A 228,344-nucleotide genomic window follows, 5' to 3' on the forward strand; every position below is an offset into this window, starting at 1 on the left:
TCACATTCTGTGACCTGTACCAGCTGCCATCCCCGTGTCCTTCCTCTCTAGAACTCGATTGTGGTCTTCCGGCAGGCCAGGAGCCCCTGTCCCTGACTGCCCGGCGAACGGTAAGTGCCCAGTAAAGACTGGTTGGCAGAAGCCAGCAGAGCCACCTGGGAATGAGCAGCGGGTTAGCCAGGGTGGGAGAGGCTGGCGAGGCCACCCACAGTGAAGGGAAGGGGCAGCTGGGAGGCCGTTCCCCAGCCCCAGAACAGAGGTCATCCTTTCCCCAGTCAGAGGTCATCCCTCTCTAAATGTCAGAGCCCAACTTTCAGATGAGCCAGAAAAGCTCCCTGGATTTAAGAGCTTATGAGAAGTTTAATTAGAGAACCTCATTGTTACTTTGGAAAAAAATCCCTCTGCCTGCATTGATCCTCTTTTGAAAGGTGTTGGCTCCAACAGAGCGTCAGGGGAGGTGAGGGCGAGGGGAGGGAGAGGTGGCCGCGTGACAGGCATGGGCAACAGACCTGGCTCCCTCTGCCCAGGCCGGCCATCAGGGAGGGGTCTGCCTCCTGAATAGATGATTCTGGGTTCAGAGAGGGCTGGAAACATCCCCATCACCCACCAGGGCCCGGCCAGCCCGCTTGACTTCTCCTGGCGGCCATTCTGTCTGCCCTCTCTCCCCAAGAGGAACTGAGGGGTGGCTGCAGTGGCAGAGCCATCTGGGTCCCGGGGAGGCGAGATTTCTCCATTGTGGAGTCTCCCGAGACCTCACGGATGGCCCCAGCTTCCCTCAGCCAAGCCAGAATGCTGGCTCAGCAAGGCCCTGACTTACTGCAGCCCCCTTCCCCACAGCCACTGTGGCTGTGCTGGAGCCCTCAAACCCCAGGATGGGTTATTAGACCTCTCTGTGTCTTGGGATGGAGTCATCTGTAAAAGGGGGGCTTTAACGGGGCCACAGCAAGAGACAGCAAGGCCCAGGGTACTGGGAGGACATCACGTGGGAAGAGCAGGAACCCTCGGGCACATTGGATGTTGGCACAGCTGAAAGCATCGTCTCTAAGATCAGGAACAAGACAAGGATGCCCACGTTAGCCACTTTTATTCAACACAGTATTGGAAGTCCTAGCCTTAGCAATCAGACAAAAAAATGAATAAAATTAATCCACATCAGAAAAGAAGAAGTAAAACGGTCACTGCAGATATGATACAATACATAGAAAATCCAAAGATGCCACCAAAACATTACTACAGCTTATCTATGAATTTGGTAAAGTTGAAGGATACAGAATTAATATATATGGCTGTTGCATTTCTATACACTAACAGCAAAGTATCAAAAAGAGAAATTAAGGCTTCCCTGGTGGCTCAGTGGTAAAGAATCCGCCTGCCAGTGGAGGAGACACGGGTTCCATCCCTGATCTGGTAAGATCCTACACGCTGTGCAGCAACTAAGCCGCATGCACCACAGCTACTGAGCCTGCTCTCTAGAGCCCGGGAGCCCCGACGAGAGAAACTGTGCAGTGAGAAGCCCGCGCACTACACCCTGAGAGGGGGCCCCACTTGCTCTCAACTAGAGAAAAGCCTGTGCACCCACAAAGACCCAGCACAGCCAAAGACAAATAAACACACTTTTAAAAAGAGAGCAATTAAGAAAGCAATCCCATTTACCATCACATCAAGAGGGATGAAATTCCTCAGAATAAACCTACCGAAGGAGATCAAAGCCCTGTATTGAGAGAACTATCAGACACTGATGAGGGATATGGAGATGGCAAAACTAGAGAAGATAGACCATGCTCATGGATTGGAATAATTAGTAGTTTCCATGGCCATACCATCCAAGACAATCTACAGACTCAATGCAATCCTTATCAAAATGGCATTTGAATGAATCCAATGGCATTTTTCATAGAACTAGAACATGTAATTCTAAAATTCATATGAAAACAAAGCCAAGACAATTGAGAAGAATAGCAGAGCTGTGGTATCATTCTCTCTAACGTCACCACAAAGCTGCAGCAAATAAAACCATATAGTACAGGCCAAAAAACAGACACATAAATCAGTGAAACAGAATAGAGGACCCAGAAGTAGATCCATGCACTTACAGTCAATGGATCACAGCAGAGGAGGCAGGAGTATACGACAGGGAGAATACAGCATCTTCAGTAAAGAGTGGTGGGGAAACCAGACAGCTAGTGCAAAAGAGGGAAACTGAAACGGTTTTCCATACCACATACAAAAATAAACTCAACATGGATTGAAGACCTGAATGCAAGGTCTTTAAACTTACAACTATGGAATATAAGACTCCCTGAAGAAATTGTAGGCAAAACACTCTTTAACATAAATCATAGCAATATTTTTTTGGATCTGTCTTCTAAAAGGAAACAAAAGCAAAAATAAATAAATGAGATCTAATTAAACTTAAAAGCTTTTGTACAGCAAAGGTAATCATTGATAAAACAAAAACCCAACTTACTGAATGGGAGAATATATTTGCAAATGTTATGACTGACAAGGGGTTAATAGCTATATAAACAGTTTGTTCAACTAAATATCAAACACAGGGCAGAGAAACTGAATAGAGTTTTTTTTTCAAAGACATACCAGAGATGACCAACAGGCACATGTAAAGGTGACATAACATCATGAATCATCAGAGAAATGCAAATCAAAACCACATTAAGCTATCACCTCACACTTGTCAGAAAGGTTATCATCAGAAAGACCACAAATAACAAATGTTGGTGAGTATGTGGAGGAAAGGGAACCTCCTCACCCTGGACTATTGGTGGGGATGTAAATTGGTGCAGCTGCTATGGAAAACAGTATGGAGTTTCCTAAAAAAAACTAAAAATACAACTATCATATGATCCAACAGTTCCATATTCCTGACTAAATATCCAAAGAAAATAAAAACACTAACTCATAAACATGCATGCAACCCAATGTTTGCAGCAGTATCTACAATAGGAAAGACAGGGAAGCAAATTAAGTCTCCATCAACAGATGAATGGATAAAGAAAGCAGAATACTACTCAGCCATAAAAAGGATGAAATATTGCCGTTTACAACAACATGAATGGGCCTGGAGGGTATTATGATTAGTGAAATAAATCAGACACAGAAAGAGAAATACTGTATATCATCACTTATATGTGGAATCCAGAAAATAAGTGAATATAAACAAAACGGTAAAAAATGGAACACATGATATATTTGGGGCCCACTAGAGGGTCCAGGATGGTCTCCTTATTTCATGGTCCTTAATCACATCTACAAAGACCCTCCCCTCCCACCAAAATAACATTTGTTCTTTTGCCATATAAGGCAATACTCACAGATCCCGGAAATTGAGAAGTGACTATATCTTTGGGGGCCATTTTTTTCCAACGGACCTCATGCCTAGCTCACCGCTGGACTGCCAGTGCTTATCATCACAGTGCCTGGCACATTGTTGGTGCTCAGTAAACACTTGTTGCTGGGATGAGTGGAGTCAGAGGTAGGCAGGGTAGAAGCGGGCTTTTTCTCCTTGGCCGGACTGGATGGGCCAAGAATTAGAGTGCAAAGCTATAAAGAGCATTTGATCCAACCTTTCCATTCTCCTCCTCTTTGCAGCCAAGAGAAGCAGAGACCAGCCAAGGCTGAAGAGCTCTCTTGTGCCCTGAATCCTGGGAAGCAGGTTTCCTGTGCCAGGATCCCCAGCGGTGGCACCAGCCTCCCAGCTTCACCCACCAAAAGGGACACCAGCCTTGTCCGCCAGCGCCTGGGGCCACTGCTGGGTCCTGGCACCACAGAAGGTTTGAGCAGGGCCTTCCACCACCGCTCATGCTGGCCCCGTGGCCGTCCTGCCTTCCAAACCCCGTTTCTGTGCTCTGACTTTGAAATATTGACTGCACTCCCTGCTGGCTCCCCCGTTTGTCGGTTGGGCTTTTGTTCAGGTGCAGCCTCCTGGAGGCAGCCTGGGGTCACCTTCACATCCTGCCAGCCCCCACCAGAGGGGCTCCTGGCCACGGAGAAAGGCAGGGAAGAAAGGGAAGACCCTGGGGACACCCCAATCGATGGGAGTTTTTCTTCCAGAGCAGCGGCGGCCCAGCAGTGCTCAGTGTCCAGGTTGCCTGTATACAGCTCTGGCTCTGCTCATGGAGGAGGGGGGCTGGACCCTGCAGAGGAACCGGGCCATCGTCAAGAGTCTGGGCGGGGCTCCCAGTGCCACAGAAGTTCAACACAGGCCAAGCTGGAGTGGGTAACAGCCCGGGCCAGGGGTCTGAAGGCTGGGCGTGCAGCTTCTGGATAAAGTCTGCTCTGGAGTCAGGCAGGCCTAGGCTAGAGCCCTGGGCGAGCTACTCCACCCGAGTCTCAGATACCACATCTGTTGTTGTTTAGTCGCTCAGTCGTGTCTGACTCCTGGTGACCCCATGGACTGCAGCACGCCAGGCCTCCCTGTCCTTCACCATCTTCTGGAGTTTGCTCAAACTCATGTCCATTGAGTGAGTGATGCCATCCAGCCATCTCATTCTCGGTCGCCCCCTCCTACTCCTGTCTTGAATCTTTCCCAGCATCAGGGCCCGTTGTTTACCGTATCTGTAAAATGGGGATAATCGCAGTGCTTCCTCACAGGCTGCAGGAGGAAGGAACGAAATGAATATACCAGACATAAGGGCCCAGGTATCAGTCATTCCCATGACAATAATGCCTCTGGCTCTGCTGTTGCTCCCCTAGTCCACCCTCTAGCCAGACAGCTCTGCTCTTCACTTCTGGAAGCTTCCATGCTCTCTCACTCCTGGCTTGTGCGTGTGGGACACTCTGCTCCTGCTCTTCTTACCCAGCTTCTAGGTGAGATACTTCCTAGGAAACAGGGTCATTCCCCCACGAAGCTCAAGAGCTGCCTCGCACTCGGGAAAGATGAGACCCGGCTTCCAATCCACTCTCCCACGTCCTCCTCCGAGGCAGTCAGGCTCCCCTTTGGTGAAAAGCACATACCAAGGAGGACTAGGAGAGAATTGAATGCGATGTGGGAGCACCTAGCGCAGAGTCTCGTGTGGAGCAGGTGATCAATTTTTTAAAAGCAACAAATGTGAATTTTTTAAAAGACGCCATAAATCAAAAGCATGTTTTACATCTTCTCCCTCTAGTTCATAATTCCTTCCCCCTGGCATCGTCTTCAAAATGTTTTCAATTTATAATGTATTGGCTTCCCCCCACCCACCCACTGAGGCGGGTGTCTTCAAGTTTTGATCTAAAGAATACAATCAACGAAATTAATATTTAAATCTAGAAAAATCTAAATTTAGTGACTGATCTCAGGGGTGTGAACTAACGGGAAGATGTGGGGATCTTCCAGGCTCTGCGTATCTTTTGTGATTCTCCCAGGTTAAGGAGGACAGGCAACCTACCTCCCCCCGGCCCCTTCCCCCCAACCCAACCTCATGACCAGAAAGCCCAGCCAGGAAAAGGGATATTAGTGCTTACACTGGGATGACAGTCATGAGCCAGGACAGCTGTGGCAGACAAAGAGCTCAGGCCCCCCTCCTGACAGCTGTTGTCACTAAGGAGTCACAGCCTTCTCCCCAGGGAGTCCCCACCAGCCTCAGAATCCCCTCCCAGCCTGGCTGCTTCCAAAGCAGCAGAAGGGATGCTCCATGAAGTCAGCATTTATGTCCAATTTGTTCAAAGCATATCTCCATAACGTGACCTGGAACAGTACGAAGGCGTGGTTATGCATGGTCAACTCTTCTCAACACATGGACTGTAGCCCACCAGGCTCCCCTGTCCATGGAATTATCCAGGCAAGGATACTGGAGGAGGAAATGGAACTTCCTCCTCCTCCGGGGGATCTTTCCAACCCAGGGATCGAACCTGCGTCTCCTGCATTGGCAGGCAGATTCTTTATCACTGAGCCACCCGGGAAGCCCTTCGACACGGTCAGTGCTTAGTAAACGCATGTGGAATAAATGACCAAATCAAGGTTAGTAAGATGAAGCCCTTTGCCAAGCCTGCTGCAAACAGTGGTGGCTTCTGCTTTAAAATCATCATTACCTGGGACCTCCCTGGTGGTCCAGTGGTTAAGACTCTGCTTTCCAATGCAGGGGACCCCAGTTCAATCCCTGGTCAGGGAATTGAGATCCCACATGCTGTGGGGCAACTAAGCCCATGTGATGCAACTAGAGAGAAAGCTCGAGAGCCACAACAAAGACCCAGTGAAGCCAAAGTAAATACATTTTAAAAATAAAAATTGCCTTAAGAAAATCATCATTACCTCCAATAAACTTTGTATTTCTTCATTTTGAGTTCTCCTACATGTACATTTGAATTTATTCATGAAACCTGATGTTTGCAAAAATCCTTAGTCACCAAGATTTCCTTCGGTAGACGAATGGATGAACTAACTGTGCTACATCAGTGCAGTGGAATATTACGCTGACCTGTCCAGCCGGGAAAACGAGGTGCATATTGCTAATCTGAAAAGGCTGCATAGTACACGACTCCAACTATATGACATTCTGGAAAAGGCAAAACTATGCAGACAGTAAAAAGATCAGTGATTGCCAGGGGTTGTGCATGGAAGGAATGAACAGGAAGACAAAGGATTTTTAGGGCAGTGAAAATACTCTATGACTTTGTAATACACGCATGTCGTCATACATGTGTCCAAACCACAGAAAGTACACACCAAGAGTGAGCCTCACGTGAACCACGTGTGGACTCTGGGTGAGAACGACATGTCGGTGTAGGTTCATTGACCGTAGCAATGTACAGTCTGGTAGGGGTGTTGATGGTGGGGGTGTTGATGGCAGAGAATTTGATGGTGGGGAGGTGTTATACAGGAAATCTCTGTACTTTCTGCTCAGTTTTACTGTGAACCTAAAATAGCACTAAAAAAAAAAAGTCTATTTTTTAAAAAATTCAGTTCTTATTCTTGTTTTCTAGCCAAAATTGGAATGACGGTAAGAACACTTGCTCCATCTGACTAATTACCGAAGAAGTCTCCCGGCATTTTCGGAAATCTATACCTCTGCCAGGATGCCCTGCGGCTTACCCCTTCCCCCTCCCTTTTTTTTTTTAAATTAATTTTTTTTTTTTATGTTTTGGCCGCACCACACAGCATGCAGGATCTATTTCCCTGACCAGGGATCAAACCCATAACCCTGTAGTGGAAGCTCAGAGTCTTAACCACGGACCGCCAGGGACGTCCTTGACTGGTGTCCTTAGAAGAAGAGATCAGGACACAGACACGCACAGAGTGAAGAGCACATGAAGACTCAGGGAGAGAAGGGCCGCCTGCAGGCCAAGGAGCGAGGCCTCAGAAGGAACCAGCCCTGCCGACGCCTTGATCTCAGAGATCTTCCCCAAAGACGGAAAATAGACTGCCGTTGTTTTAGCCACCCGGTTCACGGTGCATTACTATAGCAGCCCAGCAAGCTCCTGTGATACCCCCTTACCCCCGGTTCTCTTGTGCCCCTGTGGGCTCCCTCCCAGGCCCCTGCAACCCGCCCCCAGCAACCACTGACCTACTCTCTGCCACTGTTGACTAGTTTGCATTTTCTAGATTTTGTATATAATGAAATCCTCTAACACATACTCTTTTTTTGAAATCTAGCTTCTTTCACTCAGCAGCATCATGTGGTTTTGTGTATTGGTAGTTTCTTCTCTTTATTGGCTGAGCACTGGTCCAGTGAGTTTATATTTATTTACTGATTTTATTTAGGCTCCGGGAGTTGGTGATGGACAGGGAAGCCTGGCATGCTGCAGTCCATGGGGTTGCAAAGAGTTGGATGTGACTAAGCGACTGAATTGAACTGAACTGATATATTTATTTGGCTGCTCTCGTCTTAAGTTGAGGTTGTGGGATCTAGTTCCCTGAGCAGGGATCAAACTTGGGCCCCCTGCACTGGGAGCGCAGTCTTAGCCACTGGACCTCTGGGGAGGTTCTGATATGCCACCACTTTTAAATTTTTGATAGCCAAAAACGGGAAGGAATCCAAATGTCCATTAACAGATGAATGGATGTGTATTTGCTTTAATCTCTTTCTCTGCTTGGACTGGACCCTCCATAACAGCAGGGACTTTGTTTATGGCTGTACCCTGAATATTCATTGGAAGGACTGATGCTGAAGCTCCAATACTTTGGCCACCTGATGCGAAGAGCTGACTCATTGGAAAAGACCCTGATGCTGGGGAGGATTGAGGGCAGGAGGAGAAGGGGACGACAGAGGATGAGATGGCTGGATGGCATCACCAACTCAGTGGACATGAGTTTGAGCAAACTCTGGGAGACAGTGATGGACAGGGAAGCCTGGTGTGCTGCAGTTCATGGGGTCACAAAGAGTCGGACACAACTGAGCGACTGAACAACAACATACCCACAGCACCCAGGACCCCATGCCGTAGTAATAGGCCCTCAATAAGTAGCAATTGCATTAATTACTTAAAGGCTTGTTGCCATGGAGAGGACATGCCCTGACCCCACCCCTGCAGCCGGGCTGACCCCTCTCTCCCTAGATCCACACCAGCTCACCAGTCTGAGCCATCTCTGGCTGCCTTGCTCCGTCTCTTGCCCATGTCCACATGACCTAGATGGCAGGTTCATCTCATCTCCTGCCTGCCCACCATCACCCCCTCCCACCCCCCAGGATCCTAGTCCTGGGTTATACCCAGGGTATATCCCCTGGGACGCTTTCCCATCAGCTCTTGCCCACGAGGATGCCCCCTGTGACACATTCTCTGCCTCTGTGGTCCAGCTGCTCAGTGAGCATCAGCTGATGTTCTCCTTTATTCAACAAACATTCAGGGGGCACCTGAATGGGCTGGAGGCCGGGGCAGGTAGACACCGAGCTCATAGTCCAGTCTGGAAGCCAAGATTCATGAATAATATATAATCACCTCTTAGATCTGCTGTCCTGTGCCAGGAAGGGTGACGGTCTTGGAGGGAGGGATGGTGATGGAGGAGCTTAATCTCCTTTAGGGGGCTGTCTGTGTGACGGTCAAGCCAACAAGGGCTGAGGGGAGAGAGGGTATGGGGTTCACACATGAAGAGAAGGATGTGTGCAGGGTTGGGGATGGGGAAGAGGTTGGCCCAGTGCCACCGCTAAAGAAGGGTCCATATGGCCAGAGGATGGGATGGCTGGATGGCATCATGGACGCAATGGACATGAGTTTGAGCAAACTGGGAGATAGTGAAGGACAGGGAAGCCTGGAGTGCTGTAGTCCATGGGGTCGCAAAGAGTCAGACACGACTGAGTGACTGGACGATGACAACAATGGCGAATGAGCACAGGCAAGGGAACCCCCAGTTGGACAGGAGCTTGGGCCAGGCCGTGAGGGTCAGGGCAAAGATGCGGATGCTGTTCTAAACCGCCCCCTCCCTTAGCAGCCATGCTGCATTTCCCAGCAGCGCCCAAAGCCAAGGCCATGTCAGTTTCAAGCACAGTTCCATTCTGCGTGTGGAGACTCTGTTTTCTTCTGCCTCCCCCATCCACAATGCTTGTAACACTACGAGGTCCTCTTGAGGCAGATGATGGGCACTTCTGGATTGATCACTGGCTGATGCAATTGATCATCTCATTCTTATGCTGGCTGAGGAGGGTGGGGCTCTGCGGTGAAGGACACTGTGTCCTTCAGAGGACAGCGACATCTGAAGGAGTCCCCGCTGAAAGAGTGAGGTGCTCGTTCAGAGCTGGGCTGCGGATGAGGCTGGAATAGAGTTTATTTACAGGGCAAGTGGGCGCTCTTGCCACATGACTTTATTCCCTGGTGGGATAGGGAATCTGCTCAATTGTGGAATTTATTCAAGTAGAATGGATTCACCTCTGCATTCAAAAGAGAAGGTAGGAAGCGTCGATCAGTAGATGTTGATGAAACAAATGTGCACGTATATATGAGCCTCTTTTTCCTCTTTCCGGTCTCACTCTCTCCCACCGGGCCTTGGTGCCCATCCCTGGAACGCCCTGTGGGCTTCTGGTTGCTGTTCTGTAAGAAACGCTGCAAGTTCGGGCTAGGAAAGGGCCAGATCGATAATGTTAAATGGTGGTCTTGTGACGAACCCTAGAGAGTAAGGTTAGACTGCCAACTCAGAATGAGAAAACAGGAGGCATAGGGCTGGGGCCGGTGAGGTCACAAAAATAAAGCCAGAAACAGGGGAGAATAGAGGCTTCATAGAAAAGCTGGGGACGCCAGGACTAGATATGAGGGTGGGGAAAGCCTGCAATGCAATAAGGTAAATTTTAAAATTTAAAAAAAAAAAAAGAAGAAGTCTGCACTCAGTAGGGCAAAGGTAAATTGAACTTTCAGCTAAAAATAGAAATAGGTTCAAGAAAGGTTTTCATAAAATATTTAGAACTCTGAGGGACCTCCAGAATAACCTAGTCTAGTGGTTTTGAACATTTAGCAGGGGGGGGCAGTTAATTTTAGCATCAGAACTCTTTTTCCAGAATAAAATATACAAAGATTGTAAGAGCCGTTCTGGCACGAAGTAGGGAGGAGGGTTTGACACCACAGGAGTCCCCACCCCACTGTCCCTTGAGCCCCAGGACTTTTGGGGTGCCTCCCAGGGGCATAGATTTCCCTCTCCCTCCTCACACTATGGGGAGAGAAGCAAGGTTGGTGGGGGGTACAGTGAGCCCCGGGGAGCCACCTGTGGGCTTGTATCCTCAGATAACAGCAGTACAGATGTCACCGGGGGAGGTGACAGCCACATGTGCACACGATGCCCCAGGGCTCACAGACGCGCACCCAGTGTTGTCCTGCGACTCTCATCAGGGGCTCTGTGGATACACTGTGTCGTGGAGTCGGGGGACCGCAACCTGGCTCCTGCGACTCGGCCGGGTCAGCTGGCCCCTCAGTCTTGCACGCAGCAGGAATAATTGCAGCACCGATCGGGGTGGGTTGTGGCAGAAAGGAAGGAGCTAAGTGTGCAGTCCAGCCAGGAGCAGGGCACCTGCCGGGGTGGGGGTGGGGATGGCATAGACGCGGCTCCTCCTCCCTCCCCTCCCTCCCCTCCCCGGTCCTCAGACGGCAGAGGTGGGGATTCTAGGAGAGAATGCTTTAAAGCACCAGCCCTGAGTGCCACACAGACTCCAGCAGAGAGTACGCCCGCGACAACTGTTATTACGATTCTCACTAATAATTATTACCTGAACGAACCCTCACAACAGACCCATGGAGTAAGCGAGGTACAATTGTTGCCATTTTACAGATGTGGAAACTGAGGCACAGAGGGATTCAATGATTCTCCCAAAAACCAAAGCTGGGGAGGAACAAGAGCCAAGTGGGCCCTGGATCCCCGCCCACCCCCCACCGCCCATCCAAGGGCCCCAGCGCTCCACCCCAGGGTGTGAAGGAGGGAGACAGATGGGTCCCTGAGGAGTGAGAAGCGACGTCAGCCCCTGCCCGCTCAGCCCCTCTCCCTGTTCGGAGTGGAGCTGGGCATGTGGTGCTTCTGCGGGGCTGTGTCGCCCTCTAGTGGCTCCATGCAGGACTCCGACCACAGCCCCGCCGTCCAGACAGACGCTCGCCCTTGCCTTTCTTATCCTAAAGCTGCAGAGACGTTCCCTTGCCTGGTGCTATGGGGGCGCGACCACACAGTGACCGCCCCCGCCCCTGGCCAATCCAGGACATAAGTGGGAGAAGCCTGCAAGACCTCACAGGCACTGGAGAGAGGGCGTGGCTAGAAATCAGGCTGGATCACGGGCACCAGGGAATCCTTGTTCACGTGCCTGGCTCAGGTGTGTGTGTGTGTGTGTGTGTGCGTGCGTGCGTGTGTGTATGGACCCTGTGGAGGTGGCATAAATAGGCAAGAAGGAAAATAGAATTGCAGGGCATATGGTGTCTCTGTCCCTTAAATGGAGTTTAGAGTAGCAGTGGGACTCTACAGTGTATGCTTCATGATTACCTGCATCATCATGGCACATTCTAAAAGCGGAGAGACAGGCAGGAGTGTTAACTGATGCCCCACCTGGGGACAGTGTTTGACAATGCCTGCCAAAGCTCGGAATACATGCATACACCCAGCATGTCCATTCCTGTGTCAGCACCTGGACTCAGGAAACACACACCCTCTGTCCACAGACAGACAAGCCCCATGTCCACAACTGCTTTAGCTATAATAGCTCAACCCTGGAAACAACCCAGATGTCCATCAGCAGTAAAATGGATGAGTCACGTTGTGGCAGTCTTAAACGGTTCCTGTGATGGAATATTACGCAGCAATGAAAAGGGGCTACATGTACAGCATAAGTGAATCTCATAGGCATAATGTTGAGCAATGGAAAGACCCAGACTTCCCATTTATATGAAATTCAAAACCAGGCTAAGTGAATCTATGATGGTAGGGGTCAGAATAGGGGTTGCCTCCAAGAAGTTGGGGGAGCCTGTGGGTGGGGGGGCTGTGCGCACTCTAGATTTTGTTCTGGATGGTGGCTATACCGGTGTACACACATGTAAAAAGTCAAGCTGTACACTTAAGATTATCCTGCTTCATTAGTGAAAGCCAAGAGACACGGAGGGAGGGGAGGAGTGGTGGGCAGTGCGGGGCAGTGGTGGGTGGGACTCTGAGGCCAGAAGGGCCTGGGGACGGTGTGGGGCCCCGCAGAGACCACTCGTGTGAAGCACAGACAGGATCCCGGGGAGGCTGGCCTTTATTCACTGTTTTGAAAACCCCAAAGGATCCTCCGAGATGGCTTCCTTTCCTGAAATGTACTTAATTGATTTCCTAGTTCAAAGCTGCAGAATAGGATGGTGGCTTTTTTGCCCCTTTCTTTTTGCTTCTATGTAATTTTCATCATTTTCCTCCTATAATAAAAGTGTTACAGTTTTTGCAATATGGAAAAAAAAGGCAATAAAAGCTATTTTAATTAAAGAAAAAAAGCTGTGAGTGCAGATTCTGGTTTGCAGATTTTGCACGAAGGCACATTTGGTAGTGGGATCAGACACTAAGAGCACCAAAGTCCCATGGGTTGGGAAAAGGATGCGGGGTTTTGAGCCTTCTGTCTACAACGCAGCAGGCTGCTTATGGATACAAAGGTGAAAGCATGGCACGCCTGTGGATCACCATGCTGTGTCTTTTCTTGAGCGCTTACTCAGCAACTTACTTTCCCTCCCTTAACTTTACAAGTTGAAAGGCTCAGAGTTGCTTTAGGGACTCTGAAAAAAGCCAGAGTTGGCTTTTTTTAGAAAACTTTTTTTTCCCTGTGTCAGGTCTTGATTTCGTCGTGCAGGATCACTCGCTGCAGCACACGGGCTCTCTAGTTGTGGATCACGGCTTGGGGGTGCATGGGCTTCAGTAGTTCAGTAGTTGCAGTGCTCAGGCTTAGTCGCTCTCGGCATGTGGAATCTTAGTTCCCCCACCAGGAATCGAACCCACATCCCTTGCATCGAAAGGCGGATTCTTTAACCACTAGACCAGCAGGGGAGTCCCGACAGCTGGGTGGGAGTCAGGAGCACTGTCTTCCAGCCCTGCCCTTTCCCTTGATCAGCTGATGCTCTATGAATCAACTCTCTTACTTGGAACTTCCTTTCTCCATCCTTCCTGTGAAGGCATCAAGCTATGGTAGGCATCACTCCCTGCCTTACAAACATGGTCACTATTATTGCACCCATTTTACTCTCAAGGACACATTTATTGATAAGTAATTTGACCAAGCCCTCCCAACCCATAAGTGACAGCACAGGGAGTCGCCGGTGAACTCTCTCTAGCCCAGGACCGACTTTATCAAGCCAAAATGACGTTCCCTTTGGCACTGACCTTCGGGTTGTCTTATTCAAACTTTCTGGGCATAGACAACTGTGACAACTAATTTTTCCCCCTCTAGCAAATGAGAGGCTACATGGTTTGCTTTTCAGAGCAGCAAAAGTGAGGGTAGACAGGATTTCAAGAAGACTTCTCAGGTGAAGACTAAAGGAAATGTCATATCAAAGCTAGGAATGGTTGATCTTTCTAAAATCTAGAGCGTTGTCTTTTCATTAAAAAACAAAAACAAAAACAGCCAAGTGATGAGCTGATGCATTTGCCTCGTAGGAATTTGTAAATAAGGAAGATGTGCCTTTGTTTTTCATTCTGACATCCTGGATTGTATGTAAGGCAGAAATAAAGTTTATGTGGAATTTTTTTTGGCTATGCCCTTTCTTAAAGTGTGGCTTAATGAGGAGAGAGGTATTGTGCAGTCAGAGGATGAACACATCAAGGGAAAATGTAAATTGACACAATCTTTCCAGAGGACAACATGGCAACGTGTACCAGCATTTCACATATGGGTATTTCCTGACCCAGAAATGTTACTTCTAGCAAAGATATATACACAAGGAGGCTCATAGTAACATGGCTTGTAATGGTAAATTTAGAAACAATGTAAGCTCTACCAGCATGGAATCGGCCCAATAAGCAGGGGTCCCTAACCTCTGGGCCACGGACTGGTATGTCCTGTCAGATCAGGGGCAGCATTAGGTTGGAAATGAGTGAAGGGAAAGTGATAGTCGCTCAGTCGTGTCTGACTCTGTTGACCCATGGACTGTAGCCTGCCAGGCTCCTCTGTCCATGGAATTCTCCAGGCAAGAATACCGGAGTGGGTAGCCATTTCCTTCTCCAGGGGATCTTCCTGACCCAGGGATCGAACCCGGGTCGCCCGGGTCAGATTCTTCACCATCTGAGCCACCAGGGAAGCCCTTTGGAAATAAAGGATACAATAAACCTAAAGCGCTTGAGTCATCCTGAAACCACCCCCCTGGCAGTCCAGGGGAAAACTGTCTCCCAAGAAATTGGTTCCTGGTGCCAAAAAGGTCGGGGACCACTGCAATAAAATATGGCACGTCCAGTCAGCGAAATACAGAGGCGCAAACACTGATCAGTGGTGCTCCTGGGGAAGGGGGAACCCACTTTACATTGTCTACATACATTGGTTTCTTTTTAATCTTTTATTTAGAAATAACTAGATTCACCTGTAATCATAAGAAATAATACAGAAAGAGCCCGAGTATCCTTTACCAAATGGTCAACTCTAGCGCAGTGCGTCAAGCGCGACGCTGACAGTCACACAGACAGGATGCACAGCGTTCTCGTCAACGTTCTCACCGCGTCGCCGCGTCGATCCTGCCTGCTTTCCTTTCACAGTTACACCCACTTCCCTCCCGCCCCCTCTTTAACTGCTGGCAACCTCTCATCTGTTCTTCACCCTTGCAAGAATTGTATTCCACAAACTTCATATGCATGGAATCAGACAATACATAGCTTTGGGGGACTGGCTCTTGAAAATTCAGTGTAGTTCTCTGGAGATCCATCCAGCTGTTGTGCGTATCGAGGTCATTCCTTTTTATTGCCGAGTCCTGTTCCACGGTGCACAGGTCTTTGCGTCAACACTCGTTTTCATTTCTCTGGGGTGTGTGCCCGGGGGTGTAACTGCCCAGTGATAGGATGGCCGTGTGTTTAGTTTTGTAAGAAACTGCCCAGCTGTCTTCTAGAGGGCTGTGCCACGTTCCATTCCCACCGGCAGTGTGTAAGTGAGCCAGTTTCTCTGCATGCTCACCAGAATTGGGGGCTCTCCGTGTTTTCATTTTTGCCATTCTGATAGACATGTAGTGAGACTGAATTGTAGTTTTAATTTGCATTTCCCTAATGGCTAATGATGTTGAACATCTTTTCATTTGCTTTCTTGTCATTAATATATCCTTTTTTCATGTCTTTTGCCCATTTTTCTAACTGGATTATTCATTTTTTTATAAGTTGATTTTAGAGTGTTAGGTATTCTACATACTAGTCCTTCATCAGATATATGGTTTGCAAATGTTTTCTCTCAGTTTATGGCTTGTATTTTCATTCCCTTAAAATGGCCTTTAGATCCAAATGGTTTTCCCTTTATTTCCTCTAAAAGTTCTATAGTTCCACAGTTTTTAAGTCTTTGATCCGTTTTGAGGTAATATTGTACCAGGTATGAGATTTAAGTTGATGTTCATATTTTTGCATATGAATGGTCACTTGCTCCAGGACCATTCGTTTAAAAGGCTGTATTTCTTCCACTGAATTCTTTTTTGCACCTTTGTCAAAACTCGGGTGGGCATACTTGTGGGATCTATGTCTGGGATCTCAATCCATGTGCATTTATTATCTATCAAATTTCATTTTAAAATTGCACTGATGATATATAATTATTAACATAGGAAAATGAATGATAAAATCTTACAAAAGGGCTATTTAGTATATTCTGATTTTTTATGAAGCTTTCTTAAAAAGAGTGCTTTTATGCCTGTATATGGAGTCAGCTCTTAGGAAAGACCCTGAAATAATGTTTTCCAATCTGGGTTCCTGGGGTTATTCTGAAAGATTTTAAGGAAGCTGAATTCAGTGTCTTTACCTTGCTCATGAACTGTGATGCTCTGTGAATACAGTGTAGCTCTTCCTGGGGAGGTTTTTGTTTTTAATCCATCATTTTTTAAGTCTTTACTGAATTTGCTGCAATACTGTTTCCTTTCTATGTTTTGCTTTTTCAGCCGAGAGGCATGCGGGATCTCGGCTCCCCACAGGGATCAAACCCACACCCCCTGATTGGAAGGTGAAGTCTTAACCACTGGGCCACCAGGGAAGTCCCTTTCCTAGGAACTTTTGACCATGGAATCCCTTTTATTCCCTAAGGAGCATTTCTCAGGGCTATTGGTCAAAGGAACACACTTTGGAAAACAGGTCTGAAAGGTTCCCTGCCAAAATATTAATAGTGATGATCACAGAATTGTGGAGTTTAGGATGATTTTCTCCTTTTCCCATTCCCCTAAGTTCTGTTAGCTGAAAAATATTACAACAAACACGTGTTCATTCTATAAACCAGGAAAGTAATAAAGATGTTTGAGGGTCCTGGGGGAGCAACCAGGCGCCAGAGGACAGGAACAGGGAGGCAGATAAGAGCTGGTTGGCAGAAGCAGGAAAGCCTGGCTGGCAAGGGTCCCTGGGAGGATGGGGGAAGCAGGAAACACACACCACACTGCCAGTTCACCTACAGGAGGGAAAGAGGGCAAGATGGGGGCCAGGATCTGCACAGATGGCAGCAGTGCCGCGTGGTGATGGGGAGCACTGTCGTCATCCGTGGACAATCCCAGCATGCCCGTGGAAGACCTTTCAGGGGGCCGCTGGGAAGAGCTGGTCCTGACGCCACTCACGGGGGTCATGAGCATGAAGGTAGGTGTGATGCTTGGGACTATTATATCTCCAAGACTTCCTCACAGAGTATTTTGATTAAGTCAGCTTAAAATTAGACTCTTGCTAATTATATCCACAGGCCACTCTTGTTTCAATTTCTCATTTATTTATATTTACATTTTGCCTTGTGCTGGGAGGAAAACCTAATTAAAACTGGCTTACAGGGTTCATAAAATAAGACATGATAGTGTAGAGTGAAAAGCAGATGGAAGCAGAGAGGAGAACAAGGATGGGCGCCAAGAGGAGCCAGCAAGGAGGTTTACTCTTGGTTCAGTCCTCATTGTCCAGGAACAAGACGTCTCCATGGAATTCCTTACGGTGCAGGCGAGGGGAGGGCCAACTGAGCTGGGGGGCCAGGTCCCACCACGGGCCCAGGCCCTGTCTGAGTTATGCTCATAATACATGTTTGTTGAGCAAAGACCCATTTGACACCGAAAAGTCAAAACTGCCTCAGGTTTCCACTGGTGACTCTCAAGTTGTGGGATCACACAGATTTCCCAGGACTGAGATCTGTGTGGCTCAGAGATCAAGGTTCTCTTGGGAGACGACCTTGACAAGGGACAAGGCAGCTCTCAGAAGCGGACTTTCCCTCACAGCCATTATGAAAAGAAAAAAACAACAAAACAGAAAATAACAAGTGTTGGTGAAGATGTGAAAGAATTGGAACCCCTGTGCACTGATGGTAAGAATGTCACATGGTCCAGCCACTCTGGAAAACAGTATAGCTGTTCCTCAAAAAATTAAAAATAGAATTACGATATGATCCAGCAATTCTCCTTCTGGGTTATACCCAAAAGGGTCGAAAGCAGAGCGTCTGAGACATATTTATGTACTCGTGTTCATAGAAGCATTATGCACAATAGCCAAAAGGTGGAAGCAACCCAAGTGTCCCTCAGTGGATGAATGGATAAGCAAAAAATTATATAATCATCATAATAAATATATAACTAAACATATGAAACATTAATATAGCAAATACATTAAATATGTTAAATATACTGCTATTAAGTGAAATACATTATAATAAATAATTATAAATATAATACATAATAATAAATATAGTTAATATTAAGAAGAAGTGAAGTCGCTCAGTCGTGTCCAACTCTTTATGACCCCATAGACTATAGCCTACCAGGCTCCTCTGTCCATGGGATTTTCCAGGCAAGAGTACTGGAGTGGTGTGCCATTGCCTTCTCCAGGGGATCTTCCCTACCCAGGGATCGAACCCAGGTCTCCCGCATTGTGGGCAGACGCTTTATCCTCTAAGCCACCAGGGAAGCCCAAATTAATATTAAGTATAACATCTGAGCAACCGTTAGTGGTCCTGCTCAGCCATTGGTCCATGCTGGAGTGGGCCCCTCCCCCAACTGAGCAACTGTCAGTGAGCAACTGTTAGGGGTACAGCTCACTAATGATTGGCAGAGTGGTGATCATCAGGTGGAGAGTAAGAAAAGGCTTTGCTGAGAGTTCTTAAGGAGTTTGGAGTTTTGGGGGGCTTGAGCCACCTGTCCTAGAGGAGCTATCCCACGTTGAAGCTCAGGAAGGGTGGCAGTGAGGAGATACCCCTCGTCCAAGGTAAGGAGAAATGGCTGCGCTTTGCTGGAGCAGCCGTGAAGAGATACCCCATGCCCAAGGTAAGAGAAACCCAAAAACACGATAGGTGTTGCAAGAGGGCATCAGAGGGCAGACACACTGAAACCATACTCACAGAAAACTAGTCAATCTAATCACACTAGGACCACAGCCTTGTTGAACTCAATGAAACTAAGCCATGCCTGTGGGGCAACCCAAGATGGGCGGGTCATGGTAGAGAGATCTGACAAAATGTGGTCCACTGGAGAAGGGAATGGCAAACCACTTCAGTATTCTTGCCTTGAGAACCCCATGAACAGTATGAGAAGGCAAAATGATAGGATACTGAAAGAGGAACTCCCCAGGTCAGAAGGGGCCCAATATGCTACTGGAGATCAGTGGAGAAATAACTCCAGAAAGAATGAAGGGATGGAGCCAAAGCAAAAACAATACCCAGCTGTAGATGTGACTGGTGATAGAAGCAAGGTCCGATGCTGTAAAGAGCAATATTGCATAGGAATCTGGAACGTCAGGTCCATGAATCAAGGCAAATTGGAAGTGGTCAAACAAGAGATGGCAAGAGTGAATGTCGACATTCTAGGAATCAGCGAACTCAAATGGACTGGAATGGGTGAATTTAACTCAGATGACCATTATATCTACTACTGCGGGCAGGAATCCCTCAGAAGAAATGGAGTGGCCATCATGGTCAACAAAAGAGTCCGAAATGCAGTACTTGGATGCAATCTCAAAAACGACAGAATGATCTCTGTTCGTTTCCAAGGCAAACCATTCAATATCACAGTAATCCAAGTCTATGCCCCAACCAGTAACACTGAAGAAGCTGAAGTTGAACGGTTCTATGAAGACCTACAAGACCTTTTAGAACTAACACCCAAAAAAGATGTCCTTTTCATTATAGGGGACTGGAATGCAAAAGTAGGAAGTCAAGAAACACCTGGAGTAACAGGCAAATTTGGCCTTGGAATACGGAATGAAGCAGGGCAAAGACTAATAGAGTTTTGCCAAGAAAATGCACTGGTCATAACAAACACCCTCTTCCAACAACACAAGAGAAGACTCTATACATGGACATCACCAGATGGTCAACACCAAAATCAGGTTGATTCTATTCTTTGCAGCCAAAGATGGAGAAGCTCTACACGGTCAGCAAAAACAAGACCAGGAGCTGACTGTGGCTCAGATCATGAACTCCTTATTGCCAAATTCAGACTGAAACTGAAGAAAGTAGGGAAAACCACTAGACCATTCAGGGATGACCTAAATCAAATCCCTTATGATTATACAGTGGAAGTGAGAAATAGATTTAAGGGCCTAGATCTGATAGATAGAGTGCCTGATGAACTATGGAATGAGGTTCATGACATTGTACAGGAGACAGGGATCAAGACCATCCCCATGGAAAAGACATGCAAAAAAGCAAAATGGCTGTCTGGGGAGGCCTTACAAATAGCTGTGAAAAGAAGAGAACCGAAAAGCAAAGGAGCAAAGGAAACATATAAGCATCTGAATGCAGAGTTCCAAAGAATAGCAAGAAGAGATAAGAAAGCCTTCTTCAGTGATCAATGCAAAGAAACAGAGGAAAACAACAGAATGGGAAAGACTAGAGATCTCTTCAAGAAAATCAGAGATACCAAAGGAACATTTCATGCAAAGATGGGCTCGATAAAGGACAGAAATGGTATGGACCTAACAGAAGCAGAAGATATTAAGAAGAGATGGCAAGAATATACAGAAGAACTGTACAAAAAAAGAGCTTCACGACCCAGATAATCACGATGGTGTGATCACTGACCTAGAGCCAGACATCCTGGAATGTGAAGTCAAGTGCGCCTTAGAAAACATCACTATGAACAAAGCTAGTGGAGGTGATGGAATTCCAGTTGAGCTATTCCAAGTCCTGAAAGATGACAGAGGATGAGATGGCTGGATGGCATCACTGACTCGATGAACGTGAATCTCAGTGAACTCCGGGAGTTGGTGATGGACAGGGAGGCCTGGCGTGCTGCGATTCATCGGGTCGCAAAGAGTCGGATACGACTGAGCGACTGATCTGATCTGATCTGATAACATCTATTTATTATATAATTATATATTAATGCCAGGCTCCTCTGTCCATGGAATTCTCCAGTCAAAAATACTGGAGTAGGTAGCCATTCACTTCTCCAGAGCATCTTCCTGACCCAGGGGTCAAACCTGGGTCTCCTGCATTGCAGGCATACTATCATCTGAGCCACCAGGGAAGCCCATTATATATAATATATAAGTATTAAATTATATATAATATTGCAATTATAGTCTATAAAATATTGTATTTGTTATATTTATCATACAACTACATATTAATTATATTACATTTATTTATTGCATATTATTTTCTGTTGATTATATTTATTATTATACAATTTAATACATGATTATACATTTAATCATATAATAAATAACTATATGATTATTATTCAGCCTTGAAAAGGAAATTCGTGAGACGTTACACATGCCACAACATGGATGAACTAACCTTGAGGACCTCATGCTAAGTGAAAGAAGCCAGACGCAAAAGGACAAATACTGTACGATCTACTTAGACACCTGGAGTAGTCAAGTTCATGGAGAGAGGAAGTCGAATGGTGTTCGCCAGGGCTGGGGGTAGGGATGACAGGTAGAATGGAGAGTTAGTTTTAATGGGGACAGAGCTTCAGTTTGGCGAGATGAAAGAGTTCTGGAAATGGGCAGTGGGGATGGTCGCGCACAAGGTGAATGTACTTCCTGGCCCTGAACTGTGCACTTGAAAATGGTTACGGTGATAAATGCCATGTTCTGTATATTTTACCACAAAAAAACAGTTGAAAGAAGGTGACTTCCCAAAGGAAGCTGTGAGCTGAGAACTGTGGGTCTACCAGATGTCATGTTGGGGGTTTTGGGGGTGGGTGGGGGGTGTGGGTTACCAGAACAGGCTGGGGATTTCCAAGAAGACAATCCTCTGTTTTTACAACAGAGAGCTAAGACTATTTTTTTTTTACTGTATGTATGTATTTGGTTGCACTGGGACTTCACTGTTGCCTGGGCTTTTCTCTAGTTGTGGCGAGCGGGTGCCACTCTTCACTGAGGTGTGAGGGCTTCTCACTGTGCTGCCTCCTCTCATTGCAGAGCACGGGCCCTAAGGCGCTCTGGCTTCGGTAGTTGCAGCTCGCAGGCTCTAGAGCTCAGGCTCAGTAGTTGTGGCCCACAGGCTTAGTTGCTCCATGGCGTGTGGAATCTTCCTGAACCAGAGATCGAGCCCACGTCCCCTGCATTGGCAGGCGGATTCTTCTCCACTGTGCCACCAGGGAAGCCCCCAAGAAGACAATTTTGTGTTAGCATGCTCCCTGCTCTCTTGGTTGGCTAGAGAGACTCAAGATCTCCCTGGCCAAAATAGCTCCTGCCCCAGAGAGGCTACCTGAGGTCTTGGTGTCTCTTGATTGAGTCAGCAAATATTCATGGGCACCTACTGTGTGCCAGGCCTTGTGCACAGTGTAAACACATATTGCACCCTTTTAGGGGGAGATGCCCCCAAAGCAAACAAGAAAGTATAAAACTGAGATATGACCAGAAAGGACACATGCATATGATTCCGTTACATCACATTCTAGAAAATGGAGAAGAATCTAGAGTGACGGGAAGCAGGTCGGCGATTGCCTGGGGCCAGTGGTGGATGAAGGGGGTCAATGCCAAGGGCATGAGGAAAGCTCTGGGAGTGGTGGCCATGTTCTGTATCTTGATTATTGATGGTGGTTTCACGGGTGTGTACATCTGTCAAAACTCATACACTTTAAATGTATGCTGTTTACTGTTGTCTTGCCTGGTAAAATATTGTTTTAGTTGAGTGATAAGCTCCAAAGTAGTGGATTTCTCAAAGGTCACATTTCAAGTGGGACTGGAAGGAAGAGATGGAGCCATCTCAACGAGGATGGAGGGATGGGTGGAGGGCAGAGTCCTCGGTGAAGGGGACAGAAGTTGCCGAGGTCCAGACAGCAGGAGCCCAGCACACTTGGAAAGCTCAAGTGGTTGAGGGTGGCCAGGGGTCCTGGGGCGTGCCTGGTGGGCCTGGTCAAAGAGAGTTGAGGTTGAAGATGAGAGCGGGCATTGGTACTTTGTGCTAAGAGTGATGGGCTGAGGCTTTTTAACGGGGAGGTTGACACCCTCAGCTTTAGCAGCAAGATTTTTCTGGCCTCAGCATAGAGAACAATTGTGAGAAGGACGAGAATGAAGGGGGCGCACTAGGGCGCTGTTGGAATAATACTGGTGTGAGATGGAGGCCCAGATGAGGAGCAAGGAGATTGGCGAGGTGGGATGACAGGGGAAAGGAGAGCCTCCGGGCATTTGTAATTGTGGGGTAGGGGGCTGAAAGAAGGCAGAGGCGAGATGGATGCCCAGGCTTCTGAATTTGGCAACCCGTGGAGCAAGATGGCACTTTCTGAATAGGAAACCCCTGGAGGAGAAGCAGGTTCAGGGGCTGAAAGGCTGGGTCCAGGTTTGGACATTTTTGAGACTGAGCTGCCTACAAGACAGCCTCAGGCAGATATTCAGCAGGCCATGGGGGGCTCAGGAGGAAATCTGAGCTGGAGGTGGAGTCCACTCAGGGTTGGAAGCAGGGGCTGTGGCAGATGAACCTCCCCAAGATGATCAGGACATCATCTTCTGTCCCACATGGTCATTTTTAGTGACGTTGCCAACCCCCATCAGGAGGTGCAGTCCATTCCTCCAACCACTTGAATCTGGGCAGATCCTGGGACAGCTTTGACCAATGGGACATAGGGATGGTCCCAGTAGATGACCAGTAGAATGGCCGATGGGAGACTTGACCAATAGAACACAGGGATGGAAGGCTTGACCAATAGAACACAAGGATGGAGACTTGACCAATAGAATGCCAGTGAAGGAAGGCTTGACCAATAGAACACAAGGATGGAAGGCTTGACCAATAGAACAGCAAGGATGGAAGGCTTGACCAATAGAATGTCAGGGATGGAGAGCTTGACCAATACAACACAAGGATGGAAGGCTTGACCAATAGAACATCAAGGATGGAAGGCTTGACCAATAGACCACAGGGATGGAAGGCTTGACCAATAGAACCCCAGGGGTGGAGGCCATGCCCAGTCAGGTCCCGGAGTGGCCTTTAATTGTCCTAGGAGCTTCTGCTTCCAGCCTCTCTGGGGTCAGCCACCATGTTCCAAGTGCATCTTCCCCAAGCCCCCTGTTCTGTGAGAAACCCAAGCCTTGTGGAGACAGAGAGGCCCAGAAGGTTCCTGGAGAAGCCCCTTGGTAAGTTAATCCTCCAAATCCAGCCCCTGGTGGATGCCATCAAGATCAGATGCTGGCCACGCAGGTGAACTCTTACCGGTACCCAAGAGCTGCACTGGTTTAGGCCACGAAATGCAAAGACAGTTTGTTATCCAGCAAGATAAATAATCAACCAAGACAACAGCAAATGGGTCCACTGAGCAGATCCTGTGACAGGCAGATGGGTAGAGGAACCGAGGATCCAGACCCAGATCTCAGAATAATCCCAGAGCCGGGAGGAGAGCGTGTTGAGGGATCAGTGGTCTACAGTACTGCTGCTTCTCCTGTATTCCGCACTCTTCCTTCTAGATAGAGCTCGGATTGCATAAACTCCTAGCACCTCTCTGCCCCTGCCTGCACTCCCCCCACCCCACCCCTGGGGAGGAGTTGCTCAATCTGCTTGGTGAGAGTTTTGTTTGTTCATTTGTTTATTTAGGCTGCCCTGGGTCTTCGTTGCTGCCTACAGGCTTTCTCTAGTTCCGGCCAATCTGGGCTCCTCTCTAGTTGTGATGGCCGGGCTTCTAACTGTGGTGTCATCTCTTGTTGCAAAGCACAGGCTCTAGGGTGCTCAGGTTCAGTATTTGTGAGGCTCCAGCTCAGTTGCCCCGAGGCACGTGGGATCCTACTGGACCAGAGATGGAACCAGCATCCCCTGTATTGCAAGGCAGACTCAACCGTTGGCCCACCAGGGAAGCCCCCTGGTTGGTGAATTTAGAAGGAGAAAATCGACCCATGAGACTCAGCCCCTCCCTCGGTCCTCCTCCGGAGCAGGAAACACAGTCTGCCCTGTCTCCCCCACGCCCGGTTTTATAAGGTCGCCCTGTAGTCACCTGTTCATCTCCCCTCTGTCTTGTGAACTCTGTCTGCCTTGCTCTTCACAGACTCTCAGCACTGTCATCTCAACTCAGGGGGTCCCTGAGGCTCTGCCTGGGTCCCTCTCCCTGCTCTATGGCCTGGAAACTCTCCGGGCATTAAGCTGGGACGGTCATAAGGCTATCTTGCTTGTTTCCATGCTTCAGGGATCACTGTCCTTCCTTCCTTTCTTCATCACTGAACCTTGGTCAGTTTGTGAGATAGATACTCATGACCCTAATTTGTTATTCCCATTTTACAGATGCACCAATATGAGGCAGGCACGAGCAATACCCTCATGTCACAGATGAGTAAACTGTGGCTTAAAGAGGTTAAGTCACTTGTACAGGGTTGCTTAGCAAGGAGCAGGACCAGAACTGGGACCTGGTTCTTTCTTACTTCAAGGATCTTAAACACTGCATTTCTACTACCTCTCCAAGTGCATCCCATAACCAAGTATAACTATTCCATGTTGTTCTCCACTGCCCAGGTTCTTGTGTATCTGTGTCCTTATCTAAAACAATAGGGAATAAGAACGTGCCCTGCAGGAATAATAACAGGAATGGGCAAGATATGGGCTTCCCAGGTGGCACTAGTGGTAAAGAACTCGCCTGCCAATGCAGGAGATGTAAGAGATCTGAGTTCAAGCCCTAGGTTGGGAGGATGGCACAGCAACCCACTCCAGTATTCTTGCCTGGAGAATCCCCATGGACAGGAGTCTGGCAGGCTACAGTCCATAGTGTCACAAAGAGCTGGACACGACTTAACAACTAAACAGCAACAGAATTGGATGAGGGGCCACCCTAACAGCCTCATTTTGATGTCATCACCTTTCAAGGCCCTGTGTCTCCAAATACAGTCAAATTAATACAGTCAATTCAGTTCAGTTCAGTTCAGTCGCTCAGTCGTGTCCGACTCTTTGCGACCCCATGAATCGCAGCGCGCCAGGCCTCCCTGTCCATCACCAACTCCCGGAATTCACCCAGACTCATGTCCATTGAGTCAGTAATGCCATCCAGCCATCTCATCCTCTGGCGTCCCCTTCTCCTCCTGCCCCCAATCCCTCCAAACATCAGAGTCTTTTCCAATGAGTCAACTCTTCGCATGAAGTGGCCAGAGTACTGGAGTTTCAGCTTTAGCATCATTCCTTCCAAAGAAATCCTGGGCTGATCTTCAGAATGGACTGGTTGGATCTTCTTGCAGTCCAAGAGACTCTCAAGAGTCTTCTCCAACACCACAGTTCAAAAGCATCAATTCTTCGGCACTCAGCCTTCTTCACGGTCCAACTTTCACATCCATACATGACCACAGGAAAAACCATAGCCTTGACTAGACGAACCTTTGTTGGCAAAGTAATGTCTCTGCTTTTGAATATGCTATCCAGGTTGGTCATAACTTTCCTTCCAAGGAGTAAGCGTCTTTTAATTTCATGGCTGCAGTCACCATCTGTAGTGATTTTGGAGCCCAGAAAAATAAAGTCTGACACTGTTTCCACTGTTTCCCCATCTGTTTCCCATGAGGTGATGGGACCGAATGCCATGATCTTAGCTTCCTGAATGTTGAGCTTTAAGCCAACTTTTTCACTCTCCACTTTCACTTTTATCAAGAGGCTTTTGAGTTCCTCTTCACTTTCTGCCATAAGAGTGGTGTCATCTGCATATCTGAGGTTATTGATATTTCTCCCAGCAATCTTGATTCCAGCTTGTGTTTCTTCCAGTCCAGCGTTTCTCATGATGTACTCTGCATATAAGTTAAATAAACAGGGTGACAGTATACAGCCTTGACGAACTCCTTTTTCTATTTGGAACCAGTCTGTTGTTCCATGTCCAGTTCTAACTGTTGCTTCCTGACCTGCATACAGATTTCTCAAGAGGCAGATCAGGTGGTCTGGTATGCCCATCTCTTACAGAATTTTCCACCGTTTATTGTGATCCACACAGTCAAAGGCTTTGGCATAGTCAATAAAGCAGAAATAGATGTTTTTCTGGAACTCTCTTGCTTTTTCGATGATCCAGCGGATGTTGGCAATTTGATCTCTGGTTCCTCTGCCTTTTCTAAAACCAGCTTGAACATCTGGAAGTTCACGGTTCACATGTTGCTGAAGCCTGGCTTGGAGAATTTTGAGCATTACATTACTAGTGTGTGAGATGAATGCAATTGTGCGGTAGTTTGAGCATTCTTTGGCATTGCCTTTCTTTGGGATTGGAATGAAAACTGACCTTTTCCAGACCTGTGGCCACTGCTGAGTTTTCAAAATTTGCTGACATATTGAGTGCAGCACTTTCACAGCATCATCTTTCAGGATTTGAAATAGCTCCACTGGAATTCCATCACCTCCACTAGCTTTGTTCGTAGTGATGCTTTCTAAGGCCCACTTGACTTCACATTCCAGGATGTCTAGCTCTAGGTCAGTGATCACACCATCGTGATTATCTGGGTCGTGAAGATCTTTTTTGTACAGTTCTTCTGTGTATTCTTGCCATCTCTTCTTAATATCTTCTGCTTCTGTTAGGTCCATACCATTTCTGTCCTTTATCGAGCCCATCTTTGCATGAAATGTTCCTTTGGTATCTCTGATTTTCTTGAAGAGATCTCTAGTCTTTCCCATTCTGTTGTTTTCCTCTGTTTCTTTGCATTGATCACTGAAGAAGGCTTTCTTATCTCTTCTTGCTATTCTTTGGAACTCTGCATTCAGATGCTTATATGTTTCCTTTGCTCCTTTGCTTTTCGGTTCTCTTCTTTTCACAGCTATTTGTAAGGCCTCCCCAGACAGCCATTTTGCTTTTTTGCATGTCTTTTCCATGGGGATGGTCTTGATCCCTGTCTCCTGTACAATGTCATGAACCTCATTCCATAGTTCATCAGGCACTCTATCTATCAGATCTAGGCCCTTAAATCTATTTCTCACTTCCACTGTATAATCATAAGGGATTTGATTTAGGTCATCCCTGAATGGTCTAGTGGTTTTCCCTACTTTCTTCAGTTTCAGTCTGAATTTGGCAATAAGGAGTTCATGATCTGAGCCACAGTCAGCTCCTGGTCTTGTTTTTGCTGACCGTGTAGAGCTTCTCCATCTTTGGCTGCAAAGAATAGAATCAACCTGATTTTGGTGTTGACCATCTGGTGATGTCCATGTATAGAGTCTTCTCTTGTGTTGTTGGAAGAGGGTGTTTGTTATGACCAGTGCATTTTCTTGGCAAAACTCTATTAGTCTTTGCCCTGCTTCATTCCGTATTCCAAGGCCAAATTTGCCTGTTACTCCAGGTGTTTCTTGACTTCCTACTTTTGCATTCCAGTCCCCTATAATGAAAAGGACATCTTTTTTGGGTGTTAGTTCTAAAAGGTCTTGTAGGTCTTCATAGAACCGTTCAACTTCAGCTTCTTCAGTGTTACTGGTTGGGGCCTAGACTTGGATTACTGTGATATTGAATGGTTTGCCTTGGAAATGAACAGAGATCATTCTGTTGTTTTTGAGACTGCATTTTGGACTCTTTTGTTGAGCATGATGGCTACTCCATTTCTTCTAAGGGATTCCTGCCCACAGTAGTAGATATAATGGTCATCTGAGTTAAATTCCAGTCCATTTGAGTTCGCTGATTCCTAGAATGTCGACATTCACTCTTGCCATCTCTTGTTTGACTACTTCCAATTTGCCTTGATTCATGGACCTGACGTTCCAGATTCCTATGCAATATTGCTCTTTACAGCATCGGACCTTGCTTCTATCACCAGTCACATCTACAGCTGGGTATTGTTTTTGCTTTGGCTCCATCCCTTCATTCTTTCTGGAGTTATTTCTCCACTGATCTCCAGTAGCATATTGGGCCCCTTCTGACCTGGGGAGTTCCTCTTTCAGTATCCTATCATTTTGCCTTCTCATACTGTTCATGGGGTTCTCAAGGCAAGAATACTGAAGTGGTTTGCCATTCCCTTCTCCAGTGGACCACATTCTGTCAGATCTCTCTACCATGACCCACCCATCTTGGGTTGCCCCACGGGCATGGCTTAGTTTCATTGAGTTAGACAAGGCTGTGGTTCTAGTGTGATTAGATTGACTAGTTTTCTGTGATTATGGTTTCAGTGTGTCTGCCCTCTGATGCCCTCTTGCAACACCTATCGTGTTTTTGGGTTTCTCTTACCTTGGGCATGGGGTATCTCTTCACGGCTGCTCCAGCAAAGCGCAGCCATTTCTCCTTACCTTGGACGAGGGGTATCTCCTCACCACCGCCCTTCCTGACCTTCAGCGTGGGATAGCTCCTCTAGGCCCTCCTGTGTCCGCGCAGCCACGGCTCCTAATTACAGTCAAAAATACAAATTTGGAGGTCCTGGGGGCTAAGGCTTCAACATATGAATTTGAGGGGAGACACAGCTTAGTTCATAATCAGGTGCCGGGGGTGGCAGAAGAAGAGGGGGTTGTGGAAAGAGGGTGACGGTGGGTTGGGGGGAAGGGAGGAACACCCCCTGCCAGGTGCAGACTGTGTCCTCCAGTCCCCAGTGTCCAGCTGTGAGCTCGGGGCCATCTGCCCAACCCTCCCTACCCCTCGTGTCACAACCAGAGCCCAGTCTGCTGCGGGCGGCCTGGGGCCTGGGCCGGGTGTGTCCCCCCAGGCAGGGCTGCATCCTCAAGCCCCAGCGGCCTGCCCCTCTCTCATCACCAGGCCTGGCCGCTGCGGGCCCCTGAGCCATCCCCGTGGGGCTCTCAGCCCCTCCCCATTCAGGGCAGCATCGCAGGATCACCGACTGGAGCATGAGGAAGCTCGGTCCCCGTGAGCCAAGCCAGGCCCCTCTCCCTGCTGTGTTGTGTGTGAGGTCACCAGAGCTCCAGGACACCCCTGGCGTGATTCAGGACAGAAGAGGGCTCACCCTCCAACCCCTCCCACCTTCAAGGAGGCTGGGGCAATCCTGCTCCGCCCTGGGCCTCAGTTTTCCCATCTGCTCAGTGACACATTGGACTCAATGATGTACCTCTTCTACTCCAAGGCTGCAGTCCACAGGGCCACGAAGAGTCGGACATGACTGAAGCGACAGCATGCACACGCACAAGATATACTGACCTTGGTATTTATTGCAGCTTTGTTTATAGTTTTAAAATATTGGAAACATAAGTGTTCATCAAGAAGAAGATGCTTAAATACATTCTTATACATTCATACAGTGGAACGCTACACAGCTTTTACAAAGTATCAGGAAGATTCATATGCATCAGCAAGAAAGGTGTTCAGTCTCTCTATGTATGTATGCGTGCATACTCAATCGCTCAGTCCTGTCCAACTCTTTGCGATCCCATGGACTTCATGGGGGACTTAATGTACATCTTTATTTTCATTAGTGATTTACTTGATGGTATATGTGTGTTCTCTAGCCTCCTCGTCGAGAAAAGCTATTTCTAGCTCTTTTTTATTGTGCAGATGTACTCAGCCGTGTCGGACTCTCCGGGACCTTTTGGACTGTAGCCCACCAGGCTCCTCTGTCTGTGGTATTTCCCAGGCAAGAATACTGGAGTGGATTGCCATTCCCTCTTCCAGGGGATCTTCCCGACCCAGGGATAGAACCCCCATCTCCTGTGTGTTCTGCAGTCACAAGCAGTTTCTTTAACACTGAGCCACCTGGGAAGCCCATATGTATGTATTATGCTGCTGCTGCTAAGTCACTTCAGTCGTGCCCGACTCTGTGTGACCCCATAGACGGCAGCCCACCAGGCTCTCCTGTCCCTGGGATTCTCAGGCAAGAACACCGGAGAGGGTTGCCATTTCCTCCTCCAATGCATGAAAGTGAAAAGCGAAAGTGAAGTCGCTCAGTCGTGTCCAACTCTTCGCAACCCCATAGACTGCAGCCCACCAGGCTCCTCCGTCCATGGGATTTTCCAGGCAAGAGTACTGGAGTGGGGTGCCATTGCCTTCTCCGATGTATGTATTATACATGCATATATATGTAAATGATAGCACATTGCTTTAAAATATCTATCTATCTCTCGATATCGTCAGCCCCATGCATGTCCGTGAGAAGGAGCAATGCTGTGCTCCAGGCAACCATTCAAGGACAGCCTTCTCCCATCTTCCACCTTCACCACAGCAGAAAGAGAAGAGAGAGAGAGCAGAGAATCAGGTGTGGGAGGTTTTTATGGGCTGGGCAAGGAAATGACAATCATTACTTTAACCACATGTCATTATCCGACCTTGAACATACATGGCCACTCCTCACAGCAAGAGGAGGCTGGACACGTGGCAGCAGTGGTCTTGGTGAGCATCTAGCCAGCTTTGGTCACGCCAAATGATTTGTACCTTTTAAACCAATTCATTAAAAAAAAAAAAAAACCCTTAAGTGTGTGCATGGGAATATTCAGTTAAGTTCAGTTCAGTCGCTCAGTCGTGTCCGACTCTTTGCGACCCCATGAACTGCAGCACGCCAGGCTTCCCTGTTCATCACCAACTCCCAGAGTTTACTCGATGTCCATCGAGTTGGTGATGCCATCCAATCATCTCATCCTCTGTCATCCCCTTCTCCTCTTGCCCTCAGTCTTTCCCAGCATCAGGGTCTTTCCCAATGAGTCAGTTTTTCGCATCAGGTGGCCAAAGGATTGGAGTTTCAGCTTCAGCATCAGTCCTTCCAAATGAATATTCACGACTTATTTCCTTTAGGATGGACTGGTTGGAGCTCCCTGCTGTCCAAGGGATTCTCAAGAGCCTTCTCCAACACCACAGTTCGAAAGCATCAATTCTTCAGTGCTTAGCTTTTTTTATAGTCCAACTCTCACATCCATACATGACCACTGGAAAAACTGTAGCTTTGACTAGACAGACCTTCGTTGACAATGTAATGTCTCTGCTTTTTAATATGCTGTCTAGGTTAGTCATAACTTTTCTTCCAAGGAGCAAGCGTCTTTTAATTTCATGGCTGCAGTCACCATCTGCAGTGATTTTGGAGCCCAAAAATAGTCTGTCACTGTTTCCATTGTTTCTCCATCTATTTACCATAAAGTGATGGGACCAGGTGATGGAGTTTCAGATGATGGAATGGATATATTGGGTTGGCCAAAAAGTTCATTCAGGAGTTTCCATAAGATGGAATGGTATGGAAAAACCTGAACAAACTTTTTGGCCAACCCACTATTTTTAATATAGAGAAATCTGGAAAGATATACATGAAGTTGTTCCCTCTCATGAGTGAAAGGGAGACCGTCACTTCTGGATTTCTGTTATTTTGCACAATGATGGCACATATTTTCTTAAAGATTTGCAAAATGACAGTACAGTGCTTTTCTAAAAATGGCTTTGACCCAACGGAGTTTAGAATTCTAAATGCTCACTAGAGGGCAGGAGAGATGTGCGTTCCTGTGCTTCTGCTATTTGCTGATCACCGGTTACTGCATCTCTTGCATAACTTCCTCCTTCAGCAGGCTCTGGCAGGTTCACTGAGCTGCTTGAGGAGAAGACGGCACCCAGGCCTCTCACGCTGGCAGGCTTCAGCTGCGGACTCAACCACCCCATTTTAATCAGTTGTCAAGGCTGTAGTCACCTTATGTGTCAGGACTGAAAAATGTGTCTGTTTCATACCCAGCTTTTTTTTTTTTTTTTTTTTTGGCTGTGCCGGGTCTTAATTGCAGCATTCAGACTCTAGTTCCCTGACCAGGGATCAAACCCAGGCCCCCTGCATCAGGAGCACGAAGTCTTAAGCACTGAACCACCAGGGAAATCCCGTGTTTCATATCAGCTTTTGAGTACCCAGAACAAGAAGTCTGTTAACTTACCCAAAAGTGAAAGTTGCTCAGTTGTGTCCGACTCTTTGTGACCCATGGACTATAGTCTGTGGAAAACTCCAGGCCAGAATACTGTGAGTGGATAGTCATTCCCTTCTCCAGGGGATCTTCCCAATCCAGGGATCCAACCCAGGTCTCCCGCATTGTAGGCGGATTCTTTACCAGCTGAGCCACAGGGAAGCCCAAGAATACTGAGTGGGTAGCCATTCCCTTCTCCAGGGCATCTTCCCAGCCCAGGAATCGAACCAGGGTCTCATGCATTGCAGGCAGATTCTTCACCAACTGAAATATCAGGGAAGCCCCAACTTTGCTGAGAAAAAGCCAAAGTACCATGAAGCCAGTGTCCTGCCTGCTCTGCGGGTGTCAGTCTGGGAGTTTTATGGCTGTGCTGGGTCTTCACTGCTTTTGCATGGGCTGTCTGTAGTTGAAGCAGACAGGGGCTGTTCTTCGTTGCGGTGCACAGATTTCTCATTGTGGTGGCTTCTCGTTGTGGAGCGCAGACTCTACACGGGCTTAGTTGCTACTCGCCATGTAGAATCTTCCTAGACCAGGGATTGAACACGTGTCCCCTGCATTGGCAGGTGGATTCTTGTCCCCTGGACCACCAGGGAAGTCTCTGGGCGGTGCCACATTTAGATAGGGCAGAGTTGACCCAGACATCTGTCCCCACCTTTTAGAGGATGTCTGTGGACATTTCCCCGGTTTCCTGAGCCCTGCAACCAGATGGGGAATGAAGCCACCTGGGTGGAAAGGGGCTGTGGGGGACTCACGCTCACACTCATGAATGATGAGCAAAATCTCAGTGAAAATGGATCCCCAGTGCCCTTCAAAGTCACGAAAGCATTTGTCTCCTCTATTCGGTCTGCCCTGATGCTCTGAGTTGAGATAAATACCCTCACAGCCCGACATCATGGTGGGCGCACACACCCCGCCCCCCAGCCCCCGCTGGAACTCCATCACAGCCAGTCTCATAGAGGAGTTTTGGAGGGACTGAGAGTTCCATCCCCAACTCCCTTGGAGCTCCTGGAGACCTGGACCCAGGTCTTGTTCGTCTTTGTTTTTCTCATGAGGCCAGTACACCAAGGACATGCTGTCTCTGTGAATAGGATGGAACTGAGCTGAATTGAACTGAACACAGTTGGAGCATCATGGAATGTACTGTGAGACACTGGAGGAGAAGTGTGGGTTAGGGAAGTTCAAGTGTTACCGAGTCCACGCTCATACTGCTTGCCACACGACAGGCCGGTAAACTGAGACACAAGTCAGTGGGGCAAGGAATAGCAATTTTATTTGGAAAGCCAGCAAACCGAGAAGATGATGGATGTGTGCCCCAAAGAACCATCTTGCATGAGTTAGAATTTAGGCTTCTTTTATACTAGAAGGGGAGGGAGTAAAAAAGATTTCCTGGTTCCTACCAGTCAGCCTCCCAAGGGGATGTGTTCATTTCTTCCTTTCTGCAGTCATTTACCAACTGGGTCTGGTCAGGAGGTTTCCTGTGAACTAAAAAAAAAAGGGGGAGTATTTTAGCTCAATGCTCATTACCTGGGAGGCATAGTTCCCAGATATGAGCCATTATGTGTAATTTAAGCTTATAGGCAATATCCCTTTAGTGATTAACTTGTAATAGAATACCAAGGCTCTTCCCTATTATAGTAGCAGAGGTTAAGACATGAGCCTGGAGCAGGCTGACCATGTACTAGAAATGTGTCTTTATGTAACCCACTCAGCCAAGGGGGCTAACTTTCACTGTAGAAGATGCATATGCCTACCTTTACCCAACCAGCAAGGTTGGACCCTAGCTGATGTTTGGAAGGTGTAACCCCGCCCACCTGGCCAACTGGACCAGAAGCCGGCCTCTGACTGGAGCTGGGCCAATCAGATCATCTGTCTTGGAACTCAGGTTTGGGAATAAGCATGCTTCAGGGGTCCCGCCTGCCTGCTGAGGTGGGAGAGGAGGGGACCTGGTGGTGGGTGGATAAGGGGCCACATGTGCAGGTCAGGTGCCGGGGAGGCATTGCACTCCCTGCCGTTCAGTTCTATCTGTGAGACAACACCCCCGCCATGCTTTGTAATAAATTCTTTTTGCCAAGCCTTATGAAACTGGTATCTATTGGACCGCAAACCTGTCAATCCTAAAGGAAGCCATCCCTGAATATTCACTGAAAGGACTGTTGCTGAAGCTGAAGCTCCAATACTTTGGCCACCTGATGGGAAGAGCCGACCGACTGGAAAAGACCCTGCTGCTGGGAAAGATTGAGGGCAGGAGAAGAAGGGGAGGACAGAGGATGAGATAGATGGTTAGATTGCATCACCAACTCAATGGACATGAATCTGAGCAAACTCTGGAAGATAGTGGAAGACAGAGAAAACTGGCATGCTGCAGTCCATGGGGTCCCAAACAGTCAAACAGGACTTAGCGACTGAACGACAGCAACACAAACATGATCAAATAAATACTTCCTGATCTAGACCTCGTCTTCCTAGGATTGCCGTGAGGGCTGAAGCAGCGACTGAACTCACGCGAGCCCCAGGCAGCCCTCATACTGTTGCATACTATTAAATAGTATGGAATCCACCTCCCCTCTGATCTGCAATCAGATACCGTGATGTGATCATCCCTGAACTGACGACACAGTTGGGAGTTCAGGCAGGCACCTGTGAAGTGACTGTCAACAAGCCAAGATGCCACAAGCTCTGGAGGCACCAGACTCTCTTTGGTTGTTTTCCACCCTGGGCTCATGAACTTCTGCTGTTCCCGTAGGTGACTATTGTCTGCAAGTGCCAAGAAAGGGATGTTACCCTTTTGGAAAAGGCCCCAGTCTTAAGAAGGCTCTCTCAGGAAGCTCCTGGCCACCTTGCTGTCCCTTCCACGGTGGAGTCTGCAAAGCTATGTAGTGGTCATCTGGTCCACCCCTCCCTGGATTGTTGGGAGAGGGCCCAGCCGCACCCATGCAGGTACTGAGTGAGCCCTTTCCCTGGGCTGCTGCCGTGAGTACAAGTCAGATGTGGGCTTGGCACCAATAATGATTTTCATTTTCTGTATCTCATGCTGTTTTTTTACATTGAAATTTTATTTTTATATTTTCTAATTGAAGTATCAGTTCAGTCACTCAGTCACATCCAACTCTTTGCGACCCCTGAACCACAGCATGCCAGGCCTCCCTGTCCATCACAAACTCCCGGAGTTTACCCAAACTCATGTTCATTGAGTCGGTGATGCCATCCAGCCATCTCATCCTCTGTCATCCCCTTCTCCTCCTGCCCTCAATCTTCCCCAGCATCAGGGTCTTTTCAAATGAGTCAGCTCTTTGCATCAGGTGGCCAAAGGACTGGAGTTTCAGCTTCAACATCAGACCTTCCAATGAACACCCAGGACTGCTTTCCTTTAGAATGGACTGGTTGGATCTCCACTTTCAAGAGTCTTCTCCAACACCACAGTTCAAAAGCATCAATTCTTTTACACTCAGCTTTCTTTATAGTCCAACTCTCATATCCATACTATAATGTTGTGTTAGTTTCAGGCATACAGCAAAGTGATTCACCCACACACATATATATATATATATATATTCCTTTTCAGATTCCTTTCCCTAATAGATTATTATAGGTTATTGAGTACAGTTCCCTGTGCTATATGGTAGGTCTTCGTTGAGTATTTTATATATAGTCATGTATATATGTTAATCCGAAACTCCTGATTTATCCCTCCCCACCCCCACCCCCCATCCCTTTTGGTAAACATAAGTTTGTTTTCCATGTCTATCTCATGATATTTCAGCATCTTCAAAGTTTTGCTGACCTGGGAGAGGCTAGCCAATTCTTAGAGATGCGGAAGGGAGAACACCTTTCGTACACAAACCACCCCATCTGAATCTTCGGCCCCAGCCACTTTATAAGAAGACACACCTGCTTCCATATGGTTCTCTAATTTATCTGTTACATGACTCTCACACACCATGCCAGTGTTTCCTCTGCCCTTAGGCAACTGCGCTACCTAGGCAGCACAGTGGTGAAGAATCTACCTGCCAGTGAAGGAGACGCAAGAGACTCAGGTTCGATCCCTGGGTCGAGAAAATTCTGTAGAGTGGGAAATGTCAACCCGCTCCAGTATTCTTGCCTGGACCGTTTCATGGACAGAGGAGCCTGGCAGGCTACAGTCCATGAGATTGTAAAGAGTCGGACATGGCTGAGCACACACTCGAGGCAACTAGAGCCCAGCCCTTTTGCCCAGAGCCCATTGGAATTGCTCACACTAGTCAGTCCTAAACTGTTTACCCTGCCCTTCCTAGCCTTTCCTGGAAAAAAAAAAACAAACCCTATCCTGAGTATTCCTCTCACCCCCACTTCTGCCTTCTGACCACCCTGATGCTCCCCACATGGCTCCGCATGGTATGGTATGCCTCCTCTCAAGAAGTCTAAGTACTCAATCCTTCTCTCAATGGCATTGGCCTCTCCTTGTCATTCAGTCACCTCCATAAATTAAAATCCCAAGGGTACAGATGAGACAGTCCCTGCCTGTAGGAGCTCACAGTGTCCTGAAGGGGACAGACATTAAACAGATAACGAGAAATTGAATATGTGGAGGTGTGTGCTATCAAGGAGACATATAGGAAGCTGCAAGGGTCTTAACCCTCTGAGATGCTGAGATGGATGTCCATGGATTTTGCTTCATTAGCATCTGTTCCCAAGACAGATTCTACTTTGACCTTTCACTTTCATGCGTTGGAGAAGGAAATGGCAACCCACTCCAGTGTTCTTGCCTGGAGAATCCCAGGGATGGTGGAGCCTGGCGGGCTGCCGTCTCTGGGGTCGCATAGAGTTGGACACGACTGAAGCGACTTAGCAGCAGCAGCAGCAGCAATGAAGCATTAAAATAATTTTAAATGCTTTTTAAAATAATTAATTAATTCAGCTGCACTGGGTCTTGCAGGACATGGGATTTTCTCTTTCTTGTGGCATGTGGGGTCTTTTTTGGTTGCAGCATGTGGGATCTAGTTCCCTGACCAGGGATCAAACCCAGGCCCCCTGCATTGGGAGAATGGAGTTTAGCCACTGGCCCACCACGGAAGTCTCTCCACTGCCAACCCAGGTACTGTTTGAGCATCATCCTTCCCTGTTCCCAGTTGCTGGTTCTATGGCATCCACTCCCAAGCTTTCTTGTAATCAGTGCAATTCTCAAGCCTGGCCAGTTTATGCATCCTTCTCCTCCCATCCCCCCACCTGCAAGTTATTGGCTTGGGGGCAGGTGTGTGACTTAAACTAGGCTAAGGAGAGTCAGCTGGTACCCAACACAGCCACTGGGTAGAGAGAGATCACTTGGAAATAGAGCCAACCTAGAGGAGTGATGTTGCAGGTTCAGAGCCTAGAGGTAGCTGTTGGTTCTGGCTGTATCCTTGGTTTGCTAGTTACGATGTCTGACAAATCCCCTTTTTGCCCTAACCAAGCTGAGCTGGGTTTCTGACCATGAAATCAAGCATCCTGACCAGTACAGGGAGCTGCTCCCACTGGGGGCGTCTGGGAGGATTTCCTGTAGAAGTGGCAGTTAAGTCAAGAAGTGAAGGATGACTAGGGGTCAACCAGGTGGAGAAGAGGAAGAGGGAATATTCCAGGCAGAAAGAGCGGCAGGAGAGAAGGCCTTAAGGTAGGAAGAACAAAGCTGTAGGAATGTGTTTGCTTCATCACCTTGCATATGTTCTATTACAAACAACTTTTTTAAATTTGGGGGGCTTCCTTGGTGGCTCAGCTGTAAATTTGTTTCATTTATTTGGCTGTGACGGGTCACAGTTGCGGCACTCAGAACCCTGGATCTTTGTTGCAACGTGTGGGATCTAGCTCCCTGACCAGGAACGAACCCGGGTTAGCTGCACTGGGAGCATGGAGTCTCGGCCACTGGCCCAGCAGGGAAGTCCCCAGAAACAGCTTTGATGAATACCCTTTATTAAATAAACTCCATGACCCTTATTTACAGTCATGTCCATTTGTAAAGCACTTTATTGTTTGAAAACCTTTTGTTGTTTGATGTGTCAATTTATTAACTATATTAATATTTGGTTCCACTCTCATGAACCCTGACCAGGCCAGCTATTCAGACTAATTTTCTGCTTTGCACACAGACTTTTGGACCTAAAAGACTGACTCAGAAACCTAGAAGGGCTGGGGACAGCTTTGGGAGCATGGGGGAGGAGGTCTGGGGCCAAGGGTCAGTTTTGCTCGGTGTTGCAACTGCCAAGAGAGTAGAGCCGTCCCACCCTGGCTCAGAGCAGCCATTCATCAGCTGGAAAAGAGAGATGAATGTGTTAATCTTTGGCTTTGCCTTTGACCCCTAGAGAACTGGCACTGATGACTCTGGAAATTTGGCTGCTACCTAAGGCCTGCTCTCAGTTACAGAATCAGCAAGCCCACCAGAGGGTGCAGGGAGTGGTGAACAAGACTCTTTGCAATGTCGATTATTAATACCATTTCTTCTCTGTGCTCCCCTTCCAGAATCTGTCCCCATCTCAATTATTCAGTGTACCTGAAGGAAATGGGGGAAAGCTGAACTCATCCTTTGTACTCCATCTTGGGCTAAGGACAGTGAGCGAGGTGCTGGAGATTTTTCCACATGTGAATACCCTTTGTGTTACTAAAATCTGTTATTTTATACTTGCATTATCTGATTTAACTTTGCTTCTCCAAGTTATAAACTCTTTGGAGGGAATAAGTGATTGTGCACATTTTTGTAGGCTTAATATGATCTTTGATTCTTAAATCAATGACTTTTACTGAAGTCATCACTGTGCTTAGAAAAGGCCCAGCAGAAGTCCAGGCTGGAAGGGACCCTGGTCCACATTTAGGGGTCAAGTGAATAGAGCAGGCAGGGGGTCACTGTGTCCCTATGGGCTATGGGCCAGCAGGGGGCTCTGGATGCGGGTGGGGTCAGTCACCGGCCCTGGCGTGGAGACAAGAGTTTGGGTGGGAGCCCTGTGTTCCAAGTGAGGGGGGGGGGGGGCAAGTCAGCAGGGCAAGCTGAGTCCTGGTTGGGATCAGACTCAGGCCTTGAGCTGGAGAGCCTGATTCTAGAGCAGAGGAGGCTGAGTCCAGGGTGGTCCATGCCACCCCCCTCGCCCTAGCGTCGAGGGTCCGTGCGTGCGGGCAGCGAACGCGGAGGCCCAGGTGTGGGTTGGTGGCCAGGGGGAGGTCCTTCGCCCTGGCGTGGATACTCCGGGTCGGCAGGGGGCGCTGCGTCCCGGGCGGGAAGTTCCGGCCGGCTCCGGGTCGGCAGGGGGCGCTGCTTCCTCGGCGGCGCGGAGGCCGCGCCCGGCAGGTGGCGCTCTGGCCGCGGCCGAGGCCGGCGGGCGGGCGGGCGGCGGCGCGGCGCTGCGGCCGGCTCGCGGGCCCGGGGAAGCGGCGGCGGCGGCGGGAGCGGAGGAGGCGGAGCGGCGGCGGGCACCCCCGGGCGGGCTGGGGCGCCGCTGGCCGAGCGCACAGGCCGCGGCCCGCGGAGCCCGCCATGCCGGCGCGGGCCTGAGGCGCGGCGAGCCAGGGCCGAGGCGAGCGGCGGCCGCGCCGGCCTGTGGCGCCCGCAGCGGCCCGGCCCGGGCCCGATGAGCGGCGGCCTCGGCCTCCGGCGCAGCCCGGAAATGTCCGGCAAGATCGAGAAAGCAGGTGAGGCGCCTGGCCGGGCTCCGGGGGCGAAAGCGACCCCGGGCCTGCGGGACGCGTCTCGGGCGGCGGGGCCGGGCCGCGCGGCGCTCCCGGGGCCACAGGCCGGCGGGGCCGGGGAGGGGGCCGGGGGCCGGGCGGCCGAGCCGGGCCGGTGCGCGCCGCTCGGCCCGCGGCGTGAACTTTGAGACAAGGGGCCGGGGACCCGGGCAGCGACCGCGTGTCCCAGTGGCCGGGCGGCGGGTGGTCGTCCTTCAGGCGGCGAACGGAGCCGAGCCACAATGTATGTGTCATTTCTGAGGAGCCTCGAGTTTAAATTGAACCAGACGTCTCCACTTCGGAGGCTTCAAAGGCAGCGGGGCAGGATGTGTCTCTGGGCGTTTTCAGGGCGCGGGCGAGCTTTCCTCTGGTTTCAGGCTGAGCCCTTGGAAGTGGGGGCGTACGGGTAGCTGGTTGGGTCTGGGGTTCGGTTAGAAAGCTCGTTGCCAGCCTCATCTCTTTGTGTCTTCCTAGGGGTCTCAGAACCTCGCCTTCCGGTTACCTGTGTTTTCCCCGGGCTGGGAAATCGTAGTCTCCAAAGACGCAACTCGGGGGCGGTGCACCTGGGGCGCAGGGCTTAATTAAGCCGGAGACACCTTGCAGAACACATCCCTGGGTCCAGGGCTCCCGGAGCGGGGACGCCACTGGTTGTCATAACCGGATACTTTGTCATCCCCTTGGCAGCTGAGCTCTGGAAGGTGGGCTCTTCGGGGACTGGAAATACGGCAGGTTACACTGATTTTGGACGTTGCTGGTTTCCCAGGTTGAACCAGAATACTTTTCTGAGAAGCGCCTCGGAAGTGGACCCAGAAGGCCGCGTAACTTGCAGGCTGTGGCTTGAATACAGGAAGGACGTTTTCACCGCCTTTCTTGAGGGTTTTCTGTGTATCCGGCTCTGTGCCGAGCACCTTAAACAGCGGGCTTATTAAATCCTTACCGATTGTCTGTAAGAGCAAATGTGGTCCCGCTGTGACAGGCTCAGTGGTGTCTTGAAGGCCGGCCCTGCCCCCGGCCCCATGCCCTGCTCTGGGAGCCGAGGCCCCAGAGCTTTCTTTCGGGGCAGCGCCCTTGGCCTCAGGTGCTGTTTCTTGGGTGTCCTTCTCATTGTTCTCCAGCCCCAGGGCTGAGTCTGCTGACCACGAGTTCCCTGCCAGCACGCATGCTGTTTCAGAAGCACCTCTGATTAATCTGTGCAGCGTTTCTCAGGATGCGCCATGTCTCTTGGACAGTGTTGGGGAAAACTTGGCTGCTTTATTTTAAAAAACAGCATCAACAGGGTTTTCTCTCATTATGAGGATAATTGAAAAATTTGAAAGTCATGGAAAAGTCAAAAGAACACAATGAAAAGCACCTCCTCCTCTCCCCCGCCCCCCAGCCCCACAGGCTGCTTTCCAGGCTCAGCCCTCTTGCATCTCACTGCTCCCGGGAGAAAGGGGGCCTGAGGCCAGGTCTTCTCCACACAGATTACCCCTGGGCCTTCCCCTCTGCCAGGAGCTGTAGTAGATGTAGAAGCAAGCGGTGCCTGCCTTCAGAGAAGCTCGTCTGAGGGTGGGCGAGCCGGTCCCAGCATTACCCTGGGCCACCAGATGGCTGGCCTGTGGGCACAGATGAGGGGAAGGCTCTGAAAAGAGGGTGAGGGTGCCCCCCGTGGAGATGGGGGGCCGAGGCTGACCGAGGATGTGGAAAGCTCCGGAGGAAGGTGCCTATGGTGGGAGGTGGCTGAGCCAGAAATGCTGAGGTTGGCCCCTCACGTGGAGCTGGAGGGAGGTCGGTCCTGCCTCAGGTCCTTTGCTGTGATCCGCACACAGCTGTCAAGGAGACTGGGACACTCCGGGATGAAGGGTACACCTTCCAGGCGCTTTCTGCTGGTCATCGTAGGTGGCTGTCAACTTTGCACTTCAGCGAGATTTCCATTCGGGTTTCTGTTGGCGTTCTTCTTCTAAATGGACCTACCGTGAGGCCACCAGCAGGGTGTTTCGTGTAAAGGAAAGGTCCTCAGGTGAGAGGCGCCACTTGTTAGCAGGGGAACAGGCTCTGGTGAATTGTAGAGCCTGACACCTAGCCAGCGGTCACTGTTGTCAGGTTTTGCTGTTTTCTGTTGACTTGAGCAGGAGAGTTGTTTCCACGTGTTCATAATCTCGACTCAGAAAATAGGACCAGTTCTCTGACTTCTCAGGACTTAAGGCAGCCGGGGTTTTCTGAGCGTGAGAGAAGCCTGATGCACCCCAGGACCCCTGCCGCCCTTCCCACCCCATCTCCCTCCGGAGCCTCAGCCCCTTGAGCTGTCAGGGAGATCTTTCTGAGTCTGTCGTGCTGCCTTTCAACCTGTTTACTTCCTCAGCAGAGCCTGCCTGGCGTCGGGGTCATAGGTACCCCTTCCTCTGAGGGTAGACCCTTCCGTAGGGACCAGATCAGGCTGTCTGCAGTCATCTGCTCCAGGCCCAGTGGGGGTTCAGCACAGTCTGGGTTCCTGAGGGGGGCACAGGGTCAGCTTGCTGGCTGCTTGGGGCCTGTCCACTGAGGCTCAGTGGAGAAGGGTTGAACCTGGAAGGCCAGGAAGGCTGCTGGAGTGGGAGGGGGGAGGCTCCCCGGTGTCTTCCAGATGTAGTGGGAAGGCAGGGAGCAAGCAGAGCCAGACGGCTTAGGGAGCTCCCGGGGTGAGCTTGTGGGCAGGGCAGGCTTGGAGAAGAGGCTCTCTAGGGGAACTGAGGGGCCTGTTCTGAGGACTCGCACTGTGGAGGTGTGCGCAGTGCCGGGCCACCTGGGGGCCGGCGAGCCTGATGCTGGTTGTGTCCGCAGCTCTGGGGTCAGTGCGCTCACGCTTCCTCCCGGCAGACACACTACGTGCAGGGAACTGAAGCCGGACACCCCTTTCGCCTGATGAGCGGAGGCAACTGACCAGCGACTGTGGGCTGGATTCAGGCCATAGATGTGTTGTGTGTGAGCCATGTGTGTTCTTGATGGTCCGCATTTAAAAATCAGGAGATCACTCCCCAGTCTTGGGTTTCTGGTTCTTTTGAAAAGCAGGCTGCCCTGGTAACCCTGGGCCCTGCTGCTGTGAGCCACTCTGGCGGGGCCACCCCCCCTCGCTGCCACCCCAGCGCCCACGCCTGCTCCCCACTCAGACTGGCAGCATTCCAGCATGCGTCCCTTTCCTCGCAGAAGCCACCACTCATGTTTGTTGCTTTTTATCTGGACTTTGAAATCTTTGCTCCATTCCTTCATGGATCCGTTCCTCCATCTCTTCGCTCGGCACTGATCGAGGGGTCGGCACCTGGGGTCTGGCGCTATGCTGGGCTCTGGGGAATGGCGATAATCTCAGGGGGCACGTTGTGGTCACACAGGCCTTAGCTCTGGCAGGGTCGGGGGTGCTGGGGGGTTACCGGGGATGGCATCAGACTTTTGGTGGAACTGTGAGGGGTGAGCAGTTAAATGGGCCCAGCCGAGGGGGTAGGAAGAAGGGGGCTTCTGTTTCACCAACTGTACTCCTCAGAATCTCCGGGGCTCGTTCCTCAGTTCCAGGTTGGTAGTTTATCCAGAACCTCCTAGGGGCCTGGCGTTGTTCTAGTGTTCGTGATGCAAGAAGGATTCTTGTCTCAGAGCCACACGATCCGTCTGGAGGAGATGTAAATTATTTATTTATTATTTATTTATTTTCTTTTTTTTTTTTTGAGAGGAGTGGTTCTTTCCCTGCCGTGTGCTCCTAGCAGACCACGGGGGTCTGTCCAGGACCTTCATCCATCACCAAACCCTCTGGCCACTCTCTCGACTCCTCGTGGCCTCGGGCTGCTCTGTGGGGCCCTGACTGACGCGGCTCTGGACTCGGCCAGCACCCTGCCTCAGGTCAGAATAAATAGTGTCTCAGACTCAGGTGCTGGGTTTTTCAGATGGGTGAGGATGCTTTCTTTAAAAAGAAAAACTTACCTTGTTTGCAGTCATAGTAACTTTTTGTCACTGTGTTTTCTCAGAACAGATGAAAAGTACAAGCCCAGGCTCTCACAGGAGGCTGCACACTTTTGGCCCAGAGAGAGTCCTCCTAGATCAGTTTTAAAACTCTTAAATCTTAATACTTCCTTTACCCCGACAAGTATCCATGTGCTCAAAATGTATCCAGTCGATAAATAGCAACACTTTCAGGGCAGGTTCGGTAATTGACTCCCTCCCTCCCGCAGCCCTCCTGATGGGAGACACAGTCTACCCGGTGCAGCCACCCGGACCCTGCTGGGCCTGGCCTTCCCAGTTCCTGGGCCGGGGCTAACATCAAAACGGTCTTGAACAGGCGTACAGTTTCTATAGTCTCTGTCCAGAGTGCATCGACTGATGACCTCATTTCAGCGATCCCCACGAGTCCTGGGGGCCAGAGCAGGGCCAGTGAGCCCTCCTCTCCCCTGAGGGCAGCTGAGGCCCAGGAAGGCTGATGATTTGCCCAGGGTCATGGTGCGCCTGCGCCCTGGCTCCCCCGGCCCCTTTAGGGAGCATTGCTTAGGGCTTCCTAACTTGCTGGAGACACAGTAGCTTAATCTGATTGTTCGTGTTTCTAAGTTTCTTTTCTGTTTTTTTTTTTTTTTAATCCTGTTACATTAGGGTAGGCCCAGTGCAGTCTTTGGGCTTCCCTGGTGGCTGAGTCAGTAAAGAATCCACCTGCCATGAATCCACCTGCAGTGCAGGAGACCTGGGTTTGATCCCTGGGTTGGGAAGATCCCCTGGAAGGCATGGCAACCCACTCCAGTATTCTTGCCTGGAGAATCCCCATGGACAGAGAAGCCTGGCAGGCCACAGTCCATGGGAAGCAAGGAGTCAGGCAGGACTCAGCACACAATGCAGTCTTTAGGCTGCCTAGATACTAATAACGTTAACATCACCAGCTGTATCGTAAGGAGGTAAGAAATAGCACAGATGCAGGCTAACCATGTTTTACAAAGTCAACCGCGGCAACCCCCTGTTGCCTGGGCTCCTGAGCAGCTGTGGGCAGAGGTGGTTTGAATGGGATTCCTTGCAGCCAGCAGACCTGATAGGAGGCCTGTAAAGATGAGTCATGTATGAGCTTGCAGAAAAGTCACGTCCCAGGCCGGCCCGGATTGGAGCACGCCTGGAGCACAGGGCTGGGTCTTAGCTCCGGCCAGCTGAATGCGTTCCCGTTGCCATAACAAGATGACTCGATGGACAGAAGAGCGGCCTGGCAGGGCCTCCGCTCCGCACCCCCAAGGGCCCCGGCGCCCTGCCGCCCGGCAGGTGTTCCTCGGACTCGGCTCCCACCGTGCCTGGAGGCTGCTTTAGGATTTAAAACCAAACAAACGAAAAAACCAGTTTGTGAATTGCCGAGGGACCTGTCATCTGAGTTTGTGGTCATCTGTCTCAGGCCGTTGGACCGTTTGGACCGTTGTGACCTTGGGAGAGTCTTTCTCTCGTTTTGGGTCTCATTTTCTCCATCTGTGCCGTGAAGGGGGAGAAGGGGGAATCTAAAATTAGCATGTCCTTGTTTTGTTTTAAAGCAGAAGGCCTGTATTTTTTCTTTAAGTTTATTTATGAGGGTTTGTTTTTTTATTTTAACTTTTTATTTGATATTGGAGTCCAGTCGATTAACAGTGTTGTGACGGCTTCAGGTAGACAGCACAGGGACTCAGCCATACATACTCAATACGTGTGTCCTTTCTGCCCCCCACTCCCCTCCGGTCCAGGCTGCCACGTAACGTTGAGCAGGGTTCTCCAAGCAGCAGGCCCTCTTTAGTTCCTAGGAAGGCTGCTCGCTGACTGTTGGGCACCGCGAGGCGCCCCCATGGTCTTCCACCAGCTCGGTGTGAAAACCCGCTTCCCGGACGTGCTCAGCCGCCTCTGCCAGAGCTGACTGCCTTTAGGCTCTCTGTGCCTTCTCTTCCTCTAGCAGAGACAGTGCATTCCCTGGGAGGGCCCCAGAGGAACCTTCTGGATAGAAGGATACTGTTTAGCTCATTCAGAAACCAAAGCCCCAGTTTCCTTTCCTCAAGTTAAAAATCAGCAGACTCTTGAGGCAGAGTGTCTGCCGGGTCCACCTTGGTGTTGGCATCACTGTGTCTAGAAAACAGTAGGTGCTCAAGAACTCTTCACTGTGAATCTCGTTTAATGTTGTCAAAGGATGAACTCAGGTTTCTGATCTCAAGTCTCAAAATCCTCTTTAAATGAGCTCTTTCTGGGCTTTGAATCGCCAGTTAGGATGTTCCTTGGTGTATTAGTTGGACCAGTACTCTGATAAGGGTGTGCAGATAGTTGGGGTTCTGGGTTAACCACATGCACGGATCAGTGTTTCAGTGTATCCTTCCAGAAATGGGTGAGGAGACTGAGCTCAGGTGCCCGGAGGCCCTGTTGGGAGAGCGCGAGGGCATGGTGGAGGCTGAGGCTTGTGCAGCCTGAGACTCCGGGGCCGCCGGCGACCGTGGCCGTGCATGGTTCTGGGGCAGCAGGAGCCTGGCGCTCTTAGGCCATGCTCCTTCGTGTCGGGCAGTTAGGGTTTCGCCTTTCATTTGCAACCCGCAGCCAGCACATGCCTGCTCTGCCCAGCCCGCTCTGTGACGAGCGCCATGACGGGAGGCGCTGTCTGCACTTGTCATTTCTTTCCTTCGGCCTCTAAGCAGGATTTTGGACTCGCTGCGTGCTCTGCTGACTCTGTATGGAGTGGTTGTACAGTTCCTGCTGTCTTTGAGGGGCTGGAGAGCTGGGCTGCTGGGCTTCTGCTGGCTCCCCTTTCTTCTGGGTCAGGGGTTTAAGCAGAGTCTCTCCTGCCACTTCTTCTTTTGTGAGCGAAGATGCAGTGGCCTCAGATGGTCTCAATTCCTCTTTCTCCCCACTTGTTTCTTCCAGGCTGCGGTTTGGAAGATAGATGATGGTTCTCTGACTCTGTCCTGGGCTACAGTCTGGATCCCGTCTTCTTAAAATACAGTTCCTGTGTCATAGCAGCTCAGATCCCTGGTTCCCGTTGGTCCCTTAAAGATGCCCTTTCTCCTTGCTTGCTTTTCATTGGCTGGCTGGCTTCAGACGGTCATTTTACTGCAGGTTAACTTTCGTGATCAGGACCCTCTGCCCTCCTTTTCAAGCCTAGAAGAAACGGAGCTGTGAGGCCCAGGATGGTATGTGGTGCTTCCTGGGCTGGGGACAGCGGACAGGGTGCAGGCGTTGGCGTGGACTCGACAGGGGTGCTCCCAGCAACACACTTACTGTTACGCTGGGAGCCAGCCCCTGACCCCCCGAGCAGAAGGGCTTACAGCCCTTGAGGGAAGGAAAGCGTGGACGTGGGATGAGGGAACAGGAGGATGAGATGGCGCCAAGTAGCCACTTAATTGGCCCCAAACAAGCAAACAGAAAAACAAACAAAACCTCTGGCTTGGAGACAGAGGTTGTATTTATTTTCTGGTTGTGGATGATCACGTGTGCCCTCTCTCTCTGAGTGACTGTGAATAAATAGATGGGTGCTTGTGCATGGTCTTGGAATTGGCTGCTCTCAACCCCTCCTTTCAGTGATAAATACAAGCAGTGGCAGTGGCTGGTGTTGGAGCTCCTCCCACGCGCCGAGACCAGACTCCGTTCTGTGTGCTCTCCACACGTGGTCTCTGCCAGTCCTCACAGCGGGAGCGAGGCGCTATGGAGGACAAAGCTCCATGCGGAGCTTCTCTTTGTGCGCGGGATCCTGAGGTCCCAGAATAGCTCAGATTTGCCTGTGGTCGTACTGCTCTGGGGCCAAGATAGGACTAAAGCTCAGTTGACTACATCTTATTCTTCCCATATTTCCATTGGCTGTGACGGCATTGTTCTCTCGACTGTTGTGACTTGGGTCAAAATGAACGTCCACATTTCCAGGGACTTTTCCACCAGTGAGGAGGCTGCTGCACTTAAAGGCCACCTGACAGTTTTGGGGCACTTGAGATGGCACGGCTCCCCTGGCTCTCCTGCTCCGGCTCTGGGCGGGGGCGGGCAGGAATCCCTCCTTCTTGCTGAGCGACCTTGGGCAGGTGGCTTAATCTTTCTGAGCCTCCTGTGCCTCTGTTGTCACCTGATGGGGAGGACAGACCCATCTCCACACCCTTTCTTACGCTGATTCTTTGTGAGTCTAGTCTGCAATATCAAAGAGGGTGTGAATTAGGGTTGTTCGTTTTTAATGACACTCGTGTTGGAGGGCACTGTAGCCATCCATCATCACGATAAAACATACTCCGTTATAGCTTTCAGAACCCTTTGATAGGCATTAGTGGCTTTTTTGGCTGTTGTTTTAGGTTTTGTTTGTCTGTTTTTTTCTTAAATGGTGTCAGAGTAACACAGCCTTTCTCCTAGATGAGAAGGGTGACCGCTCACAGTTGTTGAGTACTTCCTGTGTGCTCTGGAGTTTTACCTTCTGATCCTTGTATGATTTAATTGGGTCTGTTGCTATAAAGAGAGAAGTGGCGAGTTTTATGCCACGTGACAGTTCAGAGGGAGGCGGGTCGTGAGCTGAGGGAGAGGTGGGGCTCGCGGGGAACTTGGGTTAGTCATCCTTCCCTTTGCTGCAGGGCATGTGCTCCTCTGCCCCCCTGCCCCCCAACAGAGCCTGGAGCTGTCCTCTCTGCTCCTCCTCTGCAGGGCTGCAGGGTGGCTGGCTCGAGGGCGCTGTCGTAGTCTTTGGTTGGAACCTGCTCTGGGATTCCCCCTGGGGCTTTCCAGCTCCTCTGCAGGACTGTCAAGGTGGCGTCACATCTGCCTACAGATTTATGAAACAGCTTCTGGTCTCTGGGGTATAGAGGCGGCTTGGTTTGCCAAAAATACTGCAGGGGAATCTACTTTGGATGTAAACAGTGGGAAGAGGGCCTTAGTCAGCGTAGCTCTATCCACCCACCTACAGACTCAGCCACCCCGCTCACTCACCCACTCAGTCGCCCGTCCGTCCACCCCCGCACCCACCCCTCCATCCGTTCAGCACGTCTCCATCCATACAGCACCAGCCGACTGTTCCCCCAGCATCCAGCTGCCTGCCACGGCACCGGGGGTACTGAGAAGTTTGGGGGCATCTGCGCCCTCAGGAAGCTGATGATCTGGCCTGCACTCTGTGCAGGAGACTTGATCTAGGCTTTCATACTTCTCTTAATACTCATGCATGTTAGAGGCAGCATGAGCCTGGGGCTAGAGCTCAGGAGACCTGCTTCGTGGCCCCTGGGTCTGCACTGTGGCCTGGACCAGTGCCCTCTGAGCCCTCGGTCTCCCCCCACAGAAGATGAGAAGATGGACTCCCGGAACGGGGGGCGTGGCCTTCGGCTGAGTCCTCCGGCTGCAGTTCCGCCCAGCTCTCCATGGAACAGTGGGATTGTGGGCAGGTGGCTTTGCCTGTCTGAGCCTCAGTGCTTTATTTGTAAAAGGGAAAGAAAATTCTAACAGGGTCTACCTTATGGTGTTGAGAGAAGATTAAATGAGATGATGCCCATGAAGCATGTAGCAGAGTCTTGACACAATAAACATTAGCTTTTGTCCCTACCCGATGTCCCCTTCTGCTCTAAAACAACCATTTCCTTTAGTGGTCGTGCGGTAAGTGAAGCTCAGACCTCAGCAGTCACAGGAGGGAGGGTCTCTGGCTCCTCAGGTATTTCCTTGCAGGGTGTGTCTGTGTGTGTCTGTCTCCGTCCAAGTTGAATTCCAGGAAATAGGTTTTTACAACTGAGTAATAGACCTCCAAAGAGATAACGTATGGGAAGAGGCGTGTCATTTCAGCTACACCAGTGCCCTGTCACGTGCAGCGGGGGTAGGGAAGTCCTGCTTCTGTCTGCAAGTCTGTCTAAAAGGGATGGGCCTGTGCTTGTGGGCAGCGGCTCATCTCAGAGCCAGAGCAGGGCTGGTCACCCACAGGTGCATTTTTGCTCCATCCCAGAGACACCACCTCAGTTTCTCCTTGTCGGGGAGACTCTCGGGGTTAACTCGGCCGTCTTTGTTCAACACTGAACGTGAAGTGATCATAAGGTGTTGCCTTCGTTTTGTGACAGCCAAAACCCCAGAAGCCCTCCAAGGGCCTTGTGTGCAGGTAACTTACAAATTACTTTGAATCGGCAAGTGGGTTGGTTTCATACCCCTTATTTCTCCTCCTTGATTAATTTTCACAGTTTAAAATAGATTTAGAAATTCGGATGTATTGTTTTGAGGCTTGGTTTCCTACCCGTGCTTTCCCGGTCCTTTCTGATAAGCGAGGGTGGACGTGTGTCAGTCCAGCTCGCGCAGGGCACAGGGCTATTTGCAGACAGATCGAAGCCCAGTCAACCCGTTTCACTTTCTCCAACCGTTCGGTCCAGGAGCTAAAGAACCTCTCATTTAATTATCGTCACCACACTGATTTGTGCTTCTGCCTCAGCTTGTCAGAGGGTACCTTACAAATACTAATTCTCTGAGCTCATCAGAAACCCAAAGGTGCAGATCAGAAGCACACTTTCCTATATGAGCTATCCTTGCTTTTTTTTTCCCTTGTCTGTTTCGGGGGAGCTGTCTATTAATTACCCTAAATGTGCAGGCTTGTAGAATGCAGTTTTTATATTTGACCGAGCTGGGACTTGGACTGGGAACCTGGGCTCCATTTCAGGCCTGTGTAGTCTGGTCCCAGCCTGGTCCTGCAGCGCACCTCCTGCTGGGAGGGTCCTGTAGACTCAGATCATCACGGGAGCATGAGTCACTGTCACCAGCGCTGGTTGGAACTGTGGCGTTCGAGAACCACGGAGAGCGCCAGCCTGAGTATCAGGGGACTTCCCTCCCGGCCTGGCGCTGTCACCCAGAGCCGTGTCCTCTGGGCAGGCCTCAGACCCTCCCTGGACCTCGATAGGGAGCGGTGGTTCTTGAGCTTTTTAAGGTCATTAAGTGCCGCTAAGGATCTGACAGGCACCCTGTGGATCCAGTCCCTGGAGAGAAAGATGACGTGTGGACGTGGTCCTGCCAAGCCTGAATTCTTGCTGCTGCTAAGTCGCTTCAGTCGTGTTCGACTCTGTGCGACCCCATAGGTGGCAGCTCACCAGGCTCCCCGTGTCCCTGGTATTCTCCAGGCAAGAACACTGGAGTGGGTTGCCATTTCCTTCTCCAGTGCATGAAAGCTGCTGCTGCTGCTGCTAAGTCGCTCCAGTCGTGTCTGATAAATAATAATTTGCAAACACCCCTGATCTTGGAACGATCAAATGGAATCTTGGGTGTCTGAATAATCAGGACTTAGTTTCTCCTAGTTTAGTCAGACCTGGGCTCGAGTGACAGTATTTACGCATTCCTGAAGTTTTGTAAGGACTCCATGAGATGATGCTTGTAAACTGGTTAGCACAGTGCCTCTGTGGATAAACGGAGAGCCCTTTCCCCTTCTGCATGTGAATTTCTTAAAATTTTACCTATAGTAAAACTGACCTTTTTTTGAGTTTCTGGTTCTTTGGGTTTTAACTTATCTGTAAATTTGTGTAACCTCAGTGAGTCAGCGGTAAAGAATCCACCTGCAGTGCAGGAGACGCAGGAAATGCATCTGATCCCTGGGTCTGGAAGATCCCCTGGGGAGGAAATGGCAACCCACTCCAGTAATCTTACCTGGGAAATCCCATGGACAGAGGGGCCTGGTGGGCTACAGTCCATGGGGTCGTAAAGAGAAGGACACAACTGAGTGACTGAATACACACACACCACAATCAAGATTGAGAACAGTTCCATCGCCCCAGGAGGGAAAAAGACAAAGACTTCCCGCTGTCCTTTTGCTGTCAAACCGTTTCTCCACTTCTGGCTGCTGGTGGCCATTGGTCTGTTTTCTGTCCTTATACTTTTGTCTTTTCTGGAATGCCATACAGCATGTAATTTTGGAAATTGGCTTCTTTCACTTAGCATGCTGCCTTTGAGGTACATGAAGTTACTGCTTCTATTTAGTGTACTCCTTTTTATAGCTGAGTAGTATTCCATTGTATGGACATCATTATTGTTTATCTGCATAGAATTTGACTTTGGTTAACTAGCTCTGTTTCCTGGCATTTGACAAACAGAAAATATCAAACAGCCTAATTAAAAAACTTGAGTAGACATCTCCAAAAAAGATATGCAGATGGCCAATAAACACACGAAAAAATACTCAGCATCGCTAACCGTTAGTGACATGTATCCCGCAACCACAGTGAGACAGCGCCTCAGGCCCATCAGGGTGTCTGCTTTAAAACATGAGAAAATAACAAGCGTTGGGCAGGACATGTTGAAATCGGAACCCTCTGCACTCTTGGTGAGAATGTAAAATGGTGTGCCCATTATGGAAAACTGGCAATTTCTCAAAAAATTAAAAATAGAATAACTGTATGATTCAAGAATTCTGCTTCTGAGTAATAGACCCAAAAGAAATGAAGGAAGGGACTCAAAAAGGTATTTGTGTATCCGGTTTCATAGCAGTATTATTCACACAATAGCCAAAAGGTGCCTGTCATCAGATGATGGACGAGCTAAGTGTGATACGTGTGCACACAGTGAGACATTATCCAGCCTTAGAAAGGAGGGACATCCTGTCAGCATGGATGAACCTTGAGGACTTTGTGCTAAGTGAAATGTTAGACACAGGACAACGATTGTACAGTCCCACTTGTGTGACGCACCCAGAGTAATCAGATCGTTGAGACAGAAAGTGAGTGGAATAGCGGTTGCCAGGGGCTAGGAGAGGGGAGAATGGGGAATTACTGTTTAACATGTAATTAGTGTTTAAGTCCAGTTTTACAGGACAAAGAGAGTCCTGTGAGTGGATGGTAATGAGAGTAGCTCAGCAGTGTGAATGTACTTCTCACCACTGACCTGTACACCTAAAGATAGTGAAGACAGTAAGTTTTATGACAATACGTTTAAAAAAGTACTGTGGATACCAATTATTTTTTAGTATTTATTTGTATTATAGTTATTCAGTCTTAAATATGGTAAGTTATATTAAAACATTTTTTAAATGATGGAATATGCCAAATATATTACTAGGGAGCAGTGCTCATGTTAGAAATGACCTCTGGTTTAATGAATTACATCTGGGCTGGGAGGACCTCTAGGTGAACTACAGGTACCCATGGGACATGATACTCTGGGTTCCCTGAGAGCAGCGACTTTTATAACTGAGCGAGCCTGTATGATCATGAGATGTGGGCTTCTGTGGAGCCGGAAACTTCTCAGCCTCAGCTGCGCTCAGCTCCTTAAGGGCCGTCCTAGCGGGGATTACCCACTGCTGCCCTGTGGTAGCCTTTGGTTCCCGTCCTTCATCCTTCATTGGTCTGAGGAGGGCAGTGCTGTGAGTGGGAGAGAAGTCCTGGAGGTGTAGAGGTCAAGGTGAGCCCAGAGCTCAGTGGGTGCAGTAGTCTGGCACACGCTGAGGGCTCTTAGTAAGATCCTCACAAGCCTGTCGGGGACTTCCGTCCAATCTTCTGCCTGGAGACCGTCCTCGTCGGCACCCACTGAGTTGGACCGCACAGATGGGATTTGCACTAGCTCTGCTTGATCGGATTCCAGGCTCTTGGCCGCATTCATAAGAAGGTATCATTGACTTGGGGGAGGGGCCGAGAGAGGATGGCCTACGGAAGCAAGGTCCAGTCTTTCTCTTAAGAGTTTTAAGGCCAGGGAAGCGCTGGTAGTGTTAGATGAAACAGTGCCTCCCTTTAGGAGTTGTCGCCTCGAGATTGTCACAAGTCTCTATCCCACGAGTATCGTGAACATGTCTATGAATCTGGGGTGATAGGCAGTCACTGCGTCTTTCAATCCTGTGGCACCAACACATGTAAGACATACTAGTGATACAGTAACACTTCTCAGGAAATTACCTTAGCAGGGTTGATAATAAAACAACACACTCTGATTTCAAATGTGAAACTATGAAGGAATTTACCTTTTAGAGTCAAGGAAATACAGCAGGAAGCTTTGATTCAGGCTCTGAGCTGCTTTCTTGAGCACCTGCTGTCTTTAGTTCCTGACGAGAGGTGCTGGGGCACAGTGATAACTGAGCCAGGCACCTGCTCTCCGGGTCTGCACTGAGCCTGTCCAGGGCTCCCCTCCATGCGAGGTCTAGCCTTTGATCGAAGAATCAGGCTCTAGAGTTCTGCTTATAAACATCACTCTTGCCTCGCCTTGCAGTTAGATGTCTGGACACCTCAGGAAAAAGAGCTTGAAGATCACTGGGCTCAGGCAGACGCGACAGATGGGGTGACGATCTCACATCCCGGCCCCACCTGCTGTCCTGGCAGGATTATTAATAGCACCCTCCCTGTCACTCTCAGAAGTGTCCTGATCTGGAATCATTTACAGCTCCTGAGTGCCACACGTTTGTGCTGGAGAGGGTCTTGTTTTTGCAGTGAGACAGCTGTTTCAGAAATACAGCCTGTTCCAGGGCGGGGTCAGGGCTATAGAGTCCCTAGAGGGTCAGCTGAGTTCGGTTTTGGCCCTGTTCTCCCTGTGGGCATCTGCCACTTCTTACATTCCAGTTGCTGAATTCATGGAAGCATCAAAACCTAGGACTATTTGGTTTTTCAACAACAGCAACAATAAACATGTACATACAACAACCAGAATATATTTTCCTTGTGAGAAAAGTTAGATTAACCAGATCTTAAATTCATATTCTTTGGAATGGATGGGAAGGATCTTAGTGTTTGTGTCAAGTCTTACTGAGAGAATTGGAAAAATAATTATATGGGGACAGTAATCTCGGGTTAAGTTAGAGATTTTCTTTTCCCTGTTGCTGTAGAAAGAAGGATGGAGGTTGAATTTTTTAAGACTTTTTATTCAAGTGCTACAGTTGACGTTTAAAGAAAACAACCAGAAAGGTAGGAAGTTTGTGTTTATGACAGATTGGCAGTTTACAGCCTGTTATGTTAGCAGGTGTTGATGACAGGACAGGTCGGGGGTCCCTGTTCTGAGGACCTGCTGGGTGCCCCAGAATGCGACCCACCTTTTCCAGTACGTCTCAGGTTTTAGCACCTGGAGGTTGCTGTGCTCGCTCCAGCCCCTGGTTTCTGCTTGAGCAGTTCTGGAGTTGAGCTGAGAACTGGCATTTCTAACAAGTACCCAGGTGATCCTAGACAAGTGTATTACAAAGCAGAGACATTACTTTGCCGACAAAAGTCAATATAGTCAAAGCTGTGGTTTTTCCGGTAGTCAGGTACGGATGTGAGAGTTGGACCATAAAGAAGGCTGAGCACTGAAGAATTGATGCTTTAGAACTGTGGTATTGGAGAAAACTCTCAAAAGTCTCTTGGACAGCAAGGAGATCAAACCAGTGAATCCTAAAGGAAATCAACCCTGAATATTCATCGGAAGGGCTGACACTGCAGCTCCAGTCCTTTGGCCACCTGATGCAAAGAGCTGACTCATTGGAAAAGACCCTGATGCTGGGCAAGATTGAAGGCAGGAGGAGAAGGGGACAATAGAGGATGAGATGGTTAGATGGCATCACCAATTCAATGGACCTGAGTTTGAGCAAGCTCCAGGAGATGGTGAAGGGCAGGGAAGCCTGGCGTGCTCCAGTCCATGGGTTGCAAAGAGTCAGACATGACTGAGAGACAGAATGACAACCCAGGTGCTGCTGGTGGGGTGGGTGTTGGGATGGGGGCACTTGGGAATCACTGCTTAAAGTTAAGTATGGAGAGGAATGAAAAGACTCCTCGGGATCTAACCTGAAAAGTGGCTCCTGGAGGGTGAGGAGGGATGTAGAAAACAGTTTATAAACGTTGATGCCAGGAGCTGTACTGTGTGTATTTAATCCCATTAGCAGCACCGTGGGGAGCTGAGAGTGACTTCATTTTACAGATGAGAAAGCTGAGGTTTACGTGACTTAGTCGGTTGGCATGTGGAGGAATGAGGGTAAACCATTGCCCGGTACTGAAATGAATCCTTTTTAAATGGATGAGCAGCACAGACACCTCAGAGTGAAGAAGATTGGCACAGGGGACCAGCAGGAGAAGGACGACGTTCACAGCTCCTCCTCTTCCAGCGTGTGTTCTTGTCAGCATCTTGCAAGGTGAAAGGCAGTGCTCTAATTAGCTCTGACAAGAAGATGCCCAGAAGGTTGGCAGCTATGAGGAAAACTCTGATGAATCTCACACTCCGTGTATATTGTGCCCTGGGACATTAGCTAATTGATTAGTTTGATTTGTCACCATGATTAGCAAGACAGTTTAAAACTAAGCACCTAGGACCTGAGAACCAGACTCTAAAACTGAAATTTTGTTTAAAATTTAGTACTTTAAAAACATCATGGTTTTTTTTTTTTTTTTAAACAAGCTTCTGGCTTGTCTTAATGTGTAAGTGTTGTGGTTACACATAGACACGCCCATCTCAGCCCTCCTTTTCTGGATTCTCTGCTCTTCCAGACTCTCAGTTTTGGAATATTGACAGGAGCCTGGTAGACTGCAGTCCATAGGGTCGCTAGAGTCGGACACGACTGAGCGATTTCACTTTCACTTTTCACTTTCATGCATTGGAGAAGGAAATGGCAACCCATTCTTGCCTGGAGAATCCCAGGGACGGGGGAGCCTGGTGGGCTGCCGTCTATGGGGTCGCATAGAGTCGGACACAACTGAAGCGACTTAGCAGCAGCAGGGCTGAGTCCTCCAGTCTCTTCCTCAGCAGTCTAGTCCCATGTCTTTTTTTTTCTTTTTTAAATTTTTATTGGTGTATAATCTATAATGTTGTTAGTTTATTGCTGACAGCAGAATGAATCAGTCATGAAGTGAAAGTCGCTCAGTCATGTCTGACTCTTTTCAATCCCATGGATTATATAGTCCATGGAATTCTCCAGGCCAGAGTACTGGAGTGAGTAGCCTTTCCCTTCTCCAGGGGATCTTCCCAACCCAGGGATCGAACCCAAGTCTCCCTGCTTTGCAGGCAGATTCTTTACCAGCTGAGCCACAAGGGAAGCCGAAAGTTATGACCAACCTGGATAGCATATTCAAAAGCAGAGACATTCCTTTGCCAACAAAGGTTCATCTAGTCAAGGCTATGGTTTTTCCTGTGGTCATGTATGGATGTGAGCGTTGGACTGTGAAGAAGGCTGAGCACTGAAGAATTGATGCTTTTGAACTGTGGTGTTGGAGAAGACTCTTGAGTCCCTTGGACTGCAAGGAGATCCAACCAGTCCATTCTGAAGGAGATCAGCCCTGGGATTTCTTTGGAAGGAATGATGCTAAAGCTGAAACTCCAGTACTTTGGCCACTTCATGCGAAGAGTTGACTCATTGGAAAAGACTCTGATGCTCGGAGGGATTGGGGGCAGGAGAAGGGGACGACAGAGGATGAGATGGCTGGATGGCATCACTGACTTGATGGACGTGAGTCTGAGTGAACTCCGGGAGTTGGTGATGGACAGGGAGGCCTGGCGTGCTGCGATTCACGGGGTCACGACTGAGCGACTGATCTGATCTGATCTGATACATGTACCCACTCCTTTTTTTAGATTTCATTCTCTTTTAGGTCACCACAGATCGTGGAGTAGAGCTCCCTGAGCTATACATACAGCAGTTCGTCATTAGTTACCTGTTCATACATAGTACTGTGTATATGTCGCTCCTTATATCCCAGTTCATCCTGTCTCCTCTCCCCTTCTTGGTAACCATAAGTTTGCTCTCTACGCCTGTGCTAGTCCCTTGTCTTTAAATGCCATCTAAATATTGGTCATCCCCAAATGTGCGTGTCCAGCCTCCGACTGTCCCCTGAACTGCAGACTGCCCGCTTACATCTCCACTTAGCTGTCTTGTCAGCATCAGACTTGATGTGTCTAAACTAAACCAGGGCTCCTGCTTCACCACCTTACTTCCCGCCTCACTGGCTCCTCCCAGGGTGTCCATGACAGTGAATAATGCCATTTTTTAAAAGAGGTTTTTTTTTTTCGTTTAAATGTTTATTTGGCTTCGCCAGGTCTTAGTCACCGCATATGGGATCTTGAGTCTTCATTGCAGCAGGCAGGAGCTTTAGTTCTGGCACGAGGGATCTAGTTCCCTGACCAGGGGTTGAACCCAGGCCCCCTGCATTGGGAGCGTGGAGTCTTAGCCGCTGGACTATCAGGGTAGTCACTAAATAATGACATTTTTGGCCTAACTGATCAGGCCCATAAAATCCGGGAGTCCTCTCGGACTCTTCTCTTGTTGCCCACACCTGACCACCCGCCGGTCCCCTGGGCTTACCCCGGGTGTGCCCGGCCTCCCGTCTCTCACCCGTCTCTGCTGACTTGTGCTCCAGCCAGTGCTGCCCCTCCCTGTGCTGCCCTGGTGCCCTCCCGACTGGCTTCTGGGTCCCCACTCCCCCTCACAGCTGTCCAGTCTTCGTTCAGCAGCCAGAGCGTGAATTAGATCAAACCGGGCTGATCCAGGCTGTCCGTGGCTCTACACCGTGACCGAAAGCCAGAGCCCTGCCTGGCCCGCCTGCAGCCCTGTCCCTGGCTGTTCTGCCCTGCGGCTCGGCCGCCTGAGCTTCTCCCCTGGGTGTTTTTGGAGGCTCCCGAGCACATTCCTGCCTCAGGCCGTGCCCTTGCTCCTCCCTCTGCCTGGCGCGCGCTTGCCCCAGGTATAGAGGTGATGCCTCCCGCCCCCACAGGGAGCCAAGAGGGGCTCAGGAGCCTGGCTTCAGGGGCTGCCTCTGCTGTGTGCTGTCCCGTGACCTGGGGGGTTGCTGACCCTCTCGCTCAGGGAGTGCATGGCCCCGGGGTGGGGGTGGTGAGCTTCGCACAGGGAGCACGCAGCTCCTGAGTCAGAGCTGTCCTGGGTGACTGTGACGGGTGCCCCCTCCCGCCCCGCAGGCCTCTGCTCCCAGGTCCCCTGGGGCCTGAAGTAACACCCCGTCAAGCTGTCTCCTCACTGTCCCCTAGCCCTGCCTCTGTTTCGTCGTTGGTGTCTAATGTGATGTTCCTTTGCTGCTGCTTGTGTGCTCTCCTCTCTTGTAAGGAGGTGAGCTCCTTGTCGGCTGCCTTGTCACCAGAGCTCGGGAGGCACATGGGAAGCTCACGGATTCTCTTTGAATGAGAGGACAAAAGCACGTGTTGGGGTGGGCTCAGCCTCAGAGTGGGGAAGGCTGTGCATCTTTACCCAGGAATGTGTTTCTTGGAGAGTGCTGCTGAGGCTCCCCCCAGCCCCGCCCGTGCTGAGGCTGCCTGGTCACGATGGGTGACATCTCCAAGTGGGCTGCTGTAAAGGGCTGCTGCTGCTGCTCCTAACTCACCTCAGTCGTGTCCAACTCTGTGCAACCCCATAGATGACAGCCCACCAGGCCCCGCCGTCCCTGGGATTCTCCAGGCAAGAACACTGGAGTGGGTTGCCATTTCCTTCTCCAATGCATGAAAGTGAAAAGTGAAAGTGAAGTCGCTCAGTCATGTCCAACTCTTTGCGACCCCATGGACTTCAGCTTACCAGGCTCCTCTATCCATGGGATTTTCCAGGCAAGAGTACTGGAGTGGGGTGCCATTGCCTTCTCCGCTGTAAAGGGCAGGAGCCCACAGATCCTGGGGGCTTTGAGGGTGGGAGGAAGGTGATGGGAGCCTTTCCCCAGTGAGGGTGTTGCCTCTTCTGAACCTGTCACATTCCAACTGAAGCAGAGATTGTGGGTCCCCTTGATGGATACCCATTGACAGTCTGCCAGATGTTGACCGTTGGGTTTCATCTGCTTTACTGGAGAGGAAGGAGGTGGGACTCAGCACAGGCGGGCTCACAGGAGCAGGTTCTCACCAGGCACTGCCCCTGTGGCTAAAGAAAAGGCTCCTGAGAGGGGATGTGGGAGAGGAAGGTGAGAGAGGAAGTTGGGGGACTAGACTCCCAAAGGCCTCTAATGCCTGTCACTCCGGGAGGTGACTTCCTCTTTTGGGTCTTCCAGGAAGCATCAAAGCTCAGGAGGTGTTCTCCACACATACTTACTTTCCCTTGAGTAGTCCATGTAATTGTGAAGTAAGTCGCAAGGAGAAAATGACTGTTTTTGTTCACTTGAAAAAATAGTTCATTTCTCTCAGTTTCAGGTGGATTTGATAAAGTTGAGGGTGTGGGCTTCCTCCCTTCCATGTCCTGCAGTTTTGTTCCTGGCCCGTCATGACTTCAGAAAGAACAGCGAGCGAGCAGCTGCTTCTTTAAAGGGCTAGATGCTAACTGAGCAGTGAGACTCTGCTGCTGTTGCCCTTCCTTCATGAGCCAGCATCATCTGCCAGGGTCTGCTGTGGGGTGCCTTGGAATCGGGGGTCCTGCTCTTGGTATTTTGCAGGTTGGGTCAGACCCCAGGAGCGATGGACTGGAGGGCTTCACGGGTCGTTCTGTCGAGTGTCGCTTCTGGGCCTGCCTGGACAGAAACAAGGCCGTCTTGCGTGGGACGCAGTATCCGTATTCAGTGAGGGTTAGCGCCTTGTTGTTGTTGACATTCCCCTGCTGGAGGAAGGCAGCTGGCTAGCTGTGGAAAAACACCAGCCTGAGATCCAGTGAGGAGGGTTCTCTGGTTATCTGTGAACCCTTGGGAAGATGTCTTTCCTTCAAAAGAGGACCTGAGTTTCCTTGTTTTGGAATGAGAGGATTGGACTAGCTCTGTGGATTTCAATCTTTTGGAAGTCTTTGGGACTTTAATGAATGCCAGGGACTTCTCTTCCCAGGAAAATAAATGCACGTGCATTGGTCAACCCTTTGGACATCTCCTGAAGCCCGTGAGATGAAACCCTGGACCTCAAAGGCTCTGCCCAACCTGACCCCCATCCGCCTCCCCCATTCGCATACCTCCAGCTGCACAGGGCCTTTGCACATGCTGTTCTGGCCCAGGACGTGCTTCCCCGTGTGCTTGGGCAGCTCCTCCTCCAAGTCTCACCCTTCCCTGACCGCCCAGATTAGATTAGGTGACCCTGCTAGACTTGCTTCCCCTGCCCTGAGCTTCTCAGCGCTGACTACAGTGGTAATTGAGTGATTCTTTGCTTGCCTTGTCTGAGTCTCCCCATTTGTGGGGTGAGTCTCAGGCCACTCAGGCCATAACAGTCAGACTGACCTGTGAGTGTGCATGCGTGTGTCGTAAGAGAGCCCCGGTCTGCGTTTCCTGTGACGCACTGCTCGAGACGCGCCTTCGCCATCAGCAATTTCCGTGGCGCTGGGCAGAAACATCACTTCAAAGCAGGGCCGAGGGCACCGAGCAGACTGGCTCCCAGACTTTGTGCCTCGGTCTGGCTGGTCTGGCCTCCAGGCTGGCCCTCCCCTTTGTTTGCGCTCTGGACGGAGCTGCAGCTCCCGCTTTGGAACATTCCCACCGTGCTTGGTGCTTCCTTGTATTGTTGTGTTTTCCTCTGGAGGGGAAGTGACCAACATCAGCCTTTCCTCCCAGCAGACAAATTCCGTGCACGAAGCTACACGTCAGCTCTGGGCGCCCGCTGGCGAGCCCAGCTTCCGTCTCCTGCCCGCGGGGGTGGGGGTTGAAGTTGTGCATGACAGCCATCCCAGACCTTTCTCTTTTGAGCAGTGGGCAGTGCCTTGCAGGACTCCCTGACGAAGGTCTCTTCTGAATCCAGTTGCAGCTTGCATTGAGGGTGTTGTTATTGTTGTTGTTTAGTCCCTAAGTCATGTCCAACCCTTTTTGCCACCCCATGGGCTGTAGCCAGGCTTCTCTGTCCATGCGATTTCCCAGACAAGAATACTGGAGCTAGTTGCTATTCCTTTCCCCAGGGGGTCTTACAAATCCAGGGATCGAAGCCATGCCTCCTGCTTGGCAGACAGGGTCTTTACCACTGAGTCCCCAGGGAATCCCTGCATTGAGAATAGGACTCGGTAAACACTTGAGATGTCAATAGACGCAGTGCTACCTCCCCAGCTTATGTTGCTTGTATTATTCTGATGATACAAATGTTTGTAAGTGAAACTATTTGCACTAAGGGAGTAGGTTGTTTACCAGAATGTTACAGTGAATCTTACTGATACAGAAGGAAAATATCCCTCATGATGGCAAAGAATTTATCTTTAATGTATTGGCTCTAAAGTTGGATATTCATAGATGATAAAAGAATATTAAAGAAACCCAGTAACTATTTAAGTGTGCCAGGCACCTTTAAAATATCATCTAAAGCTTTAGACTGCCCTATGAAGTAGGCAACCTGCTAGTACATATTTTCCATATGAAAAAATCAGGTCCAGGGAGGTCAAGTTCCTTTCTCAAAGTCACCCAGCTGGGAGGTGCCCAGCTAGAGTTCCAGATTGGGCCAGCTCTCCTCCAAAGCCAGCGTTTCCCGCTCCTTCCCCTGTCTGGTCAGGAGGGAGAGGTGGCAGGTTGCCCAGCCAAGAGTTAAGATTCTGGGGTCTGGATCTGGCTGTGTCACTGAGGGTGGCGCCTTGACCCCGGCTCTGCCCGCCCCCCGACCCCCCCAAGCTCTTAGGGGAGACGGTTTTGTCCGTCTGTGTCCTTTAGGCCCTGCTGTTCCATGAGTCGGCGACTTGGGGCCTGTGGTAGTCATGCTCCTGCTCCCGGGGCCTCTGACTGACAGCAGCCTTACCTCGCGGCGTCCTCGGGGTGATTGCACAGGACGTGGAGGCCAGGATGCTGGCCGTGCGCTTGCCATTCGGGAGGCGCTTCTCTTCTGACCGCTCTCACCCGAGAGCCCCGTGTCCCCCCGAGCTGTGGGTTAGATGGTCACTTGCCCTTCAGGGACAAACCCGGAGACGCTATCTAAGAAAAGCCCGTCAGATTCATCTTTCCCTGTCCCCAGCCCCCTGCAGTTCGCAGGGAATCCTTTTGGGAGGCCGAGGTCCCCTGAGACACAGCTGACCCACAGGGTCCTCCCTTCAGAGCTGCTCTCAGGGACATCTCCAGGTGGTTTGGAAGGTTCGGCAGTAACACAGCTGTCTGGAGCTGGGGATCTTTTCCTCAGGGGTCGAACGTGGCAGCCTCTAGCTCAGCAGTGGCGGAGTCGGCCTCAAGCCCGGCTTCCAGCAGTGAACCGCTGTCGTGCGTGCTCCGGCACACGGGGAGCTGACCCAGACCCGGCCAGTCCCTGACGTCAGGGGCTCTGCAGACCAACAGGGTTGAGAAAGATGCGGGTGACGCTCCCCACTGGAGACTCGGCCTGAGCTGAGGAGTGGCGAAGGCAGACAGAACAGTGCTCTGGTGGCCTGTGCCCTGGCTCTTGCCACAAGGAGAGTTTGTTTGCGGACTAGAAGCTCTGGCTCACCCACTGTAGGCTGTATCTGTTGGGGCGGGCAGAGACGTCTTCATTTGTTTAGTCCTCCTGTCTGCCTGTCTGTCCATCCGTCATTAGGCATCTGTGTGTCTGGGTACTCTGCTGGTGCTGGGCGGCATTGTGTGCAGAGCATTTGATATGTTAAAACGTTCTTTAGGTGAAAAGAGACATTAGGATGCAGGTTCAAAAGAACTTCTTTGATCTATTGTGCTTCTATAGATAAGTTGAACTAAATTTCTTGTGGAAGAAATGAGGTCAGACATATCTGGCACTGAACACTTGCCTGAGGAAAATTATTATGGTTTGGGGAAGGAAACTGAGGGCCCTTCAGAATGTGTCAGAAGGGTGGGGCCGTCACTGATGGTGATGCGGATGGGGCGCTGGGTGTGCTGTGGGTGTTCGAGCCGCGGCTGGGTGTCGGCGGCCCCTCCGGGCGGCTGGGGCTCAGGTCTGCGCACTTTCCCAGTTCGTGGTTGTGGTTTGACTGGAAGGAGCGTTCCGTGCGCAGTATGAGGGTTGTGGGTGGTAGTGCCCTCCCTGAAGCACCCACTCTCCTTCTCGCCTGGTCACTGGGCAAGTGGAACAGACACGTGCTATTGGCTTTGAGAAGTCTGAATTCTCGGGCCACGATCGTGTGAAAATGACTTCTGTGTTGGTAGATGGGAATCAGAAACCTCAGGCTCCTGTAGAGATCTGGATGTGGCTTCTTTGGTCCTGCATACGCCGGCAGGATTCTCTTGCTCCCTTGGAAGGGGCCGTGGCCGGTGTGGCGCCCTGGCCGTGGTGCAGCACGCTGAGCAGTGGAAGCCCTGGCGCACTGAGTGCCTTTTAGATGCCATCTCTCTGGCTCCATGGGCCTTTTTTTGTCTTTAAATTTCACTCTGGCTCCCCATCCTACCTTCCAGTCACTTTGATTGCATGCCTTTGGCCAAATTGGCTGAAGCCAGGTATTTGCCTTCCGAGCTACTGTAGTTTCACAGTCAAACTGTGTGACTTGATGGTGGTAACGATGTCCCGAGGGGACTCCTAAGTGTCTGTCTTATTTGGTCCTCATCGCAGCTGAGGAGGTGGGACTTCGGCATTCTGCGCAGCTAACGGATGAGAAAACCGACGCCGCTGTGCTCCGTGGGCAGGCCAGAATCTGGCCCTGGGTGTGGGGCCTCAGTCTCCCCACCGCCTGCGCTCCAGAGATTCCTGAAGAGCTTTTCTACCCTCAGGCTCTGGGATCTCAGTCAGTGAAATCTTTCCGTGTACCTTGACATTTTCTTTTCTTTAATTTTTTCCCCCACAAAAAAGTGTATGATTTCATGCCTTTTCTTCCGGGAAATCTGTTGTTCAGAATTTAGGTGGTGCAGCATTTTCTCCAGAAATGTTAATTCCAACGTAGACTGTATGACTGGAGCTTGAGGTTGCAAATTCCTGTTTGTCCTCTGAGCTCTTCTTCTTTGGAAACTGAAGTGCAGCTTGCATTTTGATGTTTGTTTACTTTTCCCCTTGGAAACACAGTCTTAATGAAGTCAGTTTGTTTTCGCCGATGGAACTTGTCCCGTGATGCACACTGGTCTAAGGGCTAGAACCTTAAAAAGAAGGTGTGACCCTGGGGTCTCTGTGACAATGTTTCTTGTGGCACACCCCCAAACTGGTCTATTTTTAGCTTTCAGCTTCTTGATCATGTGATTTCCCACTCCTCCCCCAAGGAAAAGCAGCTTTGATGGGGTTTGGAAATGAAGTTCAGTCTCCGAGGCTGCTGCTGTGGCGATGAGTATTGGAGTGTCAGGAAAGCCGAGGAGGTGCTCCTAGAATAGACGGGTCCGGAGACCCACCGCCAGGGTGGTAACAAGGCTTGTATTCTGATTTCCTCCCTGGAAGTGAAGAGAGTTGGAGAGGCAGGAAGCAAAGACCTTCAGAGCAGAGTTCAAGTCTTTTTTGCATGGGCTTGCCGCTGGGTGATGGGGATGTCTGAGAGATGAATCCCTGTCCAGCTGGTGACTTGGTCTGTGTTTGCTCTTCAGCAAAGACACTTGGGCTTGGAAGGGCTCTGTGATCCTCTGGCTTAATTTAGAATGGGCAATGCTGTTGAAAAACAGAAGCCCCTGAAACGAAGCCACCTGTGTCCCTGGAAACAAGGTAAGAAGACCCCACGCTTTGTACCCAGGAAGAAGGGCTTCGACCGCCATCTGTTGGGACGCTTCGGTGTAAAACCAGACCTGAGCCTGCAGGTCAGACCGTGCTTCCAGTTCAGCATGGTCTGGAGACAATAAACAGACAGTTCTGCTAAGGAATGAAATGGTTTGCAGCTCTGTGATGGCCTGACTTGGCTGAAAACTTTAGTTCAGTTTGAGATTTTTTATTTAGTGCAGCACATGTCGCTGGGTTGAAATTTTTCAGTTTTAAAAAATATCCCAAAGAAAAATTTTGATATCCAGGAGGTTTGCATTTTTAGTGACAGTTTGGTTTAGAGAATGTTAATAATAGCTTTTAAATATATAGCATCTTTCTTCCAAAGAGTTCAAAGTATCTCCTATTAAAAAAAAAAAAAGAACAACCTTGTATTTGTCTATCCTCGACGTCCATGATACAGGACAGCAGCACCTATTACCACCTCCTCGTGTCACTCGGGCTTGTGCTAGCGTTAGCTCTGAGAAGGAAGAAGCCAGAGGGACCACAGCAGTGTGCTGTGGTGTGCCTGAAACTGGAGGACCCTTGAGCAGGGTCCCAGGGCACTTGCTGCCCTTTCTCACTGTTATTAACCTAGTAGACCAGCAGTTCGCAGACCCAGTAGGCACCAGAATACCAAAGATAGTGCCCACAGGGCTTCATCAGGTATGGACTCTTTGATCTCCACTTGCCAAAAAGGAAGGGAGGTAGCACCTGACCTGTAGCAAGACAGTTTGATCGCAAGTGTGTGCACAGGTGTGCTTGTATGAACAGAAAAAATAAACTGGGAGGAACGCATGGAAATGTCAGTGATAGTTGTCTTTTGTGGTCAGGTTATGGACAATTTTTTTTCCTTCTTGAAAAAAGTCGGTGGGATGCGAACTTACCATTACCCTTCTAAGTTTCCATCAGTCGACGAGCTAGTTTGGAAAAGGTACTCCTTTCTGGTCCTTTATCAAATCCTGCTTTGAATAAAAAAATGATGAAAGACATTTGAGGGACAGACCAGGAAATTTGAATATGAACTGGGTGGTAGATGGTATTTGGAAACTGTTGCTAAAACCATTGTGTGTTGGTGGTAATGAGTCATGTAGGAGAATGTCCATTTTGGTATCGTCATGCTGAAGTATTTAGGAGGAAAGGGTTAAACTGGCTATAATTTTACTCTAAAATGGTTCAGGTGAGTGAGTGAACACTTGCATATAGGTAAGAAAAACAGGTAATATATGAGATTTGTTATATTTTCTTTAATGTACTTTACTCACTTGGGGGAGAGAAACATTAAAAAAAAAAAAAGCAGTTGCTTTTTATGTCATAATACTTTGTCCTTCAAAAGAATGACTCTTAGCAGACACGGGTGTTTACATGTGGGCTGGGATGCAACACTGTCTCTTACTGCCGTGTGGGCTGGTATCTCCAGTTACTGAGAAGCAAAGCCACATGATCCAATAACACAAATCACCAGTGTTAGAACAGGAATTTAACATTTTACTTACTTTCAAGTTGTCTCTGGTTTTCCTTAGGAAAATGTATGAATGAAAGCTTCTTGACATTTCCACTGGAAGCAGCTGGGTTTACAGACAAAAATGAAAGCTGTTGTGTTGTGTTGTTTAGTTGTGTTCAGAAATGTAAGTGAGAGGGACTGATGGCAGGGATTTCAGAATCCACAGCGAATTGAGGGTAAAAAGAGCAATTAATTACCGCTGATTTCTGGGTCTTCACAGATCCTTTGGACCAGGGGCACGTTTCTGCCAGTGTAGGGATTTGGTTTGTGCACGGGAGATCCCGTACCTGAAGTTTATTCTCCGATCCGGCATCTGTGGATGCTCTGCCAAGGACCCACAATAATGGGTGTGGAGTTTATCTGTTCTTCACAGTTTGTCTTTGTCAGTAAAGGCTATTGATGTTTTGAAACAGTAATTTCAGAACAGTGTTCGGGAGTGATTTTGTGAATCCCCGTCACCACCCTGAGCCTGATGTGAAGTCCAGGCTCAGCACAGACATGAGATCACAGGGACTGACTTGATGGTTCCAGGCTGGAGGGCACGCGGCGTGGAATCAGTGCCTTGTTTTAGGGGCAAGTGAAACGGGGTCTTGGCCTCTTGTGTGGTTGCTGCAGGCTGCTGCAACGGCCCCGGCTCCCTCTGACTGCTGTCCAGCCTGTCTGTTGGCCTGCCATGGCAGACTTTAACCTGAGCCAGACAGTCGTGATTAGGAAGGTCAGATCCAGAATAAATTCTGAAGGGACATTTAAAGGAAATCATTATCTGCTTTTTAGACCATTTATGTTTCTGCTCCCATGTTGTGTAGATCTGGGCAGTTAAGAAACTGAGGTGACAAAATACTAGTTTGAGAAAGATGACTCTCACTGTCTCTGCTTGCTGTCCCCCTAAAAGAGCATTTTACACGCAGTAATGTCTCTCTAATGATTTTAAACAGTGTGAGCTGTAGACTCTTTGAAGGGACCAACGTTACACTCTCTGACTCTTAAAATCCTAGTTTTTCTTACAGCTCTCAAAACCGAAGACTTAAGAAAGAGACAGTACAGCCTTTTTTTGGTTTTTACACTAACGAATACTTGCCATAGTTGATAAATTGGAATCTTTTGTATTACCATGCTGAGTTCTAGCAGGTCCCTGCCCAAAAATATAGGATGGGAGACGGGATAAGGCAGTAGCTTCTATGATTCTCCATGGTCCAGCCAGCCAGAGCCCTGCCCTGTCTTGCTGTCTGACTTTGAACAAGTGAATCTGGTTACTCCATGACCTGATCAAAACCCGAGGGCTGTCTGTCGGGGTTGTGGTTCTGCCCTCCACACCCGCCCAGCATATGGCACTCGGTGGCCGAGCTGAGTGCTGCCTGGCTCCCGGTTCTACCACAGGTGTGCCTGGGGTATGAAAGGCGCTGCGTGGTTCCTGGTGCGTGATAGGTGCTACTGGTGCTGGCCTTCCGGCTTTGCGGTTCTCTGCCCAAAGTAGAGACATTGGGGGATGAAAACACGTACAGCCTCCTGTATCCCACAGCAGTCTGAATTCACAAAGACTAAATTTATCAACAGTTGTTCTCAGTGCAAAAAATTGCTTCACTAAAGGTACTTAAATCGTTTAGTCAGCGTTTGGTTGTTGATGCTTGACCCAGACACCCGGGGAAGCCTTCAGCCTAGAGCTGCACTGAACTTGTGTGGAATACACCTGCTTCCCCTGCTCTCAGAGGACTTCCTTGTTTCTTCTGGTCCTTTTCCAACCCCCAGGAATAACTTGAAGGGTGGCTGACGGTGGTTATTCTGGCTTTGGGGAATACAACATGAGCAGACGTTTCCTTGGGAATTAAACGTTGTGGCTGTAGTTACACAGGGTTATCTCCCTCAGAAAACCCCCCAGTGTGAGGCCACACTGGCATGGCAAATGGAAATATTAATGATTTGCATATTTGTACACAGCTGGGTGTGAGTGAGTGAAACAAACACCCTCAGTGGAAGCACTGACTGTAAAAAATGTGCTTCCCAGGCTGGGCTGCCTATGGGCTTTGCAGCCCCGAGAAGGAGGTGCCTGGCCGGGGTTGGGGTGGGGAGTCACGGATTTGCATAAATTCAGCACGCTCTCTGGTTCCTCTGCCACAGGGGCAGATTTATAATTGTCTGAATTCCAGTCAGCAGCGGTGTTTAGACTTGCCTCTACAAGCTTGTCCCAAGCTGGCTAGTGTGCCAGATCATTACCATTGATGGCTTTTCTGGCTGCAGCTGGAGCTGGCCTCCTTCCCCCCACCACCACCCCCATCTGTTGTCTGCCCTCACTCCATCGCTCTGGGGGCTGCCATGCTCCGGAACATGCTCCAGAACGTGCAGGGCTGGGTGCTGCGCTCCCGGCACCCCACTCAGGGCCTTCCCGCTGAGAGAGGCCAGCCACACGACTTTACGTATCCCAACCTGTTCCCTGATTTCTGTGTGACATTAATAATAGCGCATACCTCAAAGGACTGTTGTGCACAATTAAATGAGATAATATATGTAAGGGGTCATAGCCCTTAGCATACTCAGGCACTTGATGAATCATAGTCATTTGTGTTATCACACGTTGCGTAATAGAACGAACCCTGGTTTTACACAGGTCAGCTATCAGTGGGAGCTTGGCTAACTACCCACTTCCTTCCCTCAGTTGAAGGGATCACATGCCAGATGGTCTCAGAGGTGCCTGGTGAGCTGTGAATCGGTGATCATCCACACCGATCATGGCTGCTCGTGTGTGCGAGCTCCCTTGGTGTTCAGTACCTGCAGAAGGCATGGATGCTGCTGGGCACCGTGGTCCCCGGGGTGCTTTGTATGGTGCTGAATTTCTTTGAAAGTAGTTACTGCAGGACTGGGCATAGTTGAGCTGTTCCTAGTTAACTGGAATATGTTCCTAACCAGGAGGATCCATTTTCCCATCCTGAATAATGTTAAAATGTCTCTTTCCTAATTGCAAAGTGGTTAAGAGTCTGTACACCGGAGCCCAGGTGCCAGGGTTGATGCCTTGGTCTCCCACTTCGAGCTGGCTGATGGTCGGCAAGTTCCTTAACTCTTGGGCCTCAGTTTTCTCCTTTGTAGATAGTACCTACCTCACGGGGTGATGCAAGGATCAAGGGGTTTATGCATGTAAAATACTTAGGACAGTACCAGACAAGTAGTATACATTCAATAAGAGTTTATTATTGTTATTTTTAGGTTAAGTACAGGGAATTTACATTTTATCTTAGGTGAAAAGATGTTATTAAAGAAGAAATTGGAAAAAAATCGACAAAATGCCAAGAGGAGAATGCATCTTGCATGTCTGAAACCTGGTAGGTGAGCCGAAGGACGAGCTGTTTACTGGCCATCTTTCCCAGAGCTGCTGCACTCACATGCGTATTTTCCATATGTGGTCTTTAGCGCTCCCGTAAGGACTGTGACATTCTATCACGTTGCTCTTCCATAACTTGGTAGATCATGCACCCGCTGCTGGATATTGACATTGTTTTCCTCTTTTTGCTGTAAGAGATAAGGTAACAATAAGCAGCTGTATTCATACGTTTGTGATTTGCTAGATGATCTCCTTAGCACGAGTTCTCAAGGTAAAGTTCCCAGTCCAGGAACCTGCTGTGGGCTATTGCTGTGTTGTTTTTCCAAAAGGCATGTATGTGTTAACATTTTCATGAGCGATGCATAAATTTGTCAGGTAGCCACAAGCACATCTGTGTTGAGTGTTGTCATTTTGAAATTGTTTTCCTTATAAAACTTAAACTGGTTTTATTAATGCCACCATGATGCAGGCATGGGGCTCAGAGAAGGGGATGGGAAGTTCAGGAGCCATTGTCAGGGCTAAGAATCTATTTTTGTTTCAAATTTCTGTTTTCCCATGGACTTTTGCATTGGGCTTGGCTCAGTCTCATTCAGGTGTTGAGTTTCACAGAGAAAAGGCATGATAAGATTTCAGGGATTCTCATTTACCATCACAACTTTTTGTCTTTTGCCTTCCAGGGAGCAGTGATTATTAAACACTTTTGATTTCCTCACGTGAAAGGGACAGAGTGAGCCCAGAAATGATACAGTAGCGTCATTAGCGTTAACATTCGCTGTTCAGCAGGGTGACGAAGGACCGACTCTTCCTCTTTCCTGTTCCTGTTGGGGGACGATTCGTTACTATTTCCCCAAATGCTCCTACGTGATTGGGCACCAACCCAAATGTTATTAAAATAGATATGCTGTTAGACTGCTTGCTCCAAAGCTTGCTGCAAGGGCAGTTTGGGTCAACAAGTACAGAACATCAGGATATTACTGTGATGGACAAAGATGATGTCCACACCCGTTCATTGTGGGCTTCCAAGTCGTAATTGGGTGTGACCATGCACAGGCTTCCGGGCAGGAGAACTTTTCAAAGCAAAGGTTATTTAGCATGCTTTTGGAATTAGTCTTGGGCTAGAAAAGAGTGGTAAAACTCTAAAATGATTCCCTAATTTTGCCAGGAATTCGATTTGAAGAAATCGAGGCTTAGAAGTGAAGTGGGACTCCCCTGGCAGTCCAGCGGTTAAGATGCAGCGCTCCCAGGGCAGGGGCACAGGTTCAGTCTCTGGTTGCGGAACTGAGATTCCCCATGCTGCGAGGTGCAGCCAAAAAACAGAGGGAAAAAAAATGAAATAACTTGTCTGAAGTCTTGCAACTACTTTGTGGCTTAGTATCTCCAGCTACTTAGTGGCTTAGTGTTAGGATAGTAGTATAACAGTGATATAATATGTAATAAAGATATATAATGATACAGCATATTGTATATATGATGATTATGTATTTTCTATTTATAAGTATATTTACATGTTATAGAATATATGTTCAATACATTGTGTTTATAATATGTTTTAAGTTGTATCTACCATATGCAAAGTACATGTGATACAACAATAGGTGTAATAATAATACAGTAATAGCGTATTGGGTATAATATTGCAGTAGCGCTGGTAGCTTCTTGTGTGCCAGATCTGGTACTGAGAGGTCTGGACACTTCATGGGCTTCCATTAGTCTTTTGTTGTTGTTGTTAAGTGAAAGATCAAATGTAGGAAATGGAAGCCATAAGTGCGATGGAATTTTTCTCATGAGAAACATGGGGTGTTGTTTTGGGCGTGGATAAGAAAAGGGAAGGAAACTTCGCTTTGTCACCAAATATTTCCAAATTTAGAACAATATCTACCCCTAGCCATTGGTTTTAGGATATGCTTTACCCTGGGAACATGCGTAAAATACATTTCCGTGCTTGGCTATTTCTTTTCCAGCCACATGGAGGGTGTTACCAGTATTTAAGATAATAGCAGTGGCCACTGGCCACTTTATCTCTAGTTACCTTTTGGCAGATACGTAGGACACTTAGTTTTGGAAGTCACATCTTGCTGAAATACCTAGGTCCTTGTGTCTGGGGATTTTGTAGTCTGCAGCTGAGGAATTTGCTTTAGGATGGCTCGTCTTTGTCCGGAGTGGGTAAATTTAAAGAGCCAGGTAGTGAATCTTGTAGGCTTTGCAGGGCAAGAGGCAAAATCAAGCCTGTTATGTAGGTACTTATATGACCAGCTAAGGTGAAACCATTTTATGGCAGATGGGAAAACCATTCTTCCCTTGCAGGCTATATACAAGGAACGTGCAACCGAGAGGCTGACAGGATTCGGGCTGCCGGCAGGCGTGTGCTAACCCTGATCTGCGAGGTCCTTTTGGTTTGATGCTCTCTGCTGTCATCATTCGAAGAAGGCGATGGAACCCCACTCCAGTGCTTTTGCCTGGAGAGTCCCAGGGACGGGGAAGCCTGGCGGGCTGCCGTCTGTGGGGTCGCACAGAGTTGGACACGACTGAAGTGACTTAGCAGCAGCAGCAGCTGTCATTATTACTGGGGAACTCAGAAGCAGGTCACTTGTCAGTCACCAGAACTATTCACGTTTCAAGCCAGAGAAAGGACTTAAATATCACCCTCTAACAGCCTTATTTTTAAAATTGAGATTACTTAAGCTGAACCTTCTGTTTTCTAGCCTATCACACCATTCAGGTCTTTATCTGTAAAAATACAATGAGAAAGAGATCGTGGAAGGTTTGAAGAACCTGGTACTTTGAATATGGAGGCCTTAAATGGTTTTCCTTTACCATTAAATGGGGCACTATAGTAAAAACATTCCACTGTTTCTATACTAATTCACTGATTGACAAACTTTCATCCATTCAACAAACATTCATTGAATGGCTCCTGTGTCAGGCACTGTTCTAGGCACAAGAGATATCTAATGAAAAATTAAGACATCATTGGCTTCTAAAGTGTATAGTTTAATACAAACAGTAAAATATATAATCTGTTAGATGATAGGCATCACAGAAAGAAGGCAGGGAGGGGATGTCAGACTGGGAGAGGGGCTGGTAGTGTTGCAGAGGCTGGAGAGGGGAGAGGGCTCAGCTCTGAGGAGTCGAGTGGGAGGGCCGTGCCATGTGCGCACATGCGCTCTGGAGAACGGGAAGCTCGTGCAGAGGGCCGGGGCCGACACATCGCTGCGAGGCCCGCGTGGCTGGAGCAGACTTGGGAGGGACCAGCGAGATTGAGGTCAGGACGAAGCAGAGCCTTGTGGGTGATGGGGTTTGAAGGGAGGACCAGTGGGATTTGCTCAGGGGTAATGTGTGGGGTGCGAGAGAAGAAGAGGTGTTTTGGTCTGGGCATTTTGTCTTATAAATGGAAGAGTGCGGAGGAGCGGATGGGGACCCGGGCTTAGGGGAGGGGCTCAGGAGCTGCGTTTGGCACAGGTTGAGTTTGGGATGCCAAATAGAGACCTAAAAGAGGTGGTCACTAGGCAGGATGAGTGTTGGAGTCTGGATTTCAGGGAAGAAATCTGGGCCTTTTAGGGTCTTTGACTTTTGAGACTGGATGAGAGAGATTACTGATGAAGTGAGTTAGAGAGGAAACCAGAACCTGAGCCCTGGGGCACCCCAGAATCAGGAGTTTGGGGTGAGGCAGGAGGCGACTCGGAGACTGTGTTGTCCTGGGAAACGGGTGCAGACAGTGTCAGGGGCAGAGGACGAGAGCTGACAGACGATGCTGATTGGGGCTAGTCACGTAAGGACCGAGACTTGAGCACTGGCCTTAGGGCCGTGGCATTCACTGGAGACCTGGACCAGTTTCAGGGTGGTGCTGGAGGTGAAAGGGGATGTGAGAGAGAAAGGCCAGAGAGGAAGTAGACACAGTGGGCACGAGAAGCTCCCTGAGAGCTTTTGCTGCAACACAGAGCAAAGACACGTTGATAGTTGTTGAGGGTAGCAGGGCCAAGGGAGAGCTTTTTTTTTTTCATTATTTTATTTTTGGTTGCACTGGGTCTTCGTTGCTGTGAAAAGGCTCTAGTTAGAGGGTGGGAGCTACTCTATAGCTGCGATGTGTGGAGCTTCTCACTGTGGAGGCTTCTCTTGTTGAGGAGCATGGGCTCAATAGTTGTGGTGCCTAGGCTTAGCTCTGCATCATATGGGATCTTCCTAGACCAGGGATTGACCCTGTGTCCCCTGAATTGGCAGGCAGGTTCTTATCTACTGGACCACCAGGGAAGTCCCAAGGGAGAACTTTTTTAAAGGGAGAAATAAAGGCGTGATGAATGTAGATGTGAATAATTCAGTTCAGTCGCTCAGTCGTGTCCAACTCTTTGCAACCCTGTGGACTGCAGCACGCCAGGCTTCCCTGTCCATCACCAACTCCCGGTGCTTGCTCAGACTCACGTCCATTGAGTCTGTGATGCCATCCAACCATCTCATCCTCTGTCATCCCCTTCTCCTGCCCTCAATCTTTCCCAGCATCAGGGTCTTTTCCAATGAGTCAGCTCTTCGCATCAGGTGGCCAAAGTATTGGAGTTTCAGCTTCAGCATCAGTCCTTCCAACGAATATTTAGGACTGATTTCCTTTAGGATTGACTGGTTTGATCTCCTTGCAGTCCAAGGGACTCTCAAGAGTCTTCTCCAACACCGCAATTTAAAAGCATCAACTCTTCGGTGCTCAGCTTTCTTTATAGTCTAACTCTCACATCCATACATGACTACTGGAAAAACCATAGCTTTGACTAGATGGACCTTTGTTGGCAAAATGATGTCCCTGCTTTTAATATGCTGTCTAGGTTAGTCATAGCTTTTCTTCCAAGGAGCAAGCATCTTTTCATTTCATGGCTGCAGTCACCATCTGCAGTGACTTTGGAGCCCAAGAATATAAAGTCTCTCAGTGTTTGCACATCTGTTTGCCATGAAGTGATGAGACCAGATGCCATGATCTTAGTTTTTTGAACGTTGAGTTTTAAGCCAGCTTTTTCACTCTGCTCTTTCACGTTCATCAAGAGGCTCTTTAGTTCCTCTTCACTTCCTACCATAAGAGTGGTATCATCTGTGTATCTGAGATTATTGATATTTCTCCCAGCAATCTTGATTCCAACTTGTGCTTCATCCAGCCCGGCATTTTCCATGATGTACTCTTCATATAAGTTAAATAAGCAGGGTGACAATTTACAGCCTTGACGTACTCCTTTCCCAATTTGGAACCAGTCTGTTGTTCCATGTCCGGTTCTAACTGTTGCTTCTTGACCTGCATACAGATTTCTCAGGAGGCAGGTCAGGTGGTCTGGTATTCCCATCTCTTTAAGAATTTTCCACAGTTTGTTGTGATCCACACAAAGGCTTTGGCATAGTCAATAACACAGAAGTAGATGTTTTTCTATTGTTTTCCTGTGTATTCTATTGCTTTTTCTATGATCCACCAGATGTTGGCAATTTGATCTCTGGTTCCTCTGCCTTTTCTAAATCCAGCTTGAACATCTGGAAGTTCATGGTTCACATACTGTTGAAGCCTGGCTCGGAGAATTTTGAGCATTACTTAGCTAGTGTGTGAGATGAGTGCAACTGTGCAATAGTTTGAACATTCTTTGGCATTGCCCTTCTTTGGGATTGGAATGAAAACTGACCTTTTCCAGTCCTGTGACCACTGCTGAGTTTTCCAAATTTGCTGGCATGTTGAGTGCAGCACTTTAACAGCATCATCTTTCAGGATTTGAAATAGCTCCACTGGAATTCCGTCACCTCCACTAGCTTTGTTCATAGTGATGCTCCCTAAGGTCCACTTGACTTCTCATTTCAGGATATCTGGCTCTAGGTGAGTGATCACACTATCGTGATTACCTGGGTCATGAAGATCTTTTTTGTACCGTTCTTCTGTATATTGTTGCCACCTCTTCTTAATATCTTCTGCTTCTGTTAGGCCCATACCATTTCTGTCCTTTATTGTGCCCATCTTTGCATGAAATGTTCCTTTGGTATCTCTAATTTTCTTGAAGAGATCTCTAGTCTTTCCCATTCTATTGTTTTCCTCTGTTTTTTTGCATTGATCTCTGAGGAAGGCTTTCTTATCTCTCCTTGTTATTCTTTGGAACTCTGCATTCAAATGGGTATATCTTTCCTTTTCTCCTTTGCCTTTAGCTTCTCTTTTCTTCTCAGCTATTTGTAAGGCCTCCTCAGACAACCATTTTGCCTTTTTTTGCATTTCTTTTTCTTGGGGATGATCTTGATCATTGCCTTCTGTACAGTGTCACCAACCTCCATCCATAGTTCTTCAGGTACTCTATCAGATCTAATCCCTTGAATCTATTTGTCACTCACTTCAGTTCAGTTCAGTTCAGTCTCTCAGTCGTGTCCGACTCTTTGCGACCCCATGAATTGCAGCACGCCAGGCCTCCCTGTCCATCACCAACTCCCGGAGTTCACCCAGACTCACGTCCATCGAGTCAGTGATGCCATCCAGCCATCTCATCCTCTGGCGTCCCCTTCTCCTCTTGCCCCCAATCCCTCCCAGCATCAGAGTCTTTTCCAATGAGTCAACTCTTTGCATGACGTGGCCAAAGTACTGGAGTTTCAGCTTTAGCATCATTCCTTCCAAAGAAATCCCAGGGCTGATCTTCAGAATGGACTGGTTGGATCTCCTTGCAGTCCAAGAGACTCTCAAGAGTCTTCTCCAACACTTGTAAGGGGTTTGATTTAGGTCATACCTGAATAGTGGTTTTCCCTACTTTCTTCAATTTAAGCCTGAATTTGGCTATAAGAAGGTCATGATCTGAGCCACAGTCAGCTCCTGGTCTTGTTTTTGTTGACTCTATAGAGCTTCGCCATCTTTGGCTGCAAAGAATATAATCAGTCTGATTTCGGTGTTGACCATCTGGTGATGTCCATGTGTAGAGTCTTCTCTTATGTTGTTGCAAGAGGGTGTTTGCTATGACCAGTGTGTTCTCTTGGCAAAACTCTGTTAGCCTTTGCCCTGCTTCATTTGTACTCCAAGGCCAAATTTTCTTGTTAATCCAAGTATCTCTTGATTTCCTCCTTTTGCATTCCAGTCCCCTATGATGAAAAGGACATTTTTTGGGGGTGTTAGCTGTAGAAGGTCTTGTAGATCTTATAGAGCCGTTCAATTTCAGCTTCTTCAGCATTACTGGTCGGGGCATAGACTTGGATTACTGTGATATTGAATAGTTTGCCTTGGAAACGAACAGAGCTCATTCTGTCATTTTTGAGGTGGAACCCAAGTCCAAGTTGCATTTTGGACTCTCTTGTTGACCATGATGGCTACTCCATTTCTTCTAAGGGATTCCTGCCCACAGTAGTAGATATAATGGTCATCTGAATTCAATTAACCCATTCCAGTCCATTTTAGTTCATTGATTTGTAAAATGTCGATGTTCACTCTTGCCATCTCCTGTTTGACCACTTCTAATTTACCTTGATTCATGGACCTGATATTCTTGGTTCCTACGCAATATTGCTGTTTACAGCATCAGACTTTACTTCCGTCACCAGTCACATCCACAACTGGGTGTTGTTTTTGCTTTGGCTCTGTCTCTTCATTCTTTCTGGAGTTATTTCTCCACTTTTCTCCACTAGCATGTTGGGCACCTACTGACGTGGGGAGTTCATCTTCAGTGTCTTATCATTTTGCCTTTTCATCCTGTTCATGGGGTTCTCAAGGCAAGAATACTGAAGTGGTTTTGCCATTCCCTTCTCCAGTGGACCACATTTTGTCAGACCTCTCCACCATGACCCATCTGTCTCAGGTGGCCCTACATGGCATGGCTCATTGTTTCACTGAGTTAGACAAGGCTGTGGTTCATGTGATAAGCTTGATTAGTTTTCTGTGATTGTGGTTTTCATTCTGTCTGTCCTCTGTTGGAGAAGGATAAGAGGTTTACGGAAGCTTCCTGATGGGAGAGACTCACTGTGGGGGAGACTGGGTCTTGTCCTGATGGGCAGGGCCATGCTCAGTAAATCTTTAGTCCAATTTTCTGTTGATGCGCAGGGCTGTGTTCCCTCCCTGTTGTTTGACCTGAGGCCAAACTATGGTGGAGGTGAAGATAATGGCACCTCCTTCAGAAGGTCCTGTGCATGCACTGCTGCACTCAGTGCCCCTGACCCTGCAGCAGGCCACCGCCGACCACACCTCCCCCGGACACTCCCGGGCAAGTCTGGGGCAGTCTCTTGTGGGGTCACGGCTCCTTTCTCCTGGGTCCTGGTGTGCACAAGGTTCTGTTTGTACCCTTCAAGAGCCTGTTTCCCAGTCCTGTGTAAGTTCTGTAATCAAATCCCACTGGCCTCCAAAGTTAAATTCTATGGGGGTTCTCGGTCCCTTTGCCAGATCCCCAGGTTGGGAAATCTGTTGTGGGTCCTAGAAATTTCTTAACAGTGTGAGAATTTCTTCAATATAGTTGTTCTGCAGTTTGTGGGTCATCTGCTCAGAGGCTCCATGGTGGGGTTAATGGCGACCTCCTCCAAGAGGACTTAAGCCACAGCCTGTTTAACCCAGGTAGGGGCACCCAGAGCCCATGCCCCAGTGGCAGGCCAGTGCTGATCCCGACCTCCACAGGAGACTCAAACACAGGTCTGGCCCAGTCTCTGGGGTCTTTGGGTTCTGGTGTGCACAAGGTTTTGTTTGAGCCCTCCAAGCGTCTCTGGCGGGTATGGGGTTTGATTCTAAACATGATTTCACCCCTCCTACTGTCTTGCTGGGGCTTCTCCTTTGCCCTCGGACATGGGGTATCTTTTTTTGGTGGGATCCAACATTCTGCTGTCAATGGTTGTTCAGCAGCAAGTTGTAATTTTGGAGTTCTCGCAGGAGAAGATGAGTGCACCTCCTTCTACTCCACTGTCTTTGAGGATAATCCAGTAGAGAAGGAAAAATTGAGGACTGGGGAATTCCTGGCAGAGAGAGACGCTATAGCAGCTGTGTGTTTTGAGTACCACTCTAGCACTCAGTCAGTGCTAACAAGTGGCCCCAGTGTTTAGTGACCCAGCGATGCCTTAATTTAGTTCATGCTTCTGAAAGGGGTGATTTAGGCTGAAGTCCTGGGCTCAGCTGGGGTCCCTCTTGTGTCTGTGGTCAGCTGCCTGGAGGCTCACCTCTGCCCCAGCCGGGGCCTGAAGTCACTCACCTGGCAGCTGTAGGCTTCCTGGAGAGCAAGGTGCACACGGCCTCCTGAGGCCCCCAGGGTCAGAACCGGCACGGTGTTGCCTCCGCTTCATCTTGTTGGTAAAAGCATGTTTCAGGACAGCCCAGATTCAAGATAAGAGAGAGACCCACCTCTGGATGGAAGGCCCTTGAAGTCGAAGGGGATTACTGTGGCCATCTTTGCAAACAGGTCTGGGAGCCAAGTGTATTGCATTTGAGCCTCCCAAGAGTTGTGTGTGATGGGTATAGTATTTTATCTTCATTTCACAGATGGGGGAACAGGGTCAGTGAGTGTCTGGTGACTTGCTCAGGATCACACAGCTGGTCGGGGGCAGAGTTGGGGCCCAAACCTTGCTTTCTGTGGTCTTCCCTCTGCCCCCCCGTCCTGAGACTGTGGGTGCACAAGCAGACTGGAGTGCTGCTTCCTCTCTTTGTTGGGCAAGGGAATAACATTTTTGAAGATGATTATCTCATAATTAAGATGGACTGAGGGAGGCAGTTATATTGTTGTGGTTTGCATGTTTACTGTGGGGATTGGCCAGCTGTGTTTATTAGAATCCCATTGAGGTCACAGTGGTGTATGTAATTAGGACCTTGACTGACACAAAACGTACGTGTCCGCTGTCAGCCGGACCCTCACTGCGCTTTGACAGACTGTGCACGCCGTTTCTCAGCTGGCTGTCCTGCTCCTTGTAGCGCTTGTCCACATAGTTGCCCCGGTCCTCAGGACCTGCTTCACAGCCCCGGTGCCTCCAGGCTTTCTGGCCTCCCGTGTGTACCGTTATCCCTGCCTCTGCCCTCTGTCCCTGACACAGACACCCTGCTTCTGGTCCAAGGTCAACTGCCTCTGCCAAAGTCTGCCTCCCTCCAGAACCTGTTGTGGTTAACATTTGTCTCCTCACCCAGCTGGACTTCGCACTTTCCAGAAGGTAGAAAAATTAGCCTTAGCATCAGGGAACTTCGGCTCTGCCGCTGGTTGGGTAGCCTCCAACAAGTCATTTCCCCTGAGGTTCCTGAACCTGAGACCTGAGTGGACAAGCAAAGGCATCTCAGAGACCTCTCAGACAGAGTGAGGTCTGCTTGCGTTCACGGAGGAAGCCCTTGGCCTAGGGCTCAAATGCAATCAGCTCCTGGCGCAGTGGCTGCCAGGGCGTCCTGGGTCCTGTGTATGACAGCCCTCTGTCTGCTGCAAGAGGAGCAGCCTTCTCTCAGCCCTGCCATCACTCCAGTGCCTGGACTCTGTGGGCCCCGGGGCTCCAGCAGCTGCCCTTCACTTAGCTCACTGGGGAGACAGCTGGAGTCAGTCTGGGTGCTGGTTCTACAGTCTCAGAAGATACTTGGTTGGAAAGCAAAGACCACGGGGAAGATACTTTTTTAAAGCTCTCATTGGATAAAGGGAGTACCTTAATGAGTAATTAGGTTAAACTGAGCACTGCAGGTCTCAGTAACCTTGCTTACAGGGAGCCCAGGAGCTTCGCTCTCCCGTGAAGTCCCTGGGCTGGGGTTCCTCCAGCGGAGCGAGAGGGAGAGCCTCCCTGGAGGGGGGCCTGGGGCAGTGGGGGGCCCGCCTGTCAGCCCAGAGGCCCCAGTGCAGAGCTGCTCTGTACTCTCACGTGCTTTGCTGTAGGAGGAAATCATCCTGCTACTAATCATGAAACCTTGGGGAAATTATGTAATTGCTGTCAGCCTCAATTTGCTCATCTGTAAAAATGAAGACAGCTAATAACCCCTACCTCATAGAGTACAAGGAGGTGTGAACAAAGGATGGAGTTAGCTACGATAATGACTGTGTAAAATTCCCCTTTGTCTTACGTTATAAATCATTGAGTGAAGATTTTTCATACTTTATGGTCACTCTGTGCTTCCAAGATGTGTGCTTGTAATATTTCTTACTCATTCATTCACTGAGTTGGTATTTCTCTACTTCCTACATAGGGGCACAGCATGCTATTTCTCTCTGCTCGGGTTATGATGACCTGTTCATTTCCCAGTGGCATCACCATATTCAGAGCTGTAGTTTGCTGAGTTCGTATTTCAGTGAAGTTGCTTACCTGGGGGCTAGTTTCTGAAGTCAGGTCATAAGGGAAACATTGCCTGTAGTCAAAATTACCCTTGAAATCCCCTCAATCATCTATAATAAGCAGTCTACATTAGGGGAGTCATCAAATGTTTTCTATAAAAAGCCGTATAATCAATAATATGGGCTTTGCAGGCTGTGTATGGTCTCTGTCACATATTGTTCTTCTTTTTTTTTTTTTTTTTACAGTCCTTTATAGTGTTTGTTTTTTTTTTTTAAACACAAACCTCTGGGAGATAGTGAAGGATAGGGAAGCCTGGCGTACTGCAGCCCATGGGTCACAAAGAGTTGGACATGACTTAGTGACTGAACAACAGCAATAATGTAAAAAAGCATCTCAGCTCTGGGCCCTTTGAAAACAGGCCTTGGTCTGCACGAGTCACCTGTGGTTAGCAGCCTCCAAAGCAGCCCCAGGGACCCTGTCTCTTGGCGCTCACAAGCCCAGGTGCAGTCCATCTCGTCTTGCATCAGGGCTGGTCACGTGACCAGTAGACTATGGCACAAGCGCTAGATGGCTGTCACCTCTGAAGGTCAGTGTGTTCTCTCTCTCGGATCTGCTGCTCTGGGAGAGACAAGCTGCCCTGTCGTGAGGAGAGGCTCCTGGGTGAGGAGCTGAGGCCCCTCCTGCTCGCAACCTGGGGGTGAGCTCAGAGACGGCCCTGGTCAAACCCCAGGTGACGCAGCTCTGGCCGCACCTGAGACCGTGAACCAGAACCACCCGGCTCACTCAGATCATTCTGTCTTTTGATGATTATAAAATCCTCAGCAGTGAAAGGGGGAACAATGAGAGGTTTAAAGAAAAGAAAGGCTGCTTGCCTGCAGAGTTTAATCCATTCCTTTTAATATTTAGTGTTTTTACCAATTATCCATGTCAACAAAATCTGTTTATGGCTAGGATGCCTAAGTTACCTGAGAGTATGATGAAGCTCTTCCCAGTGGACCAGACCCTGAAGGGACCACTTAATCCACAACAGCTCTCGCTGAGGTGAGTACGGGGAGCCAGACGTCTCCTCAGATCCTGCTCTAATCAAGGCCTTCTCCTTGGCCTCTAGAAGGCCTCTTCTTGGCGTCCTCCAGCATTTGTGCTGGCGCTCTGCTATCACACAGCGCTGCACTTGTGGTCTGCAGGGACCTTGTACTCCCCACCAGATAGCTCCAGCTGGCTCTGCTCTGTTTCAGCTTTGCCCAGAGGACCTTCTGCCCTTGACGGCTCTTCCACAAGCAGCTGACCGTTGACCTGTGTCTTGTGACCTGCCTTGGAAGGATGAGCTGGGCCAGTTGGTTCTGGCTCAGGAATTTGAACCAGGACTCAGCGACAGTCTAATCACTGGTGGGCATTTGAGCTAAAGAGTCCTAAAGAATTGGAGGTAGGCAGCCATGATGTGCTCCTGCTTTATGAGTCGTGGCTCAGAGGAAGCATGCATACACTAGTGAATTGCAGAGCATGTGAGAAGTGCTGTGGGAGGCAGAGGAAGGGGATCAGGAGTACCAGCTCCGAAGGGTCAGGTTGCAGAGGTAAAGCGGGCGGGCAGGGTGGCCTTGTTGGGACGGTGAGGTTTGCATCAGGACTTGGAGAAAGGGGGTTGGCTCAGCGTGTACCTGGGGGACAGACATTCCAGGAGGCGGAATGGTAGGTAGGTGTGTTCACGGAGGTGTGAGAGGCTGGGATGACTGGCCAGAGAGGGAAGATCCTCTTGGGCTTTGAGGACCATTGTGAGGACTTTGACTATCATCCCGAGGGCAACGGCAGGTGTTGCAGAGCTCTGAGCTGAGCAGTGAAACCATCTGGCTTCAGTTTTCCTAGGCTTTCCCAATGGCTCATCAGGTAAAGAATCCACCCGCAACGCAGGACACACAGATGTGGGTTCAATCACTGGGTTGGGAAGATCCCCTGGAGGAGGAAATGGCAACCCATTCTAGTGTTCTTGCCTGAAAAATCCCATGGACAGAGGAGCCTGGCAGGCTCCAGCCCATGGGGTCACAGAAGAGTGGGACATTACTGAGCGCACACACACAGGATCACTCCATTGTGCGTGTAGGGGAATAGAGAAGCCCTGCTAGAAGCTGGAGCAGGGTCTGGAGAGCTGCCACACGACGATAGAGGGCAGGTGGGTCTGAGGGATTTCAAAGATTGGGACTAACAGGGTTTCCTGACTGCTTGGATAAGAGTTGTAAGAGAAGATGGGGAGTCAAGAGGGACTTCACAGTTTCTGGCCTGAACCCCTAACTTTGAGAATGGAGCTGCTGTTGGGGGGGGGGTGGTCAGGAGTTTAAGCAGAAGTGCCTTTTAGATCTCCAAATGGAGGTACTGAGAGGAGAGTTAAGTATGCAAGTCTCAAAAGGAGAGAGGGCTGGATTAGAGGTATGAACTTGGAGTTTTGACATAAAGATGGCATCTAGAGCCGCCGAGCGAGCTCCCTAAGGGAGTGAATCTCGATGGGACATGGAACCAGGGCAGAGGCGGAGGTGAAGGACGCTGGTCCTCAGGGCCGCCTTCTTGGTTCTCACCCTTCCTGACAGTTGGGTGAGCTTGGCTTGGATTCCCAGGAGACCCCTTACTCGTATTTACCTTGCGTGCTAAGTTGCTTCAGTCGCTTCCGACTCTGTGCGACCCTATAGACTGCAGCTTGCCAGGCTCCTGTTCATGGGGATTCTCCAGGCAAGAATACTGGAGTGGGTTGCTGCACCCTTCTCCAGGGGCTCTTCCTGACCCAGGGATGGAACCCTTGTCTCTTACATCTCAGCTGCATTGGCAGGTGGGTTCTTTACCACTAGCACCACCTGGGAAGCTTTTACTTCCCTTAAACCTTTCTTTTTATTTGAACGTGTTTCATGTGCTTTGTGTCCCTTGCTACCAAAAGAGTCAGGGCTGAAGGCGGTGTCAGCCCCCTTTACAGGAAGGAAACAGACCCAGAAGTTAAACTTACTCCAGGTTTTACCCAGTAGCCTAACTGGGATTGGTGTCTACATCCCTCTGGCTCCAATGTGTGCAAAGTGTGTGGGATCCCCTTGTCATTCCTGGGCTACTGCTGATGGCTACTGTGCTGTGGGCATTGATTGGTGTGATTTGAATGATTTAAATTGTCTGTTGCAAATCAGGAGGTAGGGTGAATTCCACCCCCCCTACCCCGGGCTGAGACTGAAATTGGCTTGAGTTTTAAATCTCAGGAGTCCCAATGCAGTGAAAGCAATTGAAGCATTGAGTGGATAGTTTGTTGATTAATTTCTCTTTTCACTTTCTATCAGGTGTTTGAGCACCTGCTATGTGAGATGCTGTGAGGCACAAATGTTTCCCAGCCTGAATTCTGATTTGACAGGATTCAAATGGCAGGCTGACAAATGCTATGAAGGAGCAGAGCTGAGGTCTGGAGGGTTAAGTCAGAGTTAGCCAGCTGCAACAAGCAGGGCCTGTGGGTGGGGGTGGGTGGGGACATGACCCTGTAGATGAGGAAGCACCACGAAAAGGCCCCGAGGCCACGGTCCGGGGGTGGTGAGGGGCCACTCACATGTACCTCTCCAGCCAAAGCCTTGGGTTGAAGAGCATTGACAGGCGAAAAGACATCGTCGTGTCAAGTGGTGTGTGTGTGTCTGTCTGTGAAAGAGATAGCGAGAGATTGGATTTGTGCTTGAAGATGACCCTGACTTTGGTGCAAGAATGTACTGGAATGGGCAGGAATGGACTCGGAGGCTGAGTCAGTTGTCCCCGCAGGCGGTGGCTGCTGGACGAGGGCGGTGGCAGCAGGACAGAGCCCCTGGCTACTCGGAAAGGGAGATACGCAGGCCTTGACGGTGGCAGGCGTGGGGATGGCAGGGTGGAAGCAGCCGGAAGACGGCCAGGTTCTGGGCTCGTGTCCACTAGTGGCCGCCGCTCGCTGAGATGAGCATGGGGGCAAACCCGCTGTTGCTTACTCGGTTTACATACAAACAGTGAACTGTGGTTCTTTCAGGGCTTTCTCTATTTGTATTACCACAGGAGTCAAAACCACTGACTGCAGGTGTTTGCAAACTCAAGACTGATTGACTCAGTTCTCCCCAAAGGTCTTGACTTATGGGATTTGGGAGCTTTTAAAGGGACTGACTTGGAGAGACAGTGTTCCAAGTCCATCTTGAAGGGCCTGCCTTTTGCCTGGCATGGCGTTGCCAGCACTGTCTCCTCAAGGTAGCTCTGTCCCGGGATGTAACCGCACACGTCCTGACCTTCAGAGGGGAGAAGAGACCTGGCTGTGGGTCATTCTTACTTCTTTTCATGGGCAATTGGGCTCCTAGTGAGAGTGTTTTCCATTCGGAGGTCCCAGGAAGCCTCCCTCCATGAGGGCCTCGCGTGATTCTTGGGGAACTGCTGTGTCGAGTGTGCTCATGTGGGTAGCTGACGCTGGTACAGGCAGCTGAAAGGGTATTGCGGGCCAGTGGCTAAGACTCTGCACTCCCAGTGCAGGGGGCCCCGCTTCAGTACCTGGTCAGGGAACTAGAATCGAACCGGGGTCCCCTGCATTGCAGGCAGATTCTTTACCAGCTGAGCTACTAGGGAAACCCCTAGATCCCACATGCCACAACTAAAACCTGGCATCGCCAGATAAATATTAAAAGAAAACAGCACCTTTTAAGGCTTGGGGTGGAGAGGTCCTGGGATGGATGGCACAGAGGGAGAGGAGAGAGGGTCTCCTACTTGCCATTAAGTGTTTACCATCTACGTTTAAGCTGGCCGTCCTTGGCACCAACCTGGGGGTTGGGCAGGCTCTAAGTTCTAAATAGGAAGGTGGTTGTACAAATGGCTAAAATGCGTCTTTTTTTTTTTTTTTTTTTTACTTTTTGTTTTATACTGGAGTGTAGCCAATTAAAGTCCCTCTATGTGTCGTCTTTCCTGCCAGTTAAAAAAAAGCCAGAACTTCCCTGGCAGTCCATGGTTAAGACACCATGCTTCCACTACAGGAGGTGCGGGTTCCACCTCTGGTTGGGGAATTCAGATGCTGTATGCCACACAACACAGGCAAAAAAATTGTAAAAAGAAAGAAAAAGAAACATCTAAGTATCACTTTACTCACAATGTTTCAAAACATGAATTCTAAAGGGAACATAGTTGAGAACAGTCTTTTGGTGGTTGGGGGTGGGGAAGAGGTGAATAGAATTCCCTCTGCAAGACATTCAGTTGGCCACTCAAAAATAATTGGTTATTAATTGATCGTTCTCAAATTTTCCAGTATTTTTAAGAAGCCAGAGGCTAGCAGTTTGTTTTAACATAACTGATACGATTGGCGATTTTATTATCTTGGTACAATTTTGAACCTCAGCAGTCGAAATGTTTTCATTTTATGTCTTCCTTTTCACCCCCATTCATACCCCATTCATAATTAGACTAAATAATTCTAGTACAACTGTGTCATTACGTTCAAGGGCCGTGAATGAGAAGTATCTGGGGCTGAGGAGGCATATCGTGGGCTCTGACGTTTTACTTCATTCAGCGAATGTTACTGAGAACTTCGAGTGTGTCCAGCACCGAGCAGAGCCCTGGGAGCAAAGGCCCGTCTTGCTGCCTAGAGGAGGAGAGGGGAGGTCAACTTACCCTGCAGTGCAGAGGAGCTCTAACTCAGTCACCTGTTCTGGAGGTCTAGGGAGGTCAGAAAACAACTGCTCTACCAGCGGGAGCCGAGCTATTGTGTGTCGATAGTCCGGGTGGTGGCTTGCCTTTGATTTCAGGGCCCACGTGATGGTTCTGTGTGCTGGTGCTATTATGCAGGGGGGTTGCATCTTCTACAAACAGAGGAGTTGCATTTGAACAAAAGAACAGAAAACAGCAATCGTGCATAACCAAGGTACCCTGGAGAATCCCTGTAGGAGGCCAGCAAAGCGAGCTGAACTTTCAGCGTGGATACAGACTGCTGTCTCTTTAGACCAGAGGTGTGCAAACCAGCACTCTGGGGTCCGGTCCTCGTGGCTCCCTGTTTGTGTGAACAGTTTCGTGGGCACGGCCACGTCCGTTCTTTTTCACGTCATCTGTGTGGCTTTCCCGTGAAGATGGCAGAGTCTAGTAGTGTAACAGACCTTATGCCCCACAAAGTGGGAAATACTTAACTCTTTTGCCCTTTAAAGAAAGTTTGCTGACCCCTGCTTTAGAGCAAATGGAGAGGTTCATTTTGTGTTTGGGTACCATGTGGTAAAAAGAACATTGTCATCCTTAAATACCAGAATCCCGCTGGTGAGGTGAGGCATTCACACCACAGAAGGCGTGAAGGAGCTTTGGAGACCGTCGTTTGACCTCTCGTGTCTTACTTGTACCTGGGGTCTTACGCTCTTGACAGAGATGGAGAGTGGTTTACTTAAAGTATTTATCCTCTCTTTTTCCCTTCCTCCCTCCCCTTTTCTGTTTTTCAAGTGCACGTAATTGAATTCATCTGAGCTTAATGGAGCCCCTCATTTGCTCTTTGTGCTTCAGCGGTGGTGGGCCGATTAGAGAACAGGTCGACTTGATGTGCAGACAATGCATTGCTACTACCTGAAAAGCTGAAATGATGTCATCTTTTTCAAAGCTCTTTATCTGTTTGTTCATTTTTGGTGTGCTGGGTCTCCGTTGCTGTGTGGGCTTCTGTCTAGCTGCAGAGAGCAGGAGCTCCCCTCTCGTGGTGTGCCGGCATCTCATTGCCATGGCATCTCCTGGTGCAGAGCGCGGGCTCTAGGGCTCACGGGCCTCAGCAGTCACGGCACACAAGCTCAGCGGCCGAGTCTCCCAGGATCGAACCTGTGTCTCCTGCCTTGGCAGGTGGATTCTTTACCACTGAGCCCCCAGGGAAGCCCTAAAATGATGTCATTTTGATTTCAGTGGAGAACAGTGGTAAGCACGCGTCATCGTCTTGAACTGGTTAAGTGTCTTGAACCCAGAACACCACCCTGCCTTTCCATACCGTGTTCACATTGTAGCTGGTGACGCTTTAAGAAACCATTGCCCAGGTGTTAAACCAGTGTTGTTAACATAAATGTTTTGAATTATAAATTTAATTTGATTTTATAATTGTATAGGGGCTATAAGCATGTGGCAGACAGACCCTCAGGTGGCCCTCATGATTGTCTCCTGGTGTTCACACGTTTTGTCTAATCCTTTAAGTGTGAATGGCCCTGCGACTCACTTCTAACCCTAACCCTAACCCACTTCTAACTGAGAGAACGTAGCAGAGGTGGTGGGGTGTCCCTCTGTTACAGGAGACTGTCTTTCTAAGACAGACTAGAGACATCTTCCCTTGCGAGCTTTGGAGAAGTCAGAGGTCGTGTGTGTCAAGGAGCTGAGGGTGGCCTCCAGCCTGCACTCAGCCGGAAGCTGCGGCCCTTAGTCCGTGGCTGCCCGGAAACGACTTCTGCCCGCTGCCTGAGGGAGACCAGACACAGACCCTTCCCTGGTCAGACCTCCAGATGAGACATCAGCCCTGCCTGCACCTCAACTGCAGCCTTGGCAGAGGGCCCATCTGAGCTGTGCCTGGACCCTGACCAACAGAAACTGCACACTAATATATGTGCATGCTTTTGGTTACTCAGCAACAGAAAACTATTACACTACAAAACATAGGTGTTTACACCACTTTTTATTGGTTCATACTTAGCATTATAAAAATCCAGGCAAATCCTGGGAGTCTGCAGTGGGTTGTTTCCTTCTCAGAAGTTGTCCTTAGTTTGGTCACTTGACAGAATTGGGAATCGTGACTTAGATAACGGTGTTGTATCTGTGTTACATTGTACGAAACCGGTCCCTGCACTGCAGTGATGTGGAATATATCCCTGTTCTCAGGAGCTACTCACTGAAGTATTTAAGGGACCCACTGATGCGTGACACTCAGATGGTTCAGAAAGATTTGCATATATGTCAAGTAAATAGATGTGTTTGTGTAGTATTTCCCCCTGCTTGCTTTTTTTAAGGTTTGTTTATGGCTGTGCTAAGTCTTCGCCACCCTGCAGGCTTGCTTTAGTTACGGTGAGCACAGCTGCTCTCCACTGTGGAGCGGTGGCTTCTCTTGTTGCAGAGCACGGGCTCGAGGGCCCAGTAGTCGCAGCTCCCGGGCTCCAGAGCGCTGGCTCAGTAGTTGCGGTGCAAGGGGGTCAGTTGCCACGTGGCACATTGGATCTTCCTGGCTCAGGGATCAAACTGGTATCCCCTGCATTGGCAGGCAGATTCTTAACCACTGAGTCACCAGGGGAGCCCCTCTCCCCTGTTTTTTAAATATAAAATCAGAGAAGCTCTAGAAGGCCTTCCCTCTTAGGGTACAGCATTTTACCGTTTGTTTTTGCTTTTGCATTTCCTGTGTGTAATACCTCCTGAGGCAAAATAGACGCTAAAAATGTCGCTCTGTGTTTGCCATTGTTTTGCCCAAGCCAAAGAGGCCAGAAGTTGTCGGACCTGTAGGGATGTGGTCACTTGTGTAAGAGAGTTTAATTCTCTCATACATAAATACATATTCTTTCCTTTATAAGAGTAACCCTTTGCAGGGGGTGCTACTGCTTGTCTCCCTTTTGTTAGCAGGGATGTTAAACTAACGTCCAGGTTTTCAGATCTACTTAGTGGTGGAGCCAGGCTTGACTGCAGCCTTGTCCCTGCCTGGTTACCGCCAGACTTCAGCCCGAGGGCTCCTCCTGCTGCTCTGCTCCTCAGGTGGTCCCGGAAAGCGGCCCGATCTCTTGGGGCTGATCACCCGACCCAGCAGTAGCTCACCTCCTGAGGGCACATCTGAGCTCAGCCCCTTGAGCTTTGTCTCCAGTTCCCTTCTTGCCTCACCCAGCAAATCCAAAAGTGGTCCTGAAGTCATTTCTCTGGTCTAACAAGGTATTTCTGGCAGGACCCCGATAAGAGACATCCTGCTCAGGATGTTGCTGTGGTCATGGTGGAAGGGATGGACACTTCGCACGGGCTGACCTCATGCATGTCCTCTCTGCAGTCCGCCTCAGCTTCCAGGGCGCCATGACCCATCCATCCTTTGCTGCCTGCATGCCCCCTTCTTGTCCAGGGCTGAGGTTTGGGCCCGACTTCTCCCTTGAGCCTCAGTGGGGTTCCCACTCCCCACACTTGGGCCGCGTTCGTGTCCACTCCTTTCTATCAGTGCCGTTCCCCCATCTGGAGGACCCCCGACGTCTGGACCTGTCTTATGCCTGCTGCCCTCTTTACCCTGCTCCTGCCCTTCCAGACCTGTCCACTTCACCTACCAAAAACGAGGGACAATGATAAAGCCAAACCTCCAGCCCCCCTGTGTCATCTTGGCTGCCTGCCTAAATGTGGGGCGCTTTGAAGAGAGCTTCTCGGAGGAGGAAGTGGGTGGCCGGTTCTCCTCCCGCAGCCTCCGTGGGGGCCGGCCTGCAGGTGCACCATCTGATTGGGTCTCTTTTCACCCAAAGTCCCAGCTCGCCCCGGGAGTGCTGAGAGTCCTGGGGCAGGCCTTAGTCATCAGGACTGGGACCGCGCTGAGGGTAGGCCTCGGACTGCCATCTCATTTCTGCCAAAAATAGGTGAGGAAATTTCCTATTTCCATTAAGTTTTTTAAGGTTATTTCTATATTAAGCTGGAGCTCTTGGAAGCAACACATCAGGCTGTGTTAGTAGCTTACATTCCTCAGAAGTGTCTTCACCAATAGAAAGTTATTGGGTTATTGATTTTTTAATAGATAGCAGATATTAAGTGGTTGTTTGAAGAGCATTGTAGATCTTGTAAATCCAAGATTGAGGACTCAATTCACGGTGTTCCTTTACATCCCCTTTAAAATTCTTTCTAGAATGTTGTACCAGGAAAAGAACCTCTCGTCTGTTGAGTTGGTTCATTTTCTCTGGATGGTCCAAAGTTAACCCAGCTTTTTTGCCTTTTTACTTTTGCTGCTAGGAGATTTAAGAACCAGATGATCTTGGCCCAGTCACAGAAAATACTGTGCTCCAAGCTTTTGAGTGTGTTCTCTTTTAAACTGTCTTATTAGTTACGTGCCTAGTGTTGCCTAAATAAATACCTGCCTGGGAAGAGTTGCTTTGTTCCTACTTCTGAGTAGAAGCAGCTGTGGGTGTTAATTACTAGGTACAGGTTTTAACTAATGGAGAGGAGAGCTTGTTGACCCGTGGCACACCCTGCGTGAGATCTCTGATTTCTGCTTCTGCTCTGGGGTCAAATCCTGTGATGTAATTTTGATTGAGGAGCCCTCCTGGAGCGTGTCTGTGGGCTTGGTGCAGCCAGTGTTGAAGATGAGCTCTGCAGCATCTGGGAGAAGGCGATGGCACCCCACTCCAGTGCTCTTGCCTGGAGAATCCCATGGATGGAGGAGCCTGATAGGCTGCTGTCCATGGGGTCGTTAGGAGTCAGACAGGACTGAGCGACTTCACTTTCACTTTTCACTTTCATGCATTGGAGAAGGAAATGGCAACCCACTCCGATGATCTTGCCTGGAGAATCCCAGGGGCGGGGAGCCTGGTGGGCTGCCGTCTATGGGGTCGCACAGAGTCGGACACGACTGAAGCGACTTAGCAGCAGCAGCAGCATCTGGGCTGTTTGTCTGCCTTCTGACCAGGTTTCATTCCACCTCCCTGGTCCCTTGGACCAAGCGGGAAGGAAAAAAAACTCCTGGCACGTGCTTTTAGCAGGACCCTTAGGTGTAAGGTGGGGGCTTCCCTTGTGGCTCAGCTGGTAAAGAATCCGCCTGCAATGCGGGAGACCTGGGTTTGATCCCTTGGTTGGGAAGATCCCTGGAGAAGGGAACAGCTACCCACTCCAGTATCCTGGCCTTGAGAATTCCATGGATTGTATAGTCTATGGGGTCACAAAGAGTCGGACGCAACTGAGCGACTTTGACTAGGCATAAGGGAAGAAGCTTATTTTAGTTGTTTTTAATGTTATGGTAGTTGGGTTTCGTCTTTCCCCTTAGGGTAGAGCATTTTAGCTTTTGTTTTTGCTTTTTCATTTCCTGCGTATACCTCCTGAAGCAAAATGGACTGCTAAAAATGTCACCTGGTGTTTATTTGTGCCTAAAATAAAATAAAGACTTGTAAACACTGTGAGTCACTAAAGTAGTTTTAGGAGGGAAGAAATGTTATCACTGTTATTCTTTTCTATCCTTCAAGAAATTTTCCAGTGGATTTCCCGTGCTTATTTTGTAATTGGGCATTACACAATCCAGTTCTTTCATCAGTAGCCATACAATAATATTTTATTTGCTGGCACCTTGCATCTCGGCTTGTATGCACACTTTAGTTTTTAAAGTGTAGTAAGTTTTGGAGGAAGATTGTGGTTAAAGAAGAAAGTTGCTGGAAAATAGGGTTGTGCTGCTGATCCAGCAAAGTACCTGGAAGAAGGCCTGTGCATGTCCACCGTGCACGTCGTAGAGCCTGCTCACCTGCTTGCCTGCCCCAGGGCACACCTGGTCTTGTTCCCCAGGCAGCCTCTAGCACACAGTAGATGCTCTGTGAGTGTTTCTTTGGATCCATGAAGTCTGTAGCATGGCAGGTGGGAAAAGAATAAAGAAGAGTGGTCTTATAAACCAATGAAGAAAGAAGGGGAATCAGCTGGCCTATGGTTCTCAGACTTGGTGTGCATCAGGATCCCGTGGAAGGCAGCTAAAGCACATTGCTGGGCCCACCCCCAGAGCCCCCATACATGGGGCCTAGGAGATCCTGGGTGGGGCTGCTGCACCTGGTGGGTCAGGGCCTGCTTTTGAGAACCATCATCTAGGCGGATTGCCCTTGTTTTCCAGATGAGACAAGAGATTTGAAGAAGCTGCACCTTACCTCACTGACAAAACTAATGAGTGTTAGAACTGACATTAAAAGCCAAACCTTTCCTCCCACTTTCTGACTTCCAGGAAAGAGAAATGTACCCCGATGTCTCTAAATCGGCAGACTGCTCTGGTGACCACATTCCCCAGTTTCTTTCTTAGGAAGAAAGACAACTCTGGGCAGAACCAGAGGCCGAGAGATGTTGTTCCAGATATTTGTTAGTTACTCTTGCAAAAGTGCCTGTGGCCAGTGCCTGTTTGTGACGGTATCTGCTGCCCATCAAAGGGGTGGTTTGTCTGGGAGCTGAGGAGAGGCCTCGCGTCGTTGCCGGGTGTGTCCTTGATGTCTCTTGAGTGTCTGAGAGAGGTTAGCACAGCCCTGGTGCCTGGTCAGCTGTGGATGGGACCCTGCCTCCCAGGAGAGTTGGCCACCCACACAGGTGATTTCCACACTGTGTGGTTGGTACTGAACTGGGAATAGTGGGGCACTTCTTATGTAATTTATTAAATTACAAAAATTTGAATTATTTTAAGAATAATTTTGTAAATTTTAAATTATAATTTAAAGTTGATTTACAGTGTTGTGTTGATTTCTGCTGAAGTGATGCAGTTATACATGTATCTTTTTCTGTACCTCCTTTTTCATATTCTTTGCTCTTATGGTTTATCACAGGATGTTGAGTGTCGTTCTCTGTGCTGTGCAGGAGGACCTTGTTGTGTATCCATCCTATATATGGTAGTCTGCATCTGGTGATTTCAAGCTCTCAATCCGTCCCTCCCCCACACCTCCTCCTTGGCAGCCACAAGTCCTTCTCTTCTCTATGCCTGGAAATCTGTTTCTGCTTCATAGGTAAGTTCATTGGTGTCATATTTTAGATTCCACAGACATGTGGACAAGTACGGTATTTGTCTTTCTCTTTCTGGACTCAGTGTGATAATCTCTAGAACCATCTTTGTGGCTGCAAATGGCATTATTTTACTCTTTTTATGGCCGAGTGATGTTCTGTTGTGTGTGCACCGCATCTTCCTTGTCCGTTCACCGGTCGATGGGCATTTAGGTAGTTTCCGGGCCTTGGCTGTTGTGATTGAGTCATGTACAGGATTTAATAGGTTATTAAATATTGCTGCTGTGAACATAGGAGTGCATGTATCGTCTCAAATAGTTTTGTTCAGACGTATGTCCAGGAGTGGGATTCCTGGATCATACAACAACTCTCTTTTTCAGTGTTTTTGAGGACCCTCCAGACTATTTTCCACAGTGGCTGTGCCGACTTACATTCCCATCAACAGTGTGGGAAGGCTCCCTTTTCTGGTGGAGCATTCTGGATGGAAACTCGGAGCTCCGGGGCTTTCTGACACACAGCCCTTCTCTGCCTTCTCTGGCTGGGATAGGTAAGGATGTCTGACAGGCAGCCAGGCTTGGAGCAGAAGCTACTCAGTTTGGGCAGAAAGAGGTTATGGAAGGTGTTTCCCGTGCACACTGTTTCACTTTCCATCACCCTGCCTCCTCCTTCCTAGTAGCTTTCCACTCAGAAAGACTCAGTCACTGATAATGCTTAAGGAGGACACTTTGGTGTCGTGGTTGAGTCAGCTGGCCGCAAAGCGAGCAGAGTCTGAGTTCAGACCGCTTCCCCAGTCGCTGAGTGACTTTGGGCCTAGTTAGTTTCTCTGAGCCTTAGTTTCTTCATCTTTAAAGTGGTTTTCACATTACTTTCTGGCATAGTGAGCACTCAGTAAACTCTGGACTATTTTAAGCGAATGTGGTGTGAAACAGGTTGGGTTAACAGCTGCCTGCAGTTCCTGTTTGCTCCCACTTCCTGTGGTCTTGCGGCCTAAAGACAGGTCGGCCGTGCTGCAGACTTGGATTTTGCCTGGTGGCAATTTGTGTTAAGACAGGGTTGGGGGAATTCACTTTGTCTAGACAGCAAGACCACCAGTCCCTTGGTAATGAATCTCTTCATGGAAAGGAAGGTAGCCTCAGGGTGGCTGGTGTCTCACCCTGTTGGGGACCGTGTTTAGCTTCTGTAGCAAGTGAAGAAAGCCCGCGCTAAGCCCTCTGCTGCATTACCTGCTGGGAAACGCATTTCCCAGCAGCCTAGGGGGCTTCAGGCTCCCTGATCCGGCAGGACCCACCTCTCCTTATTGACCTTCTGTCAAGTCTCCTGATTCACCTTGACCCTGCCGACCCTGGCCTTCTAAACATGCCCTGCCCTCTCCCAGGAGCACTGCTCCCCAGAAAGAAAAGGAAAATCTGGCCAACTGCAGTGAATCTTTCAGGCTTCAGTGTAAACCGGAGGCCTTGCGGGATTGAACGTGGTTGTGAGTGTTGTTCGGTCATTAAGTTGTGTCCGACGCTTTGCCACCCCATGGACTGCAGCCCGCCCCTCTCCACTGTCCTCCACTACCTCCCGGAGTTTGCTGGAGTTCGTGTCCATTGAGTGTGGCTGCCCACCGTTAAAGCGGGCTCTGATGCGCACCTTTCCATGACGCCCTCTGCTTCCCTGTCTCCCACCCTCGTCCCCTGCACCTCCCACTGGCGGTCCCCCCACAGAAACCACTCGCACCTGAACCCTGCCTCAGTCCACCTCTGGGAGACCCAGGCTGAGGTCCCATCATTCATCGCCCTATGCTGAGTGGCTCGGGGCTTGGGCCTGGCTTTTGTAGAACTTGTCACCCTTGTATCGATGTCTCAGACTTCCCGTCCCTGTCACCCTTCGGCACTGGTACCCTGTCTGTCTGACACCGCTGCACCCCAGGCCTCTAGGAGTCAGGGGTTTGAGAAGCTCTCTGTGCCGTGTTCCCCTCGCACGGTCGTCGTCTCCACGGGGCTCCTCTCCCTCTGAAGAGGAGCGAGGGGGTGGGCCGGGGGTCTGCTGGCAGCCAGCCCAGGCTGGACCTCACTTCAAGGGCACTCTCTTTGGCTTGTGGCCTTAAGGTAGGAGCAGGAGGGGCCGTGTCGGGGGTTGTTGACCCTCACCAGACGGCTGCCGTCAGTTTGCACCTCCCTAAGTTCCGGCCACCCCCGAGCCAGCAGAGCCGCGTTAGTGCCATGGGCCCCGCGTGGCTCGGGCCCTAGAAGGGGGACATGACGCAGGAGAGAAGTGTTTCCTGACCTGTGTGTGGAGCTCCAGAGTCTTCGTCCCTGGGCAGAGGCCCAGAGGGTGGCCTCTCAGGTTGTGGGGAGCTGGCCCAGGGCCAGCTGTACTGCACAGAGGTGTGAGCTGAGCTCTACGAGGCGGGCTTCTCTAAGTAGGAGATCAGTTTTAAAGCTGAACAGTGCGCCGTGAGATTGGATGCAAGAGGCTGCCTGGTTCAGCATTCCAGAACTGGCCTCTGCGTGGTTGGTTTTGGCTCACCGCCTCAGAAATGAATGTTGGAGATAACGTGGGAGCCCCGTACTGCTTGGCCTTCAGCTGTGCTTCAGGACACACAGTTCCATGCTAGTATTTTTGTTTTGATGAGAAATTTAAAAACACTATTCTCAGCCTCTACCACAAAGAATACAAAAATACTGTTATTGCAAAGAAACTAAATCTATTTTGATCCCTTCTCTGTGGTGGTGTTTCAGTTTGTAAAGAAAGTTGGAACCAAAAACATTTGAAAAGGTGGCCTTAAAAATGTGCCAAACTTTCTGCAGCGTGTAGACCCACTTACAGATTCAGTCCACTGATTTTTGCACAGTTTGCAAACATATCCACGAGTTTTTTGGAAGCTGTGTATTTGTACTACAGTGTTTAGTTCTGAGGACATTGTGGCTGGCAGACACAAGTTGCAGAACAAAAGCTGTCTTTTAGGAGATTTAAGTCACGATGGGTAAATGATGGACCCACACGTCCTGCAAGAAATGAAGTGACATGTGTTCCTTCTCAGTCACTTGGTGGCTCTCAGGAGCTTCGGTTGAACAGCACCAGACTTTCTTTCGTCCCCTTCACTCCGCGGCGCGGGTTTTTGGAGACACAGAGCCTGGGTGACGGGAGCACCCCGCTCGCTGTCACATTGGGAGGATCTGCATTTGGGGAGGCTGGTCCTGGGCAGTCCCTTTCCTTGCTCTCCGGGAAATAGGAGGTTTCCCATCTTAAATGCGCCTTTCGTCTTCGAATGTGCCGGCACTTTAAAGAGACTAAAGATTCTTCACTTTCCATGAAAGAAACAATGCATTCACGGGCTGGGGGCAGTGTAGAGTGAGGACCTGACCTCCGGCCTCGAGGGCCAAGCAGCGTGGGGGCCTGTCACCCGCAGCCCTAACTGTCACTCAGACACCTCGGCCTGTCTCCTTTCAGCTTGCTTCTGGCTGCAAGTGCAGATGTGTATAGGTGTCTCGTTTATACCTTTTTAGACCAGTGCCCTGTCTTCGGCCCACCTCTCTACCCTCTTGAGAATCACTGTCAGAACAGTTTACTTGAGGGCAGAGAGACATCACCAAAGTAGATGCCTCCTGTAAGGAAGCACGGCATTATTAACGGAAGGAAGAGCAATGATGTATCACTTTGGTCCACCAGTTCTGGGTGGAATACGGTATCCCAAGAACTCTGCATGTGGTTGGTCCCGTTTTATTCATTGTCTTACTCCTGCTCTGACTCACCGTGTAGCCAAGGAGACCTGGCTCAGCCCGAGTTTCTTGCCTGGGGGAGCTGGTTGGGATTCATCAGCTGAGACTGGTGGTTGGGCCCCGCCCCCAGGCCTTGAGTTTATCAGTCTTTCTCCCTATCCGGAGGGGCTTGTCCTGAGGCATGTTCTGAGATGAGACCCTCCCCTTCTGTCAGAGTCAAGGGTCCACCTGCCTGTGTCACTTCCTGTGTGCACTTGGCCCTGCTAGGCTTGCTGTTCACCCCTCCCGTTCTTTGGCCCACTATTTGGAGTTTCTTAACAGCTTCACTGTTTTCCCCCAGACCTTCATCCTCAAACACCGTGCTTCTCAAACTTGATCATGCTGCAGAGTTGCCTGGAGGACTGGCTGAGCCCTAGTCCCTGGGTCCCTTCCCTAGAGAGCCTACCCACAAGGTCAGGGCTGGGTGCAGAGCCCGCCTTCTGAGCAGTTCCAGGTCAGGGCGGTGCCACTGTCTGCCCCACTGTCCCCACCTCAATTCTTTGCTCTCACGGAAGACTGAGAATCACCTCAAGGGATTGAAAAGTGAGAAAGACTTGAACACGTTCAGGTTTTGTAATATACTCTGTGTACTTGATCACAAAGTAAAACGTTTCTTACCATGCTAGGTGGTCAGAAAAGCCTGCGCACTCCTGACCCCTCTGCCTCAGAAGCGACGCACCTGTTGGCACTGCCCCTGTGCCCGATTCTTAGTTCCAGACCTAGGTCGGGGAGCTCAGCCACGGTCCAGGCCACTTCTGGTCAAGACTAGCTTTGTGGTCCCGATGGCCCATACAGGACCCTGAGCTGTGGCTCCTCTTTGTCCTAGTTAGAGCGTTTTCCCCCCCATGCTCCCCAGGGAGTGGGGTCTTCAGCATCTCAAGTTGGTCGTAACTGAAATAAGTCTCAAGAAGCGTTTAGCCTTACTGTCTGCAGTGGCCTCAGATGGTTTGTATCACATTTTATGCGTTCATCCAGGAAATTGGTTTTGGGACCTCCCAATGGGTTGTGACCTGAGTAATCGTCAGCAGGAGGGATCGGCTACGTGTCTGCCCTCCCACCCCATGTGGCCAGGGCGTACTCAGTTCATCTCTCACCCAGATCAGCCCTCATCCCTTTGCACTTTTCACAGCTGAAGTCTGCGTGTCTTCTAGGCTTACAGCTCTAGGGCTTCCTTCTAAGAGTTTTGTGGGTCTCTTAGGAAGTAAACCCCTTGTTTCTTCAGCAGTTGTCTTGCTCTGCTGTGTGTGGGAGCCCTGGGTGTATGGCTTTACTTCCTTGTTCGCTTGTAAACTACTCAAGGGCAGGGCCTCTATTCCTGTTAAACCACAGACCTGCTGTGGGACCAAATGCCCAGCATCTGGCTGTGGGAGGAGCGCGCTGTGCGCAGGGCCAGGGCCTGGACTCTGTGTTCAGCCTGTTTTCGGCAGAAAAGTGAGTGTTACCTGCGAACAGCTGACTTTGAGACCACAGGTCTCTGCCTTCTCCCCATACGGCCTGTGTGTGCTCTTCCCCCCAGGCTGCCAGGATAGAGGCCTGCAGACAACTGGCAGGAAGCCGCCTCCTATGCAAAGATTTGGTCCTTTATAAAAAGAGCTTCAATTCTAGGAGACTTCAAGGATACGGCTGCTGAGGGAGAACAGGGGAAAGTGAGATTCCTTCTCAAAAAATGCACACTGTCTCCTGCCCTGAGGATTCTAGAATGAGACAACTGGATTTTTCCTAAAGGCACTCACTAGGGTGGAGTAGGTTTGGTAGAGTTCTGAGTAAGAGAGAGAATTTGGAAAGAGAGGAATGTCATTTGGCTGCGTCCAAGATCCAGGGAAGGGGCCAGCGCCACTGAAGAGCTGTCTTTAAAAGTACATATTGTGAGGCCATCTGTTATTTATCACAGACCGTAAAGGTATAACTTCTGTGAGAACTGGGAAGCCTTCTTGATTTCAGAAAATCCCCTTGTAGCGCTTTCTAGCCAAATGTTGGCAACTCCAGCAATCATGGAAATACGAGTTCTTCAGTAGCTGTTGGTTAAAAACTTCCACCCGTAATCCCACCTCCCAAGAGGAAAGAGTCAGTGTGTATGACCTGGGCTAAGAGACCATGCCCAAGACCTCCTCACCGAGGGCATCTTACTCAAGAGCTGGCATGGCCAGGAGCCCTTTGATGCAATGCTCCGAGTGAGCTGCCTGGGTCCTGGTCTCTTCCAGAGGGTGTGAATCACTTTTACAAGCAGAACTGGCTGGCCTGAAAGCCTTTTCTTCTGCTCTTGTGGTGACTTGCTTCCCTGGTGATCAAAGCTGTGAACACATCTAATAAACAGCATATTTGCTAGTCTCTGGCTTAAAAAAAGAGGAAGAGGAGCCCACGCTGAGACGTGCCATCTGAGTCGGAAGCCGGGCTGGGGGCAGGGTGGGGAGGGTGTGGTGGAGAGTGGTGCGCATCGGCGAGCACGGGGCCCTGTTCCCGTGGGCACCAGCTTGTTCCCCGTGGGGCACACGCGCCCTCCTGCCTCTGAACCCAGGCTCTGCTTCATCCGGGCTGTACTGAGGGTTCTTTCTCTCTGAGTTTGGGGGCTGTGAAGCTGCACTAGGATTGCATCTAGTCTGTCCCTTGTTCCTCAGCCTCCATCTCCCACCCTGGAGGGTCCTCCATGGAGCGCCTCAGTCGTGCGCACACTCCGGCTGCGGGAAATGGTCCCAGCGGCTGCAGCTGCCACCCTCCCTGGTGTCTGCAGTCCCTGTGCATGGGCACCCGTACATTGGACCAGACACGGATTGGGCTGGATTTCAGGCTCTGAGCTGATGAAATTCTGGCTTTGACTAGACCAGCCTGACTTCAGATTATCAAGGCCACTCGGAGCCTCCCGTGGGCCATTAGACCATCTGCAGCTGTGGTGGCTCACAAGCAGAGGGTGGGGGCATGTCCCAAGCACGCGAACTGTCTTCCATTCTAGGCTTCTTTGCATTTTTACCTGCTCTGCTGAAGTTGTCCCCTGAGGAAGAGAAACGACTGGAAGCAGTTAATACTTTTCCAGCTGCTGCTGAGGAGGGGCCCTGGACCACCTTTGTTCGGGAGGCCTGGGCCCTAGGCTGGCGGGAGAGCAGTTCCCAGGCCTCGGCAGCCTCTGTCAGGACTGGGATCCTTGCTGGCGCCCACGCTTCCCATCCCTCACTTGGCAGCGGGTGGGGAGCGGGGCCTCTGAGGCGGGGCAGCCGGGACCACCTTGGTCCCCACCCCCAGAGGCTGGGGTTGATCCCAGCTTGATTCGGAACGTGTGGAGCAGAGTAGGGTCTGGCTTTTTTCCCTATGTGTATATGAACGCACATGATCGACCTTCTTGTGGGAACAGAGCCCTGGACACAGCCTGGGGGATGGGAGCAGGGGGCGGTCTGTCACGAGGTGCTCGTCCCAGTGCCCCTTTGGTTCCAGAGAAAAGGCACTGCTGCCAGGGGTGAGGGTGACGACCTTCTCCTCTGCTCCACGCCTGGGCAGCCGGAAGTGCGCCTTTGGAGACATGGGCATGTTCAGGTCCCTCGGCGTCCCTCACAGGTCTCTGAGGCCTCTTCCAAACCAGCCCCCTGTTTGCTGCCTCTGATGTCTTCCGTCGGTTCCCATGTGAAATGTCCGAAGCCTGTAGGTGCACCCCTTTCTCCTGCCCTGAGGAGCCCGCTGGGTTGTTACGCAGGGGCCCCGGGTGCCAAGGCGCTCCTGCTGGCACCAAGAGCTGCCCTCCTCCTGAGCGGGCTCTGAGCGGCCCGAAGGGCCCTGCCTGTACCGGGCATGTCTCCATCCCAGGGCTGCTCGCTGACCATACTGAGGACTCTTCTGGCTCCCCTCACAAGTCTGGGGGCTCTCTGGAGGGGACGAGGGGGTCCTGCTCCTCAGCGTGTAAATGTGTGTGGAACAAGTGGGTGAGCGGCTGGAGGAGGAGGCCTGTGGGCCCGCCCCACGCCCTCTGATGCACCCTGTCTCTCTGCGGTGATGGGGACGGAAGGCGGTGGTCCAGGGGACCCTGTCCCTTTGCTTTATTCCATATTTGCCAGCAAGCGATTCCTGTAGCGTCCCAAACCGCGGGCGCTTGTGACTCCCAGCTCCTTCTCTTGTTGTCTGTGAAGTAAAAAACAAAAAAGGAACATGTGCTCACTGACAAATGAAAATGTGTTTCCTTTGGAAGCCCAGAGGGTGGCCTGACACGTCGTGCGTTCCTGGGGGGTCCCTGAGCAGGGCCTGGAGCAGCTGGTGGCGGGAGCCGCTGGCCGCCTGTGGGTGCTCCCATCCCCCCACTGCTGACCCCTGTTCAGGCGGCCAGGCGGGCCTCACAGAGCCGCACGTAGGCTCTGCGACCCTTGAGGAGCGTTGTTGAATTCTGAACTGGCACCAGTCCTAACATGCAAGTTCCTCTGAGGGACAGAGGCTGCTCCAAACAGCTCCACCTGAGGACAAGGTGAGGGTGGACCGTGTCCCGGTGCAGCCGGAACCCCGATGGTGATGGGCCGCCTGCTCTCAGCCGGGCGTGCTGACATGCTTGCTCTGCCTCTCCCTTCTGTCTTCTCTAGAAGCAACACACTCTAGAGAAATGACTCATTTATGTCTCTGGAAGTCTCTGAAGTCTGTGGCTTTGAGAATCTCAGAGTCAATTCCAAAGAAATCCTTCCTTGGTACTTGGCGACCCTGGGGACAGGCTGACCTTGAGTGGTTCTCCAGTCGCCTTATCTGTGGTGTGTGTGTGCATGTTGTGGGGGTAGGGGGCAGGGGGTCAGGCCCCTGGGACCTGGTCTCTGCGTCTGCCAAATGGTGCTGAGAACCTGTCCCTCCCTGAGTTAATGTGATGATCACCCAGCTTCCAGTAGGGTGTTTAAATGCACTAGCTGCTGATGTTGGGCTCCGGGGACGGAAGCAGCTATAAATCCCAGAGGGTCCCTTTTCATCTCGTGGGATATCGTCCGTTATTTGACCATTTTTTAATAATTGGAGTAGGTATGGGGGAAACTGTTCAGTGCCCTTTCTGACAGATTGCTGGCAGGAGGCCCGCCACCCACCCCACAATGTCCTCTCCAGGCTGTGTTCACATGCACAAGTTTACCTGGTGGAGGCTGTGGTTTCTGTTTAAATCCTGAAGGACACTTAGTTACTGAATTCACCTCTTTCCCCACCCCACCCCCAAGTTGCTGGAAGTTGAGCCTCAGACAAATAAAACTAACAGCTCAGACGATGTCACCAAGAGTCCAGCTCCTCTTCTCATGTCTGCTGTACTTTTTTTCTTTGAATACAGCTTTTTAAAATTAAAGTAAAACACACATGTAGAAAAATACTCAGTCATAAGAGCCCTGGCTCAGTGAGTTATCTCCTCCATTTAAAAATTCTGCTGTGTTAAAACAGACTTCCCTGGTGGGCCAGTGGTTAAGACTTCACACTTCCACCACAGGGGGAATCAGTTTGATCCCTGGTTGGGGTAGTTCCACATGCCACAGCAGTATGAGCATTAATTAATTTTGTAAAATCTGCTGTGTTGAAGAAATAGTAATTGCCCATTCAGAGTGGTGGCATTTATCTCAGAACATTTGGGTAACAGCAGATGACATTTATCTGATGTTTACTAGGTGTCAGTACTGTGCTAAGGAACCTTACATGGAGTACTTATCACATCCATGACAGCCTTGAGAGGTGAGACAAGGACCGTTATTCTCATTTCACAGATGAGAACAGTGAGGCCCCAGTGGGCAGCTTACTCACAGCTGCACGCATTGAGGGGGTTTCACTTATGTCGGAGCTGCGGGTGGGGTGGGAGTAAGTTCACAGGGCTGCCCTCGGCCGGGGGTGGTCCGTGTCACTCGTTTTGCCCACATTTCAAAGCAGAGGACATGACGTCACTGCCACCACAGGTGTCTGTCCTTGCTCCCTGCTGCCTGCGTTGCTGGGAAGCTGCGATTGTCAGAAATGTCTTCTGTTGAAAGTCTCCCTCCTCTGCCCTGGTCCTCTCACCTTGCACAGCGAGTTTCCGCAGGCTTTCTGGCCCTGTGCCAGGTGGGGGCTTCACTGAGATCCTGCAGTCCTTCCATGGGGGCAGAGGGCCTCAGAGTCTAGAACACCCAGCCTGGGGGTGAGAGGGCCCCCCGCGGTTAGTCCTTCAGCAAGTGCACCTCAGGGCACATTCCAGAAGCCCTTGAATCCAGCCTGCCCAAGGTGCCTCCTGTCAGGAGGCCAGTGGATCAGCCCTCCTCGCAGGGACGGGGAGGGCCAGCCATTCCCAGGGCCTCGAGCTGCAGAGGGTGCTGGAAAAGTGTCTGGTCCAGCAAGAGACCACGTTCTGAAGACTCAGTATGAAAGAAAGAGAAGAGTAGAATGTCTCGCCTGATAATTTTTATTTAGTTGTATATTGAAATTATAACATTGTGGATAATTTAATTTGAAACCACATGTGGCCTTGTGTTTCTGTTGGAGAGTCTGTTGTCCTCTGGAGACCTCGAGGGGGAGAGCGAAACGTCTGGTTTTTCTCTCATCTTTTCCCTGGAAGTAGCTTGAACAGAATTCTCTCAACCCGGGTGACCCAAGCCGAACCAGCACAGCAGAGAAAGTTCTTGGTTGTCTCTGACTCAGCTGACACGAGTCAGTTGTGTCTGACTCGTGTTTCGGTGTTCCTCAGACAATTACCTTACAAATCGGTGTAAACCATCCCATCGACATCACTAATCAGACCCTGCTGTCTGGTGCCGGTTGAATGCTGTAGTTGTTAGCTGTTGCAGTCAGTCGTTGATTCTTGTGTCTTTGTGCTCACTAACAATCGTTTATTCACTTTCACTGTGTGCCAGTCTTGGGGCTAAGTGCCAGGTTCCAAAGTGAGGAAGACTTAGCCTTCAGCCTCAGGGAAGCGAGTGCCTGGTGCCTGTCCTGCCTCGTCCCTGCAGCCGTGGAGGGAGGGGGAGCCCCGCGCTCTCCACCCCCCAGCGTGGAGTGTTTGCACCTTTTTCTTTGTATCCATCCTGGTGTGTATGTCATAGCCTTGCTATATGGTTTTAATTTATTGTTTCCTGATAACCAGTGGGACTGAGCACCTTATCATCTGTTTGTTGGCCATTTGGATTTCATCTCTTGTGAAGTGTCTGTTCATTTCCAAATCTGTTTTTAATCCTGACAGTTACACAAGTAAAGCAAAACCAGTAGCTCTGTCGGATCTGCAGTGAAGCCTGCAGGGGTGGGTCCCCAGGCCCGATCTCCTGCCTGCACCCCTGGTCTCGCTCCTCGGCATAGCCCCCACAGGCCTGCACCCAGCTCAGGGCAGCTGGGCAGTATCTTGGCAGGTGTCCAGTGCTTATGCCCTTTGGCCTAGCAGTGCCTTTTCTAGGAGCCAGTTTCAGGCAGGGGCTCAGCGGGCTCAGCGGGAGGGTGTTTATTCCTGTGCTGTTTTTGGAAGAGCAGGAGTTGGGAACCTTTGGTCAGGAGACCGTTTGACCGTGTTGTGGTTTGCCTTCCATTAGGACATTATTCACGCATTAACTGTGCTCACGTGGAAGAATGGCCACAGCATATCACCCAGCTAAAAAAGCCAGTCACAAAAATACTTCAGCTCTGTATGACAGAGACGGGGAGTTATGAGGGATTTTCACCTTCTGTGTTATATGTTTTTGCAGTGCTCAGATTTTTATAATGAGGTTGTTTCAGTTTTGTCGCTGATAAAAGGAAAAAGGAGATGCTTGCTATTTCCATTAGTACCCCCAGCAACATCACAGCTATCCGTTGACTTCCTACACCAGAGGGTAATATGAGCAGATTCTCGTGCCATAAGAGCCTGTGGTGTTGCGGCACTCCAGAAATTGTTTTCCCTGTGTTTGAATGTGAATAATCCTATGTTACGTAAGAAAGAGGATCTTTTACTATGAAATTGTTGGAAAAAATAAAACATCAGGTTACTTTGCGCTCTGCCAGGCTAGGATTATTTTTAGCCTTTGCCATACTGCGTGTTGGCAGAGCATTGGCGGTGTTATCACATAACAGCAGCGGGTGCTGTGGACTCAGTGTCTGCTGTGTATCAGGTCCTCTGCTAAATGCTTGACATGCAGGATCACATTTAACCCTCACAGCAACCCGGGCAGGTGGGTCCTGAGGTTATGCTGGCTCTACAGGCGAGCAGCCCGCAGCGCAGAGAGGCCGAGCGCGAGTTAAAGCACCAGCTGCCTGACTCCAGAGCCCCCGTCCTGCCGGCCGTGCCCATGACCCGCTCACTCTCACGTGTGTCTTTGCCCGTGCAGTCACAGTCTGTACGATTCTAGATAAGCAGGCAGACCTCTTAAAAATGTGAAATCCTCATGTTTAAAATGGTTCTTGCTAGTATCCGTGTGTACTTCTCCCCTCTGGTTGTCCTTTCGGCCCGTCTGGGAGCTGGGGGTGTGGGTGCTGGGAGCGCACACACGCCACCCGGGCTTGTGTGTGGGGCCCAGCTCTGCGCCCTGCGCCGTCATGCGAGGGGGAGCCGCCACCGTGTCTCTCAGGGTTGGCTGTATGCTCTTGGAGCCGCCTCAAAGTGTCATCCACGCTGACCCTGACTTTGTGGTCCTGGGTGGACCTCGCATGGTGCAGGTTAGACCTTGTGTGGTCCTCTGTGGTTGCTATGTAGACTCCCCCATCCAAGGCGGACTTAAGCCCTGACAGGGACGCTGCTAAGTTGGGATCCCAGCTGCTGCTACAGATGACGTCTGTAGCAGTGCATTTGTCAGCAGCAAGGAGAGACGGCCGTTCAGCATGGCCGAGGGGCACATTGAAAGTTCAAGGATGATACAGTGACGCCTGGCAGACTGCTTGGAAGAAGCTGGTTTGGCTCTGGTGTGCTTTTGGTTTGGGTTGAGATGTGATTCCAGGAACAGGCTGCGTGCCTCTCCTTCAGCCTCCCTCTGGATGGAGAAGGGTGTCTGTCTTGCAGCCCGCCTACAGCTTGTGGCAGCCCCTCAGGGCAGCACTGCTCTTGGTCACATCACGCCGTCTCTGCGGAAATTGACTGTGAGGTCATGTAAGCGTTCTTCTTCTGGAAGAAATGACTCGCAGGTTGGTCATTGGGGGTTCTTGACCCTCCTTGGTGCAAATGCCATACCGAGCAGTGGTTGGGCTTCCCCAGTGGCTCAGCAGTCAAGAATCCGCCTGCAATGCAAGGGAGGCAGGTTTGATCCCTGGGTCAGGAAGATCCCCTGGAGGAGGGAATGGCACCCCCCTCCAGTGTTCTTGTGGGAAAATCCCATGGAGAGGAGCCTGGCGGGCTACAGTCCACAGGGTCGCAAGAGTCGGACACGACTAAGCCACGCGTACACGAGCAGTGGTTGAGGGTTTGTTTTCTTAAGTTCTGTCCGTGACCTTTGAGGTCGTTCCCAGCAAATCTGATAGACCACAGTGAGACACACCAGCTGTGGCGCCTCCACGTGCAGGAGGCTTTTGTTTCTTTGGTTATGTGTGGCCCTGTCACAAGGTGTGCAGGTCTGGCAAGCCCAGGTCCTGGTGGGTGTGGCGCTGCAGGGGCCGCAGAGAGGCCCAGACCCTCCGGGGCTCACTTGGCAGCAGCCCTCGGATGAGATGTGGTGTGTACTCTAGTCCAGGGGCTCTTGTCACAGAGGCTCTCGCGTGTGTTCCAGGAGGCATGTACAAGAAAGGTCAGAGCAGTGCTGTTTATAGAAGCAAACACGCCAAAAATGACCCAGCGTTGACTGACAGAAGATTGGGTGAACAAAAGCAGCATGACAGAAGGCGTGGGACTGCACAGGACTGAAAACAGAAGCGCTTCTGCACACGTCACCTGGGCAAATGTCAGACCTACCATTGAGTGAAAAAGCAAGAGCAGAGGAGTACTTACAGTATAGTATCACTTAAGTTAGCTTCACAAACCTACTCATTAAACTCTACTTACAGATCTAAACTAGCATAAAAAGTAAGGCGTGATGAGCACAAAATTCAGAATCAGCTACCCGCCGTTGGGCAGGAAGACACCATCACGACGGGGCGTGTGGAGGGGGTGATGGGGTTGCCAGTGTTCTGCTTCTTGAGCCCCGCTGTCCAGTGGGACAGCCGCCAGTCTCTCTTACTGTTTCTCTGCATTCCAATAGAAACTCAGGTTCTTGGTCGCACGAGGCACATTCCAAGCGCTTGGCAACCTCGAGCGGCTGTCATGTTGGACAGTGTGGACAGGGAACGTGTCCATCATTGCCGGAAGTTCCATGTGGTGGGTGAGGCCACTGGATGCATGGATTTCATTCCTTCTCTGTAAGTTGTATAGACTCATGTATGAAATCTTTCAAAATTTTGTTTTAATTTCAGTGCTAGAAAATCTCTTAGCACACACATTTACCAAACCTGAAGTGTAACTTCCCAAGTGAGAAGTTGAAGAGTGGTCGGTGAAGTTACCTGAAGCTCTGCAGTCATGTGACCATCTCTTTGGCACTGCCCCCCACCGAGATGAGTGACACACACAAGGGAGTGAGCAGGGGTCCGGAAGTGTGTGGCAGGCGTGCATGTGTCGCACACGTCTGTGTGTGGCGTGTTGGTAGGATCACCCTAACTAGCTGCCACCCCTGTGTCCACCCACTCTGCCGTCACTGGTCGTCATGGTGCTTTATCTGCTCTCAGGTGCATAGTTGGAGTGCCCTTCCAAACCTCCTGAAACCTGTGCGAAAGGCTTTGTTGCTAAGCTGTTGTTTCAAGGCAGAAACGACAAGCAGCCTCCAAGTCGAAGCCTGTCCTCGTTTGTGCTGCCCTTGATTTCCAAACTTGAGGAGGTTGGTTGTCATGACAAAGAACCTGCTCTTTCCGCTTGATTTATCGCATCTTGTGCTAGAGGTGGCTGTCTGTGGCTGTTAAGTACTCCAAGGAGGGAGATTTATTGGTAGATACGCACTTTCTTTATGTACTGATGTGGACTCCCAGCTGCCCCGGGACAGCCAGAGCCTGTTGCCGTGTACTTCCTGGGTGGCTCTGGCTGCTCTCTGGCAAAGGTGTCCTTACCTGGCCGCTCGGTCATAATCGGGGGTTGAGGGGGGCCTCCATACCCTGTTTGCCTACCCTGGTTCTGCCCTGGTCCTGATGGCAGAGAGTGAAACTGGCCATCCCTCAGCCCCATGCCTACCCGTGTGTCATAGCTATGCAGGGCAGCAGGCTGGAGGAGGAGGAGGAGGAAGCTGGCTTGCCCAGTCTGTGTCTCTGAAGATCTTTGACCACCAAAGAAACCATGCATCCTGCCTATACTTCCCCGTTTGTGTCTGCTTCTCTTGCCCTGCTTTCGGTCTTACTCACCAGGGTAGAAGTCACACCCAAGCATCTGACTTGGGAACCTGTCTGGAGAAGGATGTGCTGTGATGTTGGGGATGCTGAGGCCAGCGTTCTAAGGAGCAGGTGGGGGCAGGAAGAAGAGCAGCCTGAAAGAGAGGCAGAGACCAGCGGGCTCCGGCCGGGTTGAGACTTCCACTCAGCACTAACGGGAGAAGAGAGGGGCGTGTGTGAGGCCCGCCATTCCCTGGGATCCTGAGAAACACCTTCAGTGCTGCAGAGTGTCCCGGTCTGACCTGCAGCCAGTCCACGTCACACACTTAGGCACTGAGCAGGTGCCATGTGCCCCACACATGGACGAGCACCTTCCTGCATTACTGCAGCCAGTAATTTAACCTACACCACATCAGACATCTCAGGTAGAGCAATGTTCTCAGACAAAACTTGAGACTTAAGAGGTGCTGCTGAAGTCTGTTGACTCAAAACAGTCTGACTACAACTGCCCAGCCTTTTAACTACCCTGTGAATTACCGAAGTTGTTGTAAAGAAGCAAGTATAAACTGTGTGTGGGCCCCCCTGCTTGGGTGGGGAAGAGGAGGGGAGCCGGAGCAATCACACCATCTGCTGGCATGCTGCGAATCCCAGGGCTGGCGCCACCCGCGAGGACTGGTACCAAGAACCCCGGAGCTCCACGTCGAGCAGCTCCAGCTGAGGAGAGAGGCGCACCAGCCCTCTGTGGATTTGTGTCCTTGCTGGGCTCTAAGAAGAGCTTCCTGCAGCTCTGGCTGGTGGACAGACAGCTGCGAGGCTGGGTTTGGTTTGACTGCCCTTGTGAACGAAGGTCAGGCCTGGCTCCTCTCTCTAGTCCAGAGTGCAAGGGGCTCCTAGATAATTGCAAAGGGCGAATTGTGTATCTGATCCTGCCTGCAGCCTGAAGGTCTTTGACAAGAGGATTGAGCCTTGGCCCCTGATAAGCCAGCACTAGTAGACACAGTGACACGCCTGTAATAGAGGTGCTGTGTCATTTATTTGGAAGGGTTTTTTTGTTGTTTTTGTTTTTGTTTTTGTTTTAGTACTAAATTGCTGAGAAAATTGAAAGGGAGTGTATTTTTTTATTTTTTAAATACACTTACTTTTTTTTTTCCATTGCATAGAATCATGTTCTCCCTAATTGTCAACCATTTTCAAGTATTTTCTATAAATTTCTGACAGCCAAAGAAGCAGTGCTTTCTGTGGGGTATTTTCTCTTTGGCCGATTTGTTCATTTGTTGAACTAATGTTTCCCTAGCATCTTCTCTGGGCTACGTACAGTGTTAGCACTGGAGACGCGGGCTTGAACAGGACAGGTACAGTCTTCAGCGAGTGCGTTCTTGTTAGGAGATAAACACATAAATAATAAGATGGTTTCAAATCCTGGAAAGTGCTGTAGTAAATGAAGGAAGGCTACTCGTTGGGTTTGTTTGTTTGTTTTTTCCCCCAACAGCTTCATTGAGATAGAATTCACATATCTGACTACACGACTCTTTTAAAGTGTAGAATTCAAAGTTGTTTTTTTTTTTTATAGTAATTCACTGGGTTGTGTAACAATCACCAGATTCTAATTTTAGAACACTTCTCCCCCACCAAAAGAAACCTCTTAGTCACCAGCAGCCGCTCTCCATCCCTCTCCGCTCCCTTTAGTCTTAGGCAACCTCTCATCTATTAATACTTTCTGTCTCTAGAGATTTGCCAGTTCTGGACATTGCAGATAAATGGAATTACACAATATGTGGTCTTTTGTGACTAGCTTCTTTCGCTTAGCATCATGTTTTTGAGATTTATCCATGGTGTAGCATATCAGTACGTCACTTAAATGTAGTTTTAGGCCTGTGTGTTTTATTTGTTTTGATGATTGTGAATGGACACTTCTTACATTTGTTTTGAATGTTCCTTGCTATTGTGTAGAAATAGAATTGATTCTTGTCTGTGACCTTGTTTATGATGTATATCATCTTGTATCCTGTGAGCCTACTAAATTTGTTTGTTAGTACTAGTTTCTTAGTGGATTGCTTCGGATTTTTCATATACAAAATTATGTCATCTACCAACAGTTTTATATCTCCCTTTCCAATCTGATGGCTTGTGTTGGAGTACAAAATTGAGTAACAGGGATCAAAACTGACACCCTCGTCTTGTTCCTGATTTTGTTGAGAAACCAAATTGTCTTTCACTGTGTCCCTGAGGGTTTTGAACACCTTAGGTCTACTTCAGTCTCCACGGCCAGCTCTGAGGCCTGACGCATGTCACTTGTTGCAGTTCCCTAACCAAACATTGAGGAGGTCCACTCAAAAGGGCCTTCATTCCCAATTCTCATGTCCAGCCCTTCTGCGGTCCCACTGTGGTGTCTTTTCATCTTAGCCGGTTCCCTTGGACGTTGGTTAGATAATCAGATGAACTCTATAGGGACGCATGGAAGTATTTGCGTGTTCGTTTTGCACACCCATTTTGACTGCTTTCACCCTAACTTAGAAGGAAATTGCAAAAATTGAAAGGTGCAAGCAAAAGAGTTCGAATGGATCCATGTTTCCTTTTCTTTGTAACCTCAAACAGAGAAGGGGAACGATTTGCCTGAGGACAACACTCATTTCCACAGAAGGCGAATGAACCACGGCTTCTTCTCACTCTGCCTCTAATAGTCAGTACCTCCTCTGTTTTCAGACTCTCAGCGTTCTCATCTCTCCTCCTTCACCATGAAGCTGAAGGACAAATTCCACTCGCCCAAAATCAAGAGGACGCCATCAAAGAAGGGAAAACCAGCCGAGGTGTCTGTGAAGACTCCAGAGAAGCCCGTGAACAAAGTAAGCTGACTCCAGGTGTTTCTGCTGGCCTGCACCTGCTTTGAACAATGTGTTTGTGCTGTTTCTGAGTTCATGCCCTGGGGACTGAGTTTTCAGTACAGAGCACCTTTCCGGTAGCGCTCCACAGTTCCAGGTGGGGCCTTCTGTGTCCTTGTGAAATAGAAACTTTTAGGATGGGTGAGTGTTTCTCCCATTAATAAGAGTCCAGATCAGTTGGCTAGAACAGTTCTTTTCCAGATGTCATCCTCTGGGCATTTAACACAGCTCAGAGCATCACATTCACACCCCAGGACGCAGCCTCCACGCCCCTAGAGAGGCCCATGTTGCCCCCCGACACACACACGTAGATTTGTGATGTCCAGAACATCCATCATTTGGTTCCAGGGTCCACGCTCTGAAACTTGCTAAACCCTTGAAACCCAACTGAAGATGCCCTCAAACACCAGGAACCTCAGCAGGGCCAGTCAAGCCAGATGTGTTGCAACAGCTGTTGATTTTCATCAACCCCTTCCCTTCAGCTTAAAACGGCCATTTCAAGCTCTGTAGGAATCCAGGTTTCCTCTCTTCCAGGAGGCAACAGACAGATTTCTACCAGAGGGCTACCCTATCCCCTTGGATCTGGAGCAGCAGGCAGTAGAGTTTATGTCCACCAGTGCTGTGGCTTCCAGGTCTCAAAGGCAGAAGGTCAGTGTGATGCTAAGAACAATTGGGTTTGCCTTGCCTTCTACTGCAGAATCCTGGCCCATGGTTTTGGGGATGGAAAAAAAAAATTCTGTTGCAATATCGTTGTGTTCAGTTGGGTGGCAACTGTGGGCTTAATTGTTCAGGAAACAGTCCAAGGAGCCATGGATAAAAGTCAAAGTTTATCCAGGCCTCCATGGTCTTCGGAGCAAAGCAAGCCCAGTGCTCACGGTGAAAGCTTGGGGATTCGGGGATTGGTTTGGGTGTGCTGCTTGGGTCCAACGGGTTCGGGGGGAACGGGTAAGTCTCATCTCTTAAGACCAGCTGTTCTTCCCTTGAGCTGCTAAGATACTCTGGACAGTTGAGAAGAAGAAGGGCGTGTAAAGTGTAAGGTCTCTTTAAATGTCTCGCAAGACTCCTGAGCGTGATGAGATAGCACAGAACCAGTGTCTCATAGCCAGGGACTCCTTTTGTGCTGCTAGCATTTACCAAGCCTGTTCTTAGCCCCACGCTCAGTGCTTTCACTTGTTTCCTTAATTCTCATTATATCCCTGGGAGGTGGAAACTTAAATTTTGCAGACAAGGAAACTAGGGCTATGGAGCAAAGCCATACAAAGAGCCATACAAAGAGCGGTGACCCAGAGATTGAAACACAGCCACCAGACATCACGTCGAAACTCTGACCATGTTACGTTTACTCTTTATGAAAGTTTATTTTTTAATACCTAAAAAACCTAATGCTAATCCCCACACATAACTGAACATAAAAACAAAATTAAACTCAGCAAGGTAAAATAAAGACAAGCCTGTCAGATAAGTAGATTCTCAATTCTTTAGTAACTGTCCACAGTGTAGTCTGTAGAACTGCTGTTATAGCTCCACTGTGGATTTAACGCCACTAGCAAACACTGCCCTGCTACATAAACACACGGTTGTTGGATTTTGCAGTTTACTTCCTCTTGTTTTTGTGTTGACCAGCAGAATACCTTAAAATACTAGTTAAAAGTAGGGAAAATAAAGGTTTTCAGTCCAGAGTCTTTCACTGAATCATTTTTCCTGCCCCATATGTTAACAAAAAGAAGCTAGAGAGCAAGAATGAAATGTACGTTGTTTACCAGACTGATCTGAATTCCAGATTGAAGAGAGGAATAAAGTGCAAGATTTGGTCTGTACCACAATTATTATTTTTTTAACTTACAATCTGTTTAGCCACCCCTTGGAGCTGGCTTTTACATGGAACACCAAGAAGAGTGTCAGCTGTCACCTGACGCTGCCCAGGGGGCCCAGAGCAAAATGGCGCGCTAAGCACTGTGTTTTGCTAGTGAACTCTGATAGGGAATTGTTCCAGCCTCTCACTTCTTGGCGTTCCCCGCCGCTTTCTTCTTTATTCCAAGAGAAATGATAGAGGCAACTTGACATTCAAGTACCCTTTCGTTAGGGGGGGCTCCTGCAGACTCCAGGGCACAGCTGGCAATGTCTGGAGACATTTTTGGTTGTCACAACCAGGAGACTGAAGCAGGTGCTACTGACATCTGGTGGGTAGAGGCCAGAGATGCTGGTAGGTGTTGGGCAATGCACAGGACAGCACCTCCCCCACCGCCCACAACAAAGAATCATCTGTCCTAAAATGCCCATGCCGTGGCTGAGAGACAGTTCTCTAGGAAGGAGCTGTATAGATCCTCCCCCAAGGAAGAGCATCCCCTGGTTCCGGGTCATCACACTTTAAGAAAGGTGGAGTTTCCGTGCCCTGTCACCTGCATGATCCAGAGTGAGTTCAAACCCACATGGACGCTCACAGTCAGGACTGGAAGTGTTGGGGGTCTGCCTGCCAGGGTGTGAGCGTCGCTGACTCTGTCAGAGACATCTTACCATAGCCTGTCATCTTCTGTCATCCTTAACTCTTACTTACTGTCTTACAACTTAATGTTTCTGTGTATAGTCTCATTGTTCCCAGGATGTTACCTGGGAAGCTGTAGCTCAGGTAGACAGGAATAGATTCAGATTCACCCACAGCTTACCGCAGGTCTCCCTGTGCCAGGCCCTGTCCTGGGTGGCATCACGCTGTCTTCCTTCTCACCTTGACTGTGCACACAAGCTTTCACTGTTCCTAGTACACAGAAAGTGTGGGCTCTGGGCCAAGGTTGCTTAATCAGAATCTGCTATTCCCTTAATTTTATGAAATGCTTCCACAAATATTCTCCCCGAGCACCCCCCACAAGCCTCCTCAGCCCACCCAGCGCAGCCCACCTAGTCTTCCCATTTTGCACACGAGGAGCCTGAAGCCCAGCGGTGCCTTGGGATCGCGGCCTCCCCCAGCCTGCTGGCCTCGGGTGGTTCCAGGTCTGTCTGCGCCATGGTGGCCCCTAACCCCTGATGCACAAGGAAGTGTGCAGGTGGATGCCCCTGCCTCTAAAGGCCCTGGCCTTGGGGTCCTGGTTCCTGGGCCTGCTTCTTCTGGGTGTCTCATTGTAAACTCTTGACTGCTGGCTGCGTTTTGTGAGAAGCCATGGTTTTAACAGCTGGAGAGTGGGGGGAATGCACAGCATTCAGAGGCCACTGAGTCAGGGAGTAGAATCTGCTGGAGCGTTAATGGGTGAAACCCGACTCTGCGGGGTGTCACGCCTCTGTTAGGAGCCCAGGGCAGCCTGGTTTGATCTCTCTGCAAATGACAGGAGAATTCTCTGTTGTGAAATACCTGCCACTTTGGAGGCCTCCCATCTTCAGGTCAGCCCCTTTCTCCCTAGCAAACCTGGGGACACATTTTCTTAAAACATTTCCGGCCTCCTCCCCGTTTCGTCATGCCGCCTGAGGAGTTCTGAGGTGCTGAGGTGGCAGTGTTGTGGCCATCGTCCTCTTGCCCAGCCAGCCAGTGTGGTTGTAGTCACATTTGATGTCTGCACGGCACCATGATTCCTTCAGACTGAGGTTCCTCTGAGCCCCGTGTAGGCCTAGGCAAAGCAGAGCGCTCTTGCCTTGAGCTAGAGAAGCAAGTGCCTGGCCCTTGGAAACGGACGGTAAATAAAGGGGTCAGTTGGTAAAAAGAGAAAAATAAAGTGAGGGCAGAGACCCCCATGCTGGGAATGGGAGCATGGTATCCTGGTGCTCTACAGGGCACCTTTGGGGTAGTGCACCCACTGAGAGGAGCTAAATCAAGTCTCTGAAAGTCGTCCCACTAAAGGGACTAATGACTTCTTAATTCCATCTATATGGTTTTTCTTTGATAGTCCCATGAAATCCACTATTTAAAAATTTAATATAAAATGACGTTCCTTGTTATTTTAAAAGAACTAGTGTTCAGAATCATAATCACTTTATTATGTATCACTTTTTAATGTATAGTTTTAAATCTCCTTTTTTAAGAAATTATCTTCTTCTTCTTGGTGGATTTTGTTTATATAGTCTCTGGAGCACAAAGAGCCCAAAGGTGGGAGTTTTCCTCACATATACTACCCTTAATTTGCCCTGGGCAAGTAATTGATTCTACTTGAATAGATTATCCATTTTTGGATTTATCTATCTTAACGATTATTCTTGGTTTCCCTCTCCCTGCCAGCCAGCTGGGACCTGGGTTGTTGACCTCAGGGTCAGTGTAAGGAGTGTGTTTACCCACTGACCGTGGATTCAAGGGACCCCCCAGTCAAAGAGGAAAGACTTGGGTGTGGGAATGTGAATGCTGGGAGGTCCAGGGCTCTGTGTTTTTATTTTCTTCCTTGGTGAGCTTTCCTCAGGAGCAGAGATACTCTGGATGCTGTTAGCGGTTGTGGCAGGAGCAGTGCCTGAATTTCTGCTGTCTGTCCAGTTCCTCACCCTTTCACCCCAGGGCTTCCAGGTCCTTTGGGAGAGCCATCTCATCTCATTGAGAGGGCACTGCGTCTGCAGGTCAAATGTGGAAATCCAACAAGGAGTCCTGGAGAATGGGCTTTGAGCACTAATGCCTCTGACCAGTCTCACACAGCCCCCAGGACCTTGAAAGGCCTGGGGTTTCTCAGTTTGATTTCCTGGATAGACGTGCACAGTACCCAAGCATCCTACAGCCATCAGCAAATCAGTCCTCACTATACTTGCTGAGATTAGCAGTGATAGTTCCGTGTAGTGGAGGAGGAGACCCCGGGCGAGTCTGTCTCTGTCTAGGAAGGGACTTAAGAATACCTAAACTGCTTTTCTCCATCCAGCCCCTTCTTCTGCCCCAAGTCTGGCCTCTGTATCCTGATTGCAGTCCTTAGGGAAACAATTTGACTTAGTTTCTGCAGCAAGAAGCCCTTTCCAGTGGCATCAATCTCAAAGTGGTCTACAGGAAATTTTATTTATTTCTTTTAAAAGTCACTCCCTTTAATCTCTCTCCTCCCTCCTTATGCTTAACATTTCCTTTCAGAACCTGAGCTGGCTGGAGGAGAAAGAGAAGGAAGTTGTCAGTGCCTTGCGCTACTTTAAGACCATTGTGGACAAAATGGCTATTGATAAGAAGGTCCTGGAGATGCTCCCAGGGTCCGCCAGCAAGGTGCTGGAGGCCATCTTACCCCTGGTGCAGAGCGACCCTCGAATTCAGCACAGGTGAGTTGCTGTGGGGTGTGTTACAGCTGTGGAGGCATAGCAGCACCTTGGTTTGGGGGCCATTCACACCCAACGTTTCTGCGAACAGCGAGGAGTGCCAGGAGGAAAAGGAGCCCTCCAGCCCCTGCCCCCAGCCTTGCCCCGTGGTCGCCACCTGGCTTTCTCCCAGGGTTGAAGTCACTGTTACTCACGAGGCCTCGACACTGAGGAAGCACACCACCGCTGCTGGGGGGTGGCCTCCGGGTAAGCCTGGGGTTCCTTTTTCATACTGGCTGGCTCATTGGCAATCATCCCATTGATTCGGACACATTTTCCCCAGTTCCCTGTGTTAACCATAGTTTATTGTGACACCAAATCCTGCCAGTATTTAGCTGCTTAGAGATCTTGACCGCTTACATTATTAAGCCAAAAAAGGCAGAGAGGAATCCCAGTAGAGCATGGACTAGTGAAACCTTGAGTTGTATCAAGCCAGGTCCTCCCAGACGGTGGCTGGATTCATTGGAAGCCAGGTACGGGGATGGAGTCAGCTTTTGTTGGGTAGTGCTTCTTTTTTTTGCTAGAGTTCATTTTCCTCTGAAAGGTTAGTCAGCGGCTTGCCTCTGTGTTTGTTGTTAACCACAGAAAGAAAAGCAGGATTGAATGTAATCTCCAGTGAGAGTCTTGCAGGAGCTTTCTCATGAGAGGCTGTCAGATGCCTGCTGGCTCTGTTTTCCTTCCCTGGTGCCTGTTGGGGATAAACATCTCTCTTTCAGTTCCCCAGGATGGTTTAGTGTCCTTGTAGCCCCACGGGGCTAAGCGTTCATGAACCGCTTTCGGACCTTGGCAATGAAGGGCATGATTTTCTTCTTTTGGGAGATAAAGCAAGCAGTATCTTCATTTCCAAGAAGCTACCTGCCCTGGGGTTTCTGCTGGGCCCTGTAGATTCTGCTGAGCCCTGTCTTCTGCTTCTGCTGGTGGTCTTCTGGCTGGAAGCTCACTGGAGCCAGTTGGTGGGGAAGGATACAGTGTTGATAGGGCTTTGCCCGGTTCTGTCTTCATTTTCCACAGTAGGCTGCCATCATGTACCCAAGCCTCAGGGGCAGCCAGTTGCTTCAGTGCCTTGTTAGAGGCCCATGGAGGCCTCTGTGAGACAAGTGCTGTGCTTTCCCAGTAGGTCCCCAGTGCCCGGCTTGTGGACGGGCCCGGTGCGGCTCTCCTTGGGGGGAATGTGCCTAACAGTAAGCTGGTTTCAGGTGCATAGACAGCTTTCTGTGAAATGCTCTGATAGACTTCTCATGGGCTGGGCCCACCATGGGAGACTTCAGATCTGGTTGAAAACACCAACTCCCCCACTGTCTAACCAGGTGCCAATTTTATGGAAGGCGAGTTGCAAGAGAGTCACACTTACTAAACTTCCTGGGGGAGGAGACGCTGGGGCCAGACCTGAAGTCAAGGCAGGCGCTGGATGGGCACTGGGAGCAGGAGAAGACAACCAGAGGAACCAGGGCAGCAGGCAGGTGTGTCCCAGGAGGGAAGAGACTCACAGTTATGTGAGCAGAGTGTGACCACATGGGTGCCGACTGCTGGAGCCCCGCACCCACCACCTCGTGTGCCCCCCTCCCTGGGAGAGTCAGCATGGCCACCTTCACCAAGTCCTGTGAGAGCGCTGGCCCCGCGCTGCTGCCGAGCCTCGCGCCCCCAAATGTCAGCCAACAGCTCTGCTGGGGAAGCTACTTTCTAGACATGCAAGATCTGGGAGACTTGATCAAGTGATATGACAGTGGTCTGGGGTGTGTTTCTGTCCGTGGGGAGGTTTTATAATTACTTAACATCTATAACCATTTTCTTGAGGGGAAAAGAGAAATGCCTGGGTGTGGCCACAAGAAACAATGGTTTTTTCCCTTTCTTTTTTTCCTGGTAGTCCTTTGGTTAATACCATTTAAGGGATATTTTTCCTCCTGAAATTTTTCAAAAGCCAATTTATGATATTTTTATTGCTTTCCCTAACATGATCGAATATACTCCCTCAAATGTTTCTGTCAGCTTCCTTCCACCATCTCATTCCTCCTGGCACGGTTGTTGGTTACATGTGTGTTAGTTGCTCAGTCATGTCCAATTCTTTGCAACCCTGTGGACTGTAGCCCACCAGGCTCCTCTGTCCATGGGATTCTCCAGGCAAGAATACTGGAGTGGGTTGCCATGCCCTCCTCCAGGGGATCTTCCTGACCCAGGGATCAAACCTGCTTTTCCTGCATTGGCAGGTGGATTCTTGACTGCTGAGCCCCCCGGGAAGCCTGTTTGTTGGCTGGGAGAGTGTTATCCTGCCTGCTCTGTGGGTGGGGTTCCAGCAGGCAGACTTTTGGCTCCCCTTCTCCCCTGTTCCCAGGGCAGTGGTGACAGGCCTGTGAACAAGCAGCTGGCTGCTGCCTGTGGGCAATGAACGGAAGTGTGAGAGCAGGATCCCTGCTCGCCCTCCATGTAGACGGCTTTGCTCCATTTTGAAAGCAGATGAACTGGTCCTCTGGACATTTTTATGGTACAGGAACCTCCTTCCTTTTTTAATGTCCTTCCTGTTACATTTAGACACAGGACTATTCTTCCTCCAAGCTAATGATGTGAAGGGTGGACACAATTACCAGTATTTTTAGGTGATTTCAGGAAAATGTTAACATCCAGTGCAGGTAGGAATTGAGCATCACGTAAAAGTGACCCCTCCCAGCTCTTTCATCTAATTATCGCCAGGTGCTTTGGTGGCATCCGCTCAGGCGGGGCTGGGAGGCCAGTCTTTGTTTAAAAAGGCCTCATCTGGGAGGAGAGGCAGAACTGCTAGGAGCACCTTCCCTTTCAAGACCACATCACCTATGATCCAGCCCCCAGGAAAGTCTAAAAGTTTTGTTTTATTCTCCTAGTCGTCCTTCCTAAGAGAATAGGTGTTACATTGAATACTCTGCATTTATATTATCCTCTAAAGCAGCCAAACCCTGGCGTTCTTGCGGCTCCTATTTCACATTTCTTTTCTCCCTGTTGGAACACGCACGGGGTAGAGTGAACGGCAGAGTAGGAGACCAGTCTCCTGGAAATTCTCTTCCTCCTTATCTGATTCTGAAGAGCTTCTTGTTCGAGCCTTGTTTGGTTCAGGTGTGTGTGTTTTTTTTTAATGGCTTTATTTTTAGAAGCTGTTTTAATACAATATTATGTATTTTTCTTACAATTATATCTGTGGAGAAAAAGCATACCTTTGGCTGCTAATATCAGCTTCTTTTTTTTTTTTAATGGGGGAGGTAGCAGTCCCCAAATTTTCTACACTTTTGGTCTTCTTCTATTGTAATACATAATATTAAAAGATAGAAAAATAATTCCTTCCATAAATCCTCAGGATAATTATCTTTAGTTATTTTAGAAATAGTGTAAGGTATAAAACATCTTCATTTTGGCCTCTACTCTACAATTGTTAGGGCCTCTGAAAGTACTTGGGGCTTGTTTTGTGTTGTTGCGAAGTTGATACCTCTGCCACCACCATGGGTCACCTCGCCTCTGACTTACCCTTCTTAAAGTACCCTTCATTAGTGCATTCCTCTGACTTCTCAACCATGGTTTATTGCAGGGGATGACAAAGCCAAGCCAATGTTAGAAGGAATTCTAGTACATTTCAGGTCTCTTTGAACTCATATTTAAAGGTTTTTCCTTGAGACTTCCCTTGTTGGAAATGGTGGTCCAGTGGTTAAGACTTCACTCATCTACTGCAGGGGGCACAGGTTTGATCCCTGGTCTTGGAACTAAGATACAAAAAAAAAAGCTGTTCTCTAAAAGACCCTGCCTGCTAAAACCCCACAAACCTGTTGGCTCCTCATGACACATATGGGTTTTTACTTTCTTAACACCAGAAATGCTTTGTATTGGAGTACACCCGATTATTTGTGATAGTTTCAGGTGAACAAGGAAGGGACTCAGCCATACATATACATATATGCATTCTTCCCCAAACCCCCTCCCATCCAGGCTGAAGCTTAGGTTCTCAGTGTGTCATTACAGAAAGAATTCAGTGAGAGACAAAGTGAGAGGTGAAAAGTGAAGTTGCTCAGTCGTGTCCTACTCTTTGTGATCCCAGGGACTGTAGGCTACCAGGCTCCTCTGTCTTCCAGGCAAGAGTACAGGAGTGGGTTGCCATTTCCTTCTCCAGGGATTCTTCCCGACCCAGGGATCAACCCAGATCTCCCGCATTGCAGGCAGACACTTTACCATCTGAGCTACCAGGGAAGCCCAAGTGATAGGTAAGAAGTGGATTTACTTAGAAACACACTCCATAGAGTGTGGGCCATCTCGGAAGGTGAGAGCAGCCTATGAGTTTTTATCTAATTCAGAATAAGAAGTGTACAACACTCTGACTTACTCGGAGGAGAGGAAGGTGGGCCATTCCTTGAGAGACGTTATCAGAATCTCGTGGAGGATGTGAAGTTTGAAAAAGCACGTAAGCTCTCGTGGTGGGATTGTTATACGTTATAGTTGAGAAATGGAAAAAAACTTAGACCAGAATATAAAGCTCCACAAAATCTTCATCAGATGTAAGAAAATAGGTTCAGGGAGGAAAAGTGTATTTATTAAAAGGAGGTGCAGATTTTATAGAAAGGACTGAGAAACCCGAGTCACTGAGAAACTAGGTCTATGCTAAACAGAAGACTTAATATTCTCTTGAAAATCTCCTCCTGCCTCCAGCTCAGCCCTCTCCTCCTGCTACAGCCGAGTGTACCAAAGTCTCGCCAATCTCATCCGTTGGTCTGACCAAGTGATGCTGGAAGGCGTGAACTCAGAAGATAAAGAGATGGTGACAACTGTGAAGGGGGTCATCAAGGCCGTGCTGGATGGAGTGAAGGTACGTGCGGGTTCCCAGTGGGCCTCAGCAGGGACTTGGAGCTGCCTCACTGCCGGCTGTTGGTCTCACAAGAACTCGTTCCTGAACTCCGGAACATCGGAGTGAACCTCTTCCGGTGTCTGCTGTTGGGTGCCGCTCTGCCTCACAGCTGTTTCTGTCTCTCTGGTGCACATGCTCTTACGGCCGCATCACCTTTGGTGGGCTGGGCCCATAGTTAGAAAAGCTGCCGGAGGCAGGCAGCCTGTCCTGGGCCTTGTGTTAAATCTGCACTGAGTCTTTATACTACAGCTCTGGCTGTGCACACCTGCCAGCTCGACAAAGGCTGGTGGAAACTGTTTTTGCGTTGACTCTTAGCAAAACTCCCAGCATGTCAACTGCTACCGTTTCATATTCTAAGAACTTCTTAGAGTATGAAAGCAGGATTAGTAGAAAAGCAGGATTGAGACGAGTTAGAAGTAAAACTGAAATCTATGATGTAGTTTGTGAATTTACTACCCAGGGAAGTCAGAAATGGCATAATAGAAAATTATGAATCATTGTTAAGGTGGGAAGCAAAGTCCTTCTAAGGAAGGTTCTATGGTTCTGGAATTGGGGTCCAAGGGACAAACCCTAATTGAGAAAATAAGTTCCAGTGAATAAGGAGCAAGGCAGAATGTAGGGCAGAAAACAGGTGGGAGCCTGCAGGTCAGGACGAGGGCTGTGAGCGGTGAGCAGGTGTGGACCCTGCTGTTAGACGAGGCTGTGTGATATCGTGGAAGGAGGGCTAGGCTGGAGCCCAGTTAGATTTTACACCCGCGTTCACCTCAACTTACCAGTCTGTGAACTGGAGCAATTTCCTCAAGTGCTCTGAACCTAAGTTAACTCATCTATAAAACACATGTAGTTATGGCACCCTATATCATGGGGCTGTAGGAAGGATTAAATTATTTAATGCATGTAAAGCTTTTAGAACTATGTCTGGCATGCGAAGCACTCAGATCTTAGCTGCTGTTTATTATTAATTATGTGGTGCTAGAGGTGCACTTTGCAAATAGACCTCTTGGCTTGAAAAACTGTGGTGTTCTCCTCTCTAGACCTTCCTGTCCAAAATGGCGGCCGGGGTACTTACTCTAGGTCCAAAGACTTCCTTCCCCATTCAACCATGCTACTAGACTCCTAAAAGCTGCCTCCTTGGACAGGTATTCCCCAGAAGCTCTGGAAAGTAGAGTAAGGACCCCCTGATGGGTAGAAATTACAAATGGAAGGCTGAGAAAGTGTTACTTAACATTCCACACTGCTCTGGAATGAATATTGGAGAAGGAAATGGCAACCCACTCCAGTGTTCTTGCCTGGAGAATCCCAGGGACGGGGGAGCCTGGTGGGCTGCCGTCCATGGGGTCGCACAGAGTCGGACACGACTGAAGCGACTTAGCAGCAGCAGCTGGAATGAACCGTGTGGACTGGGGTGATCTGGGTGGCTCCCTGCTCTGTATGAGCAGGGCTGCTCTGTCTTCGGGGACTTCCTGGAGCTTACTCAGAGGCAGACGGGACTGGACACCATCACAGCATCCTCTGAGAGTTCCCAGTCTCTTCATCCCCAGAACAGTTAGGCCCTGTACCACCAGCTTTGGCCATGAAACCTACAGAGGCAGACCGCGGTCGCTGCTGTGTAGGGCCTGGTGTCGCTCTCCAGACCTGGCACCTGGTCACACGTTCTCCCGTGCAGGCCTCCTGGTCACTCTCTGAGGTCAGCAGGACAAGTGAGACGTGACCAGGGCCACAATTCGCCATCAGGGTGTGTGCACCTCTGCCTCGCCTCGCCTCTTCCTGTTCAGGCTTCTGGAAATGCTATTATTGACAAGTGTTATTTCTCAGGTGACATTGTTAACGTTTCCTTCTACTGCATGATTATAATAAGATGTTTAAAACAAGTCAGAACGTCACAAATACAAGAGTTTCCAGGCATGAAGCTTTGTGACATTCCCAAGTGGATTTTCTTTATGGGATCATGAACACGCCACTGTCAGTTGAAAAGTTGTCTAAAAGAAAATTTATCGGGTTTTTTCAGATTGACCAGGATGAGAGAGGGGAGGGAGCAAGAAAGAGACACCTGTTGATTATGAACCTGTCAGTGTCTGAACTTTTACACAATTGTCCCTAAAATATTTTAAGCAGAACAGAGATTCTCTCAGTGAGGAGCTCGGGAAATTTAGATTTGTTTCTTTTATTCAGGAAGCCATTAGTGAGAATCTCCTGTGTGCTGGGCAGTGTGGTGGAATTAGGAAGATAGTGATAAAACTGGCACAGTCCCTGACCTGATGGAATTTACAATCTAAAGGTGGAAAGGGCAACAGCCAAAGACCCGTAATTGTATAATTAATTATAATAGGAATGGGGCTATAGAGGAAAATGGGCATGAGGTCTTACTTGGGTCTTGGGGACCTTCATTTTTCAGGGTGATCAGAGATGCTTCCCCAGGGATGCTCCCAGGCAGGCTGAAGCCTATAGGATGAGCAGGAGCTGGCCTGCGTCACCAAGGGATATCTGGTTGGAGTCAGTCAAGACAGCAGGGACAATCTGGAACCTGTGGTGCTGGCACTTGTTGTTAAGGTCTAAGTTGTCATAACACTGACAGTTGACTCCCCACTTAACTCAAAGGCCCTCTCTTCCCATTTGCTGTAGGAACCACCTCCAGCCCAGGACTTGGCTGTTGGAGGACTGAGTTTCTTGAGGTCAAACAGATACACGAGTTTGTCCTTTCAAAACCAAGACCCCACCTCTTCCTTGTTTTGCCTTTCCAGCATTCCTTCTCCTCTCAGGTGTACAGCTTCTTACCCGTCTCTCTAGACTCTGCTCTACCTCTTTTCAGATCCTCTTGGATCTCCCTGCTGAGTCCTCCAGCTTCTCCAACAGCACACACACACATTTAGTTTTTTGATTGAGGGAAAGAAAAAAGCCGCCTTCTTGCACTGACCTGGGGGAAAAACTTTGGAATACCCACAGTTCTGTCCTTTGACAGTCACCAACCAAAACTGTTCTTCTGTACCAGACTCACCTTGAATAAGGTGAATATTTTGAAAGAAATATTTTCCTGACTGTATGAGCTACGGGTAGATTTGACTACAAGTAAATCCAAAATAATCCTGGCTTCAAGAGGTAGAACTTTATTTCTCCTTCATGTGTAAGATGCCTAGTGATAGGCACTCCAAGGCCAGTGTGGCATTTTCACAGACTGGCCAGGATGTGCTCTCCTGTCCTGCTTTCTCATCATCGTAACACACAGATTCCACTTCATGGTGCAGAATGGCTGTTCAGTCTCCATCAGTTACAAGTACTAGCAAGGAGGAAAAGAGAATAGGAAGTTGTGCCTTCTCTATTTGCTGGTACTTACTCCAAGGCCTCACAAACTCTCACATTTTATTGGCCAGAACTTAGTCATGTGCCCGAGTGAAATTCTGTTAACAAAGAAGAGCAGATACCGTGGGGCACCTGGCTGTCTCTGCCACACTGACATTTAAGATCAGCCATCACTTTTATTCCCTGTTCAGCCTATTTTAAGATTTTTTATTATGACAAAGTTTAGACATTTGCAAAAAGAGAACAGTGTAATGAAGCCTGATCTCAGAGCTTCCATGGTTGGCCAGTCTTGTTCCTTCCAGACCTCTTCCTGCCCCTCTGGTTTATTTGGAAGCGAATTTTAGACATCCTAACATCCGTTCCTCTGTAAATACCTTAGCACATAGCTTCAGAGCAGGGCACTTTTTTGCGAAGGGCCAGATAGATGTTTTAGGTTTCTGGGGCTGTGCTTGGTCTTTGCTGCATGTTGGCCTGGTGCGTAGTCTTTGTTTTTTGTTTTAATTTCATTTTTTTTTTAAAAGCATTTTTACCTTGAGAGCCTTACAGAAGTGTCAGGGTGTGTAATTTCCTCGGTTCTGTCTCATCACAACAAAAATTTGACGCGATGCACGTTAAAGCCCTCAGCGTGTCACAGCTCTCGGACAGTGTTATAGCTCTGTGTTACAGCGCAGTTTTATTTAGAAAATAAAGGAAAATACATCCTCGAGACGTGAGGGCATGCGGACCCAAAAGACGCCAAGAAAAGAGAAAAAGAGTGTGCATGCAGAGGAGAAAGACAACCCCCCCACACACCCTTTGGCTCCTCCTTTTATATGTTTTTTCCCTCCCCTGGGTCTGCCCTATGTAAATTGGGCTAGCCAGGAGCGCTGATCTACCTGAGGTCCTCACTCCGTCAGTCGGACCTTCCTTTGTTCTATTTTCGCCACCGCCATTCTGGACTCCTTTGTCCTATGCTAACTACCTAACAGAAGCAAGCCCTTGGCTGGATTTGGCCTGCAGGGAGTAACTTGCTGTTTCTAAACAGTTTGTTTTTCAATTTCATATCCAAATAAATTCCACACACTGTTATTCATTAATAGGTGTCTAAAGTTCTCCCTTCTCTGTAGTTTTATCCTTGCAGCTTATTTGTGTGTGTTTAAGGAGGGGTTGTTTCTCCTGAGAGTCTCCCATACTCTGGCTTTGCTGATTACATCTTTACAGTATTATTTAACATGTTCCTCTGTCTCTCGAGGGCTTCCCTGGTGGCTCAGATGGTAAAGAATCTGCCTGCAGTGCAGGAGACTTGGGTTCGATTCCTAGATCAGACAGATCCCCTGGAGATGGGAATGGCTACCCACTCCAGTATTCCTGCCTGGAGAATCCCATGGACAGGGAAGCCTGACGAGCTACAGTCCATAGGGTCGCAGAGTCAGACACAATTGGGCGACTAACACTTTCACTTTTCTTTCTGTCCCTTGAATTTCCTGGAAAATTAGGCTGAATCAGATTCAAGTTTGTGTATTTAGAAGAATGTTTCTTGGGTGCTGCCCTGCAGTTCCTTCTAGAAGCATCTTTCCCTTTTTGATGCTAATAGCCGTTGATGGTTATTGCTTAGATGGTTCATTCCCTGGGGTTGCTAAATGGCAGCATTCTAATTCTTCCTGCCTTCCCTTCCTCATTCCTTAGCAGGAATACTTTGAGAGAGACCTCCCCTTGTCAGTCATGGTTACCCTGTGTTATAATTCCCAGAGAAGAGGCAGGATCAACGCTCAGTTCCTTTCTTTACTTACGGGTTATCAGAAAGAGTGTTCCTCAGCTTCCTCTAACATGACCCGTGGATTGAGATTTTTACTGGAACATTCTGAATGCAGGCGTATAAGCACACTGTGTCCAGCCCACTGCACGTAGGACCTGTAGTGGTGTTCCCGTCCCGTCTTTGAGCAGTGACAGCTTCTTCACATTGTTTCCTGAGTTCATTTTGACGTGATCCCAGAAGTCTTTGATAGTTTTCTCACTTTGGGGTATGAAAAGATGTTCTGGGTTCATCTTGTAGACTTGTGTGTGAATGTGGTAATAACTTTATTGAGACATAATGCCTCCATCGTACACTTCACCCATTTAGAACGGACAATGTAGTGATTTTTAGGATCTTCTCTGCATCGTGCAGCCAACTCCACAGTTGATTTTAGACCGTTTTCATAGCTTCAGAAAGGAACCCCACACCCTTTGTACTGTCCCCAGACCCTGCCCTTGTTCTCTCCATCCCCCCAGCCTTTGGTAACTGCTAGTCTACTTTCTGTCTCTGTACATCTGCCTCTTCTGAACACTTTACATGTATAAATAGACTCATGTACTATACCGTTTGGCCTTTTGTGATTGGTCCTGTCACTTAGCATCATACTTTTGAAGTTCATCCATGCTGTGGCGTGTATCAGTACTTTATCTCTTTATTGCCAAACTGTACTCCGTTGCATGGATACACCACATACTATTTATTCATGGACATATGGACGTCTCAGCTGTTTCCACCTTTTGGCAGTTTGGGGTAATGCTGCTGCTGCAGACACTCAGGTATAAGTTTTGTGTGGGTTGTTGTTGCTCAGTCGTGTCTGACTGTCTGTCTGGATATATGTTTTCATCTCTCTTGGGTATACGCCTAAGACTGCAAGGGCTGGGCCATATCGTAACTCTGTGTTTGATCTTGTAACAGACCACCATACTGATCTCTAAAGCAGATCTACCGTTGTACGTCACCACCAGCGATACACGGGGGTTCCAGTTTCTCCACGTCCTCACCAGCACCTGTCACCATGGGCTTCTTTGACACAACTGCCTAGTGGGCTTGCAGCAGTTCCTCACTGTGCTTTTGCTTTTCATTTCCCTGATGGCTGATGATGATGAGCATCTCTTCCTGTGCTTACTGGCCTTTAGAGAAACGTTTATTCAGATCTTTTGCTTATTTTCAAATTGTGTTATTTATCTTTTTTTTATTATCATTATTATTGAGTTGTAATCACCTAGTACATTTCTTCCCACCAACCTGGTATCAGCCAGATTCCTTTAGAGAGCTCTGGTCCCCTTTCTCGGGGAATGGTGTTCAGAGACCTCATTCCACAGTTCCTCGTTGCTCCTAACTGACCACGTGCTAGTTTCTTTAAGAGAAAACATGTCCTGAGTTTATTCTGGTAGTTCCAGTTCACTTCCAGGACCACTGGAGTTTTAACTTACTGTCATCAAGCTTATATCTTAATTTCCTTCCTCCCACTCTGAAAAATCCGAGTTTTCAAAAATATCAACGTAATGACTCATTTGTCTTTTTCAGAACACAAACACAGTAGTCTCAGAATAACAGCAACCTCCTCCATCAGCATGAGTATTAGAAATTATTAAAGATATGTCAGAGTTATTTTTTACCTTCAGGTTATCCGTCAGTTTGCAGTTATTTGAAATAGTTCTTCTTTGTGTGGCCATAGGGCTACATGGTCTGTCCTATGTACCTTCTATTTGCGTACTTCCTGTGTGCAGTATTCTTAGTATTCATTGCATTACGGAAGCGGAGAAAGAGAGGAAAGGGGAAAGAGGAAGACGACAAGGTACGTATAGAAGGAAACTGCTGTGTAGGAACTGTGTGATGTACTTTCATAAGTCAGAAAAGGCATCATGCTGCTATTTCAGGTTCATTTCAGGTTCATACACTCCGCGTTTGGGGGTGTTTTGTGGGTATGTTTTTTAAATTACAGGGTATCTTAAAGTAAGATAAGCCCTCCCCAGTCCACTCTCTGAGCAGTTCACCAAGTATTTTCTCTAGTAGACCTGCTGACATGAAACACTGCACTGAACATTTACTGCTTTTTCCTTCTCACGGGTTTTGGGTGTGGAAGGACTTCCTATCCAGCTAGAAGTTGTAGCAGCAGCAGCTCCTTTGGGGCTGTGATAACGCTCTGCTTAGTTACAGTCAGGGGAAGGGCTTTCAGTGATAGAGTAAGCTTGTTCAGGGCCTTTTTGGGATGACTCCTGAAAGCTTTATTGAAGACACAAGTGCTCAGTTTCTCAGTTACACCCCTTCCCCATGCCGGCCTGGCCCCGCCTCTGGGCTGATGGAATCTGAGCTCTCCTCTGGCTGCCTTGTGTTGAAGCTGCTATGAACTCCAGAAGCAGCCTTCGGGAGTCCCCTGCCAGCCCACTGCCCGCGGGCACCTTGTGCTGAGCACGGACGGGAAGGAAGACACTTCCTCTGCTCTGTTGACACCACGCCCCACTTAGGCTGGGGCGAGGAAAGTCCCTTTTTGTCACCATGGAAGTCTCACAGGGTCTGGGGTGCCCTGTGATGGCGTTATACCTCTGTAGTTACAGGAAGCTCCCCAGTGGCCTGCGTCCAGCAGACAGCTCGCCAGTAGAGGGGCTGTGTTGTGGCCGTAAGCTCAGGGCCCGGCGGAGACAAAGATGTTGACAGGTCGGGACGTGGCCTGAGCAGAGCAGCAGGCCCCCGGCTGCAGAGGAGGGCGCTTGCCAGCTACAGCATGTTTTCTCCCCATGTGAGCCCGGAGGGCTTGGCCTCCCCACGCACAGCCCACGTGCCCTCTGCCAGGCAGAGACCAAGAAGGTGAGAACAGATAGGAGTGTGTCTTACCTGAGCCCTGAACCGAGGGTCATTTCAGATGGAAGCATCTCTGTGATCACTCAGTATGAATAAAATGAACCTAGAAATGAAGCATTATGTATTTAGAAAGGAACTTTTCCAAATACCTTCTGGCTTTTGGAAACTGCGGACCCAGTCTCAGTCATCTCTCAGTCTCTCCTAACCTGTGCGTAGGAGGACCAGAAAGTCTGACGTCCTCCCAGAAATCTGGCTTCAGTGGAGGGCATAGGGCTTTCATTGGGGTTGAGGGTGTTGGGACAGTTGCCAAGGACGCGCCCATTCTAAGGGCACTCTTACTACCTGTGAGCATGAAGGCCTACTGGCCAGCCTGTCTGGGCTGGAGGGCATGGTGACCATGCCCCTCACCTGCGGCTCTGGGCCTGGGCCTGGCGGGGTGGGGGCCGGGGGCGCCAGTCTCTGCCTTGGTCTGGAATGCGGGTGCACACTTGCACACGTGTGCTATCTTCAATGATTCTGTTGCTGTTGTTCATTAGTTGGCTTCGCACAGCTGCTTCTCCAGAAAGATGGCCTTCTAATTATAGTTGCTCAAGAATTAGTGGAATGTTTTCCTGCCTCGGCAGATGCGAGTGTACACACTTCTGTCTTCCCTTGCCCTGCTCGTAAAGAGCATGAACATGAGTGTGGGGCTTCCAAGGACTCCCCCTGATGCTGCACCCCCAGGGTAAACTGCCTCCCCCATCCCTCTACAGGTGACAGGATGCGGGGGGCTGCCTCCCTCTTCTGATTGCGTCAGCCCTTGGCTCTGCACCTCGTCTGTAATCACCAGCCAGGTAGCTGTTCCTTCAGCATGTGGGGGGTCATGTTTAACTTGTAGATGGTGGTTAACGGCCAAGGCAGACCTTCTCCTCTCTTCTCCCAGTCCTTGACTGTGGGCGGCCGCCACCCTCCTCATCTCTCCAGGAATAGGCATCGACTGTGGCAGAGTGGGGTGACACTGACTCTGATTATATGGAGTATGCCTGTTTTCTCTTTTAATTGGTATTTCAGAATTACTATATGTTCACTGTAGCAAATTAAGAAAAAGCAGAGAGGCAAAAGCAAGAGAATAAGGGGTGTTTCACAGCCATCTTTTTTTCCATACATGTGTTTTTGGTTGTGTTTTGTTTCCAAAACATACTGTGTGTCCACCAGTGTACCATCTGGTGGGTTCTTTTCCACTTAACATTGTATTGTCTTTCCACACTATCATATATTCTTGTTCTGAGTTTTCTTAATAGTAGTATAATGGTCCATTGTTTGATTCTATCATAATTTATGTAATCAGTACCTAGTTCAGTTCAGTCACTCAGTTGTGTCCGACTCTTCCAGACCCCCAGGCCTCCCTGTCCATCACCAACTCCTGGAGTTTACCCAAACTCATGTCCATTGAGTTGGTGATGCCATCCAACTATCTCATCCTCTGTCGTCCCCTTCTCCTCCTGCCCTCAATCTTTCCCAGCATCAGGGTCTTTTCAAATGAGTCAGCTCTTCGCATCAGGTGGCCAAAGTATTGGAGCTTCAGCTTCAACATCTGATCTCCCTTAGGATGGACTGGTTGGATCTCCTTGCTGTCCAAAGGACTCTCAAGAGTCTTCAACACCACAGTTCAAAAACATCAATTCTTTGGCACTCAGCTTTCTTCACAGTCCAACTCTCACATCCATACATGACCACTGGAAAAACCATAGCCTTGACTAGACGGACCTTTGTTGACAAAGTAATGTCTCTGCTTTTTAATATGCTGTCTAGGTTGGTCATAACTTTCCTTCCAAGGAGTAAGCGTCTTTTAATTTCATGGCTGCAATCACCATCTGCAGTGATTTTGGAGCCCCCCAAAATAAAGTCTGACACTGTTTCCCCATCTATTTCCCATGAAGTGATGAGACCGGATGCCATGATCTTCGTTTTCTGAATGTTGAGCTTTAAGCCAACTTTTTTACTCTCCTCTTTCACTTTCATCAAGAGGCTCTTTAGTTCTTCGCTTTCTGCCATAAGGGTGGTGTCATCTGCGTATCTGAGGTTGTTGATATTTCTCCCGGCAATCTTGATCCCAGCTTGTGTTTCTTCCAGCCCAGCGTTTCTCATGATGTGCTCTGCATATAAGTTAAATAAGCAGGGTGACAATATACAGCCTTGACGTCCTCCTTTTCCTCTTTGGAACCAGTCTGTGTTCCATGTCCAATTCTAATTGTTGCTTCCTAACCTGCATCAGTACCTAGTAGTGAATATTTAATTCTGGAATATTGACTAGTCTGATTTTATCTGTGACATAGAATGCTGCAGTGACCATTCTTTGTGGCTTAATTTTTTTACATATCCATGTTATTTTCCTTGGGTTAAATTGTTATAAAATATATGCAGATATTTAAGGCTTTTGATGTGAACTGACAAGTAGTCATCTTTTAGAAAGACTCCCCAAATCATTTCTTCCCTCTATCATGGAAGTCTGGAAGTTTCTGCTTTTATTACCATCGGAACTGGAGAACTTCTAATGATTATTGACCATTGGTTTTTACATTTGTAAATTTCTTTGGTATTTTTTTTGGTGTGTTCACCTTTTTTCTAGTTTTTGTGTTTTTTCAAAGAATGCTTGTTCCATGAAGGAAATGAATACCATGAAGGGTATTAACTCTTTGCCTTCGCATACTTGTTGCGGTTGCTGGGCAATGTGTTTTTAGTTGGAGAAGCTTTGCAGTCTGATCTAGGGGCACACTGCCACGTTGCCCCACTTTCTTCCATTGCTGCCTCCTCTGTAATTTTAGAAATAGTTGTTCATGATGAAAGCCTGAACTTCTCCTGAGACACAAGAAGGTCCTGCCCAGGAGTGCATCAACAGGAGAATGGATGAAGGAATTGGTTTATCCATACACTGGAATATAACTCGGCAACAGAAGGATCACACACAGACACGGCCATTTACACTGAGCAAAAGAAGACGGGCGAATAGAGACAGAGAGTGGGTTGGTGGCTGTGAGGGGCCCCGAAAAGTGCAGAGTTTCTTTGGAAGTAATGACGAGCCCCGAGGTTGATTGTGCTGATGGTGCCCAACACTGTGGACAGACTAAAACCCGCTGGATTGCACGCTTTAAATGGCTGGATTTTATGGCGTAAAGCTGTTCAGAAAAAGGTAGACGCAAAAGTACATATTGTGCGGTTCCACTTACATCAAGTTTTAGGCAGAAGTGATCCAAGAAACAGAAGTGAGAAAGTAGTCAGTTGAGGTGGGGCAGATAGACTAGAGAGAATGGTGGAAACATTTTGTTTTTTGTTTTTTTTTTTTAATTATTTATTTGGCTGTGCTGGGTCTTAATTGTGGCATGTGGAATCCAGTTCCCTGACCAGGGATCGGACCCTGGTCCCCTGCATTGGGAGCACAGAGTCTTAGCCACTAGACCACCAGGGAAGTCTCTCATTCTGTATTTTTTGAGTGGGTCTTATATGGAATATGCAGCCATAAAGGTCATCAAAGTCAGGGGAAATGAATTCTCATTGAAAGAAAACCAAGTAAACCCTAATTGCCTTTTTTTTTTCTCCTATTAAAAAAACTTATTTTCTGAAGTCATTTCTCTGATAGGTGATAAGCCCTGAACTTTCTGTCAGGTGACAAAGATCCCCACTCATCATCTCTGGGTACCCACAGATGCTGCACCCACAGATAGCTCACTCTGGGAAACCACCTTACCCCAGACCACAAGCTTAATCGTTAGTAGGCAGCATCCTGGCTTCAGAGAATTCAGAGCAGGTCTTCTCCACAAACCAACTGGGAGTCACTGCCAGGAGTTTGTGTGATGAATTTAGTCATTCTGAGACAGTGGGCTGGTCATTTCCCCCTTCCAAGAGGAAGTGTCTTTATGCATGCGAAACTTCTCTGCGCGCTGTGGAGGTGTTTTGGGCGGGTAGGACATGTTTTGGGAAGTCATGAAGATTACCTGAGTCAAACAATACTCGCCCATAGGGTGAGTGGGGACTCTGGGCGGTGGAGGGCAGACAGCTGGCCCACCTTGTCAGGACATTCAGCGTAGGAGCTCTCCTCGTGTCTCACCTCGTTTCTCTTGTGTGGGGGTAGGAGCTGGTCAGACTCACCATCGAGAAGCAGGGGCATCCGTCTCCAACAAGCCCTGTGAAACCCAGCTCCCCAGCCTGCAAACCTGACAGGTAAGTGCTGACTAAGCCCTCCAGGGGTTGCGGTCTCGGTCGGTGGACACTTGAGAAAGAAGGGAGCCCCCGCCAGGCAGACCGTGTCCTGTGAGGCCCGTGGTCCCTTTTCAGTGACCTCTGGGTAAGAGCCCAGATTACCATGAAGTGTGTGTAGCTCACACCTATCTTGAATGATTGCCTGGTCTCAACATGGTCTTCTCCCAGGACACCATGTGATGTGCAGAGTGACCCTACCTACACTCTTCTTGACCTGCTTCCTCCCATGATGAGAAACAACTTTGACAGATTGGGTTTTTAGGGGTTTGGCTTGAGAGCATTACTGAGGGTGATGTGGACAGTTTAAGGCCTTGCAATAATTTCTACTCGCAGCCCCTAGTGAAAATAATAACACCTTCATTTGGGGGCATTTTCGAGCATCGCGCAGTCCAGAGATCCCTCTCACAGATAAGGAGACAAAGGTGCAGACTCAGGGGCCGTGGCCAAGCTTCCGTGGGTGATCGAACTGGACTTGAAACCCCATCTCTGCCATGGAGCCCAGGGCATAGTGTCAGCTCTGTGTCCTGGGCCCCTTGGACACTTCCCTGCCCTGGTCACATCCTGACACTCTCAGGGTCTGTGCTTGCCCTGGGGCCTTCTGTAACCCCGAGTTCTCCTCAACCCTCCAGCCAGTCTGAGCTCCCCCTGACGGATCGAGAGATGGAGATACTAAACAAGACGACCAGCCTGTCACAGTCAACCGAGGGGCTCCAAGACTCTATGGACGAAGAGGTTGCACCCCCCAAGCCCCCCTTACCTGGCATTAGGGTGGTTGATAACAGGTACTTTCTATTTTTCTAGCTCTCTCATCTATTTCTGTTGTAATCTCACAAACGGATGGTGCCAGCCAAAAAGAAGATGGTGCCATTAGGGGAAGAACTTGCTCTTCAGGCACACTGGTGGTTTGACCTTCCTCAGGACGCTGTCTCCAGAGGACAAGAGTCCGGCCCGGTGCCGGCCCCTCGCCCTCCCCTGCCCCCTCGCCCTGAGAACTCCCAGCCGCTGCCTTTTAGCCCTAGCCAAGCAGAACCTGGTACCATTTGTCATGAAAGGAAAAAGCAGGGACTTTCAGATGCTAGGCTTTCGGCAGAAGGGGAGTGGGGTGGAAGTCGAAAGGGTGGAAAGTAGGATCCGTGTCTAATAATGTAAGAACCTCACGCCCACACCCTACCGCCTGTATAAAAGCTTTTGCTCAGCTTGTCTGGTTTGATGGCTCCTTGCTCTGTTTCAGTCCTCCACCAGCACTGCCCCCGAAGAAGAGACAGTCGGCTCCGTCCCCCACGCGTGTGGCCGTTGTGGCCCCCATGAGTCGAGCCACCAGTGGCTCCAGTTTGCCTGTTGGAATTAATAGGCAGGTAATTACTCCCATCCAGAAAGGCAGAGGTCAACTTCGGGTCTGGTGCATTGGTTCCTAAAACTGAAAGAAGCCCAGTGGTCTTAAGTCCCTGTCTTTGGTCACAGGGAGGAGCTCTCTCCCTGGGCAGCCCCCGTTCCTGAGTGGTCCTTCCCTCTGCAGGCCGTGGTGGGGTTCCCTCCCAGGGTGAGGAGACAGGGCCCAGCCCAGGGCCTCCCTTGGTCAGAATGCTCCGAGCGCCTGTAGAGGCCTTTTCTCAGAGGCGCCGCGTGCGTGGTGTTTACTGCCTGCAGCCAGTTTCTGCACGTCCCACTATTTCCTTCGCTAAGTACATGCACCTGCTCCCTCCCCTGGGCTCAGCCGCCACCCCCCAGCAGTGACTTGGGCCTGTTCTCACTTTGCACACGAGGACTTTGACGTGGACTGTTACGCACAGAGACGGCTGTCGGGAGGCAGCCACTCGTACAGCGGTGAGTCTCCCCGCCTGTCGCCCTGCAGCAGCATCGGCAAGCTCAGCAAGTCGGACGAGCAGCTGTCCTCTCTGGACAGGGACAGCGGGCAGTGCTCCCGGAACACAAGCTGTGAAACACTAGGTGAGCCACAGGCATGCATGTCACCACCGCCAGCTTCGCGCGTCCCGGTGGCTCCTGTGAGGTCAACAGCGAGGCCAGTCACTGGCTCTGTTGACCTTAAGTCCATCAGGATCTGAGCCATGGTGTCCTCTTCTGCAGAATGAGGATACTAGAGTCTGTCTCCAAAGGGGGTTGAAAGTTTATTGCAGTAACACTGTGAGACCACAGAGACATGGCAGTGGTCACTGTTATTACAGTTGGTCCGCCAGTGTGTCTCTAGACTCCCTTTGCCCAAGGAGAGCCCACATGCTAAGAACTGTAAATGGAGGGGAGGGCCCCAGGCAGCTTCTGACAGAGGACGAAGGCGAGTGAGCAGCTAGCGCTGACCTCGGGTGGTGGGGCCAGAGGAGGGTCTGCGGCAGCTTGGCAGAAGGCGTACAGGGCACTGAACTGTTCATGTCCTGTGAGCTAGACATTTCACTTCTGAGAGTTTTCATCTTAGGAACACAGTCCGAGGTTTATAGGAGGATTTCCATGTAGAGACTTTAATCTCAGCATCATGAAGAGCCCTGGTAGACTAGGAACAACCTGACCACTCAGTGTAGGAAATCAGCAGACTCGTGACATGCCCCCTTGGAGGAATAGTATGCAGCTGTGCTAAAAACCAGTCCTGAGTTAACGACCAGTGGATCAAGCCAAGACTGCTTATATGGTGTTTTCTTAGAGTTCAAAAAACAGAATCCAGGGGGAAAAAACTTTGCAGGTAATACATCTAGTGGTCAGCAGAGATTATAGTTAGGTTATGGGACTGTGGGTGATTTTTGTTTTAGGCATAGTGTTTTTGGCCATGTTTTCTACAGTGGCCATGCGTGTTTTTCTCTTTTAGGTAAAACTTTTAAAAATCTGGGAAAGTGTGAAGAATAGGCTACGTACCAGTCATACTCCCATCCGGTTTTACTTTTATAAGCAGTAGAAAAGCTTATCCTATAAAGTAAAGCGGGAGTCTTTGTGGATGAGACGGGGACGTGTCCCCTGAGCAGGACAGGTCAGGGAAGAGGAGGGGGTCTTTCCTTCCTGTGGGGTCCGGGGGCTCACCGTGTGCTTCCCCTGTTGTGTGGATGCAGATCATTACGATCCTGACTACGAGTTCCTTCAGCAAGACCTCTCCAACGCAGACCAGATACCTCAGCAAGTGGCCTGTAACCTCAGCCCGCTGCCAGAGTCCTTGGGGGAGTCTGGGTCTCCCTTTCTTGGCCATCCTCTCCAGTTGCCTCTGGGCAGCTGTCCCCAGCCAGATGGGTCCTCAGCCCCGGGGCAGCAGACGGACGTGCCGCCAGCCCTGCCCGAGAAGAAGCGCAGGAGTGCAGCCTCCCAGACCTTGGACAGCTCTGGCTGCCGGGCGTCCTACGAGCGACACCCCTCACAGTACGACAACATCTCCGAGGATGACCTGCAGAACCCAGCCTCCGTCCAGTCCGTCCCCTTCACGCCCTTTGCTGCTATTCTTCCCTTTCAGCAAGGAGGTTCCTCAGCCTCTGTCGACTTCATGGGTGATTTCACTGTTTCTGAATCAACGGGTGACCCAGAAAAACCGCCACCTCTCCCCGAGAAGAAAAACAAACACAGTAAGCTTTTGTTACTCTATTATGGGGTCATGCCTTTTGTGCCCTAAAGCGGTGTTGCGTTTATTGAAACGGTAGATCAGAGTCAAACCAGTGGCCTCATTGTTTCTGAAAGGCAGACCCACACGTACAGGGACACTTCGGGAGCCTTGTGTTGTCAGTCCTGGGGGTTGTTCTTAAAAGCCTGGTGAGCTGACCTCTCCTCATGGTCTCAGCAGAACCTCAGGCCTGGTCTCCACAGAGTGTTTGGCTTCTCGTATGGCAGTCAGCTGACCTGGCCTGAACATGTGGTGACCAAGAAAAACAGGGACCGTAGCCTCAGGGCAGCGTCACAGCAGCATCGGAGCAAAGCAGGGCAGACACCACCCCAGGGCCTCTCTCAGGCTCCTGGCAGTGCATGGGAGCCGTTAGAGAGAAGCCCCTGGTCCCACTCTGTCTTCTGCTCACAGACCCTGAAGTACCATGCGATGACTCGAGTCTGGGGTTGCTGCTTGGACCAGAGGCTCTGATACCTGATGTGATCAGGGCCTGGGGGTAGAGCTGAACTTAGGGGGTTTTGTATTCTGAGTGTTTCCCAAGTGTGAGTTGGCCATCCAGTTCCCAAGGAGCATTGTGTGGAATTTGCTTTTCTGTTCGCTCCCCGACTGCTGCACGTGGCCCGGGTCTCTGCCCACCTTCTCCCCACGTCACCTGCAGGGTTCTGCCTTGTTTTCCATGGGCAGACTGGCTGCCACCGTCTCTCTGTGTGCAGCCACGTCAGCCCACCACCCAGGATGCCCTGGCCTTGGTGGGAGCGTCTGGCAGGAGACTGCTGTGACCTGGGTGTGGAACCCACGCTCCAACCCCAGACAAGTGTGTGTGCTCGGCCCGTGCCCAGAAGGGTGCCCGCCTAGTGACCGCCCTGGATGCCCCCTGCTTGGGTAGTGGCCTCGGTGTGAAGGGAGAGCTAGCTCCATGGGGCTGAGGGTATCATTCCCGTCTGTCATGGAAGTTCCCTCACAGGAAGCCAGGGCGTGGAGGGAGCTGCAGACAGAGGCTCCAGGGGCATTTCCTTCTGTGCCTCTCCAGCTAGCCTGAAAGTCTGACTGGTTTAGCTCTCCAGTTAAGGCAACTTTCTGGTCATTTGAAAGCACAGAAGACAGCCCTGCAAACTTGTCATTGCCATGGTCTTAATGTTGGAACCCAGGGTGCTTGTGGCGCTGAGCTGTGACCAAGGGGGACACACCCGCTCCAGACTGACGGCTGTGTACCCTGTGCCCTCACCCCAGGGCCCGGGGCTTCTCAGCCTCGGAGCTGGTGTCCTTTCCTCTCTGGCCCCATCACCCCTTTGCTCCCTCCTGGGGCATGCACAGTCACACTGAGTAGGCCAGTACTTATTCCTGACGAAAGCACCTTACCCGCCGAGCACACGTGTGTACAGAGGCCGCTGACACCCCAGAGCTCCCGCCACCATCTGGAGGAGGGGAGGGCGGGGCGGGGTGGGTCCACACGAGTAGATCGGGGTTACCGAGAGGGCTTCTTCTCCTGGCCAGCCCTCCCTGCTTCGTAAGGCCCCCAGGTTCAGTCAGCTCCAGCAGTCATTTCATCAGAACCCTCTAGGGTCTTCAGGAAGGTCTGGCTCTGAAGATGGGACTGATCCGTCACCACTGGAAGTGAGAAGTAAAGTCTATTCTGATGCCCCCACGTGGGGTGAGGGAGTGTGGTCCACATGGACGCCCCCGTGTGAGGAGAGAGTGCGGTCCATAGGGATGCCCCGCGTGAGACTGAGGGAGTGGGGTCCACACAGACGCCCCACGTGAGACTGAGGGAATGCGGTCCACACGGACGCCCCGCGTGTGACTGAAGGAGTGCGGTCCACACGGACGCCCCGCATGAGACTGAGGGAGTGTGGTCCACACGGATGCCCCGCGTGAGGAGAGAGTGTGGTCCACACGGATGCCCCGTGTGTAACTGAGGGAGTGGGGTCCACACGGACGCCCCGTGTGTGACTGAGGGAGTGCGGTCCACACGGATGCCCCGTGTGTGACTGAGGGAGTGGGGTCCACACGGACGCCCCACGTGAGGAGAGGGAGTGGGGTCCACACGGACGCCCCGTGTGTGACTGAGGGAGTGCGGTCCACACAGACGCCCCGTGTGAGGAAAGAGTGCGGTCCACACGGACGCCCCACGTGAGGAGAGGGAGTGCGGTCCACACGGACGCCCCGCATGAGGAGAGGGAGTGCGGTCCACACGGATGCCCCGTGTAAGGAGAGGGAGTGCGGTCCACACGGACGCCCCATGTGAGACTAAGGGAATGTGGTCCGTACGGACGCCCCGCGTGTGACTGAGGGAATGTGGTCCACACGGACGCCCCGCGTGTGACTGAGGGAGTGCGGTCCACACGGACGCCCCACGTGAGGAGAGGGAGTGCGGTCCACATGGACGCCCCGCGTGTGACTGAGGGAGTGCGGTCCACATGGACGCCCTGTGTGAGGAGAGGGAGTGCGGTCCACACAGACGCCCCATGTGTGACTGAGGAAGTGCGGTCCACACGGATGCCCCGCGTGAGGAGAAGAAATGTGGTCCCCTCAGACGTCCCGCGTGAGGAGAGGGCTCCACCGGTGGCACCACGTGGGCCCAGCAGGAAGGAGCCGGCTGCTCCACGGTGAGGCTGCAGCTTCGAGTCGGAGCTCAGGGGCCAGGTCTCGGCTGCCTGAGGGGCTCCAAGAGAGGAGAGGGTCTGTTCGCCCCGCCTGAGTGCTTCTGCCCTCAGCGTGCGGCCTTCTGGAGTAGGAGCTTCCCGACAGCCTCTGTCAGGACGGGAGAGTGACATTTGGTGGCCGGAGCGGCTTGCCTACCTGCAGGGCCTCCTCAAGACCCACGGGGGCTGCAGCCCGCTTCAGCACGGCAGGGCGGATGCTGGGCCGTGGGTTCTGTTCGCTCGCTCATTCTGTGAACTGGTGTGCGAGACTCCGGTGATAGAGCAGCCGCCGGGAGGCACAGGGTCCCTGCCCTCAGGCAGCAGCTTCCGCCCTCAAGCGAGAAGCAGTAAATCCTCTTGCCCCCGATTTGATGACTCTTCCTGAGTCAGACCGCTCGCTGTCCCCACCCCCATGGGGTCTTTCACCTGAACAGCCTCAGCACCCCCAAACTGTCTTCTCCCAGCTTCTCGAGACAGCCAGCTCCTGAGGTGGGGGCCTTTCCGTGCTTCAGGCCCCTTCCTTGCCCGGTTCACACGGCCCCGCGCCACGCGGGCCCCACTGTCCGCAGAGCACTGCCCTGCGGACCCTGGCCCCAGCCTGGGGCTCTGTGCCCCCTGGAAGACCCTTCCACGTGTCCTCACCATGTTCTGGAGAAGCCCCCTCGCCTCCCTGTTTCACCGTCCTCTGTGGGACACCCCCATCTCGGCCTGTTTTCTGTCTCCCTGGGGAGGGGGTCAGCCCCCTACGGGTCTAAGAGCCATTGCTGGCCCCTGCGGAGCGCCAGCACCTCGGTCAGCTCCTGACGCGTCGCAGGTGCTCAGTGACGATCAGATGAATGTGAGAAACCCATTCTCGTGAAGGAGAAACCCAGAGCTCATGAGGAGCCGCAAGAAGGGCCCAGAAGGGATGGAGCGCGGGGCTGAGAGGGGCTCCGGGGCCGGGGATGCGGGTGAGGGGCCTCGGTGACCTGAGTCGCTCAGGAGGGAGCGTCGGGCTCGCAGGGCTGCAGGAAGAGCGGCCACAACAGACATGCGGAAAGCCCCAGGGACGGTCCAGGAGCTGAGAATGGAGGCATGGGCAGGGGGCCCAGCAGCCTGCACCCCAGCCACGGCCCTGTCCTCGAGAGGCTGGAAAACCCCAAGGGCTTCTCGCCAGGAGTGGGTGTGCCCCTGCGCTTCTCTAAACACAGGCTGTTTCCCAGCGTGGTTCCAGATTCACGGGAAGGAGGGGAAAGGAAGGGAGTTCCCGCAGAGCCTGCCCCCCGCCCCACACCCATGCCACCCTCTCCTCCAGAGGCCGCGTGATACGCGGGCGGTACCCAGGTCCACGTGGCGGTCACGCAGACTGCCCCGGGCCCTCTCCCTGGCCGCTGCGGGGCAGGCGGGAGTCTGTGCGTGGCCCGCCCAGCCTGGTCCCTCTGTGTGCGCAGTGCTGGCCTACATGCAGCTGCTTGAGGACTACTCGGAGCCACAGCCTTCCATGTTCTACCAGACACCACAGAAGGAACACGTGTACCAGCAGAAGAACAAGCTTCTCATGGAGGTGTATGGCTTCAACGACTCCTTCAGCACCGGCGACGCCGCACACGATCTCGCCCCGCCCCCCGCCCTGCCCCCCAAGCAGCGGCAGCTGGTAAGTGGGGGGCCCCCCACGAGTGGCCCAGGACCCTGGGCCTGCTCTCCTGCTCACATCTCCCCCCGCAGGAGTGGCTGCTCCTCCAGAGCGGGCCCCTGCAGCTGGGACTGGCTTGTACTCAGAATGTTTGCTTTCTCTGTAGACAGTCTTTTTTTTTCTCTCTCTCTTTTGTGGCTCCAATATAGACCTCCCCGAAAGGAGGGAGTCAATCAGAGCACAGGGCAGGGTCTGTGCGGGGCCATCTGTGGCCTCAATTTACATGGTGGGCCTCACTGCCCAAGCACTTGCACCGCCAGCCGGGGCTGGCCCAGTGAGGACCAGCCCTGTGGAAGCAGGCGGCTGACACAGAGCCGCTTGTGTTCCAGGCCGGCACGCCCTTCCTCCTTTAGAACCCTCCTGTGTCAGGATGCCGTGTAGGCAGCACAGAGGGGCCGTCTGGCCGTGGGCAGGCTGGAGAGACGCTGGGACCAGCGGGGGCACTCGGGTGCACCTCTCAACCCTCTTCTCTCCGCCACCAGTTTACTAACCTCGGGGCCTGGGGTCAGGCTCTAGAATCGAAGCGCCCCGTCCAGCCGAGCTCTCTAGGAAGAGTACACCCAGGAGGGCAGTCCGTCAGAGCTGCACGTGCTGTCTTGCTCTCGTGCTGACCAGTCTGCTCGTCTTAACCAGAGAGGGCCGCCTTCATCCCCTGCGAGGGGACGCTGCCCCGGCTGTTCCGGGAGGCAGATGGCCGGACGGTGAAGGTCCTCAGGTCACTCTTGGAAGCTGCCTGGGCCTCAGCAGTCCTGCAACTGGGCCTTGAGCCCATTCCCGGTCCCAGAGTCCCCGAGCCTGCCCCTGCACAGGGGCCTCTGGGGCGGGGGCAGCCTGTCTTGTGGAAGGTGGGCCAGGCTCAGGCCGGGGGTCTGGGTTCCAGTCCTGCACTGACCAGCTGTGTCTCCCCAGCTGTGCTCAGGTCTCAGCTCTTCGCCTGCCCTGCTCTCCCCACAGACAGCTGAATATGCCCGAATGTGAGTCTCTGTTGTTCACCACAGACACATAGATGCCTGCCTCAGACACCCCTGACCTAAAATGTTTAGTTAAACAGCTAGGCCAGTTTGATTGAGATCTGGTTTTCTCAGCCCCTCCTGCTGGGTACACAGGTGTCCATCGCCCAGCCCTGGGTGTCCTCTGTGTCCTGTGGTGCCCACAGAGCCGAGCCCTGGGGAGAGAGCCCTGAGGGATGCGCTTGAGTCCCAGCCCCGTGAGAGTCACATCACCTCACCTTGAGGTGGGGCGGCGGTCCAAGGGGCTCTCTGGGGAAAGGCTGCCAGGGAGCCCTGGAGGATGGGCAAACATCCTGTGAATATCCCCTCCCCCGTGGCCCCTGTCACCCCCACTTTAAGTAAAGTGAGGCTGAGAGAGCTGGAGAGACGGGCTCAAAGCCCCCAGCAGAAGCGGAAGCCGGGACACGTGAGACACCCCGTGTGTGACTGCTGGGCGCCCCTTCTCCGGTGCCAGTGTGAGAAGTGTGACCCTGTTTTCCAGACAGAAGTGAGCATGACAGGTACACCTGTGGGCCCATGTGCCCTGAAGGCGGCCTGGTTCTAGGTGCTTCACACACACACAGCCATCTGCCGGATGCAGAGAGCGTCGTGTGACGCCCGACGCCAAGCCAGCCCCACATGGCAAGGCCAAGGTTAGGGCCCGGGCCGCCTGGCTCCTGCTCTGCACCCTGAAGCGTGGTCGCTCCCACAGAGGAGCACCGGGGCCCTAAGGAAGCGGAGGAGCTGGGGTGCCCACACAAATCCGCGTGGCTCCTTCCATCTTACCGCCACTTCTTCACAGGAGTGAAGAGGGCACCCACCCCCCAGCTCGCCTTCGACGGGCATCCTTGACCCCTAGCTGGGCCGAGAAGCCTTCCCTCTCCAGAAGGTCCCGGCAGGTCGGGTAGCAGCCTGCCCCGTCCATGCGCACGTGCCTGACTGCTCTCTGCTTCTCTCCCTCCTGCCCCGTCTCCTCCCTTGCTCCTCTGTCCAGCAGGCCTCCTGTGCTGCTTCTTCCTTCTCCTCTGTCTCCTACTGTGTCCAGCAAACTAAAGTGGCCTTCACCCCCGAGGACGGCAGTGCCGCTCAGGGCATCAGTGTGTCCGTCTCTAACTCCTTTCTCAGCCGGCACGGCAGCTTACCTGTGCCCTCGGTGAGTCGCTCCCTGCACTCGCTACCGGGAACCTGGGGAGCGAGACCTTTCCCTCGTGGCCTATGCCTCCCGACATGCATGCTGCTGCCTGTCGCCGGCTCCAGCCCTCCACAGACCCCAGACAGGAAAGGTGGCCCGAAGGTTGGTGAGAGTGGCTGGGGCGGATTGGGGTGGGACTCCTGGTGGCCACGCTCAGGGCATCATCACTCAGACGTAAACTGGCAGAGATGTTTTGGCCTTTTTATTCTGTTCTCCCACTGGGCATTGGGTCAGCCCTGTAGTGTTCTGTGTTTAAAAAGGAGTATTCCTCACGTAGGAAGCAGAGCAGGCTGTACCCAGTACGATGGAGCTGAAGTTAAGAGAGCTGTGTCAGTTAGCTTTCACTACCTCTTGCTAATGTAACAAATCACCCCAAAACCTGTGGCTTAAAGAGCAGTAACCGTTTGTCCTTGCCAGAAAGTGAAAGTTGCTCAGTTGTGTCTGACTCTTTGTGACCCCATGGACTATACAGTCCATGGAATTCTCCAGGCCAGAATACTGGAATGGGTAGCCTTTCCCCTCTCCGGGGGATCTTCCTAACCCAGGGATCAAACCTAGGTCTCCTGCATTGCAGGTGGATTCTTTACCAGGTGAGCCACCAGGGAAGCCTTGCCTAGGACACAGCTTAGCAGCACAGCTGTGCTGATCGGGACAGGCCTGGCTGCCAAGGGCTGGACTTGCCCACATCCCTGGCACCCCAGCGGGGGCTGGTCTGGCAGTGACCCTCCTGACCTGTCTGCCACATCAGGCCAGCCTGGGCTTGTTCACAGGGCAGTTGGCTGGGCTCCAGGAAGACAGATGGATACTTGGAGGTATCATAAGGCCTCATCGTAGGGCTGGCATGCGTCCTCTGGGTCAGGCCCCAGGCAGTGCAGCCTGGGGAGGAGAGTGGACTCGACCTCTGCTGGGCGGGCCCTTCCGCAGGTCACCCTGTGGAGGTGGGGCGGCAGGAGGAGGGCTGGCCTGCTGTCTGCAGATACACATGCGCTGACACCTCGGAGGCTGCGTGGGTCTGCCGTCTTCCTCTGGGGTCTGCATCTGTTCAAGAAGCTGACCGCCCGCACCTCCTGCTGACTCTGTCTAGTGGCACCCTGGGTGTCGGCGCTCAGGAAAGGACTCTCCAAGGGAGCTCGGTGGACCTGTCCCAAGGTGACTCACATCCTCCCAGGCCTCAAGTTCAGTCCTCTAGGGTGGCACTTTTCCTTGCCTCCTCTTCTGTGAGTGGGAGGATTAAGTAAAATCACAAGAAACTGCCAGGCAGGTAGTAAGCTTGGCACGTCTGTCATTATTGCTGTTGTCTTAGAGTTCTGGGTTCTAGTCTTGGCTTGTTCTGATCCTGTGCATGAGTGCCTGGGCAGATGTCTTCACTTGCTTGGACTTCCTTTGCCCTCTTGAATGACCGGGTTGACCTGGTGACATCAGAGCCCTCTCCAAGCTTGGGTTCCCAGTGTGGTTTTGTCTGTTCTCCATATTTGGGAGCCACCAGCGCCCAGGTGAAGCTGGTCCTCCCCATTGAGGGGACCTTGGGATGCAGTCTTCCCTTCAGCTCCCAGACCTCGCCGGGCAAGGCAGGACCACTCCCCACCCCTCCCTGGCTCTGGTGCACAGACGACCTCTGTTTCCTCAGCAGCCACCTCTGGCAGCTCTTTTCACAAATCTTGCAAAACTTGGCCTTGAGACAATCCTAGGTCTTGATGTGGTTTTTTTTTTTTTTTTTTTTTTTTCCTCTCTCTTCTGCGAACAGAAAGTAAGTGTGAGTTTTCCTAAGAATGTCTACAACATCCCTTTTGAATAGTTTGGGGAGAAGACTGAATGAACAGGACTGTATACTATAGAATTAAAGAGAACTCGAGGACATTTTAGATTAAGCTGGGGTATGAGTATGTCATAGTTTTCCCCTCAGCACACAGAGGAGTCTTACAGCATCCTGCATCTCAGCACCAGCTCCACAGAGGAGCCTGAGGGGAGTGAGCTAAGAAGGATGCTTTAGTTCACTTGAAGCGAAGCCCCTCCAGGCCTCAAGAGATGTTAGTAATGGCCTAAATATATGGAATACTTGACATCTGAAATGCAGAAACCCCAGAGAAATTATTTAGCTGTAATACCAATACTTTTTTCATGTATATTCTCTGCTTACATTTTGAGATGAGCCCCAGACAGAGGGCTTTGATGTGCTCTTGGAGCAGCGCTTCATTGCCAAATGTCTTTGTTCCTTCATCCCTGGACTTGTGTCATCAGTCCAGCATGGAATTCCCAAGAGCTGCCTCATAGGAAAATAGCAGGTGCCAAATATGAAGTTCTTTGCCCAGTGGCCTGTTGCTTCTGCCTTGTAACAGGAATTTGGAAACCTTGCTGAGGGAACTGCAGAGCAGTGAGCCTGCACTGGTCGATTTAACATGAAGGAGGTGCTGCAGAAGCATTCCTAGTCACTTTTCTGGGATCCCACGGAAGATTTAATTTGCTAAGAACGGAGCTACTCCCAACGGGGGTCAGGCAGCCAGAAGGATCCAGTGCAAGCAGGATGGCCCGTCGTCCTTGAGAAGCCCGTGCAAGGGAGTAGGCAGAATGAGTCAAGCGGAAAGGAGACTCCGGCTCAGGCAGGGCGTGGGCAGCAGGGTGAGAGTCACAGACGTCTGGGGAAGGCTGTGGGCAGTGGGGGCAGGATGGTGTCAGGAGGGGGCGCCTGAGTTGTGGTCTGATGGCCAGTTAAGGTTTCAGGGAAATGAAGGTCAGTGAGGGACCTGCCTGAAGATGGGGAGTAGAAGCTTGTCTCAAGTATAAACTCTCAGGACTGAGGTCCAGGGAGAGCGGCCGGAGGGGTAGCAACAGCCAGCCCTTCACACAACCTGCCCCTCGGTCGCAACCTGCTGCTTTCTCCTGGGTGCTGCCCTCTGGGCTTGGGCCCAGCCTTGACCGCTCTTTCCCCACTTGTGCCCAGACGTGTCCTGCTGCCGTTCCTGGGAGGTGCCCACCCTCCTCTTCACAATCTTTGTCTGGGTCTGCTTAGCCCCCGGTCCACAGACCCCCTTTCCTTCCCGGCATGCGCTATGATTCTAGGAGACTTGAACAGCTGCTCAGACATGTGGCATCTGGGACATTAAGACCAGTTTGGTAGAAGAAGGTGTTCAGGGAAATGATGAGCTACTGTGAGGCCAGAACGATGTGGAGAGCTAGGTGCAGCCACCCCCGGGAATGGGCGGCCGGCCCCCTCGTGCCTGTTTCAATTCCACCAGGCCTTGCAGTATGCCTGCCCCTTGGCGCACGGGTAAGTGTTTGAGGGAGGCCCACTGAGGTACACCTCTCAGATGTGGCGCTGGCGTCCTCCTCCCACCCCTGGATTCTCCTCCATCACTCGTACCCCTGGCCGTCTGCCCTGTCCTCGCTGCGGCCTTGCCCATGCTGACTGCCTGACTCCCACCTCCCCCCGAACTCACGTCCCTTCAGCCCCAGTCCTTCTCTCACCACCCTGGATTCCCACTGCTGTTCCCACTGTGGCCCTTCTTGGGCTTGCACTTTCTCTATTCTGAACCCTAGTGGTGCGAAATCTTGGAAGCTCTGAGTTGGGTCCATATTCACTTTACCCTTGACCAGAATATTATTGGGAACCTGTTAATAACTATTAGGGTTTCCAGTCCTCTGGACATTACAACACTGATGTTACAAAAGCCACCTCCCTCTATGCCTATTCTTTCTTGGCTCACTGATATTAACTGTCACCAAGAGATATAGCTGGATGCTAGGACTCTGTTGAAATATTTTCTTTACTATCTTGGCTTCCAAAATGATTCTGGAGAATCAAAACTTCTAGAAGACCCAGAAGAAGAACTTCAGAAATACCCATAATGACTGTCTTCTGTTTTTAAAAATCTCTCGGGTAAGAAAGTCGTGTGTGTCCTGTTGAGGACTTCAGTTTAAATGGGGACGCTGGGTAGAGCTGCTGGCCGTGATCCTCCGAGAGCCGGGCCAGGCTTCCACACTGTAGCACACGGGCCCTTCTAGCACCCTGCCCAGGAGAGGCTTACTCTGTCCGCCCCCTCCTCGGTCTCCTGTCACCAGCCATCACTGAGACAAAGGCATCTGACAGGTGGAAAGGCCAAACAGAGAAGGAGAGGGAGACAGGAAGGAAGATTGTGGACCACAGCAGGTGTGCCCTCCTGCTGGTTAAGTAGGCCCCCGCCGTCCCCTGTGTCTTCTTGACATCTTTTCCTCACTGGCTTCCCGCCTGCTCGGAGCAAACTTACTCTGAGAGAAGAGGGAGGGTCCGTGGGCAGTACCAGGGGCCCAGGGCAGGCAGGTTCATCTCTGAGCTGACCTCTCTTGGGCTCTTTGTTCCGTCGGCCTGCCCGACCTCCCAGGGTTTCCTAGAGAGCGGCCCCCAGCACTGTCAGCAGCGAGGAAAGCAGGGCTATTTTGCCACCCACGCGGGAGTCTTTGCAGGCCCCTCTGAGTCTGCCCTGAGATCTTCACAGGCTCTTCCAGTCTGCTGGGCCGTTGAAGTGCGATGTGGCTCCTCCAAAACGTTCCCCCTGTGCCTTTCTGCCCTTCCTCAACAACCAGGTGCCCGTGTAGCCAGCGTATCCCTGAAGTGTGACTGAGTTTACTGCTGCTCCGAGCCCAGACACAGCCTTGTGAGAAGGAGGCATGGGCATGCCAGCACTCCTGTGGGTTCCTAACCCCTTCAGGTAGAGGTAGAAGCCTGGCTCTGTGTCAGGCCCCCACCCTGAGCCCAGGGTGAGCCTGCCTTGCCTGCGGTGGACACCCAAAGGCCAAGGACCGGGGCCTAGGGATCTTGTCCTGGGGGCTCGCCAAAGCAGCTGCTCTGCCCCTGCTGTTTCTGTCCCTCCTAAAGACGCCCTGACTCTTGTCGGTGCTCATGTCATTGTGGACAGCTCTTGCAGACTAGCTTCAGACAGGAACTTCCCTGCCTCCCCTCGCTGATGACGGCTGACCTACTGTAGTCCGTGACAGTCCTGCTGGTCAGGGACCACAAGGCCCCCGGGTCCTTGGGAATGTCCTGTGTGACGTGACCCCTAAGGGGTGCTGGCTACATGCTGACGGTTGCCTTTACTCTTGTGATTTCAGGCTGCTTGGCAACTTGTCAGGGGCTCTTCTTCCTGTTCTGTGATGGAATGTTTACCCATGTTCTGGAGATGGAGACACCAGACTAGAGAAGCTGAACCACTAGATAAGAGTTTTAAGTCAGCTGAGGTTAGAATCAGATCCCCATCATGAAAAGTACAGTGTCAGGTTGATGTCTATGAATTGTTCAATGGCCAGTAAGCATTGAGACCCGAGAAGTTTCAGGAGAAAGAAAAGCCTGTGCGCGGACATCAAGAGATGCGCTTTCTTTGTCCTGACAGTGTTCTGATGCAGGACAGAGTGTAGCCGCAGGCTCTCCATAGAGCGCTAAGAGTAGGTGTGAGTTAGAGCCCCTGTTGTGCTGCGTAAAGCCGCACTGAGTGAAAAATAGTGGAGCTGTATTTCTAGAACTAAATTCAGATCACTGTGGAATCTGTACTAAATCTTCCTATGAAGAGTTGACGTTATCGAGGTTAATGTTTCTTTCTTTAATGCAGAAAAGCATTTCTTAAAACGATTTTATTTGTTTGACAGTGCCGGGTCTCCGTGGCTGCAGTGAGCGGGGTCCTCTCTCGTTGTGCTCGCGCTCCTCACTGCAGTGGCTTCTCTCGTCGCGCTGGCTCTAGCACGCACGGGCTTCAGCAGTGGTGCTGCGTGGGCTCCGTAGTTGTGGTTCCCGGGCTCTAGAGCATGGGCTTAGTTGCTCTGCAGCATGTGGGGTCTTCCTGGAGCAGGGGTAGAGCTTGTGTCTCCTGTACTGGCAGGCAGATTCTTTATCACTGAGCCACCAGGGAAGCCCTAAGCTTAATATTTAAGGAATATACAGAGCCTCCCAAGATGTATTGGAGGTTCTCACAAAAATGTAATTAGCCATGAAACCATTGGCCAAAAATGTAGTGTGTTCAAGGAAGATCTTGTGATTCAAATGCAAAAGTATGAAACATGAGAGAAAACGTAGTAAATTCCTGCTTTCACTTGTCCTAAAATTCTCCTGAGCAGAACGTTTTTGTTCTTCTACATCCTTTGTTGTAGAATTACAAATTAGAATTTTAAATGAATTTAAAGAGAGAAGGCATTTTTTGGACACACGTGACGTCAGTGTCGCCTTCCTTGGGTGAGCTGGGCGCTGGCTCCTTGCTCCCACAACAGGACCCACAGCAGTGTCTCTCCTCGCCTTGAGCACAGGAGCTCTCAGCATCGGCCTCCGACCCTGCCACTTGGCTTCAGAAACTCTGCTTCTGACATTATCTAACATGTAATAGTTAAAAATTAACACAGGCACCTCAAAGAAGGAAGTTCTCTCTGGGCCTAAGACAGCTTTTGTAAACACATAGTTAACTGGGCCCAGGAAGGAGAGAGGAGACAGGCAGTCTTGTGGCTAGTTTGCCCCATGGAGTGAGAAGAACCATTATCAAGGGTCCTTCCTGGTGACCTCGGAAGGGTCATGTCCCATCTGAGAACCGAATAAGATGTGGTTGTTTCCAGGAGATCCCTCCCCAGGAAATCGAGGCTGTGTGTTTTGCGTCGGCTAAAAGCTTTACTTCCTTCCAAGAGAAATAACTGAGGCCCATATTGTGCGGACACTCGCAGGCCCTGTTTGAAGGCCGCTTCCGCTGAGCCCAGGACTGGCCCTGGGCTGTGGTTCCCACCGGCTCACTATAGGAGAAGAAAGCCCAAACCACCCTCGAATTACAGCTCCTTTGAATATGTTTTCTCCCAAATGATAGATAAAACTTTAAGCCCCCAAACAAGCTGTCCAAGAGCTTATCTGTTTTCACCAAGTAGTGTTCAAAAACCCTGAAGTCACGAGCCTTGCTGGAGCCAAGGGTGTACAGTAATGACTGATCTCTGGCGACTTCTTCACTTCCCGAGCACTTGGCGGCCACAGTCAGTCCATTCACTCAGATGAGTGCATTTCCCATGATTGGCAGGGCTGGACATTCTCCAGAGCGTGGAGCCCGAGTCACCATGGAGTCACTGTGATTGGCAGGGCTGGATGTTCTTCAGAGCTTGGGGCCTGCCCGAGTCACCCTGGAGTAGCCGTAACGGTCAAGGTCCTCTGGCCTACAGCTCCAGCCCTCGGCTGTTGGCATGCTGACCGCCTTCTCTGGGCCCCGGCCTTCTGATAGTCACAGGGATTAGATGAAATGTCTGTCATGTTGAGGAATCAGAGGTTTTCTTATGAAGATTACTTTCCTGCTTTCTTGCCAACAGCGCAGGGCCTGTCCCTAGTCGTCTTTCATGCCAGGATATAATGGAAAGGAAGTGGCACTGAAACTGGTGCCTGGCCAGCTTCAGGAAGCTCTGCTTACCTAGCACATGACTGGCCACCCATCAAGGCGGTCTCCCTCCTCCTCTACACCCAGAAGACTCGGTGGTTCTCTCAGCTGTGTAGTTCAAAGAGTCAGTGGCTCCTGTGTCTCTCACGAGGGTAAACCTTTGCTCTACGTATCTGACGTGTATGTCAGGCCTTGGCTCACTGCCTCTTGCAGGCTGGTCATCACTCGGGAGGTCTCCGAGCGAAGTGAGTAGACCGGACCCTGCAGAGCTGCAGGATCGCAAGCTTAGGGCCTGTCACATGCCCAGAGTGCTCCCTGAGTGTGAGGGGGCTGTCCCAGCAGCATCTCTGTCGAGCTGAGCCCAGCTGTGGCTTACTAGGTCCATGGCTGCCCTTCCAGCCTGTCTCTGCATCTTCGTAAGGAGGGTTATAATTTGGTGCAGAGTAAATGAGGTGGTTCACATAAAACCTTCAGCACCTCATCTGCCCAGCAAGACACCTTCAGTGAGAATAGCTGCCATCCCCACCATCACAAGATGGCTCCTGCTGGCACTTTTGACTGTGAGATCAGGGCTGACGTGGGGGGCCAGGTGCCCCTTCTCCTCCCCAGAAGTCATTCGAGCCCCCATAGATCTCCCGCAGAAACATGCCGCCTCCCAACAGGCAGCTCGGCCCATTATAGACTCCTGGGCCCAGACAGTCTTACTCCAGCTATAAATAAAAATTCCTGCCGCGGAGCGCAGCAGCGAAGCCCGGCACCAGCCAGATCCTAAAATAGACTCCAGGCTGTGGTGAAGGCGTGTTTTCTGCTCCATGGCCAGCCCTGCATTCTCCCTGCCCTTGTGAAATAAATGTGATCTTAAAGGGCCTGGAAACACTGCTTGTGGGAGGCGGTGGATACTGGATTTGTTGACTGCAGTACGGGCATGAGCCTGCAGGGCCAGGGAGGGGCCGGCCTGGTGGTGATTAGAGAGCAGCCCTATGTCTCCCCCGCACCCCCTACCACCACCGCCGCCCCCTGAAGGTGATGTTCAGGCCTGGCTGCTGTCCCATAGGACCGCATAGCTAGAATACCAGAGCTGAGCCCAGGCAGCCTGGTTGTTGCTGAGGGAAGGAGGGAAGGGCAGCCAGCCGCTCTGTCCCAGAGACACGCACCCTCCTTCCCTTCTCCCTGGCGGCCGCCCCTCTCCTCTGCCGTCCTCACCCGCAGTGGCTTCCCCTGCGAACCCACACCCGCACAGCCCAGGCAGCTTGTCCACGACCCCCTGCACCCGCCGTTGAGACACTGCTGAGTCAGGCAACGTTCTGGGCACCTTGGTTAATAACAGTGTTAGGAGCCATTCCTAAGCATTCCCTCATTCAGTAAGTATGTACTGAGTTAATTAAACGCCTTGGCTCTGTTTTTCGAGGCGCTCCTGAGGGTATTTTGGAGGGCAGGAGAGGAGAGCTGATGCTGATTGCTTGTCACCCAGCCAAACTTACAGGGTGTCTCAGTAAATGCACACAGAGCCCCTGGGAGGGAAGAACTGCTGTTTCCATCCCCGCTTTAAAGAGGAGGAGACTGAGGCTCCAAAACTCACAACCCCTGCCCGAGGTCACACAAGTAGAGCTCAGGACCTGAGTGCAGGTCTGTATGACTTGCGCACGTGCCCTCAGGAGTTATCTCAGCTTCCAGAAAAGGCACCCACTGTGTGTGTGTGTATGTGCACGTGCACGCGTGTGTATAAGTTAGGGCTTGGTTACTGCAGGGCCCACTCCAGTGCTCTGTGCGTTTTCATGCTTCAGGGATGTGGGGGTGTCAGTGAGCACACGTCAGGACCCCAGAGCCAGCATTTGGCCTGGTTCGTTGTGGCTGCTATAACAGATTACTGCAGCCTGGGTGGCTTATAACAGCAAGTGTGTTTCTCGTGGTTCCGGAGGCCAGCATGGTTGGGTGAGGCCCTCTCCCTGGTCACGGACTTTTCTTGGTCCTCACATGGCAGAGGGTAGAGCCTCTTTTCTGTAGCACAGACCCTAGCATCTGGTGGGGTGAGGATTTCAACATACAAATTTGGAGGGGCACCGATGTTCCGACCATAGCAGCACTGTAGGTGAACTGTGAGCGAGGCAGAGTCGTGGCCCAGGGAAAGGCCTCTGTGTGTGGGAGCGAGTGTCCGGCAGGCCTGGGGGCCGGACTCCTGCGAGAGTCTGCAGCCACTGCCTCAGCGCAACCAGCGCAGGGGTCCCTCAGACGGTCTCCCGGGACTGGCCGGGCCGTCCCCTCCCTCGGCTGATGCACTTCACTCGTGGTCTCCTCTGGGCATCTTCTCAGCCACTGAGAGCGCCTCCCTGTGGCTGTGGGGGGAGCATCCTCCAGAGGTGAAACAGCCCCCAGAGCCAGACTCGCCACCCACAGCAAGGCCCTGGCTTGGACGGCTGCTCTGAGAGGTCAGATGGAAGGCGTCGGCTGCCGGCCCTGGAGAGGGCGCCCCGTGGAAGCTCAGGCCCCACGGCCCTGGGGAGAGGACAGCTGAGCCAGGGCTCCACTGCCGCGGGCTTCTTCCCAAAGAAGGCATGTGGACAGATGAGACCGACAGGAACCCAGGCCTCATTGTCATGCCGTGCTTCTTCGCTCATTCCCCTGTGTCTGGGTTGGCCTTGAGCTTCTGAGTTAGATGGGAGTAAGATGTGTGGGGACAGTCAGTTTCTAGGCAGGTACCCTGGGTCGGATATAAATCAACAGCCATGGGGCTCGTGGCCTCACCAAGGAGCGGGGGAGCTTTGAACTGTGATCCACAGCCCGAGGAGGCTGATGAGGGGCAGAGAGGAGTGTGACTGTCCCTTGTGTGACAGCAGCTCTCCCCCCAGGTTGAAGTGTAGCTTTAGAGAAACGCTTAAAGTGATGAGTGGCTTTAGCCTCTCATTAGTTTAAGTCTTCATTTCCTCTTGCTTCATGGATTTCAAAAATCCTGTGCCGGGTATTCCCTGGCAGTCCAGTGGTTAGGACTCCTTGCTTTCACTGCCAGGGGTCCAGGTTTAACCCCTGATCAGGGAACTAAGATCCCACACGCTTCACACACAAAAAAAATCCTATGCCAACATGTAGAGAGGACAACTGAGCGAGCGGTGTGCCTATTTTTTTGGGGGCGGGCTTTTGTCAAGTTCCAGCCCCTCATGGTGGGAAGTGAGCCTGGCGGGGGCTCCAAACTCAGCCCCTGCTGCACATTCGTCCCCGTTTCTCCAGGACAGTGGGCAGGCCTGGCCACCCCAGGACTGTTAGCTGGTGGTCTCCAACCCTCCTTCCACAGCACAGCCCAGGCCCAAGTCTGTGCTCCCAGGCTCTGCTCTCTGCCCAGCCTGATCTCAGGCTTTTCTTTCATGATGGGACCCTCGGAGAATGGAGCCTTGCAGTCCTAAAGGGGGCGTCAGAGGCATTGCACTTCGTCTGTTAAAGAAAGAAAGAAAAAAGATGGACAGAAAGGGAAATGTACTCATAAATTTTTAGTGTTTTGGGAGCACAATTCTTTCAACCACGTTTAAGGCTTATCACTTCCCTTCCAAAAGGATTTGAAGTGACTACAATATTGAAAAGGCTTGCAGTATTTGACTTTCAAGAACTAAAATCAGAGAGATTCATCAAAGAAAGAGTCAAAATGAGTAAATGTGACCAGGTATCTGCATACGCTCGGTTCAGTCATGAGGTTCCTGGAAGGACAGTCGGCATAGATGGGGCTGCATAGGTTCAATTTTCTGACAGAGGATGGGACCCCCCACCTCCACAGTGTGGGATGGGGGCTTGCTCTCCTTGGGGGGGCACCGCGTCCCGCCGTGTAGACGCTGAGGACGGCTCTGGGTGGTCTTCAGGCTCTCCTCAAGGGGCTGCCGAGCCAGGGTTGGGGGACCTCCAGCCAGAGGGCCGCAGGGGTGGTTTGGCCTGAGTGGTGTCCTCGTTCGAAAGACCACGATCGGCCCGTCACGACTCAGCCGAGTTAATCTAACAACTTTCTCTCTTGTCTGTTTTCCTCTTCCCTCCCCTCGTGTTCGTGTCTGTGTTCCACTCTGACTCTGTAGTACAAGTCTGTGTTTAGGTCCTACTCGCAGGATTTCGTGCCTCACAGCCAAGCTTCCGTCCAGCCTTTCCTTCCGTCTACCTCCTCTTCCTCTCCACACTTCCCACCTGTCCACCAGTCTCAGAGCTCTGACTTAGCCGTGCCGCCCGTGGCCAGTCTGCCTCCCAGCACCCTGGACGGGCCTCTCTCATCTTCTCAGGAGAGCAGCTTTCACGGGAACACTGTCTGCCTTCCTTCCGAAACCTCTTTCACTGACTCGCCCCAGACGCCTTCGGTGAGAACTCAACACACACACCTCCACGCGGGGCTGCACATTCTGCGAAAGCCTCCGCCCACTCTCGCTGTCGAGGCCATTGCTGACATTGGCCCCGTCGCAGTGTGGCTGGGCTGAGGGGTGCACAGGGCCCCCTGGTGAGATGGTAGCCCATCAGCTTCCAGAACAGAAATGAATTCCCTGTGGATTCCCAGCAAACTAGGATCTGATTTTCCACAGATGGTCAGTGGCTACTTAGAGACGATCTGTTGTCCTAATCATCAGGTGTAAATCCTGCTGGTCTTCCGTGCGGTTGGGAGATTCTAGAGAAGTGCAAAGAGGCCTCTGATGGCCCAGAGGCAATTGCGTGTAGAGTTGCTGTGGCACTGGGGGTGGGGGCCTGCTTGCCGTGTGGCCAGGCGGCCCGCAGTGCCTCCTCCGGGCTCAGGGCAAGGCTGCTGTGCCCGGGGACGGGGACAGGGCAGGACAAGTCCAGGCGCCTGCAGCCAGCCCTCCAGCGTCTCCTTCCCTCCGTGACTGCCCCCCATCCTGCGTGCCCTGCCCTCCATGATTGCCCCCCATCCTGCATGATTGCCCCCTGCCCCCCATGATTGCCCCCCGTCCTCCGTGACTACCCCTGTCCTCTGTGACTGTCCCCTGTACCCTATCCCCTGCCCTCCATGATTGCCTCCCATCCCCCATCCCTCGTCCTCTGTGATTGCCCCCCACTCCTGTGATTGCCCCCCGCCCCCCATGATTGCCCTGTCCTCCATGACTGCCCCCCGTCCCCTATCCCCCATCCTCCATGATTGCCCCCGTCCCCTATCCCCCGCCCTCCATGATTGCCCCCGTCCCCTATCCCCCGCCCTCCATGATTGCTCCTCGTCCTCTGTGACTGCCCCCTGTCCCCCGTCCTCCATGATTGCACCCATCCCCCATCCCCATCTTCGGTTGCCCCTGCCCTCCATGATTTTCCCCCCATTCCCTGTGATTGCCCCCCGTCCCCTATCCCCACCCTCTGTGATTGCCCCCGCCCTCCATGATTGCCCCCCATTCCCTGTGATTGCCCCCCATCCCCTATCCCCCACCCTCCGTGATTGCCCCCTGTTCTCTGTGACTGCCCCCCGTCCCCTGCCCTCCATGACTGCCCACCGTCCCACATTCTCCTGCCCTCTGTGACTGCCCCCTGTGCCATGCTGTGGCCCCTGCTGTCCCCGCTACAGCAGAGACGGAGGAGTATGCCTCCTCCAGGGCACTTTGAGGGCTAAAGTGCACTTTGGAGAAGCTCCAGCAGGAAATCTGAGTCCCCTCTGACAGAGGCAGGGAGTGGAAAAACAGCTTTGTCCCCTGACCCTGGGAAGATCCCCAGGGAATGGAGGGCACCATCTTCCCCTCCTTGAGAAAGAACGTCCCAGTCAGGGCCAGCCTGGCGGGGCCATCACAGGTGGGTATCTCTCATCCTGTCTCCCCCAGAGTGAGCACGCCTGTGAGGGGGACTACGTCAGTCTGTATTGCTCTGGCCAGAGCAGCGAGGAGCTGGCCCGCCCTCGAGGAGTAAGTAACCTCGGGCTGCCTCGTGCATGCGGCCAGGCCTGCGGCTCGGCCCTGCTCCCATCGGCCTGAGGCTCCCGTCGGCCTGAGCCTCCTACTCAAGAGCTGCCTGGCCCGGGGCCGACCTGGCTCTGCAGAGAGAGGACGGGGCTTCCAGTGGAGCCTTCTTTGCTTTTGCTTCCGCGTATGGGTCCCCTGCAGCCTGACCGGCTGGCCTGGGAATCACAGAGCAGCTGGCTCGGCCCCGGTTGGCTACTCTCAGGGATTTCTTCCCACCCCATCTTCCGGTGTTGAGGCCTGTCTCCTGTCCATCCTCTGAGGCGGGGAATTCTCTCTCTCCCGCACTGAGCTCTCCAAACCAACACCCCTCCACCAGCATGCTCCACGACCACGCCCCTGCTCCCAGGGCAGCTGGTGAGACTCCCAGGCCTCACACCGTCGTGGTCGCCCTGGTCTTCTGCTGTGCCAGTGCCAGGCAGTTGAGGGGCCGTGATTCAGCTGAGTAGTCAGCTGTCCAGGTTTTGCTGCAGCAAAACATGAGCAAGTGCAGAACCTTCCAGAATAACTCTCCCACCCTGAGCCAGGCCCAGTCTCTAGAGGGGGTACCCTGAGGGTACTCCGTCCTCCTCTGGGGTCAGCTCAAAGGGCCCAGCCATTGAAAGCATGGTCACTCTTATTATGATGACCCTGTAGCACCTCAGATATCCACACAAGCAGGCCCCACTTCAGGTATTAGCAAGCTGTAGAATGAGGTGGAGTTCCCACTCTGGTGGAATCCAGCCTGGTCCCCGAGAACTGTTTTTCCCCAGGTGTCCCCTTCATCTTCCAGGTCAGCCTCTGTACACGGAGCCCGTCCCAGGCTGACCTTCCTGGGCTCCCCTCCCCCTGTGACCCTCTATGAGGACGTTTCTGCATCTTTGTGTCCCGCCTCCCAGGTTCCCCCTTCTCTGTTGCGGCCCGGGCAGCAGACCAGGGGTGCCAGGGCCGTGTGGTCACTGAGAGGGGTGGGCCAGGTTCCTGGGAAGAAGCCAGGGTGCTGGAGGAGGGGAAGGGCTGCCTTGTGCTCCTGAGCAACGAGGCCCTTGGGAAGCGTGATGGGGTCAGGTGAGCACTGCGGTGCTGAGGGCGTCAGTGACTAGGAGGTCAGCAGAGGTGTGCTGCACAGCGGGCAGAGCCGTAGCTTTCAGCTCTGGCGTCAGGGGCAGGGCTGTGTCCCTCCCCAAAGCCTCTGTTTCTCTGTGTGCCCGGGCACGTGGATGACCGCCAGCTGGTAGGGTGTTGGTCAGGGCCACGGAGGAAGGGCATGCACTGGCTGAGCTTGGCTGTGTGGTAGGTAGCCCCTGGGGCGGCCCTTTCTGCCGGGAGGTGATGGGATGGCTCCGTCTAGGCCGGCAGCTGACAGAGGCTCTGGGTAGCGGAGCCTTCACTCTCCCTGAAGGCAGGGTACTAGTCGGAAGAGGCCGTGCTTCCTGTGTGCCGGTCGCGGTGGACGCGTTTATATCTCAGGCCACTCCCTGGGAACTCGCGCTCCGAAGCCGCATGCAGGCAGGTGCTCTGCGGAGAGCAGCCCAACAGGGGCAGCTGTCACACACCCAGCTCTGCCTTCTCTTCCCAGGAGTCACCCGCGGCGAAGGATGGACACTCCAGAGACGCCACATCGGCCAGCTGTGTGCCCGGGAAGGAGGGCAGGGACAGCGGGGACAGGTAGGAAAAGCCCCTCGTGGGGCAAGCACCCTGAGAACAGCGTGTCTACCATCCGGTGACCACTGCCCCTGCCCGCAAGGCCTCTGGGGGTTTGTGTTCACACCTGGGCTGTGCAGATGCTGTGCTTTTTACCAATAGAAAGTTTGTAGCAGCCCTGCGTCAAGCCAGTCTGTGGGCACCGTCTTTCCAACAGCATCTTCTTGCTTAGTGTTTCTGCATCGCAGTTTGCTAATTCTCCCAGGATTTCAAACTATATATTGATTTCAAACTATACACTATTACTGTATTCATTATGACAATCTATGATCTTTGAGGTTACTATGGTAATTGCTTTGGGGCATCACAGACTGTGTCCATATAAGATGGCAGACTGAATCAATAAACACGGTGTGCGTTCGGACTGCTCCACACTCTCCGAATAGCTATCCCCCGCACCCCCAGCCGCCCCCGTCTCCCTCCCTCTCAGGCCTCCCTGTCCCCAGATACACAGTATTGAAGTTAGGCTAGTTAATAACCCCACATTGGCCCCTAAGTGTTCAAGTGAAAGGAAGAATCGCTCCTGTGTCACTTTAAATCAAAAGCTAAAAATGATGGAGTTCAGCGAGGAAGGCATTTTGAAAGCCAGGACAGGCCTAGAGCTAGGCCTCTCACACCAACCAAACTGGTAGGCGTGTTGTGAAGGCAAAGAAAGTCCTTGAAAGAAATTAGAAGGGCTGCTCCAGAGATCACACGAATGGTAAGACAGAGAAACAGCCTTCCTGCTGGTACGGAGAACGTTTGGGTGGTCTGGATAGAAGAACAAACAAACCAGCCCAACACTCCCTTAAGCCTCATCCAGAGAAAGACCCTGATCTCTTCAATTCTCTGAAGGCTGAGTGAGGTGAGGAGGCTGCAGAAGAAAATTCTGAACCTGGCAGGAGTGGCTCATGAGGGTTCGGGAGAGAAGCCATCTCATAACACGCAAGTGCAGGCGAAGCAGCAGATGCTGACGCAGGAGCTGCAGCAGGTCATCGAGAAGTCCCAGCTGAGATCATCCATGGGGGAGGCTATACTAGACGGCAGAGGAAGCAGCCTCCACTGGAAGAAGGTGCCATCCGGGCTTTTCACAGCCAGAGAGGGGGAGTCAGTGCCTGGCTTCAAACGTCAAAGGACAGGCTGACTCTCTTGGGGGCTAACACAGCTGGTGGCTTGAAGCTGAAGCCAGTGCTCACTCACCATCTGAAAATCCTAGGGCCCATAAGAGTGATGCTGACTCTATTCTGCCTGTGCTCTGTACGTGAAACAGCAAAGCCTGGGTGACAGAACATCTGTTCACAGCGTGGTTCACTGAATATTTTAAGCCCACTGTTGAGACCCGCTGCTCAGAAGAAAAGATGCCTTTCAAAGTAGTGCTGCCCGTGGAAAATGGACCCAGTCACCTGCGAGCTCTGATGGTGATGTCAATGGGCGATGAAATCAGCGTTGTTTCCGTGCTTGCTGATGTAACATAATCCCACCCCTCAAAGGCCTCCATGCCAGCCCACAGACAGCCACTGCTTCTTGAGTATGTGCACACGTATTGTTCGCCTTACAACTATCCGTAACAGTGTTTTCTTCTTCAAATCCTAAGCCAACCTCTCCTCCGCCTCTTACGAGTTCAAGTAAAATGGAGTATAAAAGATTCCTACCCCCAAATTTTTTATCGTGAGTTTCTACAGGTAGTGTGTATATTGTATGTCGTGTGTATTCGAAACTGTTATGAATATGACTCTCAGTCCCTAGATATTTCAGCATGCCTCAAAAGTGCCAACCTGATTACAGTATGATTATCACACCCAAGAAGAGTAATAAGAACTTCCTTCTGATATGCAGATGATAGAAAGTGAAGAGGAAGTAAAGATCCTCCTGATGAGGGTGAAAGAAGAGAGTGAAAAAGCTGGCTTGAAACTCAACATTAAAAAAACTAAGATCGTGGCATCCGGTCCCATCACTTCATGGCAAATAGATGGGAGAAAAGCAGAAGCAGTGGCAAATTTTATCTTCCCAGGCTCCAAAATCACTGCAGACAATGAATGCAGCCATGAAATTAAAAATACACTTGCTCCTTGAAAGAAAAGCTGTGAGAAACCTAGACAGCATATATCTCATAAGACTGATTTTTTTGGAACCAGGTCAATCAGGATTCATGTTTGCATTTAGCCATATGTCTCTGTAATCTTTGGTAACATTCTCAGTGTTGGCCTGAGTCAAACCTGACCGGCTGTGGAAATACGTAGTAACTCTCCAACCTGCACGTAGAAAGGGTAATTGCAGGACCCGCCTATCAGCTCTGCCACCTGCGACTTCATGCTGACATTCCCTTCTTTGTGAGATGTTCACACGTTCAATTTTTCCTCACTCTTTTGGCTAAGGTTTGGCTGGGGGTCCTGGGTGCAGAGCTAAGCAATACCCATTGTTTTTGTCAAGCGAAAGCATAAATAGTTAAAGATATGGTGAAAACAGCAAGAGATAGGGGAAAAAATGGAAAGCTTTCCCCAGGGGACTGTTGACGAGGGCTGCCCACCCGGCCTGCTCTGGCCGCTCCTCAGAGTCGTGCCCATGGGGTCCATCTGTGTGACACGGCGCCTCAGGTCTCCCCGAGTGTTAAGGGGTGGTGGGTGTTCTACTCTAACACCCAGCGGCAGAGGTGTCTTGCCAAGACACCTTATGTCTTAGATACTGAGTATTAAAAATGAGGCCTCTGACCACAAGGCCAGTCCGTGGCTCACGGGGTCCTTCATGAGAATGATGGGAATCACGGATAAAACCCTGGGGGAAAGCAAGGTGCCTACAGATCCCATGGCCGTCTGCCTGCTGCGTCCCCCCCCACTCCCCATGTGCTTCCTCTGGGGGTTCTCTCCTCCCCACACTCCTGCTCAGTGCTTCAGTCCTAGCTTGCCCGTCCTACCCTCAGGCCCTCCTGGCCCTTGTCCCCACCAGCACTCCAAGGACAAGGGCCTGGTTCCCGCTCTTCAGTCTCCCAGAGAAGTGGCCCCGGGCAAAGACCTGGAATGGCATTGAGATGTGTGCTGGCCTGTCCCCTACCCCGCTGGCCCTGTGCTGTCCTCTCCTGGAGTACTGACCGTCCGTGCGGTGGGCCTTGATGCAGATGACTGAGACCGTTACTTCATCAAAGCTCTCAGTGGAACCTTCTTGATCTGTGTGCTTAATCCCTTCCACTTAACCGATGGAGCACGCAGAGAGCAGGGACTGTCCTGAGGTCACACAGCTCATCAGGAGCAGAGTTAGAAATCCAGTCTGCGTCCCGGCATCCGTCCACCCCCTGTGGAGGGGTGGGAGCGGGTCTGGTCTTCACGTGGAGCTGCGGTCCAGGGAAGACTTGCTCGGGGAGCATCAGTACCACCCGGACCCCACGCACGGGTCACGCTGCCTCGGCCGCAGGTGCCTGAAGCCCCAGGCCTGCTGACACAACACAAACCACATCTCTTTCCAGGGCCCGGAAGTCACCAGACGCTCCAGAGGCTCAGTCAGAGGAGGAGGTGGACGAGCTCTCCCTCATCGACCACAACGAGATCATGGCAAGGCTGACCCTCAAGCAAGAGGTGGGTTCCTCACAGGCCGTACATGCAGCGTCTGGCCCAGAGAGAGGGTGAAGGGGTGTTGAGAAGGGAACCTGGAAGTGACCCACACAGAAAGGCTGCAGCCAAGTGCTGACCCCCGGTGGCCCTGGGCTGTTGGCTCTGCACCCTCTTGTCCTGGCCCCGTGCCTGGGCCACTGTAGGTGCTCCAGGACCCTGGGCACACTGGCGACTGCCCAGAGGAAGTGTGCTGTCCCTTCTCCAACACTTGGCGAGTGAGCTTGGGCAAGTGGCCTGTCCTCCATAAGCCCCAGACGACGGGACTCTGGAGGCTGTGGTGAGAACGAAGCCCACGTGGGTGCTCAGCATGGAGCCCTGTGTGCTGGGCCCTCCTTAGTTCAGGGTGTTTTCATGTTAGTGACAGAACCGTCCACATGGCTCTCTCTGCGGGGGAGGCACACGCCGATGAAGGGATTTCAGGCCTGGCCACACGGCTGCCTCCAGCCCGTGTCTTATCAGAAGAACCTCACTGGTGAACATAGTGCCCAAACCTGTCACCGCCCGAGGAGCTGAGCTGAGAGGGCCTTCCACTCCCTGCTGCCCAGCAACCCTGGGGACTCGGGGGAGCAGCTCCCAGTGACGGCCTTGACCCCTCCCCGGGGAGGTAGCCTGTTCTACACACGTGTTCTCCGTGACAGACATGGCCTTGTCATGGCCTGGAGGAACCAAAAGGTGGGGGCTGGCTCCTCTGCAGAGAGAATGATGTGACTTGCCAGAAGTTTCTTCAGAAAAAGCAGGTCCTGGGCGTCCCTGCCCTGCCTTAGCTAGAAATCCAGGATGCTCCCAGGACCCTGGGTTTCCAGGGATAAAGCCTGCCCTAGAGAGGAAGCCGCGTCTCTGAGGGCGAGTGCTGGAGACACGCGGAGGCACGCGCTGGGCGGTCTCCTTCAGGATTACAGGGAGTAGCCTGGGCCTTCTGGTCCTGTGACAGCTCTTTCTTGGCTCCAGGCCAGGTTTATGGGTGAACGCCTCCGTTTGCTCCTAGGAAAATAAGACTTTTCCCTTAATAGACAGGCTGCGGTCAGTATAAGCCACACTGGCTATAACTCAGCATCTTTGTGACGTATCTCACTCCTCTAAGGGCTCCTGGGAAGAACGTGTGTCCCTCCCCCAGAGAGCAGGTGTGGGTTCGGCAGCTTGCTGCAGCTCTCCTGGAAGCAGCCTGCCGTCTGCACTCTCGTCCTGCACCCTCCAGTCCTGCCTGCCTCCCTGTGGGCTCCCCCCTCCCCTTCTCCGCTCTCTGACCCGTGGGCTGGAGGACTGTTGGGAGCCAGGTCCCCGACCTGGCAGTGTCCTCGGTGCCCGGTGCCGTCTGTGGAGCGTGCGGGTCGGATGAGCACCCTGGCCTCTGCAGCTGGGCCGGGCCGCTCCCGGAGCGTGGGGGTGCCGTGAGGACCTGGGGGGTCTGTCAGCTCGTCCCTAAACCGACTCTCACGGCTGTACTCTGCCCCATGCCCTCCTCTGCTGTGCTCCTGCAGGGCGATGACGGGCCAGACGTCCGTGGAGGGTCGGGCGACATCCTCCTCGTCCATGCCACGGAGACGGACAGGAAAGGTACGGCTACCCTGTGCAGAGCTCGGCGGGGGCGGGGGGTCCCGCGGAAGCCACGGCTCTGCCCCCCTCCCTCCTAGCACTGAGCGGGTCGGAGCTGCAGGTCCTACGTGGGCACCACTGGTGGACAGTGACCCACATGCAAGGCCAGCGCCTGTACGCCCCAGCTCTCTCTCTGAGTGGGTGCTTTGCGTGCGGGTAGTGGGGCTCCGGCCTTGTCAGGGGGCGAGTTTCCGGGACAGAGCTCAGCACCTGCGGGCACTGCACAGACAGGGCCTGAGCAACAACACGCCTGCCACAGCAGTGAAGTCATGTTGACGTACGGGGAGCGTTTTCTGCTCTTCCTGATGTTTGGCCCTGACGGCCGCGCTGGGCTGCGTCTCTTTTCCTCTGGGAGCTTTGTGGGCAGACACTCTGTCCAGTCCCCCAGCAGCGGTACCGGCACCGAGCGGGGCTCCCGCCCTCGGCACAGAGACACCGCACTTCCGCCCGGGCCTTCGGGAGGGCTGGAGGAGCAGGGCCCGCCTGCCCGCTGGTGAGGGCGCAGGCCTTCCAGGTTGTGTTCTGGGGGCGGGGGAGGGGAGCCGTGAGGCCAGCGCCCGTGACCTTGGTCAGGCGGGAGGGGCCGCCTCCCCCCACATCCATTTCCTTTTTACATTTTTTAAATTGTCAGGTGACGGAACAGCAGCGTTGAAGTAGGGAGTGGAGGAATTGAAACACCTCAGTCTTGAAACCCTAACCCCCCAATTTCATGTCTGTACTCGACCTGGTCCTCGCGTCTTGACAGCAGGTTTCCCCAAGTATGTCGCCCAGATGGAAAATTTTAAATTAGGAAATCAGTACCAGAGTAATTGTTTGCATTGCTGAAAATTTGAAAACCGGAGAAAAAGAAGAAATGGCTCCCGCAGACTCTCCGCAGCCACGCTGTTGCCCTGCGGGTTTCTTCTGACCCGAGCACTGCACAGTCTTGGAGACCCTGGGTTTGAACCCTGGCAGGCGGCCTCTAGCCCCTGCCCGGCCTCAGCTGACTCAGCTTTGTGAAGCGGTTAGGCGCCCGGTGGGTGTGAAGGTTGCATGAGCTTAGATGAAACACACCTGGCACATAGGAAGTGCTGGGGGGTCTCTGCATCCCGGGACAGCCTCTGCAGTGCCCCCTCCCCCACGCCTGCTGCACCGGCCGGAGCTCCGCCCTCAACCTGGAGAGAGAGGCTGAATGGGGGCCAGCTTCAGACCTCGGCTTTTAGCAGGATGCTGCTGACCTGCCAGGTGCCGCGGGCTGTGGCCCAGGCCAGAGGGAGCCCGGCGGGCAGGGCGGCCCCGAGACCTTTCAGCCAGTACTGACTGTGCCTGGGGACGCGGCCCTACTGCCCCTGGGGGCTTCCACTCGCTCTTCTCCATGGAGGGGTTTTGAGGCTCCAGCATTTGTCCCCGGGATGGACGTTGAGTTAAAGGCCCTGGGCCATAGCAAACTCCTCAGGCAGGGGCTGCCTGCAGGCCAGAGACCACACCACTGGCTGGAGGCCCCAGGCTCAGGGCGCAGCCCCAGACCCCTTCTTTCAGAAGCAAGCCTTGGCTGGTGCTCAACCCATCTCTGCTTCCTCATCCCTCTTTGAACAGAAGCCCAGTCTTGACAGGAGTTGGGTGGTGCCGGGGGGCGGTGCTTGGAGTCCAGGAGGAAGCCCAAGCCCAGTGCCGCTGACCCCACTGTGGCCCCTGCCCTGAGCCCCCCTCAGGTCACCACTCTGCCGGCCGGGCCCCACCAGCATGCCCCAGACATGGGTGCAGGGGGGGCTTCTCCCCTCGTTGTCCTGAGGGTGATCAGGGAGGGCAGGGGACAGGAGCCAGGGCTCAACCAGGTAGGGCTGCTCAGCTGGAGAAGGGGTTCTCGGGGCCTCCCCCCAGCGAGTTGGGGGAGGGATGAGAGAAGACAGCAGACAGTGGTCTGTGTCTAGCAAGTGTGCGCTCAGCCTCACAGGGGGGACTGCAGATCAGCCTCCTGGGGAGGATCGCAGGTCAGCCTCACGGGGAGGGCCATAGCCTCATGGGGAGGATTACAGGTCAGCTTCGCAGGGAGGACTGCAGGTCAGCCTCATGGGGAGGACCACAGGTCAGCCTCACAGGGAGGATCACAGGTCAGCCTCATGGGGAGGATCACAGGCTTGGGAGCCAAATCCAGACTCAAACCTTAGTTCCAGCACAGGATAACCTGAAGTTCACTAGCTTGACCAGGTCCTGTGTCTCCAGGAGGGACCTTCATTTAAAACTCCCTTATTTTTTCCTCAGTGTCAGAGACTGCCTGGTTAGGAGGGTGTGTCACAGCTGTGAATAAAGGGACCGTTGTGAATCTGGAAAGTTTGGGAATCCCCGACGAGAAGCTCCCTAAAGGGAAAGGGAGGTGTTGAGTGGGAGTGGCCAGCCCGAGTACCACCCAGCCTCCAGGCCAGGCTCCTCCTAGGGGGCCCCTCCCTCCCCTGGCACCAGAGCCTGCACCTGGTGTGCCAGGTGTGCCAGGCAGAGCCCCAGGCCTTTCCCTCAGCCTCTCACTGTGTGGGGACTCCCAAGGCGGTTGTTCCTGGGCCCTGCTGCCCCTGAGCGTTACCTGTCACTTAGCTTCAGAGCCCTGCTGACAGGTCTGAATTGTGTTCTCTTTGCCTGTGATGGTTAAGACTCTAATCGTCAAGTCTTTGGGCAAACAAGAGGCCCTCAGCGTCTGGTCAGAGTGGGGAGCGCATCCTGCAGCGGGCATGCTGCCCATCGATGCCCATACCAGCAGCAGGCTAGCTGATTCGTTCCTTGCTCCTCCCTCCAGATCTGGTGTTGTACTGCGAGGCCTTCCTGACCACCTACAGGACCTTCATCACTCCTGAGGAGCTCATCCAGAAGCTGCAGTACAGATATCCTTGCCGCCTCACCCTCCTTCAGAGAGCCGTCTGCAGGGTGGGGGCAGCGATGAGGGGCAGTGCCCAGCCCAGCTCTGTATGTCCCAGCTTGAGGCCTCAGGCCAGGCTCCTTTGAGCCTCATTCTGTCTTGAGAGGGCCGAGTGACGTTACGTGATGTGCTTGGAACAGAGAGTGCTGCCTGGTGGCCATTGTGATCACTGGGTGATTCTGAGACGGAAGGACCTGATACGCCCTGAGGGGTTTCCCAGGTGGTGCTAGCGGTAAAGAATCCATCTGCCAATGCAGGAGACACAGGTTCTATCCCTGGGTCTGGAAGATCCCCTGGAGAAGGGAATGGCAACCCACTCCAGTGTTCTGGCCTGGAGAATCCCATGGACAGAGGAGCCTGGAGGGCTGCAGCCCACACAGTCGGACATGACGAGAACAATGCACCCTGAGGGAGGGAGTGTGTGGGTCCTGGGGATCCAGGTCACTGGCATGTGCAGCCTCTGGGAGCTGAGCCCTGAGCACCGGGGGTGACAGGTACAAAGTGCACGGGACGTGAGGGCATTAGGACTCCAGGGAACAACCCCAGGGCAGGCTCGGCCCCTCCACCTGCCAGCAGGCCCAGCAGTGGACAGAAGCTCGGCGTCCACGGCTCGCCTTTTCAGAGACGACGCCCCCCAGCAGTGGCCAAGGAAGACCCAAGGCTGGCAGGGACCTGCTCTGTCGCCTCTTTCTCAGATGCAGTCTTGCCCCTCCTGCCAAGACTGACCTGCAGCTCCTGTCCCAGAAGTGGGTCCCCTCCCGGCCTCGTCCTGCGTCACAGCCCGTGGCTGCCACCTGCTGGACAGCCCAGCCCTAGGCGGGCAGGCCTGAGTCCTTCCACTCTCCCCGCCCTCCCCTGTGCCCAGGCGTCCCCCGCCTGGCCTCCGTCTCCTCTGTGACCCGCCTTGGGGCCCCGGGCCCTCAGAACCAGACGGCCCACGCACAGACTTCCTGCCCTCCAGCTTCACACCTGCAGTGGCCGCAGTCCTGGCTCAGTGATGAGTGACTCACACCTGCTGAGACCCTCCTGGTGTCGGCTGTGGTGCAGAGCGCTGCACGGGCGACCTCACTCAGCTCTGATAGCATTTTATGTACTTATGTCACTGCACGGCAGTGCCCTGATACTATTTCCCACCACGTATAATTAGGGGAAGCGAGGTTCAGAGAGGGTCATGGGACCCGCATGGCAGTGTGGAGGAAATGCACCCATGCCCAGGCCTCCCAGACCCGGCTTCGCAGCATATACTCTGTGTGGCCACTTCAGGCATTTCAGTGGACAAGTCACAGCACCAAGACCTTGGGCACAGCTGGCTGGCGAGCCTTGGTGCGGCAGGCACCAGCACGGTCCCTGGTCTGCAACTCCCTCCCGAGTGCATTTCTAGAGAGCGGGTGGGAGGGAGCCGAGAAGGGTCCGGAGACGGCGAACCCAGGAGGGCAGCGAGAAGCCATGACACCCCAGGGCAGTGGGTCTCCAGAGCTGGGGAAGGACCTGGGGATGGATGACGAGAGTGACCTGCCCTGCCAGGCTGTGCGCCTCCCCCAGGGAACTGCTTTCCTCTGCCTGAGCTCAGGAGGCGGCCGTGTGTCAGTGCGTCACAGGGACCTTGGGTCCACCCTGGCAGAGAGGCAGGCCTGGGCATGCAGGCAACGGCTCTGCAGGCAGGAGAGGCTGGTGGTCAAGAGCGATCCTCAGGGTCAAATAGGTGCGGGCTGACCCCCGTCACAGCCCTGCCGCCCCGCACAGGCCTCTGCCCTCCCCATGTTCCCAGGGTTCACTCAGGAAGGGAGGAGGAGGAGGAGGGCGGCCTTCCCTTTACGTCCCCACCCCTGCCCGCGAGGACGGCTGTTTCTTTAACTCGGGCTCCACGTACGAGAAGTTCTCACCTTTCGCCGACACATTCAAGAAGCGTGTGAGCAAGAACACGTTCTTTGTGCTGGTGCGGGTGGTGGACGAGCTCTGGTGAGTCCTTCTGCCCGCAGGATGGCAGGCCGCAGGTGTCGGCGTGCAGGCTTCCCCAGAGACCTGAGCCTCCCATCACATTTCCACCTGCGTCTCCTGGGTCACCTGCCCACCGCCCCGCCCAGGGTCCTGGATGGCTCGCTCCTGCCAGCTTCAGCGTGAGCCCCAGGAGGATGACCTGGCCGCTCAGACCTAGTCGGCCCTGACTTCCTCGTGGGGGCAGTGCCCTCGGCCACCAGCGTCGGGAGGGACCTTCTCATGCCCTCTGCAGCTGTCCCTGCTCCGCTGAGTGGCACTTGGCCATTTCCCTTCATTTAACAAACACAGAGCACGAGGTTCCTTTCCTGGGTCCAGAGAGCACCCCCAGCCTTGCCCTCAGGGAGGTGACCTGCTGGGGAGTGACCTCAGTGACCGCGGGGTGGGGCTGGGGCACACTGTGAGGAGGAAGTGCAGGGAGGTTCTGGGGGGTCCGGTCCGCAGAGCCCAGACGGCTTCTTGACCCATCACCCCCACGGGGCCCGGAGCTCCTCCGGGGCAGCATTTGTCTCCAAGCCCAGGCCCAGCATGGCCCCTCGTGCTTGTCCAGTGCTTCCGAGCATCCCCCGAGAGGACAGCAGTTACCTGCCACCATGGGGGCTCTGCCGGCAGGGTGCAGGGTACAGGCAGCCACCCCAAGACCCTCTGCCGCTCCCTTCCCACCAGCAGTTTCCCAGCTCTGCTGCGGGGTGTCCCGTGGCCCTCAGGGTCTTGGGGGCTTCAGGACTGGTGCCAGCAGCCCTTTTCTTGTGCTTGCCTCCTGCTCCTCCCCGCGTGGCCCTTGGGTCTCTAGCCTGGTGGAGCTGACAGAAGAGATCCTGAAGCTGCTGATGGAGCTGGTCTTCCGCCTGGTGCGCAGCGGGGAGCTCAGCCTAGCACGCGTGCTCCGCAAGAACATTCTGGACAAGGTCGACCAGAAGAAGCTGCTCCGGTGCGCCAACTCTGACCAGCCCCTGGCGGCCCGGGGAGTGGCAGCCAGGTGAGCTCCCACTGTGTGCCCGGCTGCTCCGGGCCCCCCCAGCAGAGAGGTGCTAGAAGCCGCCGCTCCCGTTTCACTCGGCACACCCCTTCCCCAGTCCCCAGCCCCATGTCCAGTTCTGACCGGGCCTGTGATGGGGTGCCTCAGGGCCAGCCACCGGGGTCCCCCAGGCTGGGCCTGTCTTCCTGGGTGGTGATGTGTGGGCCATCCCATTTTAACAGGAAGTGGGGTGGCAGGGCATGTGTGGGCATCCCAGGACGGGGGGCAGGAGTGCCTTTCAGGATGTGGGCAGCACTGAGTTCTTTCTGGTGTTAATATAGCAACTGTTGGTAATTCTCAAAAGCCCCCGTGCCACCCTGACCATTCTGAGAATCTGTGTACAGGTTCCAGTCTGCCGCCTGCCCCTCTCCCATGGCTGTGGGGGTGTGTTGGTGTATCACCTCCTCGTTGGCGTCTCGGTCTCTGGGTGGCCGTGAAACAGGTCGTGTTCCTGAGGCCTGCAGGGAGGCCCCCACCGTACTGTCCACCCACCGCTCATATAGTGCCTCTGTCTTCCAGGCCCGGGACCTTGCACGACTTCCACAGCCATGAAATAGCCGAGCAGCTGACTCTGCTAGACGCCGAGCTCTTTTATAAAATAGAGGTACAGCCATGCGTGGGGCTGGCGGGGTGGGGGCTGTCCCTGGCCCGGGTGAGCACTGCTGCTCGTCCCCGAGTGAGAGGAGCCGCCGCTCCCAGCAGAGCCGGAGGGCCCGGGTTCTAGCTGGTCCCCCTGCTTTTTCAGATTCCTGAGGTTTTGCTTTGGGCTAAAGAGCAGAACGAGGAGAAGAGCCCGAACCTGACCCAGTTCACGGAGCACTTCAACAACATGTCCTACTGGTGAGACGGGCCTTGGCGCGGACCCTCCTGCCGGGCCGTGGTGCCTTCGCAGAGTGCCCGTGGCTAGGGGAAAGGGCTGCCCTTTCGTCCCTCCCTGCTCCTTCTGGAGACCTGTGAGCATTCACTGTGACCCAGAGGCAGGGCAGGACAGAGCGTGTTCTGCGTGTCGAGAAGGGCCCCCTGGGGACCAGTTGAGGAGGACTCTGGCCAGGACTGATTAGTAATGTCTGCCATCCATGGCCTCAGGGGAGGGTCTTAGCTTTGCCATCCTGCACTGCTTAGGGCCCCAAGGCCCCAGGGCTGATCCGGCACACTGCCTGCCTGAAGAACAGCGAAGGAGCGGCTCTGTTAATACTTGATTCAGCCTTAACCCCTCAGAGCAGGGTGAAACCCCACAGAGCGTTTACAATGTAACGCAGCAGAGCCACTGGCTCCACAGTGGGATGTGGGGCGCCCACAGCCTCTCAGCCCAAAAGAGGATGGTCAGGGCGTGGCGGCCAGGCAGGCTCGTCCTGACCCACACACAGCCCATCGCCAGCACCAGGGAGCGTGTGGGACTTTTCAAGCACTCTGAAGATAGTGTGCTGGGGAAAGCAGGGCCTCTCCCCCTCGGCCTGCTCCCCTCCGCTCCCCCAGAAGCCTCTAGCACCTCAGCATGTGCTTGGTATAGCTGCCCCACAGAGGCCCAGGAGGTTTCCGGTCCACGCAGCCCTGAGTGCCGCCACCAGCTGCCCTTTGCTGGGCACTGGGGGCTCCAGACACACCCTGGGTCGTCCCTAGGAGGGTAGGTGGGGCCCTTCAGAGCCACGCTCCTCAAGGCAGACTCAGTGCCAGTGCCCCGATGGGTCAGACGATGGGGGCACTTCCTCTGGCCAGCACGGGGTTGAGGCCACCATGAGGTCCTCATGCGAGCCTGGCCTTAGGCTGCGGCTGAGGTTCTAAGAGGTGGCCTCCCTCGTGGCCTGCACAGTGGCGTCTTAACCCACACGCCCCCTCCTCTCCCGAGCTGATCCTGAGGCTGGTCACGGGGTGTTTGCAGCCGCCCTGGTGCTCGGGGTCAGCGCTCACCAGGAACACCCACATCCATGGGGTCAGAGGTCCCCATCCTGGAGTTCAGCACTGGCCCCTTGGTGGGCAGGGGCTCGTGGCCAGTGGGTGCAGGCACCCACCTCCGATGCCCAACTCTTAGGGCCAGTCAGGGGCCCGGAGGGAGACCAGTCACTCAGCTGTCACCCTCGGTCTACGCAGGGTCCGGTCGATAATCATGTTGCAGGAAAAGGCCCAAGACAGGGAACGGCTGCTCTTGAAGTTCATCAAGATCATGAAGGTAACTTGGGGCCCCCTCCCCAGCGGCGACCCCCGACCCGTCCCCGCCCTCCCTCACGGCTGCCTCCCCCTCCCTGCAGCACTTACGGAAGCTGAACAACTTCAACTCCTACTTGGCCATCCTCTCGGCGCTGGACTCGGCCCCCATTCGCAGGCTGGAGTGGCAGAAACAGACTTCAGAGGTGGGCGGGTGCCACCTGGTCTCCCGCCACTGGGCCCTGTGGGCGTGGGGGGCAGTGCCCAGGCCCAGCTTCCCCAGGGGCTGCTACGGGTGGGCCGTGTGAGGCACGGGGTACCCTGTGACCAGGCCAGACCTGTTGTCGGGTGGAGCGCTTCAGGGAGAAGGACGGGGTGCTGAGCAAACACGTGACCGAGTGGCCGGGCCCAGTCTGGGATCCGGGAGGCCCCGAGGAGGTGCTGGTCACCCTGAGACCTGAGTAGGTGTGTCCTGGGAAGGGAGGGGAATTCCCATCAGAGGGGACAGAGGCTAGTGTGGCCACGTCACAGGAGTCCTGGGGCACCTTCATCCTGGCGTGGGAGCTGTTCCTAGGGAAGCAAGGCAAGGCCCACAGGGCTGGGTGTTGGCCGGGCTCCCTGGGAGTCATCTCCCGACAATATAAAGGGACAGTTATGGAACAGTGGTGTCTGGAGAAGTGGGACATTCCCCCCAGCTGCTCTAGAAACCCATAAGAGGGCCTGAGAAGGCAGGGAAGGCTTCCTGGAGGAGGAGGCACGTGACAGGTGAGGGGGCACAGCCCACCCAGCGTGCAGAGCAGCAGTGTCACTACTCTCCTGCCTTGAGTGTAGAGAGGCGGGAAGGCAGGCTTGAGGGGGAGGGAGCAGCACAGCCCGGCCTGCGGCTCTGAGCACAGCCAAGCAGCAGCCCGAGCTCCAGACCCAGCTCTCACATGGGCACTGGCCGCTTAGACACGTGGTTCTGCAGTGGCCCTGTGTCCACAGCAGGCCTGGCCTGCCTGCGGCCGGGGCAGGGGGCCTGGCTCTGGGTCGGCGCTCGGTGTTGCCGCGCTCACGGACGACGCGTCCTCCCACCAGGGCCTGGCCGAGTACTGCACGCTGATCGACAGCTCGTCATCCTTCCGCGCCTACCGGGCCGCCCTCTCGGAGGTGGAACCGCCCTGCATCCCATACCTGTGAGTACAGCCTCCCTCGGGGTCCCCTCGCTCGCTGCCCCGTGGACAAACCCGTGGGGAAAGGTTTCCAACCTGGACGCTGTGCTTGTACTTAAAACGTGCTCCTTGTTAGACGGCGGAGACGAGCGAAGGTCCAGCAACAAGGCTCAGTCTGCCCACCTCCCCGTCCCGCTGCTCCTCCCCCTGTCCCGTCCCTGAGCGTGTGCAGGCGCACATGTGGACAGGCCTGTGGCACCGTGCTCTGCTCAGCTGTCCCGGGCCTGGCCGCACCTCACAGCAGCCCGAGGTCCCTCCAGTCTCCCCAGGGACTCTGGGAGTACCTGGCTGAGGCAGCTCTGGATGGGTCCCCCTGTGGGCCAGGATGAGGGTAGGCGTTTTCACCAAAAAGAATCCATGGCACGTATGCTTGGGAAACAGCAGGAAAAATCAGAGCTAAGTGGGTTTCTTGTGCATGTCAGATCCCTTAGCATGGTAGCGGACAGCGGGGACTTCCAGGAGAGGGACAGGAGACTCCACAGTGACCTGAGGCTGAGTGTCCGGGGGCACGTCCCTCAGGCCTGCACCCTCAGAAACACGGCTTTTATAGCTCACAGCCCCCTCCTTGCCTCCGTCCCACCCCGGCTCCGTGGGCAGCTGCGGACTGCGCCTTCCCGGCTGGGGGAACCGCCCCGCCCCTCGTCAGGTGGCTTCATGCCCTCTGTGAAAGCATGTGACTGCACCCGATAACCCAAGGGATTGACCCCCACCACCACCGAGTTTGGGGTTCTGTTCTCCTGTCCCTGTTGCTTGTACGTGGTGGACTGTGGCTCTGCCAGGCCAGCACAAGGATTGTGGGGCTCCCTACATAGCAGGCAGGCCTGAGCCCGCCTTTCCGGAGCCCCAGAACCTGAGTCAGGAGTTCCCGCCAGAAGCAGCACAAGCACCCAGACACGCTCATGGGGCGCCGGCCCGTAAACCTGCTGCCTTCTGAGCCGCCCCCAGGGTGCTCACCAGCTTGTCTGTCTCCCAGGGGGCTCATCCTGCAGGACCTCACCTTCGTCCACCTGGGGAACCCAGACTATATTGACGGGAAGGTGAACTTCTCCAAACGCTGGCAGCAGTTCAACATCCTGGACAGCATGCGGTGCTTCCAGCAGGCGTGAGTGTGGCCGTCCTGGGGGGCTGGCGGGGTCTCCCTGGGGCCCGAGCAGAGGGGAGCCCCTAGCTCTGAGGGCCAGCGGGGGCACACCCGCCCCCTGCGTTCGCTTGGGCGGTGGGGGTCCCAGGGCTGGTGGCCCTCATGGCCGCCCCCTCCTCCCCCAGGCACTACGACATCCGGAGAAATGACGACATCATTAACTTCTTCAACGACTTCAGTGACCACCTGGCCGAGGAGGCCCTATGGGAACTCTCTCTGAAAATCAAACCCAGGAACATAACGAGGAGGAAGACAGATAGAGAAGAGAAGACCTAGGGGCGGCTGCCGCGGGTGAGGAGAACGCCCAAGAGAGGCGCAGGGCCGCTCCGAGGCTGAAGGGACTTTGGACCTGTGCGGTGGCGGTGGCCCGGGCAGGCCCCTGCCGTGCCAGGCAGGCATCCGCAGCCCGTGGCCGGCTCCGTCCTGCACAGGAGCAGACCCCCAGCCATGGCGGAGCCACAGGCAGCTCTCACAGCCGAGCCGTGACCCGGCGGTGTGGGTTTGGTTGGGGTTCTTCTTTCGCACCGTCTTCCGCTCTGCCTGTGTCCCCTCCCCGAGCCCGGGAGCCGCAGAGCACGTGGTCAGCAGACTGAGAGACAGGGGCGCTGTCTGAGTCTGCTGTTGTGACACAGGGGCAGGGGCCTGCGGGCCGGGGCTGCCCGCCCGGTGACCATGGATGACGGGACCTGCAGGTGGGCGGGGAGACCGGGCAGACTCCTCTCACTTCCCACGCGCTGCTTTTTCAGCGGAGGAGGGGGGCATTGCTCACCTGGCCTGGAAAGGTACGACAGGGGGCCCCTTAGCAGCCCGGAGCTGGGGCTCCGCTCACGGTACCGGCCTGCCCTCGCCAAGCCTGAGCAGCAGCCGTGTCGGTCCTGTTTCGCCCCTTCGTCTCCCCCCGCCCTCACCCCCCAACCCGGGCACTGTGGGAGCTGGGCAGGCAGGCCGTGACCCCCCCCAAGGATCACTCCAGCTAAGCGGGGCCGGCGCTCTTGGTGAGTCCCTTCAGAGAGGGGAGGGTGGGCCAGTGGCCCCGCCTCTGTCGCTTGCCATGTGCCTTAAACTCCAGCTCCTGTGGGCTCCCCTCCCGCCTTGTCCCCAGCCTGCTGGGGCCAGACGGGCTGCTTTCCAGCCCTTTCTGCCGCGTGGGAGGCTCTTTCTGCCGGCTCTCCCATGGGAGGACAGGGTCCCAGCTGCAGAGACCCGCCCGCCAGGCATGGCGTCTTCAGGGGCAGGTGCGCTTTCCCCTAAGCCATTCTCGCTGCTGAGGCTGACAATCCGAGGCAAGGTCAGTGGGGGCTCCGCACACAGAGGTGCCCACCGGACTCCATGCCAGCCAGGCCTAGGCGTGCGGGCAGGCCACCCCCTCCTGATTAGTTTCACATCACTGAGTGCCCACTGTTCCTGGGTTTGGGACTCGGGCAGGCAAACAGCAGGCTCGATCCAGGCTTAGCCCAGTTTCAACAGAACGAAAAGAGTGGAAGCAATCTCTGTTGACTATTTAAAGAAACAGCCCTGTCACTCTGAGTCCTTCATGGGCTTCTAAACAGTTTTTACTGAGAAGTGTCTGTCCTGTACACAGAGGGGAGGAGTCTGAAATGTCAGCTACGACCCCTCAGCAGTGATCCTTGGGCGGAACGCGTCACTTTATTATTTAAGGAATGTGTGTGTAGAGTCGCTGTTTATGAACAGTACTGTGTGTGGGGTTGGGTTTTAGTTTGTTCCCGCTTTTTTGAGTCCTCTCATTTCAGCCTCCCTCCCGGCCTGGCCGGCTCTGCTGATGCTGCCGCGTGTGCGGAGCCGGGCCTCCGTGGCTCAGGACCCAGGACCATGTGGACTGTGGTTCCCACAGCCGTGACCTGGGGTGCAGGGGGGCTTTGCCACCCCTCACTTCAGAGCAGACCGGGCACGCCGTGCAGGTGGGCCAGGTGACCCCCCCCTGCGTGAGGACAGCAGGTGTGGTGTGTGTTTTAACTTATTGGGCTCAGGGTTCCCCACATCCACCTCCTGGAGACCCATCCCTGGCTCTAGGCGCTGCCAGCCTGGCTGTGTGGTTTGTCTGGCTTAGGGGCCAAGTCAGGTGTACGAGCCAGCCTGTGTGACAAAGACACCCTCGGGAGGATTCGGTCCCCTATGGGGGTCCCTTCACACCTGCGGGTGTGAGTGGGTCAAGGCAAAGGCAGGCATGTGCCAGGTCCGAATTAAACCCCGATTCTGAGCAGCGCCTCCCCCCACCACCTCCCAGTGTTATTACTTTGTAATATATCCCCAACTAGACTAACCGGCTGATCGTGGCATCTTCCCGCAGACATTTCAAACCTGTAACTTTTATATGAAAGGAAAATAAACACAGATGAAAGCCGCGGCCGCCTGTGTGTGCACCGCATGCCGCGTGTCAAAGCGACCATCTGAGCTGTCTCCTTTCTTTGATCACCCTGAGGGCAGGAGGGGTGAGGGGCCTTCTGTCCCCGTCGCTGTGATCCCTTCTCAGCATTTGCAGTTTCTCCACCTGGAAGTGGCAGCAAGGACAGCTCTACCTTACAAAGTCTGTGAATGCTCAGCAAGCTACACCTGGAACAGTATCTGTTACTCCTTAGCCTGTATTACATACCAAGCACTCTGCAGTCAGCTTTACCTCATAGAGCCTCTCGATGTGAAAATCATACAAGTAAAACACTACAACCCAGAGAAGCACTACAGAGAGGTGCGTGACAGTAAAGAAATTAAGTTGAGTTGGAAATCCACTAACAAACATCAGGTCCAGGCAGGCTTAACAGGTAATTTATACTGAACAGGTAGCTTCGATCTTAAGCAAACGCCCTTGAGAACAGAAGACGGGGAAGCAGCCTGGTATGAGTGGACCACCACCTGGACATCAAACCAGACGAGGGCTGGAAAGCTGCAGGTGAAGTTGCTGATGCAGAAGCAACCCACACCACAGGATGCGCGAATCAGTACTCCCCGTTGGGCTCATCTCAGATGCAAGGACGGAGTGATCGGAAATCGGTCAATGTACTTGACCCCTTATCGGACAGTCCCACCTGGGACACCTTTCCTTCTGGGGATGTAGGACCAGGCATGCCATCTCCACGTGTACTTTGTCAACCATGGCATACCTAAAGATTCCCAGTGTGGAGATGGCAGGAGCCTGACTGGAGGCAGCCCAGTCAGGAGCCATTTCCACTGTTCCATACCGGGCTTTACATGAATCGAAAAATGAACTTGTGCTAATCATTAAGCTGCTGAGATTTTAGGGTTTATAAATTTTCACAACATGGCCTAGCGTCTCCTGAATAAATACATTAACAGATTGAAGGAACATCACATGATCACTTTAGTACTCAGAAAGACCTGTTTAAAAAAAAAAAACACCCACTCATAATTTTTACTTAAGTAGAAATCAGAAACTTCCTTAGTCTGATAAAGGTTACTTTCGAAAACCCTAAGCAAACATTATACTTAATAATGAAATATTCAAACAAGTTCCTTTAAAATAGACCGAGGTAAGGACCCCACCATCACTTTGTCTTTCATTGTTATACCGCATATCCTAGCTAATTTAAGAGATTACTTAAGAAAATCAAGGCAGTTAACTACAGTCAAAAAACTAAACATGTCCCTATCTATAGTGAACCGCATGGTCTAAGGAGCCTGGTGGGCAACAGTGCATAAGGTCGCAGTCAGACACCACTGCAGCAACTGAGCATGCACACACGCACTAGAAAACATCCTAAAAATATACAATTTATACTAACATCACACTTCTTAAAATACTAGGAATAAACCCAATAAAAGATGTGCAAGACCTTATAGGGAAAAGAGATTTGTAAGTATTTACTCACCCAAATAACACCTAAATATACAAAGTAAATGTTAATAGCCCTAAAGAGAGACTTAACAATAACAGTAGGGAACTTTAATAACCCACACTTACATCAGTGGGTAGACCATCCAAAGTCAATGAGGAAAAACACCAACCTTAAACATATTCGATCAGATGGACTTAGAGATCCATACAGAGCATTCCACCCAAAAACAGAACACACTGTTCTAAGGGCACACGGGACATTCTCCAGAATAAATAACACGTTAGGCCACAGTCTTTTTAAATGAATGAAGATGGAAATCATATCAAGCATTTTTGCCAGTTGCAAGGGTATGAAACTAAAGATTACAAGAAAATGGGAAAATCCAAAAATATTTGGAAATTAAATAGTATACTGCTGAACAACTATGAGGTCAGAGTAAAAAACAACATTGAGGAGAATGAAAATACAACATATCAAAATTTACAGGATGCAGCAAGAGCAGTTTTAAAAGGAAAATCCGCAATAATAAACACCTAAATCAAGAAACAAAAAGCTCAAACACTAAATTTCAAGGAATTAGAACGAATGAAACCTAAAGTTAGTAGAAGGAAGGAAATAAAGATCAGAGTGGAAATAACAAATTAATGTGGCACTAATGCTTGCCTGCCAATGCAGGAGATGCAAGAGACGCTGGTTTGATCCCTGGGTCAGGAAGATCCCCTGGAGAGGGCATGGCAACCCACTCCACTGTTCTTGCCAGGAAAATCCCATGGACAGACAGAGCCTGGTGGGATATGGTCCATAGGGTCACAAAGAGTTGGACACTTTAGTTGAAGCCAACCTAGCACGCACACAAAAGGACAATGGAAAAGATTAATAAAACTAAGAACTGGCTCTTTGAAAAGATAAAATGGATAAACCTTTAGCTAAACTCACCAAGAAAAAAACGGAGGACACAAAACCAAATGAAAGAGGAGCTGTTACAGCTGATACCACAGAAGTACAAAGGCTCAAAAGAGACTGCTGTGAACAATTACATGCCAACAAATTAACAAATGTGACACCTAGAAGACAAATTCCTAGACACATACAACCTATCAACGCTGAATCTAAGAAAATCTGAACTGATTACTAGTAAAGAAATTGAATCAACAATCAATAACTTTTCAATGAAAGCCTGAGGCCAGGTGGCCTCATTGATGAATTCTACCAAACATTCAAAGAAGAAATAATAATATGAATTCTCAAACTTCTCCAAAAACTAGAGGAAGAAACACATCCAAATTGTTTGTTTGTTTTTAAACAAAGCCAGCAATTACCTTGATATGAAAACCAGATGAGACTGCCACAAGAAAATTACAGGCCAATATCCCTAAGGAACATAAATGCAAAAATCCTTAAAAAAAAAAAAATTAGAAACAAAATTCAACAATGTAGGAAGAGGATCATACATCATTATCAAGTTGGATTTATTCCAGAGACACAAGGGTGGTTCAACATCTGTAAATCAATGATTCACCAGATTAACGAAATGAAGGATAAAACCCAAAAGACCATCTCAGCAGATATTGAAAAAGTATTTGACAAAATTCAACATCATTTATGATTAAATCTCTCAACAAAAGGTACACAGTATAGAGGGAACATACCTCAACATAAATGTCACATGTGACAGGCCCATAGCTAACATCACAGTGGCGAAAAGACAAAAGGTCAGGACAAGACACACGCTCACATACACGAAAGCAGATTCTCTGGAGATCCAGTGGTTAGGACTCAGCGCTTTCACTGCCAAGGTGGCGGTTCAGTCCCTAGTGAGAGAACTAAGATCCTTCAAGTCGTGCAGCACAGCCAGAGAAAAGATCAGGACAAAGATGCCCACTCTCACCATGTTTATTCAACATAAGTATTAGAAGTTCCAGCCAGAGCAATTAGGCAAGAAAAAAAGGCGTTCAAACTGAAAAGGAAGATAGAAAACTATTTGCAGATGAATGATATTATATATGGACAACCTCCAACTCAACCAAAAAACTGTTAGAACTAATAAATGAATTCAGTACTAATAAATTCAGTAAAGTTACAGAATGCAAAATCAATGTATTGTTTCTATAGACTGATAGTGAATTATCAGAAAGAAATTAAGAAAACAATCTCATGTACAATATGATTCATGACTGCATCAAAAAAAAAAAAAAAAAACACACACACACACACAAAGTATCTAGGGATAAATTTAACCAAGGAGGTGAAAGACCTGTACACTGAAACCTCTAAGATATTAGTGAAAGAAATCAAAGAAGACAAATAAATGGAAAGAAAATCTGTGCCCATGGATTAGAAGAATTAATGTTAAAATATCCATACTGCCCAAACCAATGTACGGATTCAATGCAATTCCTATCAAAATTCCAATGGCATTTTTCATAGAAATAGGAGAAATAATCCTAAGGTCTGTGTGGAATCATAAAAGACCTTGAACAGCCAAAGCAACCTTGAGAAAGAAAAAAGCTGGAGGCATCATGCGCTCCAACTTCAAACTATATTACAAAGCTATGGTAATCAAAACAGTATGGAACTGACATAAAAACAGACACACAGATCACCAGAAGAGAGCCCAGAAGCAGACCAGCATATATACTGTCAATTTACGACAAAGGAGCCAAAACACACAATAAGGAAAGGACAGTCTCTTCAACCAGTGGTGCTGGGAAACCTGTTACACCATACCCAAAAACTAACTCAAAACGGGTTAAAGAATGTAAGACCTGAAACTGCAGAATTCCCAAAAGAAAACATTGGCAGTAAGCCTCTTGACATCACATGACAATGATTTTGTAAATCTGAATCCAAAAGCAAAGAAAACAAAAGCAAAAACGTACAAGTTGGGGGACTACATCAAATTACTCTTTCTACACTAGCAACCATCAACAAAACCAATTGGTAACCTGTTGAATGGGAGAAAATACCTACAAGTCATATATCTAAGAGGGGTTGATATCCACAATATATGAAAGAACTCATACAACTCAACAGCAAAAAATACTTTTAAAAAATGGACAGAAGACCTGAACATTTTTCTAATGAAGACATACAGATGGCCAACAAATACCTGAAAAGATACACCACTCACCAGCAGGGAAATACAAGTCAAAACCACAATGAGATACCACCCCACACCTATTAGAATGGCTATCATCAAAATGAAAAGAAAAAGCAAGCATCAGTGAGGAGGTGGGGAAAAGGAAATCCATCACTGGGGAAGATCCTGATGCTGGGAAAAGATTGAAGGCAGGAGGAGAAGGGGGACACAGAGGATGAGATGGTTGGAGGGCATCACCAACTCAAGGGACACGAATCTGAGCAAACTCCAGGAGACAATGAAGGACAGGGAAGCTTGGAGTGCTGCAGTCCACGGGATCACAGAGCCAGACACGACTTAGCAACGGAACCACCATAACAAAGCCACTGTTGGTGGGAATGTAAACTGGTGCGACTACTGTGGAAGACACACAGCATGGAGACTCCTGAAAAAAGTAAAGACAGAACTGCTGTATGAGCCAGCAATTCTACTTCTCGGTATTTATCCAAAGCAAACAAAAACAAACTCCAAAAGCTGTATGTGGGTGCAGGAGTTATGAGAATGGATAAACCTTTATCTGTTAAAGAAAAAACACCTGTAAGCACCCTCAATGTTCACTGCAGCATTATTTACCACAGTCAAGACAGGGAAGCAACCTAAGTGTCTGCCAATGGATGAATGGATAAAGAAGATGTGGTATATATACACACGGGGGAATATTATTCGGCCATAAAAAATGAGATTTTAGAATCCCCTGGTGGTCCAGTGGTTGAGAATCTGTCTGCCAATGCAGGGGACACAGGTTTGATCCTTGGTCTAGGAAGACTCCAGATGCCACAGGCAGCTGAGCCTGTGAGCCACAGCTATGGAAGCCCACACGCCCGTGCTCTGCAACAGGAAAGCCACCGTGCTGAAAAGCACCACACGGCAACAAAGAGTAGCCCCCACTTGCTACAACTAGAGAGGCCTGTGTGCAGCAGTGAACACCCACTGCAGCCGAAAAGAAAGAAATGTTTAACAATTTAGCCATCTGCAACAACATAGATGATCTTGAGGGCATTATGCTAAGTGAAATAAGCCAAAGAAAGACAGTTATCATAGGACCTCACTTATAGGTGAGGATTTGGAAAAAAACTACAAAACCAACCTAGTTCACAGGTAGAACAGACTGGTGGTGGCTGGAGGCAGGGGTGAGGGAAGTGGGCGAAGAGGGTCAGAAGGTAGTAGATCCGCAGTTACATCGTAAGTCATGGGGGTGTCCTGCACAGCCTGGTGACTGGTTAGCAATACCATATTGCATATTTGAAAGTTGCCAATAGGGTAGATCTTAAAAGTTGTCATCACAAGAAAAAACAAGTTTACCTGTGTGGTGATACCTGTTAACTGGATCATTTTACAATATATACAAATATCAAGCATCACACTGTACACCTGGAACTAATGCTATATGTCAACTAGGCTTCAGTAAAATTATGTATTTTATAAAATGAAAAAATAAGATTTAAAAACAAAAATAATGAAGACCTTAATAGTTGGGGCCTCCCTCGTGGCTCACTGGTAAGGAATCCACCTGCCAATGCAGGAGACATGGGTTCGGTCCCTGGTCCTGGATGATTCCACAGCAAGAGAAGCCACCGCAGTGAGAAGCCCGTGGACTAAAACTAGAGAGTAGCCCCGCCCGCTGCAACTAGAGAAAAAAGCCCATGCGGCAGTGAAACCCAGGACAGCCAAAAGTAAGGAGACAAATTATTTTTAAAAACAATAAAGAGTTTAATAGTTGCCAGAATTTTATGTGGTTCTTGACAAGCTTATTCTAAAAATATTTAAGAAGGAATTTCCACTTCTGGGAATGGCATGCTAGGTAATTCAGACCAGCTCCCCTGCTAAGAAAGCTGAACCAAGTATTTTTAAATCCAGGCCTGAATCCATCTGAGAGCTAGCAAGAGAAGGAAGAATTACTGGGCAGAAATCCATGATGCCGACACTCGGGTCACATTCCTGCCAATTCCAGAAGAGGTGTCTAAGAGGCTCAGCAGCACTTCTGACAAGAGGAAGATGTAAAACAACAGAAGACAGTCCAGAACTGACTATACTTTGAGAGCCCTCAAGGGAGCCTTCCAGGCATAAAAGCATGACCACGACGATGAGTACCCAGCCCTCGCGGGGCCAAGCCGGCTTCAGACCATCTCGGTCCCTGGAAGTGGAATGCCAGCACCTGCACACCTGCCGGGGTAAATGCAGAGCCTCACTGGAGGCAGCAGGCGCCATCCTCGGCCTCCAGGTATTTCCCGTGTCATATACAGCAGTGAATGAGCAGGCTCTGGAGTCGGTGATGCACAGGGAGGCCTGGCGTGGTGCAGTCCGTGGGGTCACAAAGAGTCGGACACGACTGAGCGACTACACTGAACTGATAGAACAATAACCAGGAACACAGGGCAAGAGACACGGACAGATCCAGGCCAGAAGCAACGGACAGAGTCAGACCTGCAGAGGCAGGGATTCCACAGTTAGCAGGCACAGACGCGAAAGCACGATGCTTGCTCTGATCTTGGTGTAGGCCAGAATCGAGAGTGGAGGCAACTAGTTGGAAAACAAACAGAGGACACATGGAAATTCTAAAACCAAAAAACTCCACATCAGCTGATGCAAGGAACTCAGTGAACACGTTGGACAGCATTAGTGAGCCGGAGGTAGTTCAGGGGCTACGGGCCGGATGAAGCGTGAAGAGACACAAGGACAAAAGCCAAGATGGGAAGAGACGTGGGGGTGAGAGGTCGTCTGTGTAACTGCAGTACCAGCAGCAAAAGGAAAAGCCGCAGAGTGGAAGCGATGTTCACAGCAGTGTGGTTCACAGCAGCCCCAAAGTGCAAGGGATGCACACGGCCATCGGCTGGTGAAAGGACAAGCCAGTGTGCTTCTGTACAATGGGACGCCATTCAGCGATTCAAAAAAAAAAAAAGGAATGAACTGACCCGCAACACACATGAGCCTCAAAAACACTTCCTGCTTCTGTTTAAACGAAATGTGCACAAACAGCAAACCTGAGACAGGGCGGCGCAGCGCCTGGGAGTGGGCGTGGGCCGCAGCAGACGACGGGCCTGTCGGCGTGATGGGACTGTCTGAAAACTGCTGAGCGGCAGCGCTTACACAGCTCTGCAAACGTCCTGCACGCGCCGTTACACTCCAAAGGACATGCAGATCATACCTCAATAATGCTGTTTTTTAAAAAGTTTTCCAAAATTGATTGTGCCGGTGGTCAATGTCTTGTTCCTCACGCTTGCGGCGCGGCCGTGAGCGCTTCTCATGTGCAGAGAAGCACAGGGTTTTGTCACTGCAGGGAGACTGTGGTGGTGGTGGCCCCTGGAGTGGAGACCACTTCCTTCTTCTGTAACCTCATGGAAACCAGAGGCACGTGGCTGCAGACGTCCAGCACCTTCTTCCCCGGCCATACCCTCCCCCGAACCTGGCCGTCTCTCGGCAAGCCTGCGGTCCCGACCTGGTTACCTCGCTGTGGTCCCCAGGCCAGGTGCCACTCTCTGTGCCCACCCTCAGCCTCAGCACTGAACCAGCTCTGGCCGGCATGAGCCGGTGTTTCTCCGCCCCGCAGAGGGCTGCGACCACAGCTTCTCCAACGACGAGCTCTGAATACTGGCTCTGGGTTCGTGGCCCTCCTAAGCGCCTACCTGAGGGCCTACCCGCTTTCCTGGGGTATTCATCTTCACCCCAGGGGAACTTTAGCATTCCCTTTACAGTTAGTAATTCTTTCCATTAAAATCTTTCTCTGTTCAAATTACTCCATAGTTTGTGCCTTCTGATTGGTCTTGACTGGAAAACATCAAGCCCTAAATTCAAGAAACCTTATGAATGCCAAGTGGGATAATTAAAAAGAAATACAGTGGTCCCTTAGTACCTACAGGGGACTGGATTCAAGACCCGCTGTGGATACCAAACTCCAGTCCCAGAGTCAGCCCTCTGCCCCCAGGGGTCAGCACCCCAAATCTGACGCACAGTACGTGACCCGAGGCTGACTAGACCCACAGACAGGGAGGGCGAGAGTACACATCCAGGCACGGCATGGTCCTAACCTTCTGAAAGACAAAAACGAAAACAATATCTTTAGGTAGACAAGGGAGGGGAAAAAAAAAACACATTACCATCAAAGGTACCGTGAATGAGACTCCCCAACAGAAGTGCCTGGGGATGAAAGTCAATGGTGTATCTTCAGTACTGAAAAGAAATCACCAGTCACACTTCCGTATTCACTCTAAATCCCTTTCAAGGATGAAGGCAAAAAATCAAGATACTGTCAGAAGAACAAAACCAGTTCATCGCCAGCAGACCTACATCAAGACAAGATGGAACAGTGTTTTCAGGCCGAACAGAAATCATCCCAAATGGAAAATCAGACATGCAGGAGAGAGGGATAGAGCCACAAAAAAAAAGTCAACATGTAGTAAACCTAAATGAGCAGGAACTATATCAAACAATAAGCATGTCTCATGGGGTTTCAGATATGGAAAATAAAATCCATATCAACAGCGTGTGACGCAGGAAGAAGACACAAGCAGAGGATTCTCGAGTTGACTCTTAAATTGTTTAGAAAGGGGAAAAAGTACCACGCTCTCGGAAGAACGCAAGTGTGTTCTCCCTAGGGAACCACTATAGAGGGAAAGAACGCATTACTACCAAGCCAGCAGAGAGGATGAAAAGGAGTTAAGGAAAAAAAAAAATTTGATTTAAAAGAAGGCAAGGGGGCACTCCTGGTGGCTCAGTGGTGAAGAATCTGCCTGCAATGCAGGAGACACGGGTTCAATCCCTGCTCCAGGAAGATCCCATGTGCCAGAGCCATAAAGCCTGTGTTCCACAACTACTGAGCCTGTGCAGTAAAGCCCAGGAGCCACAGCAACTGAGCCCGCTCTCCCTGGGGCACATGCTCCCCAGCAAGAGCAGACACCACAGTGAGAAGGACACACACGCGACGAGAGAGGAGCCCCAGCTCACTGCAGCTGGAGAAGAGCCTGCGCGGCGATCAAGACCAGGACGGCCAAAAAGGATGTTTAAAATAAAGTGTAAAAATAAATAGTTATAAATAATGTTTAAAAATAACTCCAGAAAGAATGAAGAGATGGAGCCAAAGCAAAACAACACCCAATTGTGGATGTGACTGGTGATGGAAGTAAAGCCTGATGCTATCTATAAAGAACAATATTGCATAGGAACCTGGAAAGTTAGGTCCATGAATCAAGGTAAATTGGAAGTGGTCAAATAGGAGATGGCAAGAGTGAACATCGACATTTTAGGAATCAATGAACTAAAATAGACAGGAATGGGTGAATTTAAGTCAGATGACCATTATATTTACTACTGTGGGCAAGAATCCCTTAGAATAAATGGAGTAGCCACCATAGTCAACAAGAGAGTCTGAAATGCAGTACTTGGAAGCATTCTCAAAAATGACAGAATGATCTCTGTTCATTTCCAAGGCAAACCATTCAATATCACAGTAATCCAAGTCTGTGCCCCAACCAGAAATGCTGAAGAAGCTGAAGTTGAATGGTTCTAGGAAGACTTACAAGACTTTCTAGAGCTAACCCCCAAAAAAAGATGTCCTTTTTATCATAGGGAACTGGAATGCAAAAGTAGGAAGTCAAGAGATACCTGGAGAAATGGGTAAATTTGGCCTTGGAGCATAGAATGAAGCAGGGCAAAGGCTAATAGAGTTTTGCCAAGAGAACACACTGATCATAGCAAACACCCTTCAACAACACAAGACTCTACACATGGACATAACCACATGGTCAACACTGATATCAGATTGATTATATTCTTCGCAGCCAAAGATGGAGAAGCTCTATACAGTCAGCAAAAACAAGACCAGGAGCTGACTGTGGCTCAGATCATGAACTCCTTATTGCCAAATTCAGACTGAAATTGAAGAAAGTAGGGAAAACCACTAGACCATTCAGGTATGACCTAAATCAAATCCCTTATGACTATACAGTGGAAGTGACAAATAGATTCAAAGGAGTGCCTAAAGAACTATGGATGGAGGTTCATGACATTGTACAGGAGGCAGTGATCAAGACCATCCCCAAGAAAAAGAAATGCAAAAAGGCAAAATGGTTGTCTGAGGAGGCCTTACAAATAGCTATGAAAAGAAGAGAAGCAAAAGGCAAAGGAGAAAAGGAAAGATATACCCATCTGAATGCAGAGTTCCAAAGAATAGCAAGGAGAGATAAAGCCTTCCTTAGTGATCAATGCAAAGAAACAGAGGAAAACAATAGAATGGGAAAGACTAGAAATCTCTTTAAGAAAATTAGAGACACCAAGGAAACTTTTCAGATGGCAACTTAAAGATGGGCACAATAAAGGACAGAAAATGGTATGGACCTATCAGAAGCAGAAGATATTAAGAAGAGGTGGCAAGAATACACAGAAGAACTATACAAAAAAGATCTTCACGACCCAGATAATCACGATGGTATGATCACTCACCTAGAGCCAGACATCCTGGAATGTGAAGTCAAGTGGGCCTTAAGAAGCATCACTACGAACAAAGCTAGTGGAGGTGATGGAATTCCAGATGAGCTATTTCAAATCCTGAAAGATGATGCTGTGAAAGTGCTGCACTCAATATGCCAGCAAATCTGGAAAACTCAGCAGTGGCCACAGGACTGGAAAAGGTCAGTTTTCATTCCAATCCCAACAAAAGGCAATGCCAAAGAATGCTCAAACTACCACACAATTGCACTTATCTCACACGCTAGCAAAGTAATGCTCAAAATTCTCCAAGCCAGGCTTAAGCAATACGTGAACTGTGAACTTCCAGATGTTCAAGCTGGATTTAGAAAAGGCAGAGGAACCAGAGATCAAACTGCCAACATCCGCTGGATCATCGAAAAAGCAAGAGAGTCCAGAAAAACTTCTGTTTTTTTGACTATGCCAAAAAGCCCTTGACTGTGTGGAATACAACAAACTGTGGAAAATTCTGAAAGAGATGGGAATACCTGACCACATGAACTGCCTCCTGAGAAATCTGTATGCAGGTCAAGAAGCAACAATTAGAACTGGACATGGAACAGACCAGTTCCAAATTGGGAAAGGAGTACGTCAAGGCTGTATATTGTCACCCTGCTTATTTAACTTATATGCAGAGTACATCATGAGAAATGCTGGACTGGATGAAGCACAAGCTGGAATCAAGATTTCTGGGAGAAATATCAATAACCTCAGATATGCAGATGACACCACCCTTATGGCAGAAAGCAAAGAAGAACTAAAGAGCCTCTTGATGAAAGTGAAAGAGGAGAGTGAAAAAGTTGGCTTAAAACTCAACATTCAGAAAACCAAGATCCTGGCATCAGGTCCCATCACTTCATGGTAAATCGATGGGGAAACAGTGGAAACAGTGACAGACTATTTTGGGGCTCCAAAATCACTACAGATGGTGACTGCAGCCATGAAATTAAAAGACGCTTGATCCTTGGAAAAAAAGTTACGACCAACTTAGACAGCATATTAAAATGCAGAGACATTACTTTTCCAACAAAGGTCTGTCTAGTCAAAGCTATGGTTTTTCCAGTAGTCATGTATGGATGTGAGAGCTGTGTTGCAGAATTCTTGAGAATTGATGCTTTTGAACTGTGGTGTTGGAGAAGACTCTTTAGAGTCCCTTGGACTGCAAGGAGAGCCAACCAGTCCATCCTAAAGGAAATCAGTCCTGAATATTCATTGGAAGGACTGATGCTAAAGCTGAAACTCCAATACTTAGGCCACTTGATGCAAAGAACTGACTCACTGGAAAAGACCCTGATGCTGGGAAAGACTGAAGGCAGGTGGAGAAGGGGACGACAGAGGATGAGATGGTTGGATGGCATCACCAACTCAATGGACATGAGTTTGAGCAAGCTCTGGGAGTTGGTGATGGACAGAGGAGCGTGGTGTGCTGCAGTCTGTGGGGTTGCAAAGAGTCAGACACAACTGAGAGAAACTGAACTGAACTGAAAAATAAATAAATAAAAGGCAAGGAAGGAAGGAGACAGAAGAATAGCACTGGTGGGACCAGTAGAAAGCAAACAGTGAGATGGTGGATTCAAACCCTTATTTTTTTTTAACTACAATAAATAAATGTACTACATTCTCTAGTTGGGAGGCAGACTGTCAGACAAAAATCTGTGTGCTGTTAACAAGATGTATCTACCTAAAATATAAAGGTTCAGACAGAAAGCAGAGTATGTCTTTTTCCATACTTTTATTTTCAAATACAGCTGCCCAAAAATTAGTGTAGCTATATTAATATTAAAAAAAAAAAAAGGCAAAAGACACTACTGGAGTTAAAGTGATCCCTGGAAAGCTGTAAGGTACACGCAACAGAAAGATTTAACTATTTCTAAATATATATGCCTCTTTGCACTGCATCTAACTACATAGCCTCAAAATGTCTAAGGCGAGAGCCGCCGTGGAGAAATGAACAAATCTATGACGCTGGAGAGGAGCTTTACATGCCCCTCTCAAGAACACTAAGAAGTGATGATGTTACACAACACTTCCAAAAGGAAAGCCCCCAACTCGTGTAACAGCCCTGCTATCAAAGCCACAGATAAGAATGGAATTACAGATCAACTTCACTCATGAGCACAGGTACCAGAAATCGTAAAGCAAATATCCAGAAACAATCCATCATGTATTAAAAAGGATAACACGTCATGATCAGGATGGCTTGTTCCAGGAGTGAAAAGTTACCTTAACATTTGAAAATCAACATGAAGTTGCCATATTAAGAGAATAAGTGAGATAACCTCCTCAGCAGATGTGTAAAAGTAATGAAATTCAGTATCTGTGCATGGGTTTTGTGTTTTTTTTTTGCACCAAGCTGAGTGGCTCACAGGAACTTAGTTCCTGACCAGGGATCCTGCCTGCAATGGAGGCTCATGTCCCAACCACAGGACCACAGAGAATTTCCCCGTGCATGATTAAAAAGTGTAATTAAACACAAACACACAAACTCTTAGCAAAACAGGAATAGAAGAGTACTTCCTTGATAACAGGATATGTGGAAGCCTTCCTTTTGAAACAAGGAAAAAGAAGGTTGCCCTTGTCAGCTCTGCTACCTGGCATTGTACTTGGGGTCCCAGCCAGTGTAAGGAGAGTAAGGACTGGAAAGGAAAACCAAAAACTCATTATATATATAGATTATAATACTATACATAGAAGAGACCATGCAAATTGAAAATCCAACAGAATCTCCAGGTAAGTTACCAGAATAAGTGAATTTAGAAAGAGGTGCTGGATTCAAAGCCAAGAATCAATTGCGTTTTTGTACACTAGCAAGTAACAAAAAAGTGATCACATTTATAATAGCAGCAAAAAATCAAATACCCTATGGATACTAACAAAAGATGTGCAGGTTTTCTGTATATACACACACACACACAAGAAATCAAGGGAACTGTTTAAACAACCTGTTAAACATGAGATTCACCACGTTTGTTGGGAAAACAGTGTTATGAAGATGTCTGTTGTCCCCATATGAATCTATAGACTTACAGCGATCATAGCCAACATCCCAGTGCTTTTAGGAGGTGAATTGTTAATTCTAAAATTTACTGTGCATACAAATGATTGTAAATGATCCAGACCCTCAAAGATGGTGCCAGGACCTGACCCACTCAATGGCAAGACTTACTATCAAGTCTCAGAAATGAAGTATGACTGTGGTAACCAAAACAGACAAACGGACCTCTAGGATCTAGTCCAGCTGGGTGGAAATCTGAAAACGATATAAAAAGAGACCAGTAATGCTTCTAGATCTCGAAGACAACAAAAGAGAATATCTGATCATGGCCCAGGAGCAGGGAAATTTTTCTAAAGCCAAAAGAACACAATCCATAAAGGAAAAGACAAACCTGCATAATTACAGTTGAGAACTTCTTTTCATCCGACAACACTGTTAAGGGAATAAAGAGGGAAGCTACAAAAGTAGAAGGTATTTGCAATCCCTGAATCTCACACCGGGCTCATACCTAGAAAGCACCAAAGAACTCCTCTGAACTGATAAGAAAAAGACAATCCAGCCCAAAAACGGGCACAAGACTTGAACAAGCACAAGCGATCCAGGACTTCCCTGGTGGCGGAGTGGGGAAGAATCCGCCTGCCAACTCAGGAGACACGGCTCCATCCCTGATCTGGGAAGATCCCACATGCCGCAGAGCACCTAGCCCCACGCACTGCAACAGCTGAGCCCACAAGCTGCGACTACCAAAGCCTGTGCCCCGCAACCAGGGACGCCACCGCAGTGAGAAGCCCCTGCAACACAGAGGAGGAGCCCCTGCTCGCCACAACTAGAGAAAACCCCCTCAAGAGCAGCGAAGACCCAGAGCAGCCAAAAATAAATAAAATTTTAAGAGAGATCATCAAATCATCATCATAGCTAATGAGCATGATAGAAAGCCCAATATCATCCATTAGTCAGCAAAATGCAAATTAAAGCCACACTGAAATATCACCGTAGTTTTAACAATCAGAAGCCCTAAAATGTAAAAAATTGACAAAAACCAGGGACTGATGAGTTTGTGGAGCACCTGGGACCCCCAACAGGTGCTGGTGGGAATGCAAAATGATGGAACCACCTGGGGACGCCCGCACCCACACTCAGCCTTCTCAGGAAGGCCTTTCTCTACCACTCTCCGAGTCAAACACCTCAACGCCACCCCGTTGCGATGCTCAGACGTGTATTTTAACATCCCCCAAATCAGGACGCGGCCCAGTGTCCTCAGAGCTTTCATTCCAGAGTTGCCCCAGCCAGCTCTCCTTCAGGGCCCTTCAGTAACAACACTGACAAACGTCTGTCCAAACGGATGGCTTCTTCGACCCTGGAGGATCCCAAAACTGGAATGACTGGGTCAAAAGGCACACACGTTTTTTCCTTGTTTTTTAATTGCACAACCCATGAATACTCCCACATTTTACACTTCAGCCGTGTGTTGCACAAGTGCCAGTCCCTCCCCAAAGGCAGTCTCTCTCAGCAGTTTGGAACACATGCTCCCAGACTCTGGTCTTTGCACGTACATGCACATTAACACCTAGTACACATATCACTAATAGATACCATAGTCCGTTTTCTACAAAGAGGGTAGCAATGCACACCGCCCTAGCGACAAATGAGAGGGTCAAGGTTTCACCAGCTCCGGAATCAATCTAACGTTTTCCAATCTGATAAGTAAAAATCATCCGACGGTTTAAGTAAGTTCTTCCTTAACACACACAACTCAAAGCTACCAGTCTTCTCCTCGACAGTATTCCAGATTCTGGGAGGCCACCCCTTCCACGCTGCCTAACACCCTGAAGTTATAAAAATACTCCCCTAAGCTTCATATAAGATTAGTACACCTTTATTTCATACTACTTAGCTCTGTAACCCATCTGGACTTTATTTATACAACAGGAGGAGAATCATTTTTTTTCTAACCAGTTACCCAACTCTGCTTACTGTCCGCCCTGACTCAACCAAAATGCTATCTGGGCCAGAAATTACTGTCCCGCATACACTTGGAATGCTTTCTGGGCTTTCTGTGTTTCACCACTCCAGTTCTGTGGCAAAGCCATGCTGCACCCTGCGTTTACTGCAGCTTCATCGTAAGTTTCAAAATCTGGTGAAGGTAGTTTTCCCTCATTAAACTGAAAAAATTAGCAATTTTTGCACATTTTCCTTCCATATGAATTTTTTAAACATCTTTGTCAGTTTTAAAAGCTTGGCTTTCTTGTTGGAATTTCATTAAGTCTGTTTAAGAAAGCTAGATATTTTATGATATTACATCTTTCTATGCAGATATTTTGTTCTTTTGGAGAAGGCAATGGCACCCCACTCCAGTACTCTTGCCTGGAAAATCCCATGGATGGAGGAGCCTGGAAGGCTGCAGTCCATGGGGTCGCTGAGAGTCGGACACGACTGAGCGACTTGACTTTCACTTTTCACTTTCATGTATTGGAGAAGGAAATGGCAACCCACTCCAGTATTCTTGCCTGGAGAATCCCAGGGACGGGGGAGCCTGGTGGGCTGCTGTCTATGGGGTCACACAGAGTCGGACATGACTGAAGTGACTTAGCATAGCATAGCATGGCATTTTGTTCTTTGCTCTTTTTAGAGGCATTGGGTTTTTTTTGTTGTCCAAACACTAGCTGTCCCAGACTCCTTGTATGGCGCCTTATAACACATGTACTTTCCTTCTAAAAAAATTGTTCTTTTTTTTCCTGTTAAATTTATGCCTGAGTTTTACTGTTTTTTCAATCACTATTGAGTGGAATTTTACATTTTTTCCACTTTTAACTGAATATTGCTACTGACTATTATAATCACTTTTCTGAGTCCTCTTATTCTAATTTTTCATGGGCTCTTGCATATTCTAGCCAGAGCGTCATTTTTTCTCTTCTAGTTTTCATACTACAAATTTCATTTTTTGCTGTTTGTTTCATTAGCTAGAACCTCACAACAGTGCTGAGCGCAGACTCTAGGGGGCGCCATTGGCTTGGTCCTGGTTTACCGGTTTTACCCACATCAAGTTGGTCCAGTTACCAGCTTCAGCGGCACCTGGGAGCAGGAATGAGGACTGCAGGATCTTGGGCCCGCTTACGGAATGAGGATCCGCAGTTTAACAAGGTTCCCAGGTGTTTCCTGTAGGCTTCCAGGCTAGCAGCACACTGGTCTGCATGATTTCTATTTTGATTTTACTTAAGAGAGTTTAGTGACAGGAGTCGCTGTGGCCGTCCGGCGTCTATGGACCCCTAAATCCCGTTTCCTCCTCTTTCGTGACAATCATGCATTTTAGGGTTTGAGAGCCTTAATCTGGGCCAGCCCCGCGGCCTGGACCACGAGGCCACCTCTCAAGCTCCACGCAGTGTCCTGCCTCTCTTCTGCATCCACATCTCCCGGGCTCCGGGAGCATCCCAAGGATCAAGACGGGACGTGCTCCTGCTTCAGCTCCCGGTCCTGGCGGGCGCCAGGGCAGTGACTGGCACCCAGTGGGCGCTCAGAGAGCCCCCCGGAGCTGTCCACCTTCGTGACTCTGCCGAGGTCCCCTCCTCTTCTCCATGCGGGTAGACGTCCCTGCTCTCCTGTCACCTTTGGCCAGGGAAGACCCAACAGAAATTCCCACCCTGCTCCAGCCCATGTGCACGAGTCAGACACCACGGCAGCATGGGCAGAGAACAGCATCCCAGAGGGACAGGAGGGGGGAACCCCAAAGCCCCCGAAGGGACCAGGACCAGCAACACCCCCAAAGCAGCCACGAGACGCCCTGCCTGGCGTGTTGCTGTAAGTCCACTGACCGGACGTCGTGGCCTGGGCTTTGGGGCGAGGGGTCAGCAGGAGAGAGAGGCTGCCTCCTGGGTCGGGCGGGAGCGACCCAGGAAAGGGGAGGCTGCTCCTCTCAGCTCCCACAGGGAGGGCGAGAGCCGGGCAGCTTGGCCCTGCAGGCATGGGTGGCCAGAGGTGGCAACGTCTTTGCCAGCGGCTCTGAGGAGAGGAGGGCGCTGGTCCCTCAAGGTCAGGAGAAGGCCTGGGCATGGGGGCACTGGCCCCTGTCCCCCAGCTGGAGCCACCGGGGCACTGGGGCCCCCTCAGGCCAGGACGCCGAGGCCCAGCCACAGGGGTCCCATGGACTGCAGAGCCCACCGTCTTCCAGCCCCCCGCCTGGGTCCCCTCTGGGTGACAGGTGGCCGCTGGCGGGAATTCAAGTCCACAGAAGGAGCCTGGCTGAGGACCTGGAGTCCCCGAGGGAGCCAGCAGCCCTCAAGGCAGGTAGAGCGCAACCACCACGTAGATAACCCAGCTGGTGGACACGAAGACCCCGAAGAGCAGGCTGAAGAGCACCAGCGAGCGGGCCTTGCGAGAGGCCTCCTGAGCCTGGGCCAGGTCCCCCCGGGCGAGGGCTGCGCGGGTCTGCAACGAGACCAGAGGAGCAGTGAGCGGACCCAGACCCCGTGCTCCCTCCTGGCGACACCCCAGAGCCCACCCGGCCCCAGCGCACAGACTGGACAGCTGACCCCGTGAGGCGGTTGGGGGCTTGTCCAGGCCACGGCTCACGTGGGAGCAGCAGCGATCAAGGCGGTGGTGGCCAGCTCCCAGGCGCTGGCCGCAGGCCCGACCCACATCCACACTCCAGGCTCCATCCCTCACCATCTGCACAACAACCCAGAATTCGGTATCATTGTTGGCCCCTCTTTGAAGATGAGCAAACAGCTCAGAGAGGTTAAGTGACCCACCCTAGGGCCCCGCAGCTGGTGGTGGGGCCAGAACTGACACAGGCAGCAGCCTCTAGAATCGCACCTGAGGGGCCTGGTCCTCACCCAGCCCCCCGCCCCAGTCCCGTCTTGCTTACGACCGGGAAGCCTGACCTCCGGGGGACGTCAGGGCTCTCATCGGGTCAGCCTTGAGCAGAAGCCTCAGGGCCTTCCTACTACCAGGACAGCCTCATGCCGAGTCCCCAGGGCCGAATCAAGGTCAGGAATGGTGGGGAGGGAGGAAGAAGAAAGGGTGTTATCAAGAAGGCAGGTGGGTGGATGGTGGATGAACAGACAGGTGGATGGCTGAGTGGACAGACGGGTTAACAGATGAATGAGGTGGGTGGATGAATAGATGGAGACTAGACAGATGGTGGATGGAAAGGTGGGTAGCGGGTGAACGGAGAGACGGGTAGCTGGGGAGGACAGACAGAGGTGGGTGGGTAGAATAAATGAGCAGATGGACAGATTAAACACAAGCCCCTGCTGCTTCCCTGGTGGGTCCGTGGTATAGAATCCGCCTTGCAATGCAGAAGATGTGGGTTCGATCCCGATCTGGGAAGATCCCACATGCCATGGAGCAGGTGGGCCTACGTGCCACACTACTGGCCTGTGCTCTAGAGCCTGGGCGCTCCATAACAAGAGGAGCCCCTGCAACAACAAAGACCCACCAGAGCCCAGATTAAATAAAATTATGTTTTAAAAAATCTAAGTTGAAACACAAGCACCACGGGATGGGCAGTCCCCTGGACCTGAATCATTCACACCCCCAGTGTGAACTGTTTCAGTGGAATCTTCTAGAGCAGATCTTGAGTGGTAAGGGGAAGAGACAGCAGAGGAGGGGGCCAGGACCCCAGAGAACTGGGCACTGATCTCCCAATTCTGCCAGCCTTCTCAGGGGTGGGGGGAACACTGGGGACCTGGGCACGGCAGGCCTGGAGGCTGCACCAGGGTACCCCCGCCCACGCCCTCCTACCTCGTGGGAGTAGACAATGGCGATAAGCCCGGTGAGCAGGCAGCAGAAGAGGGTCACCAGCACAGATTCCATCATGTAGTCCTTGGGCAGGGGCCTGTGTTCCGCCGGGGCCGGGGCTGGCACGCCTGCCACGGGGCTGTTGTACTACAGGGGAAGAGGCCACGGTGTGGTAAGAGAGCGGGCCGTAGCCTCCAAACACCAGGATGAGGACATGATCAGCGACAGCCATGGAGCTGTCACTCCAGCCACCTCCCAGCCTCACCCAGCCAGGCTGCAGGCCACCTGGGGAGCAAGGCCCCATTCCTGCCCACTAAGCACCCCGACCTGTCACGCAGCCCCCGGAATCCTCCGGGTTCTGCCCCTACAGATTGCTCAGTCCAGGCTGCAGCCACCAGGGTCTCCATGTCCTCCACTGTTCCCACGGGGGCAGGGAGGGGGTGGGGAGACCTCAAAGCTCTCCTCCACAGGCAGCCAGGGATTTTCTAAAAATCTATATCAACTCATCCCCTACCAAAGGCCCTGGGGTCCCTCACAGTGGAACCCCCACCTCTTCCTATCTACTCCTCAATAAGTTGGACCAACCACCCTCACTCCCAGGATGCACCAGCCTTGGCCACACTGCAACGCCTGTGCTGAGCTCTCCTCGCCTCTCCCTGAACACTCCTATTCAACCCGCAGAACCCAGCTCAAATGACCCCCGGCTCCTGTGAGGCCGCCCAGGCTCGCCCACTCCCTAGGCGGAGGAAGCCCCTTTCTGTTGCGCCCACGGGGCACAGCCATGTGCTCTGTAAGGGTGGCTGGGGAAGACGGGGGTCCCGCGGGCTAACTCACCACCGGGAAGGTCGCGAAGAGCGGCTGCGCAGTAGGCGCGGGGAAGAGCGGTGCGGGCGGCGGGTACAGGGCCGGGGCGGCCGGCGCAGGCGGGAAGAGCACTGGCGGCGGGAAGGGCGGCGGGTAGAGCAGGTGCGCAGCCTTGGGGTCTGGCGGCGCGTAGGGCGGGGGCTCGCCCACGAAGCCGATGTTGGGGACCCCACCGGCCGCTGCCTTGGGTATCTGCAGGGCCTCGCCCGCGGCCACGGCCTGGGCCTGGGCTGGGGGCGCCGCGGACGCCTCGGCCGGGGGGTCGCCTCGGGGTCCCTCTGGCGCCTCGGCGTCCCCTCCGTCCGTGGCAGCCGCTTCCTCGCTGGACATTTGGTCCTCCTCCAGGAGCTGCGGGCGGCGCGGGAGCTGCGGGAGCCTGGGGCGCGCAGGGTCCTCAGGGACCGCGGGGCCGCCGCCCCCTTTCGCGTCCGCTCCTGGGAAGAAACAGCAGAGGCAGTGAGCCTCCAAAAGGCTGTCGGACCAGGAGGGAGTCCTCCTCACAGACCCCAGAACACAGCCCCTCCAAGGAGAGTCACAGTGACCGTGCCGACCCTGACCGCCCCGAACCCCGCACTCAGACCTCCCCAACTCTGCACCCTTGAAGCTCTATCCAAAGTGCAAGAAGGGGACACGAAAACCAGGGCTCAGAGAGAGGACGTGCCTTCCTGGCGGCCACAGAGCCAGTACAGATGGCCAGCGGGATGGAAGGCAGGCCGTGCCCCTCCTTGATTGCACCTGCAGGGACATGGTCCTGCCCCCAGGGCCCTGATGCCCCAGCAGATGGAACCAAGGCAGATGCTTCAGCCCAGGGCAGCCCCCTCATAGGCTGAGACACCGTCCAATGGGAGCTGGTCTGAGAGGATGGGCTGAGCCAATCAGATTCTCCGCTCTGGAGTCACTGGACCTGGCTACTCGAGGACCAGGGAGAGCCAGGAGGTCATTAAGGGCCAAGAGCCTACTGAGGCGGAGAAGGAACAGAGACGTGAACAGGGGTCGGGGAGGGGAACGGAGCAGCCAAGGAACACTGGGTGGAGAGAAGCCCACCCAGCAGCCCGAAGAGGGGCTCTCAGCTGCCTTCTAGGCCTGGCCCTGGCCTCCAGCATCCACTGAATAAACTGCGGGCGCCCAGCCGGTCCCAACAAGTCCTGAAGGTACCCCCCTGCACCCCCTGAGAGCGTCCTGACCAGCTGAGCCCCTCCAGGCCTCCGGTCCTGGAGGCACAGGCTGGAAGGGGGCTGGGACAGGACCCCACCCCCCACCCCCGGTCCGGAACTGGGTGGGCATCCCAGGGTGTGGCTTTGAAGTTCATTTCCTGAGTGTCTTTAGGGGTTATAGAAGGCAGAGAAAAAAAGAAAACAGACATAACTGCACAGTGCTGCTGAGGGTGGGGGAGCCTTGCTGAAATCCCACTCCCACCCCCAGCCTCGCCCCCATCCCTCCCACTCCCACCGCCCATACAGCAGGTGGGTGAAATCAGAGGTCAGGATTCCCTAGGGGAGGGATCCCAACAGCAGGAGTACTGAGCCCCTGAGAGCTCCCACCCACCTCCTCCCAGCAGCCAGGGTCTCACTCACAGCTTCTCCTGAGACCCACATAGGTGCTCGCGCTTCCACTCCACAGGGCCACCCGGGCCGCCCCTCCTGTTTCTCTATCCCCTTCAGGCTGGACTTGGCCATGTGACTTGCTTTGGCCAACGGAACATTAATAAACATCTTGCAAACACTGGCTTTAAAAACCTGCATCTTTCAACATTACCAGGGGCTGGGAGGGATGAGAGGTTCGGGTATCAGTGGGGACAGTTCCATCTGGGAGGATGAAAGCCTTCTGGAGGGAGGTGATAATGATGGCTGCCCAATAACGTGAACGCACTGAATGCCCCTGAACTGTACACTTATAAATGGTTCAGACGGTAAATCTTACACATTTTCCAGTTTTAAAAAGCCTCTCTCTCCTGCTGATCTAAAAATGCTAGACAAAAGAAGACCCTGAAAAGTGGACAAAAGTAGGCAGACTATGGAGTGTAGTCGAAACACAGAAGTGACTATAAAGGGGGTGAACTGCCTGTTTTCCCCTCTCATTTCCTTCAAAGCTCAAAGCTCCAGCCCCAGAACCACATGACCGGGCAGCTAAAACTCCACGATAAACTCTGTCATTCTGGCCAAAGGAACCAGGAGAGGGCCCCTGCAGAAGGGAGAGGGTAGGGAAATCCTAGAGAAGTACCTTCGGAGGGGTTCTGAGTCACCTAGTTCTGTGTGTGAACTGGGGTGACCAATGTATATCAGCTTGCCCAGGACGTCCTTGGCTTTACTCCTGAAAATCTCACATCCAGGAAGTCAGTCATCTTGGAACGGATCCACACCAGTCCTAGACTCACCCTCAAGATGCATGTGTAGGGTACAGACCTAGACCTGCATAAGGAAGACTTTAAAACTGGACCAGAAAAGCAGCCAGAAAACAATGAACAAAATCACAGATTAGTGCATACCTAGCAATTACTTTGCTGCTGCTGCTGCTTAAATTTTCCAAAAGACATGGAGTGGCTGAATGGATAAAAAGACAAGATATTCTGTTTATAAGAGACTCACTGCAGATGTGAGTCTGCAGACCACACACACACCAAAAAAGAATAGAAACCCAAAAGCCTGAGGTAGCTACACTTATATAACAAAGAGAGACTATAAAATGAAGACTGTAGTAAGAAACAAAAAAGGTATTACAAAACGACAAAGGGCTCAAATCCAACGAGAAGATATGACATTTGTCATATCACACATGTTATATCACACAACATCAGTTCAGTTCAGTCGCTCATTCGTGTCCGACTCTTTGCGACCCCATGAATTGCAGCACGCCAGGCCTCCCTGTCCATCACCAACTCCCAGAGATCACTCAAACTCACGTCCATCGAGTCGGTGATGCCATCCAGCCATCTCATCCTCTGTCGTCCCCTTCTCCTCCTGCCCTCAATCCCTCCCAGCATCAGAGTCTTTTCCAATGAGTCAACTCTTCGCATGAGGTGGCCAAAGTACTGGAGTTTCAGCTTTAGCATCATTCCTTCCAAAGTACACCCAGGACTGATCTCCTTCAGAATGGACTGGTTGGATCTCCTTGCAGTCCAAGGACTATCCAGAGTCTTCTCCGACACCACAGTTTAAAAGCATCAATTCTTTGGCGCTCAGCTTTCCTCACAGTCCAACTCTCACATCCATACATGACCACTGGAAAAACCATAGCCTTGACTAGACGGACCTTTGTTGGCAAAGTAATGTCTCTGCTTTTGAATATGCTATCTAGGTTGGTCATAACTTTCCTTCCAAAGAGTAAGCATCTTTTAATTTCATGGCTGCAGTCACCATCTGCAGTGATTTGGGAGCCCAAAAAAATAAAGTCTGACACTGTTTCCACTCTTTCCCCATCTATTTCCCATGAAGTGATGGGACCAGATGCCATGATCTTCATTTTCTGAATGTTGAGCTTTAAAACAACTTTTTCACTCTCCTCTTTCACTTTCATCAAGAGGCTTTTTAGTTCCTCTTCACTTTCTACCATAAGGGTGGTGTCAGCTGCATATCTGAGGTTATTGATATTTCTCCCAGCAATCTTGATTCCAGCTTGTGCTTCTTCCAGCCCAGCATTTCTCATGATGTACTCTGCATATAACTTAAATAAGCAGGGTGACAATATACAGCCCTGACGCACTCCCTTTCCTATTTGGAACCAGTCTGTTGTTCCATGTCCAATTCTGTTGCTTCCTGACCTGCATATAGGTTTCTCAAGAGGCAGGTCAGGTGGTCTGGTATTCCCATCTCTTGAAGAATTTTCCACAGTTTATTGTGATCCACACAGTCAAAGGCTTTGGCATAGTCAATAAAGCAGAACTAGACGTTTTTTTGGAACTCTCTTACTTTTTCCATGATCCAGCGGATGTTGGCAGTTTGATCTCTGGTTCCTCTGCCTTTTCTAAATCCAGCTTGAACATCTGGAAGTTTACGGTTCATGTATTGCTGAAGCCTGTCTTGGAGAATTTTGAGCATTACTTTACTAGCGTGTGAAATGAGTGCAATTGTGCGGTAGTTTGAGCATTCTTTGGCATTGCCTTTTGTTGGGATTGGAATGAAAACTGACCTTTTCCAGTCCTGTGGCCACTGCTGAGTTTTCCAGATTTGCTGGCATATTGAGTGCAGCACTTTCACAGCATCATCTTTCAGGATTTGAAATAGCTCCACTGGAATTCCATCACTTCCACTAGCTTTGTTCGTAGTGATGCTTTCTAAGGCCCACTTGACTTCACATTCCAGGATGTCTGGCTCTAGGTCAGTGATCACACCATCGTGATTATCTGGGTCCTGAAGATCTTTTTTGTACAGTTCTCCTGTGTATTCTTGCCACCTCTTCTTAATATCTTCTGCTTCTGTTAGGTCCATACCATTTCTGTCCTTTATCGAGCCCATCCTTGTATGAAATGTTCCCTTGGTATCTCTAATTTTCTTGAAGAGATCTCTAGTCTTTCCCATTCTGTTGTTTTCCTCTATTTCTTTGCATCGATCTCTGAGGAAGGCTTTCTTATCTCTTCTTGCTATTCTTTGGAACTCTGCATTCAGATGCTTATATCTTTCCTTTGCTCCTTTGCTTTTTGCTTCTCTTCTTCTCACAGCTATTTGTAAGGCCTCCCCAGACAGCCATTTTGCTTTTTTGCATTTCTTTTCCATGGGGATGGTCTTGATCCCTGTCTCCTGTACAATGTCACTAACCTCATTCCATAGTTCATCAGGCACTCTATCTATCAGATCTAGGCCCTTAAATCTATTTGTCACTTCCACTGTATAATCATAAGGGATTTGATTTAGGGCATACCTGAATGGTCTAGTGGTTTTCCCTACTTACTTCAATTTAAGTCTGAATTTGGCAATAAAGAGTTCATGATCTGAGCCACAGTCAGCTCCTGGTCTTGTTTTTGCTGACTGTATAGAGCTTCTCCATCTTTGGCTGCAAAGAATACAATCAATCTGATTTCAGTGTTGACCATCTGGTGATGTCCATGTGTAGAGTCTTCTCTTGTGTTTTTGGAAGAGGGTGTTTGCTATGACCAGTGCGTTCTCTTGGCAAAACTCTATTAGTCTTTGCCCTGCTTCATTCCGTATTCCAAGGCCAAATTTGCCTGTTATTCCAGGTGTTTCTTGACTTCCTACTTTTGCATTCCAGTCACCTATAATGAAAAGGACATCTTTTTTGGGTGTTAGTTCTAAAAGGTCTTGTCGGTCTTCATAGAACCATTCAACTTCAGCTTCTTCAGCATTACTGGTTGGGGCCTAGACTTGGATTACTGTGATATTGAATGGTTTGCCTTGGAAACGAACAGAGATCATTCTGTCGTTTTTGAGATTGCATCCAAGCACTGCATTTTTGACTCTTGTTGACCATGATGGCTACTCCATTTCTTCTAAGGGATTCCTGCCCTCAGTAGTAGATATAATGGTCATCTGAGTGAAATTCACCCATTCCAGTCCATTTTAGTTAGCTGATTCCTAGAATGTCAACGTTCACTCTTTCCATCTCCTGTTTGACCACTTCCAATTTGCCTTGAACACAACATAGGAGTGCCTAAGTATAAAAGCAAATAACAACAGACCTAAAGAAAGAAATTGATAGCAATACAATAATAGGGAACCTTGATATCCACCTTACGTCAATGGATAAATCACCCAGATTAAAAAAATGTATAAGGAAACAGCAACCTTAAAGGACATGTTAGACCAGATAAACTCAAACACACATATCCAGAATGTATATCCAAATAAACAGAATACATATTCTTATCAAGTGTGTATGGAACATCCTTCAGGATAGTTCATAGTAGGCTACAAAGTAAGCCTTTCTAAACTTCAGAAGATTGGAACCCCACCAAGCATCTTTGCCAACAAGACAATTATAGGAAGAAAACTGGAAGATTCACAGAGCTGAAACAACATGCTGTTGAGCGACCAACGGGTCAAAGAAGAAATCAAAAGAAAAAAATTTTAAATACCTTCAGACAAATGAAAATGGATAGAACAGACCAACACTTGAGCTGCAGCAAAGCTCATAGAAATAAATGCCTATACAACGTCAGAAATCGCATAAATATTCTAAATTTACACCTCAAGGAACTAGAACAAATGACGCCCAAAGCTAGTAGAAGTTAGAAAATAACAAAGATCAGAGTAGAAATAGAGACTAAAAAGACAATAGAAAATATTAATAAAACTAAAAGCTGCTTCTTTGAAATGATAAGCAAAATGGACAAATATTTAGCTAGACTAGGGAAAAAAGAAGATTTAAATAAAATTAAGAACGATAGAGGACACATTTACCACCAACACCACAGCAATCCAGCGGCTCCTGCAGACCATGAAGGGTTACACGCCAACGAATCTGACAACCAGAGGACAAGCAAATTCCTAGACACACAGCTCAACCCCCTGAATCATAAAGAAAAAAACCTGAACAGACTGCTTCCTGAACTAAGGAGAATCAGTAATCAAAAACCTTGCAACAAATAGAACTCTAAGACCAGATGGCTACCAAACACTCAAAGAATCAATACCAATCCTCAAACTATATGAAAAACTAAGAGAGGAGAAAACACTTCCAAACTCATTTATGAAGCCAACATTGCCTTGATACCAAAATCAGAAAAGGATGCCACAGGAAAAATACAAACCTGTATCCCTGATAAACACAATGCAAAAATCCTCAACAGGAAATATTGACAAACAAGATTCAACAGTACATTCTGCCCACTACACCACACCCATAAACGAACACAGTACCCCAAATTTAACTCAAAATGCATTAAAGACTTGAATGTAAGACCTGAAACCATAAAATTCCCAAAAGAAAACACAGGCAGTAAGCGTCTTGATATTAGTCTTGACAATGACTTTGTTTTTTAGATTTGAAGCCAAGTGAGTGAAGTCACTCAGTCATGTCCGACTCTTTGTGACCCCATGGACTATAGCCTACCAGACTCCTCTGTCCATGGGATTTTCCAGGCAAGAATACTGGAGTGGGTTGCCATTTCCTTCTCCAGGAGACCTTACTGACCCAGGGATTGAACCTGGGTCTCCCGCATTGTGGGCAGACGCTTTACCATCTGAGCCACCAGGGAAGTCCCCTTGAAGCCAAAAGCAAATGCAACTAAAGCCAGAACACACAAGCTGGAACAACGTCAAACTTACAAGTTACTGCACGTCAAGGAAAACCATCAACAAAGTGAACTGGCAACCTACTGAATAGGAGAAAATATTTGCAAATCATGTATTTTATATGGGTTGATATCCAAAGTATATTTATAAAAACACATATAATTCAATAGCAAAAAATAAACCTACAATTAAAAATCGGGCAGAGGATCTGAGCAGACATTTTCCAAAGACATACAGAGGGCCAAGAAGGTACCTTGAAAAGATGCTTGATCAGGGAAATGCAAATCAAACCTCACCCCTGTTAGAATGGCTGTCATCGAAAAGCAGAGAAATAACAAGTGTTGGCGAGGAAGTAGAAAAAAGAAAACCCATGTGCATGCACTATTGGTGGGAGTGTAAATTGGTGTGACCACTATGGAAAACAGTATAGAGAGTCCTGAAAAAAATTTAAAATAGAACTACTGTAAAAAAAAAAAAAAAAAAGTTAGTCACGCAGTCATGTCTGACTCTTTGTGACACCATGGACTGTAGCCCACCAGGCTCCTCTGTCCATGGGATTCTCCAAGCAAGAATACTGGAGTGGGTAGCCTTTCTCTTCTCCAGGGGATCTTCACAACCCAGGGATCAAACCCAGGTCTCCCAGACTGCAGGCAGACTCTTTAGCGACTGAGCCACCAAGGAAGCCAAGAACCACTGTATGACTCAGAAATTCCGATCTGGGTCTTTGAAGGAAAAAAAAAAAAATCCACTAACTCAAAAAGCTATATGCATTCAACATGTTCATTGCAGCATTATTTTCAGTAGTTAAGACAAGCTAAGTATCCACTGATGGATGAACAGATAAAGAAAATGTGTGTGTGTATGTGTGTAAACATATTAACAAAAATCTTGCCTTGAAATACGTTATACACACTTACAATATTATTCAGCCACTAAGAAAGAATAAAATCTTCCCATGTGCAATAATGTGGATGGACCTTGAGAGTATTATGTCAAGTGAAGTAAGTCAGACAGAGAAAGAGAAACAGTGCACGACCTCACTCACATGTGGAATCGGAAACAACAAACCCGAGTTCATGGATACAGAGAACAGACCGTGGTTGTCTGAAATGCGGATGGGGGTGAGCAAAGTCAGCGGAGGGGGTCAAAAGGTATAAATTCAGTTATAAAACAAATAAGTCCTGGAGATGTAGTGTATAGCGTGGTGAATCTCCAATAATACTGTAAAGGAGAAAGGGAAAGATAAACCCAACTGAATGCAGAGTTCCAGAGAATAGCCGGGAGAGATACGAAAGCCTTCTTAAGTGAACAGTGCAAAGAAATAGAAGAAAAGAATAGAATGGGAAAGACTAGAGATCTTTGCAAGGAAATTGGAGATACCAAGGGAACATTTCATACAAAGATGGGCTCAATAAAGGACAGAAATGGCAAGGATCTAACAGAAGCAGAAGAGATAGAGAAGAGGTGGCAAGAATACACAGAAGGACTATACGAAAAACATCTTCATGACCCAGATAACCACCATGGTGTGGTCACTCACCTACAGCCAGACATCCTGGAATGCAAAGTCAAGTGGGCCTTACAAGCTTTAGTGAGGGTGATGGAATTCCAGCTGAGCTATTTCAAATCATAAAAGATGCTGCTGTTGAAGTGCTGCACTCAATATGCCAGCAAATTTGGAACTCAGCAATGGCCACAAGACTGCAAACAGTCAGTTTTCATTCCAACCCCAAAGAAGGGAAATGCCAAAGAATATTCAAAGTACTGCACAATTGAGCTCATTTCACATCTAGCAAGGTAATGCTCAAAATCCTTCAAGCTAGGCTTCAACAGTACGTGAACCAAGAACTTCCAGATGTATAATTTGGATTTAGAAAAGGCAGAGGAACCAGAGATCAAATTGTCAATATCCACTGGATCATAGAGAAAGCAAGGGAATTCCAGAAAAACATCTACTTCTGCTTCATTGACTAGGCTAAAGCCTTTGACTGTGTGGATCATAATAAACCGTGGAAAATTCTGAAAGAGATGGGAATACCAGACCACCTTACCTGCTTCCTGAGAAACCTGTATGCAGGTCAAGAAGCAACAGTTAGAACCGGACATGGAATAATAGACTGGTTCAAAATTGGGAAAGGTGTATGTCAAGGCTATATACTGTCACCCTGCTAATTTAACTTACATATGCAGAGTACCTCATGAGAAATGCCAGGCAGGATGAAGCACAAGCTGGAATCAAGATTGCCGGGAGAAATATCAACAACCTCATATATGCAGATGATACCACCCTTATGGCTGAAAGCAAAGAAGAACTAAAGAGCCTCTTAAGGAGGGTGAAAGAAAAGAGTGGAAAAGCTGGCTTAAAACTCAACATTCAAAAAACTAAGATCATGCCATCTGGTCCCATCAGTTCATGGCAAATAGATGAGGAAAAAATTGAAACAGTGACAGACTTTATTTTCTTGGGCTTCAAAATCTCGGTGGATGGTGACTGCAGCCATGAAATTAAAAGACACTCACTCCTTGGAAAAGAAGCTATGACAAACTTAGCGTATTAAAAAGCAGAGATGTTGCTTTGCCCACAAAGGTCTGGATAGTCAAAGCCATGGTTTTTCCAGTAGTCATGTATGAATGTGAGAGCTGGACCATAAAGAAGGCAGAGCACCAAAGAATTTATGCTTTTGAAATATGATGCTGGCGAAGACTCTCGAGAGTCCCTTGGACAGCAAGGAGATCAAACCAGTCCATCCTAAAGGAAATCAACCCTGAATATTCATTGGAAGCACTGACGCTCAAGCTGAAACGCCAATACTTTGGCCGCCTGATACAAAGAGCTGTCTCTTTCATTGGAAAAGACCCTGATGCTCGAAAAGATTGAGGGCAGGAGAAAGGGGCGACAGAGAATGAGACAGTTGAATGGCATCATGGACTCAATGGACCCAAGCTTTAGCAAACTCTGGGAGACAGTGAAGGACAGGGAAGCCTGGGGTACTGCAGTCCATGGGATCAGAGTCAGACATGACTTAGCAACGGAACCAACAACATATTTGAAAGTAGCTAGGGGACTGATTCTTAAAAGTTCTCATCACAAGAAAACAATTTTCTTCCTATGGTGATCATTATACACGGTATACAGATATTGAATCCTTACATTGTACGCCTGATACTACGGCAATGTAATGCCAATTGCACCTCAAATAAAAAACCCAGAAACCTGGACCAAGATTGGAAATGCTACTTATAGAAGGTACACCAACTAGCGATCTGAAACTACCTAGGTTGATTGCTTCATCAAATAAAATAACTCCAGACTTTCCAGGGAACTATAACAGGACTTAGGGTTTATTGTTGCTCAGTCACTAAGTTGTGTCTGACTCTTTGCAACCCCATGGACCGAAGCACTCCAGGCTTCCCTGTCCTTCATCATCTCCCAGAGTTTGCTCAAACTAATGTCCACTGAGTCGGTGGCACCCTCCAACCATCTCACCCTCTGTTGTCCATCTTTCCCAGATTGAAGGGTCTCTTCCAATGAGTTGGCTCTTCCCATGAGGTGACCAAAATATTGGAGCTTCAACGTCAGTTCTTCAATGAATACTCAGGGTTGATTTCCTTTAGGACTGAGAATTTATACAACATAATATATGCAGTGTGCAGGACCCAATCCAAAAATCATTCGCCATACCAAGAATGAGGCAAATGTGACCAGTCCTCAAGGGAAAAGACAATCAACATATGTCTACCCGAGATGTTGGAATTATCAGAAAAGGCAACTGTTATAACAAACTCCATGAGCAAAGATAAACACACTTGAAAAACATTCTCAATAAATAATTAGAAAGTTTGACATGGATTTAAAAAAAGGAACAAGAAATTTTCAACACATAATATCTGAATTTTTTTTAATTCACTGATGTCAATATTAAAACGGAGGTGACAGGGAAAAAAATAGTGAGTTTGAAGAAGCACCAATCCTACAGACAGAGATTAAGGGAAAACAGAACAGAGCTTCAGGGGCCTATGGTAACAGGAAAAGGTCTTAACTCCATGTCAAGTCCCAGGACAGATTTTGGGAAAAATACATTTGCAGTAACAATGGCTAACTACCTACACAACACAAATTCATCAAACTCTAAATACCCACAGCAGGCGCTCTGTGGGAGAAAACTCCGCAGACACAGCATCAGAACACTTCTCGGGGACCTCCCTGGCGGTCCAGCGGGCAGGGCTCTGAGTTTCCACTACAGGCACTGCGGGTCTGATCCCTGGTCAGGGAACTAAAGACCCCCGTATGCCACACAGCGCAGCCAAAACACCACCAAACTCTCAAAACCAAAAGATTTAACATCAAAGCCTTGAAAACTGGCGGCGAAAAATGACCCATTATATACACACACACACACACACACACACACACACAGGGGAACAGCAATTTGAATTCCATAGACAGTCAAGAGACAGCTGAGGATCTGCATCTTAAACAGCTGATGGAGAAAACTTGCAACCCAGAAATCAACATCTAAAGGAAAAGTCCTTCAGGATGGAGGCACGTGTGCCTCTTCTACTGCTGTACAACAAATTATCGTAAACGCAGTGGCATACAACGCCCATCCACCTCACAGCTGTGATGACGACTACTTTTGTAAAAAACAAAAACCCAGAGGCGAGGATGTAGAGAAATTGGAACCCTTGTGCACTGTTAGTGGGAATGTAAAATGGTGCAGACACTGTGGAAAACAAACCAATTCCTCAAAAAAGTACACATTTCCAGAGAATTCCCTGGTGGTCCAGTCGTTGGGACTTGGCACTTTTCACTGCTGTGACCCTGGTCCAATCCCTGGTTGGGAAACTAAGATCCCACAAGCCATGCAATGCAACCAAAAACAAAATAAGTAATTTCCACAGGAGCCAATAATTCCACTTCTGGGGACACATCCAGAAGAACTGAGAGCAGGGGAGAGATGCTTACGCACCCACGATCACAGCAGCACCGGTCAGGAGACTGAAAGGCCGAGCCCAAGGGTCTACCGACCGATGAATGGGCAAAGCGAGGCTTATCCCCACAACTGCGTATCATCAGCCTTTAAAAGGAAGGAAATTCTGACAACACGGAAGAGACTTAAGGACATTATTCCAAGTAAAATAAACCAGTCACAAAAAGACTCCACTGTCTTGAGGCCCTTCAGTTCCGTTCAGTCGCTCAGTTGTGTCCGACTCTTTGCGACCCCATGAATCGCAGCACGCCAGGCCTCCCTGTCCATCACCAACTCCCGGAGTTCACCCAAACTCATGTCCATCGAGTCAGTGATGCCATCCAGCCATCTCATCCTCTGTCATCCCCTTCTCCTCCTGCCCCCAATCCCTCCCAGCATCAGAGTCTTTTCCAATGAGTCAACTCTTCGCATGAGGTGGCCACAGTACTGGAGTTTCAGCTTTAGCATCATTCCTTCCAAAGAACACCCAGGACTGATCTCCTTCAGAATGGACTGGTTGGATCTCCTTGCAGTCCAAGGGACTCTCAAGAGTCTTCTCCAACACCACAGCTCAAAAGCATCAATTCTTTGGCGCTCAGCTTTCCTCACAGTCCAACTCTCACATCCATACATGACCACTGGAAAAACCATAGCCTTGACTAGATGGACCTTTGTTGGCAAAGTAATGTCTCTGCTTTTGAATATGCTATCTAGGTTGGTCATAACTTTCCTTCCAAAGAGTAAGCGTCTTTTAATTTCATGGCTGCAGTCACCATCTGCAGTGATTTTGGAGCCCAAAAAAATAAAGTTTGACACTGTTTCCCCATCTATTTCCCATGAAGTGATGGGACCAGATGCCATGATCTTAGTTTTCTGACCAGACTCAGAAAGGGGGATGGTGGTTACCAGGAACTGGGGAAGAGGGGTGAGGAGACTTACTATTTAATGGGGACAGAGTTTCAGTTTGGAAAGATGAAAGAAAATACGGAGGTGGATGGTGGTGATGGTTACACAACAATGTAAATGCATTCAGTACCACTGAACTGTACACTGAAAAATTGTTAAGATGGTACATTTTATGATATGTGCATTTTACAGCTTTTTTAAATGGGGAAAGACCACCAAACACTCACGTCCTGGCTAATAGTTCCGTAGGTCAGAAGTGCCGGCTGACTCAACTCAGGGTCTTCATCCAGGTGTTAAGTGGAATGGGCCTTGAAGGAAGAATCTACCTCCAAGTTCATTTGGGTTGTTGGCAAATTCTAGCTCTGAGGCTCTGTTCCTGCAGGCTGCTCACCACCCTTCCCAGATGACCATCTCGATCTTTAAAGCCAGGAATGCACATCAGATCCTTCTCATGCTTCAAAACTCCCTGTCTTCCCTTCTGCTACTGGGTAGAGATCTCTGCATTTAAAGGGCTCATTTGACTGGGTCAGACCCATCCAGAAAAATCTGTACTTTAAGATCAACTGACTTGGGACTTGAATTCCGTCTGTAAAAACCCCTTCACAGCAGCACCTGCACTGGTGTTTGGCAGAATAGCTAGGGAAGGGAAACACAGGCACCATCTTTAGAGTTCTGCCTACGCAAGTAAGGCATTCTCAGATGGAAGAGAACTCAGGATTCCTTACCAGAGCCTTTCCGTAAGAGAGGTTAAAAAAAGGTCTTTGGGTTGAAAAGAAATAATACCAGAGGTGAACTTGGAACTTGAGAAATAAAGGAGAACCATAGACGTATAACAATTGGGGTGAGTATAAAAGATAATTTTTTCCTCTTAAATCCTCTAATGGATGACTGTTGAAAGCCAAAATTATAACATATTATGATGAGTTTGCAACATGTACATGTGAAAACTATAACACTCATTAAAGTTATAAAAGCTTAATGCATGGGGATGAAGGTAAAGAGATCTATAAATTTACAAGATTCTACACCTTACTGACAGTGATACAATACTAATTCTAAGGAGACTGTGAGAAGTTAGGTATGTATTTTAATCCTTAGACCTGAGACAGGCCTGGAGCCTGGGACCCTTTGCTTCAGTGCTTGCCCCTGGACACACCTCTCCTCCAACCACAAAATACAAGGAGTCCATATGGGACTAAAAATAACAGCACGCATGTGCAGTTAGGGCACACTGTGGACAAAAAGATACAAAGAGATTAAAAACAAACAACCCAAGTGCCAGTTTCCAAGAGCCTGGGGAGCAGGGTTGGGAGCAAATGCATGGTCCTGTGCATGCCCTCTGCACACACAACCTCCCAAGGAGTGGGCAAGCCACCTAAGCCACCCCTCCAGCCGGACCCTGGACACCCCTACCCTCACCCCATATAAGGAAGCAGCTTGGTCCACCTCTTCAGCAAGTGAGGAAGCAAGGGAACCTGTTACTCTCTCTCAATCCCCCAGCCCCGCCGCAGCAGGGCCCTCAATAAAGCCTTGCCTGAATTTTGTGTCTGACCTCTGATCGAGTTCACTGACGAAGGAGGCCAAGAACCCTGGTTGGAACAGCACAACCACTAAAAAAGATAACCAGAAACTATGCAGCAAAAACACCAAGAGATAAATTACAATGGAATACTAGAAGAATATTCAACTGAATACCCACAAAGCTGGGAAGCGGGCGCAGCGCAGGAGTGAAGGGGGCAGAAACCAGAGGAACAGAGCAGAGGCGACAAAGTGAAAACAATACAAGTGGCTTAAATATCGTATCAATGGGCTCCCCTGCTGGCTCAGCAGGTGAAGACTCCGCCTGCAATGCCTGAGACCTGAGTTTGATCCCTGGGTCAGGAAGATCCCCTGGAGAAGGGAATGGCAACCCACTCCGGTATTTTGGCCTGGACAATTCCACGGACAGAGGAGCCTGGGGGGCTACAGTCCACGGGGTCTCAAAGAGTTGGGCACAACTGAGCAACTAACACACATTATATCAATAATTTAAAAACATATCAATAATTACAATAAATGCTGATCTCAACTTTCCAATTAAAAATCGGAGATTGACATAACAAATAAAAACCAAGACCTACAAAGCAAATGACAAGAGACAACACTTAAAATACTCAGAAGTGATAAATGGGTAGGAAAAGATAGGCCACACAAACTCAGCAAAAAAGGCTGGAATGGGCTCTTTTGATCACATTAAACAGACTAAGACCACCACCAGGTAGCTCTCTGGTGGTCCCATGGTAAGGACTCGGTGTTTTCACTGCCATGCACCTGGGTTCAATCCCTGGTTAAATCTCACAAGCTGCAAGGTGTGGCCAAAACAAACAAACAAAAAACGTATTACCAGCAATAAAGAGAAACACTAATAATAAAAAGAATAATTTACCAGGAGGACGTTAACAATTATAAATGCACATGTACCTAATAGCAGAGCTTCAATTTACACGAAACAGAAGTTGGTAGAGTTAGAGAGAAACACGCAAGATGTACAGCTACAGAAGATGTTAATACCTTCATCCACCAGTTGACAGAACCAGACAAACCATCAGTAAGCACACGGACAATCTGAACAATACTACGAAGCATCTTGATCCAGCAGATGTTTATAGAATACTGTACCCAGCAACTGCAGATACCATTCTTCTCAAGAACACAACGTATATTTACCAAGACAGACCACATACTGGGCCATAAAGCAAATCAACGTTAAAGGAACTGAAATCATCCCAACTGCATCCCAACTGACCACAGGAGAATTAGAAACCAATACTAATGATGTATCTAGGAAAACATCAACTATCTGAAAATTAAATAATACACCTTAAAGAATTCATGGACCAAAAATAAAGTCACGAGGCAAACAGAAAAGTTTGAACTGGGCGACCACGAAGAAAGAACACATCAAGGTGTGAGACGCAGAGATGTCCCCGGGGGTCCAATGGTTAAGAATCCGCCCTGCAACTCGGGGGATACAGATTCCATCCCTGGTGGGGGAACTAAGATCCCACGAGCCACAGAGCAACGAAGCCCACGCACCACAGCTAGAAAGTCCGGGTGCCACAGCACAAGATCCCGCAGGCCCCAACCAAGACCACACGCAGCCAAATAAATATTTTTTTAAAAGACATTACTAAGAACTCCAATACTTTGGCCACCTGATGCGAAGAGCTGACTCATTTGAAAAGACCCTGATGCTGGGAAAGATTGAAGGTGGGAGGAGAAGGGGACAACAGAGGATGAGATGGTTGGATGGCATCACCAATTCAATGGACATGAGTTTGAACAAACTCTAGGAGCTGGTGATGGACAGGGAGGCCTGGCATGCTGCAGTCCATGGGGTCACAAAGAGTCGGACACGACTGAGCGACTGAACTAAAGAATTACAAAGGCAAGTCATCGAGTGGAAGAAAATTTATCACATCTATCAGACAAAGGGTTCTATCAACGCTGTATAAAGAACTCAAACTCAATAATAAGACAAATATCCCGATAAGAAAGTGGACAAAATACTTGTAAACACTTCCAAGCAGACATTCAAATGCCCAGTAAGCACATAAAAGATGCTCCACGTCCTTAGTCATCAGAAATGCCATCAAAATTAGAAATGCCAGCTTTCCCTGGTGGCTCACTGGTTAAGAACACAGGACACAAAGGTTCAATCCCTGATCTGGGAAGATCCCAAATGCCATGGAGCAACTAAGCTACAACTATTGACTCTGTGCTTCAGAGCCTGGGAGCTGCAACTGCTGAGCCCACGAGCCACAAATACTGACATCCGAGCGCCCTAGAGCCTGTGCTCTGCGACGAGAAGCCACCGCAATGAGAAGCCCGCACACCGTGACCAGAGAGTAGCCTCCGCTCGTCGCAACTAGGGAAAGCCCCCGCAGCAACGAAGACCCAGCACAGCCAAATAAGTAAAATTATTTTAAAAATTAGAAATGCCAACTAAAGCCACGAGCTATCACCACCCATTAGGATAGCTAAAATTAAAAAAACAGAACCAACCAACTTGACCTTAGCAAGCTGTAGCAAATATGTAGAGCAATGGAAACTTTCAAACACTGCAAATAGGAAAATAAAACAGTAACAACCACTTTGGGAAATAGTTTGACAATGTCTTAAAAAGTTGAACTTACATACGCCATCAAGATTCAGCTATTCCACTCCTAGGCATTTACTCGAGAAATACAAACAACGCATGACCACACAAATGTTTACAGAAAACTCTGTTTGCAATAGACCCAAACTGGAAACAACCAAGAGCCCACAGCCGTTGAATGGATAAAGCAGTTGTGCCGTGTTCATACGCTGGACTATGTCTGCAGGAGGCACCCTCTATGAGCCCTGACCCCCAACACATAATTCTCTCCCCTTGAGTGTCCACCACACTGAGTGACTTAAAATATACACACACACACACACACTGATGTATTTATCTGCTGCACTGGGTCACAGTCGCCTCGTGGGAGCTCTTCTGTTGGGGCTCACAGCTCTGCGGTGCACTGGCTCCAGAGCACGCAGGCTCAGGAGTCGCGTGTGAGAGCTTAGTTTCCCCACCAGGGATCAAACCCGTGTCTCCCACGTTGCAAGGCAGACTCTTCACCACTGGACCATCACGGAAGTTCCCGAATGCATGCTCAGTCCCTTCGGTCGTGTCCGACTCTTTTCGACCCCATGGACTGTAGCCCACCAGGCTCCTCTGTCCATGGGGATTCTCCAGGCAAGAATCCTGGAGTGGGTTGCCATTTCCTTCTCCAAGGGCTCTTCCTGACCCAGGGATCGAACCCGCCCTCTCTCCCGTCTCCTGCAGGGACAGGTGGGTTCTTTACCACTAGCGCCACCCGGGAAGCCCCTGCATGACTTCCAGTGAAGAGACTAAGGCAGCAGATGTGCGGCTGCTTCTGAGATTAGGTTTTAAAAAGTTCCTGCCTTCTTCTCCATTGCCGTGTGTCTCTGGTGACTCCAGAAGGAAATGAGCCGTGATAGGAGAGGCCCACGTGACATGGCAGGATGCTGAGGCCCTCGTCCAACAGCCAACCACCCATGAGGCACCAAAATTTGAGGACAACCAGGTCAGTGAGTTTGCAGGCAGTGCTTCAGCCTCTGCTGAGTCTTGGGGTTACTGTATCCTAGCTGATGACTTGACTACAACCTCAGGAGACACTCAAGACACAGGCACCCCACCCAGCCACCCCAGACTGCACAGTAATAAATATGGGTTCTTTAAAACGTGGCTTCTTTAAGTGCTGGGCACTTCCCTGGTGGCACAGTGGAGAGGAATCCACCTGCCAATGCAGAGGACACGGGTTCAATCCCTTGTCTGGGAAGATGCCACGTGCCGCCCGTGCACCATGACTGCTGAGCCAGTGTGCGCTCAGAGCCTGGGAGCCACCACTCCTGAAGCCCACACAGCCTAGAGCCGCTGCTCGGCAACGGAAGGCACTGCAACGAGAAGCCTGTCCACCGCAGTGAAGAGCAGCCCTTGCTCTCTGCAACTAGGGAAAAGCCCTCCTGCAAGATGACCCCATGAAGCCAAAAAATAAACACACAATAAAATTATATTAAAAAAAAAAACACCCAAGTGTTGAGAGTACAGATCTTCCTTGACTCACAATGGGGTTTGTACCCTGAAAAACCCATCAAAGACACGACTGAAGCGACTTAGCAGCAGCAGCAAACCCATCAAAAGTTGAAAATATTGTTAAGTTAAAATGCATTTAGGGAAATTCCCTGGTGGTCCAGTGATTCGGATTCTGCACTTTCACTCCCAAGGATATGGGTTCTATCCCTGGTCGAGGAACTAAGATCCCACAAGCCATGCAGTTGGGGGAAAAAAAATGTATTTAGTACACTGACCTCCAGAACATCATAGTCTTAGACCAGCCTGCTTTAAATCTGCTCAGAACACTTACAACAGCCTACAGTTGGGCAAAACTGTCCAACACAAAGCCTATTTGACAATCAAGTGCTTGAGTATCTCCTGTCACTGAACACTGGAATGAAAGTGAAAAATAGAATGGCTGAGTGGGTACAGAATGGCTGCAATGTACCCTCGTGGTTCAGTGGGTGATGGGGCGCCATGGCCCTGCTGCCGCCAGCGTTGTGATGGAAGCAGACTGCAGGCTGCCAGGGCGGCGGCAACCAGAACTCAAAACGCAAAGTCCGGTTTCTACCAAATGCACGTCACCTTCACACGACTGTCAAGTCGGAAACCAGACCACTGAACCATCTGTAATTTGTAGTTGGGGACCACCTGTAATTTGTTTAATAGTTACAACTCCTCAGCAGTAAAAAGGAATGAACTCTGGATATGCACAGAAGCCCATGTGGATGGATCGCTAAATCATTAAGCCATGGACAGGCAGCCAGTTGAAGAGTGTCCAGGCTATATGATCCCATGTATATAAAATCCTAGAATAATGTGCCATTGAGATGGACAGAAAGCCACCCATAGCCACAGGAAGGGATTACCAGGGGCACAAGGAAACTTTTGGGGGTAAAGACTGTTATTTTGGGACTTATGGTCTAATGGTTAAAACTCTGAACTCCCAATGCAGAGTGTGCAGGTTCGATTCCTGGTCAGGGAACTAGACCCCACATGCCACAGTGAAGACCTGGTACAGTTAAATAAATAAATATTAAAAAAAAAAAAAAAGAAGATTGTATTTTGATGTACTGATTGCTGAAGAGAGATGCACAATATGTCAAAACTGATCAAAACGCACATTTTAAATAGAGGCAGCTTGGTGTACTTCAATTATACCGCAAATAAAGTGATGACATTCTTTAAAGAAAAAAACACGCTTTTGAACACTTGCACACTGGGGCTTGCTCTCTCTCGGCGCTGGGAATCCTTCTGCCACCCACTGGACCGGCCCCACGGAGGAGAATGGGGGCACCCACAGGCAATGCCTTGCCAGTCCCCAGACCACGCAGCCCCGGGGAGTCGGCCCCACGCTGCAGACCCACACGATCCTGACAACACATGCCTGCTGTATTAGACCACTAAGTTCTGAGCTGGTTTGTTCCGCAACAAAAGCCAACTGATCACTGATACAGAAGGTTTCCTCTGGGAGCAGGAAGGACCGGGATGTGGGCAGGAGAGTGGGGGGCAGGCAGAGGCTGAATAAAGGGAGAGGCCACAGTGGCCGGGCCAGAAGGGAGGTAGAGCGCCAGATGGATACAGACAAGTGGGGGGACTGGTGGGTGCAGTGGGGTGCACCCAGCCCAACCCCATCCGGAGGGGAGGAGGGGAAATGAGCTGGCAAGAGCGGCAGGGTGAATCACACACGCCTCTTTTCCCTCCTCCCTCAGTGCCCGGGGCAGAGCTGGACTGGTGGATATGGGATGAGGGTCTTTTTTTTTTTCCCCCAACGGTGCCACTCAACTTACAGGATCTCAGTTCCCCGGCCAGGGATTGAACCCACGCCCCAGCCGTGAAAATGCTGAGTCCTAACCACTGGACCGCCAGGGAGGTCCCTGGGATGAGAGTCTGGGTCACAACCAGGAGCTCAGGCTCAGCAGCCAGACTGCCTGGGCTGCTTCCCCACCCAGGGCCTCCTCGGTTTCCTCATCCTTAAAATGGGGACACCACCACCTCTCGGGGTCATCGTGGGAATGAGATGAGTGTGTGGCTGTACAGTGCTTGGACCCTCAGCTAAGACGGGTCTGTGATCTGAGGTTAGGAAGCGGCTGGAAGAAACTGGAAGGGTGTTCTGGCCAGTCTGAGGAATGTGCAAGAGGCAGGGGAAATGAAAACCATTGAGAAATGAGGTCACACAACATCAGCAAGACCTGTGACTTCTAAGCTTGACCCAGAGAGCTGGGCTCTTCTAGAAGGATCTGGGGGTGCAAGGGGGCGCTTCAGGGTTGTTGATCTGTTGGAGGGCTGGGCTAGCCTAAATATTCCTGGGGGAGGCACCAGGGCAGCTCCCAACCTCACCCACCCAGCCACCCAGGGCTGCAGGTTTTAAATAATCAAGGCAACAACAACAAAAGGGCCACTGTGGGGAAGATGAGTTAGGAAGCTCTCAGCCAAAATCCTCCTCCGCTGGTACACAAAGCCCCCAAATCACCCTCTGAATACGCACCCAGGTGGAGGCACCTAGCCAGCCAGACATTCAGTCCCACACATTGTCATTGGGCAACTCCAGTGGACTAGTGTTCTAGGCTCAGAAATACAATTCGGGATGGATGGAGAGATGATCACACTCAGTGGGTAAGTCAGACAGAGACGAATATCATATATCAGTTACATGTGGAATCTAAGAAATGATACAAATGGACTTACTTACAAAAACAGACAACAAACAGAAATGGACTCACAGACTTATGGTTACCAAAGGGGAATTGGGGGGTAGGGATAAATTAGGAGCTTGGGATTAACACACGAACTCCTAATATATAAAACAGATAAACAACAAGGACCTATAACAGGGAACTAGAGTCAGTATCTTGTAATAAACTGTAATGGAAACAGATCTGAAAAAGAGCGGATATATACCTGAATCACACCCGAAACTAACACAACGCAGGAAATCGACCATACTTCAGAAAAAATACAATTCTGTACAACAAATCCTACCAAAACACCATCATTTCAGCAAGGTTAGGTGCCTGTACGGCTGCTAAGTGGATGAAGCTTTGCCACGAAGATGTTCAAGTGAGCAGCTACTGTTTTGAAGCATTTATCAGGTGCCAGGCCCTGAGAATAATTATGTCTGCAGTGACCCTGAGCCAGCAGTGGTTCAGAATCTGCCTTGCAATGCAGGGCTTGCGCGTTCAATCCCTGGTCAGGGAACTAGATCCCGCATGCCACCGCGGGGCAACTAACTGAGCCTGCCACCACAGCTAGAGAGAGCTGGCACCCCACAACTGGAAAGGCATAGCACCCCTCCTCCCCCAGCCACAAGAGAGCCCCGGCGCCTGCAAGAAAAGCCCCAGCACGAGGAAGACCCAGCGCAGCCAAAAAACTTCTTTTAAAGCTGAGTGTCTCAGTTATCTTAAAAAAAAAAAAAAAACAGAGCCAGCTTTGTCATCTGTGCGAATTTAAGAGATTTAAACTCCCCATCCTCCCTTCCCTCACGTGTAAATGGGGACAAGAAAAGTAAAAGGATCCTTTAAAGATAACACTAGTGGACACATGGCCAGGCTCTGTTTTGAGAGCCTCCTACAGGAGTGTCCCAGGGGAGCCCCAGGTGGGCCTTATTCGCTGAGGTTCACAGCTGTAACCTGAACCTCCCCACCCTCCCCCTAGTTCGGGCACCGAGCGCCCCGCGGAGACGCCAGCCCCTGCCCCAGTTATCATAACAAAAACCGCAGCTGTCCCGGGCGGCCTGGACAAATACCTGGCCCGATGGCGCGGAGATAGGGCCGCAGAGTAAATACATTCGCTGGCCGGGCTGCCGCGCCGCGGCCTCGGGTTCTCGAGTTCTTGACACCTGAGCCTCGCCGGGACATTCCAGCCGGAAAAGGGGGGCCGGGAGCCGGGTGGGAGGTACTCGAGGGTGGGGAAGAGGGGGCGCTTCCTGGAGGTCTGGGGTGGCGGCGGCAGATAAAGCCAGGCGGGGCCCGGTCCCTCTTGGCAGCAGCAACCCCCTGGGAGACCCTTGCAGAAGAGACCTAGGGGCGCCCCCGCCCCAGGTTGGTGGTGGAGGCGGGGGTTGTTAGGCAGACCGCACCGTCCGCGGCTCCGGTCCCCCCGCCGTCACCAGCAGCCCCTGGCCCGCCCGAGGTTAGGGCTGGGGCCAGGGGATTCTCGGATCAGCGCGCCCCCAGCCCCCAGTGCTGGCTGCGCCGCGGACGCCAAAGTTGCTGGGCCTTCCCGCGCCCCCTACGCAGTCCGTCCAGCTCTCTATCTCGCGCCCCCGTCCCACTTCCCTCGGTCCCTGTTTCAGTCTGCGGGGGCTCTCCCCATCTCTGCCCCCCAACCCCGCCAGGGTCGCCCCTCCCCTGCTCCAAGGACTTCAGCCTGACCAGAGGGGCGAAGAAAGTTACTAGAGAAAGGACCGGGCGTGGGGTGCGGGGGACACGGCCCCCCAGATCGCCATTGCAGGGGCACCTGCTGCCCGCCCGGGGGCCGACCTGAGGGTCGCCCCCCACCAGCTCTCCCGTGGGGGCGCCTACCCTGCAGACGGGGGCACAGCCAAGGTCCCCGAAACTTCCCGCGGCACCCGCCGGTTCCCCCAGTCCCGGGCGGCAGGGAGAGGCGTCCCAGGGCAGGGCTAGGTTGGGACCCCGCGGAGCCAGCCTCGGGGCCCGGGGTGGGGGTCGCCCCCGCCTTCCCCGGGAGCCGGGCCGGGGTGGGAGCGCGCACCGTGCCCACCACCCTTACCTGCGTCCATGGCGCGACCAGCCAGGCTGCACGCCTCCCGCCGCCGCCGTCGGGCCCGGCTCCGCTCTCGCGGACAGCTCGGGTTTCCTGGTGCGCGCTGCGCGGCCGGTTAATCATTGACCGCAGGACTGCTCGCGGCTGGGTCAACAGGTGGCTCCTCGCGCGCCCGGGCCGCTGGGGCCCGAACCCGTGTGGCCTGGCCGCCTCCGCAAGACCCGCGCCCGGTCGGCCCCGAAGAAGGGGGCCGAGTCGGAGGGGCGCAGCCCAGGCCCAGCTAGGAACGGGCGGAGGGGGACGGCGGTGAAGGAGTGCGGGAGACCCGCCGGCCGGAGAGCCCAGCTGGATGCATTGGTGGCCAACAAGGGCCTTGTGGATCCGAGGAGTGCCCAGCCTCCCCTTCTGTGTCTCCCAGCAGTGTAGATTTTCATATGAAATCTTCTGGGGTTTAAAACAATGTGTGTGACACTTCTGTTCTCTGAGACTTGCCAGATTGGAGAATTCAAAGCAGGTCTACTCCAACATCCAGAAATGCTAGATAAACTACACCCACAAGCCAGACAGCAATTTCAATTCATAGCTGAGCTCCCAAGATGGGAAGAGAGATCCCTGGGACCAAGGAAGAGGAGGCAAACCCTGGAGGAGGGGACCAGGGTTTGGGGGTTGGGGGGCGGTTCTGTCTGTGCCCTGTAGTAGACTAGTGGTCTCAGTGGTCTAGCATTATTAGTGAAAGTCACTCAGTCGTGTATGACTCTTTGCAACCCCATGGACTATACAGTCCATGGAATTCTCCAGGCCAGAATACTGGAATGGGTAGTCGTTCCCTTCTCCAGGGGATCTTCCCAACCCAGGTTCGAACCCAGGTCTCCTGCATTGCAAGCAGATTCTTTACCAGCTGAGCCACAAGGGAAGCCCAAGAATACTGGAGTGGGTAGCCTATCCCTTCTCCAGGGGATCTTCCCAACCCAGGAATTGAACCAGGGTCTCCTGGATTGCAGGTGGATTCTTTACCAGCTGAACCACCAGGGAAGTGGTCTAGGGCTTGAGCTTTACACACAGGTGCACTCCCCGCATTGGCAATGTGGAGTCTTAACCACAGGATCACCAGGGGAGTCCCTGCAAAACGTGTCAGTCTTTACTTTTCACGGTTAGAATTTTCATCTAGTCCTTTTAAAATCTGTATGTTTTTCATAATGTCTTTTCTGTGGTGATGCAAAAAAAAAAAAAAATAGAGACATCACTTTGCTGACAAAGGTCTGTATAGTCAAAGCTATAGTTTTTCCAGTAGTCGTATACGGATGTGAGAGTTGGACCATAAGGAAGGCTGAGCACTGAAGAACTGATGCTTTCGAATTGTGGTGCTAGAGAAGACTCTTGAGAGTCCCTTGGACTGCAAGATTAAACCAGTCAATCCTAAAGACATCAACCCTGAATGTACATTGGAAGGGTTGATGCTGAAGCTCCAATGCTTTGGCCACCTGATGTGAAGAGTTGACTCACTGGGAAAGACCCTGATGCAGGGAAAGATTGAAGGCAAAAGAAGGGATCAGCAAAAGATGAGATGGTTAGCTAGTATCACCATGTCCATGACTCAGTGGACATGAATTTGAGCACATTCTGGGAGATAGTGAAGGACAAAGAAGCCTGGTGTGCTGCCATCCAGGGGGTTGCGAAGTTGGACACGACTGAGCGACTGGACAACACTCTAGTCCATGTGCTTTCTCTTCAAATGGTTTTTAAAACTTTTTATTGGAAAGTAATTTCAAACTCAGAGACCCCAGGGACTGCAGCACGCCAGACTTCCCTGTCTTCTCAGATATGAATCGGCCCATTTGCTGCACCTGCTGTTGCACGAGAGGCAGGTCTCACGGGCTTCGGCATCACCGTGAGTTCATGGTCAGCAGAAGTAAACCTCTAAAGATGCCCTGCGTGAGCCGCACGTGTGCCTGCAGCACGAGTCGGGTGGCTCCTCTGGTGAACCATCTTGTTTCTCCACTTGGCGTTTCTGTACCACGTGGAGGGCCCGTTCCACTTTCTGCGGGAGGACTCTGCCCAGAGCCACTGGGGGAGCGGCTTGCTTCAGTCTCACAAAAGCACAGTCCCTTTCAGTCTCCAGCCATATGCAGAGGGCCAGTTCTAGAACCTGCTACTGTGCGTGGGGCTGTGACTCTGACTCCCAGCCCCCAAGGCGCAATCGGGTTCTGGCCCCATCATGGGCAACTGGGCTTCAACCATTGGCAACGAGAGCCTTCTCGCAAGGCCTGGATACCGTATTTCCCTTTCTTATCTTGGGCGGACGATGCCCTCCTCCACGTCTGGAGCATGTATGTGTGCGAGCGTGGGGGCCTGGCTCTTGACTGGAGGTCCATTTGCAGCCACAAGCCTTGGGTGAACCATGTAATCTCTCTGCTTCTCAATTTCCCCATCAGGAAAATGGGTTTGTTAAAATAAAAAACAAACGAAGACCAGCCTTGAACGTTCCCTGGGTAGACAAAACCAGTTTTGTAACCAAGCAGGACCCTATGTGGCATTCCCAGAACAGACCCCAACCCCTGCCATATCCTCCACCTGCCTCTTGTCTGTAGAAAAACCACGAGTGTCCTATGCCTTCCCCAAGTCCTATGTGAGTGAAAGTCACTCAGTTGTGTCCAACTCTTTGCTACCCCATGGACTGTAAAACCCATGGAATTCTCCAGGCCAGAATACTGGAGTAGGTAGCCTTTCCCTTCTCCGGGGGATATTCCCAACCCAGAGAGCAAACCCAGGTCTCCCAATTGCAGGCGGATTCTTTACCAGCTGAGCCACCAGGGAAGCCCAAGTTCTAAAGAGTACATTAAATCAGAGAAGTGAGAAAATGCAGAAAGAAAAACAGTCAAGCAAGACAAAATAATAATAGTTTAGCTATTAAAGTCAAGGACCTTTAGTTCCTCCTCCAGGGCTATAGTTAATATTCTGAGCTGTGTCCTTTGAGCTGTTTTGCACATACCCAAATCCCTACCAGGTGGAAGAAGTTAACTGTCTGCTGCCCACAAGCACACAGACTCCAGGCCAGTTAGAATTAGCAGGTTGATGATGTTGATTCCTGATTACCTCACTACCAACCAATCAGAAGAATGTCAGAGTGCTGATCATGCATCGCAAGACCCCCTCCCTCACCCTGTCTTTAAAAACCTTCCCTAAAAGCCTTTGGGGAGTTCAGGACTTTTAAGCACTGCTTGTCCTGGACTTCTTGCTTGGTGCCTGCAATAAACGCTCCGTTTTCCTTCACCACAACCTGGTGTGAGTAGATTGGCTTTGTTACGTTCAGACAAACAGACTCGAGTTTGGTTTCATGACAGTTAAGCCATACAAACAAAATTTAATGTAGCTTATTCTGCAAGAGTAACTTGACTGGAGTCATTCCTTCCTTCTGCCTCTGGAAATCATAAGCACAGCTGAAACCGTTTCCCAGAATTGGTGTAGGGAACCATTTCCTATCACCTAAGAAAATCCCAGCATTATTAATATAATCAATCACGGAGAAGAATACAGTCAACTGACTTTCACTGCCCGAGCTGCTTTATAATAACGTACCCTGAGCCTTATTCTGTGTTTTGCTTTGCAAGCTCTTTGTTCAAAAACTGTCTTTTACACAATCAAGTTTTACTATTAACCGTTTACCACTTCAGCTATTCGTGGGCTCCCAGGCGGTGCAATGATAAAGAAGCCACCTGCCAATGCAGGAGATGCAAGAGACACAGGTTTGATCCCTGGTCAGGAAGATTCCCTGGAGTGGGAAATGGCAGCCCACTCCAGTCTTGCCTGGGAAATCCCATGGACAGAGGGGCCTGGAGGGCTACAGTCCATGGGGTCGTGAAGAGTTGGACACACCGAGCGTGTGCACACACACACACACACACACTTGTAATGATCCGTGGGTTTATTCCTGCTATTTCTGCAGTTTTGACAGGTTGTGTAAGGCTTTACTCCTATTCAGGATATATAACCAGACCTTGTTTAACTTTCACTATCTAGCCACAGCTGTATCAGACCAGAAGAGCAAATACCAGAATACAACACCACGGTTCTCCTCGGGTGAGGGGTTAGGGTTGATTTTAGTTTCGTGTGCATGTTTGTGTGTATATATTTTCTGCAATGAGCATGAGTTACACCTGGGATTGGGAAACTAGCAATTCTCTTAAAACGTCAGGCACCTGGTCAACCCAAGTGCTGAGCATCAACTTGTGTTCAACAAAAGCTTAAAGACCTGAGGGGGATAAACTGACAATTTTTGCAGGCAGTGGGGCTGGCTAAGGGGATGGGGGAGGAGGGCCACATTGGAAAGCCAGGTTTCCTGTGTTCCTGTGAACTTGACCCGGTGGGGCAATGGTGAAGATGGGGGCAAGAATCCCAGAGCTCTGCCTCACCTGGTTCTGAGAAAATCAAGGCTGAGTCTCAACCCCACTACTCATTCAGCAATGACAGATGCTTCCTGCACATGGCGGAGTCGGCCAAACAAGCAGCCACAGCCCTGCCCTCACCGGGCTCAGGGCTCAGCTCTAGAGACAAACATCAAGCAGATGATTGCAAAACCCGCTCCATAGTTGCAGTTGTGGTCCGTGCTTTCCACGGAGAACACTGAGGAGCTGGCCCGGTCCAGCTGTGGGAGAGGACCAGGGCATGCTGGGAAGAGTCAGCCGGGCAGAGGGCGGGGTGGGAGGTCTGGAACGGCGTGTGGGCCTGGGGCTTGGTGGGAGCATGTAGGGTTAGATGAGAGCTGGTTGGGGGTGGGCTGGTTTGCTTGTGAAAGATGGGCTCCCTTTGCTGTCCCTCACCAGTGGCTAGCCTTGTGCTGGAGCAACAAGAATACCAAAAATGAGGACTTCCTGGTGGTCCAGTGGCTAAGACTCTTGAGTTCTCAATGCAGGGGGCCCAGGTTTGATCCCTGGTCAGGGAACTAGATCCCACGTGCCACGAAAACAGCCAAAGATCCTGAGTGCCACAACTAAGACTGGCACAGCCAAATAAATATAAAAAAAGAAGGGACTTCCAGTGGTTCCAACTCTGAGCGGCCAACACAGGGGCTGCGGCTTTGATCCCTGGTTGGGGAACTAGAATCTCACGTGCCATGCAGCGTGGCCAAAAGATAATAATAATTTTTTAAAAAGAAGAATACAAAAAAATAACAGAAATTCCCTGGCAGGCCAGTGGTTAGGACTCTGCGCTTTCACAGCCAAGGGCCAGGGTTCAATCCCTGGTCAGGGAACTAAGATCCTACAACCTGTACAGCACGCCGCCCTCCCCACAAAAGTGTCAGTATTAAATATATATAAATATACACACACAAAAATAGGCTTCCCAGGTGGCACTAGCAGTAAAAATCTGCCTGCCAATGCAGGAGACGTGGGTTCGATCCCTGGGTGGGGAAGATCTCCTGCAGGAGGAAATGGCAACCCACTCCAGTATTCTTGCCTGGAAAATTCCACGGACAGGGGAGCCTAGTGGGCTACAGCCATGGGGTCACAAAGAGTCAGACACGACTGAGCACACGTGCACATACAAAAAATATAGTTAATATAACTGGCCCTGTGAGGAACAAATGCCAAATAGGCAAAGGCAGAGACGAAGACAGAACAGGCACCTCCTCAGAGCCAGGCCTTATGCCAGGCCCTCTATGTGCCTTGAGCACGGCAGCCTCACTGTGGGATTTCCCTGCTCAGAGTTCACTAAGATGCTCCATCGTTCTGCTGCCTGGCATCCACTGTGTTTGGCCAACTGCCTGCAGAGACCTCAAACTGACTCGAGCCCCTTCACACACCCACACACCCTAGATAGCAGCCTGTTCACCAGCAAACACATGCTCTTGTGATCAAGAGTCCCCACCCCCGCCTTCTGTCTAGCGCCTCTATGTCTTAAGTGTCCTAGAGATAAGATCCCAGTTCAGTTCAGTCGCTCAGTCGTGTCCGACTCTTTGCAACCCCATGAATCACAGCACACCAGGCCTCCCTGTCCATCACCAACTCCCGGAGTTTACCCAAACTCGTGTCCATAGAGTCAGTGATGCCATCCAGCCATCTCATCCTCTGTTGTCCCCTTCTCCTCCTGCCCCCAATCCCTCCCAGCATCAAAGTCTTTTCCAATGAGTCAACTCTTCGCATGAGGTGGCCAAAGTACTGGAGTTTCAGCTTTAGCATCATTCCTTCCAAAGAACACCCAGGGCTGATCTCCTTCAGAATGGACTGGTTGGATCTCCTTGCAGTCCAAGGGACTCTCAGGAGTCTTCTCCAACACCACAGTTCAAAAGCATCAATTCTTTGGCGCTCAGCTTTCTTCACAGTCTAACTTTCTAGCAAAACCCTACTCTTTTGGCTTGAATTAACCAATCCAGTCCTAGTCTGGGAACCCCAAAGCACTCCACCAAGGGATCCTGATAAAGGACTACGCCCCAGGGTCTGCTTCTCTCTGCTTCTCTGCACTCTGCACAGACCTCCTGCGTGACCCCTCCAGGCATGCGCTGTACCTCCTCCAGAACCCGGGAGTAATAAACTTCTCTGTTTCCGTTTCTGTTGTTGAACCTCTGCCGGCCATCAGTTGCCCTGTCTTCACTCACATACGTTAATTTCACAAAATCACAACATCCCCCCTAACAGTTGGGGAGTAATAAAACATGGCGGTCAGTCATTGTTAACTCTCACCCTGGGGCTTGGTCCCCAACCTTGTCCGTGAACATGTGAATGCCCTACTTTGAGCTTCCCTGTAAGCGCCTCTCAGTTGGTGGGGCGGGCTTTCTCATGCTGACCCAGCCGCCCTTCATCCGCTTCCCTCTGCCCAGGTCCTCAGGACTCAGGAGGCCCAACCACCCGCCTCCACTGCGCATCAGAACCATCCTGTAACCCTTGCTGAAATGGGTTAATGCTTCCAAAGTGACATAAATAGTGACTTCGCCTGACGTCTCCATGTTAGTCTCTCCTGCATATTTCAGTTTCATCAAATATTCATGGAGGGCTCACAGTGCAGCAGGAGCTAGGCTTGCAAAGAGACTTGA

The 228,344-nt window shown here is 50.7% G+C and overlaps 2 protein-coding genes and 1 long non-coding RNA gene across 20 annotated transcripts; 1 reads left to right on the forward strand and 2 right to left on the reverse strand.

Annotated features, from left to right (window-relative positions):
- The first annotated feature begins 40,025 nt into the window (after positions 1 to 40,025).
- RAPGEF1 (Rap guanine nucleotide exchange factor 1) lies at positions 40,026 to 177,293 on the forward strand. Of its 15 annotated transcripts, none has more exons than XM_086324471.1 (28): positions 82,588 to 82,672; positions 82,867 to 83,054; positions 111,922 to 112,061; positions 112,632 to 112,745; positions 117,115 to 117,293; positions 121,986 to 122,142; positions 134,163 to 134,251; positions 134,920 to 135,072; positions 135,522 to 135,645; positions 136,054 to 136,237; positions 137,341 to 137,841; positions 141,949 to 142,151; positions 144,174 to 144,332; positions 155,779 to 156,051; positions 157,504 to 157,584; positions 159,197 to 159,285; positions 162,758 to 162,866; positions 164,381 to 164,456; positions 167,263 to 167,347; positions 169,249 to 169,341; positions 170,171 to 170,356; positions 170,915 to 170,999; positions 171,141 to 171,235; positions 172,484 to 172,562; positions 172,642 to 172,743; positions 173,615 to 173,712; positions 174,722 to 174,850; positions 175,015 to 177,293. In XM_086324471.1, exons 3-28 carry the CDS (start codon positions 111,954 to 111,956, stop codon positions 175,163 to 175,165), a joined length of 3,702 nt encoding a protein of 1,233 aa, XP_086180597.1. In that variant the 5' UTR covers positions 82,588 to 82,672; positions 82,867 to 83,054; positions 111,922 to 111,953; the 3' UTR covers positions 175,166 to 177,293. The 15 variants fall into 15 exon arrangements, with proteins under 15 accessions (XP_086180601.1, XP_086180608.1, XP_086180602.1 ...); XM_086324470.1 differs by lacking the exons at positions 82,588 to 82,672; positions 82,867 to 83,054 and adding exons at positions 91,082 to 91,164; positions 94,078 to 94,254; XM_086324476.1 differs by lacking the exons at positions 82,588 to 82,672; positions 82,867 to 83,054 and adding an exon at positions 40,031 to 40,331.
- Positions 58,181 to 61,516, reverse strand: LOC147362381 (uncharacterized). The gene is made up of 2 exons (XR_015136183.1): positions 61,304 to 61,516; positions 58,181 to 60,724 (listed from the first exon to the last, which is right to left on the reverse strand). It is a non-coding gene; the product is annotated as an uncharacterized LOC147362381 (long non-coding RNA).
- Positions 176,732 to 221,380, reverse strand: PRRT1B (proline rich transmembrane protein 1B). 4 transcript variants are annotated; one of them, XM_086324496.1, is made up of 4 exons: positions 221,324 to 221,380; positions 197,862 to 198,325; positions 197,031 to 197,174; positions 176,732 to 177,398 (listed from the first exon to the last, which is right to left on the reverse strand). In XM_086324496.1, the coding sequence occupies exons 1-4, from the start codon at positions 221,331 to 221,333 to the stop codon at positions 177,285 to 177,287; spliced, it is 732 nt and encodes a 243-aa protein (XP_086180622.1). In that variant the 5' UTR covers positions 221,334 to 221,380; the 3' UTR covers positions 176,732 to 177,284. The 4 variants fall into 4 exon arrangements, with proteins under 4 accessions (XP_086180622.1, XP_086180620.1, XP_086180621.1 ...); XM_086324494.1 differs by lacking the exon at positions 221,324 to 221,380 and adding an exon at positions 220,338 to 220,501; XM_086324495.1 differs by lacking the exon at positions 176,732 to 177,398 and adding an exon at positions 194,008 to 195,713.
- Between the last annotated feature and the right edge of the window lie 6,964 nt (positions 221,381 to 228,344).

The sequence above is a fragment of the Bos grunniens genome, chromosome 11 (assembly GCF_055505025.1).
Source record: "Bos grunniens cultivar Pamir isolate PY7600 chromosome 11, Bosgru_T2T1.0, whole genome shotgun sequence".
NCBI lineage: Eukaryota > Metazoa > Chordata > Mammalia > Artiodactyla > Bovidae > Bos > Bos grunniens.

Coding starts and splice junctions, on each gene's coding strand:
- RAPGEF1 (XM_086324468.1), top strand. CDS start 65,540: ATGGGCAATGCTGTTGAAAAACAGAAGCCCCTGAAACGAAGCCACCTG. Junction 159,286..162,757: donor GGCAGGGACAGCGGGGACAG/GTAGGAAAAGCC, acceptor ATCTCTTTCCAG/GGCCCGGAAGTCACCAGACG. Junction 169,342..170,170: donor CGGGTGGTGGACGAGCTCTG/GTGAGTCCTTCT, acceptor TTGGGTCTCTAG/CCTGGTGGAGCTGACAGAAG.
- PRRT1B (XM_086324493.1), bottom strand. CDS start 220,449: ATGTCCCGGCGAGGCTCAGGTGTCAAGAACTCGAGAACCCGAGGCCGC. Junction 197,175..197,861: donor TCTTCGCGACCTTCCCGGTG/GTGAGTTAGCCC, acceptor CTTCCCCTGTAG/TACAACAGCCCCGTGGCAGG. Junction 195,714..197,030: donor CCATTGTCTACTCCCACGAG/GTAGGAGGGCGT, acceptor GTCTCGTTGCAG/ACCCGCGCAGCCCTCGCCCG.